General features: G+C 46.7%; 4 protein-coding genes and 1 long non-coding RNA gene across 16 annotated transcripts, besides 17 other annotated features; 4 read left to right on the forward strand and 1 right to left on the reverse strand.

Moving 5' to 3' along the window:
* Positions 29,581 to 30,780: an enhancer, noted in NCBI's record as "CDK7 strongly-dependent group 2 enhancer chr10:48600992-48602191 (GRCh37/hg19 assembly coordinates)". NCBI's record gives its function as "activates an origin of replication core promoter dependent on BRD2, BRD4, P300/CBP, MED14 and CDK7 cofactors, with strong dependence on CDK7, by STARR-seq in HCT116 cells {active_cell/tissue: HCT116}" and the evidence as "EXISTENCE:reporter gene assay evidence [ECO:0000049][PMID:35650434]".
* Positions 67,583 to 68,084: an enhancer, noted in NCBI's record as "NANOG hESC enhancer chr10:48563688-48564189 (GRCh37/hg19 assembly coordinates)". NCBI's record gives its function as "activates a minimal SCP1, AML or CMV promoter by ChIP-STARR-seq in primed H9 embryonic stem cells {active_cell/tissue: H9 hESC(primed)}" and the evidence as "EXISTENCE:reporter gene assay evidence [ECO:0000049][PMID:30033119]".
* LOC105378291 (uncharacterized) lies at positions 95,922 to 121,199 on the forward strand. Of its 3 annotated transcripts, none has more exons than XR_945937.3 (5): positions 95,922 to 96,024; positions 99,771 to 100,011; positions 103,326 to 103,402; positions 116,222 to 116,436; positions 117,146 to 121,199. It is a non-coding gene; the product is annotated as an uncharacterized LOC105378291 (long non-coding RNA). The 3 variants fall into 3 exon arrangements; XR_945936.2 differs by lacking the exon at positions 95,922 to 96,024 and adding an exon at positions 99,121 to 99,208; XR_428742.4 differs by lacking the exon at positions 95,922 to 96,024 and having other exon boundaries at positions 99,838 to 100,011; positions 116,225 to 116,436.
* Positions 121,007 to 121,396: a silencer, noted in NCBI's record as "fragment chr10:48510376-48510765 (GRCh37/hg19 assembly coordinates)". NCBI's record gives its function as "represses an EF-1alpha promoter that drives an FKBP-Casp9 reporter gene in an ReSE screen in HepG2 liver carcinoma cells {active_cell/tissue: HepG2}" and the evidence as "EXISTENCE:reporter gene assay evidence [ECO:0000049][PMID:32094911]".
* Positions 153,945 to 153,994: a silencer, noted in NCBI's record as "silent region_2353". NCBI's record gives its function as "represses an Ori minimal core promoter by ATAC-STARR-seq in GM12878 lymphoblastoid cells {active_cell/tissue: GM12878}" and the evidence as "EXISTENCE:reporter gene assay evidence [ECO:0000049][PMID:35858748]".
* Positions 156,885 to 158,084: an enhancer, noted in NCBI's record as "CDK7 strongly-dependent group 2 enhancer chr10:48473688-48474887 (GRCh37/hg19 assembly coordinates)". NCBI's record gives its function as "activates an origin of replication core promoter dependent on BRD2, BRD4, P300/CBP, MED14 and CDK7 cofactors, with strong dependence on CDK7, by STARR-seq in HCT116 cells {active_cell/tissue: HCT116}" and the evidence as "EXISTENCE:reporter gene assay evidence [ECO:0000049][PMID:35650434]".
* Positions 157,002 to 157,501: an enhancer, noted in NCBI's record as "H3K4me1 hESC enhancer chr10:48474271-48474770 (GRCh37/hg19 assembly coordinates)". NCBI's record gives its function as "activates a minimal SCP1, AML or CMV promoter by ChIP-STARR-seq in primed H9 embryonic stem cells {active_cell/tissue: H9 hESC(primed)}" and the evidence as "EXISTENCE:reporter gene assay evidence [ECO:0000049][PMID:30033119]".
* Positions 170,496 to 171,197: an enhancer, noted in NCBI's record as "H3K27ac-H3K4me1 hESC enhancer chr10:48460575-48461276 (GRCh37/hg19 assembly coordinates)". NCBI's record gives its function as "activates a minimal SCP1, AML or CMV promoter by ChIP-STARR-seq in naive H9 embryonic stem cells {active_cell/tissue: H9 hESC(naive)}" and the evidence as "EXISTENCE:reporter gene assay evidence [ECO:0000049][PMID:30033119]".
* Positions 174,446 to 174,973: an enhancer, noted in NCBI's record as "H3K27ac-H3K4me1 hESC enhancer chr10:48456799-48457326 (GRCh37/hg19 assembly coordinates)". NCBI's record gives its function as "activates a minimal SCP1, AML or CMV promoter by ChIP-STARR-seq in naive and primed H9 embryonic stem cells {active_cell/tissue: H9 hESC(naive and primed)}" and the evidence as "EXISTENCE:reporter gene assay evidence [ECO:0000049][PMID:30033119]".
* Positions 174,974 to 175,503: an enhancer, noted in NCBI's record as "H3K27ac-H3K4me1 hESC enhancer chr10:48456269-48456798 (GRCh37/hg19 assembly coordinates)". NCBI's record gives its function as "activates a minimal SCP1, AML or CMV promoter by ChIP-STARR-seq in naive and primed H9 embryonic stem cells {active_cell/tissue: H9 hESC(naive and primed)}" and the evidence as "EXISTENCE:reporter gene assay evidence [ECO:0000049][PMID:30033119]".
* Positions 192,607 to 205,987, forward strand: GDF10 (growth differentiation factor 10). The gene is made up of 3 exons (NM_004962.5): positions 192,607 to 193,380; positions 202,206 to 203,131; positions 205,011 to 205,987. Exons 1-3 carry the CDS (start codon positions 193,062 to 193,064, stop codon positions 205,200 to 205,202), a joined length of 1,437 nt encoding a protein of 478 aa, NP_004953.1. The 5' UTR covers positions 192,607 to 193,061; the 3' UTR covers positions 205,203 to 205,987.
* Positions 202,740 to 203,240: an enhancer, noted in NCBI's record as "H3K4me1 hESC enhancer chr10:48428532-48429032 (GRCh37/hg19 assembly coordinates)". NCBI's record gives its function as "activates a minimal SCP1, AML or CMV promoter by ChIP-STARR-seq in naive H9 embryonic stem cells {active_cell/tissue: H9 hESC(naive)}" and the evidence as "EXISTENCE:reporter gene assay evidence [ECO:0000049][PMID:30033119]".
* Positions 204,339 to 204,839: an enhancer, noted in NCBI's record as "H3K4me1 hESC enhancer chr10:48426933-48427433 (GRCh37/hg19 assembly coordinates)". NCBI's record gives its function as "activates a minimal SCP1, AML or CMV promoter by ChIP-STARR-seq in naive H9 embryonic stem cells {active_cell/tissue: H9 hESC(naive)}" and the evidence as "EXISTENCE:reporter gene assay evidence [ECO:0000049][PMID:30033119]".
* Positions 204,640 to 204,789: an enhancer, noted in NCBI's record as "active region_3326". NCBI's record gives its function as "activates an Ori minimal core promoter by ATAC-STARR-seq in GM12878 lymphoblastoid cells {active_cell/tissue: GM12878}" and the evidence as "EXISTENCE:reporter gene assay evidence [ECO:0000049][PMID:35858748]".
* Positions 214,864 to 219,998, forward strand: GDF2 (growth differentiation factor 2). Its single transcript, NM_016204.4, has 2 exons — positions 214,864 to 215,424; positions 217,251 to 219,998. The coding sequence occupies exons 1-2, from the start codon at positions 215,079 to 215,081 to the stop codon at positions 218,192 to 218,194; spliced, it is 1,290 nt and encodes a 429-aa protein (NP_057288.1). The 5' UTR covers positions 214,864 to 215,078; the 3' UTR covers positions 218,195 to 219,998.
* Positions 228,371 to 228,871: an enhancer, noted in NCBI's record as "H3K4me1 hESC enhancer chr10:48402901-48403401 (GRCh37/hg19 assembly coordinates)". NCBI's record gives its function as "activates a minimal SCP1, AML or CMV promoter by ChIP-STARR-seq in primed H9 embryonic stem cells {active_cell/tissue: H9 hESC(primed)}" and the evidence as "EXISTENCE:reporter gene assay evidence [ECO:0000049][PMID:30033119]".
* Positions 234,940 to 235,602: an enhancer, noted in NCBI's record as "OCT4-NANOG hESC enhancer chr10:48396170-48396832 (GRCh37/hg19 assembly coordinates)". NCBI's record gives its function as "activates a minimal SCP1, AML or CMV promoter by ChIP-STARR-seq in primed H9 embryonic stem cells {active_cell/tissue: H9 hESC(primed)}" and the evidence as "EXISTENCE:reporter gene assay evidence [ECO:0000049][PMID:30033119]".
* RBP3 (retinol binding protein 3) lies at positions 240,773 to 250,291 on the forward strand. The gene is made up of 4 exons (NM_002900.3): positions 240,773 to 243,948; positions 245,735 to 245,925; positions 247,786 to 247,928; positions 249,512 to 250,291. Exons 1-4 carry the CDS (start codon positions 240,895 to 240,897, stop codon positions 249,865 to 249,867), a joined length of 3,744 nt encoding a protein of 1,247 aa, NP_002891.1. The 5' UTR covers positions 240,773 to 240,894; the 3' UTR covers positions 249,868 to 250,291.
* ZNF488 (zinc finger protein 488) lies at positions 257,906 to 276,703 on the reverse strand. 10 transcript variants are annotated; one of them, XM_011539244.3, is made up of 6 exons: positions 276,630 to 276,703; positions 274,715 to 274,760; positions 273,094 to 273,271; positions 271,918 to 272,036; positions 266,871 to 266,949; positions 257,906 to 261,347 (listed from the first exon to the last, which is right to left on the reverse strand). In XM_011539244.3, exon 6 carries the CDS (start codon positions 261,237 to 261,239, stop codon positions 260,217 to 260,219), a length of 1,023 nt encoding a protein of 340 aa, XP_011537546.1. In that variant the 5' UTR covers positions 261,240 to 261,347; positions 266,871 to 266,949; positions 271,918 to 272,036; positions 273,094 to 273,271; positions 274,715 to 274,760; positions 276,630 to 276,703; the 3' UTR covers positions 257,906 to 260,216. The 10 variants fall into 10 exon arrangements, with proteins under 10 accessions (XP_011537546.1, XP_047280521.1, XP_016871132.1 ...); XM_047424565.1 differs by lacking the exon at positions 266,871 to 266,949; XM_017015643.2 differs by lacking the exon at positions 266,871 to 266,949 and having other exon boundaries at positions 271,918 to 273,271.
* Positions 276,610 to 277,109: an enhancer, noted in NCBI's record as "H3K27ac hESC enhancer chr10:48354663-48355162 (GRCh37/hg19 assembly coordinates)". NCBI's record gives its function as "activates a minimal SCP1, AML or CMV promoter by ChIP-STARR-seq in primed H9 embryonic stem cells {active_cell/tissue: H9 hESC(primed)}" and the evidence as "EXISTENCE:reporter gene assay evidence [ECO:0000049][PMID:30033119]".
* Positions 276,610 to 277,151: a biological region, named in NCBI's record as "H3K27ac hESC enhancer GRCh37_chr10:48354663-48355162".
* Positions 276,672 to 277,151: a silencer, noted in NCBI's record as "silent region_2354". NCBI's record gives its function as "represses an Ori minimal core promoter by ATAC-STARR-seq in GM12878 lymphoblastoid cells {active_cell/tissue: GM12878}" and the evidence as "EXISTENCE:reporter gene assay evidence [ECO:0000049][PMID:35858748]".

Here is a 283,621-nt window from a genome sequence, read left to right on the forward strand (position 1 = left end):
TGGGAGGTTCCTGGGGCAGATGTAAATTCAGACCCAGGATGCAGAAGCATTGGCTGTTTTGGCAACTTTCTGACTTTACATTGGTTTCCTGTGTATTATCAAATTATCAGATGGGGACGGGTTGATGCATCCCTTTACTAAAGCTGGGGCATAATGACTCTGCCCCTGAAGCCAGAGCCACTCAGCATGGCTGGGACTAACCCACCAGCCATCTCAGGAGACAGACCTGGCCTTCTGTGGTCCCCGTGTCACCACACCTGTCCCATTTGGAACATCGGCAGAAGGAGAGCAGAGCCACCTTCAGAGGTGGGCACAGCTGAGTTAACAGGCCTGCTCTCCATCCTTGACTAGCTGTGAACCTCAAGGAAGTCCCTCCTCCTGTGGACATGATTTCCCTATTTGAGAAATGGGGCAGTGATAACACCTCACAGGTCCTTGAGATGACGTAAGTACAGCCAAGTTGCTTAACAGAATGGATGCAGACTACACCTGTCTAAGGCAGGAACAAGAGACACTACTTGGGAATCTATGGATTTCATTTAAACAAGCTTTAGAAATGAGAGTGCAAGGCCTTGTTGGCTGGAGATGCAGCTGGCTGGGCGATCCTACAGAAATGACTTATGAGCCAAGATATATGGACTGAACATGCAGTTTTCTCCACCTAGCACAAAACACTGTTCTATTTCACACTTGTATGCACAGCGGAGTCAGAAACCAGAGCCCCCCGCATGTTTTATAGACTCCCCTTACTCTTGAAATTGGCATCATAAAAAGAATTTTCTGGGTCCCAAATGTGTCTTTCTCCTGTAGCCACAATTCTCCAGCTCCTCAGCAGAACATCTGTAAAGCCCGGTGTCATATGTCATGTTCCCTGATGCTTCCTGTGACCGGCATCCAGCAGGATCTGTGGGCTCCCCTGTGAGTGTCCCAGGCCAAGCCTCTCTGCTCCCCATCTCTGTGCTGACCTCTCTTCCAAGCTCCTGCCCTCTAATGGGCTCTTTGTCCCAACCTGAGTTCCCTGGGTTCTGCCTGCTTGGAATAATGGGAGATTTGATCAATCTATGGCCGCTGATGTCCACCTCTGTCCCCATCCCCACTCTGTGAGTGGGGTTGAGTCACGGATTTTGCTTTTTATGAAGTGTAGTTATTCTCAGTAAACTTTTTAACCATGCCTCTGTCATTTGAAAGCACTTTTGTTCAGGATATGTGGACTGGTTTATGGAGGTTTTCTTGTGGTTAAACTGTGTGATTTTTGTATATACTTAATTCGAAGGCTAATGTCACAAGGAAGCCAGAAGCTAGGCAGAGATTTTCTTTTTCTTGCTGCCTTCAACATGAAATCAAAGTGATTTAGTTGTTGTTTAAGACCAGGTGGGAAAGCCTGAGCATGGAGCTTCCCTTGGAGGGACCAAGGCCACAGGGCCCCAAGTGGGTTGATGGCACTCACAGCAGCAGACCACCACTCTGTGCTGGGCACTGTCTGGGCAAACCTGCTTTGTCTCCTATGTCTCCTTTATCATCACACAAACTCTGCATATGCTATCTTCCTTTTTCAACTGATGAGGAAACCGCCCAAAGATGTTAATAAAGTGCCTGAGCCTTTATTGTTGGTGGGGTTGGGAATCAAGCCCAGTCCTTCTGATTCTTCTCCTGGCACCCCCAGGACCAGCCTCAGCTCCCACACAAAGTCCTCCAAGTGATGCTCTTGGGGTAGGTGCTTCCCTCTGGACACAAGCAAATTTAAGTCCAGCTCCAGGACTAACAGACTCTGATAGTGGAGAGTTCCTTCCCTCCCCAGGCCTTGGTTTTCTTGTTTTCTCATTCAAACCATAGAGTTCGTGGGTTGGAAACTTAATCCCCAATACAATAGTGTTGCAAGTGGAACCCTGAAGAAGTGATTAGGTCATGGGGGCTCTGCTCTCCTGAATGGATTCGTGTCCTTATTGTGGGAGTGGGTTGTTACAAAAGCGAGTTTGGCTCCTCTTGCCCTTCTGCCTTTCACCATGGAATGATACAGCAAGAAGTCCTTTTCCAAATGTGGGCCCCTTGATCTTGGACTTCCCAGTCTGCAGACCTGTAAGAAATAACTCTGCTCTTTATAAATTACCCACTCTGTGTATTCTGTTATAGCAGCACAAAACAGACTAAGCCAGGTTCTTGCAGGCCTCAAGGAGATGGGACATAGTCTGCTCCAGGGGGCTTTCTGGCTCTGTCCTCATGTCCAGCCTAAGAGAAGTCAGAGTTGGCTGACTGTGGCTTCTCTTCATGCCAGTGCCCAGAGCAGCCCATCACCCTCCAGGAACCTTGCTGACCCTGGACTCCCAAGAGTTGTCGTTTGAAGCCAAATGCCTTCACAGTCTTTCTATAAACCAGTTAGCCATTGCAAGCGTGAGCCATAAAATGCTGCTTCCTTTTCCTTTCCTGTAGATTCTAGGGGATTTTTGTCTAAATGGAAAACATGGCAAATAGTATAAATAGTATAACCTACAAGCTTGATCTGCTTAAAATAAAATTCAGGAGATTGAGCTCAGCTGGCTCTGGGCCCATAGCTCTTTTTAGAGTGTTTTGAAAAATGCATTAGATTCAGCAAAAACCCTTCCCTACAGGCTTCCTCTTAATTTTTAACCCCTTTTGTGTATCAAGGAAAATGCAAGCCTTTTGTTTCCAATCCATTTACACCTTAAGTCACTGCAGTTGTTCTATAAAAGTGATTGAATGTTCTGATGGTTCCTTTCTCAGGGCAGGAGGCTGTACTGAAGTTAGAATGAGCAATCTCTGATGTCCCAAGGTCTGACAAAGAGTTAGAACCCCAAATGGAAGGCTTGGCTGAGGAGTGCCTTCTTTGGCTAATACTATATTTTGGTTCTTTTAGATTCCATGTTCCTTTAAAGAAATTATTGGGTGTCACTGATTTATTCTTTCAAAAAGCCATCTTAAAGTCAAATTACCTACACAATTCAACTGAGGCACACAGGCACTTTTGCAGTGAAATCAGAAACCTGGAAAATCCCCCTAGCTTTGTGTTTCTAGGTGGGTTCAGAATTGGATCAGAAGACAGGGCAGGACTGGGCAGTACCTTTGACTTTGTCTGCAGCTTCTGGAGGTGCAGATGTCTTGTGTATTGCTGAGATGATTCTCAGCCTAGTTGGAAGCAATCAGATGAATGGGAGAAGCTTTTCTAGGAAAGGACCTGGTGTCCTAGGGGTGGAGGTGAATACCATAAACACAGTAGGGACTCAGTGAGTTGATTCAGAGTTGTTGGTTTGTGCCTTGGGCTCTCTGAATGATTGGCTTCAGGTTTGGCTTTGGTTTTATTCTCACATATGAATCACCTCTTCTTTCCAGTCTTCCTTTGTGGATGAAACCAACTGATCTATGACTCCAAAAGGCTCTTCGGGACCTTGTTCATATTGTTCCCTGTTGAATCCACCATAGAACCTGGAATATGGTTGGTGGTCAGTTACATGGTTGTCAAAAGAAAGAATGAAGGAATGCCCAATGCCCTTTTACTTTCATTTTCTTATTAAAAAAAAAAAAAAAACTCATGTAAGTAAGCCCACTCCTTCTTTGCCTCTTCCTTCCTAGTGTGGCCACAGAATTTCCTAGTTTAGCCTTTAGACTGCTGTAAACCATTTCTTCATTTGTAAATCAGCTATGGCAATTGCTGTTTGAGCTATCGTGTTTGGAATTCTCAAGGATTTGTCTAATGGCTACTTCCAGGCTCCCCTTGAAACAGGTGGAGAAAATTCCTTTATTGGTTGGACATGGAGGAATGGGCTAAGGTAGAAATGTCCTAGATCTGTAATTCAACCTGCCAAACATTGATGGAAAGACAAGGAAGGAATTGGAGTCGGGGAAGGAATCTGGGCTAACAGGCGAAATAAACAACGTATCCAGGTGGAAAAAGTCCTTTGGCATGGGTAGCACAAGACAGACCATAGGGGGCAGTCCTGCACCCAAACCGTGAGAGGGTCTTGCTGGGGCATGGTGGTTACACACAGGATGGCAGGTATGGAGATATTCAGACTTTCAGAAAACTTGCCAGTGCCAGGCTGGCCACAGACTCCAAGGCAGTTTTAGGGTTAGGCCTCCAGTCTTGGGGTATGAGTGGGGATTACTCTCTTGAGCATAAACAGCTCTAGCTCCAGGGGAGCAGAGCTGGGTTGAGAATCAACCCTTAGGAACAAGGCAGAAATCCAGTTACTAGAAATGAACCAGCAGCAGATGTAACCTAAACTCAGCCCATGTGAGGGGTCGGGGCTGTTTAAATGCCCCAGTCTCAAATCTAGACTGGTGTGTGAATGAGGAGAAGAAAAGGCAGGCTGAGGGAGGCTAGGCATTCCCTCATCCAGTGTTTCTTCTTGCTTGAGTGTGGCTGTTACTTAAAGGCTTGACTACTTGGAAAGGATATCAGAGCCAACAGGAGAAGGACCACACTTCTTACTTGTATGTGAAATCCTTGCAGGAAAGGCATACATGGGGGAAGCTGCATGGATTTCAGACTCTGTGCTACCTGCTGCGGCATGGTTAAGTCTGACGAGGGGCTTCACTGCTTTAACCGCCACCTCACCTCCTCCCACCACCGCTGTCACCCGTGGTTGTGGGTGCTTCACAGTCTGCTCGCTCTTTAGGCTTCTCCAGTTTAGTGCCTAAAAGGCAGCCCCTCACTCCTTGTTCACAGATGGAAAAACAGGATCCAGGAAGTCTGATGATTTGCACAGGGTAACACACAGAATAAAGTGGGGCCCCACCTTTTTTCTACTATGCCACCGAAGCACCCCTAAACTTAGAAATTGGAAATCAAAAAATAGAAAGGATATTTCATTTTTGGAGGAGTGAGTGAAACCACAGAAGGTCCTGAGACCTATGTGGTCTACTTCTCAGTGGAATGAAGGCAGTGTTTTAGCAGGGACCAGAAAGGTGCACAGTAGACCTTCTACAGATAATAGTGGAATAAATAGATACATAAATACAATTTATCTCATTAAATAAATAAGAAAATATGCGATTGGCTAAAGGCCAAATTCTCTGTGTCCTTGTTCATCTCCACTAATTCAAAGCATGCCCACCTGCTTGATGTGAAGCTCATGTAAGCTGGGTCCCCATCAGTTTTTGACATTTGACTCACCTAGAATCTACATACTTATTGCCTATATCACAGTTGACCCACGTGCTTCTTCCCCACAGACCTCAGAGGGATCCAGGTTGCCATGTCTACGGCCACTACATATGGCCTCATCCTCCCCAGTGGTGGATTCCCTGGCTGTTTTTTATGATGGCCTCCCTGTGTCCGGCCCTGGCTCCCCAACTGCTACCAGCCCTTCATGCCTGGGTTTGTTCTACCTACTTCATCAGGGACCTCAATGCAATTGGGAGAAACCCACAGGGAATAGGATCTTCGCCAACCACCATGGTTTAGGCCATCAATGTCTAAGCAAGACTCTGCAAGGAATTAAGTGTGCTCAGTGGAACCTTCTGGGCAGCCAAGGAGTTCTCAGAGCATGCAAAAGAAAAAAAATGAAAGAAAGAAAAGAATAGAAACATCAAAAAGTCCCTTCGTTATATGCACTACATTCTGTGCCTCAGACAATAAATTAGAAATAAGCAGAAGAAGCAAGATATAAAAGTGCCTAACCATGGCTGGGTGCGGTGGCTCACGCCTGTAATCCCAGCACTTTGGGAGGCAGAGGTGGGTGGATCACCTGAGATCAGGAGTTCGAGACCAGCCTGACCAACATGGAGAAACCCCATCCCTACTAAAAATACAAAATTAGCCAGGGGTGGTGGCACACACCTGTAATCCCAGCTGCTCGGGAGGCTGAGGCAGGAGAATAGCTTGAACCCAGGAGGTGAAGGTTGCGGTGTGCTGAGATTGCACTATTGCGCTCCAGCCTGGGCGACAGAGTGAGACTCCGTCTCAAAAAAAAAAAAAAAAAAGGTACCTAACCACACAAAATCTAAAAGTAGTCTCCTAAGTACCAACCAGGCAGGGAGGAAATTCGAAGAAAGTTACAAACATTTAAGAAAACAATTAAAACACAGATACTCTGTGGACTCAGGCCAAACCGTTCTCAGAGGGAAAGTAATTTCTTTAAATGGCAATTTTATTAAAAATGCTAAGTGAGCTTTAATGATCTAAAAAGTTAACAAAGAAAGATGCTGGCTCAGAGAACATGAGCGGAGGAAAGAAATACAAACAGCATAGAGAAATAAACTGAAAAGAGAAACAATAGGCTACATGATGTGGGTTAATTCCTTAAAAAATAAATTCACCAAATCGATAAGCTATGGAAAATATTTTTAACAGAAAAAAAAGAGAGAATATAGAAGCCGACAAGCTTAGAAATGAAAAAGGCTGATGAAACATAGAGAACAATTAAAGGGTTTGAGGCCATGGCACCACGCTTTGAGAAAGTGAATGGAACAGTGTTTGGCTTGGGAGCCGACTGCTGCATTTGAATGTCACTGCTTCACTTCCTTCAGCAAGTTACCTAACTTATTCTTATGCCCATTCCCTTCTGTGAAATGGAGAGCATCATAATAGCCTAACCCTTAAGGCTTTTTGCAGAGATTGAGTAAGTTAATACATGTCACTTATGGGGATGTGGCAGGGGCAGAGCTGGGGAGAGAAGCCGACCTTAGCCTCCCAGCCTCACACAATACCAATCACAGAGCTGCTGCAGCCCAGGAGGCCTGGCCTATTCTTAGCCCCATTGTACAGAGAAAGCTATCAGGGCAAAGAAAGGTGAAGGAAATTTTCCAAGGTCATTCAACTTTCTCAGAAAGATTTTCCAACCTGGTGGAGAACCACAGAGCTGTCACATGGTTGAAGGAGCTGGGGATGCTCCCCTCAGAGAAGAGAAGACTCTGGAGGCCATGGGCCCTGAGTCCCAGCCAGGAGGTAACACCCCGGCAGGGAGCTACAGAGAGGGGCATTCAGTTTGATATGAGGGTAGTGGAGTAAATGTTTGCATTTTACACCATTACTGTCTACTTTCTCTAGCATTTCCCCTTTCCTTCTCAGCTTCCATTTTGGAGAGTGATGGGGAATGGCCTTCCCTGATTTTTGTGTTTCCAAAAACATGAGTTTGTTATGAAACAATATCCTGTACCTCTGAGAGAAGGATCATCACCATTAGGAAGGGAGGAACTTCTTCCAGAGGCTGGAAAAAACTTGGGGTGGTGAGGTGGGTGTTGGAGGGGTCAAGTGTGGAAGAGAGATGAGATTACATGAGGAAAGAGGAGATGCCCCACTTCTCGAGCAGGCTATGGTGGAGCCTCCAGGAGGCAGGGAGGCCCTGGGGAGTCACTGACTGTTTGACGGCCTCCCCATTGAGAGTCTCACCAGGCTTCCAGTGCCCCAGCACACCCCTCAAAGACACAGGCAGGCTCCTGTGACCACCCCACCACCCGCCTAGGAATGGCATAGGTGGGCTGGTGCCAGCTCGGGATCTGCAGGAACCACAGCTGCGGGGACGAGGAGGCTCAAGTAGAGAGCCTGGGACCCAAGGTCAAGGATCAGATGACACTTTGCTCATCTTGGTAGACAACTGAGTGGACAGAGGACTCAAGAGCCAGGTGCTTTCTCTACCTAAGTCCCCTCTAGAACATACTCACATCCCTGGGGATGAAAGGGGGGATCACAATGAACTGAATTCAATTTTTCCCTACCTTCAGTAACATGAGATTTTCTAATACAAATTAAGTAGAATTGGGTTGTAGATTGAGTGTGCCTCTATTTTGGGGAAATTCTTTCCCCTACTAGGTAGAGGCACTAAATGTAGACGGTCCCGTCACTGGAATGTTCCAGCAGGGACTGGATAAACCTTTGGTGAGGATGCCTAGAATAAATGGCCAAGCTGTCTAGAGACTGGCTCGTCGAGAGGCCGACTGCAGAAACTCCAGCAGGTAGGAAGATGACAGCCGCCAAGAGCAGTTCTGCCAAAACGTTCCTCCTGCAACCTAAACCTCGTGTTCAGTGATTCATTTCTGAGGGGAAAGAGTTGTAGGATATATGAGGCTAGTGGAGGGAGACAGGGGATTTGGGAGTAGGAAAAAGATAATGTCTTTTTTTGTTTTTGCTCTCTTTACTAACTAGGTTATAAGAGATTTCATTTTGTAAATCATCACTTCTTGACTCTGTTCAGTCTCCTGTTTATCTCTTCTGTCATCATTTGTTTTTATTTTCAAATGAGTATAGTTTTCACTTCCAGATTTCTGGTTTTTTGTATGCTCCTGTTGTCGTTCATAATCTCTAATATTTGATTCACAACTTCCTATTCTTATTTTATGAATATATTACTTCCTTTGTCTCTTTAGGAATTTTAAGGTGACCTATTTTAAAGTCCTTTTCAGATTACTTTATTATTATCATTTTTTCTGGAAATGAATTCTTCCATTTACTGGATTTGTTAATATTCATAGTATTATACTTTTTTGTTTGTTTTAACTTTTGGCTTTTGAGCCCATCTTGCTTTGGGTTTTATTTTTGTGGTTGTTACTTTAAATATTTTCTTTGCAAATTATCTTGTTATTGTATGGTGGCTTTCCAGATTCGGCCAGGCTTCCTGTGGTCTACATCTCAGAACAAAGTCTTGTAGAAGGATTCAGGGATCTTTCCCCTTGGGAACTGCCAGTCTTGGTCCCTGAACCTGTGAGTGGCAGTAAGAAGCACCAAGTTGTATGACTCCAGGGGCACTATTTACATGAAGTATGATGTTAAGATAGCACCTTAAAAGTGTGCAATAAGGTGGCCCTGATGCTGGCCCATTTCCAATCTTGATATTTATTTTCTATTGCCTTTCACTCCTTGCAGGTACCACTATCTAAGGCTCAGAGAATGTAAATCACTTGCTTAAGGAAATTCAGTGAAGAATGGCCCAAAGCTCATACATTTTCCTGCTACACTGCTGTACCCCAGCTGGGCCCTTGAAGATTGGCATTCTCGAATCAAATGAAAATGGATTCCTCACATTTTTCCATGTGTGTGTGGATGTTTATGGGAAGAGGTGTTGGTGAGAAGAGACTGGTTGGGGCCAGACTGCCTCCAGATTGCCCCATGTCTGCTATAATGGCTGGACTGGCTGAGTCCTCAGCGGATGCCAGAGACTGGGCTGTGCGTGTGCACAGGCAGACCTATCTGTGATTCTTGCAGTTCATTCTACACTACAGAGATTGATAGAGGTCGCTCTCCTTCACTTAGAACTCTCTGGATTTTAAACAGTCCCGAGGTTGTGTTACATTGTTATTGGATGTGATTTTCCAAAACCACGCTTCACTTTGAGTTTGCATCATGGTTGGGCAGCCTCCCCCACTACTTCAGAGGAAGAAGATGGAGACCAGATGAAGAGTTAGTAAATATACACATATAGCCTTTGCACATTTCCTCTCTGATTTTTGGCCTCATGGGTTCAGTAATCCTGGAAATATTTGAACTTGGCACTGCAAATTCCAAGGGGCATTGGTTACTGGAGGCCAGTGCTTGAAGCCTCTCCTGCTAAAACCCCAACACCAAAGAAAATATCTCAAGGCTACCATGGGAACTCACTGCATGTTCAGCCAATCAGATCTTTGGGAGGAGGGTTCAAACCCTCTCCTTTGGCTAAGCCTGTCCGATGCAGTGGGAGAGCTGCCAGCCGGCTTCCCCTGTGCCTAGCATGGAGCTCAGCACATGAATAGCTGTCAGCAACTGAAAGGAAAATAATTTGGCCATCAGAAGAGAACTAGCCACTGTCACTGTCCAAATGGTAAAGGGATAAACAGCAAAATGGTTCACCTCCAGTGGATCCACTTCCAAAAGATGACAATCTGCATGCACTTTGGGTTATGAAAGTAGGTAAAACTGCTTTTCTAAATGTTTCAGATCTGAAAAACTTCAGAGGTACTTGGTCAAGCAAGATTTTTCTTAATTTTAAAATCCTGGTATGTTTTAAGAGAAATGTGAGCCGCCTGTTTCTGATTCAGTTATACTTTATTTGTCAAAATACTCTTTTCTATGAGGTGTTTGTTGTCCAAAAATCCATGTGAGCCCTCTTAGAAGTACGGCATTTTGAGACAGGGAATTGATTATGGTCAATTGTCCTCAGCCCCAACCCTGATCTTAGCTCCATTTCTCATCTTTCTGGAGGGATCTAAGTCTTAAAGAAGGCTGCCTGTCTCTTCCCTTTTTGGGAACTAGACAGATACTTTAAAAGAAGAAACTGTGGTTGGTTGTCCTCAGATCCCCAACCAAGTCTTAGAGGTTTGGCTAAAAATCCTGAACACCCTTCCCAGAGGAGAGTAAATAGAGCCTTGTAAAAATACAACATTTGTGTTCCTTTGACTTTATTAGGTTTATATACTTGCAGTGTAGCATGATAAATGAGTGTGTTGTTTTGTGGTTACCTCTGTTTGGTCTGCTGTAGAAGGGTCTGCATTCATTCTCATGATATCTAAAATGACAAATTATCCTTTTAAAAATATTTTAAAATTACATGCAGTGAAATGTACAGATCTTAAGTGTATAAACTGAGGAGTCTTGACAAACATATATACCTGCATAACCAACAATCTAAATCCAGATGGAGAGCATTTTCATCATCCCAGAAGGTTTACTTGTTCCCCTTCCAGTCAATTCCCTGCTGTTCTGGTTTCTGTCACCATGGTGGGCAGCTGCTAAGATGGCCTTAGTGATCCTTGTCTTGGCGTTCATACCCTGGTGCAATACCCTCCACCAGAGTGTGTGCAGTGCCAAGTAACTTGCTATCCCTTCTGAGGTTAGGTTATAAAGACACTGTGACTTCTGTCTTTCTCATCATTTCTTTCACTCTCTTCTGGAGCTCCAGCTCTAGTGGAAGCCAACTGCCATGGGAGAGACCCATAAGAAGAGCTCCACATGGCAAAGAAGCGATGTCTCCAGTCAACAGCCACGTGAGTGAACTTGGGAGCACACAGTCCCCCAAGCAAGCCTTGAGATGACCACAGCCCCAGCCAACGCCTTGAAGTAGGCTTGCTGGAGATCTGAATCTGAAGCATCCAACTAAACTGTGCCTCGACTCCTGACTCAGAAACCTTGAGATAATACGTTTGCTATTTTAAGCCAAATAGTTTTGGCATAATTTGTTATGCGAAAATAACTAATATAATTACCATAGATTAGTTTTGTCCTTGAATTTCAGAAAAATGAAATAATACAGTATATATTCTGTCATACCGGGTTTTATTTGTTTAACAGTATGTCTATAAGATTCATTCATGTTGACGTATGGGTCAGTAGTTCATTGTATGAATATAGGACAATTCTTCCATTTTCCTGTTGGTAAACATATGGGTTATTTCTAGTATTATGCTTTTTTGAATAAAGTTGAAAAAAGGTGCTATGAACATTCTTTTACAAGTCTTTCTATGAAACTATTTTTTCATTTTTTTAGGTAAATACCCATGAGTCCAATTGCTCAGCCACTGTTAGTTAATCTTAGAAGAAACTTCAAAATGGATTCCAAAGTGGCTATAACCCTTTTCAACTTCTTTTTCAAAGTGTTAAGATTTCCTTTTATTTACCTTTTCTCCTTTTTTGAGCTTCTTTAGGTAAAAACTTAGATCATTGATTTTTAATTCTTCCTTCTTTCTAATATTAGCATTTAAAGTTATAAATTGCTCACTAAGCATTGCTTAATTGCATTCCACAAATTTTGATATGTTGTGTTTTAAAGTGTCATTTGGTTAAAAATATTTTCTAAATTCTAACTTTTCATTCTTCCCCAGAGGTAGATTATTTTGAAGTATACCTCTTGATTTTCATATATTTGAGATTTTTATATTTATTGTTATTGATTTCTAATGTCACTGTAGTCAGAAAATATACTTTGTTATATTTTAATCATTTTAAATTTATTGAAGCATTTTATAGGCATTTATAGACAGATATGATCTGTCTTGTGAATATTCCAAATGCACTTTAAAACAATGTATGTGCTGCAGTTTTTTGGTATAGTATTCTATGTACATGTAGTCTTATAAATTATTTTAAAAGGGGTGTTAAAATCTCCAACTAAAATTGCACAGTTTTTTATTTCTCTATCTGTCAATTTTTGATTTATATATTTTGAACAATTTTAAGATGCATATTGTTTTGGAATTGTTATGCCTTATTAATGAGTTGATCCTTTTATTATTATAAAATTAGACCTCTGCAATCTCTGAAAATACTTTCTGCTTGAAGTCTCCTTTTTCTGATTTTAATATGCACATAACTGCTTTCTTATGTTTCCTGTTTTCATAATGCATCTTTCTTCTTCTTATTTTCAAACTCTCTGGTGCCTTTATATTTCAAGTCCATCTCTTGCAATCAACATATAGTTAGGTATATTTTCTTTTCCATTCTGGTAAGGTTTGCATAAATACTGAAGAATATATTATTCTCTTATATTTACCCACATATGTACCATTTTTGCTACTCTCCACTCCCAAATACAAGTGTCTATCTGGTGTCATTTCCCTTCAGCCTGAAGAATATTTTTTTTTAGCAATTCTTATAAGACAACTCTGCTGATTACACATTCTATCAGTTTTCATTTATATGTAAATATCCTTCATTTAAAAAATAGCTCTATTGGTTGTAAAATTGTAGATTGACACTTCTTTTTTTTCACCAGAAGTTAAAAGGTGTTCCATTGCCTTCTGGTTTCCATAATTTACAAGACTAAATTTAGCCATAATTTGAAACATTTTTCTCTAGATGTAACATGCCTTTTTTCTTTAATTGCTTTTAAGATTTTCACATTATCTTTAGTTTTTTGCATTTTGACAATGATATGACTACATGTGGATTTCTTTGTATTTATCTTGCCTGTGGTTTGCTTAGCTTCTTAAAGCTGTATGTTTGCTTTTCACTAAATTTGAAAAAATAGAGGTATTATTTCTTCAAATATATTTTTCTGCTACATTCTCTGTTCTATTTTTCTGGGATTCTAATTATACCTATGTTAGACTGGTTGGTATGATTCCACAGGTGACAGAGGAGCTGCTCTTATTTTTCAGGTTTTTTTCTCTTTGGATTTGAAAATGTCAATTGATCTGCATCACAGTCGCTAACTTATTCTTCAGCAGCCTTTTGTGAGCTGTTATTCCTATCAAATGAATTTCTCAATATCGACATTTTTCTTTTCATTTTTAGAACTCACATTTGTTTCGGTATGACCACATTTTTAACGGCTTTAACATATTTATCACAGCTACTTTAACAACTTTGCCTGTTATTCAACATCTGAACCACCTTGAATTCAATTTCTAGTGACTCCTTATTTGTCTCTATCATGGGTCACATTTTTCTGCTTCTTTGATAAAGGGTCATATTTTCTAGCTTCTTCACATGTCTAATTTTTTTTTTTTACTGAATGTTAAACACTTTAGATGACATGTTATAGGGTATCCAAATTATGTCATTTTCCTCATAGGGCATTGAGTTTTGTTTGGCAGGCAATTCACTTGCCACTAGATCATTTTCTGTCTATCAGGCTTGGCTTCTGACTCTCTTAGGAAGGGTGTAAATGTAGTTTGTTTCTTTGTTTGTTGCTTGTTTGTTTAGATTTTTAACCTGGCTTCTTAACTTAGCCCTACGGCAAGTCCTTTACTCTAGGGCTGTCCTTGCTCCTAGGCATGGCTTTTCTGGGGTGCCAGTGAATCTCTGATGCAGTCAGCTATTCCTGCCCTCCCACTCAGCAGGAACTCAGGCATCTCCCAGCATTACACACCTTTGGTATTTCTATCAAGCTTTCAGCTCCATAGCACACGATCGCATCCAGGCCTTAGGACGTCTCACCTTGGCCATTTGTAGTCCATCCCTCACAAAAGACCTACAGAAAACTTGTGGAGACTTCTGGAGATCTCTTGGAAACTCCTTTTCTCTAGTACTCTATCTCACAGATTCCGGCTGCTTCAGCAGCTTATGTCTCCCATACTTGGGATTTTTGCCTCCTCACTCAGTTCGTCATCCTCTGCTTGAGCTCTGCTTCCACTTCCCTGTATGGCAGCTCGAAGCTGCCTCCAGGCAGAAAACCTCAGTGAAACTGAAGCTCACTTCACGTGATTCTTTTCTCTTCAAAATCACAAGCCTGTGTTTTCTGTATTCAGTACTTGAAAAGTCATCCAGTTTTATAGTTATTTTCCACAGAAGGACAAGTCTGGAGCCAGTTCCTCTGTGATGGCCAGAAGCATAAATCTGGACCAAACTTTAGTTTAAGGTCTCAATAATTTATTTTTTGTACAGCCATTTCTACCTGCCTTTCAGTTTTGGCTCCTTGACATTTGTTTTTGGGAGAAGTCACTTTCCAGCTCAAGCATAAGCTACTGAAGAGGTAGCTGATGCTGTGGAAAGAGCATTTAATTTGAACCTTAATTCAAATCCTAGCTCAGTCACTTATAATCTCAGGACTTTGGACCAATTAATCACTCTAAGTTCCAGTTTTCTCATCCAAAAATTGAGGCAATAACAATAAAAATAATAATAATGCTGATGCTGAGAGATAACCATAGCATGCTCACCCCGTACCAGGAATTTTTCTAAGTGCTTTAAACTTGCACATGCTTTGTGAGCATAGATTAATGCTCTGTTTAAGGGTCAAGCAGCACTGGGGATTGGGAAGAAGAAATTTAAGATTCTGGGACTCAGGTGGGGCCTGACAGCCCACCCCAGTGACAAATCTCTGTCTGAGTGCTATCACTTGGTGTCCACTCCCTATCCTGGAGGTTTCATTTTGTTCCTACCAACAACTGGGGGATCATTAGCCTCCTCAAGCATGGGTGGCCAACTGACTCTTGGATGTTACTTGCCAGTTTCCTACTTGAATATATTAGACCTATTAGACCTACAGTATTAGACCTATTGCAAGTTCTCAAACATTTAAAGGGATTAAATGTTTGAATTATTACAAATTTGAAGTAAAGAAATTATTGAAGATAGGGCTTAATTAACTACTAATTTTCTGAGACACTGAATTTTTTTCCTGGTACTCAGCAGATAACAGTTTTCTTCACCAAGACTGTTGAATAAACTTTATATCAGTCAGTGTGGTCTAGGTTACATTTCAGTAACAAATAATCCCATATCTCGGAGATTTAACACAACTGCTATGGACTGAATATTTGTGCCTCCCTTAAATTCATATATTGAAAGTCTAACAAGGTAATAGTATTAGGAGGTTGGGCTTTTGGGAGGTGGCCAAGTCAAGATGGCAGGACCCTCATGAATGGCATCTGTGCCCTTATAAAAGAGGCCCCACAGAACTCACCCCCTTTCCACCATGTGAGGTTATAGCAAGAAGATAGCTGTCTATGAAAAAGGAGGCAGGCCCTCTCCAGACACTGAATATGCTGGCACCTTGATCTGGCCTTCTTAGCCTCCAGAAATGCAAAAAATAAGTGTTTGTTGTTTATAAGTCCAGTTTATGGTATTTTGTTATAGCAGCTCAAATAGACTAAAACAGAAAATTGTTACTGAAAGTGGGGGTGCTGCTGTAACAAATACTTAAAAATGTGGAAGGGACTTTGGAACTGGGTAATGGGTAGAGGCTGGAAGAGTTTTGAAGTGAATGCTAGAAAAAGCCTTCAGCCTGATATCATGATTCATGATATCTAAAATGACAAATTATCCTATTAAAAATATCTTAAAATTGTATGTAGTGAAATATACAGATCTTAAGCATATAAATGAGGAGTATTGACAAACCTGCATAACCAACAACCTAAATCCAGATACAGAGCATTTTCATCATCCTAGAAAGTTTCGTTCATTGCTGTGAATGAACCTTTAAAGGTGATCCTGGTGAGGGCTCAGAAAGAAAGGATAACTATAAATAAAGTTTCAGTCTTCTTAGACAATACCTAAATAATCCTGATCAGAATGTTCGTAGAAATATGGATGATAAAAGCCATCTGAAGAGGTCTCAGACAGAGAAGAGGAACATATCATAAAGTGGCAAAGGATTTTGCTGAATTGTGTTCATATCTTAGTGTTCTGTGGAGAGTAAACTTGTGAACAATAGAACTGGATATTTGGCTGAGGAAATTTCTAAGCAAAGTGTTTGAGGATCAGCCTGGTTTCTCTTGATTGGTTATAGTAAAATGCAAGAAGAGGAAAATGATTTAAAGACAAAATTGTTCATCAAAAGGGAAGCAAAATTCAAAGATGTGGAAAATTCTCAGCCAATCCGTATTGTAAAAATGAGAAAGCATGGTCAGAAGAGAACACTAAGGATGGGGTCAAATGACTGCTAAGGAAGGAGATTAATCAGCTGTCTCAACAGAAGACAGGAGCTATTGTTAAAGACAATGAAAATATGCAAACGAAGGGCCACTGGCAACCGCAGGACTTCAGTGTCCTACCCAGCACTGCCTCACATAGCAGGCTCCACTGCGCATGTGTTTTAACACTCTGGAACTGCACTTCTTGGCTACCCCAGGTGTAGCTTTGGTGAGCCCTGGTTTGGTGTGGGCTGTGCCCCGTGGAGCCAGGGGGCATGGATATCTCCACCTAGACTTCAAAGAAGAGGGTCTTCTGGCAGAGCCAAGAGCTTGGAACCCCAACACTGGAGAGCTGTAGGGCCTAGGCAGAGGACTCCCATAGGAGCAGGGCCCAGGCACAGAACTGCCACTGAGGTGGAGCTGCCTAGAAAACTGAGGGCTTGACTCCTGTTTGGAAGAGCCGTAGAGGCAAGAACCCATCTTGGTGGGTCTTGAATGCAGAGCCCCACCCAGTAGGTCTAGAAGGTAGGACCTCTGCCCCAGCAGGCCTGGAGGGCAGAGCATCAAGCCAAAGATGATGATTCTGAAGACTTAAGGTTGAAAGGCATTTGTCTAATTGGGTTTTGGACTGTCACTCTTTTCTTCTTTCTTATCTCCCCTTTTGGAAATGCAATGTCTATCCTATGCCTCTCTCACCATGACATTTTGAAAGCACATAACATGTTTGATTTTTGCAGGTTCACAGCTGGAGAGCAATTTGCCTCAGAATGAATTGTATCTTGAGGATCACCCATAACTGACTTAGATGGTATTTAGATGAGACCTTGGACTTTAGACTTTCAAGTTGATGCTGCAACAAGTTAAGGCTTTTGGGGCTGTTGGGATAAAATGAATGTATTTTTTATGCAAGAAGGACATGAACTTCGGGGGGCTAGGGGAAAGAATGCTATGGTCTGTATGTTTGTGTCCCTCCAAAATTCTTATGTTGAAATCCTAAACCCCAAGGTGATGGTATTAGTATATGAGGCCTTTGGGAGGTGATTGTGTCATAAGAGCAGAGACTTTATAAGAGAGACACCAGAAAGCTCCCTCTTCTTTTCTGTCATGTGAGGCTGTAGCAAGAAGATGGACATTTATGAACCAGAAAGTGGGCCCTCACCAGATACTGAATCTGCCAGCATTTTGATCTTGGATTTCCCAGCCTCCAGAACTGTGAGAGATAAGTTTATGTTCTTTATAAGCTACCAGGTTGATGGTATTCTATTGTAGCAGCCCAAACAGACGAAGACAACAATGCAAGTTTGCTTCTCTCTCATGCTACATGTCAAATTTAGGGAAGGGAGTTATTTATTTATTTATTTTATTTAGAGACAAGGTCTCCCTATGTCACCCAGGCTGGTCTTGAACTCCTGGGCTCAAGGGATCCTCCTGCCTCAGCCTCCCAAAGTGCTGGGATTACAGGCATGAGCCACCATGCCCAGCAAAGAAAGGGAGTTTTGCTCATTGCAATTTCTCAGGGATGCCAGGTTACCAGGAGGTATCTCTGTATGTACTTTTATATGTCTGTATATGTACTTTTATTATCAGTGAGATGGGGGAAAGGAACAGTGCACTCTTTGCTGGATCTTAAGGGGTTTTGCACATTTCACTGGCCAAGCTGGATTTAGCTGCACATAACTTTAAAGGAGCAGGGAAGCAAATTTTAGAATACACTTGGGGGAGGGGTGTGTGTAAAGTTGGAAGATTTGTGAATGACCCTAATGGCTATACTGTCTCTTTGCAATTTTCACCAAACCAGCTTGGGCCATTTCAGCCACACTTTCATTTGGCAACACCTAACAGTCACATGTGCTTTTGCCAAGAACCATCATGCCTTTAAAATGGCCATTTGTCTCTTAGACATGTGGTCCTTGTTGTCTTCTTAAACTCTCATAACTAATAAGAATGGCAGCTCAGTCGGCCTATGTTCAACTCCATCTTTTCTAGCAAAGATTTTAGTTTTAGGGCCATGAAGTTACATTTTAGCCAATGTACAAAGATGCGTTAAATGTAAAAAGTTTAAATTTTTCTCAGAAAATCAAGACTATGTGCTTTCTTTGGCTTCTTATTACTCTTGGAACTTTCTTAAATTAATTAATGATTATAATTCCATACAAATTTTAATTCATTTGTGTATTAGTTCAAGAAGCTCTTTCTACCATCCGTAATTGTCTTTAAATTTTACATTGCATATATGACAGAAGGATCACTGAAAGGCCAAACCTATTAATATGTGAGATGTGAGGTTCATATGTAAGTGAGCAAATTTTTCCACCAAAAAGAGCCAGAGTAAACTGCAAACCACACAGTGAGAAATGAAAAGATTTGAGGGTGTTTGGAAAAAGAATTTTAAATGTTAGCTTTGGCTTAATTATTTTAGTAGTACCTGTCCACAAAGCCCCCACTTCCTGGTTATAAGAACATGAATTTCATGGACATGTCCCTGACTGGCACTCCTGAGAATATCTGTTATTTGGGGTAGATAAGCCTTGTTTTGCCAGTCTCATACCATCTAGTTACAAACACTATTAATACAAGGATATAGAAAGAGGTTCATTTATAGAGAAAAGTATGCAACAGCTATGACATTTGTAGATTATATGTCAAGGCTAAAAGCTGACTCAAATTTTCATAAGCTCTCAGATAGCAGAATAGGAAGGAAAATTTGAGGGTAGTTTTAGGATTCCAAAGGCAATAATTCTTTGCCTCTAGTTGGCCATACCTATTAGTTAGCATCATTTCAGACACCACAAAAATCACTGTCTTTTCTCCTCATAGTAATTTCTTAAGTAAAAATGCTCTTACATTCTCATAAATGCTCCCATCTTTCATATCACCATGATAACCATCTTCTATCTGCCTTCCTTCTGCCACTGCTACAATAGTCAGGAGGTCACACATCTCTATGTTGTCACTGGTGTTTCCTTTTTTCTATCAATAAAGAAGTCTACTTATGGACTTGATGCCATCATACTGAATCTATAAAATCTTTGCTTTATGAGAGTTCTCTTATTATGAGAAAATTAAGCTAGAAATCTATAACAGAAAGAAAACTAGATACTCTGGCCTGGACAAGATGAAATATACCTGTTTCTCCCTATTCCTCCCCACCGAGTACAACAGTAAACCCTGAAAATAATGAAAAGAACTCTGAAAGGTGGGAAGAGGAAGGTAAACTGATTAGAAACCTAAGGGTTGGAGGGACAACATAGAGTCAGGGTGACTTGCAATTTCCCATCACCCAAAAGAAGAAGAAGGAGATTCAGGCATAGTGTTTCTGAAACCCCAGCTCAGCAACAGAAGGCAGCCCAGGTAGGAAGGTCCCCAGATTGAACGGGAGTCCTTCTGATGGCCACAGCAGGCGAGCCCAGTGGCACTTCATATGGGATCAATCAGGAGCCCCACTGACAATAGGTAGTCAGGGAAAGCACTCTCCTTCCCTGCTGCCTGTGAGACTCTTCTCTCCCAAGAGACCACAGAAGGCAATGCTGGGGTAGAGGCCCTACAACTCCATGCTCCCAGCTCAGGAAGCCTCTTTTTCTCCTTAGGCCCAAGACTCCTCTCCCACATGACAGACACCCAGTAGCAAAGCAGCATGGGCAAGGAGATCCTTTTGCAAGTGGCCAACCAGAAAGCCCTCTCTATCCTCTCAAAAGCAAGGGAGATTCTGCCAAAAGGCAGTCCGGAAACTTCCTTTCCCCACAGGGTGGTGTCAGGTAGCTCAACGTCTTCTGTCCCCTCGGGCAGCACCAGCAGGAAGCAGTGGGAAAATGAGATAAACCAAGCAAACCAAAATAACACCACACAGGTCTCGGAAATTATATTGTCATTGGAACCACAGCTGACAAAAGTAGGACAGACCTGTGGGCTAATCCTAAACAGAGCCCCTGGCTGTTAAAATAATATATTTAAATAGAATCTAGAGTGTTAGAATAGTCAAATTTTCCAGGATATAACTGAAATTATCCATCATACTAAGAATCTGAAAAATTACAACTTGAATGAGAAAAGGCAATCAACTGACCCTGCACATTGAAACGAATCAGATGTTGGAATTATCTGAAAAGCACCTACTCTAAAAATGCTTCAACAATCAATTACGGATTTTCTTGAAACGAACGGACTAATAAAACATTTCAGCAAAACAATAGAAAGTATTTAAAATAATCAACTAAAAATTGTGGAACTGAGAAATACAATAACAACAATTTTAAAAATGTGCTGAATGAGCTCAGTGGAGATGACAGTAGAATCAATGAACCTGAAGACAGCTCGAAAGAATTTACTCAATCTGAAGGACAGAAATAAAATAAACTAAAAAAAAAAGAGGAATGAACAGAGACTCAGAGACCTGTGGGACAAAAATAAAAGTTATAAAATTTACATCATTGAAATCCCAGAAAGAAAGAAGAAATATAGAATGAAAGAGTATTTGAAGAAATAATTGTGGAAAAGCTTCCAGATTTAGCAGATTCAAGGTGATCCAACTCAGTATTTGAAAAACCCAAAGAAATTCATGCCAAGACACATCATAATTAAACATTGGAAAACCAAAAGAAAAAAAAATTAAAAGTAGCCAGGACGAAACAATACATGACCTAAAGGGGACCACCAATTTGAGTAACAGTGGGATTCTCATCTGGAATAATGGAGGCAGAAAGAAGTGGCGTGACATTTTTCAAGTATAGAAATAAAAGAACTGTCAGCTAGTAATTCTAGATCCAGAGAAACTATCCTTCAGAAAGAAAGGGAAGTAAAGATATTCTCAGAAAAAGAAAAATTTAGAAGAATTTGTCATCAACAGACTTACCTGTAAAGAATGGCTGAAGTTCTTTAAATAGAAAGTAAATAATAAAGAAAGGAGGCCGGGGCGGTGGCTCACGCCTGTAATCCCAACACTTTGGGAGGCCGAAGCGGGCAGATCACAAGGTCAGGAGATCCAGACCATCCTGGCTAACATGGTGAAACCCCGTCACTACTAAAAAATACAAAAAATCAGTGGGGCATGGTGGCGAGCACCTGTAGTCCCAGCTACACAGGAGGCTGAGGCAGGAGAATGGCATGAACCCGGGAGGCGGAGCTTGCAGTAAGCCGAGATCGCGCCACCGCACTCCAGCCAGGGCGACAGAGCCAGACTCCGTCTCAAAAAAAATAAAAAATAAAAAATAAAGAAAGGAATATTGGAGCATCAGAAAGGTAGAACAAAAGAAAGAGCAGAAATATGAGTACATACAACAGACTGACCTGATGAGTTTTATCAATTATATTTGATGATTGAAATAGAAGCTATAACACTATCTAGTACGCAAAATAATATTTAAACGTGGGGGAAAGTAAAGCGACTTAATAAAAGTTAGGTTTTAATCCTTCATTTAAAGTGATAAAATATTGATACCAGTAGACTACAGTAAGACATATTAGTATATTGCAATATCCTGAACTAAGAAAACTATAAAAAGAGATGCACGTAAAAGCACTATAAATACATCAGGATGGAATCATAAAAAATGTTCAAGTAACCTATCAGAAGACAAGAAAAGAGAAACAGAAAAAAACAAATAATAAAATGGTAGACTTGAGAACATATAATGACCTTAAATGTAAATTGTCTTAATACACAAATTAGAAAGCAGAGATTTGTAGAGTGGAATAAAAAGCATGACCTAACTATCTGCTGTTTATAAGAAATTCACTTCAAATTCAATGGCTTATGTAGGTTGACAGTAAAAGAATGGGAAAATATATGCCCTGCAAACATTAACTAGAAAAAAGGCAGGACTGGCTATGTCTATATCAGATAAAGTAAACTCTACAGCAAAGAGAATTACTAAAAACAATGAAGGACATTATAATAAAATAATGATAAAAGAATCAATCCAGGAAAATATAACATCCTACATCTACATGTACCAAACAACAGAGCCTCAAAATACGTGAAACAAATATTGATAGAAATGAAAGAAGAGACAAATTCACAATTATAATTAAAAACTGCAACACCCTCCTTTTAGCAACTGAATACTAGACAGAAAAGCAGCAAGTATACTGATGATCTGAACACAGTCAGCCGGTAATATCTAGTTGGCATACACAGAACTCTTTACCCAATAGCAGCAGAATATACTTTTCTTTTAAACATAAGTATTCATGGAAAATTCACTAAGATAGATTATTCTCTGGCCCATAAAATGCCCTCAACAAATTTAAAAGAAGTCATCCAGAGGGTATTCTCTGATCACAATACGATCAACTAGAAATCAGTAACAGAAAGAAAAAAAGGAAACTCTAAACATTTAGAAATTAAATAATCCATGAATCAAAGAAAAGTCTCAAAGGAAACTAAAAAAAAAACATAGAACTGAATGGAAAATTTTTAAAGTATATTAAAATATATGAGACACAGCTAAAGCAGTGCTGAAAGGAAAATTTACAGCACTAAATCCTTACATCAGGAAAATAAAGGTCTCAAGTTAATAATCTAAATTCCTACCTCAAGGAATGAGAAAAGGATCCAAATAAACCCACAGCACGCTGAAGAAAGGAAATAAAGGTAAGAGCAGAAATCAGTAATATTGAAAATTAAAAAAAACAACAAAGGAAAATCAATGAAACAAAAAGCTAATTCTTTGAGAAAATTCAATAAAATTGATAAACCTCTAACAGGAAAAAAGACATAAATCACCAATATTAGAAATAAAATAGGAATATCAGTGCAGATCTTGCAGCCACTAAAAGAATAATAAGGAAATATTATGAACAACTTTACTCTCATAAATTCCACAACTTAAAAGAATAAACCACTTTCTCAAAAACCACAAACTGTCAAAATGCAACAAATAAGAACTATATAATTGTAACAGTCCTATAATTATTCAAGACTGATAAAATCTTTACAAAGAAAGGAGTCTGAGCAACTTGAGATAGGGCAGGGGCTAGGATCTGCTACCCAGGGAAAGAGTAAGAATAAGAACTTAAAAACTAAAATGATAATAGAACTTAAAAACTAAAATGATAATAGAGATAAGAAAGCATGCATTGAAATCCTTGGGTTAACCTTTTTCTAACTGGGTCCTTTTGCACAAGCCCATTCATCAATTTGTAACCACTGTAATATTTTGTAAGATTTTTTTTTTATTTTAAGATTTCCAGGCTGGGCGTAGTGACTCACGCCTGTAATCCCAGCACTTTGGGAGGCCAAGGCGGGCAGATCACGAGGTCAAGAGATTGATCGAGACCATCCTGGCTAACACGGTGAAACCCCCGTCTCTATTAAAAATACAAAAATTAGCCAGGCATAGTGGTACAGGCCTGTAGTCCCAGCTACTTGGGAGGCTGAGGCAGAAGAATCGCTTGAACCCGGAAGGCAGAGGTTGCAGTGAGCCGAGATTGTCCCACTGCACTCCAGCCTGGGCGACAGAGCGAGACTCTGTCTCAAAAACAAAACAAACAAACAAAAGAAAAAACAAAGTTTTCCTTCAAAAAATCTGTTGTATTGAACTTTTGATTTTAATTTGATGATACAAAATATTTATAATTGCCATATTTGAATGCCTAGGGAAATTTAAGTTGTTAAATGATGTATTTGTAGTGTGAACTGAATACTTGGAGGGATGCTTATTTAATGTTCAAAGAAATGCTATTTGATATCTTTATACAATGAATAAACTGGACATTATCAAAGTACAAATTGTAAGACTATTATTTTCCCATGCATTAAAGCTTCTCAAATATGAAAGGATTTATCAATAAGGAGAAACTGAGCATTCATAATTCTAATCACTATCATTTCAATACCATTTCTTGAGCACTTCTTTTGTGCACTTAGTAACAAGGCAGTTAATTCCCTCATAGGGCAGGGGTGGTCAGTACAAGGATGTCCTAGCATAGGTCGCTCCAGAACAGAGGTCCTCAACCCTGTCTTCATGTTGGCATCACCTTGGGGCTTTAACAAAATGTCAGTCTGAATGAGCTTGTCTAGGGTGAGACATGGACATCAGTATTTATAAAATACTCCTAAGGAGTTTCTAATGGGAATGGGGCTGTTAAAAGGTAAACTGCAGCATGGTATAATTTTAAAGAGTTTAATGGAGCAAGCAGCAATTCATGAATTTGGAAGTACTAATCCAAAGGTGGTTTCAGGCTGCACTGAGGAGATGCAAGGGAAAGGCTTTTTTAAATGGTGAATGAAGAAGTAAAGCAAAGGAAATGTTTGATTTGTTACACTTATATACATACAAGTTATATACATACAAGTTGATATGCTACAGTTATAGAGTTGCCTTATTTGATTTATCCTGTTGGAAAGTTTCTCATTATATAATTGTCAGTGAGTTGACAGTTCTGATTGATTATCCTTAAGTTTCATTTTTCTTTCTTTTCTTTCTTCTTCTTCTTTCTCTTTTTTTTTTTTTTTTTTTTTTTTTTGTAGGAATGGGGTCTTGCTTTGTTGTCCATGCTGGTCTTGAACTCCTGGCCTCAAGTGATCCTCCCACCTTGGCTTTCCAAGGCACTGGGATTTCAGGCATAAGCCACCATGCCTGGCCTCAGTTTTCTTTAAAATAGGCATTTACAAGAAATAGCTCAAGTTAAGCTTTGCTTATGTTTGTAAATCAAGCAAGGTTATGGTCACTTGTAAGGCCTCACTTATAAGTGACCTCATAATTTACTTCAGCACAGCTGAGAACCATGGCCTCACAATGTGAGGAGGCAGGTGGAAAAGGAATCAAGGAAGCTGACTAGGAATCTGACTGTTACAGGAGAAGGAGGTTTGAGTAAGGCCTTGAAGGAAAGTTTGATTTTACAGGCCAAGAAGCAGGAGTGCAAGAGGAGACTCCTAGACCGCACCCACAAGAACTGCCTTCACAGCAGGTGCATGTCCCGATCTTTGGAGGCAGCATACTCCCTGGCATGTTCTCTCATAGGCACAAATCTCTCTCTGGATTCAGAAAAGTCCTGCTCAGCTCACGGGGCAGGGACATCTACCTAGGTCTGATCACCATGAGAAGGCTTTGAGGGCAAGCCACAGTCCTGTTAAAACCAAACGGTGGGGGCTCCAAGAATCTGTGTCCGGTGTCTGGTTTAGAAGGAGGCCAGCAGAGAACGCTGGGGACTTGGCCTTGTCTCTTGCTCAAGCGCGATGGGCCAGCTGATGGTCTGCAGTCTGCCACAGCTTGGAGGAGGCCTGGATGTGGGAAAGCGATGCATCAGCATTTGGGTGGAAGCTCTTCCGTTTTGTTAATACTCGTTGAAAACCTTTTAGTATCAGTCATTCTGATAGGTACAGGAAGACAATAGTGAATAGAACAAAGTCCCTGCACTCAAGAAAAAAGCCAGATAAGCAAATGGTCACAATCCAATGGGATATGTGCACGGAGGAGGTAAATATGAGATACAAAGAGCAACTAGCTGAGAGTGGCAGAATTGTGGAGCAGGCAAGAACACACATTCTGGAGCAAGACTGCCTGGAAGTGTGAGCTTGGCTAAGCTGCTATACTTCTTTGGGTCTTGTCAGCAGCAGTAAAATGGGAATTAATATTAAATAAAATGATAGGATATAGTATATTTATCTGAGGGTTTCTGTGAAGTATAGATGAGTTAATACATGTAAATTACTTATAATAGTGACTAAAACATAATCGATACTGAATAAATGTCATATATTTATTATTATTATTTACAACCATTCCCAGGAAATCCAGGAAGCTTCCCAAAGGAGATGTGGGAGTTGAATTGCGAAGGGAAACAGTGGTGTTTTGGGTGCTGTTTCCGAATGGCGAGGGCATTCCAGGCAGGGGAACAGCATGTGCATAGGCCCAGAGATAGGAGGCAATGCACAGTCTTCAGGGAAGCCCCTGCGATTTGGTAGAACTGGAGCAAGGCATGGCATAGATGAGGCCAAGGGCAAGAGTGGAGGCCATGTGAGCCCCAAATATCTGAGACAGGTCTCAGTGCATTTAGAAAGTTTACGTTGCCAAGGTTAAGGACGCGCCCACGACACAGGCTTAGGCGGTCTTGATGACATGTGCCCAAGGTGGTAGGGTGCAGCTTGCTTTTATACATTTTAGGGAGAAATAATACATTAATCAATACATGTAAGATTTACATTGGTTCCATCTGGAAAGGCAGGACAACTCGAAGCAGGGGTTTCCAGGTCATATGTAGATTTCAACATATTCTGATTGGCAATTTGTTGAAAGAGTCATCATCAATAGGAAGGAAATGTCTGGGTTACGCCAAGAGGTTGTGGAGACGTGGGTTTTATGCAGATGAAGCCTCCAAGTAGCAGGCTTTAGAGAGAAGACAGTAACTGTTTCTTATTAGGCTTAAGGCCTGTGTTGATGTTAATGCTGGGGGAGGTTTAAAATGAGGCATATACAATCCCCACTTCCAGTCATGGCCTGAACCAGTCTTTAAAGTTACATTTTAGAGTGCCTTGGCGAAGGAGGAAGTACATTCAGATAGTTGCAGGAGTGGGAGGGTCTTTGAATTTTATTTTCGGTTTACAGCCCCAAGTGGAGGCTGGGGAGTATGCCCGTGGCCCCACTGGCCAGAGTCTGCTGATCCCCATTGAGTTCACAAATGTTCCCTTTTCAGGATATGCATATTCTGTGGACATTTAGCAACTCTGTGGTCTTATGTTCACAGTTTTTAAAAAGGATCTTTTGTAATAATAGCTTGCATTTGAAGGACATTTTATTTAAATAAGATTTTAGTTTCATAAGTCGAGGCCCCAACTAGGGTGCCTCCAACTTGGGTCCTTGGTCACCCAGGAATCTTGAATCAAAATTCTTCCAGAGACTAAATATATCCCGACCCATACTGGCATGTCTAAGGTACAGCATGAGCTGCAGGATATATACCTCCATTCTCATGATAAATACATACACAAGCTTTTGAAACACGGTAGAGGCACCAGAGAGTGTGTTGGCAGGGCCTGCCTCACACATGGCGTTCCTTGTGCAGCCCTACTGTGCTCTATGCTTAGAAGAGCCCTGTGCTTGGTGTAACATGCTGTTATTGTGGTTTTGAAATTCTTAACTTTTGAGCAGAGGGCCCACATTTTGATTTTGCACTAGGCTGTGCATAGCATATTATGTAGTCAGTACTGTAAGGGGCACTGACCATTAGCCTTTTTTCCTGATTGGCAGATGGAGAAACTGAGGTTTATAGAGCTGCCATCTTCCTGCAATGGGGAAGCAGCAGAAGTGGGGAAGTAGCAGAACCAGGTGAGGGCCAGTTTGGCTGACCATCTTTTTATTGTGCATAGAGGTGGCCTAGTGCCATATTTGAATTTTTGAGAAATGCGTAAGTAATTTCCACAGTTTCCTTGATGTCCTCACTAGTAGAGCCCCTTTCTGGGGTTCCTGCTGTGGGTTTTTTGAGGCCTTTTTTCCAACAGCTATGGACTTCTCAGTACTTCCCACCTAGGAGTGAGGCTCCGGGACTGGCCAGCACCCAACCTGCTGAGTTATGGTCAGCTGGTCCTGGGGAGGGGAGAGGATGGAGCCAGCTGACCTACCCACTGGGGTGGTGAGTCGAGCCTGGATTCTAAGGCCTGCACTCAGGCTGCCATCCTGGGTGCCCAGAGCTGCTGCTATACCCACACATCGGGGCTAGGACCTGGGCTGCATGATCCACTCTACCAGGCCCATGCTTATGGTGAGGGCTGGCAGAGACCCTCTGCTCTCCCTGACTGTCCATTCCTAGAGCCTCTTCTCAGTCCCACACCCAGAGACCTCTTCAGGGCAGCATTTATGAGGGCAATTTCATTTCACAGTGGGCCACCCCAAAGGAGTGACATTTACGGTGAGTTCCAGGCCAGATGAAGGAAAGGCCCCCTCCCACCATGGTTGCATAGCCAAAGCACAGCATCCCCACTGGGTAGCTGTGCAGCTGCTGCTTGCGTGGAGCTACTGAGGGGACAGCCTTCCCCCAGAACAGCCCATCCCACTCAGGGCAGCTCTGAATGTGAGACAGGCCTTCCTTGCTGTGCTGGTCTTCTGATATCAGGTTGGCTGGCCAGGACTACGTTTCCTGGTGCTCACCATCAGCTGTTTATGGTTAGAGTCAGCCACACAGAAAAGTCTTGGGAGATTGGAAAGTCGATGGGGAAATAGCAGCACACACCTATTGTTGCTGGTCTGGCGATTCACCCCAGTGGCATGAAGCCACAGCCAGGCCACCTTCTCTGCCTCCTGGCCCAGGTGCATGTGTTTAACCCTGTGAGGGAGAGTCCCTGCTTCTGCAGGACACCCTTGTCACCATGGTCAGAGGCAACAAGCATGGGCATGGTCTCCGCCATCCCTCCTGCTTGCGGGTTCCAACTTGCTCACGCTCTTCCCTTCCTGATGGCCTACTTCATAGACTTCAATCTCCAGCATCAGCTGTGGGGACCATAACCTTGCAGAGACCACTTAACAAAACCACCCCCAGGACGACGTTAGCTCAATGCCCAACAACAAATCATCTATCTCTTACTGGGTCTGCTTCTCTTGGTAAATCCCAGTTGATGCACTCAGATTACACTGAACTTGAGTTCCTTTTGAATGGTCCCTGTGGGCCCCAACTTGAGCTCTGGGTGTCATAAGGAAGAAGCCTGTCCTCCCTCCACATCAGCACCTCAGATATCACCAGGCAGCAGCACCTCCCACTGTGTTTGCTCGTCTCCAGGTCAGAAACCCCTGATACCTTCAGGTGGCCTGGAGAGTAGAGCCCTTGCCATAGTGGATGCTCTGGTGTCCAGTCCTGGCTTCACAGCAGAACACCTGGAAGTGAGCTTCAGGGTCCAGGTGAGGTCTTTACTTTCTGAGGTCCTCATCACTGACCCTTCTGCAGGGCTCAGTCACAAGTGTCAAGGCCTCCTAGTTCCTGCCTCTTTTCTTTCCTTTCTCTTTCTTTATCTCTCTCTTTCTTTCATTGTTCTCCTTCCTTCCTTCCCTTCCTTCTTTTTCTCTTTCTTTCCTTGTCTATTTCTCTCTTTCTCTCTTTTTCTTTCTTTCCTTTCTCCTGACTGCAGGAGAGAGAGTACAACCACAGGAGAAAGCTAACCCACCCTGGATTTGTTTGGTTTTCTTCCCAGAGACTCAACACCAAGCCAGGCTGGAGCTCCCCTTTCTTGTTATTGCCCATCAGGCATCTCAGGCTTGGCAGGCTGTCTGCTGGCCTCAGCACTGCAGCTTCCATGGACTCCAGCTGCAATGAGATTGCCAAGGCCTGGAAGTGACACTGCTTCACTTAGCAGCCCCGTTCCCCAAGCCCCTTGCACTCAAGGCGGACACAGAGTGGAGCTACATTAGGTGGCTGAAGTTTTTCGCATGATTCTCTGTGGTTAACTGGCTTCTGGAGTCACTGAACATTCCAGGACCCTCACCCCCTGGTCCCATGGTTCAGGGCTCTGGCAGGGGTAAAGAGAGGACTAGAAGTTGACTCTCTTTTTGTCTGTTTCTTCACTGCTCCCGTCCGAGACCTGAGGTTCTTTCCAGTGGCTTCGCTTATCTTCCCAGGGAAGTGATTCAGCCCCCAATTCAGGCCCTTTCATTACAATAAAAAGTCAGTGAGACTAATTCCTTAGATTCTATATTCCCACAAAAGCTAACTAACCTCCAAAACTCTGGGCAACATGAGCAGAATGCCAGCAGACCCCACCTCACCCTTGGTCCAGCCTGACTCCTTAGCTGTAGGGTTCCTGGCCACGTATGCACACTATTTACACTTGATAAGCATCCTCCCACTCCTTAGTCCTATTATTTTATTGATTCTCATATCTTGGAACAAAGACCTCTTTCAAGACAGACAGTCCCAAGGAATCTCAGACATTTTGGGGGGCCCAGAAGAGAATGATTCAGAGGAGACTGAAGGCTTAAGGGTTGACTCATGGATGTTTAGTATTGCTACAGACACTGATCTTAGGTCAGGCACTGCTGGGAGCTTCATTCGGGCTGACAGCGGCATTTATGAGAGCAAATGTCTGTCCCTGCGCAATTTCTGTGGGGATAGTTGCAGTCAGGTCTACAGGATTTGCTTAAAAATTTCCAAGACCTGGGTGTGTCTGACAGCCTGGACCTCAACCTCAAAAAGGAACTAGCTCCTCTCTGATTTCCTTGGGACACCTGGGAGCAAGCACAGGAGCCCATGGAGCCACGGAGAGTGTCACTTCAAGCGCCTCCTGGGAGCTCTTGCAGATGCCAAGTGCTCTGCCCTTCCCCATTACCTGTGATTTCAAGTGGGCTTAGAGATTCTCCAAGATGTGAGATGAAAGGCCAAGAAACTAATTCCTCTGACTTCTTCAGAGAACCGCACAGTCTCTTGAGGTAAGATCTTCATGGAAGGCTGGGGATCTGGGATCTGGGAAGCCGTGAAGTCAGCATCCACTAATACGGGGCTTCTCCTGGAATCTGCCCCATGACCAGGGAATCAGGTGCGAGAACAGGCAGGTGACCACTTCTCCTCTTGGCCCCGCCAGGCCACCCGGGTTCCAGGGGACAGCAGGGTAGTAGCCCTGATTCTCCTTCCTTCCCCATCACCTCTCCTGTGTCTCTCCCCAAAATCCCCAGCCTTGGCCCTTCTGGAAGAGGAGCTAAGGATGTCCGAAGCTGACACCTCCCCCAGCCCCATGACCACACTTGGTTTGTTCCCTCACGTATCCAGAAAAAAAATGTTTTACTTAGCTTCTTCGCTCCACCACCCCCACCCGCCCCCACCAACCAGTGGCTCTCTCTTTATGAGGGCATAGTTTTTTTTTTTTGGAAAAATCTAGGTTTGAATTCAAGTTCTTCAATCTGCTAAGTAGGTGCCTTTCACAAGTAAATGATACCTTTGTGCTTTAATTAGATGAAGAAAATCAGAGCCGTGAGGATGATGATAAAGGTACTTAGAAGAGACCAGGCACAATGGGGGTATGTTGTATATATATGACTCCCTTCCTTCCATGTTTGTCCAGCTAGTTCAAGCACAATTGCTCAGTGACTGTCTCCTCATGCCCCTGATCAGGGCACTTCTCTCCTGGAGACAGAGGGGGGCTGGGACTCAGTGATCCCAAGCTGCCTGCTCACAGCCTCTTGCGTCCAGGACCCAAGCCCCACTGAAGTGCCCTTCCAAGGAGGCCATCAAAACAAACAACACAGCTCCTAAAGCAACTCTCTCATGAGCTGCTTGAGTTCCAAAAACAGCCTACCATGTTTCATAGGAAGGTTTATTCTGTAATGCAAGTTTGAGTAACACAACAGCCTCTCCCACCCCACACTGCTGTAGCTTATAATAAAAACTCAGGGATTTAAAAAAAAATTGGGTTGACATATTGCTATTCCTGACCCAACAAATAAATAACTAAATAAATAAAAAGAGAGAGAGAAAGAAAGAGAAAATACAAGTGCAATTATTACCTAAGCTCAGGAGAAAGTCTGCAACTGTGTTTCTGAGTTAGCAGAATTTCTGGGTCATGATGTTTGTGGTCAGAGGGCACCCAGGGCCTCTGCAGGGCACGTCAAGCACTTTTCTGTGCCCTTGACTTCAATGAAAGAGAAAAAGGCAATAAAGACCAGGAAGAGGTATGGTCAGATGCAGACGCCAGACACTGGGATGGCGTTTACAGCTGAACAGGCCCAGCAGGAGGAAATGAGGCCTGGGATCTAGCGTGTGTAGCTGCGGGTAAGTGACAGCCCGCCTCAGGCCCTCGGTAAAAGGAGTCTCTGTGACCCAGGTGTGTCCGGAGTTGGTTCCTGCCAGTAGGTTCGTGATCTCGCTGACTTCAAGAATGAAGCCGCGGGCTAGGCGCAGTGGCTCACATCTATAATCACAGCACTTTGGGAGGCCGAGGCGGGCGGATCATGAGGCCAGGAGTTCGAGACCAGCCTGTCCAACATGGCGAAACCCCGTCTCTACTAAAAATACAAAAATTAGCCAGGCGTCATGGTAGGTGCCTGTAACCCCAGCTACTCAGAAGGCTGAGGCAGGAGAATCGCTTGAACCCAGGAAGCAGAAGTTGCAGTGAGCCGAGATCACACCACTGCACCACTCCTGCCTGGGTGACAAGAGCAAGACTCCATCTAAAAAAAAAAAAAAAAAAAAAATGAAGCCGCAGACCTGCAGACCTTGCCCGTGTCACAGCTCTTAAACATGGCGTGGACCCAAAGAGTGAGCAGTAGCAAGGTTTATTGTGAAGATCTAAAACAAGGTTCCCACAGCCTGGAAGGGGACCCCAACAGTTGCCTCTGCTGGCTGGGGGGTGGCCAGCTTTTATTCCCTTATTGTCCCCTCCCATGTTTCATTTATGTCCTATCAGAGTGCCCTTTTTTCAATCCTCCCCATGATTGGCTACTTTTAGAATCCTGCTGATTGGTGCATTTTACAGAGCACTCATTGGTGCGTTTTACAATCCTCTTGTAAGACAGGAAAGTTCCTGATTGGTGCGTTTTACAATCCTCTTGTAAGACGGGAAAGTTCCCCAAGTCCCCACTGGACCCAGGAAGTCCAGCTGGCCTCACCTCTCACTGGCAAAAACTGAGAGCAAGGATCTGCAGCCTTTCTTTCCTGTGTCCTACCCAGAAACATTTCCCACTGGGGAGAGCAGGGCCAGATACTACCCTGGCGTCTGCCTGTTTTTCCTGCCTCCTATCCCCTAGTGAGACTTGTGAGTCTCCAGCCAGGATAAGAACGGAAAGTAAATTACACAGGGCTTGACACCTAGCAAGTACTTGAGAAATGTCTGTGACAATAGCAACTCATGTGTGGATTTGATTTGAGCACAGGCCAGGCTCTGCTCCTGGTGCCCTACATACATTAACTTGGTTCACCTCACTGTGTTCCTGTGAGGCCGGCAGTGTGGTTATCTCCATTTTACAGATGAGGCAACTGAGGCACAGAGCCATGAGTGGGCTCGAACTCAAATGTTGGCTTCTAGCATCTATGCATTGGCCATCGAGTGGCTTGTCCTCTCAGGCTCTGCAATCCCTTCCTCTCCTGGAACCTGGAGTCAGAGCAGAGGGAGCCCCAGCCTGGAAGACTTGGGAAAAGGCCTTTCAGGGCAGGATGCCATGAGCTGTGGGAGGGTTTGAAGATGCAAGGATGTGGCGCATTTTAAACCTGACATATTTCATGTTTGAAATTCTCCCCTGACACTCTCCAGATGCAGGAAGCCGTTGAAGTACACATGATTCAAAGCCATCTCAGGTGAATAATGTGATAATAAAACAGAAGGGAGTGAGGGTTAAGTGCTATGGGACATTTTACCTGCAGTGTGAGAGCCAAGCTGCACATCAGCTTCCATCACCAGGAATTTGGGAGGCCCTGCTGAGGTTAGCTGCTGGCCATCTGCACTTGCTAGACAGTTTTATCTTTGCGATGTCAAGACACGAAAGACAGGGCAGGCAAAGAAGGCAGACTTCGCATAGAACAGGAGAGCTGTGAAACTGTATGACTCTGACAGTGCCTTGGAAGAGGGCATAGTTGCTAAACAATACCCCACAAATAATAATTCCCTTTTCAATTCTCAACCAATGAGAATCCCAGATTGCCCTGGTGGTCTGGGCACTTGATCCCCAGCTACTCAGCCTGACTCACTAAGCATGTCTGAGGGCCAAAGGGCCACTCTTAGCTGCCAGAATTGGGCCAATAAGTGACCAAGCCACTGCTCAGCAGGCTCGGGGGTCTGCACCTGTATCTTCAGTGTCAGGAGCAAGAAGGACTTGTTTTCATGGGGGTCCTCCATGCGTCGTCAGGCACATGCCATGGGGCAGGAGCTGCCGAGTTGTTGCTGCCCAGACTCAACTGAGGCCACAAACCTCGCTAAACCTCAGTTTCCTCATTTGCCAAGTGAGACAGTGATGACTCCCCAAAGGGCTGCTCTGGGAGAATGGACTGGCAGGAGGTGGGAGGCCAGGTGGTTGGTGCCCTGGAGATGGAGGAAGTAGACAAGGAGGGAACGGAGAGATGGCAGAGATTCTCTGTCATCAGGGTTTAGGAGTCTTTACTGCTGATGGGGGATGGGCCCAGGCTGAAAAGCAGCTCATCTGAGGTCCACAGAGGCACCAACATCCATGAGCAGGTGCAGAGGTCAGGGACCAGGGGCTTCCCTGGCATCTTGCTGTACCGCATCTTGTGCCCAACCCATTCCAGACTCACAATTTCACCACCTGCTACGTCCTCCAAACCCACTCACCTCACTTTGTGTTCACCACCTCCATCTTGCCCAAATCCATCCCGTCTTGGGCCCACATCCCCTTCCCATTCGGCAGCCATGCTTGCATCTGAGGGGGCTGTCCATTGCTCAACTACGTCTGGGTTTATTCTTGCTTGTGGGATGGAGAAAATCCCTCCCCCTGGCCAGAGTCCACATGTGGACAGCCCTGTTCTCCTATCCTGCCTCCTCCCCACCAAGTCCCTCTGTCTCCCAAGCCTCCTCCCCACCATGTCCTCACCCCATGCTCCCACCCACCCCAGGGCCTTCCTGCATGCACTGTGTGCCTCAGTTCCTCTCCCCTCTCCTCTTCCCAGGGCTTCCTCTCTCCTTCAGGTACTTGGTCTTCCTGGTGAGAAAATAGCTCTGATATGATTTGGATCTGTGTCCTCCAACCAAATCTCATGTCTAATTGTAATCCCCAATGTTGGAGGTGGGGCCTGGTGGGAGGCGTCTGGATCACGGAGGTGGATCCTTCACAAATGGTTTAGCACTGTCCCCTTGGTGCTGTTCTCCTAATAGAGTTCTCACCAGATCTGGGTGTTTCAAAGTGTGTGGCATCTCCCACCTGTTTCTCGCTCCTGCTTCTGCCATGTGAGATACCTGCTTCTTCTCTGCCTTCCGCCATGATTGTAAGTTTCCTGAGGACTCCCCAGAAGCAGAAGCCACTATGCTTCCCGTATGGCCTGCAGAACCAGGAGCAAATTAAACTTCTTTTCTTTATAAATTACCCAGTCTCAGGTATTTCTGTATAGCAGTTCCATAATGGACTAATGCAAGCTCTAGCATGTGTCGATGTGTGTGCACACCACAGGCCACTCTTTCAGGGCCTTTGCCAAAGCAGCACTTTTTTATTTTGAGAGAAGGCCTTTCCCTGAACTCATATCTGCCTCCTTTCCCTACTAGAAGAGGCAGGAGCCTCTGTAGCCCAGGAAGGGGCTGAGTCTGGAATATCGAGTCCATGGTGGCTTACTTAGCACTGAGATTCTGTGGCTCTCTGTCACCCTAGAAGAGCAGCTTTTGTGTATTACACCTATCATGTGAAGTGGCGAGGACAGAGAGTCCACGCCTCTCTGTTCTTCATTCTGGTTACATTCTGGATTCACGGCATCCAGAGAAGGCCTGAGGCTCCCTGATTCGTGTCAGGAACAGAAAGCGGGGCAGAAGGCTGCTTAGTGAGGCCTTCTGGGTCGGGGTTCTGGTGAGCAGTGGACGCCCTCGGGCTACGGCTGGGCTGGGATTGCACACACTCTTGGAAATGCAGACAGAGCACACACAGCTGTGACACTGGGAGTTACAACCACTGAGTTATGCCCCATCTCCTCCTTGAAGTGGGGTCTGAATCACAATCTAGTGCTCAGGTCTCAAAACCAAAGTGCCTGGATGGGCCAGACCTACTTTCGGCCCCTTTAGCTCCATTTGTCCAAGCCAGCAGGGAAGACCTACACTCCCACGGCCTGCTCTGTCAGGAGAGCAGAGGCAGCTCAGGCAGGTCCCTGAAGAGGGTGTTCAAGGATCAAGCTCTGTCTTAAAGCATGAAGGGCTCTCCAGGTGGGCATAGAGGAGTATGGGGGGCAGAGGTGCAGGTGAAAGTGTGGAAGCCTGGGGACAGGTGTGGCATGTTCAGGACCCAGTAGTTGGTGGTCTTCATGGGAAGTGTTGGGAGAAAGAGCTCAGACTACAGGGCAGGGCAGAGTGTGAGCTGCTAAGGGACTTCCACCAGATTGCCTGCTGCAGGAAGGATAGGGAGATCTTCCAGAGGAGAGCCAGAGGGCAGGGGGGCCTGGGGCTGGGGGAGGGAAGGAGGCTGTAGTCACACACCAGCCAAGGGAGGCCAGCCTGAATGAAGGTGGTCTATGGGTGGGGGGGGTGCAGAAGGGACAGACAGATGAGATGGAGCACAGCCTCCTGCCTGCCATCTGCTACCCAGGAACCTGAATCCACCACCCGCTCAGGGTGGAGCTCACACAACAGCAGGGCCTGCATTGGTCACAGATAGCCATGGGTCCCCCCACCTCTTGCTCCATCCATTGGCCTCAGGCTCTGGAGGACGGCAACAAGCAGGGGGATCATCCTCATGGTGAAGAGGAAAGGCTGTCAGTGTCCGGGATTGGTTCCTATCCCTTTTGGAAAACTCCAGGGACCCACAGACTGGTTGGGTCCTGAGTGCTTCAGTAACTCCCCAGGGGCCTTCAGCTGGGTTCTTCTTCCCTCTGTGTTGCCACCATCCAGGCATGGGGGTCTCCCTGACCAGGCCCCTCATTCACTATTATATGTACTTGTCAGGCACACACTGGTACTGGGCACTGGGCCCTCTCTCAGGGACAATGAGATTCAGTCCTTGTCCTAAGGAACCCACATGGGGCTAGGCTGAAGAATAAACACACACCGAAAAATTTAATGACACACTGTGGTCAGAGGGGGAAAGAACGGAAGCAAGTGCCTTTAGAGAAAAAGGAGTGAGGACTTACTGAGAGCGAATCAGAGAAGACATCCGCCAGCGGCTGCTTTGAAATTGAATCCTGAGAACCCATGGGAGTTGCTCAGGTAAAGAGTGAGGAGAGGTATTCCAGGTGCGTGGACAATTGCAGGACAAGTCTCTGAACAGGTAGGGCATGTGTGCCCTGGGGAGGCAGAGAACAGTCAGGGGGCTGCAGCACAGTACTCAGGGATGGCAGGGGGGAAGCCGGAGAGAAGCCAGGCCCTGGCGAGGCCCAGCTGAGGCCCTGGTGAGGTCCTGGTGAAGCTCTGGTGAGACCTGGTGAAGACCTGGTGAGGCCCTGATGAGGCCCTGATGAGGCTGTGATGAGCCCTGGTGAGGCTCTAGTGAGACCTGGTACAGCCATGGTGAGGCCTTAGTGAGGTCCTGATGCAGCCCTGGTGAGGCCCTGGGGAGGCCTAGTGAGGCCCTCATGAGGTTCTAGTGAGGTTTTCATGAAGCCGTGGTGATGCTCTGGTATGTCTGGGTGCCTGTGTCAGGGGTCATATTCAGGGCCTCAGTGTCCCCAGGCCCAGCCCAGGTTCCATCACAGAGCAGACATGTGGGGATGATCATCCCCTAATAGAAGTGGTGATCTTTTAGTCCCAGGGCTGTGGGCTCTCACATCCCCTCCTCTGGGGCTGGAGTGGTAGTTGGGAGGTCCAGGTCTTGCCTGGGCTCCTGCTGGCCATGCCCCGCTTGCTGGCTTGGGCCTGCCTGCCTAATGGAGGAGGACCCCTGGCAGGCAACACAGGCCCTTTTTCTTTGTTAATTACTAGCTGACATTTTAATGTTCACATTTAATTACATTCTTCACCACTTGGTGCAAAAAAACCAAAAACACTTGAAGCCTTGGAGACCTATAAACCAAGTAAGAGAGCTTTGTAAAGCCCTTTGAAGTCCCTGCTGAAGCCCAAAATGTGTTTTCTCTTTGAATGTGCTGATTGTGTGATGGGGCTTTTGAAATGAGGAAAGGCTATGGGACCTGTGTGCACATTCACACTAAGCCCCCGCCACCAGCATACACACATGTGGGTTGGAGACACCCAGAAACCCACTGCCGCCCCACAGGCCCCCGAGTCTACACAGCTGTTTTTTTTTTTTTTTTCTGGGAAACAGCAGGAGTTAACCAGAAGAGTGACGGTTGTGCATGGACGGCCCTGGTTCACAGTCCAGCTCTGCCATCCCTAGCATGATACCTGGGTGAGTGACAAAGTTTCCATTTCCTCCCCCACAAGGCAGTGGTGATGTCCCTGAATGAGCAATGCCCACAGAGCCTGCTGTGTAATACTGTCTTATCCACACTGAGTAAGTGTCTGCTTTAATCAGGTGACTTGCTACATGTTTGCCAAATTGCAAGTTAACTTTATATGCTTTAAAATGTTTTCCATGAAATGAATTCACTTTCCAGAGAAGAGTCCTCCCTGGGACACTATCTTATTCCTTTTTATGCTGTAAAACAGAATTCCCAAGACTGGGTAATATATAATAAACATTTATTGGATCATGGTTCTGGAGGCTGGGAAGTCTAAGATTGATGGCCTGGCATCTTGTGAGGGCCCTCTTGCTCTGTCATAGCATGGCAGAAGGGAAAAGAGAGGGTGAGAGAGAACAAAAGATCAAATTCACAGCATCAAGCCTTTTTTATAATCAGCATTAATCCTTTTATGAGGGCACAGCTCTCATGGCCTAAATACCTTGCAGTAAGCCCCACCTCCCAACACTGATGCATTGGGGATTAAGTGCCCAACACATGCTTTTGGGGGACACATTCAAACCTTAGCAGACACTGTGTGCTCATTGCTCCAGCACTACAGAGCAGATTTGGAGCAGTCAGGTGGGGAAGCTCGCTTTGGGTGCCTTCACATAACTGCATTTCTGACCTGCCCCATGATAGTTTTGCTGTTAAGATGCTTGTACACCTGACAGCAAGGTCCTTTTGAGGTTGGTCTACAGTTCATGCTAGCCAGACTCCTTGGCTCCCTCTTTATTTTCTGCTCCAGTCTGGGAGCAGAAAGGAGTGGGCCATTGTGGCTGAGTGCATTTTCCAAAGATTGCACCAGCAGCATCTCCTTCCCACATGTTCTTCTGCAATGAGACTTTGCCACTCTCCCCACAGGATGGGGAGGCCAGGCCCCTCCATTGTGAATCTTGGCAGGCTGTAGCCACTCGCTTGTAACTAATAGAATGCAGTGGAAGTGAGGCTGCGTGATTCCGGTTGGGTCAGAAGAGACTTTGTTTGTTCTCTTGTGGGATACTTCCTCTTGCAACTCAGCTGCCATGCCATGAGTCCACACCCAAGAGAGTGGCAGTCAACAGACATCTGGCTAAGTCCAGACTTGCAGTATTCTCAGCTCAGGCAGAGAGATGACTGAAGTCATCTGAAGATTCTAGCCTCCAGCTGAGTCCCAGATGCCAGAGAGCAGAGACAAACCATCCCCTCCATGTCATTCAAATTATTGACCCACAACATCCATGACTATAATAAATTGACTTTTGTTTTGCACCACTAAATTTGAGGTGGTTTATAAACGGTGAGACAGGCATGGGGATGTCCAGACAATATACTGCTAGAGGTCAAACTGGGAGGTGGGTGATGAGTAGTGACCAGTGTGACCATGTAATTTATCCTTCAACCTGGGGCAGTTTGAGAGCGAAGTGAAGGTGGAAGAGAGACAGAGAAAGACAGAAAAACAGAGACAGAGAGAGGAACAGAGAGAGAGAAAAAAAAAAGGAGATCCAGATATCTATGTTTCTCTATCTGTATCTCAATGCCAATAGGTATATCAAAATAATGGCACAAACTGGAATTATCTTGGATCCCTGGTCACCCTAGGGATGGGCTGATTCATCACTGACTCTTTCCTTTTCTTCCAGCACTATAGAGGAAAAGCCTGGCCTTGGCTTTGGAAGATCTGGATTTATGTCCCTGTTGAGTCATTTTACTAGCTGAATGACATTGGATACATTACCTAGATAATCTTCCCAAACCTCAGTTTTCTAGTCTGTAAAATAGAAGTAATAACTCCTTTTATTTTGTTCAGCCTTTAAGTCATAGCAATCAATCTTTTGCCCTTACAATGACTGCTTCATGTCAAATCCCAAAGGCTCTGTTCAGTTCTCACCTCTCTGGCCTCTCTGGTATCCAGCCCTGCCAACTGCCCTTTTCTTGAAGTATCTTCCTTTTAGTTTCTGCAGCATCTCTCTACTGGTTCTCTTCCTGCTTTTCTGGCTGCTATTTCCCAGTTTCCTCTATGGCTTTTCTTATTCTGCCCACAGTTTAATGGTTGGGCCTCCTGAGGACTCTGCCTAGGCCCAATTTGAACAACAGAGAGAAAATAGACTAAGCAAAAATAGCAAAGCCTGAAGCACCTGTGGGACTATAACAAAAGATCTAACATTTGTGTTGTTGGAGTTGTAGAAGAAGAGGAGGAAAAGAATAGCGCTGGAAAAGTACTCAAAGATAGAATGTCCCAAAACTTCTCAAATTTGGTAAAAGACACAAATCTACAGATTTTTAAAGCTAAGTGACCTCAGCAGGATGAGCCATAGAAATCCATATCAAAGCACATCATAGTCAGCCTTTTGAAAACCAAAGACAAAGAAAATTGAAAGCAGTCAAGGAGAGATAACACCTGAGATACAGGGGAAAAACAATTGGAATGACCATGGATTTCTCATCAGAAACCATTGAGACCAGAAGGAAGTGACATTACATTTTTCAAGTGTTGAAGGAAAAAAATTTTCAACCTGGAATTCCACATATAAGTGATAATATACTTCAGAAGTGAAAATATCCTTCAGAAATGAAGGAGAAATAAAGATATTCTCAGACAAAAACAAATAGAGAATTTATTGACAGCAGATATATCCTAAAAGACTAGTTGAAGAAAGTTCTCTGAACAGAAATAAAATAATAAAAGAAAGGATCTTGGAACATAAGAAAGGAAGAAGGAACATGATAAGCAAAAATGTTAGCAAATACAATTGACTTTCCTTTTCCTCTTGAGTTTTCTAAATTATTTTGGCCGATTAAAGCAAAAATTATATCACTGTCTGATGTGGCTCTGAATGTATGCAGAGAAAATATATAAGACATCTATATTAAGAAAAGAGAGATAAATTAAAAGAAGGTATTTTTTCTATACTTTATGCAAACTGGTAGGATGACATTAAGTACATTGTGATAAGTTATGTGTGTATATGTATACATATCTATATACATCTAGTAATACTTAGAGCAACCACTAAGAAAAGCTACACAAAATGATACACAAAAAACTAAATATAATCAAAATATAACTCTAAAACTGCTTAAGTAGCCCATAGGTAGGCAGGAACAAAATAAAACTAAGAAATGCAAAACAGAAAACAAAAAAATTAAAAAGGCAGATGTAAAGCCTAAAATATCAACCACTTCATGAAATACAAATGGGTCTAAATATATCAATTAAAAGACAGATACTGGCATAGTGGATTACAAAGCACTACTCAACTATATGCTATTTACAGAAAACTTGCCTTCAACATAACACTGTAGATGGGCTGAAAATAAAAGGACGGAAACCATATAGCAGGCAAACATTAAACAAAGCAGGAGAAGCTATATTAAGATCAGATAGATTTCAAAGCTAAGAAAATTACTAGAGACAGGAGGGATATTATATAGTAAATCAACCAAGAAGACATAGCAATCCTAAATGTTTAATGTTCAAACAATAGAGCACCATAACACATGAAGCAAAAAATGATAGACCTGAAAGGAAAAATAAACAAATGTGTGATTGGTACTTTTCAAGTCTGAGAAACCATCACAGCCAAGAGGAGCCTAAAGAGATGTGACAACTAAAGGTCATGAATCCTGAATGCAATACTGAAACAGAAAAAGGACACTGGGCAAAAACTAAGGAAATCTGAACAAGGTATAGACTTGAGTTAAAGATAATGCATCAATATTGGTTCATTAGATGGAACAGACAAATCTGGGTGTGGGATAGATGGGAATGCTCTGTACTATATTTGAAACTTTTCTGCATATCTAAGAGTTTTTTTTTTTTAAATGGCAAAACAAAACAAAACAAAAAAACCCAATACCCTTCTTTCGGATGTCCAATCCAGAAATAAAGTGGACAGAGTAGTTAACTGGGCTACTTCTTCTCATTCACTTCATTTTTTGACTCAATTTCAGATGAAGCCCTGTGGATTCTACCTCTGGATCATCTCATCCAAAATGCCACCCGTCAGTTTCCACTGGTCCTCCTTGGTTCAAGGCGTCCTCATCTTCACCCTCCACTGAAGCAACAACTCCTCACGGATCTTCCTGCTTCCAATCTTGCCTTTCTCTTTTCTCTCTTACCCAAACCCATAGGCATGTCCTCTTCAGATCATGAATAATATTCCTAAAACACAAACAGGATCAGATTCCCCCCTTGTAAAATTCCTTCAGTGGATGTCTTCTAACTTCAAGGGAAAGGCTAGGACCCTTGGATCTTCCAAATCCAGACCAGGCTGACTGCTCTAGCCTTCTTCCAACATCCACGACACCCATTTTGCACCCAATGCTCTAGGCACTGGGAGCTACTCACAGTTCCCCTGACCTGACAAACTGTTCAGACATCCACACATTTCCTAGTGCTGTCTGCACCTGCATAAATTGCCCTCTGCTTTCCTCATGTCCCCTCTACTGTTAAAACCTGCTCATCTCTTATTACTCAGCTCCACTGTTCTCTTCTCGCTCTACAGAAAAGGTTCCAGGCTCCAGTTATGACTCTCCTCTATGTCCCAATCAGAACACATTCGGTTCCCATTAGAGTCTCTAGGACAATCTAATCTTGCATTACCTTTTCCTCTATAGGACCACAGCTTGTTGAAGAAAATGAACAGTCTCCCTGGTACCATTTGTTTTTGTATCCCCAGCATCTATGGCATTGAGTACATAGAATCCTTGGGATGACCAGCAATTGAGCTGTGGGCAGAACAAGAACAATCAGCAAAGGAGACTGAGAAGCACCAGCCAGAGAAGCAGGAGGAGAACCGGTAGAGAGACAGCTACTGCAGCCACCAAAGGGAGAAATGTAGGCATCTGGTTGGGTTGGGCTAGATTTTTTAGGTCTGCATGAGGCCTCAGGATGACCCTGTGAGAGCACCCCAAGTCACCCAGGAGAGCCAGCAGAGCATCTGTGTATGACATATGACCCCCCTACCACCACCCTTGACTGTTCAAACTGGAGAAGGGCTGAAAACACGTGGGCAGCCAAGCACCTTTTATGGGTTTCTGGAAGGTCATCTCAGCCACAGCATCAAGTACACCACGTGATGCTCACTCACAGTATGAGCCCCCATGAGGAAAGCAATGACCCCAACACTGAGAGCATGGTAGGGTCCCATCTGCTCCCACATGGCAGACAGGCCCCGAGGAATGAGCATGACTGGGTCTGCCAACCAGATGCAGATGCAGGGTGGTATGGTTGAATCAGGCAGATGGCTGTAGGATCAATTCTCCATCTCACCATTTTTTTGTTGGGTAATTCTGATTAAGTTAGTGAACTTCCTTAGCTTGCTTTGTACCATGGAGACAAAACATCCACCTCACACAATTGCTAGAGCATGCAGGCGAGGAAGGACTTGACATCTATTGTAGCTGATAATAAAGACACACTAGTGCTCTCTTCTTGTGCATGTTCTTAGTCTTACAGATGTATGCTGATTTTGAATATAAAACCTATATAGTTGATGTTTACTTTTTGGATATCATAATGACCCTAGAGCCCACAGGATATATGATATGAACATTCATTCCTTCAGCTAATATTTATTGAGCATCTGTGCTAAGTACTGGGAAGGCAATAGTGATTATCCAAAGGTCACATTTTCCTGTGTGTTGAAGGTGCTTCATTGAGGAAGACAAATGTGTGAGCTTCTAGGCAGGAGAAGTGACATTCACAAAGACACATACTGTGTATAATTGGAGGGTTAGAAGATGGCAGAGATGAGAGATAGCAGGGAAGTTGCACAAGGGCCGGGGAATGGACCACAGAGAGTGTTGAATGCCACCCTCAAGATAGCAGCCCCTGTGGGCCATGGGCAGGACAGTGACAACTGACTGCTTCCCTTCCCTCTCTTTTTTTCTTTTTTTGTCTACTTTTAGTGTTTAAAATTTCAATTAATTAATGAATCAAAGTTGGCAACAAAAGATTTTGCTACATTTGCCTGTCCCGATTCTTGACAATTCTCTCTGAGGAGGAGCACTGGGATACTCGTACTGTCTGGCATCTATTAGGTATTGTTTAATATCTGTTCAAATGAACAAAATGTACTTGTATTGAGTTGAACCAAAGTGAAGCCCTTTGGGACAACTTTGGAGCAATAGTGGATTATATTATTCTGGATGACTTATGAAAAATATTTACCCTTAATCAGTCTTAGATGAACTGAAAATTATTCATATTCAGTTCAGTTAATGGTGGTTATTTAGCTAAGTCTTGATTACGTATAACGGACAGGAGCTAGTCAACAGATAACGACGTGGCCCTGGGTTCCCTCTGCCCTGGCCTGAACATCCTTTTTATGAAAGGACACTTTCCTGTTTGTACAGCAGCCAAAGACTCACATGTGAATTCTTTATACACACTGCAAGCAATCCAAGCATCTGACTTCCATTCTTCACTCACAGCTGGGAGCAAGTGCGAGAAATCAGTGGAAAGCTGGAGGTTTGTTAACAGGGGGTTTATTTTGGCACTCAGTTGCAATTAAATCCGGTGGGTTAAAAGCTTCTGAATGTATTACCCTCTTTTAAACAAGCCACTTTTAGAGTGTTTCCACAATGAACAATATTCATCACCAATGTTATATATGGCTGACTTTCACTCTCAAATAATACCTTCTTTCCTTGGAAGGAAAAACAACTTTCCCATCCTTATAATTGAATCCAAACATCTGTCACCCACAAAGACATGGTTTTAGAGGTTGATTAATGGATATCTGGCTCACGGAGTACACAGAACCACACTCATTTGCAACAAATTTACACCAACACCCACACACGCTTAGGCACATACACCAATACGCATGCCCCAAATGCGTTCCTCCAAAAAACATGTTTCCATTATCATTTCTTTTAATACAATTAAGACAACAATAAAGAAAGAGATGTAGGCAGAATAGTAAAAAAGCAATGACTAGGAGTCCAGAGACCTCAGGTCTGATCATGACCTTTGACGAGTAACATAATCTCTCCAGCTCTCAATTTCCACACATGAAAAATATGAATGATGAAACCACCTCCATCATTTAACGCTTATAACCCACCCACGACCTGACATGTTCATGCATTTGTGCCTTCGTGTGAGAGTTCCTCTGCCAACTGTGTTCCACGAGACCTTCATCATCTTTCAGAACTCAACAGATATACCACCTCCCCAAAGAATCCCTCCCTGGTTCCCCCAAGCAGAATCAGCAGCTCATTCTCAATCATTCCAGAAACCTTGCATGCAATCAGTTTTGTTGCAGCTTTCATTGCATAGTACAGCAACCACCTCACCTAAACTATTAACCCACAGAGAACAGAGCAGGTCTGATTGTTTTCGTTTCCCTGGTGGAGAGAAAAGGAATAGCACATGAAGTTCTAATAAAAAGTTGAAGGGAAAAAACAATTGAATGAGTCATTACTTGAATGACACAATATCCTCATATGGCATAAGAAAAGCTCCCACCTGGCCTGCAGTCTCTTCCCCTCTGCAACACTGAGATCTCGGTCTTGCTGAAATCTGGTACTAGTCCCATCATGTTCTTGGCCCATCACCTTCAGGATACAGTCCAGATTCCTCATCAAGGCAACCTGTTTCTCTGTCTTCATGACTGAGTTGCCACCTCTCCTGCTGCTCTCCTCCCATCCCCCACCACCTGCTATGTTCTAGGATACTCAGCCAAGGTTCCTGACACACCATGCTCTGTCTTACCTCTGGGTCTATCCCTCTCTCCTACAATCCCATCCACCTTCCTCACTTAGCCAATCCCTACCTGTCTCCCAGACTTACCTAAGATGATTTTTCCTCCAGGAAGCCTTCCAGGGTCCCAGAATCCTCTTATTCTCTGCCTGCCAGAATGCCATGGTTGTCTCTAATAGGACCATCTGTTTGAGGGTCTGTGGGCTCCTTGAAGACAGAAACTGGGAACTGCTCACCTCTATCCCCTGCCCCATGCCTGATGCTGACTGGCCACTCAGTAAGCATGTCTTGCTGTGAGTGGGTGGGCAGATGAATGAAGAGTCCAAGGTGATCAGAAGAGGGTCAGATTCTATAGGGCAACTCTAAAGCATGTGCATGTCACACCACCAGCTGAGGGTTTCCTTCTTGCCCTTTGAGGAAGGTTATTTTCTTCTAGACCTTAACCAGCTTCTGAGAAAAGCATTCTTAAAATCTCCCATTGTAGCTATTAGTTTTTCAAATTCTCCTTGTAATTCATTGTATGTGTCTGTGCACATATGCCTATATTTATATGGTTATGTGTGCACAGACACATACACATAGTCACATATATATGTATGTACTTATAAGTACACATTCAGTAAATACACATCGAAGCTGTGTTGCTAGGTGTCTGCAAGTTTTTGATTATCTTAACTCTGCAGTAGAGCCAGACTTTGCTTAGATTATTTCTTTTTATCCCCTCCCCTCCCTCAGCACACACACTTTTATTTTCAAACTTTGTGTTTAGTTTTATTTGGTTAACTCTTTTGTAGGCAGCTTATACTAAAATTTTAAAAATTGAATTTGATTGTGTTTTCTAGTGAGATAATGTAATTCATTTAGGTTTACTATTATTTCTGCTTTTTAATGTGTTCCATTTCTTGTGCTTTTTTCTTTTTTTGCTGCCTTTTTCTACTTTCTTTTCTTCCTTCTGCTGGATTAATAATGCTAGATGTCTTCCTTTTTCCTATTATTTGCTTTGGAAGTTGGAGATTCTATTACAATTGGGTGGAATGGATTGTCCTCTAGGATTTTCACTTTACAAAATCACATTTATATTTTCAAGCAGTATCCAAAATTATTCAGTATATCTGTCTTCATTCCAAATATGACACTGCTGTTAGCATGCTTCAAATGCCCTTCACACACCCCTGCTCCATTATCTGTGTTATTGCTCTATAACTTTAGTTCCATATTTATTTTTTCTATCAAGAATTCATTGCATCTACCAACATAGTTTACCAATTTCTTTAATCATCATTTCTTCTTTTATTCTACTCCTCTGAATTTAGTTTCCTTCTTGCTAAAATTTATCTTTTAATAGTTCTTTCAGTGGAAGTATAAACTCTCTTATTCTTGTATGTCTGAAAATGCCCTTAATTCAGATACTCTGGAATGACAGTTAACTGGGTGCAGAATTTAGACTCACAGCTCCTTTGAAGATGACTTTCCATTTTCTCCTCACCCCTATTGTGGCTGATTGGAAGTCTGCTGTCAGTCTGGGTATAATTCTTTTCTAGAAGTCTTAGTCTGTTTAGGCTACTATAACAAAATCTTACAGGCTGGGTGGCTTATAAACAACAGAAATTTATTTCTCACAGCTATGGAGGCTGTGAAGTCCAAGATCAAGGCTATGGCAGATTCAGTGTCTAGTAAAAGCCTGTTTCCAGGTTCATAGATGGCACCTTCTCACTGTGTTCTCATGTAGTGTGTCAAGGAATCTTTTTGGGGTTTACTTTATAAAAGCATTATGGGCTGGGCATGGTGACTCATACCTATAATCTCAGCATTTTGGGAGGCTGAGGCAGGCAGATTACGTGTGGTCAGGAGTTTGAGACCAGCCTGGGTGACACGGTGAAACCCCATCTCTACTACAAACATAAAAATTAGCCAGGCATGGTGGCACTCACCTGTAATCCCAGCTACTCAGGAGGCTGAGGCATGAGAATAACTTGAGCCTGGAAGGCAAAGGTTGCAGTGAGCCAAGATCGTATCACCAGTTGCCATGAAGTGAAGTGTGTGATTAACCTTGTATACAAGGTCCCTCACTTGTTTTATCTATGTGTTTATTTTATTTTACCATGATTTATTTATCTCCCCTCTCCCACAGAAGAACCACTCCTGTGTATTTAATGTGTATTATTTTGTTCATATGTGATATTAAAACATGTATTGTTTTCTGAACATGTATTTTTAATTTATGGAAACAATCATATGTTATATATGTCACACTGTATTTTGTAAGAGCCACACATATTGTTGTGTGCACATCAAGTTCATTACTTCCAATTGCTGCATATTAATGCTTGGTGTACTCCAACCAAGTGTTACCAATTCATTTCCCAGTGATAGCAGCCAATCTTCTCTATCTCCTTGACACTACAGATAAATCCCACTTGTATTTGTCCTCTTACTGGATGGTGAACATTTCTTTGAGATATCCCTATTCCTACTTCTATACAGATATCTATCTATCCATCTCTCTCTCTCTGTCTCTGTCTCTGTCTCTCTCTCTGTATCCATCTATGTCATCTACCTATCTCCAGGAACATACCTAAATTAACTAGTGCAAGATTGCCTTTCAGAATACTAATAGCTTTTACTTCCACTAGCTATGTGTGAGGTTCCTATATCCTTATATCCTAATGAACATTTGATCCTAATCAACATTTGGCTTTATCCAATTTTTTTAATAGTCTTTGCTTGCTATATATCTCTGTGTGGAATTATGCATAAATTTTCCAATGTTATTTTCCATTTTATTAATTGTGTCTTTTACTGTGTCCAGTTTATTTTCATCTCATCTACTGAACTTTCAGTCTTTCATTTTAAAGATTATATTTTTCATTTCATGGGCTTATTATTTTTTCCATATTACCTGGTTTTTTATTCATATTCACCAATTTTTGTTTTATAATCAACTGGCATTTTGATTGATAGTATTTCTTTCATTATTTCTTGGAGAACTGCTTAACATCTTCATTTTTAAATCCAACTTAAATTGTAAGCCATTCTTCCCCAGCCCCATATTCTGAATTGACTTGACTTTGCTTCATTTTTTTTCTATAGCACTTACTAATTCCTAGTGTACTATATAAGTCAGTTTGGCTATCTCCTTCCCCTGATCCAGGCAGGGACTTCTGTCTGCTTGTCCATGCATCTCTGGTACCTACAACAGTACCGGGCACTGTAAATGTGTAGCTTCCCAACACACTCGTTGAATTGATCAGTGAATGGATTGGTCTATGTTATCTTCATTTCCTCTGAGTGAATCCTTTGGTTGTTTTGTTTGTTGGATGATTGTTATAGTGGCAGCTTTCCTCATGTGCTACAAATTTCCTACTGTGCCCATGGAGTGGTATTGGTTTTTGTTTTAGTTGCCTTTTCCTGTCCCTTCATTCACTTCTCCTGCCTGGTAGTTTTGCTGTTGCCTTTACCCAACCCCTGGGTTTTCTGCACTATCAACGCTCTCATATTTGTGGCCCACGGTTTGCACCCATAGAGATATCACTGATCCTGTGCCCAGGCCAAAGCACAGCTTGTCATGGCTCCCAGAGGATGAATGGATACCACCTTTCCCTCCCGCTACCCCAGGGAAATGTTCATCACCATCTGCAGCCACAGGAAAACCATCCCAGGCTTGATTTCGTGTCTGTGTGCCCAGAAGCCCAATGAACTTGTGGGTTTCACACAGGGAAGCTGGCTCTGGACCACTCCCCAACAGTAGGGTGAGCTTGGGCCTTGTTTCCAGTGGCAGTTGGCTTTGTGGGACCAGCATCCATTTCTGCAGCTTCAGCCCTGGGCCATGTGAGTTCACATTCTGTCTCTTGTCAGTGTCAATGCTTATTTTGTTCGTGAGTGTAGCTCTAGCTTTTCAACATCTTAAATATATCCCTAAAATAGCTTTTTAAAACCACCTTATCGTCACTTCAATGAGTTTCACAAGACTATTTTGAAATTTGATGATCAAGTGTTGATCTTTTCTTTCTCTTTGCATTTTAGCTCCATCACCATCCTCTGAGCCCATAAAAGCTGGCAGAAAACACTCCAAACATCAGACAGCATTATCCTGCCTCAAATACCCTTGCATCTGTTTTCTTTACCTCCTACTTTTTCACCGGGCATCTCAGACATCATCTTCTTTGAGCAAGATGTCTAGGTTTTATGCCTGTATTAGTCTGCTTAAGCTGCCATAACAAAATAGCACAAACTGAGTGACTTAAAGAACAGAAATTAATTTTCTCACAGTTCTGGAGGTTGGAAGCCTGAGATGAATGCAGTAGCAGGTTTGGTTTCTCCCACACTCTCTCTCTCTGTGGCTTGCTGGTGGCTGCCTCCCTGCTGTCCTCACATGGCGTTTTGCCTGTATGCACACCCTCAGTGTCTCACCCTTGTCTTATAAAGCTACTAGTCAAATTGGATTAGGGCCTACCCTTTTGACTTCATTTAACTTTATTTCTTCCAAAGATTTTACCTCCAAATACAGCAACATTGAAAGTTAGGGCTTCAGCATATGAATTTTAGGAGGACGCAATTCAAACCATAAAACTCCTACTAAAACCCTATGTTATAATTGAACAGAAATAATGAGGCAAATAGATATTCATGCATTTGGTTTTTCTCTTCTTGTAGTCAATGGTCTTCACAACAAGAATGAAGCAATGTCTTTTGTGATTTGAAGTTCATAAGCACCAGCCCCTTGCAGATATGCTGCAATGTTCAATGATCTCTGTGATTGTGTGTTATGAGTGTATGGAAGTGGTGTCCATTGAGGCTTAACTTCAAATTATTTTAGTAAGATTAAATGCTGGTTATCAGTGAAAACATCACATTACCTTGGAGTAGATGTTCATTGATAACTAGATGTTAACCAGGACCCTTTGCGTAACCAGATGTCAGCAAGCGCCTGTAGCATTTACAGCATATGTTTACTGTTCTGCATTGAGAAAGCCACGTTTTCCAATATTCCTCATGATTTCTGGGAAGAAGTCAAAATCTCAAGCCCTCCCCCTTTGAGGCTCAATGTTAGGGAGTGGATTAAGGAGGATCCTATTGGGGAAAGATGACAAGAGCGAACAAGGGAGTGAGTCCCTGATGGCAGATGCGCCGCGAAAGCAGAGAGAGAGGGACTGGCCAACCTGGCCCAACTAAGGACCTAGGTGGCCAAGAGAAGATGTGGGTGAAGCTGACAAACCTGCTGTCTAGTCTCCATGGGCATGTCTTGGGAACATGTGTGAGTGTAAGGGTGTCTCCATGTGCATGTGTGGGTAGGTAAGTCAAAGTAGCCATCTACCTGAATAATTTAACACTGGGAGTCCAGGCATATTCCCCGGGGGATCCACCAGTGCTGAGCATCACTAAGCAGGTCAGGGAGCCCCTCCCTGTCTCGGGTCCTGAATCACTGTTGCCATGCACCCAGAACTTTCTACATCTGACCAGGGCTTCCCAAACAGTGTCTAACAGCAGGAGAGGTGCTCAGAAGAGAGTGGCACCATGGTAGATGCTGGTGAAAGTAACTGTTCTGCCCTGGGGCCTGGGCCAGCCTTTGAAGAGTCTTTGGATGATCCAACCCCGGGTGTGTGGAGTATGCTACCTGGGGAGGAAAAAAGGAGTATGAACACATGCTATTTTTAAATTTAAATATTAGAAGCAATGAGACTTTTTTTGTACGCCAAGCTCAGGAGTTGCCACTACTATTTTGAAGTCAAGGTAATCAAGGCAAAAATATTTATTTATAAAATCAAGGCAAAACACATTTATAGATCAAATGTGTTTAGTTAGCACCTATTTTATGCCAGAACCTGAATTAGGCAGTGGGTACACAGAATCAACATGGCCTCCCCACAGGGAATGCCCAGATGGGCAAAGAAACACCTTAATCATCTGTGCTGATGCCATGTGACACATGCAGTGTGATGATGCCTGCAGGGCTGGGAGGGACAGCTTTTTGCAGGAGTGGCCCAAGGGTGGTGACAGGGTTTTGAGAAGTAAATAACAGCTTATCAGGTAAAGAGAACAGCAGAAGAGGCTCCCTTTGGTCAGGTATCAGCCAGGTGTCTTTATTTTAGTTCTCTGAAAGGAAGTCTTTCATTAAGTGGGTGGGACTCAGCCCATCTGTGACCACCGATGGTTCCAGGGGGACCTGGCAGTCACCACCCCAACAAATGTAAAATCTGCAGCTGGGGCATCTGTATGTTCAGTGAACTTCCGCATTGGAACTCTCTATCCTGTGCTCAGCATGTTCCTCCACACATGGGAACACTTCCCATGAATCTGGCCAATCTGGAGGTGGTGCTGGAGATTCAGAGACCTCCCCACACCAGCCTGGCAGGCCCCTCTGCCCAGAGTGGAATGAACCCCAGGTGGAGCCCGATCACTGGCTCCTGCCTCATCTGCTTTTAATCACCCCCTCTCCACAGTACATCCCATTATGTTAACAAAACATTTTTGCAATTGCCCAGTGCTTGCTCCTGGGTCAGAGAGCTCACCTCTATGAGTGAGGTTGGAAGGGTGACGCATCCTTGCCTGGGCACATTAGTAAATCAAGATTTTTCTAGGTCTGGGCGTGCTGCCCCGGTGCTGGCGAGCCCTGCAAGGGACCTGTGACTTCCAGAGCAATCTGGTCTGTATCAGTTGAGCACTCCCTGGGCCTCAGCTGGCCAGCAGGATGCTCTGGCAGAGGTCTGTGTTCTAATGAGGCTCTGTTTGTCTAAAGATCACATTTTGGTATCCTTGGGGGAGGCTGCTAACAGAATCAGGGAGCATCCTGGATCCTTCATCCCACAGTTTCTTAAGTTGCTGTCAACAGGACTTTAGCAAAACCTGCTCTTCAATTCTCCAAATAAGTTACAGAAAGAGAAGCTTTCTGTGCCACAGCCACGTCAGCAACCAGGCAACCGCCCCAGGAAGCCCCTATGTCCCTGGCTGAGGAGCGCTACTTGTAAGCCGGTGTTGTTTGAAGCCAGGATCTTAGCATTAGGATGTGTTGGAAAGGGAGGCATTCCAACACCACCTTCTTACTGTGGTGCTAGAGTGCCCTGGAGTTTTCCAAGAAGCAGGGGCATTGGTAAGAAAATGTGCAGGTGGCAGATGACTGTCCTCTCCCCTGGGGGAGGTGAGGACAGGATGCTGAGGGACCAGAGAGCACAAGGGGAAATGTGTCCCTCAATGGGCTCAGCTGACTGTCCTGGGAGTTTCTTGTGCTGATCCCTCGCATCCAGGCCCCCGCTGTGAACTGTGTTTTCCAAGGATTGAATATACTTCCCTGGCAGAGGGACGAAGCAGGAAGTGGGTTCCGTTGGACAGGGTGCAGGCCATGTTCCTTAACATGGGCCATGGCCCCTGGGGACCCATGGAAGGCTCCTACCTCCCTCCAGTCAGACAAGCTGTGTAGATGCACCTATATTTATTAAGCTCGTTTTCTATGACAGATCACCAATGGCTACTGAGCTTACAGCTCCTCCCATGGAGTGCTGGAATCTCTCTCAACCCCCTAGGATCTGGGCTGGCCTGTGACTTGCTTTGGCTAATGGGATAGTAGCAAAAGTGGCACAAGCACCGACTCTCTTCCTCACTCGCTTTCCCCATTGCTGCTCTTAGAGCCCTCCTGCCATGCAATTAAGTCTAGGGAAACTTCTGGACAATGAAAGACAGGAAGCCCGGCCCCCTCCTCTTCTTCTTTCTCAGCCCTTCAAATGTACTTTCAACATCCCTATCAATCCACCAGTATGACTCAGGGGTTATGTTTTTGGTTTTGGTAGAATGGAAATGACTTCCCCATGTAACAACTTAGGGTGTGTCTGTTATCCCCACCAGACTACATACTAGATCCTCAAAGTATGGAATATGTTCATTTGTCTCTGTAGCTCATGCTTACAGCAAAGGAGCTGACACGCAGTAGGTCTTCAATATACATTTGTGGAACGAAGACAGGATGGAGGGAGGAAGGGAAGGTGTGAGGAGGGAAGGTCCCCACCGGGACCCACACACAACATTTTTAATGTAATAACTACATAAACAGTGTTGTCAGGACTTCTTTAATTTAACACAACTTCATAAAATCTCAGATTGGGAAGAGACCTTGATATTCATAGCTGCTTTTTCACAATGACTTTTCTTTGCCTGACTCTCGACGGTATTGTGAAGCAGTCATACAAGGTCATTTTCATTCTTATCTCACAGTGAGGAGAATAGGGCAAAGGACTTAAATGACTTGCCCAGCATCGTGACACTGTTGTGTGTGGACGGCAGAACTCAAGCCAGGATTTCAAACTTCAAACATCCCCTACCATCCTACCTGGGGGTCCTCAGGGTCAGTGCTTCCTATGTGCCAGTTATTGGAGTGACACCTTCAAAAGTTTTGCCATTTCCACATACCACTTGCCACTGTCATTTTACTTACTTTATTTTCTTTACACAGATGCATTTTAATTTTGGTGTATTTATTAGATTTTAGTTAAGCTTTTTTATTTTGAGATAGCTGCAGTTTCACATGCAGTTGTAAGAAATAATACCTAGAGATCCTTGTACCCCAGTTCCCCAATGGTAACAACTTACCAAACTATAGTACTATTAGCACTAGGATATTGACATTGATACAGCCAAGATACATAACATTCCATCACCACAAAGTTTTTCCTATTGTCCTTTTGTGGCCACACCCACTTCCCTACCACTCCCAGACCCCCCTTATCCTTGGCAACACTAATTTGCTCCCCATTTCTGTAAGTTTGTCATTTAAAGAATGTCACATAAATAAAATCTTTTGGTATGTCTAATAACCTTTTGAGATTGGCTTTCTTCATTCATCATCACTCTCTGGAGATTCATCCAGATTGTCGCATGTTAGACATAAAAGTTAAATAAACTTCCTTTTCATTACTAAGTGGTATTTGGTGATGGTATTCCATTGTCTACCTATTCACCATTGAAAGACATCTGGGTTGCTTCCAGTTTTTGGCTATTAAGAATAAAGCTATTATACACATTTGTGTCCAAGATTTTGTATCGATTTGCTTCCTTTTATCTGAGAAAAATGTCCAGGACTGCAATTGGTTGCACGGTAGTTGGATGTTTAGTTTTTGTAAAAAAAATTGACAAACACTTTTCAAGAGTGGTGGTAGTGTTTTATACTTCCATCAGCAATGTGTGAGTGACCCCGTTTCACCAGATGCTTGCCAGCATTTGTATGGTCACTATTTTTTTTTTTTTGGCCATTTTGGATAGGTGTGTAATGATATACCATGGTGGTTTTCATTTGCATTTCCCTAATGGCTAATAACCTTGAACATCTCTTGATGTGCTTATTTGATAAATGTATATCTTCCTCAGTAAAATATCTCATGACTTTTTCCCATTTTCTGATTTGATTGAATTTTTTACTATTGAATTTTAAGACTTTCTTACATATTCTAGATACTATGATGTTGTCATACGTGATGTTTGCAAACATTTTCTTTCAGTCTGTGGCTTTTAAAAAAGTTATCAATAGGCTTTTTGTAGAGCAAAAGTTTTTATATTTAAGAAGTCCAATTTATCAATTTTTCAATTTATGGGTTGTGCTTTTGGTATCAAGTCTAAGAATCCTTTATCTCATCCCATATCCTGATGATTTCCTTCTATTTTCTTTTAAGTCTTATAGTTTCATGTTTTATATTTAAGTCCATTATTTATTTATTTATTTTTATTTTTTTAGAGGGAGTCTCGCTCTGTCGCCCATGCTGGAGTGCAGAGCCGTGATTTAGGTTCACTTCAACCTCCACGTCCCGGGTTCAAGTGATGCTCACCTCAGCCTCTTGAGTAGCTGGGATTACAGGCACGTGCCACCATGCCCACCTAATTTTTGTATTTTAGTAGAGACGGGGTTTCACCATGTTGGCCAGGCTGGTCTCGAACTCCTGACCTTAGGTGATCTACCCGCCTCAGCCTCCCAAAGTGCTGGGATTACAGGCGTGAGCCACTGTGCCTGGCCCATGATGTATTTTGAGTTAATTTTTGCAAAGGGTGTAAGACTTAGGTTGAGGGTTTTTGGCTTTTTTTTTTTTTTTTTTTGCCTATGAATATCTAATTACTTTAGCACCATTTATTTAAAAGGCTCTTTTCTGCAATGAATTACTTCCACATTTCTGTCAAAGATTAGATAAGCATATTTTTCTGGATCTGTTTCTTGGTTATTTATCCTATTGTATTGATCTATCTATGTGTCTAGCCTTCCACCAATACCACACAACCTCAGTTACTATAGGTATACAATAAGTTTTGAAATCAGATAGACTGATTCTTCTCACTTGATTGTTCTTTAAATTTTTTGATTTAGTTATTCAAGTTTTTGTGCCTTTTCATTGAAATTTTAGAATAATTTTCCCCTGCCAAAAAAATATAAATCTTGCTAAGGTTTTGATAGAATTGCATCAAACCTGTGTGTCAATTTGGGGAGAACTGACATCTTCAGTTCACTGCATCTTCCAGCCTATGGTATGTCTTTCCATTTGCTTAGATCTTGTTTGATTTCTTTAATCACTATTTGTAATTTTCAGCATGCAAGTCCTATGCATATTTTGTTAGATTCACATCTAAGTATCTTATTTTTGAGCAATTATAAATGGTATTGTATTTGATATATTTGTTTAAAATAAAACTTTGTTGTTCCATAAATGAAAAACAGTTATCACTTCTCATAAAATAGGGAATAACTACAAAATCTATATAATTTAACAGAAAGAAAACACACTTTTTAAAAAAATGGTCTGTGTGCTTTATAAAATCAGCGCATGGACCACCAATCGTGTATGTGCCACACTTTGGAACGCAATCAAGCCTCCAGTGGTTCATGACTCACCACACCAATAAGACATTCCTAGAATATAGCTGTGGGTGCCTTACATAAAAACCCTCAGGGCTGGGAAACTCAACACCTCGGCAGCTCATTCTATAGTCAGACAGTTCTGATTGTTGAGAACTCCTTTCTTTGGTTGAGCTGAAACCTATAGTCCTGTGATTCCCGCTGGTTCCAAGTTCTGGGGTAGAGGGCCAGATGGTGCTGGTGCCTTCAATGTGCCTCCAACTATGACTTGGACAGTGTGCTCTCCTTGCCTGCAGGACGCCACTTTCAGGAACTGGGCAGTATTCGTAAGCCCTGGAGTCTTACTAACTGGCTTCAGATGTCTTGTCTACCGTCAGTGCCCCAGCAGCCCTTCAACTGGCTGGGAGGTGACCACGACATCAGCCTTCAGTTGTCCCTCTGTCCCACCATGCTGCCCAGATCTGGTAGACCTCAGGCATGTTTATTTTTGCAGCCCAGGTATCCTCTCAGGACATGATGGAGGAAATAAATCAGTTTGTTATTCATTCAACCCACCCTCAAGTGAGCAGGGGACTCTTCCAGAATCTGGGGACAGCTTGAGGCATAAAGTGCAGCCCCCACCCTGCAGCACTCAGAAACACGTGTTGGTGACAATCACGCACTCATGAATCACCAAGGCTAACATGAACTCTATGCAAAGAGCTGCAGGCAACCAGAAGAGGCAGCAGCCACGTTTCCCTGCAGTGCAGGGGACATCCAAGAGTGCTTGATCTTTACAAGGACCTAAAAGGTAGAGACATTTATTCCCATTCTATAGTTAGAAGACTGAGACTTATACATAGTTTTCCAAGATCTCAAAGTCAGTAAATGACAGAAACAGTTTTGGCTTTCAAAGTCCTAGCCCCTTTTTCTTATTAAGCAAATGGAAGGCTCTCAGTACTTGTTGAATGAATGAAAAGAGGTAGAAATGAATTCTACACTGTCTGCCAAGAAGTTTCCTCAGAGGCAAGAAAGAGCAATTGTGCTCATGCATCCTTCCGTGGGGCTCTGCAGTACTCCTTCCCGGCTTGCCCTGGGAACCCCAGAAGAACACCTGTACCCACAGCCTTGGAGGAGCCCCTCCCTCTGTGGGAGGCCTGGAGCCTCTTGGCATTACCGGGCTGGGCTGTTGATTTTGTTCAGTCACACTCACCCAGGGAATGACTTTGATAGACAGTTTTGTCTGAACCTGGTCCTCGGAGGCTGGGGGTTAGTAGGAAGTATGTAAGAAAGCCTGGGGCAGGGGGAAGAGCAGCCCCAGAGTTCACAGCACGACATCTGCTGCCCAGAGAGGTGAAGTACTTTGTGCAAGATACACGTCTATCATACAAGGAGCCAAGATTTGGACCTGAGGTTTTCCTGGGCCCTTCCCACATGCCCCCGGCCTCTGCAGAGATTCAGAGGAACGAATGGGAAGGAGCAGCCAACCCGACCGCAGCGTGATCACGAGAAGGAGGGCTCTGCTGTGCCCTGTGAGGCCACCCTAGGGCCCCTGGGGCAGAGAGCTCGCGTGTGTCTCTGACTTGCCTGATGGTCACTGCCAGGCTGCCTTGCCTGCCTTCAGAGCTCTAGACAGAGGCCCCTTTAAACTTCCTCCTCGGCCGGGCCAAGACGCTGCAACAGCTCAGCGCGGCTCCCAGCGAACCCCGAGTGAACCCTCGGGGCTTTATTTTCATTTCTTCTTGGCAGGACGTAACTTCCTGCTTCTAAGAAAAACATCTTTAAACAGAGCCACGAACGGTTCCAGGGTGTCCCGCACATCCCCCGCTAGACGGAACAATAGCGCAATGAGCTGCGTGGAGTGGATTGGAAGCACATGGAGCCTGTTTCCTTTCAAAATCCCCCAGGGGCTCAGCCTGGAGGAGCCAGGGTGTTTGATAAATCATGCTGGAACTTTTATCAGGTCCAGTGTGTGTGAGCAAAAGCCAGAAGGGGAGGGAGGGGGTCCCCTAGGGCCCCCAGAATCCGGGCCAACTGGAGGCCTAGACAAGAGGAGGGATCTGAGTCTTGAGCACCTACTGCATGCGCCTGAGGTGCTGACTCATCCAGGGCCAGCGGGAGAAGTGCCCCAGGACCTGCCCTGAGCCCTGTGGAGGCAGAGACACAGCTGTCATAGACCAGGCGCCACTGGGGAATGTGGTAACCAGGAGGAAGGGTCACTGGGTAAGGGGGCTTCACTGTTACCTGTGCACTCTCCTAGTACGTGCCTCTTCAGACCAAGCAGAGGGGAATTTGTGCAAGCCCAGGAGGAGCCTTCTGGATTCTTTTCCTTTCTTTTCCTGCAGTACCGGTATATCAGGGCCTGGCCTCAGCCCAAAGCGTCAGGGAGCTCAGAGCGAAGTCTGGCCTTGGGTCCTGGGGAAAACATGGAGGCATGGAGTAGGGCGGGAAGGGGCAGTGAGGAGCCGAGGAAGGAGGCTCTGGGAGTCTTAGGGGTCTTGGCAGCATGGAAGTGAGAGGTGAAGCCAGCTGGTCTTCTGGGTCGGGTGGGGACTTGGAGAACTTTTCTGTCTTGCTAAAGGATTATAAACACACCAATCAGTGCTCTGTGTCTAGCTTAAGTTTTGTAAATGCACCAATCGGCACTCTGTAAAAATGGACAAATCAGCACTCTGTAAAATGGACCAATCAGCACTCTGTAAAAATGGACCAATCAGCAGGATATGGGCGGGGCCAAATAAGGGAATAAAAGCTGGCCACCGGCCCAACTGCAGCAACCCTGTAGGGTCTGTTTCGAGTTTGTGGAAGCTGTGTTCTTTTGGTCTTCACAATAAATCTTGATTCTGCTTAGTGTTGGGAACTGTGCTATGTTTGTGAGCTGTAATACTGCCAAGGTGTGCAGCTTCACTCATGAAGCCACAGAGACCATGAACCCATCAAGACCACGATCCTACCGGGAGGAATGAATAACTCCAGACACGCCACCTTTAAGAGCTGTAACACTGGCCGGGTGTGGTGGCTCACGCCTGTAATCCCTGCATTTTGGGGGGGCTGAGGTGGGCGGATCACAAGTTCAGGAGATCCAGACCATCCTGGCCAACATGGTGAAATCGTGTCTCTGCTAAAAATAAGAAAAATTAGCCAGGAGTGGTGGCAGGCGCCTGTAGTCCCAGCTACTCGGAGGCTGAGGCAGTAGAATGGCATGAACCCGGGAGGTGGAGCTTGCAGTGAGCTGGGATTGCATCACTGCACTCCAGCCTGGGTGACAGAGCGAGGCTCTGTCTCAAAAAAAAAAAAAAAAAAAGCTGTAACACTCACGGCAACGGTCTGTGCCTTCACTCCTGAAGTAAGCAAGACCACGAACCCACCAGAAGGAAGAAACTCTGGACACATCTGAACATCTTAAGGAACAAATTCTGGACACCATCTTTAAGAACTATAACAGTCACTATGAGGGTCTGCCTGTTCATTCTTGAAGTCAGTGAGACTAAAATCAACTGGAAGGAACCAATTCTGGACACAGAAGCATTACTTTCTCTGAAGGAAGCCCATGCTTCTGCCCCTGGGCATCTGAGCCAGCTCAAAGCATGTTTGGCTTGGAGGAAACCTCACCAGGAAGGACAGCGCAGCTCTATTAAGCTGTGGTGGGGATGAACAACTGGCCTGTGAACTGTCATGCCTGGATTTTGGTCACATATAGTTAGTTACCAGGTTTGTAACTTAGCTTTAGTCTTATAAACAAACATTGTTTACAATATATAACATTCGTTGCATTATTAATTTCCTTGCAGTCTCTAGAAAGCAATATTGCTCCTAAGAATTTTACAGTGGTTCTTCTGTAACAGGAAAGGGTGCTGAGAGCAATGGACTTTGGGATCAGAGAGCAATGGTTTCAGTGGCACCTTCTTGACTTATTTTCAGTCTCAGTTTTCTTACCTGTGAAGTAGAAACAAGGACACCTACCTTAAGGATTTGGTGTGAGGGTTAGTTATTTATGGGTCCTTATTACAATAAGGTGAAGGTGACTTATAGATACATAAAATAGAATAAAGTGGCAGAAGAATAAAAGAAGGAAGGTAAGTATAAGAGAAAACAGAAAATGTATTCAGTAATAACTAAAAACCACGTACCATAATTTTCATTTTCTGAGGGTAAAGAACTTTTTTTTTTTTTGAGATGAAGTGTTGCTCTGCTGCCCAGGCTAGAGTGCCGGTGGCACCATCTCGGCTCACTGCAACCTCTGCTTCCCAGGTTCAAGCAATTCTCTGCCTCAGCCTCCCGAGTACCTGGGATTACAGGCACCCGACACCACACCTGGCTAATATTTTTGTATTTTTAGTAGAGGCAGGGTTTCAACATCTTGGCCAGGCTGGTCTTGAACTGCTGACTTTATGATCCACCTGCTTTGGACTCCCAAAGTGCTGGGATTACAGGCGTAAGCCACTGCACCCAGCCAGAACATTTTTATCTCTAAGGATTCTTACCCGCATGAGAACGGGACTCTGCATGCTCTGCGGTTCATGGAGGGCATAGGATGAAGCAGACCAGGTCCCCACAAGAATCTCAACTGTTCTTGGTACCAGGATGAGGTGGAAAATAAGCCTTGTAGTCTTATTTTTTAAATTTTATTCATTTAATTATAAATTGACAAATTACATTTGTATATACTTATGGAGTACAAAGTGATGTTATGATTTATAAATACTGTTGACTGTTGAACAACGTGGGTTTGAACTGCATGGGTCCACTTATATGCAAATTTCCTTCTGTCTCTGCCACTTTGAGAAAGTATAGCCAACCCTTCCCCTTCCTTCTCCTCAACCTACTCAACATGAAGATGACAAGGATGAAGACCTTTCTGATGACCCACTTCCATTTAATGAATAGTAAATATATTTTCTCTTCCATATGATTTTCTTTATAACATTTTCTTTTCTCTAATTTAGTCTAAGGATGCAGTACATGATACATAAAACACAAAGTATGTGTTAATCAATTGTTTATGATATCAGTAAAGCTTCAGATCAGGAGTAGGCTATTAGTAGTTAAATTTTGGGGGGGGTCAAAAATTATACACAGAATTTCCACTGCCTGGGGGTTTGTACCCCTAACCCCCATGTTGTTCAAGTCTCAACTGTACAATGTAAAATAATTAAATCAAGCTAATTACTGTATCCATCACCTCAACCATCATTTTTGTGGTGAGCATAGTAAACATAATAAATAATAATGTATTACACATTTCAAATTCACCAAGAGTAAATTTCAAATGTTTTCACCTGGTGGTCTTTGTACAGAGATTGTGATGTAAGATTATGAATGAAGTCCCAGGGTAATTCTATCAATTTCTTCCATAAGGTAATCTCTCAGCTTGGAAAAACAGCATCAAGCAACTAGTGAAAGTGATTCTCTGTGCACTCCAGGTCCCCGACTGCTTGCTGAACTGACTTGATATAGATGTTGGTTTCACAATACTGGGAAGTGTGAAATAGCTGATGAACTTTAAAGAAATCATCCCTATCACATGTCAACAAATTGAAGGCTGTCCTCTCCAACAGCTACAGGATGGGCAGCTGTTCTCTGTTGCTGATTAAATGCAGATCCATAAGCTTTGGCAAGAAGTTGAGTGGAGGAAGTGTTGATTGCCTCCTGAGGAAACCAAGATGCCTAACAATGACTTAGGCCTGAGTCCTTGCTCAGGGCTGTGTGTGTTTATGTGTTCCACAATCATCTGTAGAAAATTATTGGGGGAAATTCTCCCCCGATATTTCACTTAGGTTCTTTTCTGTTTTCCCTAAGTGTCAGCTGGTCTGAGAAATAAAGGGACAGAGTACAAAAGAGAGAAATTTTAAAGCTGGTTGTCCGGGGGAGACATCACATGTCGGCAGGTTCTGTGATGCCCCCTGAGCCATAAAACCAGCAAGTTTTTATTATTGATTTTCCAAAGGGGAAGGAGTGTACCAATAGGGTGTGGTTCACAGAGATCATGTGCTTCACAAGGTAATAGAATATCACAAGGCAAATGGAGGCAGGGTGAGCTCACAGGACCACAGGACCAGGGCGAAATTAAAATTGCCAGTGAAGTTTTGGGCACGCATTGTCATTGATAACATCTTATCAGGAGACAGGGTTTGAGAGCAGACAACCAGTCTGACCAAAATTTATTAGGCGGGAATTTCCTCATCCTAATAAGGCTGGGAGCACTACTGAGACCCGGGCTTATTTCATCCCCTATCTACAACCGTAAAAGACAGCTGTCCCCAGAGCGGCCATTTGAGAGGCCTCCCCTTAGGGACGCATTCTCTTTCTCAGGGATGTTCCTTGCTGAGAAAAAGAATTCAATGATATTTCTCCTATTTGCTTTTGAAAGAAGAGAAATATGGCTCTGTTCTGCCTGGCTCACAGGCAGCCAAAGTTTAAGGTTATCTCCCTTGTTCCCTGAACATTGCTGTTATCCTGGTCTTTTTTCAAGGTGCCCAGATTTCATATTGTTCAAACACACATGCTCTACAAACAATTTGTGCAGTTAACGCAATCTTCACAGGGTCCTGAGGTGACATACATCCTCCTCAGGGATTAAGAGATTAAAGTAAAGGCAGGCATAAGAAATCACAAGGGTATTGATTGGGGTAGTGATAAGTGTCCATGAAATCTTCACAATTTATATTCAGAGATTGCAGTAAAGACCGGCTTAAGAAATTATAAAAGTATTAATTTGAGGAACTATTAAATGTCCATGAAATCTTCACAATTTATGTTCTTCTGCTGTGGCTTCATCCAGTCCCTCCGTTCAGGCTCCCTAACTTCCCACAGCAGAAAATGATTTTGGATCCACCAGAAAACACAAACTATGATGGATGACCAGAGCTCTAACATTTGCACTCCTTACTAAAAGAACACAATCGTTTTAGTCTTGGGAATGTTCAGAGTAAGTGAAATCAGTTAAGTATCCCAATCAAAAAGAATCTCCAGAAAGCACCTCACATTTGAACTTGAGAAAGCAAATTTTTAGTGAAATGATTTATTTAAACAAATCTTTGTTTGTAAACCTCTTGGGATGAGGATTGTCTACAAAACCATAACTTGAATTTGAGACTAGTTGGTCTTACTTTGAAGCAACACAGAACTACAATGCTTAGCTGTTTGATGCACAACTAGATAGAGATGGCACACTTCATCATCCACCTAAAAGAAGATGCATGTATTCATATTACCTACATTCTCCATACCAGGCAATTATGTAGCCACCTTAGCTGTGAATAGTATAAGATAATTAACAAATAAGTGTTAGAGAAGTGGTAATTGTAAGTTCTAGAAAATATTACTTGAGTGCATTTTTTTGTTTTTCTTAATTTGTGGGAATTGCTCCATTCTGAATGAATTAATTAATTTTTTAACAGTAATACCCTTAGTAGTAAAAATCCAAACAATGCTGTAACTATAGAATAAAACCCTCCCTTTCCCTCCCACCCTTCTTGCCAAGGGTAATAACTTTCCAAAGTTTCTGCTTTTACTTTTTCGGGCCATGGTTTTCATAGCTCTAAATAATATGTTCAGGGCCCTAGTTCTTGATCTGCCAACTTTCAACAGTGTCTCTTGGCTCCTCTCCGTTAAAAAAAAAATTAAATTACATACATCAAATTTTACTCAGCCTAAACTTTATTTATATATGTGTGATTATTTTCTCTTTTAGTTCTTTTGTTTTATTTTTATGACTTCAAAATATGTCAAAGCTATTTCTTGATCTCTATTTACAGGGCACCCTTTGACTCTCCATGTACGTTAAAGGAATTAAAACCTTTGTTTTCCTGCTCTTCCTCTTCCCTCTCCATCTCATCATCTGTCAGTTCTGTTCTTATCTCAAACTGTAAGGTTTATAATATTTTCATTCTCCTTTGTCGGTATATTGTATTTTATCAAATCTAACATGCCACATAATTGTTGTATGTTTCATTAAACTAAGAAAATGCCGTCAATGGTACTTTATTGGTTACACAGTACGTCCCATTTTCAAGGAGGCTAAAATGTTGGGGGGGAAGTTCCATTAGATTTTATAAGAGATAATAATTAGTCTCCTGTACTTTGTAGGTAAATTCTAAAAATAAAAATAAGCTACTTTTACAATATTGTTGTGTAATATTTCAGTAGAATGGATTAGGATCATAGAAGAGGGATAGAAGTTTTTGTCACTAAACCAGTGCTACCCAAATGTAATGGTTACATGTCAAAAAGATTCTCTTTTTTTACAGCCTAAATTTGTCCTAAATCATGCACCATTTTAATGTTCTTCATGTTGAGCTTTGATTTTATGTTTCTTTCCTAGACTGTCTATTGTATATATTTTAGCATTAAAAATAATATTTTGTATTCACCTTATCACAAAGATTGTCTGGATCCTAAATCAAAATATGTGTTGTGAAAATTCCACATTTGTCTTCAAACGTTCTTCTAGGGACTTTCTGGTTGAACCAGTTGGTTTCTAGATGTGCCACATAGCTGCTGTCCTTAGATTCTCCCAGTGCTGAGCACCGTTTGCATCTTCATTTTGTGGAAAGCACACATTTTCTCTTTAGGAATAAATCCCTTCTTTGTTGTTTTGTAGTACATCCTCAAGTCATTTTTCTTAGAAGAGTGAGAAGAAAGTGTATTTTTACAGATCTAGAGATAACTGAACATGTTCATTTTCTCTGCTCCCTCACCAAGCCCCACTGAAATGGCAGTAAAGTGATTTTTAAAAGCACAAGCTTTTTTTAAAAAAGGAGACAGGAGAGTAGTTAATATCAACAAAATGTTGTAAGCTAAAAAGGAGAAGGATAAATGGTAAGTGGCTGAGCAGAATCCCAAACCTCAAATGGCAAATGTCTGAGCAATCCAACCCACCCCTGAACACCCACAGTTGCAAACTGGAGCCCCTTAGTCCACCTCGGTGCGGGGGGAGAGTGAGGAGGGGCTGCAGACAGGGTTTATTAACAGCGTATTTAGGTTTGTAGATGTTTCCCTCAAGAATCTGAATATCTTTGGTTGTACGGTCCTATTTATGAATAAATTATGATTAAATATGATTATGATTAAAGAGTCAGGCACAGCCCTATGCTGATATATTCTCTTCCTAGTCTCACTGCTGTTATGAAATTTTTCATTTCTGTGTTTTTTTAATCATAAGAAATTTAGGGAACATCAAAGATAGGTAGGCAGATTGATAGATGGTAGATATAGATAGATAGATAGACAGACAGACAGACAGACAGATAGAGCCAGTCAATGATTTTGAACCAGTATCACTGCTGGAAACATTTAAGGTCCTATTCTGTCAAGAGATAATTCCTCCTGGCTCATGGTTCACTTTTGCAAGTTTAGCCCATGATTCAAAAACAAAACTCTTTGTTGACCTTATGTAGCTTTGTTCATAAACAAGTTACATGAATACATTAAAGGTAATTGGAATGCAATGAAATTCATCAACAAACCAACACAATCATTATGTTACCCCAAGTGGTGGAAAGGTGAACATTAGTCTGTGTGTTAAGTCCTCTGGCTGTATGTGGAAAACATTGGCTTGGAAAACCCTGACCCACAGTGTGTCAACCAAGAAACAGGACAACGTTTGGATCATGTATCTTTCGATTAAATTTGCAGGGAACAGAAAGTCATCTTTTTAATGACAGGATTCCCTTTCTCAAACCCCATGAGACTATGTCTATACAGTTAATGAGGGTAAGTGAGGGGTTCAAGAGAAAAGCCCACCCCCTGGTTGTGATGCCTTTTAATGGCCTGGGTGTGCTATGTACTCGGTTGGAGGGTGCTTGCATTAGTCACGGGCTGCCACAACAAAACATCACAAGCAGAGTGACTGTAGCAACAGAAATCTCCTTTCTCACAGCCTGGAGGCTGCAACGTCTAAGACGAAGGTTCTGACAGGGTTCCATGTCTGGTGAGGGTGAAATGAGGTTATAAGGTTGGAGCCTTGACCCGATAGAACTGGAGTCCTAATAAAAGGGAATGAGACACCATCCCTCCCTCTCTCTTTCTGCCATGTGAGGACATAGAGAGAGGGTGGCCAATTGCAAGCCTGGTATTTTAAAAGTCTTCACCTAGTTAGCTGACCCTATCTATGCTCTCTATCCCTCCCCGTGCTGTGTTTTCCTTAGAAACCCTGGGTTTCCTTGGTGGCTCTTGTTCTTTAAAGCACTTCCCACATGCACATACACAGAATCACACACAGCACACAGACATACTCACAGGCACACACAACATGCACACACACTGAGAGTGACCATTAGCTGCTTAGAGGCAGGTCTTCACCTCTGAACCACCAGTCCCAGCCCACTGAAAATTTACTTAATGATGTGTGGGAAAGCACATTGCTAATGGTCAATTTCTGTACCAATTAAATCCTATCAAATATCCAGCTGAGAATAATACAACACAAACATGGTTCTGCCATTGAATTCCTTCCAGCAGTAGGATTTTTACTCTGATAAGAAAGCATAGTTGTGCTTGAAATTTGCTGAGGGTCGATCTTAAGTATTCTCACTCCAAGAAAGATACAGAGAGAGAGAGAGAGAGAGAAAGAGAGAGGGGGAGAGAGAGAGAGAGAAAAGGAAGGAAGGGAAGAAGGGAGGGAGGGAGGGAAGGAAGGAAGGAAGGGAAGGAAGGAAGGAAGGAAATGGTAACTATATAAAGTAATGAATATATTAACTTGATTGTAGAGATTATTTCACAGTGTATATGTACATCAACGCCAAGTCATACATGATAAATATATACAATTTTCATTTGTCCATTATATCTCAGTAAAAATTTCTCCACAATGATGGGACAGTGCGTCAGGCTGGGCTGGAGTGACAGCAAAGGGCCTGCTCTGCCTGACGTTTGAGCTGACTTCTGTCCCACTTGCTACTCCCACCCTGTCTCCAAAGTGCCCAGTGAGGAGCCATTCATCATGTCCCTGGGTAGTTCCACTGCTGGGAGGGTCGGCGAGTGCCTCGCAGGCATCTCCATTGTTGGGGATGAGGTAGAAGTGTGACTGGGAGACGTGTCCAAGAGCCCAGAAGCTGAAACACCAGTGATGGTATCTGTTTGATTTTCCTATGGTCAATTAGCCTTTATTTCTAAATACTTTGGGGTCACAGTACTTCCATCAAGCAGCCCTTCCAAGCACTGCCCGGCTCTTGAGGACAATGACGGACTTAATGAAGATTGATGGCCCAGGGAACCCCCACTGGGCCCCCTTCCCCACTGTGGGAAGAGGGACTATGCAGAGCCTTAGGGGGCAGATGTCAGCTGGCGGCTGCATCCGCAATTCCTTCTTGCTCAGACCCTTAGCAAAATTGGCTGTCTTACTGATAGCCTTCATAAGCAGGTGAAAAATAGACCCTAATTGGCTTTGTCTCTTGATCCTAGCCCTGCCTGTCTCCAAACACCTTCCACATGCACTGAAGAAATTTTCAAATGCAAATGCAGCCCCTTGGGTCAGGCCCTGGCTTAATTACCTTTTATTACTCCCTTCGGGATACAAATTGAAGCTGGCACATATGACTTCTACAATGAGGCCCTGATCTCTTCTTCCTCACTTCCTGCCCTGCCTCCCTTGGCATTTCAGCAACCCTGAGCTAATCCTAGTTCCCAGCCCATGCCGCCCTGTCTCGTGCGTGGAGACTACGCTCCTGGTGTCCAGGTGCCTGCCAGGAAGCATTTTCCTCCTGGCTGCCTGAGAAGCTATGATCATCCTCTTTTCTTTCCTAAGCCTCTCCTGACGTCAGCAGAGGCAAATCCCTCACTCTGCTGTCATATCTTACGTCTGTCCCTTCCTATGTCTCATTGTTTTGTGTACTACATTGTCCTTGTTTAGACCTTTAGTCCCTTTGTTCTAATTTCCAAAGGGCTATGTGTTTATTATAAAGCAGAAAGTACAGGAATGAATGCGTTTCAGAAGGGAACTGCCCCGCAACTCTGCTAATGCCAATGTGCATTTCAGTTTTTCTGTAATTACCTCTCTGTCTCTCCATGCAAGGGATACCCCTGTGGGCAGGGGGAGACACCTCCCACCTGCTGAAGCCGTGCCCAGGAGCAGTGGGTGGTGCGGAGCTAGGCAGAACAGATGCCAGGAACCTACTTATTCTGGAGATTCATGTCTAACGCCCACGAGCCCCTGTTCCAAGGTCCCCAGTGCCTGTGCATCTGTCCCTGACAGCCCCACCCTCCTACTGATACGGTCCTGGAAAAGGGTAACGTGAGATAAATTTCATGTCACTTTCAGTGCACAGAGCAGCTTTCGTGCTGCAGATGTTTGGCTGGGATAGACAAAGTGAGAACTCTGATTTTTAAACCCACAGGCTCAACCAAGGTGTGTAAACCTAGACCTCTGATGGGGCCGCATGTGGCAAAGAGCAGGGTAGGAAAACAAGGAGTGGTGGACTCTCCCAGAGCTGGAAGCCTGACTGAGCTGAGATTAAATGCTAGGTCAGTCTGATGCCTAAACACATGCCCTGCCCATTGCTCTGCATTGATCCCCACCCAACAACAAACAAGAATGAGATTATTCTGATGGGACTCAGTGCCCGGTGCTGGGGACTGACATGTAGACAGGTTATTGCACAGCAGGGTGGCTCACGTGGTGGCGGCCTCGGTGAGGGGCTGTCAGTTCTTGGGTGGGTCTGTAAGTGCTTTGGAAAGTCAGAGATTGTCTGCAATGTGCTTTCCACACATCGCGTGATCCTTCTGGCCTTTTCTAGGCCAGATGGTCATTAACTTTGAACATATGGGTTATAGTCTTGGCTGAATGTCAACAGTTGACTTGGTCTCAAAGTATCATTCATTTGAAGTATTCAAAATAGAATGCACTTAGTCAACAGGGCTTTGTTTTAAAAGTAAGCAGGTGGAAAATAACAGATCATGCCTTCAAACACCAGCAGAATAATAGCATATGACAGTATGACCTATGTGTCACCAGGCTTCATGGAAATGGTCTGCATGATTCTAATCACTCTACATGCTCTGGCCACTCCAGGATGTGAATAGTTTCTAAATGATGTGCATACTCATTTGCAAGGTCCATGGCCAGCCCAGAAAAATCTCTGCCTGAATCACTGAGGGAGAAGCCAAGAGAACCTGGTTACAGATACAGATTTTAAGAACCGGCTTCATCCCACACTTCCCAAATTGTCCACATGCTTTACAATCCCCAAGTTCGCAGCCCATCTTCCTGAAGGCCTTCTCAATACCCTCTCGCTTCCTCTTCTATTTCTCATTTCCTTTCCCCCTTTAACAGGTTCTGCTGGGAGGAAAATGAGAGCCTGTGGAAGTGAGCCAAAGAATCTTCTGCCTGGGGAACATTCACTGATGCTTCAAGTGCTGGAAGATCTGTGACTCCCAAATGGACCATGCCAAGCTCTTTCCCTTTAATTTCAGAGGCGCACAGTGCAATTTACAGAAAATCCACTCCATGTGTTTCTGATCCATCTCCTAGCAGCTCATCCAAATGTTGGGTTTTAAGGGTTTGTAGATATGCACAATGCATTTGGAGTCAATTTTACAAGCCTTCCATGCTTTCATTTGTATTGAGAGAGGAAGCCCGGTTTTGCCAAGAGTAAATGAATTGGCATCTCCGAAGGTTCATGTTGGGTCTGCACCCTTGAAGCCAGAAGGCTTGACTGAAAGCTCAGCCTCAGAAAAGGTGCTCTCATCCCTGACCAGATGCAGTTTCAGAAGAGAGGCTTTCACCGGGCCACTTGAAGCCTTCCCATCCTTGGCCTCCACATATTTCATGCTCATTCGTTACAGCTTTCCTTGGAGCACAGCAGTGTCAGGACAGAATCTCATAGCCCTGAGGGAGCACATCAGTCATGGTCTTTGGGCGTGGTTGAAATGAAGTTTTGAGCCCAGAACTGATGGCTTTGCCTTCCGGTTTTGAGGTGTTGCATAGGGTCTGGAGCAAGAAGAGAGGCATGTGATGCCCCCCAAAGTTAACAGGTTGAATCAGCCTCCAAACTGTCAATACATATTATCCACAGCTGCTGAGGTTCAGGGCAGAGGGACATGAGTGAGGATCTGAATTCAGCCCTTCCCAACTTAGTGTTACCAGCCTGGAGGAAGAAGGGAAGGCAACATGGTTTTTCTGGAGAGCCATGCACTAGGAAGATAAGAGGGAGGGGAAGCGAGACCACCCCTAGGACAAAGCAGGCTGCACATCCCTTCCAAGGGGGTCATTTCAGCAAGAGTATGGAATGTGCTGCTTAGGGTCTGTTCAGATCTTTTCCTTGGCTTTGTAACAGATACAAAGTGTCTGTGTAAAGAGGGAAACATGTACCTCAACAAGGCAAATGCAAGGTGCTGGGAACCACTCTCATTTGTACCCTAGCCACGGGCCCAAAGGGCAGCTGCCAAATATGGTACAAAGCTGGTGGACTTGGGAGCCAGGTAAGTCTGGGTTTGCATCCTGAATCTACCACTTAGTGGTAATGTGACCTTAGGCAAGTCCATGCACCTCAGTTTCTTCCTCTGTAAAATGGGTAGAGCAAAATCAACCTCTGGTAATTGGAAAGGTACAAGAAAACACACAAAGTGTTTCATAGAGGATATTGTTATAGGGCTGTTAGCAGATGAGTACAGTTCTGCAGCCCTGTGAGCTGGCTAGCTGAGTCAATTGTAGGTGACTCTTTTTCCAATTTGGCCATTAGGCCTTAGTCCTGATAAAGGGAGTCGAGGTGGGGCTTTAAGAGCTCACACAGTGGGTATGTGCAGATCAGGGAAAGATTGTTGGCTTGGGTGTCTGAAACCCTGAGACCTAGGTTTGAGTCTCAGCTTTGTGACTTTAGGCAAGTTGCTGAACCTCTCCGGGCCTCAGCTGCTTTATCTGAATAAATGGGACTTATGACAAGGATTTCATGAGAAAACCCACGTGTGAGTGGATAGAGCACTAGGCAGGGGTCACAAGGCCAATGCTCACATGAGCCAAGCAGGTGCAGGAGCGAGAGCCCACCTATGGGAAGAAATAGGGAGTGGAGTTATGGGGAAAGAGGGTTGGGAGAGGGCACCAATGCCATCACACTACCAGAAGGAACCACACTGACCATGCAGGCTAACCAGAGCAGACAGCCCTGAGGAGCCAGGATGCAACCTCTGGGCAACAGTGCCCATCACTTTACATTCTGTGCAATTATGAAAAGGTTGTGGTCAAGGATGGAAATCTCCGCTGGCTGCCCAGAAGTCAGACAGCTGAGAGAACATCAGAAGAGGCCATTTATCAGAGGGTGCATGCCTCTCTGTCACACTGTGGTCTTGGGCAAGCCCTTTCCCTTGTTCACCCTTAGCTTCCTATCTATAAAACAGAGTGGTGGTGAAGATTAAGAAAGAAGGCAAACACCAGATACCTGGAACATGCTGGGCCCTCAGCAGTTGTTTTGGTTTCTTTCTTCCCCTGCAAAATAAGTCAAACTATTCCGACTTTGTTTCTCACGGCTAGTGCAGGACTTTCTTAATTTCTCTGGCTGGCCAGTGTGGTGGCTCATGCCTATAATCCCAGCATTTTGGGAGGCAGAGGCAGGAGGATGTCTTGAGGCCAAGAGTTCTAGACCAGCCTGGGCAAGATAGTGACACCCCACCCCCATCTCTACAAAATTAAAAAAAAATAGCTGGGCATGGTGGCATGCACCTGTAATCCCAGATACTTGGGAGGCTGAGGTGGGAGAATCACTTGAGCCCAGGAGGTTGAGGATGCAGTGAACTACCATTGTGCCACTGAACTCCAGCCTGGGTAACCAAGTGAGTCACCTTCTCAAAAAAAAAAAAAGTCTGTGTATATATTTATACATATATTTATATATGTTTATATATATTTATATATTTATATTTATATATATTTATATATTTATATTTATATATATTTATATATTTATATATTTATATTTATGTATATTTATATATTTATATATATTTATATTTATATATATTTATTTATATTTATATATATTTATATATTTATTTATATTTATATATGATTATATATTTATATATATTATTATATATTTATATATATTTATTATATATTTATATATACTTATATGTATTATTATATATTTATATATATTTATTTATATTCATATATATTTATTTATATATTTATATATTTATTTATTTATATATATTTATATATATTTATGTATATTTACTTATTCATTTATATATTTATGTTTATATATTTTTATATATTTATATATTTATATGTTTATATATTTTTATATATTTATATATAGCTATATATATTTATATATTTATAGATATATATATTTATACATTTTTATATATTTATATTTATATATTTATAGTTATATATTTATATATTTATATATAGTTATATATTTATATCTTTACATATATTTATATATTCATATATTTACATATATTTATATATTTATATATATTTATATATATTTTATATATTTTTATATTTATATGTATATATGTATATATTTATTTATATTTATGTATATTTTTATATTTATATATATTTTTATATATATTTATATATTTATATATTATATATTTATATGTATATATGTACATATTCATATATATTATATATATTTATATATTTATATTTTATATATTTATATGTATATATGTACATATTCATATATATTATATATATTTATATATTTATATTTTATATATTTATATATTTTCTATATATTTATATGTTATATATATTTATATATTTATATATTATATATATTTATATATTTTATATATGTATTTATATCTTTTGTATATATATATCTATAAAAGGAAATGTGTGGGTGCAGATGAGGTCAGACTGAAGGCAGCTTCGAAACAGCCCAAGGAGAAAACTTAAATCTGGCCCTGGTGCACTTTAATTGCTCTGTTCATTCAAAATAAAAATGCACATCAATGTTAGCGCTCTCCCGTCTCCCAGGCTGCCGTCCGAGGGCTGGAGGAGGAAGCCCCACTTCCTCGCAGGCCCTGCTAGAGATTGACTCCAGGAAGGCCGCTCTTCCATCCCCCTGGCATGTTTTGCTTCTGGAGGTCCCGCCAGTGGCTAACAGAACCCCTATTCACACCACCTCCAAGGAGTTACAGAGCATTTCACTATTGCATGCACAGGCTCCCATAAATCAGGTTTACAAAGAGTTATTTTCTTAAAGACAGATTCCTTTAAATTCCATTTCCTTCTCTTTCGCCCATGCCCAACCCCCATATCCTTGTGATTGAACCAAAGGCTCTGTGGCCAAGCTTTTCTTGGATCGTGTGAATCAAGATCAATAAATATCCATGCTGCAGCATGACTAGCCCGGCGCCTCACTGTGCTCTGGGATAAGGGCCCGGGTTGTGTGCGGCCGTGTGGCCCTGGCATGGGCCTGCCCTGCTGCTATACACGTCTGTGTTGAGTGCGGGCCCCCGGGTCCCCAGCTCCCAGAGAGGAAAGACCCTTCCTGGGGGAAAACTAACCTAGAAGTCACCCTCCTGGGGGTGTTACCTGTCTCAGGGGTTGGGTATCCAGGGTGGATTTTCAGGCCATGTGATCCACAGTTTGATTTCGAGTGGCTCATGAGCTGCTGCAGGCAGATGAGTTCTTCAACACCAGCACTGTTATTGAAAAAGTCAAGAGAAGACTGTGCTCCCTGTCTCCCCTTCCTCGCTCCCTGTCCTCTCTTTAACCCGCTCCAATGAGGTGTTCACTCTTACTGTCCCACCAAAAGTGCTGCCATCTTGTCAAACCCAAGGGTCCTCATCTGACTCAATGCCTCAGCAACGTTTTTTAGTCAATCGCTCCATCCTTTCCAAGCACTCTCATTGTGTTTCCACAGAACCACGGAAGACCACAGGGGTCTGCCTGTCTTCATCTCCCTGGCTGGCTCCTTCTCTCCTTCCTGACTCGTTAATGTGGGGGACCAAGGGCTCAGCCCTCAGATCCCACCCTTCATGCACGTGTGCCACCTAGGCATTTGGGCCTGTGGCTTCGAACACCATCTATGCTACTGCTATCCCTAAATTTATCATTTCAGCCCCAGCCTTTCCACATAGACCCAGTTCAGGTCACCATTCAAATATCCATTTGGAGTCTCAAACTCAGTATGAAGGTCACTCTAGGTGCAGTCCCCACATTGCAACACACACCTACTCAAAATATACTCCTCTCTATGCACATACTTTGCTTTCTTTTCTTCCCACAAACTGAAGTTGATTTTTTAAAATTTATTTACTTGTTCCTTGTCAGTCTTCTCTGCTAGATCATGAGCTCTACAAGGAAACAGGATTATATTTAATTTTGCCTTTGTAGTCCTAAGAACTATCCACTCCACTCAACCACTTGCTGGGTATTTAGTAACTGAATGAATAAAATAACACTGACTTTTGTAATGTGAATGTGATTCTCTTTCTAGTTCTCTTTAGATTCCCAAAGGCATGTCTGTAACACTGCTCTAACACATGATAATTTCACTGTTTAACAAAGAGAGAACAGTTTCAATCTGAGAAACTTGGCAAAACAGTGTCCTGCTAGAATTTAATAAACTTGCTTTATTTTCATTGTATTTTAAAATATAGTTCCCTTCTACTTATGGCAAGTATTAATAGTTTCCTATTTATACTTGTGGTATAAAGTTTCCTTTTAAATTCTATTTATGTAGGCAGTATGAGTGGATCAATTTAAAGAAAATATTAAGTAAATTATAAATGGCTGGACATTGGCACTGGATGGCTGAGGGTAGGGAAACACTGCATGGATCTTCAAGTGTCTGGGAGTGAAGGACCAGATATCTTGAGCCAGACAGGTTTTGGACTCAAATAGTAAGAGCCTAATTCATTTAACAAGGACCAGCTCATCTGCACTATTTCAAGTTAGAAAGCATATGGAGGTTGACCAACTGCCTCCCTTGCCAAACAGCTGTCCAAGCCTAGGTAGACATGTAAATATTTGAAGAGGCTTGGATGGGGGTTCGCCGCACTCAGAGGACATAGTTCACACAAGAAAGAGTTTCTCTTCACCCTCCCATCTCACCAGGTGCCCTGTGGGCACACATCTGGCCTCCAGGTGTCCCCCATGTGGGCAGACCCTGGACCTAGAGGGCTTGGTGGCTGGACTTGTCCCATGACATCCCCACCCCATTTCTCACATAGGGAGTCTGGCCAGGAGACTCTGACATAATCAAAGTCTAGCAGCAGAGAAGTTATCCTCGGAACCTGGCACCGCTGGGCCTCCCCAACCCACCACCTGGGCAGAGGGAGCTGACAAAGGCTGCAGTTCCCTGTCCTCACTCCTTACACATTCGTTCCAGATGCCCAGAGATCTGGAGCACACTGCCGTGATGAAACCCAGTTGCAAGAGTCAGCACCGGTCCCTCCGTCCATTTGCCTACAGCTCTGAAGGTACGGCTGGCTGTATGTGGCAAACAGAGCAGCCACGACCACAAACTGCCGGGACTTCACAATTGGCTTTGTAGTTTTGCTGAGGGACTGTCCAGGTTTGGAGAAGTCCTAGCCTATCACAGGTTATATTTCCCAGGCTTCTTTCATTACACAGGGCTCTGCAGCCAAAGAAGACCTCACATTTCTGAGTCATGAAATCCTGTCAGGACGGGTACATGACGTTCCAGTAAGGCTGAAGGAATCAACTCAACATGCAAAGCACAGCCTCTCCCTGGAGCCAAGGAGCCAGGGGCAAACTGGGGCAGCACCTCTGTGGTTGGAGGGCAGAGGGCCTCACACAGAGGAGTCAGGGTGAGGGACAAAATTGGAGGCAGAGCGGTCCCCAGGGAGTGCACAATGAGGCGGATGCCACATGAGCAGGCCCAGAACAATTTTGGTGCCAAGGAACAGGCACCTCTTAAACAGGCCCCACCCTAGAGCAGAGCCCAGCAATGAAATACAACGAAAATAAAGCCTTTGGAGGTGCAGGTGCAGGACAAGCCACAAGAAGAGGAAAGAACACAGAAAGTGCTCCCAGCACCTGAGGTGCCATGTCTTCTAAACTCACTGGCAGTGCAGTGGCCCACCACCCTCAGAGAGAGCCACCTGCCCTTCCCAGGGATGGGCACCAGGCAGCTGGATCATCCCTCAGTATGTTTTATCTCCAGTCAGTGGGTAAGTCTGCCTATAGGCCTTGGCCTTGTTTTATGCCTCTTTGGGCTCACCACTTGTGCCTAATGCCAGATGCATATTGAGTCTTGGGTGATGAACCGGCAGGACTTAACTAGGGAAACCCCCTTGGGCCACTCCCTAAGCTACTGCAGGCTACAGAACTAGATATTCAAAGGGAGCAAATTGCTCTGCCCACACCCCTACTGGGGCTGGGTTGGACCGTTTGGTGACAGGTGGCGTAACCATCCTGCAGAGGCCTCCCCTGCTCTCCAGCAAATGTGGACTTTCCAGGTCCTCACTTCAGAGGGAAAGGATTACTTCTTTGACCTCATGGCTCTGCAGCATCCTCAAGTGGTGCAGCTGGAAAACCAGGGCCAGAGGCTGCAGAGGGGTGACAGATGTCACCACTTCGCTATGCTGGAGTCAGATGGCTGCAGAGGCCAACACCTCTCTGACCACCAGCCAACCCCCTGTGTCTGGGTTACTTTGCCTGGAGGGGGCCACATCGAGGTGCCCCAGGGACACGACCTGGGGCCCAGAATACATCTTGCTGCCTGAGATAGGGTTGCACAGGGCCACCTTGGGCACCAGAGAAGCTATGGACTGTAACACACAGGGCAAAGCATGGGCTACAGCCCTGGACTGTGTCCTGGGTGAAGTAACAGCTGCGGGCCCTTGCCCTCTTGCATGCCATTCTCACGCTCATAGTGGGGAGGACGACCCGGTCTCCTGAGTGGACAGCACCTCATCTGGTGCCCAGTAGTGCCTGGCCCAGGTCCCCGGATCTGAGTGCTTGTGTGCAGGTCTCACCGGGGGCCATGAGCCCAACTGTGCTGCAGCCTCCACCCCTGAGATCGGCTATTCTTGCTGTGTTGGCAATCTTGGGTCTTTCCTGAACCCCAGCCAGGGCCCCGACCCCTGTCCTGCCCCTACCTGCCCCTCTCTCCAGGGATACTGTTTCCATCACCACCTGGTTACTGCTTCTTCTAGGCAGGCCACACCCACTCCAGAGGTGCAGGGCTCTGAGCCCTGCTGCACCTTAACTCCTTTCCCGCCTGGGCCCCTCCCCACCTTCCTCTCTGCGCTTTGGCACACTTTCTCCTGCTACACCTTGCAGCTCTCTTGCCGCTCACCTTCAGCTTGGTAACTTGCAGCGACAGTCAGGAATCACTGTTTTCACAGAGGTTTATGCATTTACATAACCTACAAGGGTGAAGCTTGGGCTCACTCACTCTCAAAGAGCATCTGCTGAGCTAGGTAGTTTCTGTAACTCAGATTTATTAAGGTATAATTTTACATACATAACATTTGTCCTTTTAGATGTACTCTTCTATGAATTATGGCAAATATATATAGCCATGTAATCACCACCATAATCAAGATACAGAGTATTTCCACCTATTATATTTGGAATAATATTTCATCATCTATGTCCATATAGAATATTTCCTGAACATGCCCCACTGTAGTCAAACCTCTCCCCTAACCTGAATCTCCCTGTTTCTATAGTATTGCCTTCCTCAGAATGTCATATAAATAGAATCAGACAGTGTGTTGTTTTTGTGACTGGCTTCTTTCACTTAGCATAATGCATGTGAGATCTGGCCGTGCTACTGTGTGGAATCAGTAGTCCTTTCCTTTTTATTGATAAATAGAATTTCATTGTATGATGTACCATGATTTGTTTATTCATTCATGGAATCTGCGTGGATTCCAGCTTTTGGTAATTATAAACGAAGCTGCTATAAACATTTGTGAGCATTTGTATGGAGTCATGTTTTGCATTCTCTTGGGTGACACCTAGGAGTGGGGTTGCTGGGTTGTATGGCTAGTGCGTGGCTCACTCTACAATGACCTTCCCACCACTGCCAGAGTGCTCACCATGGTGGCTGTGCTGTTTCCCCTTCCACCCACAGTGTGGGAGAGCGCCAACTGCTCCACATCCTCACCAGCCGTTGGTATGGTCAGGATTCCTGTTTAGTCTTTCTGACATGTCTATTGTGTGTGCTGGGTATTTTAGTCTTTTAATGTATTCATTCTATAGTTGGGTCTCAATTCTGTTAATTTTATGAGAAAATGGAAACCTCCCAATATATACACCCCAAGAAACAAAGTGACAATTATCAGTGTATTCCAAAGTGGCCGTTTGACAGGATGGGTGCTTTCGCAATTGCGTTTTGTGTCAGTGGAAGCTCGTGGCTAAGGAACAGAGGCTTGGTCGTTAGATGGACCCAGATGGAACTCCATGCAAAGACCTGCTCACAAATGTTTATGGCAGCTTTGTTCATAATTTCCAAACACTGGAACCCACATGGATGTCCATGAGTAAATAAGCAAATTATGGTACATCAAACAATAAAATGCTACTCATCAATAAAAAGAAAATAACTACTGATCCATACAGCAGTATGGCTGAATCTCAAATGCATTATGCTGAGTGAAAGAATCCAGTCACAAAGACTGCCTGCCGTATCTTCTCTGTCTCTTCTCATGGGCTGTGTGGGACCTTGGAGCAGTTATGCAGCCTTTGCATGGCACCTTCCCTGTCCATCCAATGTGGAGAACTATCTTGACCTCAAAAGTAGACATGCAATTGGGAGTTGACCCTGATGGGTGCCACCCTGACTGTCTTTGCAGTGGTAATAGCGGTGTCACCTTGAGGCTGCCGTGTGGACTAATGTGACCATGGGCAGAAAGGTGACCCTAAGGTGCAAAGTTCTGAACAAACATACATGATGGCTGGGGCTGGGAAGCAGGCAGGAGACAGTCATGAGAGCAGGAGGAGATGGGACCCGAGAGAAGGGAGGCGTTTAGAGCAACCATGTGCTAGGAACTGCCTGGGAGTGAATGAACCACAGAGAAGCGGCAGTGTCCGCAAGCGTGCACCATGCAACATGTCTAAAGGCAGAGGCAAGGATGGCTGCAGAGGTGAAGCAGAAAGGTCCTTTTCACTCAGCAGCCTTGCAGAGCTTCATTGAGCAGAGCTCAAGGGGATGTGTCCCCCTCATCTGGCCACTTTGTTGCTGGCCCTTTGCTTTGTCACCATGTGGCACTCTCTCTTTCTGTCTCACACCTGCCCCCTTCTTTCTCTCTTTCTCATCTGAACTCTAAAGTGCATATACACCCCACTCACCTGAGCAGGGTGCCCAAGTGAAGGGGGTGGTTTGCTAGAACCCTTGCCCACACTAGATGCTGCATCCATTCCTCCACGTTTGTACGTATTGCAGGGATACCTGGTTTGAACTGCTGACCTCATATCTTTACCGTGACCTCGGTGGGCCAGAGATGCAGGCAGCTGGCCATGAAGACGCACTTCCCCGAGGAAGAGGAGACAGGCTCACCCGCTGCAGGGCAGTCCCACAGCCTGCCTGCAATGGAGCCTTCAAGAATACAAACACTTCTAGAACAAGTTATCAGGAACATGGCATGGTTGGGCCTTCTCTGAACGGGCCCCAGGTGAAGTGGGCCTGGTCAGACACCATCTGGCCAGACATCACCTCTTCTGAGAGCCTTGGCCTCTGAGAGAGGCCTTGAGCTGAGGCAGGAGGGCCAGTGTGTGGGGCCACAGCAAGGGGACCCCCTGTGTGGCCACTATAGAGGGAAACCACGATGGATCACTGGCTTCTCCTTCATCTTCTAAATGCATGTCTTCTGAACACCTACTGTGTGTCAGGTGCTCTGACAGAAAGATGATCTCTATCCTCAGGGTAAGCCATCTGATAAGGGAGAAACATCTGCCAACACCCTCAGCCACAGCGTCACTGGGCTCAAGGGCCACAAAGGAGGCAAAAGCCTGCAGGGAAGTGAGGCAGGGGTGGCGTCTCCTCCTCAGAGGACCAGGCAAGGGTTTCACAGTGGCAAGGCAGAAGTTGGGGGGTGGGGAAGAGGAGGTAGGGTGGAGGTGGGGAGAGAAGAGGGACTAGCCCCTGAGGTGAGGTTCTCACTGGGAGACTGGATGATGGCTCGGCCACTGCCATCCTGAGCTTCTGCTGGTACCTGAGGCCCCACCTTCCTACCAGGATATGGTGAGGGCGAGTTTGCACAGGCCTGCAGTGGAATTACCTCAAGACCTTCTGGGACAATCAAGTAAGAAGGGAAAGGGAAGAGAAAGAAGAGAGGAAGAGGAGAAGGAGAAGGAAGTGGGAAAGGTGCAAATAATTTATTTCCTATCACACCCTGAAAATTATTGCAATCTACTTGAAATGTTTGATGCCACATGCACACAAAGAAACCATTGTCTAGATGCTTGACCTTCCGGTCTGTGACCCAGTCTTTGACAACTCAGTCTTGAGACCAGGCATCATCTTGCCAGACACAAAACTTCTGCTTCAGGTCAATTTCTCTCTGAGACTGGGAGCTGCATAAGGGCAGAGCCTCGGTCCACCTCGCACTCCATCGTGGTGTCCTCAGAACCTCACAGGTGCTCAGCCACTCAAAAATATTTGCTGAATGAATAGAATAAAACTAAAAGTTAAGGGAGAAAAAAACCCTGAAGATACTGAGTTTCCACTAATAATTTAAGACAAGATGATGTAGCAGGAACACAATCAATGAATGCTAAATGAATGGATACTTGGCCTAAAGGGAAATGCTGTGGGGTGAAGGTAAGGCTGGGATGCTAGGTAGGGGGGCATGGTATTCTCTGTTCTCTAGGGAAGATGCTCAGAACATTCCTTTATCAGGGCATCCCAGCTCTCCAACACAGCACAGAAATTCCACAGCACAGATGTCCTGCATGATATTCCAGTTTCCAGGGGCCATCTCCTGACCCACCCACTGTTGTGTGTGTGATGGGTTGGTTTTACACCAAGGATCATGTTCTTTATCGGAGAGATAAGGCTGTAGTCTAGGGGATGGTGACAGCCATTCCCCAGGGCTAACTTTACCCCACATACTAACTTCTCCCATCTTGTTGTCCTGGATGGAAGAAATATCCTCTGTCATAAAGAATTATTCTGACACTTGTTAAAAATTGCAAGACTTTATTTGGGATTATTGCAGCAGGGGAGAGAGATTGAACTCAACTTGGAATATACCAGGGGCAAGCAGGAATTTACAGAAAGCAGGGAGAAGGGGTGGAGGGAAAATTACTGGGAGGAGTTTGGGTAGGAATCAGGGGTGGAGGAAGAGGAGTTTGATCAGCTATCAAGGATAGGAAGATTTTCATCAACTGAGTTAGTAGGATTCTTTGCTAAAACTGGGCTTAGCCTGCTAAGGACAGACCAAGGCCAAGATCTAGGTGGAAAGAGGGTTCAGAGGAGCCTGGTTAAAATTTTATCAAGGAGACAGTCTTTGCCACCCTTGACGAGAGAAAGGCTTGCCTGAGGCACAGGTTTGCGTGGGCACGGAAGGGAAAGAATGATTTGAGTGAAGCACTGTGGAGTGCCTCAGAGGGTTCTCAGGCTCCCAGGGAGATAAGCCAGGACTGTGGGTTAGGGGAAAGATCTAGAAGAGGTGGCAGGAAAAAGCTGGGCCCCAGGGATCCTGGTGTGTAGCCCAACACAGACATTTTCCCGGTGAATAGAGGATATACCTACAGCACTCCAGCTGTGAGACCCCAGTGAGCTGCAGGCACTGCCACTCAGAGGGAGGAGCAACAACAGGCAGGGGCCGTAGCCTGGGGCAGGGCAGCAGCTCTGAGCCTGCAGAGGTGGCATCAGCAGCCAGAGGCAGATGTGCTTGGGAACCTCAAGGTGGAGAAGGAGGGCTGCCACCGACCACCAGCAGACACCCTGGGGGGCCGATGAGTCAGTGGAGGTATCTGGGGGGACAGTGGTGGCCCCTCGGGAGTTCTGTGAGCTGGGCTAGAGCCAGAGAGTACGGAGCTAAAGCTGTTGGGTCCCATTCTTGGGTCACAGCCCCCAGGTGGGCTTGGACTTCTGGAGCTTGGCCTGCATCCCTGAAGTCCTGGAGAGTAATAACAGACAGTCAGGTCGGAGGCCGAGGCCTGGCTCAGTGTTCATGATTAAGGACAGAGTGCATTACTTTCCCCGGACTTACCATCCTATGGCATCAGCGTGGATGAATGCTTTACTTTAAAAACCTGTTTGAAAAAGGCAAGTCTTCATGCCATTTCTGCCCAGGTGTTCCATTTTTGGGAACTTTGCCAAAGTAAATAATATTAAACAGAAAACAAGCTTTATGCACGAAGATGTTTATTGCAGTGGTACTTATATGAGCACAGAACTGCAAACAATACAAATGTCCCACCACAGGGAACGATGATTAAGTTCTTTCATAACCCACTCGAAGTATTTACTCAACCATTAAAAGTGATTCTTACACATTCTATAGCAACAAGGAGAAATGTTTAAAATGAGCAAAAAAGTGGGAAACATAACTGCATATATACTATGTCTGTGTACAAGTAAATAAAAATTCAAGTATTTCTGCATACAAGAAAATAAAATTGAAGAACTTCAGAGTTCCAATAGATTTAAACGTTCCTCTGTTAACCAGGAAACCTGTCTGTCCCGCACCTCCTAACTCCAGATCATACTCTACAAGGCAGCACCCCTGCATGGCTCAGGTCAGTACACATGTCATTGAGGCATCTGGCCAGTAAGGATACTTGCTTGCACCAAGTGACCCTGACAGGCTCCACTGGTCAATATGAGTTAGGTTAGTGCAGTAACAACTAACCAAGAAATGTCAGTGGCTCCAAACAGCGCGGGTCTGTTCCTCACTCAGGTTACATGTCCAGAGTGGCTCAACTGGGCACTCTGCTCCTCACTGTCTTCACTCAGAATGCAAGCTGCTGGGCCTGGAGGTTTGTGGGTCCCCCTTGCAGATTGTAGAGGGGCAAGAGATGTAAAGTGGCTCCCATCCATAATTAAATGCTCCATCCTGGAGGCAGCTCACATCACTCCCACTCACACCCCACTGGTCAAAATCAGTCACATGGCCTTCCCCACTGAGGAGGCTGGCCTGCTCTGTGCTGGGAAGGAGAGAGGGACTGGCTACCTCAGGGCACAAGGGCCCCGAGGGCTACATTGGCCACAAGGGCCTGCTGTGAGCTGAGTGCTGCCAGGAGATCCCTTGGGAAAGTTTCCTGGTGTCTATGGCTCGGTGTCACCCTTCAATGCCCTGACCATGGCCTAAGAAAGGCAACACTATACATGAGGTCCCAGATGCACCTTGAAACCACAGCAAATGACTCAACTGCCATCCTTATTTTCCGTTTTCCAGGTTCAAAATGGAGATATTTACCTTCTACAAAATTATTGCTTCTGGGGCACTTTACAGAGTGGGAAACATGTTCACACCCAGGCGGCCCAAGGGCCATGCCTGCTGCTGAGCTACACGGTGCCACGTCCAGAGAGCCTCTCCATCTAGGCTTGCTCTCCCCCCAGAGCTAGCTGCCTTGTCTGCAGGGACCAGCTATTCCCCAGAAAGAAAAATAAAGTTCTAATCAGAAGTAGTGAGGATTAATTTACTAAGCTTTATTTCATTCTTGGCACTATTAGGACGACAAAGTTTACAAATAAATGAATGAGTAAAGCAGAAGCAAGATGAAAGCATTTGTAACAAAAGCACTGTGTCTGTGACAGCTGAGGAGTCTGTCTCTGAGTCTCTCTCTCTTTCTCTCTCTCTTTCTCTGTCTCTCTTTCTGTGTGTGTCTTTTTCTTTCTTTGTTTCTCTCTGTGTCCATCTGTCTCTCTCTCCGTCTCCCTCTCTCATTGGTCCCACCTCTGTCCCACAACCATGATAGTAACGGATTTATTTTTGCTTCAATGTTATGTTGTCAGCATGATGATTAACTTTTCCTATCAAACATGCTTGAACTGAGATATATCCCTGCCCACTGTCATGCCAGGCTGAGCTCTGAGAGATTTATCAGGAGGAGGAACCTGGGGGTGGAGAGGGCCATGTTAGTTTTGGATAGCTACGAAGCTTAGTGGATTAAAACAATGCAAACCTGTCATCTCAGTTTCCAGGGTCCAAGATTCCAGGTGCAGTGGGGTGAGGTCCTCTGGCCAGGGTTACCCTGGACTGAAATCATGGTGGGAGCTGGCTGGCTCATTTGAATGGTTGGCAGAATCCAGCACCTTGTGGTAGTAGCACTGAGGTACCTGCTTCCTTGAGGACTGTCAACCAGAGGCCACACTCAGCTGCTAGAGACCCGGAAGGCAGTCCCTGGCCCTGTGGTGCCCTCCAGGGGTGTGGCTGCTTGCTTTCTCCCAGACCAACAGGAAAGCTTTGGAGGTGTTCCCGTTAAGGTCTCACCTAATAAAGTCAGGCCCACTTAGGATAATCTCCCTTTTTATTAAATCAAAGCCAAATGATCAAGGACTTCAATTCTAGCTGCCCAGGCCCCTTTGTCAGGTACAGTAACCTGATGACAAGGGTGATTCCGCAGCGTATTCACGGGTCCTGCCCATAGCCCAGCGAAAGAAATTAAATGGGTGTTGACACGCAGGGGCAGGAATCTTGGGGCCATTTTAGAATCTGCCCACCACAGGTGTCCCCTCTTCCAAGGTCAATGGATTCACAGTTAGAGGAAGCCTCCAGACCACACACACTAAGCTGTCCTGGGCAGCTGCAAAGAACCATGTTTTCAAGGAGAGTTCTTTCTTGCCGGGAGGGCTTGGTCAGGAGAGGGGCCTTCTGCAGTTCCCAAGGCAGAGGGCTGGAGCAGAGAGGAGATGGATTTCTCATTTGCAGGCGCTGTACCTCCTTCCCTGTGCATCTTCCTAAGGAAGTGCAGGGGCGGGGGAGCAGGGCAGCCTGTGGGAGGGCAGGGCTGGGAGATTAGGGCAATGCCACACACAGAGGGGCAGCAGACCTCAGACCCCTGGGGCAGCCACACTAATATTTTCTTCTCCCCAGTCAGGGGAAACAGAGGGCAGGAGGCCCTGGAAATGATAGCATATGTGTGTGGGGCCTTGGCACACAGCGTGAGGGGTGTCAGAGAACTCTCCCCACTTTGGATACAGATGCCCTGGCCTTGGTCCAGGGGCCATCACTTGGAGGCATGCCCCACTCAACTCCCTGTCAGCAGGGCTTCCGAACAGGGACCACGGCCCAGTGGTCAGAATTCAGGTCTCTGTGAGGCTGAAACCCATGTGGGACCTGAAAGTCAATACTGAGTCTCAGTGACTGTCCTGGGGCTGGAGCTGGGAACTTGGGTTCTCTCTCACTGTTGGCCTCGGGCAGGTCACTGAGCCTGGCTGAGCCTCAGTTTCCACCTCAGAATATGGGGGTAGGTGCAGGATGGAGAGAGACCTTTATGAGAGCAAGTTTTCTGATGGCCACATATAGTTGATGTGTTCCACATGCCTTTTGCTCCCGGAGACCACACTGCAGATCTGTGTGGCAGTGACCTGCTCCGCTCCGCTGGGGAGAAGTCGAGTCTGCCTGAACTGGTTTGAAAGATCGATCTCTCCTCTGCCTGCCTGTGTCTGCCATCTCTTGCATACAATTAGGACAGCCTTTACCAAACAGAGTCAAGGAAACCAAAAGTGACTCTCCTTCCACCCCACCATGAGTGGAAGCTCCCTAAGGTCTTTATCAGAAGGAGATGTTGGTGCCACACTTCCTGTACAGCCTGCCGAACCATGATCCAAATAAACCTCTTTTCTTTGTAAGTTACCCAGCCTCAACTATTCCTTTATAGCAATGCAAATGGACTAAGACAGTGACCTTGGATAAACCAGGGCCGTACTCTGAGCCTCAGTTTCCCCATTTCAAAATGAGGAATTTGGGCTGGTCCTACAATATCCACTACGTAGCCTAAGGTCTAGGGATAAGCCCACTTGATTCTGGGACAGCCTGCTGTGATTTTTTTTTTTTTTGACAAAGTCTCTCTCTGTTGCCCAGGCTGGAGTGCAGTGACGTGATCTTGGCTCACTGCAAACTCTGCCTCCCTGGTTCAAGTGATTCTCCTGCCTGAGCCTCCCAAGAAGCTGGGATTAAGGTGCCCACCATGATGCCCAGATACTTCTGGTATTTTTAGTAGAGATGGGGTTTCACCATGTTGGCCAGGCTGGTCTTGAACTCCTGACTTCAGGTAATCTGCCTGCCTCGGCCTCCCAAAGTGCTGGGATTACAGGCGTGAGCCACCATGCCCCGCCCCTTTTTAAACTAAGTTGTCTAGCACCAGCACTTAGTGGGCCCCAATATCTCCCTTACTAAAACTAGGCTGAATAATGAGAAAGTCTCTGGGGAAGCCCCTCAGGTTGGGTAAGGATGGAGGGTCAGCAAGAGCAGACGGCGTATGACAGAGTTCATCACTGAAGACAACCTCCCGAGGCAAGCAGGGGTCTCTGCCTGAGGCTTCCCAGGGCTCCCCACCCACTACTGGACACTTCCGCCTGTGCTGCAGCCCATCTCCCTGTCATCTGCATGGAGTTTCTGGGGGTTTCTGGGGCCTGTGCAGGGGACCCAGTAGAATGCTCACCTTGGGGCTGTGGGGCAGACACAGCTGGGCTCTGATGCAAATTGTGTGAACCAGAAATCCCAGCCCTGGCTTCCCGGCCTGGCATTGCTGCTGTGGGACCTGGGGACCACCACCTGTCTTTCCAAAGTCAGTTTCCTCATCTGCAAAATGGAGCCAATGAAACCAGTTTCTCCTGGGTAGACTGAGAATGAACTAATCCAAAATGGACTGGGTGTTATGGGCTAAATTGTGACCTTCCCCCCAAACAAATTCATACATTGAAGTCCTTAACTCCAGTGCCTCAGAATGTGGCTGTATGTGGAGATAAGGCTTTTAAAGAGGTGACTAGGTTAAGATGAGGTCAGTAGGGTGAGTCCGAATCCAATATGACTGATGTCCTTATAAGAAGTGATTAGGGCACAGATGGACACAGCAGTAAGACCGTGTGAAGGCACAGGGAGAAGGCGACATCTCCAAGCCAAGGAGAGAGGCTTCAGGACAAATCTACCCCGCCGACACCTTGATCGCAGGCTCCAGGGCTCTAGAATTGTGAGAAAATAAATGTCTATGGTTTAAGGACGGTCTGTGGTGTTTTGTACGGCGGCGCTTGCACACTAATAGATGGGAGATTGGTTTTGCATTAGGCAAAGGGGAAAACCCTGGAGGAGGGTGCTCTGCCTTGCCGCTCCTCCTGAGGCCCCCAGCCTGGTGTTCCCAGGCCTGCCCCATGGCCTGTAGTGCTCTGTATCCAGTGCAGAACAGCCAGCCATGCCACTGGCAGGGGAGTCCACGGGTCCAGGGCAAAGTTGTTTTGATTGTAGGCAACTGCCGAGAGGCTGCGAATGCCGCCAACTTGTCTAACATGATTCTGCGAGAAATGTTGACTCTAAATTACAAGGACTTAATTTTTCCAACCACAGCTAGGCAGTAAATGACTCTCTGAAATGACAGATGGAAAGTTCAGTTAATATGTTTATCTTCTGGCTCAAAGTGGCCCGCCTCCCCCAGCACTGCTCGGGCCAGCCTACATGGAGTGGGGAGGAGCTTCTAGATGCCCCGACGTGCCCCCTGGACCTAGACCCCCAAACCTGCCCTGGACGTGGGGTCACTGTGGTATGCAGGGCAGGAAGGCTGTGAGAGCCCCAGGGTCTATGTGCCTCTTGGAAAAGTTAAAGGAGCTAACCTGCAGTGACAATGGCCTGGCTTTGTCCCCAAGGGGACAAATCACAGGACCTCATCTACCAGGTCGTACTCAGAATCGTCATCCAAAACTCTCCCTACTGGTCTCTCAGGAACAGGGTCATAATTTTAATACCCAGGATCTACATAATGTTTTCTACAGGACCGACACTGAACAACCTGAGGATGTGGGTGCTATCAGTGTCCTCATTTTATTATTGAGTAAATGGAAACAAAGAGAGGTTAAGCAACTTGCTCAAGGTCACGGAGGCAGTCAGTGCTAGAAATGGGATTCAAACCAGGGCAGGCTGGCTCCATAATGCATGCCTTTGATCACTGTGGCATCACCCCCAGAGAGGTTTGCTGAGGGAGATGCTGTGGGGAAGGGACCCGTACCAGCTACTTGGCAAGGCCTGTCGCCATGGAGCTCTGAGGCTCCTGCCTCTCTACAGACACCAGCATGGCAGGCTTGGGTCCAGACTGGGCTGGGCACCAGGTCACACCTCAGCCACTGATCCCAGGAGGAAAGGGTAGTACGAAACTCACCACCCTCTTCCAACCCTCTCACCTGACAGCCACATGCCCCTTGGCCCCATCCCTGCCTCTGCTGTCCTGGGAGCTCTGACACAAGCACCCACAGGATGTCACAGTCCAGAGGGTCTGCCAGAGATGGGGAAGGTGAGCACTGAGGCATCTGATCCTGGCCCACAGCCCTGGCCTCTACGTAGGAAGAGGACACCTTCCCTGTCAATGTCTTCCCCTACCCTCTCCCACTCTCCATGCAGCCCTCTGTGATGCAGGGTGAGGGTGTGTCCCACCTGTGCAACCCTATACCCTCAGGCCAGTCTCCTCCACCCCACATCCCTGGACCCAGATGTGGATGTCAGGGTGAGTTCAGGGCCACACCATCCCTCAGGACCTCCGCTCCCCGGCAAGGGCTCCAGGCTGCTGCCCACGTGGTTGCTGCTGCTCCAGCTGGTTGGATCATTGGCCAGCACCGGTATGATGAGCTGGAGTCACAGGATGACTTGGGGGCAGCTCCTAGTCTGAGAAGCCCCCATGTTAGCAGAGAGAGATGGCGAGATCACCACAGTCCTCTGCAGGGTGGGCCCGCAAATACATCAGAGCGCAGAGCACGGGCTGGAAGCCTGAGGCCTGTGAGGAGAGGTGGCCTTGCCAAGCCCCCACCTAGGCCGAGCCCTCAAAATGAGAAGAGAGGGGGAATTAAGGAGAATCTCAGGAACAGCTTGAGCAAGAAGAAGAAATGGTGTGGTGTGCGTAAGGAAGCCAGGAGTGGAGCTGCGGGGGCTAGGGAGACAGGGACAGGCAGACGAGGCTGCAGGGGTGGCTAAGGTCTCACCAGATAGCCTTCAGGGAGAGTCCCACATGCCATGTGGAGGAGCTTGGGCCTCATCCTTTAGGGGATGCAGTCACTTTTTAAAATTGTGGTAAAATACACATAACATAAAATATACCATGTTAGCCATTTTTAAATTCAGTGGCATTAAGTGTATTCACATTGCTGTGCAACCATCACCACCATCCATCTCCATCACCCCAAACTGAAACTCTGTTCCCATTATACAACAACCCCCAGCCCCCAGCCCCTGACAACTTTCATTCTTTTTTCCATCTCTATGGATTAAACTGCTGTGGGTAAGGGACGCAGTCGCAACCTGGGAAAGGGGACACTGTGAGTGGTTGGTCCCTCCAACCGCTATACCTGCAGAGTAGAAAGTAAGTTGGACAAAGACCTCACTGGCAGCCACTGCAAAGGTCCAAGCCAAAGACAAGGGATGCTTGCTTGAGGTGGTGGCTGCCAGTTGGTGCCCTGCCTGGAGGACAGGAGACCTGGGTTTGAATTCTAGTTCAAGTTCTCAGAGGCTTGTGGCTCTTCACAAGTTCTCAGCCTCCTGAGTGCTCATTACCGTACATGAGATGAGAATGACAATACTCTCTTTGTGGAGTTGACTTTAGGTACTGAGGATAATAATATTAATAGCAAATATTGACCATGCTCTGCCCAGCACCAAGTTTTTCACCAAGTGATGAGATGATGAAGACCTGTCTCTTATCAGCCTTGAGGCCTTACAGAGAGAGCAACTCTAAGGCGAAGAAACTGAGACTTGTTGAGTTCAGGGCTTATTGCCTAGGATTTGCAGCAGAGAGAACCTTAACCCAAGGTCCAGCACAGAGGGGATGCTCCACACATGTGAGTTGACTTCCAACCCCTCTGTAAAGTTAAGCCAACCGTAGTGCCCAGTTCATGTATCAGCCAGTCCGGTGGATAATACTTTCAACTTGCAGAGTTTCCCAGGAGTTCAAAGTGGCCTCAAGACAGATCCATTTCAGCATAATCAGAGCCCCCACAGGAGGCTGCGGCTTCTGAGAGGACTCTGCTGGCTCTGCCACTCATTAGAATCTGTGTGGAGGCCTTTGCCTGAGGCCAGCTGACTGCCCAGAGGCTGCTCTGCTTACCCTGGGAACGTGGGGGTGCAGAGCTCCTACAGGCGCCTGAGAACAAGAATGTCACAGGGGTTTTTGTTGAGCAGCCCCAGACACCATCCTCATTTATTATGCTCATGGCTGTTGGGTCTGGAATTCAGTCAGAGCACAGTAGGATGGCTTGTCTCTGCTCCATAAGGTCTGCAGCCTCTGCTGGGATTCCTAGAATAGCTGGGTGTGACTTGACCGCTGGCAGCAGGAATCATCTGATGACCTCTTCACTCAGCTCCTATGTGTGGCGTCTCCATGTCACCTTGTCTTCCTCATAAGATGGCGGCCACATGGATAATCAGTTCAGGCCTCTAGCACTACTATTCAAGTGGTTAAGGAGGAAGATGTATTGCTTTATTTTTTTTTACAAGCTCATAAAATTCAAGAGGATGGAACATGGAGTCTGTCTATGTGAGGGTTGCAAAGTCACATTGTCAAAGAGCATGTAGGATGGAAAATATTGTTGTACTCTTTTTTGGAATATAAAACCTGCCACAAAGTGAATAGCAGATAAATTGAAATACATATACCCAGTTGAAATTTTCTTCTTCTTCCCTCTGCAGAATTGACACTGATCCTCCTTCTCCAAAATCAGGTTTTCAGCACAAGGACGAAAGCAGGCAACAGCAGCAATCTGCTCAAAGAAAGCTCTTTTGCAGGCACATATTCTTGTGCATATTTAAAATATGACATCCCAGACTCTGTGAAAAAAAATTATTTCTTCCATCTTTCCTACAGGGTAATTTCCAAAATCAGACTGTTTCTTGATCTAAGTTGAAAACTAAAAGAAAAACATTAGGCCCTAATCTCCATCAACAAATTTGTTCCAGCCAAGAACTCCCAGGTTCTACTGGGTTCATTTCTGTAGGAATTTGGGCAAGTAAAAACAGACTGTTTTTCAACTCAGGATCTTCATCTATTTCATTGGAATAGATGTCATATTTTCTAAAGGGAGGGTGAGATGTTTCATTCAAGGCATGTAAAATGAAGTGGGGAGCAGAGAATGTAAATTCTGTTTGTTCTATTTATTCTGAACATGTTAGAATAAATAAAATGCTGGATGCTGAAATGTGTGTTTGTTTATTGAAAAATTTTAAAGAAATTTAAAATGCCATTTGTCCTATCTCTTTAATTAGAGATGAAGGCAGGGGGCTGGGAATGTTGAGGTTAACTGAGAACAGGGTCCAACTGTCCTCAGTCTAAACAGAAGGGAAAAATAAGTGTAAGCACCCAAAAAAGCATTTGATTATTTTTCTTTAAATGCAAATAATATTTTTGGCCAGGAGAGCATTGAGGACAGGCTTTTGCCTTCAGCAAATAAAAAATCCTGTTCAAGACCCAAGACCCAGGCTGGACTCACCACCAATTTCGTCTTTTAAAAAATTCTTATGACTTATTTGAGCACTTCCATGCCATCAAAACTGGTCTGGGATCTTTGGTTAACATCTGGAAGAAATGTATGTTGACAAATGCCAAAAACAACTTTTAAATATCAATCCTCTAGAAGAAGCAATGGAGAGGGAGGGATTCTTGAGAAAGGGTGGAAAAATCAAACTCATTTCATTGGTTTAGAGAGCAGCCTAACTTCTAATCCATCCCCTGATGCTGATGTCATGTAATCAGGTGGTGCATTTCCCCAGCTTCCCTCCCCTCTGTATCATCGCTGTCAGAAGATGAACCTCTGAAAAGAGAGGTGGGGGTCCTCTCCTGTCTTTTGTCATGGTTATGTCTATGATGAACATAACTATGGTGACGGGTCCTTGGCTTCTCTAGGATTTCTGAAGGAACAGCATTTACCTCAGCCAGTGGAGCTCAGAAGGAGGAGAACATCCCAGGGAAAACTAGACAGGAAGCAGACTGAGCATCCAGAGTGGGCTGCTCTCAGAACACTTTGTTCCAGCAGCCTTAGCGACCTGTCCTTCAGTTTGTACTTGAATGCCTGCTGAGATGGCGAACCCACTGCCTCCTAAAATTTTCTGTTCCATTAGGAGTCTTTGCTGGGCAGCTCTTCTTAATACTAAGCTGAAATATAAGCCCCTTCAAATTATTTGTGGGATGAAGTGAAGTGAATAAATAAGTACTAAGTTGAATCTTTCTCATTTGTATCCACTGTGTATGTTGTACCCCACCTTCTACCCCAATCTTTACAGAAGAAATCCAAGACAGTAAAACAGAAGAACGAGTATTTGCCTGTAACTATCTGTGTCAGAGGTTCTCTGGTGAGGTGCCAGAGCACCCAGGACCAGCACACAAGACACAGTCATACACTGAGATGGAGGACAAGGTACAGCATGCTGTGACGACAGCATAAAGAGGCCTGGAGCAAGTCAATGGGTACCACGTCTACTGTAATATGTGAGGACTATACCTCAAGACTGTGAATCCAATGGGAAATGGAAAGATTTTATCCACACACTGCTGCATTGCTGAAGAACAATGAAGTGGACATGGGAGAAACAGGTGTAGAATGTAATTCCTTTCCATGTTTGAGGCACACTTTCAGTATTCATATCACACAAGGCTTTGGAGACCACTGTAGAGATGTTGCTCTCGCTTTGTAGGAATGGAAGCCATTGGCGAGTCTTGGGCATAAAAAGTGATGTGATCAGGTTACACTGTGAGAGGATTACTCTGGATGCTGTGAGAAGAACTGGTTTAGGGAGCAAAGCGGGATCAGGAACTAGAAGTCAGCTACAATGATCTAGGCAAGAGTTGATGTGGCTTAGACCATGCCAACTTGGGCCATCTTCAGCTGCACGAGTCCGTGAAGGCACATCTGTCTAGCTGAGCACATTGTCACCTGCATGCAATCAGAGTTCTTATAAGGAGCAAGACATATTAGTCAGGGTTGTCCAGAGAAACACAACTATATATATATATATATATATATACGTGTGTGTGTGTGTGTATATATATATATATGTATTATATATATGTGTATGTGTGTGTGTGTGTGTGTGTATATATATATATATAGAGAGAGAGAGAGAGAGAGTGTTTCTTATGATATGAAAGGGGCTCACACAATTATGAAGACTGAGAAGTCCCAGGATCTGCAGTTGGCAAACTGGAGTCTCAGGAGAGCTGGTGGTGTAGTTCCAGTTTGAAATCAAAGGCCTGAGAACCAAGGGACTGAATGTAGTTCCAGTCCAAAGGCCAGTAGGCTCAAGATCTAGGAAGAGCTGATGTTTCTGTTGAAGTCCAAAGGAGAGGACCTATGTCTCAGCTCAGGGCAGTCAGGGAAAAGGAGTTCCCTCTTACACTCGGGAGGGTCAGTCTTTCTGTTGTATTCAGGTCTTCAAATGTTTGGATGGGGTCCACCCGCAATAGGGAGGGCAATCTACTTTATTCAGTCTACCCATTCAAATACTAATGTCATCCAGAAATATCCAGAATAATGTTTGACCAAATATCTGGGCACCCTGTGGCCCAGTCAAGTTGACACAAAAAATTAACCATCACAGAAGGTGAGAAAGGATATAGGCTAGGTGGCTTCAGCATCTGCCAGAGCTCCTGTGTGCCTCTGGTTCCAGATTTGATTCTTTTTCTACCAAAAGGAATTAAGACACTTGGTCCCAAATCTCAGGACAGAAAAAATATTGAGTATGGACAACCTCAATGCCAGAAAACAAGACTGTTTTAAAAATGACAGTAAGTTGCTGTTGAAAGGACAAAGGTATCAGTTTGAAGGGTCCCATCGACCAAGCAGAGCATGAAAAATAAAATAATACTCAAAGTTAGCTGAAACAAGTTGATTTTGTGAAAGATCATGGATTTACAACAATATTTGAAAAAGCAAAGTTAATATAATGTGTGCAAAAGAATGCACATGTTAGGATTTGTTTAGTTTTATTGCTTTAATAAATAGAAAAGTACTTATGTTTGTATTTACATTTTTCTATTGAGCATATATCCATTTACAAAGTATAGAGTTATCTTTCTCACTATCTCTGTGCATAAGAAAGAATAAACACAAGGAACTATAAATAAACTAAAATCCCCCAAAACATGCATAGTATAGGGAATCAAACAATTGATTGCTCTCGTGATCCTACACAGCAACCAATTAAACAGGGAATTTCACAGTGTTCTAAGATGATTAATTAGCTAAACATTGCACACACTCCATCTCTCATCTCTTAGTAGATGGAACCTCAAGATGACCCCACTAATTATAATGTAATATTGATAAGGCATGCATAAGTTTACAATTAATATTTATAGACTAGGCCAATTCATCATAATGACAGGACAATAGTTTAGGTACTGCCAGCTAGCCATAAGAAACTTTTTACAATACATCATTTCTGGGAAAGACACCAAGTTTTAAAAAATTAAATCTTTGAATTTAGCTTTTGAAAGGCAGAGGCTTAAAAGTCCAAATGTAACAAATAGAACTGTATTATCAAAAGGCACTCAATCAGTGGTTTGGTTTGGATCACTTTAAACAAACAGACTTATCCTGGACCAGAATCTGCAACTTCTTCTCTCCTGAAATGGTATGCACCTGGTTTGGGATCTGCTGTGATTATTAGTATCTCATAGAATTACTGAAGCCCTATGTGAGTGTAAAAAATGAAACTTTTTGAATGATATTCAAATAAAAATCATTTAAACACAGAGAATTCATAATTTTGTAACCACATTTACATATTATCAGTGTGATTTTATTTATGTTTATGTCTTAAAATGACTACTAGTCAGGATGTGTAGGTAAAATTCCAGTGACTTGATACAATGAAGGTTTATTTCTTTCTTGTGCTTCATATCCATCTCAGTTCAGCAAAGGGCCCTCTGCTCCACCAGGTCACTCAAGAACCCAGGCTGACAGAGGCTCCACAGCCTTGCAGTTGCCTCATCCAGAAAATGCAGCCTGTTCAGTCACTCAATGTGATGGTTTTAAAATTTTGTTCACAAATTATTTTATACTTCTCCCCTCAAAAATTGGAGACTGATCTTCTTCCCCTTAAGTGTGGACTGTTCTTAGCCACTTGCCTTTGATGAATAGAATGTGTCAGAAGCAACAACCTGTGTTTTCCAGGACCAGTCATAGAAGGCATTGTGACTTGGGCCTTATTATATCTTGGATAACTCATTCCTGGGGAAGCCAGCTACCATGTTTGAGGCTACTCAATGAGTCCTAGGAGAGGTCCATGTGGTATGGAGTGGAGGCCTCTTTCCAACAGCCAGTGAGGAACTGAGGCCTTGCACCAACAGCATGTAAGTGAGCAGTCATACAAGCAAATCCTCCAGCTCCACTCTGGAGATAACTGCAGCCCAGGGTACATCTGGGCTGTAACCTCAGGAGAGACCATGGAGCCAGAACCACCAAAGGAAGCCATTTCTGAATTCCTGATCCACAGAAACTGTGAAATAACAAATGTCTGTTGTCTTACACTCCTAAGTTTTCGGGCAATTTGTTATGTAGCTAAAAACAACCAATACCATGAGACAGAGGAAAAGACCACTGGAAGGTCTTGTTCTAGCAGTTTAGTGTTTTAGCCAGAAGAGGCACATTTCATTTCTGCTATCAGCCCTTCAGCCGGAATTGGCCAAGGAGTCATTTCAGATTGCTAGGGGCCACAGGCTCCTCCCACGCACTCAGGCAGAGAGGAGACCTAGATTGGGGCAGCTACTCAGAAGAGATTCAGATATTTAACCACTATTACAAAGCATGTAAGACATTAAAGAGAATCTCATACATTTGATCTGCATTTTTTATTAAGTGGAAAGTTTGATCAAATAGATTTCTAATGATGTATAAACATTAGGAAATGCTTAATTTATTGTATTCATAATTGTGAAAGATTATATTAGAAATATATGATTAGAGGAAATATTATCATCATGTAAAAATATTTATTATTACAATCTTAAGATTCATAAATTTCCTATCGAATCCAAGATGTACAAGTATAACCATTCTTCTTGCACAAAAGCCTTTCGAATGTTAAAAAATCTATCAGCCTAGTAAAGAGGTAGATGGACAGATGTTGTCCTGGTGAGCATAAAGAAGAAAAGGGTGGATTCCAAAAGACAAGACAAGATACTCCTTCATAGACAGATTCTAAGTGAAGCCATTACATTGAAGATGGTGGCATACCTGGAAAAGGTGAGCCAACAGGGGTTCACCAAGAACAAGCCGTGACAAACCAATCCCATTTCCTCTTTGGGAAGGCTTTACTATTAGTAAAATTTTAGCAGAACACATTCAAATACTATTTTTTTAATCTTGTGCTATGTGACATATTAATTTATAGCTAAAAATGATACTCAAGGAGCATCAGCCTGGTTAGAAATATTAAGATGTGTGTCCCACTTCTCTGTAACTGTTGCTCTCCTGTCTCACCAGATCCCTGCCCAGCCCATCTAGTCTCTTCTCTGATCCAACAGGAAACTCACATATCCTCTGTTCTCAAAGCACAGAGCCAGGGTAGGTTAAATTGTGTTGCAGTGACAATTTAACCTACCCCTAAGTAGGTTGCATAACACAAAACCAGTCAACATCACCTGGAATGGGGAAAAATTAATCTATTGGATCATCAAATCATGATTCAAAATGATCTTGTTAGATTGGGAAGTGGTCTAGTAGACATTTAAATAAAGATGGCTCAAGCCTGTGGCTCAAGCCTGTAATCCCAGCACTTTGGGAGGTCGAGGCAGGCAGATCACAAGGTCAGGAGATAGCGACCATCCTGGCTAACACGGTGAAACCCCGTCTCTACTAAAAATACAAAAAATTAGCCAGGCGTTGTGGCAGGCGCCTGTAATCCCAGCTACTCAGGGGGCTGAGGCAGGAGAATGGTGGGAACCCGGGAGGCAGAGCTTACAGTGAGCCGAGATCTCACCACTGCACTCCAGCCTGGGTGACAGAGCAAGACTCAGCCTCAAAAAAAAAAAAAAAAAAAGGAAAGAAAGTGTATTACTCAGAGCCCTTAGCTAATGGACAGGACTACTGTGTCTTTTCACCCATTTATTTCACAGCTTGCTTCAAGGCCAGTAGCCTCTTCCTCCTTCTCTGCAGTCTAAGCATAAGTGGCCAGGCCAAGGGCTCATCTTCTGTAGGCAGGCCTGGCCATCTTCTAATGTGTATGTGGGTGTGCATGCATACCTGTGTGTGTTCCAGTTTCTTTACCTTCAAATGAGTGAGTTAAGTCAGCCTTACATTAGTTCCCAGTTGTCTTCAATATAGAATGCAGAGAGCTGCGGTCACCCTTCAGCCTCAAAAATTCAAGATGAATTCTCTATTCCAGTTTAAATCAAAGAGGCCTGCCTTTTGTCAATCTTGGGATGCATGCCCAACCATTAATCAGCCTGTCACTTTTATTTACATCTCTTTTTGCCTATAAACCATGGGACAGAACCTGGAAGGGAAGAGGGGGTCAGTTTTAGACTTCAAATCCCAATAACTCCAGTTGGAATATAAACCCAGAGTGTGATGTGGTTGCTGAGAAAAGTAATGCTGCTTTGGTGACACTGCTAGAATCGTGCAACACCTAGAACAAGATCAGTGATAACACTTTATCTGACAACCATCAGACCAAGAGGTTCTGAATACTACACTAAAAGAAGGTGACATACAGAGTGGTTATCAAGACAGGGAGAAATTGGAGGTCACGTGAGGGGTGGTGGAGGGAACTGAGGCTATGGAACCGAGCAAGGAGGAAACATGCCAATGGCCTCAGGCATTTGAAGGGGCATGGGAGAGTGGGGGTGGGTAGAGCCAGTTCTATTAAGCATAGAGAATTGGACTTGAGAAGTGGCCCTGCCAGGAAGGTAGACAGGATCAGAACATGGAGGAATTTTACAAAGAGCTGTCTCAACATGGAATTTTCTGGCTCATAAGATAGTGAGACGCCATCGTGAAAGTGTCCAAAGAGAGGCTTGATAATCGTTTGTTAGGATTAATATCAAGGATCCTGAATTGGGATAAACTGGACTAATGGCCTCCAAGTTTCTTCCTCACCAAGACTCCGTAATCCTGAATCTGGCTAACACAAAGGTAATAGCTCAGAGGTTAGCCAGATGGAACTCTTTAGCAAATGAAGACAGCTTTTGTCTGTATGATCAACAGAGTTAATGTTCACCAATATTTGGTACTCTGCTACTTTCAGTTACACAGAGAATCATAAGGTATTCCTTGAATTTAGGTATGGCTAAGTAAATAGTTCTCACCAAAGAAACATGAATAGAAATAGGGCCACTCCTAGGCCCAAGCAATTAATTACAGCTTCTTGACCCTCCACCTCTTTCTTCATCCGCACCAGTTGGGGATTGCTTAGTGTTGAAATGGAAAGGCCAAAAGAAGGAAACAATCTGACTTGCTAAATATGGAGGAAAATTGCCTGGAGAATCACCCAGATCTGCAGTCTACTTTATGAGACCAAGATATCAACTTCTTGTGGTAAGCCACAAAGAGTTTTAGGTGATTTGTTACTGCAGCATAATTTAGCCTACCGTGGCTGCTATGCTGTGAGAACAAAGGTCATGTTAATTTCCTGTTGGGCCATAGAAGAGACTAGAGAAGATGAGCAGGGCTCTGAAGAGACAGATAAAAGGAGAGTCAGATCCCTGGGTCTGCCTATTTTCATGGAGGCTTGGAGCACTGTACATATTTCTCCAGTTCCCAGAGGCCATGACTAGGTCTCCTTCCCTGTTAAATGGGCAATACCTTACATGAAAGTTTGGGAACCAAGGTCACAGATCGTGAAATGAAGTTAAACTAGGCTGCTAGAGTTGCCACCTTGGCTCTGTGCAAAGATCAAAGGCTCTCTTTGGTGAGAAAAAGCCACCCTCATTGTGCCTGCCAACATTTTACATCTGGATCTACATATTATCTGCTGATTTTATAAACTACTTCCTTCCCAGAAATCCAAACTAGCCTTGTTTTATAGATGTGGAACTGCAGTCTCCTAGTTTCTGGATGAGCTTACACTGGGCCCTTTGGGCTTCTGTCTTCCCACTAGGCCATGCTATGGAGATTGCACAATGGACCTATTGCTTCAAAGGAGAGTCACACAACACTCCCCAGCCACTGTGTTGACAGCCCTGGGCTGGAGGAAAGGCAGCAGTCTTCACAGAGCTCACTTTACGGCTGGGCTCACCCTTCACCCCAAGACAGCTTTGATCACTGGGAAGTTTCCACAAACACAGAATGAATGAGGAAGAAGGTGATTATATTTTCGGTGTGATCCACGTGGACGAGAGGTGAGAGATGGAACGTCTGTACCATCAAGGTTTCTTTAGCTCCTTGACTTTACATGGCTGTCAGTTTCCCCTTAATGTATAGGTTTAAAGTAGTTGTATATTTTCTTGCTTTTTATCACTTTTCATCACGTAATGAAGATTTGAAGGTGTAAGCCACTTACGGCTTAATTTACTAGTGCAATTCGGTAGCAAACAAGTGCAGGAAGCAGCCTGCCTGCCTTCAAATTCCAATTCCCTCCTTTCTGCTTTCTATCTGTGTGGTTTCAGGCAAGTTACTTAGCCGCTCTGTGCTTTCGTTTCCTCATCAGTTAAATGGGTGTAATAATAATAATATCTATCTCATAAGGCTATGGTGGGATAACATGTATTAATATACGTGATGCATTTGGAAGTGTACTTGGCATAGGAAAATTTCAAGAAGTAGTAGCTATGTTTTATTAAGTTCTTGACTGGCAGCCAACCAAATTCCAGGAACTGTGGACACCTGCTGTGTGCTCAAGCCTAGGCTAAGCACTGTTGGGGAGTTTTAAAATAAGGTAATTAACAGGTCACTCCGAAAAGTCCTAGAATCTATCAGGAACCAAAACAAAAACAGACTAAGCAAAACTCTGAGTCATATTAGTAAGAAAGAAGTTAAGAATGGGCAATAGATAGGAAGCTAGCAGTGTCTGCACCAGTCACGGTGTCACTTGATCACCTCAAACCCCAGGGATGCTGGGAAATTGTTCTAAATGGCCAATGCGATGACAGCAGGCAGTTTCTGCTTCCAGCTCTAAGTGTTACTCTTTCTTCCTTATCTCTTCACTCTCCCCCTCCCAGAAAACAAGAGTGTGTTTCCATCTTGCAACCATTTAGGAAAGGCCACAGGAATTTCAGATCATGGTTCTGACAGTCCTGAGCCTCTGAAGCAGATCCTAGGCACATGAGGAAAAACAACAATATCCATCCTGTAATAGTAACATGTTTAGCTACTCTTGAATGCATTGCATTATTTGTGCCAAAACAGACTCTAACTAATATGGTAATCATGGCTTCTGTGAAAATGGACAAATGTTTCAAAAGTGAAGAAAAAGGAAATTGAGGATACTGGGAACTATAAGGCAGTCACAAACCTGGTAATACCTCTCTCCCTCCATCCATTCCAAAACTACTTCCAGAGTGTGGAACTTGTGCACAATATGGGCAACTTCATATAAACGGATACTGCTGATATTTCAACCTATTCTCTTGGAAGCCAAAATAATTAAAGGATGTGTCTACATATGATGATAACAGATGACAGATAGATAGATATAAATAAATAAATAAGCTAATTAAGAAGCAGCAATTATATCTATATATTTATTTATTTAAAGCAAGAAGAAGGGACTATGAAAAGAGAACAATCTGAGAACAATAAAGACTTCTTAGAGATATAATTGCCAAGATAGCAAGTCGTTAGACAGTCTAGAAAATAAACAGAATTCTCACACAATATGAAGCAAAAGAAAAACCAAAATATACATCCAAAATTGAATGAATTGAAGTTTCAGAAAGGGACAATGGAGAAGGTGTAGGGGAGAAAACTGACAAATAAATAATAAACAAAAAAAGTGAAAAAAGAAACTCAAAAAGGAAAAAAAGGCAAGTGGCCAATGAACAGATCAGGTTATAAAAGAAATGTAAATTATACTGACCATGAGATATTAGTTTTATCCATCAAATTGGCAAAATTTAAAAAGAATAACATCTGATATAGTTTAAGTGGTGGGTGAACACAATTTCAAGGACAATCGGTAAGGGTGAGTACTGGTACAATATTTCTGAAGGATATTGTAAAAATCTGTAGGATAATATGTATTCATTTTAATGTGGCAATTCTACTTCTGGGCACTTCATTAGGAAATTATTGGGTGATCATACAAATGTGTACCTATCTGAAGGTTTATGAAATGATATTTTTAGTAGCAGAAACTAGAAATGCTGCATGTTCCTCAGTAAAGAGCCAGGTTTCTAGGGAGAGCTACATCCTACAATACTACCAAGTAGGTTTCAGCATGCTTCATGATTTATTGCGTGCAAAATTCAAGTGATGAAATAGTGCATATTGTATGATCTCATTTGGATAAATATATGTTGTATTTGACATATTTAATTTAAATATTTGGAATGATATACAGTTTCATTGTGAAGTTGCTATCACAAACTTCTAGAGGTTTATAAGGAACATTTTCTTTTCAGTTTTCAGATTTGTTAGTTATCTTCTTTATAGTTAGCATGCATTAACCATTCAATCAGAAAAAATAAACACAGCTATTTACATTTTGGTGAGGGAGGGAGAATAAGGAATGCCTCTCAATTGCAGCTGTGATGGCACAGACAGCTTGGAGCAGAAGTGCTCATGTTAATGCTCACCATCACTGGCCATCAGAGAAATGCAAATCAAAACCACAATGAGATACCATCTCACACCAGTTAGAATGGCGATCATTAAAAAGTCAGGAAACAACAGGTGCTGGAGAGGATGTGGAGAAATAGGAACACTTTTACACAGTTGGTGGGACTGTAAACTAGTTCGACCCTTGTGGAAGTCAGTGTGGCGATTCCTCAGGGATCTAGAACTAGAAATACCATTTGACCCAGCCATCCCATTACTGGGTATATACCCAAAGGATTATAAATCATGCTGCTATAAAGACACATGCACACGTATGTTTATTGCGGCATTATTCACAATAGCAAAGACTTGGAACCAACCCAAATGTCCAACAATGATAGACTGGATTAAGAAAATGTGGCACATATACACCATGGGATAGTACGCAGCCATAAAAATGATGAGTTCATGTCCTTTGTAGGGACATGGATGAAATTGGAAATCATCTTTCTCAGTAAACTATTGCAAGGACAAAAAACCAAATACCGCATGTTCTCACTCATAGGTGGGAATTGAACGATGAGAACACATGGACACAGGAAAGGGAACATCACACTCTGGGGACTGTTGTGGGGTGGGGGGAGGGGGGAGGGACAGCATTGGGAGATATACCTAATGCTAAGTGACGAGTTAATGGGTGCAGCACACCAGCATGGCACATGTATACATATGTAACTAACCTGCACATTGTGCACATGTACCCTAAAACTTAAAGTATAATAAAATAAAATAAAATAAAATAAAAAAGTTATGTAGCCAGATAGTTCACTGGATGTCTCCTTAGTGTTAGATCAAGACCAGCCCTTTCAAACCCAAGTCACCACTTTGGAAGCTTTCCTTTCATGTTAACTACAAGCATACCTTATTTTCGTGCTCTTTACTTTATTGCACTTTGCAGGTGTTGCATGTTTTTACAAATTGAAGATCTGTGACAACCCTGGGTCAAGCAAGTCTATCAGTGCCATTCTTCCAACAGTAAGTGCTCGCTTCGTGTCTCTGTGTCACATTTTGGTAATTCTCACAATATTTTGAACATTTTCATAATTATTGCATCTGTTTTGGTGATCTGTGGTCAGTGATCTTTGATGTTACCATTGTAATTGTTTTGAGGCACCAGGAACCATGCCCACACAAGACGGCAAACTCCATTGATAAATGGTGTGTTCTGACTGCTCCACCAACTGGCCATTCCCCTGTCTATTTCTTTCTCCTCAGGCCTCTTTATTCCCTGAAACAACAATATTAAAATTAGGCCAATTAATAACCCTACAATGAACTCTAAGTGTTCAGGTGAAAGGAAGAGTCACACGTCTCTCACTTTCAATCAAAAGCTAGAAATGATTAAGCTTACTGAGGAAGGCATGTTGAAAACCAAAATAGGCCAAATGTTAGGTCTCTTGTGCCAAATAGTTAGCCAAGCTGTGAATGCCAAGCAAAAGTTCTTGAAGGAAATTAAAAGTGCTACTCCAGTAAACACATGAATGATAAGAAAGCAAAACAGTCTGATTTCTGATATGGAGAAAGTTTTAGTGGTCTGGATAGATAATCAAACCAGCCACAACATTCCCTTAAGTCAAAGCATAACCCAGAGAAAGGCCCAGGTTTTCTTTAATTCTACAAAGTCTGAGAGAGATGAGGAAGCTGCAAAATAAATGTTTTGAGGCTAGCAGAGGTTGGTTCTTCAGGTTTAAAAGAAGCCATCTTCATAACATAAAGTGCAAGGTAAAGTAGCAAGTGCTGATGGAGAAGCTGCAGCCAGTTTTCCAGAAGATCTAGCTAAGATCATTGATGAAGGTGGCTACACTAAACAACAGATATTTTTTTTTTTTTGAGATGGAGTCTCGATCTGTCACCCAGGCTGGAGTGCAGTGGCATGATCTCAGCTCACTGCAACCCCCGCCTCCCAGGTTCAAGGGATTCTCCTGCCTCAGCCTCCTGAGTAGCTGGGATTACAGGTGTGAGCCACCATGCCCAGCTAATTTTTGTACTTTTAGCAGAGACGGGGTTTCACCATGTTAGTCAGGCTGGTCTCGAACTCCTGACCTCATGATCCACCCGCCTCGGCCCCCCAGAGTGCTGGGATTACAGACATGAGTCACTGCGCCCGGCCACAACAGATTTTTAATGTACACAAAACAGCCTTCTATTGGAAGAAGACGTCATCTAAAACTTTCATAGGTAGAGAGAAGTCAATGCCTGGCTTCAAAGCTTCAAAGGTCAGGCTGACTCTCTTGTTAGGGACTAATGCAGCTGGTGACATGAAATTTAAGACAATGCTCATTGATCATTCCAAAAATACTAAAGGCCTTAAGAATTATGCTAAATCTCTACCTGTGTTCTATGTATGGAATAATAAAAGTCTAGATGACAGCACATCTATTTACAGCATGGTTTACTGAATATTTGTTGTCCACTTTTGAGACCTACTGCTCAGAAAAAAGGTTTCTTTCCAAATATTACTGCTCATTGGCAATGTACCTGGTCACCCAAGAGCTCTGATGGAGGTATACAAAGAGATAAATGTTATTTTCATGCCTGCTAAAACAACATCCTTTCTGCAGCCCAAGAATCGAGAAGTAATTTCAACTTTCAAGTCTTACTACTTAAGAAATACATTTTGTCAGGCCATTGCTTCCATAGTTGATTATTACTCTGATAGGTCTGGGAAAAATACATTGAAAACCTTCTGAAAGGATTCATCATCGTAGATGCCACTAAGAGAATTCATCATGCATGGGAGGAGGTCAAAATATCAACATTAATGGGAATTTGGAAGAAGTTGATCCCAAACCTTATGGATAACTTTGAAAGATTCAAGATTTCGGTAGGGAAAGTAACTGCAGATGTGGTGGAAATAGCAAGAGACCTACAATTAGAAGCAGAGCCTGAATATGTGGCTGAATTGCTGATTTTTGGTGATTAAACTCAAAAGAAGGAGCAGTTGCTTACGGATGAGCAAAGAAACCGATTTCTTGAAATGCAGTCTACTCCTAGTGAAGTAGCTGTGAATATCATTGGAATGACAACAAAGGATTTAGAATATTACATAAACTTATTTGATAAATCAGGGTTTGTGAGGATGGACTTCAAATCTGAAAGAAGTTCTGTGTGCAAGATGCTATCCAACAGCACTGCATGCTACAGAGAAATCTTTCACTGAAACAAGGCTCAATTGACGCTAAAAACTTCACTGATGTGTTATCTTAAGAAATTGATACAGCCACCTCAACCTTCAGCAACCACCAACCTGATCAGTCAGCAGCCATCAACATCGAGGAAAGACCCTCCATCAGCAAAAAGATAATGATTCATTGAAGGCTCAAATGATTGTTAACATTTTTAGCAGCAAAGTATTTTTAAATTAAGGTATGTTTTTTAGACAGTGCACACTTAGTAGACTACAGTATACTGTAAATTATAACTTTTATATGTACTGGGACACAAAAAACCTGTGTGATTTGTGATATAGTTCAGCTGTGTCTCTTCCCAAATGTCATCTTGAATTGTAGCTCCCATAATCCCCACGTTTCATGTGAGGGACCCGGTGGGAAGTAATTGAATCATGGGGTGGGGGATGGGGTTTTCCCATGCTGTTCTCATGATAGTGAATAAGTCTCATGAGATCTGATGGTTTTATAAAGGATAGCTCCCCTGGACACATTCTCTTTCCTGTTGACATGTAAGATGTGCCTTTGTTCCACCTTTGCCTTCCACCATGATTGTGAGGCCTCCTCAGCCATGTGGAGCTGTGAGTCCATTAAACTTCTTTTTCTTTATAAATTACCCAGTCTTGGGTATTCCTTCATAGCAGTATGAAAATGGATGAATACAACTTGCCTTATTGAGATATTCACTCTATTGCAGTGGTGTGGAACCAAACCTGTAGTATCTCCAAGGTGTGCCTATATGTTTGGGTAATGACCCTGTGTAGGTGCAAGTTCAACTCATTCATTTGCTAAGAGGTACTTTTTATAATGGGTTTATCTTGGAGTGTTCCTCAGGAAGTCACATAACTTACATCTGCTCAATTTTGCTAAGCCTTTTATGACTAACATGAGCATTTAGTAACATCTATTTTAAATTTTCCAGCCCAGAATTATTGCTATAACATTAAAATCTTGGGCCTTGAACACATTCTGTCTATTGATAAAATAGATTTCAATTTATGTCTTCATACATTAATTCTCCAAATTTTTTTTAGTGCTGTGCAGTTGTTGTTTTTTACTATGTTAGGAACTGGAGCTATGATGGTGTTAAGGTTGGTGTTCACCCAAAATTCATATGTTGATATCCTAACACACAGAACCTCAGAGTGTGACCTTATTTGGAGATAGAGACTTTACAGAGGTGTGATGAGGTAATTAGAATGGGCCCTAATCTAATAGGAGGAGTGGTGTCCTTATAAGAAGGGGAAATTTGGAGACAGCCATACAGTTGAGAGAAGTCCACGTGAATATGCCAATGGCCATCCAGCAAAGGAGAGTGGCCTAGAACCAGCCCTGATGACACTGTGATTTCAGACTTCCAGCCTCCAGAATTTCAAGCCAATGCATTTTGTTCTCTAAGCCACTCAGCTTGCAGCACTTTGTTACAGCAGCCCCTGCAGACCAATACAAACAGTGAGCAAGTCAGGAATGAGCTTGGCCCTCCAGAAGCCTCTTGTGCAGTGGACAGAGGTCAGCCCTGGATGCTGGGCAGGGGTGGGACAGGCAGCATGACCTGCTGTCAGGCTGGTGTCCTGGTTAAGCAGCTGTCCAGCTCTCTGCAGAGCATGGAATCTGGGATTCACTCTGACTAAGCATTTTTCTGTCATCCTTCAAATGGAAAGGCAAGGAACACCAGCTTCACTGCAAGTATCAGGGAGTCAAACCTTGAAAACATCATCACCTCACATTTAAAGTTGAGAAAAAATTATTCATTGAGAATTTGGCGAAGGATTAATCCAAAGCAGCATGGACCTCGTTCTCAGAGCCCCTCCCATGGAGCTCTTTTCATGAAAGTGTGCTTCCTGCTTAAAGTGCAGACACATGGAAAGCAAACTCAAAGGCAGCTGGGAAACCCACCGTTGCTAACTCTGTGAGGATATTGGTAAAGGACGCTGTCCCTGGCCCTATACAGTGACAGGGCTGTGGGTCTCAAGTATCAGCAGCATAAAGTGCAGTATGCAGTCGTTACAGTTTGTTTATATCAAGGACACTGTAATTCATGTCACAGGATCCTGTTTTCCTTTTCTGGTGGGTTGCTTGGAGTCCCAGAAACACTTTAAGATCCTTTTGTGTGTGGGATCTTAGAAAGCATATTTCATGCCTCATCTTACTATTTCTACTCTCTTAGCCCCACTGACTCTTTTTTAACCCATATCAATTTTCATAAGCCCCCTCCAATAATTATTTAAATGAAGAGGGGCATGAATATTTGAAATTAAATAGGTAACTTAATTAACTCTAGCAGCCACCAAAAGATACTTTATTCAGTTGTTTTAAAATGAATTAACACCTTGGAAAATATTGTTATTATATTTATTTATATTTAATATTTATTTTTATTTATTTTATTTAGTGCTTATACTTAATGTCTATATTTAATGTTCAGGAAAAAAAAAAGCCCAGGATGGACTTCTCTTTCCAGAAATATCCCCACTAGCTTTTGATGCAGAGCAAAAACTAGGAGTGGCTCCAGGTGCCTCCGAGAGCAGACTGTGGACCCAGGAAGCAGAACCAGGCTCTGGTCAAGGGCTTTCCTGAGCCCAAAGCACGGTCATCTGGCAAAGTGTTCTCACCCCTAGACCCAAAAGTTTCATCTCATTATAACATCAAGCTCTTTAAAGTTCAGGATCTTGTCATCTAAGTCAGGCACAGAGACCTAAAAACTGAAAAAAGAAATTATTTGCCCCTCATTCCTAATTCAGAATACAATCATGAGACAGAGATAGAAGAATAACTAAATAGACACTTCCACCCAGAAGGAGATGAAAGGGAGGTACATTACAACTACTGAAATCTACCTGGGCTCCAGCAGAACCCCCTGCTCTGGGATAAGAGAATGTCCCTGATTAGAAACTGGTTCTATTCCCTAGAACTGACTCCATAATTCATTGTCCTCAAAAGCTTTGGGATCCACTATTTGATATCTTAATTTTTCTATAAGAAATGGCCATGTTTGCAGTCAAGTAACAAGTTTCATGATCTCAGTCCCTGCCACAGCAGTGAGGTCGCTTAGATCTGCTGAGACAAATGAAACAACAGATACAATACAAATTATCACTTTTTTCTTTTTTCTTTTCTTTCTCTTTCTCTCTTTCTTTCTTTCTTTTTTTTTTTTTTTTTTTTTTTTGATGAGGGCTCACTCTTTTGCCAAGGCTGGAGTGCAGTGGCACTATCTCAGTTCAGGGCAGCCTTCCCCTCCCAGGTTCAAATGATTCTCATGCCTCCCCCTCCTGAGTAGCTGGGATTACAGGCGTCTGCCACCAAGCCTGTGTATTTTTTGTATTTTTAGTAGAGACAGGTTGGCCATTTTGGCCAGGCTGGTCTCAAACTCCTAACCTCAGGTGATCTGACCACCTCAGCCTCCCAGAGTGCTGGAATTACAGGTGTGAGCCACCGCTTCCAGCCACAAATAATATATTTTTAAATATAATGCTGAGCTGGCACAGAAGTTAGAAATCCACAGAATGATTTGCAAATATCAGGGGTCAATCCAGGTTCTGTGAGACTGTAAATGCACAAAATGTGCCTTGTTAACAAAAATACCAAATTTTAAAAAGCAAAATTAGGCTCAGCAGATTAGAAAGAGCTCATGTAAATGAAGCATTCTGAAAAACTCATGTTTCATTAGCTTCACAGTACATCCGCTTGTGGAAAGCAATAAACCTTGAAATGAAGTATATCAAGTGTATCAGTTGAGATGACCATAGATATTGATAAGCTTTAGGCATTCTTAAACACGCATACTGAAATAGCTAAGATAATCGCTAATAGAATAGACAATTATATTTGTAAAACACGTAGAGGGATAATAGTGGAATCTGATTTTAAAGCACTCCATCCAAAATAAGGCACAAAAGGAAAGGACAAAAAAATTGCTGTGAACTAGTAATAAAGAGATGTTATGAACAATGTCATAGCAACAGATGATGAGAAAGATACATATCTAAAAAAACCTTACTAAAATTATTTCAGGAAGATGTAGGAGGCCTCATTAGTTGTTAAAATTCTTTCGCAAAGGAAACCCCAGACCCAAGTGGCCTTACAGTTGATTTCTATCAAACATCAAAGATCAAATAGTTTTATCTTACACACACTCTTCCAAAGAATAGAAAAAGCGAAAGCACATCCTAACTCATTGTATGAGGCTATCACATGTCTGATACTAAGAACAGATGAGTAACTGCAAGAAAGTAAAGCTACAGATTAAGTTTCTTTATAAATAAAGGTGAAGACATCTAAACAAAACTGCCATAAAGAACACACAAAGGAAAATGTATAATCATACATCGTAATCACTTTGAGATTATCCCAGGAATACAAAGTTGTTTAATTTTGAAAATTAATTAGTGTAACACATCACATCAACAGATCGAAGGCACAAAGTCCATGCTCAGGTTTACAGATGCAGAGATCTGTTTGACAAAATTCAACATCCACTCATGACTTAAAACAAAACAAAACTTGTAACAAAACAAGAATGGGAGGAACTTCCTTAACTTAATAAAGAGCACCTAACAAAACCTACAGCAAATCACATGTAAAGATGTTTAAGACATTCCCTTTAAGATCATAAAATGGCAAGAATGACTGCTTTTCTCTTTCCTGCTCAGTAATGTATTAAAGGGCTTAACCAGTGCAGTAAGAAGAAAACAGAAATAAAGAGAGATTGGAAAGCAATAAACAAAGCGTCATTATTTGTAGATGTTAAGATTTTCTATATAGAAAACCCCAAAGAACCCACAGATAATTTTTTAGAACTAATAGACAAATTTACTAGTTGATTTTTTTTTAATTCAAAACACGAAAGTCACATTGCATTTCTGAACATCAGCAACTTGAATTTACAAAATATGATTTTTTAAGGTTTGATACTGTGTTGAAAATGACACAGAAAAGCAACAGATGATGAAGACATTATTCAGGATGACAGTCACTTGCAGGGAGTAGGTGCAGTATAATTGAGGAAGGGGACATTATGGGTTTCTAGTACATTTGAAAAGGTCTGTTTCTTAAGCCAGGTGGTGGCTTTATGATGTCTATTGGATTTTTCTTGTTTCAGCTGTACATATACTCTTTTTGGGCTCTTTTTATATTATATTACTTTGCAATTCTTATTATTAAAAACAGTTTAAATTCTTTTTATGTATGATATTGTTTGAAATTATTTTATGCTATTTTTAAAAAGCAGAGCACCATATCTCTGGTATTATTACCATAATGTTAAAATATGTATATACAGTGGGAAGTGGCAGGGGGGTATAAATGACAAATTAAGAAGCTGGAAGGATTTAAGTTGGAGGATGATATAAAAAATCCTTAGGGCTTAAATTCCACGTTAAAGAATTTTTACTCTGTTCTAAAGCAATAACTATATACTCCATCAGGAAACAGTATGTGTTCACATAATCAAGGGATTGGGTGTATGGCACCTGTGTTTTAGGAAGGTAATTGGCATAATGCTGGGATGACTATTTTAGAATTTTAGAAATGGCTTTCTCTGCAGCTTGGCTTTCTCTGGTGATTTTCCGTAGCTAAAGACTCCTCTCCTTGGCTTCCCCAAACTTTTCAAGTGTAAAGTGTCAGGGCCCCTCTGTTGTGAGATGTCCTGTCACATGGACTCAGCCAGAGCTCCCCCGTGTTCTATGGAAAAGGCTAACGAGATGAAGTGGACCTAAAAGGGCAACACTTGTTTTATAGCCTACAGCACTCAGGGACCGAGCCTGTGCCAACACCATCCCCAACATAGATGAGCTCTGACCTTTAGGGTGCTTGCAGCCACGTGGCTGTAGCTCGTCCCTCTGTCCCTGCCCCTGCCCTGAGTCTGGCCTTTTTGGCAGCTCCTTCTTTTCTCTGCCCTGCACTTGCTCTTTGAATGGTCCCCTGGTTTTGTCCCCTGGCATTGTGTCTCAGACACAGTTCTCACTCCCCCTCCATCCTGATCCTGTCTGGCCATCCTTCTTTCTGGAAGAAACTCAAACCCCTGGTCCCCAGACTGGGGCCACTGTTGTAACCACCATTCCCTGACCAGGCCTGCTCAAGCCTATCCATGGTCTCAGCTCCCCCATCATTAAGATAAAGGCTTTGATTCTGATTAGTATTTGCTTAGCTCCTTAGATTAGAGTGGAAATAAGTATTCTCAGGGTTTGGCCTTGATCTGGAAAAACTGTGGGTTGTAACCATTAATGGATTGTGAAATCATTTTTGTGGGTCATAACCAGGGTTATTTTAAAGAAATAGAATAGAATAGCAAAGATCAAATGGTCTCCCACATCGTAAAGGTAATGTATTAGCCCGTTTTGTTTCTGCTGACAAAGACATACCTGAGACTGGGAAGAAAAAGGGGTTTAATTGGACTTACAGTTCCACATGGCCAGGGAAGCCTCAGAATCATGGTGGGAGGTGAAAGGCAATTCTTACACGGCAGCAGCAAGAAAAAATGATGAGGAAGCAAACGCGGAAACCCCTGATGAAGCCATCAGATCTCGTGACTTATTCACTCTCACAGGAATAGCACAGGAAAGACCAGCCCCATGATTCAATTACCTCCCCCCGGGTCCCTCCCACAACACATGGGAATTCTGGGATATACAATTCAACTTGAGATTTGGGTGGGGGCACCAGCCAAACCATATCAGGTAAGTACTGTTTTGTTCTGTTTTTTTTTTTTTTTAACTCACATCTCATTATTATTATTATTGTTATCATTATTATTATTGTTTTTGAGACAGGGTCTCCCTCGGTTGCCCAGGCTTTAGTCCAGTGGCATGATCTTGACTCACTGCAACCTCTGTCTCCCAGGTTCAGGCGATTGTCCTGCCTCAGCCTCCCAAGTAGCTGGGATTACAGGCACGCACCACCACACCTGGCTAATTTTTACATGTTTATTAGAGAGGGTTTCACCATGTTGACCAGGCTGGTCTCAAACTTCTGACCTCAGGTGATCCACCTGCCTCGATCTCCGAAAGTGCCGGGATTACAGTCATGAGCCACCACACCCGGCCTTTGTTAGTTATCTTTATGTACTGAGTGTTGAGATTGTTATGGGCTGGGTTGTACTCCCCTCCAAATTCATAGTGGAAGCCCTGCCGCCCAGAACCTCAGAATGGGACCGTATTTGGAGGCAAGGTCTTTAAAGAGGTGATGAAGTTAAAATGAGGTCCTTGGAGTGGATGCTAATCAATATGACTGGTGTCCTTATAAGAAGAGGAGACTGGGACACAGACATGGACACACAGAGGAAAGACCATGTGAGGAAGTGAGAAGATGGGATCTACAAGCCAAGCAGAGAGGCTTTGGGAAAAAACCAACTCTGCTGGCACCTTGATCTTGGACTTCTCATTTCCAGAACTGGGATAATTAATTTTTTGTTGTTTTCAGCAACCAAGTCTGTGGCAGTTTGTTATGACAGCCCTAGCTGACTAATACAGACATACAATATAATTCTTATGGGGTGAATTCAGTCAAAAACATTAGCTATTCACTGGCTGGCCTTTCAAATTTTAGACCTCATTAATGGTTGAAAAGAGCAAAGTCCTATTCTGCAGTTTGTAAGGGAAGCTCTCTTGGGGATATTTGGAACTTAGCAACATTTCCTATGATGCAGTGCTCTCATGCAGTGGGTGCCCAAGCAAAATCAAGCTTCAAAGATCTAGAGCTACAGTTCTCATCATGAAGACAGAAAAACACAAGCATGTGGGAACCAGCTACAGGATCCACGGACCAAACAGCACATTGTAGCAAAGGGTTAAAAAAGAACTGGACATGTGAAATGTCCAGGGCCAGGCCCTGGGTCTCCCTAACACTGGATCCCTTGTGCGATGAGATAACATGAGTGAGGTAGTGGATGTTTCTGGATCCTGCTCCACCTCTTTCCATCAATCCACACTGAGCACCATCCCAACATAAATGAGGGCGAGCCCGGCTGCATTAGAGCAGGCCCTGCTCTTGGCTGGGGCGACGGCACGCTCACCACACAGTATTCCAAAGGTGAGTCCATAAACTCTGTCCCCAGAGTGCCATTTGATGATGACCTCACCTTGGAAGGTCTATTTTGAGTATCCAAGAGTCTCCCTTGCACAGTCGTTGTATAACCTCCTGCGCTTGCTGCTAAAGAGTTTTCTGTCTCCAAAAATAATCTCCAAATGATGGTTAACACGACCCTGGCATAATTCATCCTGTACAAATAAGTGAAAGGGAGCTAATGCCCAACTCCTGGCACAGCCACAGAGCGGGCGTTGGAAGTGGAGGTGGCCATGACTTCAATCCTTGGCAGAGGGTGCAGATTGGATGGGGAGCCAGGCGAGAGGCAAGAACACCATGCCCAAGGCGCCTGGCATGGGCATTTCCTTCTGGACGGGGCCAGGGAACAGTTTGAGGCTCCTCCACTATTCCACATAGAGCTTTGAGTGTCTGTCACCTGAACTGGCCACACTACCATCCCTGAATGTCACCACGACTTTACTTTTTAAAGAGCTTCTTAATGGGTAGCTGAGCACCAGGTTGCAGTCACCACATTGTATTCCCTGACCCTTAATTCTGAGAATAGCATCTCTCATGTCCAACTTAGTCCTATCATTGACCACAGAGAGATACCAAGTATCATTAGTCAAGGTTCTACCCTAGATACAGTTTTATTGGAGGATGATTTTTAGGAGTAGAACTGCATTACCTTGTGCAAAGAGAGGGATGTTGTGGGCCCCTGGCTTTCTTCACATGTTCCTTCTCCTACTCATTCAGGGTCTGGTTTATCCGAAACATTTGAACCTGCAAAGAGCTGGAGGATGGACAAGGTTACTGAACATCTTCAGTGTCTCATAAATCTTTGCAACAGTCCTGGAAGTGATCGTTAGTATACTCACTTTGCAGACGAGGAGACTGAGTCCTGGAGGTCAAATAACTTGTTCTACGTCACCACACCGTAAAGGGGACAAATCTTCACAGTTTACTTGTTGGCCATGGTCTATATGACCTTGGCATTCTCCCTCATGCTGAAGCTGGAAAAGAGAATCAGTTCAGAGGGAGATAGGAATGATGGGGGCTAGCCCAATGATGACCGAAGGTGCCAAGAAAGCTTCCAGGGCAGCCCAAAGTCAGGCCCTGGAGATGGTTCAGAGCCAACCCCAGGTTCATAAACCTCTGAACTGCAGCACATTCTGACTTTAAAGGATTGATCCTTCCTTAGACTTTGGAGACGTTGGCCCATGAGGGAGGCAGAGCCATGTGCTGGAAAGCTCAGGGTCTGGGGTCGGGTCCAGCCTCATGATTTACTAGCTGGGAGACTCTGGGCATGTTGCTGGACCCCTCTGTGCATGGGAGGATCCATCTCCTCATGCAGAAAATGAACACGGTGTTCTCTATCTGTTACCGTTGTTGAGAGACCCTGCCTTGTGCTGGGCCACTCTTCTTCCTCATGCCACCCGTGTAGACAGTGGCATGCTCACACTGAGCTGCTCACTCACCACTCACTGCACTTGGAGGTGCTGAAGCCAAGTGGAAAATGTGGGCTTTCCCCACAGAGCTTTCCTTGTTTGAGTGAACTGAATCTTTATTTTCTTTTACAAGCAAAGAGCTTTTCATTAATTTGTGCCAGACCATTTAATATATTCTACAGTGTTCTTGTTTCACTTAATTTTCTGGATTTCCAAGAAAGCTTTAGGATTTGGTTTGGTGAGAGGCCTTGAAGGGACTCAAAGAAATAAGAAAAATTAGAAACAATGTATTCACAACAAGACTTCAGTTTAAGGATTTCACCAAGGAATAAGTACAATGAGATGTATGTGGGGATTTTCCTCAGAAGTCACGATCTTGGTTTTTTCTAGACAATATAAGATTGATAAGAGCTGAAGCCAGAAATTCAACCATAAAAAAAATTTTTCTGTTTGTTATATTATAAATCATCAATCAGCAGTTAAAGCCCTGGATAGCAGGGAAAGAGATGCTTTTGAAGAAACTTTCACTGTAACCCACTTAAAAGTCACCTGGGAATGCTGCAACCTGGTGGGAAGGGTGTTTGCACTGAGAGCCAAGTTCATGTTTCTGGATTAGGTGAGAGTATTGATGCACTGGCAGCTCTGGTGATTTGTCTGAGGTTCAGAGATAGTGAGAGGATCTAGCAGACCCAGCAGATTCCAAAAACCTTCATGGCAGAGAGGGAGGGAGAAAGATCAGAAGAAACCAATGGGATCCTGCTGGGGTCGGGGGAGGGGGAGAGGGGACTTAGCTTTCCTATGGTAGGCATCTCCCAGGGCTGCCATCTCCCAGGGCTGCTTCCAAGATTACAGTGACAGAGCACAGCACAGAGAAGAGCTTTCCTGCACCAGGCTCAGTGGGGGCAGGGCAGTGGGATCTGAGACCAGACCCTGCAGATGTGTGGCCTCCAGCAAGCTTCTGTCCTCTCTGAGCATTGGTTTCCTCAGCCACAAAATGGGACTAAGAATAGACCCTGTCTTAGAGGAGCTGTGTTAAGATCTGACACTTGCTGGGTGACCCATCAGAGATAAAAATCCACACATGTGATTAGTAATATGATGCCCACTGAGAATGTTAGCATGCAACACAAATAAATATTATTGTTATCATTTGCATGAAGTAGGTGTATATGCTGGAGCAGCTGTACTTAAGTCCAGAAATAAGAAGATATTTGATCTGAGGACTCAGGAGAGAGCATGGCTGCTGCATAGATGGTGCCTTCCATCGCTTGACATAGGGAAGCCCAGCCAAAGCCTGTGTCTTGGGCAGCCGGGGAGCTCTCAGGATGGCTTGAAATCTCCCACATGGCCTGGGCCTGTTCTCCTTCCCCTCCAGGTAGGGTTATCAGATAAATTAAAGAAATACATAATTAAATTAGAATTTCAGAGATGTAACAAATACTTTTTTAACATAAGTATAGCTTAGGCAATATTTGGGATATACTTATACTAAACATTTATTTGTCATTTATCCAAAATTCAAATGCAATGAACATTCTATCTTTTTATTTGCTAAATGTGGAAACCCTTCCTCCAGTTGGCCACTTGCCACTTAACTGACTTGTTATGATATTTTTGTTATAATTTTTTTCTGATTATGAAAATAATGCACTCTTATTACAGAAAATCTTTAAAAATACTAATAAATAAGAAAGAAATAATAACTCATATGTAATACCATTAACTGATAATTGAAAGGCTGCAGTATTTGAAAATACTTAAAAATTATGGCCTAATTCTTGAATTTTACATGATTGAGATGCTACTTTATGTGTAGGCTTATATGTTTCTTTGGTTTAGCATTATACCATGATCTCCCTGTCATTAAATTTTTTTCTCCGCTGGATTCTGTCATCTGGCACAGCAGCTTTCTCTTTTTACTGAAAAAGTTGGTGGTTTTCAATATGTGTATCTCTGTGCATAAAACTCTGTCCACACCTCTTCAGTTGATCTCTCAAGTGGCTTTTAAAATTATTCCTATATATATATAATGAATAATCTGAAAGTGATGACATTTAATATCTCATGGTGACTTTTTTCTACAGCTCTCCTGGGTGCAGTCAAAGCTTCACTCCCTACACCCTACTGAACTATCAGCTGACTGATTCCCACTTGTCCATGCCCCAGGACCCCACAGAAGCTCCACATGCTTCCACAAGCTGATGCACCAGTTCCAAGAGGAGGAAGAAAAGCTGGCACTCAGCCTTTATTTCTCCCCAAACACCACAGTCATTCAATTCTGAAAAAAAAAAAAAAAAAAAAACCCATTGCTTTGAAAAACATAAAATGAGATCTATCAAACAGCATCTTGTATTTTAAAGTGGAAAGAATGGACTTTGGAATCATCTTTGGCAGCTAATAGGCTGGGACACGCAGAGAAAGAGCTTGCCTGCCTCTGCAGACATTCCTTGGACGAGTGGTTCTAAATCCCAGCTACACACTCAAATAGCTGCAGGAGGTTTAAAAACTGTCAAATCTCCCAGCCCCTGCCCAGCCCAGTCAATATTTATCTCAGGAGGAGGAGCCCTAAAACCAGTGTCTTTTCACAGAGCTCCCTACATGACTTTGATGTGTGGCCAGGTGATATCTCCTGAGTTCGGAGACACTGATGCTATCACTCACACCTAGTCAAATGAGAGGAGTCGGGGATGACAGAAGAATGCAGGCAACTTACCTACCTGAAGCTGGGGCCTCAAGGTCACCATGCCCTTGAGTGAGCCCTGTATGGGTCTACCTTGTGTCTGATGGTTCTCAGCAGGCACAGCTTCTCTTCAGGGCTTCTGCCGACATCTTCCCTGCATGTGGAAAATGGCCTGGGGTCCCCTTAGACTCAGCTCATGTCCTCCCCTTTGCTCAGGTTCCCTCTGAGTCCCGGTACCCGCCCATGCTGCAGACCTCCTCATGACTCCTTCCTCCCTGAGGCCTGGCCATCTGCACACCCCCATCCTATCCTGTCAGCTTGTTTTTTGTCTCTTTGGTGACCAGACATGAACCCCTCAAGGCTGTTCCCTCCACATCCCCAGCGCTCAGTTTCAGGCCAGCCCAGGGCAGGATGCACCTCGTGCAGACCAAGGGAAAGAGCCAGCAGCTGCTTCACATGAGCCTGTCCTCTGCACCTGAAGAGAATCTTTGGAAGGCCAGCGCCCCCACTTGTCCTGAAGGTGGAGGGGCTGTTCCCTCTAGCCCACACCTGTCATTCTAGGACTAACTTTCACTTTTTGGAAGCCAGAGCCACTCCCGACCATTCAGGGCCTTTCAGCATTCGGAAGGGACAGTGACTCCTCCTTAGATACCACATGTAGGACAGGAGGGAAGTTCAAGAGTGGTGTCAAGGGCCAGAGACAGGGAAGCTGGGGGGTCTGAAAGAAGCTTCCAGGAGATGTCTTCACTGCAAAATACCATACACCAAGGGGCTACAGGCTAAAACAAGACATGTATTTCTCACAGTTCTGGAGGTTGGGTGTTGGGGATTAAGGTGCCAGCCAGCATGGTGGGTCCCTGGTGAGGACTCTCTTCCTGGCTCACAGGTAGCCGACTTCTCACTGTGTCCTCACATGTGGGAAAGAAAGCTCTGGTCTCTTCATCCCCTCGTAAGGACTAATCCCATCATGGAGGCACCACCTTCATGACCCCATCTAACCGTAATTACCTTCTAAAGGCACCACCTCCCATAATATCACCCTGGGGCTTGGGGCTTCAACATATGGATTTGGGGGAACACAGACATTCAGTCCATAGCAAGGCACATGGGGAAGTTGGAGCATGAGAGCAGAGGAGACACCCACACATCTCAGGAGAGCAGTCACGTGTTCGGAGGATGTCAAGCCACGCTGAAGGCCCCTAGCCATGCTGGGGAGAGCATGCTCTAGCCATGGAGTTGAAGATGAGGTGGGAGTTGCCCTTGAGACCTTTCATCTAGGACCTCCCAAGTTCCATGAAGAGACAAGAGAAAACAGTAAGGGCACTGTATTCAAGGGAATGAGGGGTGATGAGTCCCTCTTGGGTTCCTCAGTAATGTCTTCCAGGACAGTCCATTGATTACACCTCTGCACCAGTCAGCGGACTTTTAGTGAGCCCTGGTAATGTGCCAGATGCTGTGCTGTGAGTGAGATGTGCACATTTCCTTCCTCGTGGAGCTCACACTCTCATGGGGCAGACACACAATCACACAATCGCACACATGTGCAGTGTGCAGAGCCTCCCTACAGGCTGGCCCGTGCCTTCCAGCTGCATTCACCTGATAGGAGGGCCAGCTGGAGACCAGAGGCTGGAGGCAGCCAGGGAGGAATGTGGGCACTGGTTTTCTGACTCCCTGCCCGCTGCATTCTCTGCAGCAGGCCCAGTTCCCGCCCAGCCCCCATGCTGCACAAGGTTCTGAGAATCACTCCTGCCCCCACTCCATCAGGTCCCACTTAAGGTAGCTCCACTGGCTTAGAGGACCACCCCACCCCAGGGGCTTCACCTAAACCAGTCACACTTTGTAGACAGTCCCCTCATTGAACTCTGATCAAATTACCCAATTTAAATATACCATCTGTTTCCCGCAGGGACTCTGACTGACCCAGTGACCTAGTCTAGGAGGTTAGGGAGTCTTCTGAGAAAAGGATGCTTGAGCTGAACTCTGAAGGATTAAATTCTCACTGCTTTTAATAGTAGGATCCAACATGTGTGTTTAGTCAGTAGTGGGGGTCCTGGTAAGCTTGAGCCTGCAGTGAGGGGTGCTGCAGGGGACACAGGCGAACCCATGAAGCCCCTCACCCCACCTCTTAGCCATGCCTGGCCAGGGAGGGCATCCCTAGACCCAGGCTCAGCTATAAGAAAGAGCAAGAACCAACAAACATTTCTTAAGCACCACTCCGGGGCCAGGCCGTGTGCTGGGCCTGAACGCTTCTCATAGGTGACGTGGAGACCTGGGGGTGGCTGCCATCTGGTGCTCTGGGTTTTGAGGGGTGCTCTCTGAAAGACCAAGCTGAGCAGCAGGAGGCCCAGAAATGGGGGCTCCCATTAGACATTGTGGCCAGTCTCACAGCACAGCCAGAAGGGCCAGCACTGCAGGGAGGGGAGCAGAGGGGAGGATGTGCTCTTTGGCCAGGCGAAAGCCTGGTCCCCAGGACTGAGGTCCTAGAGAATCAGGGATGCAGGAGAATGATGAAGAGAGAGGTCTCAAGGCCAAAGACAATAAGGTGAACTGTCAGAAAGTCTGGGAGAAAGATGATTTGAGGGTGACCCGAGAGGCTTGCTGTCAAATGTCCCAAGATCGGACAGTCGAGCAAGGCAGCATGATGGAAGGAATCTAGCCCTGTCCATCCACATAAGCCCAATTGCAAGTGCACTGTTGGAGTCATGAAAAATGTAATGTCTAGTTCTGGTGTGAGCAGGGCCACTCTCTTCCAAAGATACTCCCATGGGAACAGAAAAAAAGGGTAGAAGCCCGAAGAGCCATAAAAGGCAGCAAGGTCAGGAAGCCACCAGAATGTCAGTGAGATGTTTAATTTTGAAAATCAATTAATGTAATGTGTCATATCAACAGATCGAAGGGAGAAAGTCCATGCTCAGGTTTATAGATGCAAAGATCTGTTTGATAAAATTCAACATCCACTCATGACTTAATAAAGAAACAAAACCTATGGCAAATCACATGTAAAAGTGTTTAAGATATTCCCTTTAATATCAGAAAAGTGGCAAGAATGCCTTCTTTTATCTTTTCAATGCTGTAATGCATTAAAGGGCTTAGGCAGTGCAATAAGAAGAAAAAAGAAATAAAAGAGAGATTGGAAAGCAATAATCAAAGCTGTCATTATTTGAGGCAGATAGATAATTGAAAGTACCTCTGATTGGTTGCAGCAGACAATCAGATGTTTGCATAGAGTAAGTTTGTAACTTCAGCCTCTGGTTGCTTTCCAAAACAATTAGACTGATTGCCGGCCACCACTTCATTTACATGGGGTGAACACCAAGTGGCCAATGGGAAACCTCTAGGGGATATTTGGACCCCGGAAGATACTGTAACCGAGGCCCTTGAGCTGCTGCTCTGGCCCACTCCCACCCTGTGGCATGTACTTTCATTTTCAATAAATTTCTACTTTTGCTGCTTCAGTCTTTCCTTGCTTTGCTGTGTGTTTTGTTCAATTCTTTGTTCAAAACACCAAGAACCTAGACAACTTGCAGTCGATACCCTCTACAGTTAACAAGCTGGGGAATGCTCCTTCCAGGGTCCCAAGGTCCTTGCCTGGCTGAGCTTCTGGTGGCTGCCAGCATTCCTCGGCTTGTGGCCGCATCACTCCATTCTCCATCTCCATGGTCACATCACTTCTTTTCTGTCTGTTTTCAGCCTCCCTCTGCCTCTCTTATAAAGACATTTGTGATGCATTTAGGGCATACCTGGTTACTACAGGATAATCCCCCTTATCAAACTCCTTAACCTAATCACATCTGGAATACATTGTTTTTGCCTAGAAATTCATATTCACAGGTTGCAGGGGTTAGGACCTTCTCAGGCACCAAATGATAAGAAATCATCTTTCTGAGTAACCCACATGGAGTGGCCGCTGGGTCCTAGAGGCGCCGTTGGCCTGACAGCAGAACTCAGGGACTCTTAATGCCCTTGCAAAATGAATGCATTTGCATGTGGGAAGGTCTCTTGGAGTCTGCCTTAGCTCCTCTCACACAAGGTAGCAGACCTGGCCACCTTCCTCACTTGGACAGAGAGCCCTGGGGAGCTCTCAAAAAGTAGCCAGGCCCTAGATCAATTCAGTCAGGACCAGTGGGGGTGGGGTCCCTGCACCAATAGGTTGTTTAACCTTCCCAGGTGATTCTGCTGTTCAGGCAGGGCTGGGAACCATGAACCAGGTGGACATTAATGTCCCTTGCAGGTGAGACATTTGACAAATAAGCAGAAATGGAGCCAGGGTCTCCACTCTGGCTCCACATCAGCATCCCCCAGGGTAGGGACATTGAAAAGACAGGTTTCTGCTCCCTCCCCAAGGCAGGTGATCTAATTGGTCTGGGTGTGACCTGGACATCAGGACCTTCAAATTTTCCCAGTGATTTCCACGTGCACCCAGGTTGAGAACGCTGCGGCCCATAAAAGGGAGCCTTACACTGTCACTGCTATTGCAAAGGACAATTATCAGACCTGGGGAGACCTTCCTGATTCTGAGTTTCCAAACCACAGAACAGCTTGTTCAGGGAGACTGTGGAAGTCATTTCTCTAGAAATCTTGACTGATTCAGGAGGTTTCTAGCTGTCAGAGGATTTAGCTATGGTTCTGCTGTATGAAGGTGGAGGCATGGATTAGGTGATTTTCAAAATACCCTACAACTTCTTGAGTTTATGAAAAGTGATATCATGCCTCCCCTTGATAGATTCCTTCACCATTTAGACAAAGAATATAAAAAGAATTAAAATAACCCAATGAATTCAGGATTGTGGAAAATGTCATTACTGGTAATGAAAATTACAGGAAGTCTTGCTGGCGCTTGCTCCCTCCCCAAAACTAACATGAGAACATGTTTTTTCTTCTGATGCAATAATTAAGTTTGCCCAAGAAAATGTCTCTGTGCGCACCTCAGGGCAGGGGCTAAATGAAGCCTTTAACTAAACGATAAATGTGATCGTCTCCATGGACTGAACCCTGCCAGGGCAGACTGGCTTCCCAAGTGGATTAATTAACTCTTAGCAGCCCTGTGCTGGGAGGCTCTACAGAAGGGATTTGAGATTCCTGAGGCCCAGAAAGATGACTTTATTAAGAAATGGAAGACATTTGGGGTGACTTCTGTAGCTGGTGGCAGCCACAGTTCTAGGATCAGAGCCTAGAAGTCAAGACCTCAAGATGGAAATAACAGTTCAAAGGCAGTCTCATCAGATAGCACTGGGAGGAAGACACAGATTGGTTCAGCACTGAGCACAGACGATGTGTCTACCCTGTGTGTCTCCCTGCTCTCAGGAGGTCGTGCTGTAGTGGAGGACAGATCTCAATGCAGGAGTCTCCCAGCTGGGTGGGGATGGGTGTGCTCAGAGCACTGACCCAGACTGGGGCTGGGATGGGTGGCATCTGGCTGGAGAGCTGAAGACTGGGAGGAAGTAAAACAGGGCTCGGAGCCAGGAAGTGGATGCACAGGCCACAGTAGAAGCAGATCATTTACTCAGTTGCAGAACACGCAATGAAGGTTTAGCCTCACTAGCAATCAATGAAACAAAAAATTAAAAGCCTCTTGCAGAGTCATTTTTCTCCTCTGGAAGAATACTCAAGGGATGAGCGGGGTGTAATGAACTGGTTCTCCCTGTCTTGAGGGTGAAAGTGTGAACCATCATGAACCTTCCAAAAAATAATTTGGCATTCTGTGTCAGGCCCAGATGTATCTTGCAACTAATTATTTTCACTCATGAGAATTTATTCCAAGAAGCAATCCACCTTCCAAAGGCTTTATGCCCTGCACTGCTATTTATAAGAGTTGTCAGCAGAAGCCAAACCCTTCTCCTGCCAGCACATAGAAATAACCTTTATGCCCCCAGCTAGGTGTACATGTATTCCATATAAGGGATATTATTAGGCTATGAATATAAAATGTATGAAGACATAAAAAATGCCAATGATACAAAAATATTAAATGTGACATGCAACATAAAAACTATATTTATTTGGGAACAACTATGTAAAAATAAAAGAGGCTGCACTGAAAAAAAAGAAATTATTCTTTGTTAAAGTTATACTACTAGCAACTATTATTTTCCTCTTTATTTTCTATATTTTCTAAATTGTCTATATGAGTATTATTTTATAATAAAAAGAGTTTGTTTTGTTTAAAGAAAAGGTTAATTCTGTTTTAGTTGCTAAATGGGAGCCATGACTCATTACTGTGGTCCTTATTTTTGTCGCAGCTGGTCAAGTGATTTTTAACAACCAGCCCCAGCCACCACCCCTACACACACAAACACACATGCCTCCTATCAGGAGAACATGCCTGTGGAATGTTGTAGAGTCACTCTGATTGAGGTAGTAGGATGACAGCAGAAAACAGTATTTCATCCCCTTTCTCTCTGGCACACGCTTGCACATGCCAGGCACTTAAAAAGGGTCTGGCTTTCAGTAAAATTGATTATTACCATTATTATTATTTAATCTTTTTTTTTTTATTTTGGAATGGAGTCTCACTCTTGCGCAGCCTGGAGTGCAGTAGTGAGATCTCAGCTCACTGCAACCTTTGCTCCTGGGTTCAAGCAATTCTCCCTCCTCAGCCTCCCAAGTATCTGGGACCACAGATGCATGACACCATGCCGTGCTAAGTTTTTGTATTTTGGGTAGAGATGGGGTTTTACCACAAAGACTGGGGTTTGCCCAGGCTGGTCTTGAACTCCTAAGCTCAAATGTTCCACCTGCCTTGGCCTCCCAAAGTGCTGGGATTACAGGCATGAGCCACCATACCCAGCCTACCATTTACTCTTAAAATGACAGCTTTACTTGCTTAAACTTAAATAATGTTTTCTTCTCTGAAGATTAAGATTACCACATTGTCTTCTAACTTTGAATGATTCTGTTGTGAAAACTGCAAGCCACTATCAGAAACTTTCTTCTTTTGCAATTCAGTTGATTGTTTTTAAACCTAGATGGCCAATGAGTTGGGACTTTTTTACATTTTAATTAAAGTATCTCCATCAGAATATCACTCATATTTTGTTGTGCTATGACCATTTTTCTGGGTCATGAAATTTTGGGTAAATTTAGATCTTTCTTTACACGAGGATAGTTTCTTCTACTATATCTTTATTTTTCAATTCTGTGTTTTCTGCTATTGTCTTCAGAAAAATCAACTATTTGTACTTGAGACAGCATTTGTCTGTCTTTCAAATCTCACTTTCTTCTTTTTTTATTTATTTATTTTATTTTATTATTATTATACTTTAAGTTTTAGGGTACATGTGCACAACGTGAAGATTTGTTACATATGTATACACTTTCTTCTTATCTGTATTAGCTCTTTACTTTTTTCCACTTCATTGTGCTTCATTTTCTCAATTCTGTCCTTTTTCTCACTGCCTATTTACTCAACAGTATCTGGTCTCTTTTTTGATGACTGTCATGTAGCTGTTCTTTCTATACAGTTTTTAATGTTATTGCTACAGATTCATTTTTTAAATCTTCTTAGTTATCTTATCATCTCTTCTTCAAGTTCTCATACCTCTTCTTTGAGCTCTCATTTCAGAGTGATGACATTTCCTCTAATTTTATTGATTTCTTGGCTTTGGGGTCTAATTTCATGTGTTGGATGTCATCATGCTCCAGGTATGTGTTTCTCATCTGCCCTTTGTCTTTACTCTTTTCCTTTTCATGTTCCTCAATACCTTCCATAGATATCATGCTGGCTTCTTGTTGATCACTACTTATCTTGGAAGGGAGTCTTTAACCCTTGCTAAGTGTTAAAGAATAGCAGATAAGTAGGCAGCTTGGTTCTGCCCTGTTGTCTGTGAATGTATTTCCATCTACATTCTTCCCTGAAAATCTGATGTTGCCAAGTCATGAGATCTTCCAAGCTTAGAGTGAAGCCCCTAATACATGGATGTATGCAGAAAATTGGTTTATTTCTATATCTCTATGCACATCTTTAGGAGTTCATGTTTCCTTTCCTTCTAGTTACCACGATCAGAATGGTAAGTCTGCTGGTTTGCCTTCCCTGTTTTGGCCCCCATGCTGGTATCCACATTTTTGCAAAGATGCATGTCCACATGCTTCCCCATGTTCTATCATTTTGCCCTGCTTCCCTACCCTCTACATGCTGTGCTGCATAAAGAACCCTCCCGTGTCCCCCAGTGTCATTCTAAAGGGGGAGTCTGGCCTTAGACCCCTCAGTTTGTGCAGCTTGCCTTTGGAAGGCCATGCATGCTTCCTCACCAATTGTGGCTCAAATGTACCTGTTTTCTAGTTTCCTCATATGTGATTTTTACTTTTCTACTCCTTTTATTTTATTTTTTCACTCTGCAGAGTTTCACTGGGGCAGCATGATGGAGCCAGGCCACCAATTCCCCTCAGTTGTTAAAGACTTGCTTTGTCCCTTGCCCAGGAGCTAGCAGCCCCATGGACAGCTTTTGTCAGGTCAGCCAGACACACATTTTGGTCTCACTTCATCACTTGCAGGCTAAACATTTGGCAATTTATTTACTGCCTTCTGACTTATCAGCCTCTCCAAGAGATCTAAAGCACTTGTCTATGCCAGTGGCTCTCAGTCTTCAGCATGAATCAGAATCACTTGGAGGACTTGTCAGAACATAGAATGCCAGGGTCCACCTAGAGTTTCTGATTCAGTAGGTCTGATCTAGGGGCTGAAAATCTGTGTTATTGACAAGTTCTCAGGAGATGCTGAGAGCTTTCTAAATGCTGCTGATTTGCACAGCATGCTGCTTTATACAGACTACAGAACCAGGCACACACCTTTCTGCAGGCAACTCTGCATCCCTCCATCTGCGGAAGAATCCAGGGCAAGCACAGGGAAGGACTTCATGCTTTCTGAAGCTAAAGTTAGTAGGAGAGACTATCCAAGTTTCTTAACTTCAGGTGGAGAAAGGTACAACTTACTGCCAGGTACAATGCAGTGGCTAACTCTACAGCTTTTGTCATCAGGGCATAGAGAGAGGCACTAGGATAATAGAAGCTGGAAGGAATGGTAGAGGCCTAAGGGGAAGTGTGGTGGAGGGTGGGGGAATAGAAAAGAAGAAAGACATTCCTGATGGACCGAGAAGCAGTGTATAGAATATGGCAAAAAAGATCGAGCCATGGGCAGTTCTGTGGATTGAATTGTGTCCCCCTGAAAGATATGTTGAGGTCCTGACCCCTGGTACCTGTGAATGTGACCTTTTTGGAAATAAAGCCTTTGCATATATAGTTAAGTTATAAATTAAAATGAGGTCATGCTGAAGTGAAGTGGGCCCCTAATCCAATATGTTGAATGTTCTTATAAGAGGAGAAGCATACACAGACCCACACACAGAGGAGAAAGCCACGTGAAGACACAGACACACAGAGGGAAGACAGCCTTGTGGTGATGGAGACAGAGACTGGAGTTACACAGCTGCACACCAAGGAAGGCCAAGGATCACTGGGAACCACAAGAAATGAGGAGAGAAAGCATGGCCCTGCTGATGCCTTGATTTTGGACTTCTGTCTTCCTGAACTGCGAGAGCATCCGTTTCTGTCGGTTAGCCGTCAGTCTGTGGTACTTTGTTATGTTTGCCCTAGGCAACAAATAGAGGCAGGGGCTGTTGATTTTCTTCTTTCAAAAGCAGTAGAGTAGAATAGCAATCCCACCTGTTCGCCTTTGAAATGGGTCAGCTGAGCCTGAGAGGGGCCTGAGCACTTTCCTCAAGGTCAATGCTCTCATGCTGCTGGTCCTCTTCACACAATGTCCTGCCTTGGCCTGCTGGGTTCATGTGTGTGAGTGAGGTCCCACATCTGCATCATGTCAAGTTCTTGGTGGACCAGGTCCTGTTCATGGTGATGACAGCAGCGGTCAGTCGGCTCTACTAAAAGGGATGGGACTCCAGCTTTCTTGAAGGAAGCCCATGTTATAAGAATTAGAAAGGAGTCTGCTAGGCCTGATTCTGAGCCCTCACAGAGGGTTCTGTCCCATCTAGACTCTTTTTACTTTATGATGCAGAAGGGTCGGGAACTCTTCCCGTTAGGCATTTAGATTGCAACTCTGCCTTCATAATCTCAAGGTTGTTTACACTTGGACCACCTGATACTTGTATCTTTTCATTAGCCTTTTTTATGCAATAAAGCCCATAATATGATACTGCTCACATCCACCAAGAGGGCTATAATTAAAAAGACAGATAATAGAAAGTGTTGGTGAGCACATGAGAAAATGGAACCCTCATACACTGTTGTGGGAATATGAAATGGTGCAGGCTTTTTGGAAAACAGTCCAGCAGTCCCTCAAAATATTAAACATAGAATTACCCCATGACTCAGCAATGCTATTCCTAGGCATACAGTCAAGAGAAATGACAACATATGTGCACACAAAAATTTGAATATGGATAGACATAATAGCATTATTCAGAACAGCCAAAAAGTGGAAACAAACCAAGTATGCATCAATAGATGAATGGATTAAAAACGTGGTATATCCATACAATAAAATATTCAGCTATAAAAATAATGAGGTACTGATACATATTACAACATGGATGAACCTTGAAAATAGTACACCAAGTGAAGACATCCAGGCACAAAAGGCCTCATATTGCAGAATTCCACTTATAGAAAATGTCCAGAATAAGCAATTCCATAGAGACAAAAATAGATTAGATTGTCAGTGGAGTGGGGAGGGGGCAATGGAGAGTGAATGCTAATGGGTATGGGGTTTCATTCTGAGGTGATAAAAATATTCTGGAATTATATAGGAATGATACTTGTAGAACATTGTAAACATACTATGAACCACTGAATTGCACACTAAAAGAATGAATTTCATGAATGTGTGAATTGTATATATATGACACCAAAAAACTCAAAGAAGCAATCTATGCACTTAAGGATCAAACAAAGAGAAATGACTGTGACTTCATATGGACCTGATGTATTTTCTTTTCCCTGAACTTCTCATCGGAGAATTTTCATGTCTACTCCAAGTTCCTCTATAGGAGAATATTAGGTTAAGATCTACATCTGATGATAATTACCTTGGCAATCCTGTGCCCCAGGGGTTGGAGCAAAGAGAGGCTAGAGACAGTGAAAACAATAGAAAAGAAATGGATACAGGAAATAAAGAACCAAGAACTAGGATGGCTATAATAAAAAAAGACAATTAATAATAAGACTTCCCAGGATTGGGTAGTTGCTTTGACAATAGGATAGCAGGACACATGGAAACAAGGGACCAAGTTGTCTGAGGAGCATTTCAGGATATATTGATGGCAAGCAAACCGCTGCAGGGACCAGGGGGTCTGCCTGGACATGACCCCAGAACCCTCAGGGCACTGGGAGGCCATGCTTAACAGTCTGAAGTAGTGAACCAGATGAGCCCCATTGGCCATTTTGGCTCCACAGTGAGTTTAACAAGGAGAAGTAAAGGTCTCCAGATCACCCCAATATTAGCCCCTCTCTTTCTACCTGTGGAAGCTGGTCTCTAAAGATGGCTCCCTAATGAACCATGTTTCCCAATATTCACATCCTCATTTAATCCACAATAAGCATGACATCAGATAAGAAGTACAACTCTTCTGAAGCCACCATGATGTGAGGAAGCTCAGGCTACCCACACAAAGAGGTCATCTGTAGAGAAAGATTCCCAGCCAGCCAAGTTGGCCAGCCATCTCAGTCTGGGCACTTGGCATGAGAGAGAAAATGCTGTCTTGAGTGTCCAGCCTAGGCGAGATTTCGAATGACTCTAGTCCTAGGTGACATCTGATTGCTGAGTCCCGTAAACCCTCAGGATTGTGAAAGAGCATGATAAATTATTTTGAGTGTCTAAGTTTTGGGGTAGTTTATCACACAGAAATACATGAAACATTAACTCAAGAAGCCATATGAGGCCACCCTCTCTGCAGACACAGGGACCACTTCTCTGGATTGGAGCAAGAGGAGAGTGTCACCTCTGCCCCCGGCCCTCACTGGCTTTAGTAGTTCTGCCAGATGTGGATACCAAGGATACCAACCTCTCCCCACTTTACTCTTGCCCACGGAAGTCAGAGAGGTTCCAAACAGCTCTTCCAGGCACGGAGCCCTGGAGCCTCCTGGGGTTGCCTGCTGCTGACTGCTAGTTTCCCTGGCAGTACCCAGTGATATGGGCAATGACCAGGGCCCTGCCATGTGTTTCCTGGCTGAGTCTCCCTTTCTCCACCCCGGACCTCTGAAATGTCCTGCTGCTGCCCATCCCAGGCATGGTGAGGCTTCCCCGAGGGAACCTGGGAAAGATCTAGAAAGGGCAGGGGCTCAAGGAATCCATGCCAGCAAACCCCCAGGCCATACTGGAGCCCACCTTGTGCGGTGACTCTCCCTGGTGTTGACTTAGGGCTCTGTGTACTTTATATTTTATGACTGGTGGCCCAGGGCAGAAGCTGCAAATAGTGTCTAGGCTGGCAACAGGGGGCAGCACTTCCTGGGCTGCCATCCAGGGGAGGGAAATCATGTGTCAGGGGTTTAATTCTTCTGTATGGTGTCAGTTTTCTCCTCCTCCTCCTCCTCCTCTTATATCAGGGTCGAAACAGAGCTTGATCCTTGGGGTGAAATTCCATTCTTACCCCCATGCCCAGCCCTTTTGTAAGACACACAAGCTCACTCCGTGGATGAAGCACTTTAACCCCATCAGGGGCACCGTGTGGCTTTTCACGGAAGTGACCAGTGTGCTCCCTGAGTTTGAGGGCCAGGGCTCCATAACAGTACCAGGATGTGACAGTGAGACAGGGGTCAGCCATGGACATTGCTGGTGTTTGGGCCCACAGTTTCCAGACTGGCTGGCACATTCAAGGGACTCCAGCCAGTGTTACCGATGGTTGTCACCTGTGTTGAGTGTAATACTAGCCAAGACCACCCCCAGATGGTTCAGAGTTGGAGGAGGTAGGGTAGGGGCTTGGGCAGGAAATGGTAAGTACAGTTTATTAATGAAACCTGTTTTAAAATATCCACTCACTCATTAAATATCACACACACACACACACACACACACACACACACACACTCCTGAATGATTTGAGTACATTTAGGCAAAACAGGATTACTTTTCATGTTTCAACAGCTGAAGATTGGGGCAGTTGTGGTTCCACACATAACTGCAGCCTCCGGGCTTGCCCTGGGCTAGGGATCTGACCAGCAGCTCACCCTTGACCTGTGCTCCCCTTGGACCAGTGGCCTGAAAAGGAGCTGCCCAGTGACAGCCAGCAAGGAGGCCATGGGGCCAGCTGGAATTGGCCTTCTTGTCTGCCCCCAGGCCATTCCCAGAGCCCACTCTGCACCACCCAGGAAGGTTTTGCTTTCTCCAACTCCTTTCCTTGCTCCCCAGTCCTGGCTCCAATTCCACACTAAGGATGGAAAAACGGAGTCACATGGAAGTGAAGCCATTTAACTGGGCATTCAGCAAACAGCAAGAGAGCCAGGTCAGAACCCAGGAGGAGATCTGTTGCCCAGAGGCATGAAGAGGGCTTGGGGATGCTGGCAAAGCCTGGGACAGGGCACATTAATACATGGAGGGTGTCACCTGCGAGGATGGGTGGGCTTGAGCTGGGGCAAATGGCAGAAAACTCGTGTCGTGTGAGCAAAGTCACTTGACTGCTTCAAGCCTGTCTCTTCACCTTTAACACAGGCAGGTAAAGAATATTCTGCTTCTCACTAACCTCTTGCTTACTCGCTGGCAAATCATGTAGATGTGAAAAATGTTTTGCGAAGTGCATTTGGGAAATAGCCTCACCATTATCACTGCTGCCAACAGCAATACCAGATAGAGCCTGAAGAAAACCCTCAACCCTGCCTTCCACACTCTACCTGGCAAGTCCAGCAAGAGACAGATGCCAGGTGCTGCCCTCTTGTCCTTGCCTCTCCTGTGCATGCACAACTAACTCCTCACGTCAAGAGGTGGCATCTAATCTTTGCCCCCTTAAAAATGGGCTGACCTCATTAACTTCCTGGCTAATACAGTGCGATGGAAGTAACATTCTAGGACATCTGAGGCTGAGTTGAAAGAAGCCTTATAGCTTCCACCTGGGCCTCTTGCCAGCTCACCCTTGGGATGTTCTCTGGGCCTCTTGCTTCCACGTTGTGGGAAGCCCAAGCCACACTGAGAGACCACAGATAGGTGTTGACATGCCAGTTGAGTATCCAGCCAAAGGCCAGCATCAGCAGCCATCTGTGTCTTGCCTAGCAGAGCCCTCACATACTGTAGCCCAGGCACCCTATGACTGCAACTGCATGAGGACTCTTAACACAAACCACCCAGCTGAGCCCAGTCAATACAAAACATAACCAGGAGAAATAATCATAAGTTGTTTCTTCAAGCCACTAAGTTTTGGAGTAGAATGTTTAACTGAAACAGCTCTTCACAGACCTGCAGGCACCTGAACCCCCTGGTTCTCCTGCCTGAGACCCTACACTTTGAACAGCTTCATCTTCTTCCTAGTGTGGCCTTCTCTCTCATCCTGTCCCTTGGTATCATCATTCCCTACTTTCTGCTGTTAATAAGCCCAGGGTCACTCTCAATTTAAGGCTTTTCCTACAGGTTCCCTACAGGGACGAAGATGAGACAACAGAGCGACAAACACAGGAAAGTGACTTCAGGTGGGGCTCTGCACATGCCATTCTTAGCCTGAGGTGGTGACTTCCTCTTTAGAGGACACCAGGAGAAGCGCCTGAAGATTTGCAAACCAAACTCTGAGTTCTTTCTGATCTTCACCCCCTAAATCCTTGCCCCAGAGCCATATATTTGGGCAATGTGGGTGAGATCCTGTGAAGCTTTGTCGGGAGGTCACGAGCTTTCTAGCCTCCCATGTCCATCTTCTAGCCAGGGGACCACAGTGCTTGTCCCCTCTGCCACATTGTCTCACCTTTGACCTTCACTGCCCTGTCCCAGGCCAATGGACAAAATGATGCCATTCAGAGGAAGGACTCTGCCAGTGAGCTTTCTGGCTCCAACATCTGTGAAAGAGCCACAGCTCCCAGGGCTTATCAGCCACTTTCAGTGTGAGCATGCCTGTCAAACATCCCAGGCACAGGAGGCGCTAGGCTGAAAGGTAAGCTGCTTGCTTAAGGGAGGTGGGTGGTCTCCAGTAGGACTTTCAGATTAACCTGAGCCCTCACTCTGAAAATACCAAGGGGGAAAGCTTAGGGCACCAATCAAGATAAGAACAAGCCAGGTGTGAGGTCCCCTTTGATTCAGGATCCCCTAGGGCAAGCAGGAGGGAAGGAGAAGGAGGGTAGAATTCTTTCTGGCTCCAGCCAGAGACCAGAGAGGCAGGATTTATTCTCACTCATAGGTGGGAATTGAACAATGAGAACACATGGACACAGGAAGGGGAACATCACACTCTGGGGACTGTTGTGGGGTGGGGGGAGGGGGGAGGGATAGCATTAGGAGATATACCTAATGCTAAATGACGAGTTAATGCATGCAGCACACCAGCATGGCACACGTATACATATGCAACTAACCTGCACATTGTGCACATGTACCCTAAAACTTAAAGTATAATAATAACAAAAAAAAAAAAAGAAAGAAACAGAGGTCTCCTGCAGCCCCTGCATAACATTTCTCAGGAGAATGATTTGGAAGCCCCTGCATTGTCCCATACGCCCTCGAGAAAGCCACAGAAAGGTTTGGCCTTAATGCTGGACCCTCAGCTGGGAAAGCTCAGAGCCTGACTTCTCACAAGATTCTAACTAGCCTCTGCACACGAGGCTCCTTTCTTCTGAGAAACAAAATTGTGGTGCTCCATGGGTCCCCCAGGAAAAGCCACAAAGTGCTTTACTTCTAGCAAAGCACTTTACGGCTTTTCCTGGGGTAAAAGGTCTTGCTAGAAGTCTCTGACACATAGGAAAACTTACATATTGGGGCTTTTGGGGTTTCAAAACATAACATTCCTTTTAGGCATCCATTAGGAGGGACAAGCAGTAGCCCTACTTATGGGTGGCAAGATGTCACCTTCATTCTGGCAAAGCTGATTGAAGAATGCAGCATTAGATGTGCAGCTATACAGACCTGCCAGGTAGACAGATCTCCTCCTCCAACCCCACATGGCCAAGAGTGTTCTCTGCAGGGCAAGTGATCCCGACATGGGACAGAAATCTGAGCACAGCCTGTAATTTGGCTCTGAGCCACATGGGGCTCAGGATTCCTCAGCCACAGTATTCCAGAGAGATCTGGGGCACACAGAGGCTTCAGAGGTTAATGGGGGATTCCTTTTCCATAGAGACATGGAGTCGGGGGAAGGAAGACCTCCCCACCAGCAAGCAAAGAACAAGCCAAGGAAAGCCAGAAGGTTTCAGGGAACTCAGCTTGCTAGGTTTTCAATGTCTTCTCATACCCTCAGGAGTGACAAGATGCGGGAGTGGAAGGACCGTGACCCTGGGGACCCCAAATGGAGCAAATGGCTTCCTAAAGCCCCAGCTTTTGCATCTGTAATGAGCAGTGACAGCTCCCACCTCATGAGAATGCCGTGGGGTTAATGAAGCTGGGTGACCAGCTATTCCAGTTTGAGTGTCCCAGAAAACTCCTCCATTGTTGACAAACTGAGAAGCTGACTCTCCCACTGGAGGCACCAGGTACAAGGTAGGTGCTCAGGAATTATTTCCCTCCCTCTTGACTCACACTTCTCTTCTGAGAGTGAAAGTTGGAGTATTCTTCAAGCAAGAAGCTGAGACAGCCCTTCACGTACCCTGGGGAGGGGAAGAGAGCAGGGCCTTTGGATTTAGAGGTCCCTCTGGAGCCTGGAATAGACAGACTTGCATTTCAGAGGAAACTTCCCATGGCATCGCCCCAGGATCATCAAAAGGAATCAGCTTCTGGCACTAGCTGTGTCTCTGAGAAAATGTCTGGATTCCTTTGGAAGGTGCCAGGGAGCAGTGAGGGATCATGGGCGTGGGACTCTAACTGCATCGCCATCTCAGCTGCTGGCCCCACATGCTCCAAGCCCACCTTTCTGCCACTTGCAGCCAAGTGCAGCACCAGAACCCACACCCACCCTCTGTGTGGCCACAGCCCCGGGTGTCCATGAAGCCAGAATGTCTTTGGAAAATGGGAACCTTTGGGAAGTACACAGTCATTGTCTAGAAGTCCAGTGGCTGTTCTGACAGGCATCTCCCCATTAGATAAATTCCCCCATTGAGCGACTGACTTTTGGTGGAGTTAACCACCTGTGTTCCATGAAAGGAGAGTAAGCCTGTCCCTTTCCAGAAATGCAGAAACCTAAGGAGTTGAGATCTCGGCTTCCATGGAGGAAATGCCTCAGGGGCAGCTGAGGGAGGGCCATTACCATTTGCAGTTGAGAAGGTCTGGAAGCCCCGCCACACATGCAAAGCCCTGCCATGGAAATCTTGAGTGTCCCTGAACAACCACAACCAGTGGGGGGCTTCTTTGTGTCTGTGAGAATGTTATAACCTATTGAGGCTCTCTTTTGCTGCCAGAAGTTCAGGGTGAACTCCGGGGCTCAATTATAGCATCTATGTTGGTCTTTGCAGTGGATGGATATGTGTCTTATTTACCTAGCCTTGCTTCTCCACTTTTACTTTCTGTTTTCCTTGGTCTGGTTTGTTATTTTTGTGGCATCATAATGGACATGTCTTTGTTAGAAGATGGTGGGGAGTAGAAGAAAGCCATACTTTCTCATCTCTGAAATGCTCAATTATGGTGGGTGTTGCTTGTGCCCAAACAAGCTTGTTGTTCTAAGTCCTGCACTGGAGAAACCCAGTTCTACCAGCATCCAGGGTACTGGGAGCATCAAACCTCAACCCCAGGAGATAATGTGAAAGTTAGTAAATAGCAGTCCAGCCTTTGGGGCTAAAAACATCAGGATTCCAGTGAGATTTGGGGCAAATCAAAATGGTCTATCATCTTCTCTACCTTAGCTTTCCCCACCTGTAAAATGGGTATAATATTACCTCCCGCACCATCAAGGGGCTGAGATGAGCCACATACACTGTGTGGCATGGCACCAGTAATAACCCCCATGACTTCCCCAGCCCCTTGCATATGGGGCTCAGACATTGCACTAAAGGGCTTACCTGTAACTGCTCTGCAGGGTGCTCATATACAGCCCCGGGAGACGCAGGGGGCCAGTAGTGCAGCTGGGAAGTCTGCATCTGAATTTGAACCCAGGCCCTGCCTCCTTTCAAGCCCATGATCTGGATTGCTGAGTCCCACTTCTCCCTGTGGGCCATGTTCTGCTAAGCCTGTGCTGCTTCTCCCACCTGAGGGTGGCCTGGGTTTCCGGTTCCACAGCAAGCAAGTGGGGCCTGCCCTGCCTCTCCCTCTTCAGTCCCACGGAGCCCAACAAGGTGGCAGGTTGGGTTGATTCTCTGATCAGGGCAAAAAGTGGAAGGGAATAGGGAGAGTGGCAAACTTAGCTCAGGCCAAAGCCAGGGACTCTGTGCAGGAGTTGAAAACGTGTGTTTCCTAGACACTCTGCTCCAGCAGCTCAGAGAAAGGAGGCCCTATTGGGCCCCAGAGAAGAAATGTAAAATCAGAAGGGGCCTCCTAGCGTGTCACAGCCAGCCTTCTGCCTCAAGGAAAGCCACAGCCAAGGGCAGGCAAGACACTTAGGCCTCTGTTGACTTACGGGCCCCCGGGGAGTGGGTTGCACCATATTGTGCAAGCCAGTTGCAGCCTCTCATCACTGGTAATGAAGCAAAGTGAAAAAGTGGCCCTTCTTCCTAGCACAGCCATCCTCCTCCCTAGAGTCTCCAGGGAGCCTGGGAGCCTGCTGGCCTTGGCCAGCCAAGCCCCAGTGTGCTCCAGACAGGGCAATGCCTGGCCACCCAGGAGGCTCTCGTATGTGGTGGACACTTCTGGGATGAGGCCCAGCATCTGCTTCATGGCTGATTTATGGCTTCTGATCAGGCTCAATAAAAACCCAGATGGCATCTCACCAGTGTGACACCTGAAGGAGGACCACGCCTCTCAGGACCCTCAGAAAGTTGCTCTGGCATTGGCCACAGGCAGGAACAGACAAGAGCAGAGGGGCTCACTCAGCCTGGAGCCTCACCCAGAGACCCCTGATCAGAAATTTGGAAATCCCTGCCCCACAAACTAACCCTTGCCTTCGACACTTGAATTCCAGTCCAGTTTTCTTCCTCGGCCTCTTATAGCAATAGCTTATGATTCTGCACTGCAGCTCTGTAATGCCTCCAACATGCCTTCATGTCCTCCCCACCGCTCTGTGAAAAATGCGTTAGCATTCCAGATTAACAGAGGAGAAAACCGAAACAGGTCAGCAGGAGTCCAGCCTGCCTTGTGCTTCAGGATAAGGGCAGGTCTGTAGGACCACCACGTGGGGAACACCAGGGGCTTCCGGTCCAGGCAGAAAGGCGGGGCTCCCTCCTGACCCCACCCCATGCATGAAGATGAGGTGGCGAAGTGTCCAGAACAATGCAGATGTGTCATGCAGGAGCCGGCTGACCTGCCTGAAGCTGGGGGGCTGGGCCTGCCCCTCCTACATGTGGGGTGCTGGCTCTTCGGGCGAGCCTCACCTGCCACTCATGTTCTCATCCAAATGAGAATGGTCTGGATTAATGCCTGGCCCAAATGACTCACCGCTTAGACTCAGACCCAGGATAGACATGTTTCTCCATCTCTTTGAATGTTGAGTCCAAACCCTGGCCACCCGACCCACTCACCTCTGGGTGGCCTTAGAACTCCCTGACTGCTGAGCCTATTTTCTTCTGGAAAGTGGAGAACACAGAGGTGCCGTGGGATTCAGTGAGACGGGGGTGTGAAAACACCCCAGGTGTTCTGGGCACAAGCTCACCTGGCAGGTGCCTGTCCCTGTGCCCTCTGGTGGGGTGGCAGGGGGAGGGTGCGGTGGGGGGAGGCTCAGCAGCTGGAGCACAGGATGCGCCAGCCCTGCAGTGTGCCTGGGCTGCTTCTGCCCCAGAGCACTGGCCTCCTCCACTCACAGTCGTGTCCCAGGGTGCCCACCAGCCCCAGCCTCTTAGGGAAAAACACACTGATGAAGCTTCTGAGCACAGTGCAGACCTGCTGAGGCACAGCCAGCCAGCAGCACTGCAGAGCTGGTGCTTTGGCAGGAGGGAGGCCTGGCTGCAGCCTGAACAGTGCAGATGTCATTGGAAACAAATGCCCAGACCACAGTGTCTCTTCCCATTCCCACCAGGCTCCCTGGACATTTTCAAGAATCCCCCAGGACAATGTAAGCCTGATGGGACATAAATGATTCTTGGGGATGGCCCTGAAGCTTGAGCCTCAGCCCCAGGACCCCCACACCCACCCCACCACAGCCTGACCCATTATGCAGGGTCTTCCTCCCATTGCCAGGCTGTGTGACACCCAAGCACATTCCTTAACTGCTCTGTGTCTTAGTCCTCCTCATAAATGGAGATCACAATAGTCCACCCTCATGAGGATGAAGCTGTGTGGATGAAGCAAAGGGATTAGCATGGAGTGTTCAGAACAGCTCCTCCCGCACCAGGCAAACCAGCACCCAACCCTGAGTCACGAGTGACAATGCTGTCTCCCTTGCCATCGGCCTGACTTTCACCCCATCTTCATTGATGAGCACATGCTCTGTGCCAGGCAGTGCCAGGCGAGGGGATAACTGGGCTCAGTCCCTCATAGCTTTGAGAAGACCTGTAGTATAGGCCATGCTGCTGCTGTAGGTGCCTCAAGGTGCAGCCAAGGCACAAGTGAGGGCACATGAGCTGGGAGTCGAAGGCTGAGGCAGCTTCTGCAAGGCTGAATTTGTCTTAAAGCTTCACCACCTAGGATTTTGCCCCCCAAAAAACTGAAGCTGTGCAGTTGCAAAGGCAGGCCTCCCAAATGGTGGCATTTCAGGCTTTGGAAGACAGGCAGGGAGAGGCCCTGGGGTCAAGACTTCCTCCTGGCCCCACTTACACCACACCCTTCAGGGACTCGGACCTATATGGAGTTGACCCTGGGACAGAGCCTCCTAGGTTCTTCCCAAAGTCTCACATCCTGCCTGTGTTTGGGAAGGGAGCTGGGCTGAGGCCCAGAACTCATCCACCCTGACTCCCTTCCCAAGTCCAGTCCCCAAGCCTAGGAGGCCCACAAGGGGATGTCAAAGGTCTCCCACTACCCACTGCCCACAGCTGCCTCTCCATGCACATGCACACACCCATGCACACACTATCCCATGCTTTTCTACCTCAGATGCACTTTCAGGGATATAACATTGAGCAGGCATCCCTGGGAATCCTGCAACCGTGGTGTCAGCCAGAGCATGCCTCAGGCAGACTAGGTGGTAAAGGAGGCTCTAGATCACCCAGCTTCCTCACTCCCTCCCCAGAAGGCAGGAATATGGTCCCCATTGAGGATGCAGCTCTCTGTGTTCTGGCCTAGTCATCACCTTCCTACTCTGAAGACTGACCTGGCCGGTGGGCTTGGTGACAGCTGCATGCCAGGTGCTGAAGCTGCATTGGCCCCAGTGCTGCCAGGCTGCCCCAGCTGGGTTCTCTGGGCAGCAGAGGGTGAGACAGATTTAAGAGTGCAAATGGTGTCTTGGGAGTACCACACAGGAAGGAAAGGCAGGGAGTGGGACGGGGCAGGGAGTGTCCAGGCTGGGATGCAGCTGAGACAAGGTCTCTGCCAGGACCAGAGAGCTCTGCAGCAGGGATTTGCCATTAGGAGAGGCGCTGCTGGACAGGAACAGCTATGCCCTTGTACCACCACTCTGCTCAGTCAGTGCCTGGGGGTGGCCCCAGGAGGAGTGGCGTTGGCTAGGAAGCACCCAGAGGTTAGCCCTCAGCTAACCACACCCCGCATCTGGGCAGCAGCAAGTACTTTCTTACCGGGATCCTAGGCAGTGAGTCTCTGTGCCTGCCATCTGGGTCTTACAGGAAAGGCAAGATGCGGTTACAATGATAGTGCCTAGTACCCAGGGGCTGGTGCACCAGGGTCCTATGGAGATGTGGGACACACCTGTCCTGGAAGGTCAGGGATAGGGCTTAACAGTGGATGAGAGGCACCCAGCAGTGGAGGAGGGTGCCCATGGCCAGGGATCTGCACAGGAAGGGTCAGGAGATGATGGCCAGTCATGGCAACACCCTGGACTATGGCTGCAGGACTGAAGCCCAGACCCTGGCCCTTTCCAGATGCTGCCAGGAGCTTTCTTGTTCTGTCGTTTCTCTTCTGTCTGAAACCATAAGAGCCTGGTGCCATCCCAAGTTCACTTCCTCTCTATCCCCATCATCTCTATTTGGAATGTGGAACCAGAACACACTGGCCCCACAGAGGGCCTCTCATTTCTTGAAACAGCCCAGGCCTTTTCTGCCCAGCCCAGGGGTGCTCATTATGGAGGCAGAGATGGTGACGGGCGAGTTACCAACTAAACCCAAACCACCCTGGTCATGTGCAGCAGGAGGAGTTGTTGTTTTTGGCCTCAGGAGCCAGCTCAAAACCAGGGGTGATTTTGATCATATGCAGCTGTCGCAGGCCCATGTACTCCAGTTCTGCAGGCCCAGTTCAGTGAGCAAAGGGTTCGAGCTTCGGCCTGAGGGGCAGAGGGAGGCAGGGCTGGAAGGACAGGCCTCGCTGGGCCTATGCCGTACCCTGGACGGCACTACCCTTGGCTGCTCTAGGAAGGAGGAACCTGAGGGTGTGCACACAGCCCCTCAGAGAAAATCCTCATCTCCTTCTCCCAGAGTGGTGTTGGGCCCAGGCCCGGCCCCAGACTGAGGGTGGGAACAGTTCAGCCCCGAGATCCACCCGCGTCAGGCACAGCCAGGCTGCTTGGATGCTACTGCTTCTCTCCCCTCTACTCTAATTCGATTCCCTTGGGAGCCCACAAAGTTGGAACAAGAGTTATTTTCAAATAAGAATCTTTTGCTTACCAAGTATAAGCTTCCATTCCATTAGAAAAAAATACAGGGCTCCTTCCATGAAATTTCCATTGGAAACCTGGCCTCTATTTTGAAGCAAAAGCATCTTAAGAAACTGAGTTCCCTGACTCTCTCTCGGCTCTGCCCCATCTCAGCAGGCTGACACTGGTTCCCAGCAGCCCCTCACATGCTGCTGTATGGGCACTACTCCTGGGGGCTTGTCAACACGTGCATTTGGTTTAGGAGCTTGGGGTGCCGAGACCCTGCAGATCTAACAAACTCTCAGCCAGCAAGCCAAGACCTACCAAGCTCTCGGTTAGATCTACCAATCTCTCAGTTAGATCAACAAGCCCTCGGGCAATGCCTATGATGCTGCTTCACTGGCTGCACAGTCACAGGGACCTCCCCAGAACTGCTGTGCAAAGGGTCAACTTCCCAGACCCCCAGAGGCCAATGTCTTCATGGTGCTCCTGGTGGAGCCACCAGCTGCTCCCAGCCCGGCTGCCACACAGAGAGTACGGCAGGTAGCACATGCTGGGAAGGGTCACCCACCTCCAGGCTTCACCAGACCATGGGAGACTCCAGGTTGGCAAAGTGAGCCAGGGAGAGGAGAGAGGAAGAGCAAGGACAGGGCCAGAGAAAACCTAACATCTAAACTACCAGCAGAGAAAAGGTGCCTGCAAAGGAAACGGAGAAGAAGCATGCTGGGAAATGTAGGGAGCACCTGCAAGGGACGTGTCACTGTGGAAACCAAGGAGGAAGTGGTTCACACTCCAGTGTTGCAGAGAATCCCTGAGAGCTTAATGCTGGAGGATGCTCCTTGGATTGAGTTCAGCCATAAGGGGCTCAATCATTGGGCTACAGTGGCTCACTGGGAGAATGGGGTAGAAGCCAGTGAGCAAAGGAAGGGGCTGGACATGAGGGAATGGGGCAAATTTGGGCTCCCTCTTTCTTCAAGAAGGAAGAGCAAGGCAGGAACCAGCAACCAAAAAGGGGTAAATAAAGAGGATGACAGGAGCAAAACTGTGCCACCAAAGCCCCAGCAAGTAGTCCTTAAGGGCAAGGGTACAGGGAGCCATCTTGAGGTTGACAGATGGGTTGAAGAGAGAGTGTCTGCTGCTCCCACCATGGCTTTGGGCTGGAGGTGAGGCAATGCTGAGAGTGAAGGAGGAGCGTGAGTTCTGATGGTTCTGATTCCAGACACACACACGTGGTCTGATGTTCTTCAGCAGCACCAAACAGGCCAGGTATCAGTGCTGAGAAAGGGGTGGATGGATTAATTCATGGCTGGGGTTTTGCTGGGGCCTAAACCGAAGGAAAGTAAAGCAGGAGAGACCTGCAGGAGAGTGGCTGCAGTGGTGATCTATAGAGTCTAAGCAAGCGAGGAGCAGATGAAGGCAGTGGGGATCCAAGAGGTGGGGAGAAAGCAGAGAGAGTGATGGTCTTGGAGATTCAAGTTGTGTGTCCCAAGTAACTGATTGAGACGGTTAGAAGGGAGGAAGTTCTGGAGTAAGAAAGAACTTTTTGTTCTGGTTGATGGCATAAGTGGGTAGCAGAGAAGCAAGCACAATCATTAGAAGTGATCAAGCAAGAGATCACTGAAGGGACTTAAGTCCCAGAGGGCACTCCCAAGGGTGGCCACCTAGGATAATGACTATTTAAGAACTGAGCTCAGTGGAGCTCATGACCCTGTTCCTGGGATGTGAACCCATAAAAAAAAATCACATTCTCAGTTCAGCACTCTCCTGTATTGATGAATAGCCAGACATGCGGTGGTGACATCTGAGACTAGTCCTCCACTAATAGGGAGAGACCCAGGGCTGGTCCCCGCAGCCAGATGCAAGGCACTATGGCCCCTGGGAGATGCTCCAGGGTGGCAGCTTTGCCTTCCCAGGGCAGAAGCTGTCTCTGAGGGCTGGCCTTGTCTGCCCCAATGACCCAGCAACGAGGCAGTTGCCACTGGCACACCCAGGGTGAATGTGGGCTGAGACGTCATGCAGGGCTTCAGAGCAAAACAGAAAATGCCACACAGATGAGTGCAGCCCCCATGAAGGGAGGGATTCCTGTACTTTTTTCTGCCAAAGATTCTAATCATTTATGTCTCCTAAATTCACCTTCGGCGGCACCATTAGGTCCTATTCAACTACATGAGTGTTACACACATTATTTTATAACTTCGCAACAATGCTGAACATGAAAAATGTGAACCAGTTTACATGTATCTCTATATGGACACCTTTGTTTATCTAACTAGTAAAAGACATCAGTTTATTTATTTATCCTTTCTCTAAACATGCCCATTCAAGTGGAGCAACTCGATATCCACAAGCAAAGGTTCATTTGTACTCCTACCTCGTGGCGTATTCAAAAATCAACTCAAAATCAGTCAACACCTAAATATAAGAGCTAAAACTATTAAACTCTTAGAAGAAAATATGAGAATATATAACAATCATAGTTTTGGCAAAGGATTCTTAGATATGACACCAAATAAATAGGCAACAAAAGAAAAATTAGATAAATTGGACTTTATCAAAACTTAAAACAGCTGTGCATCAAAGACCATTATCAAGGATATGAAAAGGCAAGCTATGGAATGGGAGCAAATACCTGCAAATAATATATCTGATAGAGGCCTAACATCCATAATTTATAAAGAATTCTTATAACTTAATAATAAAAAAATTAAAAATAGGCAAATTTCTAAATAGACATTCTCCAGGGAAGCTATATAAATGGCCAATAAGCAAATGAAAAGATGATTGACATTGTTAGTCACTGGGGAAACACAACTTAAAACTATGAGACACTGCTTCATACTCACCAGGATGGCTTGAGTTGAAGAGACCAACAACAAGTGTTGGTAAAAAAGTGAAGAAGTTGAAACCCACTTATGCTGCTGGGGGAAATGTAAAATTGTGCAGCCATTTTGGAGAACAGTTCATCAGTACCTCAAAAAGTTAAAAGTAGAGTTACCATATGATATAGCAATTCCACTCCTAGGCATATATCTAAGAGAAATGATAACATCCGTCCACACAAAATCTTGTATATAAATGTTTATAGCAGCATTATTCATGAATAACAACATAAAAATCCATCAAAGGATGAAAGCATGCCCAATTTGGCTAATCCATAAGATGGAATCCTATTCAGCTATAAAAAAGGAAAAATCTTGAAAAGGTTCATGAGTGGACCAAGAAAACTAAGTGCTAAGTGCTATTATGCTAAGTGCTGTAAGATGACAGACACAAAAAGTCACATGTTGTGTTTATTTTTATATGATATATCTAGAATAAGTAGAACCACAGGGATGGGAAGCAGATTAGAGGTTACCAGGGCATGACAGGAAGTGGGATAGGGAATGATTACTTAGTTAATACAGGTGTTTTTGTAGGGTGAGGAAGAAGTTTTGAAACTAGACAGCTGGGGGTAGCACAGTGTTGAGAACACATTAAATATTATCACTGAAATATGCACTTCAAAACAGTTGATTATATGTTATGTGAATTTCATCTTAATTTTTTAAACAGAATTTTTACGTTATGCTTAAAAGGGGAAGCAGGAACTTTTAATTATAGGATCACAGTTATCTCTGACACTCAGGATCCCTCAAATTGGGTGGCTACAAACTAATGCATGGTGTCTATGCCAACTGGAAAATTCCAGATCCCTCACAGGTATTTACTGAATACGATAACTAAATAAAGTGAGTGGTGGGGGGACCCACAGGGGAAAGAATGGGCAATCATAAGAGGCAAATCTCCTCTAGCTTAAGTTTAGTGATTCCTTGGAAGGCATGTAACACCGGAGAGCAAACACTCATGCCCTTTCCTATGAACTTGCGAATGGACCCAGGTGTACCTGAGCTCTCAGAGACTCTGACTGCTGGGTAGAGGGACACTGGGTACTCAGGAATTTGTTATGGCTCCAGCTCAGGGAGGGGTGGTAGGTGGCAGGTGGCCAGTGGTCTTCTGTCACCCCACCTAGGAACATACATATCTGGACACACCCCTGCGCTCTGTGGCATCTGGGACAGGGAAGATGTCACCACTTATGCTTGTTCTGCATAGCTGCTGCTCAGCAGCCTTCATCCTGCTGGCTGAGGCCCATGCCCTCTCTCTAAGGACCTCTTGGCCCAGGTCTGCAGAGATCACTGCACAGTGGACAGGACTCTGCCATTCGGGTTCTCTCCATGCCTTCAGCATGAATGCCTCCAAGGAGGAAAGCATGATCACACAGCGGCCCAGAACAGCCAAGCAGAGGCCGTGGGCAGGGTGGAGAGGGGCTGCATGGGGATGAACAGCAGGAGAGAGGGGGAAAACGGCATCACAGCTTGCACCCCCACCTGGTCAGTTCCCAGCTGAGGGCAGGAGACTCTGGCTGCAAGCAAAGAAGTTCAAGGCAGGCTCTGGTCATTTGTGCAGGGCAAAGAGGTGACTGAAGCCTCAAATCTGTGCCCCAGCAGGCTCTACCCAGCCCAGAGGTGACCCCATTCAGCTCTGATGGGGCCGTAGCCCCAAGGCCAGGGTTTAGAGGAGAGCGCCAAGGACAAGACAGCAAGGGGGCTCAGAGAATGGAAGGGGCTGGGACTGACATCTCATGTTCCCTTAAATTGAGTCCTTGTTGCCTCCTTGCCCGAATAAAACATTAATGTTCCTCATTAATGTTCAGTTCACTAAAGATGAAGCCCGTTAGAATATGCTATGGCTCCAGCTCAGGGAGGGGTGGCAGGTGGCACCCCAAATTCTAAAACCCTCAGCCTTTAGAACCAAAAGTCTCTGTAAGATCTCGTCTTACTCTTCATGTGGGGAAAATGAGGCACAGAAGGAAAAAATGAGCTGACAACAAAAATCAGTTCAAAACTTTGTGTTTTGTCATCCAGGCCACTTCATATTTATAGACACACGTGTCATGGCCTCAAAGCCAGGAGAAACAAAGGATGCTGATCGGAAGGAGTGAGGTCTCAGGATGGTGGATGAGAGAGAAGCAATGTCAGGAGAATGCCTAAACTCCTACAAAAGGACGTGATCCCTATGTGCGTGCCCCCATGCCCCTCCCCACCATGTGTAATGATAGGGCTTGGGGTAGGAACTGGAGCAGTGCATGAAGAGGGACTCAGCACACCAAGTGCAGGCTCTTGGTCTGTGCATTGCCATAGGCATTGGTGCGATGAGATGCTGGACTTACATAGGCCCTGAATCCAACTTCTCATCACCTGGGAAGAGGTGGGCCAGCAGTGTAGGGCCACAGGGAGGCATAAAAAGGGTGACATCAAAGGCTGTGCTGAGCCACTGTCGTCAACCAGCCTCACACTGCTGGTTATCCCAGAGGCTTGGAGCAGGGTTGGAGGGATGAAGCAGGCCTGGACTGCGTCCTTAGGAAGACAGAAGCCATCGTCGATATGGCCGTTCCCTTGTCCCCTCCCTCCTGCTCCTACAGCAAGCATACCAGGGCTGACTCCTCTCCACACCGCAGCATGGAGGTGTGGAACCACCCCACAGACACCCTACACCTCCCAGGTCTGGGCAGAGAGCAGCCAGCTGGCTGCCGAGGTGTTTTTCCATGTGGCTGGGGGCCCGCTGCGGCTGCTCTGGCCGGGTGGTGACTCACAGCTGGCAGGACTCTGGCCTGGCGATATTTTGAGATCCGACTCCATGATGGACTGATGTGACAGCTTTGTTCTCTAGGGCCCTTTTGATTTGTGAATCTCCCTTTGTGGTTTGCTAGGGATGCTCAGACCCTGCTGTTTCTGGGCTCCAGCGACCTCTCGCTCAGCTGGGCAGGCGGGGCCGGCTACAGCGGGGGTGGCAGACAGCGAGTGGGAGCAGCAGGGCTCAGTGAGGACTGAGCCACCACCGGCCTGGGCAGCTAGAGCTGCACTTCCAGGCTGTGTTAGACTGACTGGGTGGTCGTGGAAGAATGATAAGTGCCTGCTCAGAGCCAGCTATGCATGGCCAGATCGCAAACCACAGGGCTGCCCTGCTGGGCTTGGGCCTGGGCCCAGAGCTCTCTAGAGCATCTGGGGAGGCATGGGGGTGGACCCGGAGGCTTCTGGAGACCTGCAAGGCAGCCAGCCCTTGGGAAAGAGCACTTGGGGCCTGGGACAGCCGGGCTAGCCGGAAGACTCAGAGCCAGTCAGCAGGGTCCGTGGGACCTCATTTGTGGCACCTGCATTGAAGGCAGGCAGGGATACAGAGGAGAAAGGGCTTCAGAGCCAAAGACAACTAACTGGGTTCAAATCCCAGCTCTGCTCTGGCCGGGGCTGGGGCCGTGGGCAGCTTATTTGACTTCTAATCCCTCACTGGGAAAATAGAATCATAATACCCATCTCTCCAAGCTTTGAAAGGTTTCATGTGAGCATTAACACACACAGATGTGCTCAGAATTCTATCTGCCCAGAAAATATAGTCCTCTACCCCTCTCTAATACACACACACACACGCACACACACCACATTCCTCCAGCTGTCTGCCTCCTTCTGTGGTCCCTGGGGTAGGAATGACTTGTTCTCAGTTTCTTTCTGGCCAGGTGTCCCTCCATACTCAGTTCCATGGATTCTCTTCCCAAGATTGATGTGTTCTCAGATAAAGGTGAGCCAGTTTCCAGCCACCTGCCTGAGGGCAGCTGAATTCACACAGACACACACACACACAGACATACAGACACACACACACACACACACACACACACACTGCTGACTCCCAACACTAGCTCAGCAAATATTACTTAACAGGGCCTTTTTAGGTTGCTGAAAATTTCATGGTCACAGATGTTCCTTCCAGTTAAACAGTAAGCTGCTACTGGGCAAAGCTTCGTACAAAAGAGGGAAAATGCAGACCTCAAACCGAGTTTTGCTAAATGAAAGAAGGAGGAGATGGGAACTAAGGAGCTTTGCAGATCCAGCAAGATGTGACATGACCCAGGGTTTCAGGGTTTCAGCCCCAAGGCCACCACCACTTAGAGGAGATAGCACTAGAGTGTGTCCTTATGATGCAAGATCTGGGTTGGAAGAGGCCTCATGTGTCACCCTTCCCTAGCATCATGTGATGCAGGACATCCCCAGCAGCAGCTAGAGACACTTGCCTCGGGACCCAACCAGGGACGCAAACGCACTCCCCTTTGGGCAGCTCTCAGTGCTAACAAGTCCTCTGACTGGTGAAAACCTGTAGCAACTGAACCTTATTCCGCTGCCTGGGCCACGTAATACAGATCTGCTTCCTGTTCCTCAAGACAAGATGAGGACCCTTTACAGATTGAATGAGTCTTCTCATTCCCAAAATAAACCACGAACCATCAGCCCACTTTTTCTGGCAGGGAAGAGTCCCAAGGGTCCCACTCTCTTCTGCAGTAAAGGACAATGCATCACTTTACAACAGGATAAGACGGCTCTGGGGAGCCTCTAGGGAGCCCGTGCTGAAAACCCTCCCCTGGGCTACCTCACCTCAGCAGCTGGGGTGCTCTATGTGGTCCTGCCAAGGGCCGGGGACTGGCCTGGTGTCTGGGAGCCTTGTCTTCACTGCCCAATCATGGCGGCTTTGATCCCATGACTCTCAGCTTTTCCATCAGAATTCAGAGGGCAATAATAGCAACTGCTTGCTTGTAAAGTGCTTGGAGCTCAGAGGAGAAAAGGTGTCAGACAAGTGTAAAATGTTACTACTGGCACAGGCCAGAGGATGGAATGGAAAATCCCAGCAGAAATTGGGAACTCAGAGGAAGCCATTTGTCAGCTCCTCTGAACAAATGGATACAGGAAAAGGGGCCTTCCTCTGGCAGCCAGGCACAGCCCAGGTCAGCTGGAGGGGCTGGAGGAGATGCAGGTGAACATGAACTGTCCTGCCTTCTGACATCAACTACTGATTTAGCAGCCATGCCTTCCACCTCAAGACCAGCTGTCCATTGCACACCCTAGGCAGGGCTGCCAGCGGATGAGCCCAGGTACCCAGAGCTCCAAGCAGTCAGCTCAGCCCTCAGAAGCCTCCTGGAGAAGAGGACTGCAGGAACTAACCCACTGTAGCAGCCATCTGGAAGAACCAGCCCAGTTCTCAAACAAGGGTGCACCAGGCAGAAGAGCCAGTCAGCATGTAGCCGTGAAGACTGGGAAGGGCAGAGGGAAGAGGCACGAAGCACCTAGATGACGCGATGAACTAAGGAAAACTTTTAAAGCACTCTAATTGCTGTTCTCAGAAATTCAGGAAACGTATACATTCATTAAAGAATCTTCTGGCAATACATCTTCTTAGACATTATAAGTGTGACCCACCAATTCCTGTCTTCAAAGTGATCATCAGTAAATGAACTGAAAGATAAAGTCAAGGAAATCTGTCAGAACGTAGGGTAAGAAGACAAGGAGAAAGAACTTCAGATTAAAGTGACTCACATATCTTGTTAGGATTAATGAAAAAATAAAACCATCTAACATTTTAAAACATGAAGAATAAAGAGAAAATCAGAAACATGAGACAGAAAACATCATCACCTACTAATAAGTAAGACTGGCATCTCATTAACGAAACTTACTGTGACTACATTGTTGAAATTCCAAAACCTAGAATTTGACAGTCTCACAATCACAGTGGGAGATTTTAGCACCTACTGTAACTTCATCACACCTATGTGGTTCAACTTTTATGAAACCAAGTTGTGAGTTGTTTTCAGGTTACCATGGGCCCCCAGATTGAAGGTGATGTAATCTGAGCGTGCTCAGGCGAACCAAATGGACAGCCACAGGAGGAACCTCAGGGCTGGGACTGAGAAATTGGGACTGAACTGAGAAGCAGACACTGCCTGGCAGGAGCCAGGATCCAATCAGAGGAAGCTCTGGTATCACCCCATGGCAGGATCCAGTAAGATCATGCCTCCTGGCACCACCTCATTGCAAGATCCAATCAGATCACACCTCATTACCCTATGCTTATAAAGCCTGACCCAAACCCCTGCTCGAGGAGACAGGTTTGAGAGTTTTCTCTTGCCTTCTTGCCCATTAAGCAGCTTTATTGCTGTTTTTCTTTTCTCAAAAGCTGGTGCCATGGCATTGGCCTCTATGTGAATTGGACACCAAGCCCATTGATCGCTTGGTAACAATACCATGTTCCTAGATGGGAGGACTTAATATTATTAGGATACCAATTCCCCCCAAATGAACACAAATATTAGATTTTTCTCCTTGACTCTTGACAGTGAAAGCTTGCGTATGAACAATTAAAGACTCCCACTGAGGATTCTGAATCTGAAACTCATACTGCAAAGAATCAGGGGATACTTTAGAATTCACTCTAGTTATGGTGATGGTGATGGTGGAGATGCCAGAGGAGGGGATGGAGGGGAAGTGGCGGGAGGTGCTGGTGTTATGGGGGTGGTGGTGGAGGAGCAGGTGGTGGAGGTGATGGTAGGATGGCAGCACCCAGCACCCAGAGTCTAGTGTAGACAATAGCAGCAGAATCAGAACAGCCTCTTGGCAGCAAGCGTCCAGGGCAATGTCTCCAGTGGCACCATTTGGCTTGTTTTTGGCTCTCTGGCATCCCTCTATCCTGGCCTTTTGTCCAAGGGTTGCTTCTAAACACTACAATCTCTTACTAAGACATCCGTTATCCTTCTAAGTCTCTTTGCTGCCTATGTTTAATAAAGTAAGTTTCTATTGCTTACAACCAAGAACTCTGGGACAATGAGTCTTCCAATCTTGAGTAAAGGAAGTATTTTGTAAGCAAGGCAGGAAACCAGAAATATTGTTTTAAAAGCAGAAGACTGACTAATTTAACCACAAAACTTGAAACAACTCAATAGGAAAAGTGAAAGCGCCAAGTTCTTAAGGGTCACAGCACAGAAGAAAGAGGAAGGCTGGTAAACATAGAATAAGATGCTCATTCTCACAAATCTTCAGATGGAAAAAATGAAATTCCATTTTTCCCTTTAGGTTAGCACAAAAATACATAAATGATACATAATATCCAAGGTGTGACTGGGTGGGAAAATGGGGTCTCTTACAAAGCACTGGACAATGCAAAGAGGTGACATTTTCAGCTGAATTGAAGGGTATCTCCCAGCATTCGAGGTGAGAGTTTTCTCTACTCAAAAATGTTATTTCTCAGTATTTATCTTAATAGAAATACTTGCACAAAAGCATGAAAATATTAATAGCTGACTTATTTATAGCAGCCCCAAAGTGTAGGCAATCTAAATAGTATCAACAGGGGATAATATTTACTTCCAAAATAACCAAAATATGGAACAAAACAAAATATGGAAAACTGAGGAGGAAGTAAAAAGTGTTTAATGGAACTATATTTACTGATCTAAAAGGCTCCTTGGTTTGGTTTATTCTTTTTTTTTTTTTTTTTGAGTTAGGATCTCACTCTGGTGCCCAGGCTGGAGTGCAGTGCCATGATCTCGGCTCACTATAAACTCTGCCTCCTGGGCTCAAGTGATCCTCTCACCTCAGCCTCCCCAGTAGCTGGGACCACAGGCATGTCCACCCAGCCAAGCTAATTTTTGTAGAGATGGGGTCTTGCTATGTTACCCAGGCTGGTCTCAAACTCCTGGGCTCAAGCGATCCTCCCACCTTGGCCTCCCAAAATTCTGGGATTACAGGTATGCACCACCTCGCCCGGCTGGTTTATTCCTTAGTGAAAAGGTGATTGCAAAGCACTCTATATGGTATGATTCAATTTCTCTTTTAAATTTGTTTGAATTGCAAGGAGGTGGGTACGTTCAAGTTAGACTTTATATACCTCTGTAACAAGCAATATTGTAAAACCAGCATGTTTTGCTTTTCCAGTTTCTAAGCAAAACTAAAAGTAAAAAGGAATTGGAGTCCATGGGATACACCTTTCATGGTAAATTAGTAGCAGTGTTTCTCGTTTGTCCTGAATCCTTGTGAACCTGCTGGGGGTCCTAGCTAGTCTTGGTGTAGGCTGGACCTTGGGCTGTGCCCTATGCCTTCCTGCTAGGGGAGTTGAAGAAGGACAGGAGGAGGCATGAAACATGCCTGGTTTCATCCCATGGCTTCAGGAAAATCACTCCAGAGCCTAGATCAAGTTAATAGGAGAAACACTGCAAAGAGTAATATAGCTACCTATATTACGGACAGATGAAAAGGTATTTATTTGACCCAGTAAGTACAATCTACCATGCCTGCGGCACATCCTGAAGGAATATTACTGGGGGCCTGACTGCATGACTGCTCTTTGATTTATGGAGCCAAAGTGAATGAAAGGCAGGGTCAATACAACTGCCTTTCGGCTCCACTTTCCATTCCATTTCATAGAGCAGGTGAAAAGATATGCCTGCCTATAACAGGACTGGGTGAAACTCAGGAACCTCCAATGGAACATTTGCATGTCTGTGTCAGTGGGCATTTCTGTCATCCAAGAGGGGACTTCCATCTGAGGTGGCTTTTGAGGCAGGAGCATAGCTCCGTCAGGAGGAGGCCTGAGCTAAATGCACATTGTCCATGCTGGGAGCTTTCTGGGCAGGGCTCAGGGGGACGGGTTGAGGGGGCTTGTCTAGGAGCTGGATTTCTGAAACGTGATACATGGCTCCTGTTTCCAGTGGATCAGCCTGCCTTTCAGAACCTACAGGAGACTGTACTTCCAAGAAACAAGTGCTTTCCTGAGGGACTAATCTGCCTGCCCCCCACTTGAGTGCTGACACCAAGGCTGAAGGCAAATCCCGGCTGGAAGACGAGGATGTAGTGGGCTTGGGTGTGAGACAGATTTGGTTTCAAACCATAACTTTGGGAAAGTCACTTCCCTGAACCTTGTTTTCTTCCTCTATAAAATGGGCACAATATTATCTTCTTCATGGAGCTGCTCTACAGATTCAGTGAAATAATGGATTTGTTTCCCAGGGCTGTTGTAAGACAGCACCACAAACTGGGTGGCTTAGACAACAGACGTTTATTGTAGCACAATTGTGGGGGCTGGAAGTTTGAGATTAAGGTGCTGGTAAGTTTTGTTCCTCCTGAGGGCTGTGAGAGAGAATATGTTCCAAGATTTTCTCTGAGTTTCTGGTGGTTGATTTCAATGTTTAGTATTCCTAGGCTTGTAGAAGCTTCACCTGGATCTCTGCCTTTATCTTCACATGTTATTTTCCTTCTATGTTTGTCTGTGTCCAAATTTCCCCTTTTTATAAGGACTCCAGTCATATTGGATTATCAGCCTACCTTAATGACCTGTAATGACCCTATTTCCAAATAACGTCCCATTCTGAGGTAGTTAGGGTTAGGACTTCAACATATGAGTGAGGGGAGGCACAGTTTAACCCAGAGCAAGTGGCACATGTAAAGTGACTGGTGTAACATAGCTCCTGAATGAATAGTAGCTCTCTTTGTCCACCAAGTCCCCCCTTGCCAGCATCTAGACGGAAAGAGGCAATGAAGGTGGAAGAGGGAAGCCACATATGTCTCAGTGGGTTCTTTAGGTTGGGAGTCACCCACCCCACACAGCTTCTGCCCAGTCTCTCCCACTCCAAGAGCCCATCCATCAGTTCGTTTGGCCAGCAGGCAGCAGCATTTCCCCAGAGCCCCAGGAGCTCTTGTCTGCTGTCGTTTGCTGATAAGCCAATGCTTGCTGACGCGTGTCCTGATTTCAGAGTGTGTCTGCCTCTCTCCTCATCCTGTGGCCATGCTATGGTAGCTGAGAGCAGGGATCTGCCACTCCATCGCTGTGCACCTTTGACCCAGCTGGGGTCTCACAGAGATAGTCTCTAGTGAAGGTTTGAAGGATGTAGAAAAGAAGGAACAGCAGCTTCAATAACAAGATTGTCATAAATTTGTTTAATATAATCGCTGCCTCAGCATCCATTTTTATGCCTGACATAAGCTGTTTGGAACTCAGTTGTACCCAGTCGCCTTTAGACTCAGAACTTCCTCTCCCCGTGTGGCTGTTCCTCATCCCACTGACCCAAAATCCAATACCTGACCATAATAACACCAAATGGTCATGCCAGAGTCAGGAAAATAAGTCCCCACTTCAAGAGTGTTTTCTTTAAACCAGTCAGTCCACAACCCCAAAGGAAAGCCTAAGGATAATGCCCATGAGTCTTAATAAAAGCAGAGTCCCACAAGTGTTCTCTCTTCCTCACCCACTGGGTAAGCTGCCTGCCACCTCCTGACTTCCTGTAGGCCTCTAGTGTGCAACCATCTGCTGTGAGGCCTGTGAGTGAAATGTTTTCCCTGTTTCATGCATTCTGGTTTCACTTCTTCACTGTGTCTAACCTGACACACACACCTGAACCTAATTTCCCCCATCAGAGCTCCACTAGAGAGTGGCTGTCTGGGCTCACGGCCACTCTCAAGAGACACCACAAGACCCAGTGGAAAGAAACTAGCAATACAAATCACAACAAAAGGGGGACCTGTTCAAATGCCTGCCTCCGCACCCCGCTCCCGCCCCACCCCCACCCTGCCCCCCAGCCATCTCGCTCTAGAAATCCCCCACCATGTGCAAAGAGATCCTGTCTCTCTGGGCATCAGCATAGAGGACCGCTGGCCAAGCCACCAAGCACTTGGCTCACATAATAAACCAAAACCTGTTAAAGCTCCGTGCTACTTGAAAAGGACAAAAAGACAAATGTATGTAGAACAGGGTCCAGGCTGACCTCAGTTCCCATGGGAGATAGCAACATGCCATCAGCAACTGTTCCCAAGCAAAGCAGCAGGCACTGGCCATAGGAGACAGCCTGGGCTCAGAAGGCTGTGGGGGAGGACCTGGCTCCTGCTCTGTCTACCTTTGTGTCTTGGGTTCCAAATATATTCTGTAGAAATTCCAGATATCACTCAATCTCAGAACCTCCATGTCTGAGTCTTAAAAACTGGGTTAAAGATGCCTCCTTTGATATAAGAATTAAGGAAAACATGACTGTAGATTTGTAAAGAGTAGGGTTTTCATGGAAATCTTTACTTTGCAGGGGCATACCTGCAACATGCTGGCCTCACAATACACACTAACGGAAGTTTCTACATTATCCTCAGAGGTTACCCCAGGACATTTTGCATCACTGAGCACTGTGAGAAATTTTCTTACCTTGTGTTTTATTCAGTGATGTTGTAAACTGAATGTTTGCGTCTCCCCCAAATTCCTATGTTGAAGCCCTAAAGCCCTAGCCTGCAGTGGTGATTGTATTTGGAGGAGACTTGGGGAGGTAATTAGGGTTAGATGAAGTCTGAGTGAAGGCCCTCACGATGGGATTAGAGCTTTAATAAAAAGAGATACCACACCTTTCTCTCTCCACCACCTGAAGACCCAGTGAGAAGGCGGCTGTCTGCAAGCCAGGAAGAGAGCCTTCATCAAACCCAACCATGCTGGCACCTGATCTCACACTCCCACCCTCCAGAACTATGAGAAAATAAATTTCTGTTGCTTAAGCCACCCAGTATGTAGGATTTTTGTTATGGCAGCCTGAGCAGAATAATTTGAGTAAAAATCTATTTTTATTCTTACTCATTAATAATTCATTGACTTTCTTACAACATTCAAATGCAATGAAAAACATTAAAAAATAATTCTCTTTAAAGAATATCTAGGAGAGAAAAACAAAGCAGCTATTTTTATATTTTATAGCTGAGCTGTCTAATATGGTAGCCAACTACCACATGTGGCTACTAAGCACTTGAAATGTGGCCAGTCCTAATTGAGATGTGCTGCACATGCAAATTACACAACGGATTCCAGACTTACAACAAAAACAGAATATAAAAGTCATAATTTTTATATTGATTACATGTTAAAATACTAATGTTTTGGATCCATTAAGTTAAATAGCACATACGATTAAACTTAATGTTATCTGGTTTTCTCTTTTTCAATGTGGCTATGAGAAAATACGACATGACACATTTGCTTCATATTTGTGGCTTGCCTTCTATTTCTATTGGACAGCACTGGTCTAAAGTCTGAAGCAGTAGACAAAGCATGGGCTTTTGAATCAAGAAGCTCTGCATTCCCATCCAAACTATGTCATGACCAGCTTTGTCAACATAGGCAAATGACTTCACCTCTGTGACCCTCAGCTTTCCTGTAAATGAAATGGAGAAAAGAGCATATTTCACAGTGTTATAGTGAAGACTACCAGTGGTGGTGGAATCAAGTATGTAGAATGCCTAGCAGGAGTTTGCTACCTAGTAAAAACTCAATCAATGTTTGCTTCCAACCCCATAGTTAGTAGGAAGAGAAAACCATGCTGTCAACGCTCTCCTAATCAGCACCAGCTGCAAGGCTAGTGGCTTTGTAAAGATGGAGCTCTGAGCAGCACAGACAGTGAGAAGAAGTCAAGGAACACCGAGAAAGTTGTCAATATTATTCTGTTTGAAAAGTTTACTTTTGGGGGAACATCTTTTCAAGGTACCTGCTTGCATTTCTTTAAAGCTTCCTCTGCAACATGGTTTATGTCCTTAATCAGTAGGGAATTGTGATGGGTCAATATTGATGCAATGCTGTGTGTTTTGTAAACAAGTCCCAGCTGCACAGAGCTTGTTCCACTCCCATCCTCCCCATCTCTCACACATACCTTGGAAGGTCCATGTGGATCTTCACACCTCCCAGTTCACAAGCGTCACTATGCCTGGCAGCAACTCCAGGAATTACATTTTATGTCGTGATCATAGAGATTTGTTGGAGATGATTGGTCTCTTCAGTGCCAGTCTTCTAAATAGACTTGAGATAAAATACAATCAAGAAAACTTGAATATGGAGAGAAGACCAGTGTCTTGATGTAGTAGCCCAGATATTCATATTAAACACCTGGGGATACTCACTGAGTGTAAACTGGGTCTAAGAGCATGGTGGGCTGTGGCTGCCCACACTCCGCAAGGCTGGAGTGTGATGGAGTCTGGAGGCACAGGGTATCCAGAGCATGAGTACCAGTAGCTCCCCTGGGGTGCTGGGGGTTGGACTGAAGACTTGTGTAGTTTTCCACCCACATTCTATGAGGGAAAGGGACTCGTCCTAGGAAGAGTGAGCAGGTAGGATCCAGGTCATGTGGAAACAAGTGAAGGAAGAGAAGTGTTTAATCCGGAAAGAAGACAGACACTTGGGACATCTAAACATTGGACTCATTGCATGCAAAGAAAGTTCTCACCTTGCTCTGCTGGCTCCTTTGGGTGGAAGAATGGACAGTGGGTGGACTCTTCTGGGAGACAGACGATTTGTTCCCATAAGAAAGAGGATAATTATTTACCTAAGTCCTTCTTTATTTCTAAAAAGATTCGAAGTAAGTGAAAAGAACAAAGTGGTCCACAAATGCAACAGATTGTTTTGCTAGGCTGTGGTATGTGCCTCTAATGGTGGCCAAGTAGTTGTCACCCGTGCTCCAGCATGGAAGTCTTTGTTGAGGGTGGACCTCCAACCATGGGTATGGAAGTGCAGCCACAATTCTTGCATGACAACACTGGGACCTTCCCATGAAGCTCAGCTACACAGCCAAGTCTGTGAGGTTGCAAAGTTGGCTTGGAACCTTCCTTTCTCCTGAAAAATGTGTCCTCCTCTAGTAAAGTTCACTTTCCCAGTCCTTGACCAAGCCCTGGTGACCACAGGCTCCTGGCCTCACCATCAGGCATGGGGACTCCCAGACCAGCCCTCTCTCCAGTGCTCATATACAAAGGAAAATTAAAGCCAACAGTAGAATATGCAACAACTGAAGAGGAAGGACGAAGCCGGAGGCAGGTTGGAAGAAGAGTCTGACGCCCCCGGGGGGCCTCTGGGCTGGAGAGGAGGCATCCTTCCCAAAGCAGCATGTGCCTATCCCTGGTGGGGATGCTGTTGTTTTTGCCAGCTCTGCCTGGGCCCTGGACTAAGTAATCCCCCCAGGATGGGGTCTGTTTGGGCAGGGTAGGAGGTGTTTTCAGTGTTGTTCAGTTGCAGTTGCCTTTGGGGAATGGGAAAAAGTGAGTCAGACACCGTCCTTTGAACCTGGGAGCCCCTGCTGAACTTTGAAGAGACAGGAAGGAACCCTCATTAGTCACTCTGTTTCTGTGGGGCCACACTGGGGAACAAAGGCTGCTCACGTGTGTTGGCCTGACAGGCTTTCCACAGGCCGGGACCAGCATGCTCAGGGGCAATAGCTTCCAGTGGAATTGTTTAAGCCTAAGGAAGCACCCCCAGCCCAGAATGTTCTTCAGGGCCCCCACAGACCACTGCTGCCCACAGCCCTCACCAAGAGAGGAACATAGAGGGGAAGCGGGGAGGGGAGGAGGAGGCTAGTAATATAGCTCATAGTCAGACTCAGACCAATCTGCTGGTCTTGGACAAGGAGTTTTGTGAGCAGAGAACTCATGCTGCTCTCCTTGGGCACATGGAAATTGGAATCCTAAGGTTGGCCTCTCCCTTAGGAAACCAAGAACTTAAACGTGTATGTACTCCACTCTGGGAATGACCCTAAAGAATTGATCCTGGGTTTTCAAAAAATACACAAAAATGGTGACTTCAGTATTATTCATAACAGCCGAAGCTTACAATAGACCAGTTAACCAAAAATAGAGGATTGGCCAATTAATCTACTGTATGTCCTCAGCCACGATCTGTAGGAAAAATTTATAAGCACATGGGAATATGTTTATGCATCCAGTAAAAAATATAAAATCATGATATGAAAGAGTGCAATTCCATTCACAATAGCAAAGACATGAAATCAACCTAAATGCTCATCAACAGTGGACTAAATAGAGAAAATATGGTACACATGTACCATAAAACACTATGCAGCTGTAAAAAAGCGTAAGATCATGTCCTTTACAGCAACATGGATGCAGCTGGAGGCCATTATCCTAAGTGAATTAACACAGGAACAGAAAACAATATACCACATGTTCTCGCTTATAAGTAGAAGCTAAACATTGAATACATGTGGACACAAAGTTGGAAACAACAGACACGGAGGCCTACTTGAGGGTGGAGGTTGGGAGAAGGGTGAGGGTCAAAAAACTACTTATCAGGTACTATGCTCACTAGCTGGGTAATGAAATTATTTGTACAGCAAACTCCAGCAACACGTAATTTAACAAACCTGCACATATACCCCCTGAACCTGAAATAAAAGTTGAAAAAGAGAAAAAAAGCGTGTAATTGTATCATCACAGCTGTGTAAAAGGACAAAAACATCCACAGGAAAAGTCAAGAATGGAACAGCATCAAAATGGGCTTTAACTTTGTGTGATGGGAATGAGAATTATGTTTTCCTTTCTATTTGACATTTCCCAAACTGTCACTGATGAATGGATGTGTTTGATCACTATTTTTTTGCTTTACAAAATAACTTCAGGCTGAAACCAAGTCAACAGCCCTTCCATGAGTATGTACTTGGCTCATGGGAGGTCACAGAAGAAGCCTCTCCCTGCAAAGTATCCCATGTTGATGGGACTCAATGGAATTTAAAGACTCATAATCCACAGAAAGTTGCCTGGGGGTGGAGGTGCTGGCTCCATGATGCAGCTGTTGGTCCAAGCTTCATCTTGCCCTGTCCACAGGAGTCCTCACAAAGCCCCAGAGAAATCTGGCCATTCTCCAGGGGACCGAGCATCCCCCATGGTGCTGCATGGGAGGTAATGTCTATCCTCGGGGTGTCTCATGACGAAGCTCATGGATGGAGGACCCAGAGAGTTGACTGGCCATGTGTGTTCTCAGCCCCAGGTAGTCAGCATTGAAGGAGCATCACTGACCAGAAAAGGAGGCAGATGGTCACCTGATCAGGTCTCCCTCTGTCCTCTCACTCTCACCTCCATCTCTTCTCACATTGACCGTCACAGGATAAATGATTTCCTCACTCTTCCCAAGGGTCTGGCCCCATGACAGAGAGGCACAAGTGCCACATGTGTCCCATTTACTGATCACGGAGACACTGGCAATCCTGTGTCAGGATGATGAGATGACTTGCACCTGGCAGGACTTGGCAAACATCTCTGTGTTTCTCCATCATCACTACTATTTTTCTGTTATCACCACCAAAAGAGGATGTTTTTGACAATGGGTATGCTTCCAGACCCCACAGACTTGTGCCACAACAGTGTCATGGTCCCAGAAAGAATATCTGTCTGTTAAGGGATTAAAAGCCATCAGCAAAATAATTACCTGCAGAATCTTCCACTGGGTCAACCTGAAGATGGATATATAATAAGCTCAGTGTTCCAAACACATCTGAAGATTTGGAAAGTACACCAGATATCACTGGAGCTGTGCACATGAGAAGTGCACTTGCTGTGTATTTGCCCTTCTTACAAATGAAAAAACTAAGCTCAGAGAGGGAGGAAGTGGCTGGCCCAAATTCCTGGCAGAACCAGGACAAGATCTAAGATGCATCACACCATTGGAACCCTTGTGACATAAGGCTCACATCTCACATGCATGCAGCTAAGCAAAAAAATGACCCAGGGAACATGCATATTTGGAACCTCATGTATCACTTCTTCTGGATGGCAAGGTCTTTCTGGAATCTCTCAACTCTCAAGATTTCAAGGAACTCCTGTTCTCTGCCTAAAAGGTCTGTTATCAGTTGCCACCCAGTGGGCAACCCACCCCCACCCACCCCCACACCAAGACACACGAAGGAAAGGGCTCCTTGCTGCCTCCCTCCTGCCCCCATGGTACTCAGACCTATGGGCTCCTGCTTGTGCATGGAAAAAAGCCCAGCTTTGCCGGAAATCTCCTGATGGCCCCCAGAGTTCAGATAGTGAGTCTGGAATCTGCTTCCACCCCTGAGCAACAGGGCAGAGGAGTGGGAGAGACTTTGCTTAGGAAAAATTCTCACTGGACTCTGCCCTGCTTCAGACACTCATTTGGATTCCATTGCCATAATTGCCACGTATAACAAATTTCTCCATGATAGTGTTGAGACTGCCGGTTTATGCATTCCCTTAGGGAAAGAAAAATAGCATAGAGCGAACACCTACTATATGCCTTGTGGAACTGGGTAGAAGCAGTATGAACACCTCCATTTTACTACTGAGGAAACTGAGGCTCACGAAGGGTGAGCAACTTGCTCAAACTCACCTAGGCAGTATGCAGTGGAGCCGGGAATCCAAACTAGGTACGTTTACCTTCTCATCTTGTCCTGTCTCCTCCACACCTGGCTGTGGTCCTGAGTTCATTTCACCATAGTGCCATTAACCCTCACATTAAGGAGGAGAAAATGGAGGCCCAGTAAAATAGCATGGTGTTGTCTTCAAGCAAACATAGCAGATAAAAGTGGCATTGTGTCCACTTATTTCCCAAAATTCCAGTAAAATGGCTAAATGGAATTAAAATCCATAAATCTATGAAGGAGAAAAGAAAAATAGAGGTGGCAGCGGATAAGAGATGTCAAAATTTGGAGAAGTTAGAAAGGTGAAAGCTAAGCCTACAGCAAGGAAGACAGTAAGAAGCCTGCAATCTGGCTCAGTAACACCTTGTAAGGGCTCTGGAATTGGAGGTTCCAGGAACGATAAAGGTGAGAATGAGATGTGGAGCTAAAAACAGAGGTTTTGTGGAACTCTGAATAAGAAAAAATGCATTCTCCTATCCTCTCCATACCCAGCAGAACCAGGTGAGTTTCTTCCCAGAGCCCTCAGATCACTCGCGGTATCCGTCCTGGGGAACCTGGAGAGAAGACGCTCTGGATTCAGGGACGTGAGTTACTGCTAAGGACTTGTGTAAGTGCCTTACTCCAAAAGGGACGAAGCGAACTTCCAGATGAGCCTTCGCATCCTCCGCCCTTTCCCTCCTCCACTCCCTTAAGCCTGGCAGCTACATCTGCCCCTCCCCCAAGAGGAGATGGAAGCTCCAGAGCTGTCCAAGAGAAAATGAATTGACATTTGGGGTCCCTCAATGGATGACCAGGTCCCTCCTAATCACACTACTGGGAAGGCTCTCAATAGACCAGCCCCAGCCCTCACTCACACACATGCCTGGGACTCAGAGTGTCCAATCAGCTTTTTGTGCCTTGGTCTGAATTTTAGTTTTATATTTTGTTTTGTTTAGATTTCAAATAGACGTGTTTGAATTCATGAAACTTCTCAGCTCAGCACACACTCTCACCATTGGCCCATGCAACGTTCTCTGTTGTTTTAGTCTGTTTCCCCTTTATCCTCAAGCCACAATCCTGTCTCCCCATAAGCAGTCATTATGATGTACTTAATATAATTTCTTAAAATATATATTGTATTGTACATGTGCGAATTTCTAATTTACATATATGGTATTGAGATATTTCATTCTGTTTCTTACCTTCTTCGCTCAATGCTAGGTGCACTCTTTGTGGTGTACAGTTCTACGGACTTTGACAAAGGCATAGAGTCAAGTATCTATGACTCGAGTAGCATGCAGAACGTTCCATCCCCCTAAACACTCTCTATTGAGGCCCTCTTGTGGTCAAACCTTCTCCCCTCCCCCAGCTCCTGGCAACTATTGATCCTTCCCATTCTGTAATTTTGCTCTTTTTAGAATGTCACATCAGTGGCATCTTTTGGGTCTAACTTCTTTTACTTAGACACATGTATTTGAAATTTATCCTTATTGTTATTAAGTCAGTAGTTTATTCCTTTTTATTTCTGAGTTTTATTCCACTGCATGGCATACCACAGTTTGTTGATCCATTTACCTGCTGAAGGATATCTTCATTATTCCCAGCTTTTGTTGATTATGAGTAACACCACGACAAGCAATTGCAAGTTTTTGTGTGGAAGGAAGTTTTCAGTTCACTTGAGTAAATACCTAGGTGTGGGAATGCTGGGTCATCAGGCAAGTGGAGTTTTATAAGAAACTACCAAAGTGTTTTCCAAAGTGTCTATACCATTTTGCATTCCTATCAATTACTAATGAGAGTTCCTATTGCTCCACATCCTCACCAACATGTGATATTGTCAGTAATTTTTTTTTCAATTTTAGACATTCTGATAGAGGAAGACTGCTGTCTCATTGTGATTTTAATTTGCATTTCCTTAATGACTAATTCTGTTGAGCATTTTTTTAATATGCTAATTGCCATCTCTATAACTTTACTGGTAAATCATCTGATCAGATCTTTTGCCAGTTTTTAATTAGGTTGATATTTTTTATTGTTGACTTTTAAGAGTTTTTAATATTTTCTCAACACAAATTATGAGATACACAATTTACAAATATTGTCTCCCAATCTCTTATTTTCTGTCTCCTATTTTTCTTCTAGAAATTTTTTTCTAGAAAGTTTATACTTTAGGTTTTACTTGTAAGTCAATGATGCCTTTTAAGTTTATTTTTGTTACATACATGATGAGAATGAGGTGTGAATCAAAGTTTTTTTGTGCATATGGATATACAATTGCTCCATCACCCTTTGCTCAAAATACTATCCTTTCTTCACTGAATTGTCTTAGTATCATTTTCAAAATCAGTTGGCTATGTATGTGTGAGTCCATTTCTGGGCTCTTTACTTTGTTCCATAGTCTATTTGTCTGTCTTGACACAAATACTACACTGATTTGATTACTGCAGTTCCATAAGTTTTGAAATTGGTAAATGTTACTTTTCCAAACTTGTTCTTCTTTTTCAGGGTTTTGGTTATTCCAGGTCCTTTGAATTTCCATATGAATTTTAGAATTGTTTCTCAGTCTTACAGAAAAAATCCTTTTAGATTTTTATTAGCATAGCATTGAATCTGTAAATCAATTTGAGGAAAATTGACATCTTAATATTAAGTCTTCTGATCTGTGAATACAGTGTTTCTCACCATTTGTTTAGATCTTTAATTTCTCTCAACAATGACCTAGAATTGTCAGTATCCTAGTCTTTCTTTATCAGATGTATCCCTAGATGTTTCACATTTTATCCTATTATAAATGGGGCTGTTTTCCAATTTTAATTTCTGATTTTTTGATTTGGTAGATACACAATTTTTTACATTAAGCTTGTATTGTATAACTTTGTTACACTCATTTGTCAGTTCTAGTGGATTTTAAATTTATTTTTAGTTGACAAATATTATATATATTTATGATGTACAACATGTTGCTTTGAAATATGTATACATTGTGGAATGGCTAAATGAGCTAATTAACATCCATTACTTCACATACTTATCTTTTTGTGATGAGACACTTAAAATCTACTCTGCGCAATTTTCAAGAATCAATGCATTGTTATTTACTATAATCATCATGTTGTACAGTAAGATCTCTTGACCTTATTCCTCCTATCTAACCCTACTGACTTTTTAATAGATGCTCTTCTTTTTCAAAGTGTGTTAGTTATTCATACACTTTTATTCTTCCGTATAATTTTACAACCATTTTGTTGAGTTCATTAAACAAAACCTTCCAGAATTTTAATTGGAATCGCATTGGATTTATAGATTAAATTTCAGAGGACTAAAATGAATACAATGCTAATTCTTTCCATGTATGAATCAGTTCTTATCTTAGACATTTTAATGAGGCATTCGTGTTGTCACCAAGAAGGCTGTGATGGTTAACTTGATGTGTTAACTTGACTTGGCTAAGGGGTGTCCAGACAGCTGGTAAAGTATCATTGCTGAGTGTTTCTGTGAGGGTAATTTCAGAAAAGATCCACATTTGAATGGAGGAACTGAGTAAAGCAGATGGCCCTTCCCAGTGTGGGTGGGCATCGTCCAATCCCTCGAGGTCCTGATTAGAATAAACAGGCAGAGGAAGGGAGAGCCATTCTCTCTGCTTGAGTTGGGACATCCATATTCTCCTGCCTTCAGACGTCGGTGGTCCTGGTTCTCGGTTTTTGGGCTCAATCTGGGACTTACATCATGAGCACCCTGAACTTCAAGCCTGATTTACACCAGTGTCTTTCCTGGGTGTCCAGCTTGCAGATGGCAGATCATGGGACTTTTTGGCCTCTATAAATGTGTGAGCCAATTCTCATAATAAATCTATCTATTATGTATATCTATATATACCCTATTGGTTCAGTTCCTGTGGAGAACCCTGACTAATACAAAAGAATTTCTATTATTTGCTAGCATAATTCCTGGGTCCCTCATTGTGAGTGACATCTGATCTCCTACTATTTTTCTAGTTAGATATCATTTCTATAAGCTTTCTGGCTTTTGGGAAATATATCCAGCCACATTACTGAACTTTCTTGTGACTTCTTGTAGATTTTGTCTTGTTTGTTTTGTTTCATTCTTGGGTTCCTAGTGACTATCTCTTCAATTTGAATGAATGGCAAAGGATCCTCAGGCATTTGAGGAGAGTCTGCAGCATGAAAGACAGATGCCAAATAAAACAGAGGTGATGCAGGAAGCAAAAGAAGACCTCCAATAGACTTGCATTAAGATTCTCAGAGAGGCCAGAGGAAAAAAAATTGCATTAAAAAAGAACAAGAAGGTATAAGAATTAAACTCATAATAAAAAAGGATTATTAGAAATAAAAATACATAATAACTAAAATCTTTTAAACAACAAAGACATTTGGAAATAAAAGTTTAAAAAATTTGCCAGAAACTAGAACTGCAACAAAAAAAGATCGGCATTTTTTCATATATTTGCTGACCACATGTATGTCTTCTTTTGAGAAGTGTCTGTTCATATCGTTTGCCCATTTTTAAATGAGATTCTTGGTTTTTTGCTTATTGAATTGTTGAAGCTCCTTACAAATTCTGGATATTCAACCTTTGTTGGATGTGTTGTTTGTGAATATTTTCTCCCCTTCTATAGGTTGTCTGCTTACTCTGTTGATAGTTTATTTTTCTGTGCAGAAGCTGTTCAGTTTAATTAGGTCCCACTTGTCAATTTTTGTTTTTGTTGCAATTTCTATTTTTTTCCTTTTTCTTTATCATTCTTTTTTTTTTTTTTTAGATGCAGTTTCGCTCTTGTCACCCAGGCTGGAGTGCAGTGGTACCATCTCAGCTCATTGCAACCTTTGCCTCCATGGTTCAAGTGATTCTCCTGCCTCAGCTTCTCTAGTAGCTGGGATTACAGGCACCTGCCATCACGACCAGCTAATTTTTTGTACTTTTAGTAGAGATAGGGTTTTGCCATGTTGGGCAGACTGATCTCTAACTCCTGACCTCAGGTCATCTGCCAGCCTCGGCCTCCCAAAGTGCTGGGATTACAGGTGTGAGCCACCGTGCCCGGCCTTTTTGCAATTTCTTCTGGGGACTTAGTTATAAATTATTTGCCAAGGGCAATGTCCAGAATGGTATTTCCTAGATTTTCTTCTAGGATTCTTATAGTTTGGGATCTTACATTTACATCTTTAACCCATTTTGAGCTAATTTTTGTATACAGTGAAAGGCAGGGGTTCAGTTTTATTATTCTGCACATGGCTTAGGGAGTCCTTTCCCCATTGCTTGTTATTATCGACTTCGTTGAAGATCAGATGGTTGTAGGTGTGTAGCTTTATTTCTTGGCTCTCTATTCTATTCCATTGGTTTATGTGTCTGCTTTTGTAGTAATACCATGCTGTTTTGATTACTATAGCCTTGTGATATAGTTTGAAGTCGGATAGTTTGATGCCTCTGTCTTTGTTCTTTTTGCTTAGGATTGCTTTGGTTATTTGGTCTCTTTTTTGGTTCAATATGAATTTTAGAATAGTTTTTTTTTCTAATTCTTTGAAACAATATTGGTACTTTGATAGGAATAACAATGAATCTGTAGATTGCTTCAGGCAGTGTAGCCATTTTAACAATATCAATTCTTCTGATCCATGAGCATGGGATATTTTTCCATTTGTTTGTATCATCTATGATTTCTTCCAGCAGTGTTTTGTAGTATGCCTTATAGAGATCTTTCACCTCCTTGGTTAAATGTATTCCTAGGATGTGTGTGTGTGTGTGTGTGTGTGTGTGTGTGTGTCTATTGTAAATAGGATTGCATTCTTCATTTGGCTCTCAATTTGAACATTATCGGTGTATAGAAATACTACTGATGTTTGTACATTGGTTTTGCTTCCTGAGACTTTACCGAAGTGATTTATCAGACTAGGAGCCTTATGGCAGAGTCGTTAGGGTTTTCTAGGTATAGAATCACATCATCTGCAAAGAGAGATAATTTGATGTCTTATTTTCCTATTCGAATACCTTCTATTTCTTTCTCTTCCCTGATTGCTCTGGCTAGGACTCCCATTACTATGTTCAATAGGAGAAGTGAGAATGAGCATCCTTGTCCTGTTCTATTTTTTAAGTGCAAAGCTTCCAGCTTTTGCCCATTCAGTGTGATGTTGGCTGTGGGTCTGTCATAGGTGACTTTTAATGTTTTGAGAAAGGTAAATAAAAACCACAATGAGATACCATCTCACCCCAGTCAGAATAGCTATTACTAAAAAGTCAATAAATAACAGATACTGGATAGGTTGTAGAGAAAAGGGAATGCTTATACATTGTGGGTGGGGATTCAAATTAGTTCAGCTACTATGGAAATTAGTTTGGAGATTTCTCAAAGTACTTAAAACGGAACTACCATTTGACCCAGTAATCACATTACCAGGTGCATACCAAAAGGAAAATAAATTGTTCTACCAAAAAGCACATGTACTTGTATGTTCATCACAGCACTATTCACAACAGCAAAGACATGGAATCAATCTATACACTGTGGAATACTATGCAACCATTAAAAATAATTTCCTCTGCAGCAACATGGATGCAGCTGGTGACCAATACCTTAAGCAAATTAACACAGGAACAGGAAATCAAATACCATACGTTCTCATTTATAAATGGGAGCTAAACATTGAGTACACATGGACAAAAAGATTAAAACAATAGACTCTGGGAACTGCAAGAAGCTGGAGAGTAAAAGGGGAGGCAGGGTGGGAAAACTACCTATCAGATATGATGCTCACTACCTTGATAATGGGATCATTCATACCCCAAACCTCAGCAACACACAATTTACCCATGTAACAAATCTTCACATATACCCCTGGATGTAAAATAAATGTTGAACAACTAAATAAATATTTAAAGAGAGAGAGAGATTGGAAACGGGGGACAAGTGTAAGAAACCTAAGGGAATAATTAGAAAATTTCTTAGATTGGAAGGACATGTGTTTCTACACAGAAAGAGTCTACACAGTGGCCAGCACAATGTATAGCAGAAACATCCATGAGGGTGCATCAGCATGAAGATTGAGAACACAGGGAATCAAAAGAAGATCCTAAAACTTCCAGAGGGCAAAACTGGAGAAGAAAGGTTACACAGAAATAAATAGAAATAAAGGACATTGAACTTCTCAGTAGGCATTCTGGAAGCTAGGCTAGTTCCAGAGTGTAATGGTGATCCATGCCTTGAGGGAAAAGCCCAAGAAGAAATGTTTCAAACTGGGATGTTAAGGATGGTCAGAGAGGAGACAAGATTCCCAAAGCATAGCCAGGTGGGACAGCGACAGATGGAGTCCAGGCCTGCTTAAACGTTGCTAAGATGGAAATTACCTTTTGCAGGGGAAGATTTGACTTGGGAGAATAGCACTGGATAAGATAAATGTGGACAATGGATGCACCCCAGAAGACTGGAACTTACTAAACTCCACATCTTTATTTAAGTGGGATTTCCCAGGACAAAAATCTACAGAAAGATACTAGGAAAGGAAAAACAACAACAAAAGAATAGGAGGGAAGTTTTGCCGAACAGACCCAATAAACATCATTTACTTTCTTTCCCTCAGCTGTCACTGGATCTCTGCTTTAGATTTTGACAACAGTAACCTCAATGTGGCTTTCACTAAATACAAAAAGCTGAGAGCATTGCTTTGCCTGGATTAACTGCCCTAGTAGCTGAGGATTTGCCTCTGTTTTCTAAATTCAATGGGTCCCAGAATGGTGCTATAATTAAAAGTCCAGAGTTTGGTAGAGCCTTGGGATTAGGTTGTACTGTTCCCTTCTGATTCATTTTAGAGTCTTCCATGGGGAGAAGCTAAATTGCTCGCCAGGGATGCTAGGTGCATGAATAAAGGGGCAGTGGTTGATCCTGGGGAGCAGTGGCCTCATGGCAGCAGCTGGACAGTCCTCTGGCTGCTGACTCTTCCTCCAGGATGGCCTTGCCTCGGTTGACCACAGGCTAAACCATAAGGGGTTCAGAGATGAAATGAACACCCAAGAGCTCTCATCCTTGCAAATGCATTGGAAAGAGCAGCTGTAGCCCCGTGTCTCCTCAGTCTCCCCAGGGAGCAGGAGGGCTCCCTGAATGGTGAATCTGGGACAGGCAGTGAGGACAGCAACCAGCCTCTTCCTCTCTCTGGATGAGCTTTCCCTTGTGCCTTGTCACCTCCTCCTGCCCCACTGCCCTTCATGTGAGCAATCAGGATACAGGACCCTCATGAACAGTAGTGGCAAGTCCCCAAGCCTCAGCAGCTTCACTGTCTTTGCAGGCTCACTATGTAAGTCAGACAGCCTTCCTCAAATGGGAAGTCAGGGATCCAGTAGCGTCCACTTTGTTCTTCTGCCATCTTAGAGAGCTCACGAGGTGGGAAATGTGGAGGACCTCACCCCCTACACACTGCCTTGGACAGGAAGTGATACTTGACTTTTGCTCACATTCTCATTGGCAAGAGCTAGCCACGTGGCCTCCACCAACTGCAAGGAAGGCCGGGAAATACAGAAGAAGGGTACAGACACTTGGCAGGAGAGCGTCAACCATCCCTGCCACCCTCTGACTGCACAAGATAAGCTCTGCTGTCCTCGCCTTGGGTTCTCCAGCTTTCCATGGCTTCCACCCAGAGTCCTATGCCCTACCTGGGCCCCATCCAGGATGCCCCTCCCACATCTGCTCCTCCTCGCTGAGCCCGCCTCATTAGTTTTCCATATCCATCCTTCTCTACAACCCCATGATCCTGCTATAGGTCAGGTCCCTGACACTTCCTGCCTGGGACACTATGACAGCCTCCTTCCTCAACCCCTGCCTCGGCTCCTTGCTTCCCTGGTTCCCCTGCCTGAGTCCTCACCGAGTTCTCTCTAAACATAAGCCTGACTGTGTTCCTCTCAGACTTTGAACTCTCTTGTGACTCTCAACAACCCAAGGCTATAAGACTGAGTCCAAACTCCACGGAGTCTTCTCAAGCCCCACTCCTGCCTCTTTGGCATCCCTCCCCTGACAGTCCAGGAGTTATCCCTACCGAGCTTTCAGCAATTCCCAACACATTTATGCATTTCCTAATTCCAGGACTTGGAATCCTCTTCCCTGCTGCCTGCCTGGTGAACATCCTCTGCTTCCAGGAGGCAGGACTATCTCTCCCTCTGTGAGGGTGCCCATCGTGAAGCTGACCACATAATTAATAATCCAGATCAGGGCACTTCTGAGAATGACAAAGGTCACTAGGTATGAGTGGGGATGGTCCCAGGCACTCCCTGTCCATGAGTGCCCAGGCAGAGCTGATCTCTCTAGGCTGTGTGCAGCCGACTGTGTCCCCACCTCCCCTAATGATTACCTGACTCACATGACTGTGAGCCCTGCAAGTGCAACAGTGCCAATCAAAGAGAAATGCAGATTCCTCACCAAAGACGAGAGTACCAAGGCCTGGCCCTGCCACCTCCTGCCTCTCCCTGGCTCTGGTCTGCAGCCTGCACCATGAGCACCCCAAACTCACTGCTAAGTGGTCCCCTTGCCTGCCCTTTGATGGTTGGTGACTAAGCTTCCTCATGTCTCAGCAGGCCTTTCCTCCCCAGGTGAGCCCAACCACCAGCCACTGTCACATCCTCCCAGTTGGCCCTGCATCCTGTCTTTCCTAGAGCCACCCTGCCAGAAACGATCCTGTGACTACTTTGTCTACTTATAGGTTTATTGTCACCTTGCCCACTGGAATACAAATTGCACAGAGAGAGGGGTAGGGGGGTGGCCGGTCCTGCAGCTTGTCCTCTGAGTTTCCAGGACCTGGAGCTGGCCCTGGGGGGATTGGAGGGGCACTCCCAGAGCTCCCCCAGGCCAGGAGGCCTCCCTGCCCCACTTCCTCCACCCCCTGGGCCTGGCTCAGCCTGGCCCTTTCATGAACAAATGGAAATGAGTATCTCAGGAGGGGCAAGGCTTAGCCAGTATGGCCTGGACCCCTGTTCTGTGGCTGAGCTTCGGCGCCCGGTCCCCAGGGTGACCCCGCCGGTCTCTGCTCTCAGGCAGGCCCGGCCAGGAACACAGACGCCGCAGTCACATGCACGCCTTGTCAGACGCAGATCCTCCCGGCTGCACCATAAAACCCTAACTAGGCATATAAAAGCTGCCTGCCAGCCTGCCAGGTGCCTCTGTAGGCTCCAGAGAGGCGCTGACGGGCCCCCAAGGTGGCGAGGATCCAGGACACGATGGCACCACAGCTGCACGGGGACCTGGACACCTGGCTCCTGGAAATAAGAGGTGTCTCAGTGAGGCTGCGGGTGGTCCGCTTAAAAAACACCAGCCAGTTGCCCTCTCATTCTGAGGGGTAGGATACCTGGCATCATGGAGGGTGATTTAAAGAATGATGTTTAAACCTCAAGATGAACTGTCAAGGCACATGTTACACAGACACTATGCTTGTGGAGTCAAAGGTCATTCAAGGTCATGCAGCCACAGCCAGCTCCTCCTCCACCCCTTGCTGTCTAGTCAGGACAGCCACTTTCCCTGCCTGCTGCCTTCCATGGACCTCCTCCAGGTCTGGAGAGAACCTCCTTCAGGTCTGTCCAAAGCCAGGTACCTCCCCCATGAGGAAAAAGGGCTGTCGTTTCCTGAATCCAGCTCCAGCTAGGGTGGCAGCTTGAGGAGGGGGATGATGACCGGACTCCAAGCTTTGTCTCATGCACCACCTTGTTCAGTGCCCAGCCTCAGCAAGGACCGATCCCTATGCCTCTGCCCATGACAGTCCCTGGGCCTCTGAGCTGCCTGCAAGACCACTCTGCTCCAGCAGCCAGCAGAAACCACTGCCTCTTCCTTCTCTCCCAGGGTTCTGCTGCCATGGTCCTGCTGTCTGTGATTGTCTGAAGGCCTCCAAGTCCAGGGGTATCCTGAACTCCCACTTCACCCAGACACTTGCAGTTCCTGGGAAGCTCATGGCTGCTCCCCTCTCTTCTTCCATCTCTTTGAGCCCTGCCTGCAAAGCCTGTCCTTCTTTGCCTGTGCTGCTTCCTTCCCAGCTCAGTCACCACCTCCAGGAAGCCTTTTGGGCCTCTCCACTCAGGCCCAGCTAGGGTCCCCCAGTGAGAGCGCTGCCATCGCTGCCATTTCCCACCTGCCCCTCTGTCCTCACCTTGTGCCCTGACCTTACTCTCAGTCCCCAGAAGCTACCACCCCCCAACCAGCTTTGGACACCCCTGCTCTTATTTTCTGCATCCCCAGAACTACCTGCCCTAGTGCTGAGCTCATGGAAGTTCCTCAGGAAGCATCTTCACATGGATGTTGAAGAGAAAAAAATCTCCAGGTCCCACGGGGTGCTGTGGGAGTCCAAAATCAGGACTCCAAAAGGCCTGTGAGCCTGGCTTGGGGAGGCAGGGCCAGCACCTCCCTAGCTTCACCCAAGAGGCATTCCAGCACCTGCCCCAGCCTTCTGTAATCAGCAGTTGACACAAAGTTCATCATTCCCGCCAGGCATGACCTGACAGAGTGGCTACTCAAGATGGGGGAACAGCCTGGCTGCTCAGCAGGCCTTGTGGAGTCCTGGGGTTAGGCCAGGGTTCTGGGGCGCAGAGATGACAGCAGGGCCACCTGGGGGGAGGCTTCCTCTGCCACACCATGTAGAGGCCACCCGTCCACCCATTCCGTGGAGCCTCACAGCATCTCACACTTCCTAACACCCCAAACACCCCAAAGAGAAGCCCTTCCAGCCATCAGAAAGAATGCATAGAAGCTGATGGGTTCAGAGCAGGAGCATGGCTGAGGAGCCCAGGTTATTCTTAATTTTCATGCCCCAGATGAGTCATAAGCCAGCCATTCGAGCCCATGTGCCTCACAGGGTGGGCCAAAAGAAATCCCACCCAGACCAAACAGGTAGCTGTAACAACAAACAATAATAACAATTACATGCAGTAACATAAGCGATGCAGGAAGAAACTATAACTGAATATTTAATCTAGGAAGAGAGATGTCACAAGGCTTAGAATTATCAATGACATGAAGAAGAATTAGACTTGCTTTTGTAAAAGTGTAAAATTTGATACATAAAAAATAAGCTTAGTAATATCACTATTTTGGGGATAGCAGTTTTAAATATATACAAAAGCTCTGCAAATATTTGTATTCTTTGAGCAAATAATTTCACTTCTGCAAATCTGTTCTTTGGTAGTATTTAGCAAATTATTTGCCAAAGCCAAAATAATTATAAATATGGAAAAAAAAGGTATTTAGGCACAAAAATGTTCTTTTTGTTATTGTTTATAATATGGAAAAACTGGAATAAACAGCAAGGGAAGATTGGTTAACTGAACCATGGCAAAGCTAACCAATGAAATACACAGTCAATTGGCTGAACGTAGTGGCTCATGCCTGTAGTGCCAGCACTTTGGGAGGCTGAGACGGGCAGATCACTTGAGGCTAGGAGTTTGAGACCAGGTTGGCCAACATGGTGAAACTTTGTCTCTACTAAAAATTAAAAATAAAAAAAAAAGTTAGCGGGAGTGGTGGTGCACACCTCTGTAGTCCCAGCAAATTGGGAGGCTGAAGCACGAGCATTCCTTGAACCCAGGAGGTGGAGGTTTGCAGTGAACTGAGATTGCACCACTGCACTCCAGCCTGGGCAACAGAGCAAGACTCTGTCTCAAAAAAAAAAAAAAAAAAAAAAAAGAAAGAAATATACAGTCAGTTAAAATATGTGTTTTTTATTTGTTTGTTTTTTGGGTTTTTTTTTTTTTTTTTTTAAACGGAGTCTTGCTCTGTCGCCCAGGCTGGAGTGTAGTGGCATGATCTCGGCTCACTGCAAGCTCCACCTCCCAGGTTCACAAAATTCTCCTGCCTCAGCCTCCTGAGTAGCTGGGACCACAGGTGCCCGCCACCACGCCCGGCTAAGTTTTTGTACTTTTAGTGGAGATGGAGTTTCACCGTGTTAGCCAGGATGGTCTCAATCTCCTGACTTCGTGATCCACCCGCCTCAGCCTCCCAAAGTGCTGGGATTACAGCGTGAGCCACCGTGCCCTGCCTAAAATATGTTTTAATACAGATTTAGAAGGTACAAATCCAGTTTTGTTACATGGATAAATTGCATAGTCGGGGCTTTTACTATAACCATCACCCAAATAGTGTATACTATACCCTTTATGTAATTTCTCACCCCTCCCACTTTCCCACCCTTCCAAGTCTCTAATACCTATTATTCCACACTCTATGGCGTATGTTTTTGAAAGTTTGTTTGTGATATTAAACAAATGCTTATGTTCTAACACTTAGTGACAAAAAGAAAATCCACATCTGTTGACTACAAATGGATCAACTGTATGAAAAATAAGAGATTCACAGAGAAAGGATGGAAGAGACTTGAACCACCTGGTAATGGTAAGTTTGGGTGGTACAAAAATAGAGAATTCTTTCTATCTGTGCTTTGGAGATGTTCCATATATTGTTCAATGAGTTGTATGTACATTTATAATAAGAAAGCATTTTTTCAGTACCCTGCGAGTTGGTATTTCTGTCTGATGGCTCTGATGTGGGGGTGCAGGTGCTAATATAGCACCATGGGTGTGGCTTTCTTGGGGTCGCTGGTCACAGACGGCACCCCTGAAAGCAGGGACAGACACCAAAAGCTGTACTGTGCACCAAAATGGGCAGAAGGAAATAGCAAGCCCCACAGAGGAATGCATATTGAGAAGCACTCTGTTTGATGAATTTTACCTGAAGTAGAAATATGTAATAAACACTAGAGTGCTAGACTAGCTAACAACAAATGCTCACAAGGAAGAAAATCAGGGGAAATCTAATAGAATTCCAACTACTTCGTATAGGGCTGAAACCATCTCATGCAATATGTTCATTTGGTTAATTTGAACCTGAAGCAAGGGCATCACTGGGCAAAGTGGCATTAGAAGAATCTACCCCGAGTCTAGCTGGCTTTGGAGGGAATTGGCTTTAACTCTGTCAGGTTGGCCCTGACAGCAGGAACAGTGCAGAAGCTCAGGGGTTCCTGTCCTATGGAGCCAGTGGCAGCTGCAGTCTGACACGGGCACTGTGGACACAGGAGGAGAGGAGGTCTCCCCCACAAGTCCTTCACAGGAAGCAGAAGACCTAGGTGGCAGCCCCTCACTACCTCCCTCCTGGGGATCTCCCCAGCCCATCTTCCAAGCCCCTCCCAATGCAGCCCCCTTCCTGCTGACTGCCCTCCCAACAACTCCCATGTCCATGGAAGGCGCCGACCTGAAGCCTAGCCATCTAGTTTCCTTCGCAGTCTGTTTCACCCTGTGCTCACCATGTCCAGCCCACCATGCAGTTTACTCCTCCCTGAAAACAGCTAAATGTCAGAGAAGGGCATCAGTGCATATTATCATGAAGAGAGGGAGTCCCAGGAGGCAGCACCTGGCATCGCAGGAGGGTGGAGGGGTGTGGACAGAGCTTGGCCAGGCAGGGGGTTATCATATGCATGTGTACAGGGCCCAGTTGACACAGCAGGAGGTGGAAGGGAGCAGAGGGGTGGCTGGAGGCTGGCAGTCCCACAACCCTGAGTGAGCAGCAGCATGAGCTTGGAGGAGTCGTGAGTCAGCTTTGGTGGGCAGCAGGGCACTGCCACAAACCTCCCCGCACCCCCACCACCCCCAAGAGGACCTGGCTTCTCCTAGGATGGCCTGAGAGGGAAGGAACCAAGGCTGAGGCACACATAGGTGGAGGCCAGAGTGTGGGATTGATCTCTCAGTTCTTCACCCAGCAGGCCGAGGAGCTGTTCACATGATGGCCTTGAATCGTCTCCATGCTGGAAATGGAGGTGTGGGAGGACATCGTCCCTGTGCAGGCCACGGTGGGACTGGAAGAAACCAGCAATGCCAGCCCCAGTGGCACTTACTGTAGCTTTCCTTAGCCCAGGACTGAGGGTTTCCTGAAATGCTGGATGTTCATTGCTAAAACTGGGAGGATTCAGGGTAGATGAAGATGGTCACCCTAGCCCGGCGATGAGCCGAGAGCTGCATGTGCTTTCCGCAATCCTTTTGCTCTTCACAGCACCCCGAGGAACGTTCATCATTATCTGCATTTTTCAGCAGAGGAGAATGCCAAAGTCTTGTACCTGCAGCAAGAAGCCGGCCCCAGAGAGGCTGACCCCAGAGGTGAGCTGGGCACAGCAGCCCCAACAGCCAGGAAGGAGGCAGTCCTGAGGCAACGAGCAGGAACCCCAAGGTCTCCAAGGTGTGAGGGGATCAGCCACCAGCCTGAATCCACAGCTCTGCTTGCTGGGTCCACCTGCACTGAGCGGGTTGGGTCCACAGGAGGGGATCAGGGCTCTACCCACAGAGGCAGAAGCACAAAGATCACAGCACTGCTTTAGCTATGATGGTATCCAGCTGGATGTGAGTCTGCCAGTGCCTCCCAGAGTCTGACCTACTGGAGGTAGGAGGTGGGGTGTGGAAAAGGGCCATGGGGACAGGGGAAATGTCAGCAAGAAACCAAGTAAATCCCAGGAGGCCAATACTGTGAGTCCTCTGGACTGAAGAATATCTGTTGGGAGATACTCTATAGCCTGGAGCGCATTCACAGAGGTGGGAAGGAGTCAGGAAATGCACTGAACTTCTGTGTAAACAATAAATGATGGGACAGAGTAAGTGAAAACAATCTACTTTTTAAGAAATCATGCCATAGTAATTAGTAAGACTGGTTTCATAAAAGCTGAGCTCTGCTCAAGGGATATAAAATGTACTGGACATTCATCATTTTGCATGTCCCAAACAGCTCACCCTTCATCAAATAGCACATCCCTCCACCACCAAGAGCCACACACTTCCCTCCACAATTGATCCAGACTTGAGCACCTGCCTCATGCCAGGTCAATCAGTCCACCTCTGGCATCCCCAGGCTGGGCTGGCAGGGAGTCATGCCTTTCCTCCTTGGTCATAAACCATGGTGGAGAGGGCCCAGAGATGCTGGACTCATGACCTCCATACATTCACCCCCTCCACTATTCTGTCATAGGAGAGAATGATGCTGATGCCTGAGGCCAGAAGAAAATGTTTATGGCAGTAGTTGGCAAACTACAGCCCACAGGCCAAATCCAGGCCATCATCTTTTTTTTTTGGTTGGGTGGGGGGCAGGGGGGCGGACAGAGTCTTGGTCTGTCACCAAGGCTGGAGTACAGTGGTGCGATCTTGGCTCACTGCAACCTCTACCTCCCGGGTTCAAGCAACTGTCTGCCTCAGCCTACCGAGTAGCTGGGATTACAGGCGCCCGCCACCATGCCTGGCTAATTTTTTGTATTTTTAGTAGAGACGGGGTTTCACCATCTTGGCCAGGCTGGTCTTGAACTCCTAACCTCGTGATCCACCCACCTCGGCTTCCCAAAGTGGTGGGATTACAGGCGTGAGCCACCGCACCCAGCCCATCATTTTTGTATATAAAGTTTTATTGGCACACAGCCATGCCCATGCATTGACATTTTGTCTATGGTTGCATTCACAGGCAGAGTTAAAACCATATGGCCCACAGAGCCTGTAATATTGACTGTCCGGCCCCTAGAGCAAACATTCGCTGCCTGTGGGTCCGCATGGCTGTCAGAATGTTGATAGGCCTACCTTACACATCACTCTCACTTTACAGTAGCCAAGCAGTAATTACATTGTCCATTAACACCAAAGCTGTTTTCATTCTGAAGAGGGAGAAAGGGGAGAAGAAAAGAAGGAAGGGAGGGAGAGAGGGAAGAGGAGGAAGGGAGGGAGGAAGAAGGAGGAGGAGGGAGGAAGAAGGAGGAGGAGGGAGGAAGGAAGGAGGAGGAGGGAAGGGGGCGGGAGGGAGGAAGGAGGAGGAGGGAAGGGGGCGGGAGGGAGGAAGGAGGAGGAGGGAAGGGGGTGGGAGGGAGGAAGGAGGAGGAGGGAAGGGGGCGGGAGGGAGGAAGGGAAGGAAGGAAGGGAAGGGAGGGAAGGGGAGGGAGGGCAGGGAGGGAGGCTGACAATGTGGAAGTCCCTACTTTGAGTTTTCCAGAAGGCTAGCTCATCCCTTCCTCTAGGCAGTTTCGTTATCTCAGCCAATTAATCCTTCATTCTCGCTTGTTCAGTTTAGCTTTGGCTTCTATCGTCCATGATGTCTGAGTAAATCATGGAGGAGTAGCAAATCCTGCTAGAATCATAGGAAACTGACAACTGCTCAGAGCTGAGAGTTTCCGGCTGTGAACTTTTCTACCCTCCTGACTCATGATCGGGGCTCAGAAGGGAGGCCAGAGGAAAGAAGGCAGTGGAGGGGCTTCATGCCATCGAGGGCATCACCCCCATGTGTCATGGTCCCCTTCCTCCCCTCCCATGGTCCTGGAGCAAATTCCCTAACTCTCCAGACACCTTCCATGGGACAGACTCTCATCAGCCACTGTCCCCCCATGAGCCTGGGGCAGAAGACAGCCACCTGCAGGACAGCTCTGCACAGGGCTGTCTGGAGCAAGTCCCATTCCTAAGGGGAAGGAAAGGGCTGTGGAGGCAGGGGGGCTTCTGAGAGGGCTCCTGAGGGAGACAAACTTGATCCTGGGACTCTTGCAGGTGGAGAAAATCAAGGGTGGGTCTGGGGGATGACATGTCAGGCTGAGAGAACGGCTGAGGAGGCCTGTCCTTGGGAGGAAGGAGTATGTGGGCAGGAAATGAGAAGACACGCAGGGGCCTGGAAGAGAGGTGTGAAGGAGGGGCAGGGACCATGTGTTGGTGTCTGACACAGGCATCATGCCACGGAAAGGAGACAGGTGAGGTCCCACAAGCAGGAGGGTGGCAGGGGCACGTCTGTCATAAGGAAGATTGCCCTGTAGCCTTGAGGAAGGAGCCTGAAGGCAGTGGGCCTGGCATAGCGACCAGCAGCAAGAGAGCATCAAGACCTGGATGAGAAAGTGTCCGTGTGCAGAGCAGGCAGAGGGGGCTCCAAGAGATGAGCTTCACAGGACTGGCAGCCGGCTGGGGATGAGGGGAAAAGAGGGAGGAGCCAGCCATGAACCTTCAGCTCCATGGCACCATCACAGTAGGGGAGCAGGTGCAGAAGGAGAAGCAGAAGATCCCTGGAAGCAAGCTTGGTATCCCAGAGCCACTGGGGAATGCCAGCCTGAGGTCTGAGTGGAGATGCCGGATTGGGAAGTGGATGGAGACGTTCTGAAAGAGAAGGCCCAGAATAAGCAGAGAATCCTGAGCTCAGAACTTAGCAAGAAATGGAGCTGTCAGCCCAAGAGTCCAGAACTGAACCCTGCCCATAGCCTCGAGGGCTTTGAAGCCGGTGCAAGATAAGGGAGATTTCAGCCTGCACCTTGACTGCAGCCTTGAGAAAGACCCTGAGCTCAACCACAGCTGAACCACTGACCTACAGAAGCTGTGAGATAGAACCTGTGTATTGTTTTGAGCCATAATAAGTTTGGGGATAATTTGTAACTAAAACACCTTCCCTCTTCTCTCATCTTCATCTCTCCTCCTCCTCTTCCTTCCCCTTTTTTTTTCCTGTTTCTCCTCCTCTTCCTGTTTCTCTTTCCCCTCCCTCCTCCTCCTCCTTCTCTTCTTCCTGCTTCTCCACCTCTTTATCCTCTCCTCTGCTGCCTCAGTTCCCTTCAGTTAGACACAGGTGTCTCTGTGTTACAGGGACCTTGGCAGCACCAGCCCGGTCTGGCCACCTGACATTCCACCTCAGCAAACTGAAGAGCGGGGCTGTCACCACCAAGTCTGCTTAGAAGAATCCTGTGGAACAATGACTAACCCAACTTAGGATTTCTCCTGGGATTCACTGTGGCTGGGGGAAGTGTTAGGACTGGCATACACCAACCCCCTGGCATGGCACTTAGGCAGCCTCTCAGACAGGCAGCTCCACTGAGCCTCATGTGTGGTTTGGGGGAAGCCTTCTTCCACAGAAAGGAGAGAGCTGTTTCAAAAAGAAGGCAGGAAGCCATGCAGGCAGACAAAACAGCTAGCGAAGGGTGGAGTAGCAGGGTGGAGGGTAGGGTAGAGGAGACTGGGGCAAGGGGCCAGGCCATCAGAGTGCCCAAGGCAGAGCTCCAGGATGAAGGGCTGCCTGGGGCAGAGGGGAGAGCTGCTATGTCCCAGAGCCAGAGGGTGGGTGAGAAGAGGGAGGGTACATTCCACCTGCCACTCAGACCCCATGGGGAGGCGGCAGGGTGGGGAGATCCACTGATAGCTGAAGTCACCAAAGAAAGAGGAGATTGTGATGCCTTCCAGGTCATGGAGTGGGCACTGCGCTGGCTGGCACCAAAAGCATGGCTGAGGAGGCCAGGCTCAGAGGGGTTCCCAGACGTGCTCCACTCTAAGTGACCTTGGGCAGTCCCCGGTCTGTTCATTGTCTGCACCATGTGAGGTAAGGGGCAACTCGAGGGCTGCAGCAGCTGCCAACCCTTCCCTGCACTGGCAGCCTCATCTCCCCAGGTGGAAAGCGCCTGTAAATCTCAGGAGCCAGTGGGCGGGGTGCCCTGCAGGCTTTCATACTCGCTCGGCCAATGTCTGCAGGCTGCCGTGCCAGTTTCCTAACGCTGCATAATACACGTCCACAAGTTTAGCAGCTTAAAACAGCACACATGTGTTATCTCACAACTTCCACGAGCCCGGAGTCTGGTCACAGCTTGGCTGGGCTCTCCAGTCAGGTTCCCACATGGCTGCCATCCAGATATTCTCCAGGCTGCAGACCTTTCCGGAGCCCAAGTCCTCCCTCTCCCAAGCCCCTAGCAGCTGTAGTATGAGGGCCCCACTTTCCTCTGGGCTGTCATCAGGGATGGCTCCAGCTCCTAGAGGCCTATGACAGGACCCTTCGTCAGGACATGGCCAGCATGGGAGCCCTCTCTTCATAAAGGGCCCAGGCCACCATTCAAGGGCTGTCACCGGATTAAGGCAGGCCCACCCAGGATAATCTCCCTTTTCATTCCATCAAAATCAGCGGTTTGGGGCCTTCAATTAGATACACACAAAATCGCATGACCTCTGCCATATAACACAAGTGAATCCCAGGAGTGACATGCGTCATATTCAAAGGCCCCACCCCAACTCAGGATGGAATTGCTATGGGCAAATGCACCAGGAGCAGAATTCTGGGGACCACTTTAAAATCCTGCCCCCAAACCTCCCTGTGTCTCAGCCCACACTGGGTCCTGGAGCAACAACAGGGAGTAAGAAAGACTTAGCGCTCAAGGCCCTTGCTGGCCTGATGCAGATGAGACGTGGAGAAAGATTGTTCCACACAGTGGGACGTATCTTACAGGAAGACATGACTATCTCTGAAACGCAGGGGCCAGGACCTTTGCAAAGAATGGAGTCTTGGGGCTGGTTTTTGCAGGACGCTTATTCACCTGAGTCAGAGGGGCTCCCAGGCAGGAGAAATTGCTGGTGTAGGCATTGCCCAAGTCGCCATCCTTCAGTGAACCACCTTCACCATGCCTGCCATCGTTATCATTTACTTAGCTGTTTTTTAAAAAACCCACTCACTCCGTTTTACTTAAATTTATTTTAAACAGAATCTTTAAATCTCAAGTATAAATGGAAAACCAGCATTCCTTGTTATAAATAGAAGTTAACCATAAAAATAAATAAAAGAAACATGGGCTTATGAATTTCTTATGAACCTGCCAGCTGCTTTTCCTGTGAACAAGGGGAATCAGGAAGTGTGAGAGAGATGTTAGAGAAATACCAGAAGAAGAATGATATTTTTCAGAAAGGTGGAAAGGGAATAAGGAAGTAAGCAGTTGTCATGTTGGGACACATGGCCACTCTAGGTGCCTGGGTCCTGCCATCTCATGTGCAGCACCCCAGAACCAGGCTCAGGGGTGGCAAAATGAGTGTGGCGGGTTTATGAGGCCAGAACCTAGGAACGTCACCACCCGGAAGGGGTGAGAGAGGCTGCTGGACAGAGGGGGAAGTTGACTGGAATGCGATTACAACGGGGGCTGTGGCTGTTCCCACAGGTAGCTCTGGAGTTGGGATGGTCCCTCAGTGTTGTCCCAAATTGAGACTAGGGAGCCCAGACTTTTTTGTACAGCCGTGTGGTCCCAGCTGGGAGATGCAGCGGCCCTGGGGAAGAGCAGGCATGGCCACGGGCTGGGCAGCTCCTTTAGGCTGCAAAGGGCAATTCCTGGGGAGGGTTTCAGCCAGGAGCCATCAGCAGGCACCACCCCTGAAAGCTGGGAAATGGGGGCCTCAACCCTGAAGGGTAGAGCTGGGCAGCTCCACAGTGTCCTCTACAGGCTTCCCTCTCCACAGCTGCATCCACTTGTTTTGTATAATCCGGTCCTACCTGGGAACAGCTCCCCCAGGATGCTCCCTGGTCTCTTTTCCTGGGAAAGCTTACAAGAGGAAGAAGGTTAAAGGGGTGATCACAGTACCTGTGCTGCAGCTGGGCTCAGGACCATGGGTACTCACCAATTCCCTCCTCTGCCACCCATTCCAGGTTCTCTTCCACCTTGGCTAGTGCCTCTGCTTCTCTAGGGGCTCACCTGGTGGGTGGCGCAGACTCACGCCCCAGAGAGTTGTCATGCCCTTCTCAAGCTGTGGCTCCTTCCCTTGTCCATTTGTCATCAGAATTGGGCAGGGAGGCACCAGGAAATGACCCAGTAGGTCACCTGGATGCTAAAGACATCCTCCCTGTCCCAGTGTGTGACAGCACAGGTTTGATGACCTGTGCAGGATGGAGACTCCCCTCCTTCCCACCAGTCTCTAGACGTAGGAGCTGGTGGTGGTTGGCAGCACCTGTCACTGAACATGAAAAGGGAATCTTGCCATGTCCCCTGGAGGAAGCATTCCTCCTCTGGGCACCAGGACCTTTAGACCCACTGTGCCGAGCATTCAGGCAGCACAGATTCCCCTGGTGGGCCACTAAGTGTGACGATGAGCAATGCCACTCCTATTTCTGTGCCTTGGTTCCTGGACCCATGATTTCTACTGACTGAGACACAGCAACACATATTGACCATTGGTTTGGGGTGAGTATTGTGTTGTGGAGGATGGCCTCCCACCCTCTCAGAGCATCCTCTCCAGATGGTGCTTCAGCCGCACTTTCCAATGCTCTACCACGGAGATGCGCCAGAACTGGTATATCCCATTGGCCTGTGTTCACTGTGGTGCCTCCTTTGCTGCGAGGTGAGTCCTTTGGTTCCATGCTCTGTCACACAGGATCCTGAAGGAGGATATCAAATGCTTTCTAAGTTTTGTGGTGCTGACTGAGGCTCTGCAGGCAAAAACAGCAAACCAAACCCAGAATATGTGTAGACTCCAGACCAGACGAATCACTGCTCTTTCCAGGGTGGAAAGAATCCAGTTAATCATCCTTCCACCAGGTAACTCGTGTGCTCAGCCAGGGGCAGGCCATATCACAGGCTTGGCATTGGTCTCCCTTGCTGGTTGGCTGCACACTGGGAAGTGGCAGAGCTAGATTGGCCCTGGTCAGTTGGCACTCATGCTGCCATGCTATCCACAGCTCCCATTCCTGCCACAGCAGCTCCAGGCAGGCACTCATTCTGACTGATGGCAGAGGCTGCTGATGTCAACTGACAGAGCCAGTCTATATCCTTGGCTGTCTAGTGTTTCTTCCACAGTGGGTACTCTCTGGTGGACGCTGACATGCAATATAAAGATCCTCTCACTCCCTGCCGACTCCTGTAGGCCTATTCATATGCCTTGTCCACAGGCCTCCGTAGCCCTGACATTTCAGATGTTTTCTTCCAGTCCCCAAATCAACTAATCAAGCCATTTCCCACTGCCCCAAAATCCCTCAGGTCACTTTTCTTTCCATATAAGGTGGATGACCAACTGTACCCCCAAAGCTCTGCCCATAAGGAGGATTTCCCTTCATTGCTGCTGTCTTTCAGGGTCATCCCTGAGTTAGGATACAGTGCAACAAAAGTCCATTTTTACTTTATACCCATATACCAAGTCTACTTCTCCCTGCGCCAAACTCATACATTTTCCTTCTCCATCACCTTATCATAAGGGACCCCCACGTGGTCACAGGTATGAAATGAAAGAGAAGCACAGGTGCACAGTGGTAGATGGCCTGGAGGTATGAGCCACCTACTAGTGCAGCCTCACTGCACCCCCAACACTGCTCATGTGCATCCCAGATGGACCACTTCCATCTTTGATGAGTTACTGCTGGGCCCACCCAAGCTTATGGACCATGTAGACATGGTGGATCTACAAGAACACAGCTCATGACAGGCAGTTCTGGCTGCATGATCACCTGATGGTGCATGATTAAGCTCTTCATCTCGAATGAAGCCCAGTATCAGGAGGTGCTTTTCAAAGGGCATATAATTCTCTGCTGCAGATGGCTTGGACTCGCTCCTATTGAACCTTGCCACAAATCCCACATGATATCTGTCTTCCACAGATACCTGTAATACCACAGGTCTGACAGCTCCTATGATCCAAGCAGCTGGGCTGCTTGCTCACAGCCTAGACAGGTTGCAGATTTCTTTCCTGCTCTGGGTCCACTCACAGCTGGCATCCTCCTGTGTCCCTCTGGGTCAGAGTAGCATTCACAACGATGGAACTTGTCATCTCCAGAGCCCAAAAAAGTGCCAGGAATTGTTTATTCTTAGAGATGGGAAGTGCAAGATACAATGTGTTTTCTATTTTGGAGGGAATGTTCCAAGTTGCTCAGGCCAAACCTCTATGTTTGGATGTTTTGTCTCCTCCAAATCTCATGTTGAAATGTGACCTCCAATGTTGGAGGTGGGCCTAGTGGGAGGCGTTTGGGTCATGGGGGCAGATCTCTCATGAATAGCTTGGTGCTGTCCTCGCAATAATGAGTTTGTTCTCACTCTGTGGGTTCACATGAGACCTCGTTGTTTAAAAGGATCTGGCACCTCCTCCCTCTCTCTTTCATGTACCCCCCTCACCATGTGATCCCTGCTCCCCCTTCACCTTCCACCATGAGTGGAAGCTCCCTGAGGCCCTCACCAGGAGCAGATGCTAGGGCCATGCTTCTTGTACAGCCTGAAGAACCATAAGCCAAATAAACCTCTTTTCTTTATAAATTACGCAGTCTCAGGTATTCCTTATAGCAACACAAATGGACTAACACACTACCTCATAGTCTCAGTGATGAGGTTCATGGGGTTCATCTCCCACCCTCTGGAGCACAGGCATCTTACCAAGTTCTCTAAAGTATTCTTACTGATTACTGATTCCACTTCTTACTTATTCATTCTGGTTAACACAATGTCATTAATACAGAGGACCAATGTTATGCTCAGTGGAATATCCAAATGATCCATATCCATTTGATCCCTCATAACAGAGGTGGTACAGTTAACATGGCCCTAGGACAAGAAATACACATACTAGTAAATGCATACTGGGACCTGCCCCATGGGAATGAAAACTGCTTCTGTGTTCTTGAATGGGATGAAAAAGAATACATCCACCAGATCAGAGGTGGCATACCAGATTCCTGAGGCCATGTCAATCTGCTCTGCCAAGATCCCACATCTGGCACAGATGCTGAGGTAAGGGCTACTCACACATCACTTGGTGAATTTGCAGTCATTCTCTAGCATACGTCTGGTTTTCTGTAGGGGACATACTGGTGAATTAAATGAGGACAGTGTGTAACCATAACAGCTGCATCCTTTAGGTTTTTAAGGATGGCACTAATCGCTACCATTTCCCTTGGGACACGACACTGATTTTGATTTATTAATCTGGCCAGGACAGGGATGAGGGAATGGTTTCAGACACTTCTCCTTGGACTTCTCTACTATGGTAACTCTTACCCCACAAGTTTCAACTTGCCTTCCCCACTCCTCTAACTCTTGCCCTGTAAGCCAAGGAACCAATGCAAAGTTCTGGCAGCTACCAAGGATGTTTGTTGCAATTCTATATTTGAGGTGTAAGGAAATCGCTGTGGATGAGTCCGCAAGCCCAGCGAGCTGGGCTGCACCAGGATTCATTGATCATCTGGTTTCCACAAAATCCACTCTAGCAGGGGAGTTGTAATGAGGCCTTGGGTCCTTCGTATCAATATCAACCTGGACCATGTGTCCATTTATTCTTGAAGTGTCTGGATGTTTCCCTTCCCTCAGGTTCAGTGGTTGCCTGAGTAAATGGTGATAGGTCCCTTTGGGGAAGGATTGGAAATCACCACCATCTATCCTTGCTGTGGTGTTGCAGGCGCCTTCCTCCTGAGGTCCCAGCCTCTCCCTCACTCAAAGTGTTCATGTATAGAAACTGGCTCAAGCCCATCAAAGAAGTGTGACCTTTTTTGGAGTGGTTGTCCTCAGCCTCATTTATCCATCTTTGATTTGTCTTAGTTTGTACAAATTGAATGGTGCTCTTGTGGGCTGTCCATCAGTATTACCCCCAGCGACTGCAGGTTTGATTAAATGTCTTCATAGCTCCCCATGAGTTGGGAACCCTGACTGAAATCTGACTGCACCTCTCATTTTGATAATTGCATCTACTTTGATTTGCACAGCAAAATACTCCATTATTTTGGGATCCTTTCATCCTCATTTCTGCTAGGGAGCCCAGATCAGTAACAATACCCTCTACCCTCAGCCCCAGCCTACAGATAGAAGCCATCCCTCAGCTTTGCATGTTGCTGGTATCCCTCTTACCAGTGGATTCCTTATCACTTTGGTAAATGGAGAGTCCTCTGAGTCCTTCCATGGAACATATAGGCTGGTGGCTTTCCAGCCTGCGTACCATTTCTAATCCAGCATGTCTGCTCTCTGAGCCTTTAGTCCATTCTTCTATCACTTACCACAGCTATTTCAGCGTTGACACATCACTTACTGCAGACCATTGCTTTTTCCAAGTGTCCAACGGCCAACCCATAAGCATATCAGCCCCGTACCCTAAGGCACTTGCCATGGTGGAAAACCGGCATCATGGGACCGTGCTCTTAGACTGACAAACTCTCCCTTATCCACTTCCAAATCCAGTCTCCCTTGATTCAGCACCCTTGGGACCCATCCCAATCATACTCCCTCAGGTCTTGCTTATACACGTTGACTCTGCAGATCCTCCAGTCTACCATATTCTTCCCCTTGGTGGGCCCGGTGTGTCCGGAGTTGGTTCCCGCCACTGGGTTTCTGATCTGACTGACTTAGGAATGAAGCCGCGGACCTTCACAGTGAGTGTTACAGCTCTTAAAGATGGCACAGACCCAAAGAGTGAGTAGTAGCAAGGTTTATTGTGAAGAGCAAAAGGACAAAACTTCCACAGCATGGAAGAGGACCCGAGTGCCGCTGCTGGCTGGGGTGGCCAGCTTTTATTCCCTTATTGGTCCCCTCCCATGTTCCATTTCTGTCCTGTCAGAATGCCCTTTTTTCAATCCTCCCTGCGACTGCCTACTCTTAGGATCCTGCTGATTGGTGTGTTTTACAGAGCGCTGATTAGTGCATTTTACAGAGCGCTGATTAGTGCATTTTACAAACCTCTTGTAAGACAGGAAAGTTCCTGATTGGTGCGTTTTACAATCCTTTTGTAAGACAGGAAAGTGCCCCAAGTCCCCCCTTGACCCAGGAAGTCCAGCTGGCCTCACCTCTCACCGAGACTTCCCTGGCTGGGCGAAGTGGTGACATAAGCCCAGGTTTCATCTGGCAGCCAGGGGACAGGAAAGGGTAGATTATGAGAGGGGCGCACACTACATCTTTATCATCTTCAAGCAAGGTAGGCAGAGCCCACCTCCCCAGGTCCAAAGTGTTCAAGGAAGTGTAAGGTTTTAAGACTCTTGAGTACATCCATCAAGATGCCCCCACTCCAAGTCTCAGGGCCCCACCCCTGACTTTGGCATAACAGAAGTGCTGGGGTTAAGAATCAAACCATTTCTGGAGCTCTGCTATCTTAATATGTAAGTCCTGGGCCCAGTCCTCAGCAGGACTGGCTGTAACAACTGAGGGTTTCTTTATATGGTGCCATGATCCTCCAATTCTCACACTCTGCCTTCAATTAGTGTTTCATCCTTCTCAATCTTTTATTGTCTATTTCTAATGCATCCATGGCACTTGACAATCCCACTGTCTTCAGAATTATTCCTTCCCCTGAACCTCTCTAACCCCTAAGAAAGTGACCCCTCCAACTCACCACCACAGCATCAGGCTATGGGGACTCCAGTTACAGCAGCCAGAGTCCTCGTTGCCACTGAATGTCAGATGATGAGGGCCTCAGATGCCACCTTAGAGCCCACTTCCTTAGATCACTCCTGGCATGAATTATCTCAGGTTGGATATCTCAGGGTAGGGACTCTGAGATCGAAATTTGAGTGCATAAGTATATGGGAGAGTGCTAGGGGGACCACACCAATAAGGGAGCTGAGGGACTAGGATAACCAGAGAGAGAAGCTAAATGACACAGTGGTATAGACAGCCTCGGAGCCAGGTGGCCCTACAGTGTTTTCCAGGCCCCTGCACCTAGTCACTGGCTTTGGCTGCCCCCGGAGTGTGAGATAACTTGAGTGAGGCCGCTCCTGTCGGCCTTCCTGAGGAAGGGCTCCACTGTGAGCCCTCAGCAGACAGAAGTCCTGGCAGCTGAGGCCATGAATGTCTGGGTGCTGGCAACAGGGGAATTAGCTACAGCCACCTTAAAGCCATGGGGAGGGGCCTGGGATGAGAACCCAAGGAATGAAGCTGCTCTAAATTCTGGGACAGGAGAGGACGCATAGGAACAGAGGCTGGAGAAAGACTCCACCAGGACAGAGAGGCCAGATGGTTAGGGCTTAAATGCCAGGACAAGGACAGAAGGCTTTATCCATCCTGTGAAGGAGAGTAGTCAAAGGTTTTGAGCAAGATTATTTGGGGGTGATAAGGAGACTGCGAAGCCACAAAGGGGTCCTAATTTTCAAAGTGTCCCCTTGGCCACCTCTCCCATAGACTCCTCTTAACTGGCTGGCTCCGGCCAACTCTCTCTCCCTCTCTCTCTCTCTCTCTCACACACACACACACACACACACACACACACATACACACACACACACACCACTGCCCTCCTCCCCCAAATCGGTTCCCTTCAAATTGTCACTCCCCACAGTGCTGCATTCATGCATCAGTTCTAAATAGCCCCACTGTTCAGCTTTAAAGAGAAGTAATACCAATTCCCATGTTTGCTCAGAGAGCACCATATTTCATCAAACCAGAGGCCATGCCGGCTCAGATTACTGACCGAGACAATGTTCTGTAATCCTAGTTTATTCACATGTCACGGGTATTTTAGCAAAACAGAAATGAATGGCCCCCACCACCCTAGGAAGTAACGGGAGAGTTGGGTCCCCGCCCAGGGGAAGTCATGCTTTCGCTTGCCACGGTTCTCAGAGGAGCCGACTTTGATTTTCTGAGCTTTTCCCAACTTTAAGAAAGAGAATATGGGCTGAGGAGGAGTCACAAAGTGGGTAGTTATTTCCCTGTAAAATGTTAACTCCACAGATGGATTTTGCCAGAGCAAAAATAAAATCTGTCATTGATTATAAAGTCCTTTGTGCTTGTTATTTCACAGATTTATTACACTCTGGCCCCGCGGCCTGGGGAGGCCCTGGGGTTCCTGTCTCTAGCACCCCACAGCTCATGCCCCAACCGGAATAGGGACTCACTTGCATTTCTTTTGTCCTTAAGGGCCAGGAGCTTTGAAAATCTAGATGAAGAGCTGTGAATCTTCCTCCCAATCTTTGGACAAGAACCCGCAGACACAGACAATAACAGCATAACAGTTCCTTGGTAGAGGTCTGTGACTTCCTCATCAAGGAAACATTCCTTTTCTCTTTCCTTTTTTTTTTTTTTTTTTTAGTTGTTGGCACTGTGCACTAAGAAACGAATTTTCTCTGCAGAGTAAGGAACAGCCAGGCTTGAAACTCTCACCAAATCTGCCAGTCTGGGTCTACTTTAAATGTGCTACAACTTCTTTCAAACACACAATAAATGAAAAGACCAATCTGAATGATCAGTGCAATTTAGTTAGTATCATGTCACTTTAAAATCTGGCCAAGAATCCTCATACTATCCTGCTCTTGTCCCCATCTTAGAGTTGAAAAAACTGAGGTCCAGAGAAGGCAAGTAACTTGCTTAACATCACACAGCTAAGTAGCAGTGAAAATAGGGACATGAATCTAGTCCCAATTGACTCCACAGGGTCATGGGAGCACCCTCACTTCCAAGAACATGTTGACATGGGGCCACAGAACCAGCGGGAGAGTACAGGAGCTACAGCAGAGCCTGGAGGCCAGACTTCTCACTTAAAGAAGAGGCTCCTAGGATTCCAGAGAGGCAATGGGGCTGCCCCAGGGTTACAGAGCTAGTTAAAATCACACACTAGCTCTGCTACAAATTAACTGGACGATATCATGAAACAATCGCTTGGGAACATTTATTTGGGGAGAGGTTCTTGATGAAACCAAATGAGCTTGCTTTTCAAAACTACCCAGGGTTTGTTTTACTTCCTTACTTGGGTGCAGAGCTTCATAACTATGGAGTCTCTTCACTCCTTGCTCATGACTTTCTGAGCTGAAGAAAACCCTGCTATCCCAGAGTGCACAGCAAGGAGGCCTAGAGGACTGAGGGCCCCCAAACTACTTCTCACCTGTCTGGAGAGAACACTGTTCACTCCAATCAGCAAGTTCAAGACCTCAGCACCCCTGGCAATTGCAGTGTACGGAACTCCCAGAACCATGATAATTTTGTAGGAAGCTGTCAGAAATCACAGATCCAAGGACTTGTCTCCACAATCTGCCATCTCAACTCTTATTCTGAGCTGCGGCCTGAGCTATTAAAAACAAAACATTCTCGTGGGCAAGCTCCACAATTAGCCTCATTTCCACACTAGAAAAACTGTTCTGCATGAGCTGAAATTGCACAGAGATTGTTTCTTGTCATAGTGATGCTGTTTCAAGGGCCGTGCTGAGAGCCAGCGAGGATGTGACCCAGTGGTAATCTGAATTGCTTCACCAAACACATTTTTATCCCATCATCTCGGCTACATGAAAGGGGGCCACAGTGCTCGTGTTCAAGGCTTTACAGTCCCGCTGTTCAGCAATAAAATGAGGCAAGAAATATTAGCCATCCCTGGCTGATGCCTTAATTCTTTCCCAACAATGTCAGAGAATCTGTACCCTACAGGTTTTAGTGCTGGCTAAAGCCTGACCCTCAGGCTGGCTTGAATGGAGCGGGAATGAGTTAAGGAGAGCCAGAAGGCTTTAATGGACACGGATTCCAAATAGCCCAGCTTGTGCGGGCCTCCTGCGGACTCACCCTCCTTTTCAACAGGCCTCGATTGTGTATGGCCCCAACAGACACAAAACTACCCATGAGCAGAGGTTACCCCCAGCCGGTGCAGGTCAGAGGCATTCTGGGGGGGAAGGGGAGAGGGGGACAGAGGGGAAGTGAGGGGCACATGGAGAAGGAGGGAAATGGGGGTGGGAGTGGGGGAAGGGACCACTGAAAGATGGTCTGGATCATTTATAAGGAGAGATTCACTAAGTCCCAGGCTGAGACCCGATCATCTCACTTCCAGGCAAACCATTTTTGAAAACTGGTTCAGAACAAATGGGAGCTATCCTAATGGGAAGTTGAACACACTGTGATCTAATTTTCAAAACAAATAAAATGCTTTTCTCTGGTTTTCCAAAAGCTACAAGTCTGAGGTTCAGAAGCTCTTAATAGGATGGCCTCTAATTTGACACTGCAAGATTTTAAAAAATTACAAATGGGTCATGTTTTACACACCAACAGAAGCCTTTTCCAGCAATTTTTCAATTATTGCATTGTGAGCCCTCCAAGAAAAGTAACTATTTTGGCTCACAGAGCCCAAAGTTACCAAGTAAAGGGAACAGCCTGTTCACAAGTTTGCAAATAGTCCTTTGAAATGTAGCATAGACTGTATCTGGGAGCTTTCTGGAAGAACATGGGCTTGACGTGGTCCTTTCCTTCCCTCTCAAGGGTCCTTAAACTTTTTAGGTGGGTCTTGGGCCCCCTTCTAAGTCTAGGGAAGCCAGTGGACCCCTTCTTAAAAGAATGTTTTTAAATGCATAAAATAAAATATGCAGAGTTACAAAGGAAGACAATTACGTTAGAATAGAGTTATCACAAATATTTAAAAACAATTTTGTAACATAGTAACTATGTTCCTTTTTGCTAACTAACTAGCAGTAGGCCTAACTGAAGTGGTAATGAGCAAACATGATACTTTGATGAATCCGCAACCACTCTCATGTGATATGAAAATATCTGTGGATGGTGCCTATTGGTGACAAAGTCACTAATACCACTGTGGTTGGTTGCTTGCATTTATAACATTAGTTAATGCTAAGTTTCAGTTAGAGTTAATGAAAATAAAGATGTATTTTTTTCCCCATCAAGTTCATAAGAGCCCTTGAATTCTATCAATGGAGAAGAAATCCTGCTAGAGGCAAGACAAAGATCAGGACCTTCTGCCCCAGGGTTAAGCTGAGGGGCAGTGGGCCAGGGACTCACTACACCCTCACTTCACTGGGAATCCTTCTTAGGAAAGCCACTGCTTTCTCTCTTCCTGCTCTGATGCTTTGGAAATGTTTTTAAAGGCAAATTGAAAGCATGTCTTATTCCTGCAATCCTGAAGGCCACATGTCCAAAGATTAATAAGGACCTTTGATGTGTTTCTTCAACAACTGAAATTACTCTCGTCAAATAAAGGGCTGGTTAATGAGCTAATTCTGAGTTTTAATCACGATCTTGTTCCAGTTCCCTTGGGTGGCATGAGCTTTGGGGTGAGGGCTTTTCTTTACGGAGTCAGCCCAGAGAGGATCTCTGTTCCCCACACTCTCACATTTTGGACATACGCTGACTCCGAGGCAACTGGGCGCACACATATCCCCTCTCTGGTCCTCACAGGGGAGCTGTCATCTTGCAATCACATAGCCATCGCATGCCATTGCAGGGGCAACCCAGCAGGCAGGCCCCCCTCCAACTGCCGCCCAGCCCCCCTCGCAGCCAGGGCAGGCTGCGGCGCCGACACACAGGAGCCGGCTGCGGGGCTGGGTCTCGGGCTCTCGGCTGGGGAGCGGGGAGCGCGCTCGCCCACGCCCCCCACACTCGCGGGCGCACACCCCGGCGCGCGCACGCTGCCACACACGGGCGCACGCACACGGCAGCCGGGCCAGGGACGACCCTGTCAGCTGCAGCCCCAGAGGTCCGGGGCGCGCAGCCGGGTCCCCTCGAGGGCGCAGCCGGCCGCCCCGCCCCGCCCCTCGAAGCAGCCGGGCCGGGCGCGCAGTGGGCTACAAACTTTCGCGGCGCGAGTCCGCCAAGGCAGCGCGCCGACTCGGGCTCGGCTCGGCTCTGCGCTGCTCCGGACGGCTGTGACCGCTGGCCGGGGGCTCGGGCCGCCGGTACCCACGGACCGCGCGCCCGGGTGCCTGCTCCGCTAAGCCCCTCGCCCCGCGCGGACCTCGGTATCCAGCGCCCTGCTGCCCGGGCTCTCCCCGCGCGCCCTACTGCCGCGAGGTCAGTCCGCAGCCTCCGGTGCGCCAGCGCTCGCCTTCCTCCTCCTGGACTTCGGCCCTTTGCCGCCCTCACCACGCCATGGCTCATGTCCCCGCTCGGACCAGCCCGGGACCCGGGCCCCAGCTGCTGCTGCTGCTGCTGCCGTTGTTTCTGCTGTTGCTCCGGGATGTGGCCGGCAGCCACAGGGCCCCCGCCTGGTCCGCACTGCCCGCGGCCGCCGACGGCCTGCAGGGGGACAGGGATCTCCAGCGGCACCCTGGGGACGCGGCCGCCACGTTGGGCCCCAGCGCCCAGGACATGGTCGCTGTCCACATGCACAGGCTCTATGAGAAGTACAGCCGGCAGGGCGCGCGGCCGGGAGGGGGCAACACGGTCCGCAGCTTCAGGGCCAGGCTGGGTAAGTAGAGGGTGCCCCAGGACCCCTTCTCCTCATTCTCCACCTTCCTCACTTTTCTGTCTCCCCACCCGTGCACCTCTACTTTTCCTCTTCTAGCCAACGGGTGAGTGGTTCATTCATTCTTTCACTAATGATTCACTGATCTCTCCATGCCAGGCCCTGAACCTCCAGTGGGGCACCAAGAGTGGCAGCAGGTGGCACAGAGGTCCTGCCCCTGGGGTGCTCCCACATTGCTGGACATACACAGACTACCCCATACACAAGGCTGTAAGCACAGAGAGTGGAAGAGGGGACATAGGCCAGGGGAGTATCCCTGTCATAGGGTCAATTATGTGGGCATTTTACAAATGAGAAGGGCACAGCCAGTGAACATAGGCAGCCCTGCAGAAGCTCCAGGCACTGGGCCCTGTCAGGAAGCAGGAGCCCCTAGCTGGCGTCAGCTATGGTTCCTGTGTCCAGGGAAGCAGAGTGGACTGAGAAGGGCCTTGGCTGCCCGGGATTGAGGACTTCCACGGACTGGCATGAAGCGTTCAGACCACAGGGGTTTAAGGAAAGGCCCAGGGGCTTAGGCAGTGGGAACACTCTGCCTATCTCCGGCCTCTGTCCCACCTTTCCACTTCCTCAGCCCCTTGGATGGAGCTGGGCAGAGGGCACTTGCAAAGGCCCATGCTGCCCTGTTCTGAGAGCACTTCCAGGCTCCTGCCTCAGCAGCCTGCCCACCTTTGCAGGCCCTGGGTAGAGAGGAGGTGCAGCCAGGGCCACAGGGGTGGTGAGAAGACCCTGGTTGTCATGGTGATTACTCCTGGTTGCAGAATAATGTTCCAGAAAATGTGGGTGGGGGTCTCCTGCAGCTCTGCAGAAGATGAGGCCATTCAACAGGAGAAAAATCTGCAGTCTACAGGCTCCCCTCCTGAGGGAGAGGGAAACAAGCCTAGCTGTGGAGCTAGACAGCCTGGGGTCAGATCTGTCACTGGCTGTGTGACTCAAGGTAACATCTGTGGCCTCTCATAACCATGGATTGGGGAGCACCTGCCACAAAGAGGCCCCATGCCCTCCTCCTCCACTTAGCAGACTCACCAGGTCAGTGGCCCTGGGCTCCAGGCCAATTGGATCTAACTCCATCCTCACTCATAACTTTCTTGCACCATGTGGGGTCCATTTCTTGAGGAACGTTATTAAATTAAACCATTTAAGAATCATCTGGCATGAACATGACCTTGGGTAAATCACTAAAGCTAGGTGGACTTGAGTGTATTCATCGATAAAATGGGCAAGGCTTGCCAATATCTCCCCTGTGCAGTTGAAGGGAAGATGAAATGAGGTCATATGTGCAAGCTCAGAGCCCAGCACTGGCCAGATTAAGTGTTGATGTACGGGATTCCCCTGGGAGCACAAATAATCGTGCTAAGTATTGTGTATTCCTGTGGGTTTAAACTTGACCTTGCTTCTCTATTAACTCAATCCTCAAAGCCTTGTAGTTGAGGAAGCAAGGCCAGCAGGGTCACTGCTGCGACACGGGTGAGCCTGCCCACTGAGCCCATCTACTTGCTGCAGCCAGGCATGGAGATGCCTTCTTGTGTCATTCTGTTTTCACAGAAAGGGGGTAGTACAAGTAGCAGTGGAGTTCAGGTTATTAATCTCAAAAAGGACCTGAAGACAGTATCTCAAATCCAGCACTCCCACTTTAAAGATAAGGAAACTGAGACTCAGTGGTTGTTCACAGTGGCAGGGGTTGGCAACTCCCATCTGCCAGGTCATTGCTGTTCTCACTGTCACTCCCCACACCCTGTCATCTCCCTCAGAGCTATGACCAGGGTCTGGGAGGGGTAGGGTGAAACAGACAAGCCTGGGAAATCAGGATTCTGGTAGTCTGGAGTGTCTGACAAATCCCTCTTCTTTGGAAGCCTGAGGCACATTTGGGTGTGAATCCCAGCTGTACCAGCTACCAGGTGTGTGCAGTGGCACAGGTTAGTTTACCTCTCTGAGCATCAGTTTCCTTGTAGTACAGTGAAGAAGTGAGGATTAAATGGGCTAAGCAGGTTTTGTGCTTTGCATACAGTGGGGGCCCAGGCAGGTTGCTTGATCCTCTCCTCCCTTGATTCATCTGAGTGTTTCATGCCAAGCCTCTTGCCTGCCCTCAGATGTGCCTACTTCCTGATCCAGTGACCTGTCTGAGGAGGTATGAGTTTGGGCAGGGACCCTTCTCTCATGGATGATGCCACCCATGTGGGAGGCTTCAGCTCTGGTCCGAGAACATGCCAGTCTCAGCCTGCTCCCCAGTGGTGGGTTTCTGCTGCCTCAGTGGGGCAGCACCTCTTCCTGAACAACAAATGCCTCCATCCCCACAGCCTGCGATACGTAACTATACCTCCCCCGCCACCGGGCAGTGCAGCTCAGCTGCCAAGTGCTGGCTGTGAGCTGGCCTCGTGGGGTCCAAATCCCAATTCTGCGATCTGGGCAAGGGACTGAACTTGTCCATGACTCAGTTTTTTTCACTTCTAAAATGGAGCTAATAGTGCTCCCCTCCTTATAGGATTTTTTTTAATGGAAACTGAGATATGTCAAGTGCTTACACCATTCCTGACACAGGTAAGTGTCAATGGTGTATTAGCTCTTGCTGTTGATATACCAGCCACCCCTTCCTTCCTTCCCTCATTGCTCCCTGAAGTGAATTTCGTTCCTTATTAAATCTGCATCGGTGGGGAAAGCCTATGAACCTGACCCTAAGGGTTAAGGTTAGACCACCCCTAATTCCCACTGAATGACGTGTGTTTAAATGTAAGCTTTGTCACCTACCAATGTGATACTGAGTTGGTTTTCTTCATCTCTAAATTGAAAATAATACTACATACTCACCTGTCAAAAATGCCAAAATTCAAGTTGATTTCAGTTCCCCAAGTATTCCCTAAGCACTTCGTTTGGTAGCAGATGCTGTAAGCTCAGGGAGCACAAAGATGCCCAGAAAAGCTCATAAACTAGCAGGGCAGATCAAAGTAAGCAGCAGAATAGGGCAGCAGGCCTGGGGGGTGGCATATAAGAAGGAGGGCAGGGGTGCTGCGGGAGCCCAAAGGCGCACTGACCTGGCAGGGGCAGAGCCTCTGGGTGGGGCCAGGAAAGCCTTCCCAGAGCAGGCCAGGCCCCAGCCACTTTGAAGGGCAGGTGGGCCTTAGCCAGGTGCGGAAGTGAAGCTGTTCACTGTGTTCAGAGACTGCCAGGAGTTTGGTTTTAATGATAACGCAAGGAGAGAAAGGCAGGAGATGGAGACGGACAAATAGGTTGCAAGCAGGCCATGGAGAGCCATGAGTATTATGAATTTGTTCCCCCATAGGCAATGGGGCAATATACAACGTGCATGCGTAAGGGACAGAAGGAAGGAAGGAGGGAGAGAGAGAAGAATAGAGGGGAGAGAGAGAAAGGAGAGAGGGAGAGAGAGGGAGGAAGAGGAGAGACTGCAGGGAAAAAGAGGGATAAAGGAGAGAGAGTGATTATAAATAAATGCATGCTTATTGGGGAAAACCTGGAAATTATAGAAGATCACAGTAAAGAACATAAGTCATCCCTAATCACATAGCCAGATATAACCGGAATTGTTAGTATGATATTTTGGTAGAATCATTCCAGCCATATCTATCTATCTATCTATGTCTCCACTATCTATATCTCCATTGTTTTACCCTTATATGTAAGATATATATGGATATATGGATATATTTGAGAGATATATATGTGAGATATATGTGGATACATCTTTTATGGATTATATTTTCAGCATGCAGGTAAAACTTGCAGGTATTTCCATTTGAAATTACTTTTTTTCATTACTGGTCATCTTGAACTTTTCCCCATGCCTGCTGGCTATTTGCAATTCTTCCTGTGGAAACTGCCTCCTTGTATGGGAGTCCCTCCTTTGTCCTACTGATATGCAAAGGTTCTTTACACAGTAAGGATCTTAACCTTTCACTTCTAATAGAGAATTTGCTTTTGAGACATGAGTGCGATGTAAGAGGGAACAAAGTTCTGGGACCACTGTTGTGGTTGAGTCTGGAGCCCTGAGCGCAGGGTGGAAAGATGCTGTGTTCAGGATGGTTGTGTAGAAACAGGAAGCAGAGCAAACAGGGCCTGGAGATTGGTTAAAAGCAGGAATGGGAGAGGCAAAAGAGTTCTCAGGCTCCTGCTGGAAGGGCTGGAGGAGAAGTGAGGCCTCCCACTGGGCAGGAGGTCAGGGAGCAAGGGTGTAGTGCCCTGAGGGTGGCAATAGTTCCTGAGGCCATAACTGTTCTGAGCCCTTGCTGGGTGCCAGGCACAGTGCTGCTAGTGCGCTCTGCAGAGCTGATCTCACAATAACTTTTGGAGGTGCAAATACTCTATCCAGTTTATGAATGAGGAAACTGAGGCACAAAGTGGCTCCATGACTTGCCTGAGTCCCCACAGCTAGTAAGGGATGCCAGCAGGCGTTGAACCTCAACCCTAGAGCCTGCATGGAAACGGGCACTAAGTACTAAATCTGTGTTAGTTCCCTGCTCTTCTCTGCAGCACCGTCTGGCCCACCGCCCCTTCCTCCAGCTTCTGTTGGTGCATGCATCTAAGCCCAGCGTTCTCACTGATTGCCCTAGTGGCTGTTTGAGGGGCAGTGGGTGAAGGGACAGATCTCCAAACCGTCTTGGAATCTTTTTATATAGGGCAGAGCATCTAAGGGGCTGCTCTTGGCCTGAGAGTTGACCAGCAGTGGGGCTGGACAGGCCTTTGGATGAGGAAGTCCCTTCCCCCAGTACCATCCCCACTGCCCTCAGGAAGGAGGCTGAGTGCCCAGCAAAGTGGACCTGGTCACAGTTCTGAGAATTCCCAAGAGCCACTGAGATCAGCTTGTCTAAATAAAGTCAGTCTTTCTCTTCTTAGGGAGTCAGAACTCAAAAATATCAAAATAATGACCTCTGTTTGCAAAACGTGCTGCAGTTCACAGCACATGATCTTTGTCCATTAGCTCTTAGGCAGATCATGAACATATCCAGAACACATGGAGGAGCAAAAGGCATGGGCTTGGGGTCAGACAGAGCTGGGTACAAGCCCCGACTCCACCCCTTGCCAACTGTGTGACTTTAGGCAAATTGCACACCCTCTCTGAAGCTTCAGCTCTTTGTCCACAGAATGAATGACCGCTCCCTACTCTCTTCATGGTGAAAATGATGAATCAAGCATGCAGAACACTCAGCATAGGACCAAGCACATACACTTGGAGCTCAGAATGTCATAATTAATAAACAATTTTCTTCCAATTTAAAGATGAGAACACTGAGGCTCAAGGGGAAGTCTGGCTAAACACCTGGGTGCCCACTGTCTCCATTTGGATTTGCATCATCAGCTGCATCTTTGTAAAGAATGAGGATTCCTTGACTTCTTAAGGCTGTGGTTACTGCACTCTAGGGAAGCATGCCAGGAACCCCCAGTGTTAACTGAAGTAACAGACCACACTTCTCTTGTGCCCACTTGGGCAGGATTTTCACAGACAATCTCATTCAACATGCATCTCTGAGCTCCAACTGTCACCTAAGCCTTATGGTGAGGTCTAGCGGTGCAGTAGTGAATAAAACTGGCAGTGTCCCTGTCCCGTTAGAGTTTATGTTTTAGGAAGATAAGAGCAGTAAATCAGTATACAGCAGGATGTCAGGAAGTGCTCTGAAGGCCAATGAAGCAGGGGCAGACAGAGTGATGAGGCTGTTCTCCAGCCACGGGAGCCCAGGGGACCCATTGTGGGAGGTTCCATTTGAGCAGATACCTGAAGAGGTTGAGTGGTACTGGATGGGGAACCATGAAGGTGGAAGGAAGCGTGAGGCACAGTCCTGAGAATAAAGCCACATGTTGGAAGGAGAAGAACGCCAGTGTGACGGGGGCAGAGGGGTGGGGTTGGGCTGTGGATAGGAGATAAAGTTGCAGAGGTAGGCAGGCCAGATCAAGTAAGGCCTTGGTAAGGGGTTGAGTTTTATTTGGGGCAATGGAGGGCTCCGAGCTTGGGGGGTGACCTGTGATGGAATGCACCCAGCACACCGGGGGCCTCGCTTGGACAGTGCTCTTTAAAACTGTGACATGAGGAGACACTGAAGACGGGTGTCATTGCCATTACCAGTCTGTCTCCCCTCTAGGCTGAACTCCTCCTGGGCAACTTTGTTATCTGTCTCCCCTCTAGGCTGAACTCCTCCTGGGCAACTTTGTTATGACCCTGGTCAGCCCAACTTAGCCTGGAGTAGGAGTTTTGCAAATCTTTATCAGGAAAACAAAGAGAAGAAGAGGAAGAAAGAAAGGAAAAGAGGGTGGATAGAAAAGGGGAAAGAGGGGAAGAAAAGAGAGGAGGGAGGAAGGCAGAGAAGAAAGAAGAGAGAAAAGACATGAATCACAGAGCACCAGCACGCATCAGAGGAAATAATGACGTTCTCTTCAATGCTTCTCTCTTATGGCTTGGGCTCGGCTAAACTGAAAGATTTCAGGTTGAGGTCCCTTCTCTGAGCCACAGCCTGGAGCCCCCTGCACTGCGTACATGCAGAAACATCCAGAGAGAGGACCAGCCTGTGGTCCCTCATGCACTGGGGCTGGGGGTGACCCATCTTGTCCCCAGCAGTCCCCAGCAGGGAGGGTCTTCCCAGAGCAGGCTGCCCAGTGAGGGCTGAGCTCCCTCTGGCAGGAGGCATTCAAGCCACATGGAGGTAGGACTTATACCCTTTTGCACAACCTCAAAGGTTCCTCCCCACTCTGAATCTGTTAGCAGAACAATGGAGGAGTTGAGACTTGAACTGGATCAAAGAAAAACAATGTGCTGTGTTGGCTGGGTTGCAGCTCAGATATTTGGATCAGTGAATGCAAGGTACCCCAGTTGATGGAGGGGAGCTTGCTCTGCCAGCCTTGGTCCTTTAGATTCAAGAGGCAGAAAGCACATTTGGGGGCACCTCCTTTGTACCTGGCACTTCACTAGGCTGTTTCTGTGATCTTCCAGACAATCCTCTGTGTGAGATGGAGGCTGTTGTCCCTGTGAGGCAGATGGGGAAAGCAAGGTTCAGGGCGTGGCGCCACTGAGTCCTGGGAGCTTGGTTCCTAGGGCATTTTCTAGCTTGGGGATGGGGGGGTGCAACATTATTGGTGAACTTTCACCCCATCCATCGGTCAACCCCAGATGCTGCAGATACACCACCGCTACCACCGGAGTGAGCTATCAGCTGCCACTGACTTCCCAAACTTCCCTGATGGCCAGAGTCCCCTGGAGTGCTGATTAAAATGTGGAAGTCATTGTTATGCAGTCAAGGCCACATGCTTGGGGAAGCCAGGTTCAAGTGTGCATTGAGACCCTGGGCTGCTGCTTATGTGTGGAGCATGTTGAGGGGCTGTGACACTGTCCTGGCAGGTTTGTTGTGAGGATTAAATAAGGTAATGGCTTCAGTGCCACCTGAGCCTTTACTGGCATTTATTTATCAGGCCTTCCATAGATGTGCTTCTCTGTTTCTTCCCGCTCATAGTCCCTTAAGAGTATGTGAACAATCCCAGTTGAATTATGCCTTCTTCCCAACAGAAACAAAGAAGAGAAAGTGGAATATTTCTGTTAAAAAAAAAAATCCCTGCAGATGCTGTAGGTACAGGGGTCAGAGAGGTGTGGCCCTGACCCATGCCCCTAGAGAGCCCAGTGTCCCCCACACACACTTCCCGGGCTTGGGAGCCCTGCTCCTCTCCAGACGTTCCCCAGCAGAAGGACACTTCGTTGTCAGGAAATGAAGCAGTGGAAAGGAGAAAGCCAGCCTGGCCTCTCTGGTGTCCTGTTAGTGTGCGGCATCCTAGGGAGGCACCAGGAAAGACTCCCCACTCCTCAGAAGCCTAGAGCGGACTTGGCCATTTGAGAACGCTCACTGATATATAATAATGTTTAGGCGATTCAAACCTGACACAATACTCATGCTGCTGCCAAGGTTGGGGCAGCTTCCTGGGACTGCTGACATGGCTGTGCTGCCCTGGTGCCCTGGGGAACGCCTGCTTCCACCAGGCAAATAGGAAGGAGTGGCCGGCAGCCCCAGGGAAGCCGGAGCTGGAGCATTCTTGAACCAAGTTGCAGATGTAATGGTTGAGACGTCCCGGTCTTTACCTGGACCTTGGAGATTTAGTCAGGTTGCCTTGTGTAATCCTGATGCTGCTCTTTTCTTGTTAAAACAATCTTAAAAGTCCTCAGGCAGAACAAAGAGCAGATGCCTAAATGGCTGTACTTTTGATCCTGGTTTCCCTTAGGAGGTGCTCAAAAAGCATGAGCGTTTATTTATTTCGTCTCTTTTGGAAGAATGTTTGGGTTTAATGTGAAGTGTATTTAATGATTGCATTTAAAAACTGATTGCATAAATAGAGGGCTGTGCAAATACAGGAGGGGCTGCCTTGATGCAGGGCTTGGACCCAACCCAAGCCATCCTGAGCACTTAATGAAGGTGTCAGTGACATTTGTTCATTTGTGCATGCAGAGGCAGTAGAGGGCAGGGGGAGCAAACAGGAGCTTTGGAGTCCAGCAGGCCCGAATGCCTCCCTGTCTGCCCCTATTTCTTTGCTGTTGCTTTTTGTTGTTGTTGTTGTTTGCTACGGGATATTGACAATCTCAACCTTAATTCCTCACCTGTGCACTGAGGATTGCAAAGGGCGCCCTCATCAGTTTCATGTGAGGATTACACGAAAGGAGGGAAGCAAAGCGGGGGAGGAGGATGGTCCTGAAAGTGTGGATCGGTGGGCGTTTGCTCCTCCAGCCCTGGGTGGGAGACCCTCAGGAGCACGAGCGAGAACTTCACAGCCTGTGGTCTCTCCTTCCCTCACAGAAGTGGTCGACCAGAAGGCCGTGTATTTCTTCAACCTGACTTCCATGCAAGACTCGGAAATGATCCTTACGGCCACTTTCCACTTCTACTCAGAGCCGCCTCGGTGGCCTCGAGCGCTCGAGGTGCTATGCAAGCCGCGGGCCAAGAACGCTTCAGGCCGCCCGCTGCCCCTGGGCCCGCCCACACGCCAGCACCTGCTCTTCCGCAGCCTCTCGCAGAACACGGCCACACAGGGGCTACTCCGCGGGGCCATGGCCCTGGCGCCCCCACCGCGCGGCCTGTGGCAGGCCAAGGACATCTCCCCCATCGTCAAGGCGGCCCGCCGGGATGGCGAGCTGCTCCTCTCCGCCCAGCTGGATTCTGAGGAGAGGGACCCGGGGGTGCCCCGGCCCAGCCCCTATGCGCCCTACATCCTAGTCTATGCCAACGATCTGGCCATCTCGGAGCCCAACAGCGTGGCAGTGACGCTGCAGAGATACGACCCCTTCCCTGCCGGAGACCCCGAGCCCCGCGCAGCCCCCAACAACTCAGCGGACCCCCGCGTGCGCCGAGCCGCGCAGGCCACTGGGCCCCTCCAGGACAACGAGCTGCCGGGGCTGGATGAGAGGCCGCCGCGCGCCCACGCACAGCACTTCCACAAGCACCAGCTGTGGCCCAGCCCCTTCCGGGCGCTGAAACCCCGGCCAGGGCGCAAAGACCGCAGGAAGAAGGGCCAGGAGGTGTTCATGGCCGCCTCGCAGGTGCTGGACTTTGACGAGAAGACGATGCAGAAAGCCCGGAGGAAGCAGTGGGATGAGCCGAGGGTGTGCTCCCGGAGGTACCTGAAGGTGGACTTCGCAGACATCGGCTGGAATGAATGGATAATCTCACCGAAATCTTTTGATGCCTACTACTGCGCGGGAGCATGTGAGTTCCCCATGCCTAAGGTAGGGTTTCTTCCGCCTTTTGCCAAATTCTAAGGCTCAGCTCTGCCGCTACCGTCAAGTTCCTCAGCCTGCAGGACTTCTGTTTCCCCATCTGCAAAATGGGAATAACAGTACTTCCTATCTATTCCAGGCAGGAAATAGGTAGACATAGGTCACCAAGTGGCAGCCCGTAGGGTAGTTGCCGCCCACATATGTGTGAGTTTGGCTGTGTTTTTTGAAGTATTGGCTTGGTTGAATTGGGACTTTAAAATGAGAACATTCTTTTGAAAAGCAGGAGAATCCATGTCTTTAGAAACGCATCCCCACATAGCAACTATCTGCAGAGGTTGAGTAGATGCTGCTTCCTGTACACACGGCAGGTCCCAGAAGCTCCCTCCTGACCAAGGCTCTCATTTCTGTTCCCAGCCTGGACCCCAGAGTGTGGCAATCTGTGACTAGCACAGTGCTAGCCTCAGCAGCTCTCCCACTGTAGATTCCCTCCTCCTTGCAGCTCAGGGCAGGAATCCACAGGGAATAGGCCTTCACTGTGCACAGGGTCTGCAGGACACACAGCACTGGGCTGTTCTGTCTGTTGCACCAGCCTAAGGATTTCCAGTTCTCACCTTCGCTCCAGACTGGGCTGTGGCTGAGTCCATCCCTCTCCCTGCAGCCTGCTCTGCAGCAGCCTGGCTGCTTGTGATGTCAGCCCTCGGCACTCAGCACACAGTTTCTTCCTGCTTAGTTACTCTGCCCAGGGCAGGTCATGCCTTTCCCTCCAAGAAAAGAAAGTCAGTGCATAAATCCAATTTGAACTTAAATAATCAGCCAGCTGGGGAAGTCCAGACCCAGACATGGGGCAGCAGTAACGTGTTTGGGAATTAAATGGCTTCTCCTCAAAACTTCTCCTCAAAACCGTGCATGTGCAAGAGAGAGGGAGGTGCCTGACATAGAGACGGAGCCTGCTAAAAGGGCCTAGCAAAGACCCAGGCAGATGCAAGCCCGGAACCCTGAAGGCTTGCAGCTGGTTGGCCATGCGGTTAGCTTATCACCCTGGCTTGCTGCCTCCCCACCTTCCGGGACACCAGCCAGAACGCTGCAAAGGCAGGTGTCCCTGCCCTGCTCCCTTCCCACCACACCCACACAAGAGGGCTTCCTCCTCAACAGCACTACATATACAAATCTCTGTTTGGCTGGTGATGCACTGAAGTGGATGACCCGGTTGGTTCATCTTGTCAGAGGTGGGCACAGTTTTCCAAGCCAGGTCACTTTCTAACTAGGGGTCTTGGTCAAGTTACTCAGTCATTTTAAACCTCGGTGTCTTCCCAGTAAAGTCCAGGTAATACCCACCCCATAAAATTGCTAAGCTGACAAAAAAAAGGGGGTGATGCAGGGAGAGCAGCCCCTAGGAAATGTCAATGTCCAGCCTGTCACACTGCCACGCACATGCCAGGCCTTCCCTTCAGTGACAAGAGCACAACCTCGTGAGAAGCATGCCTGTCCTCCTCAGACTGCGAGACCAGGGCTGTGCTGGCATCTCGCTGGGTTTTCCCTCTGGGCAGCTTCTGCCTGCTTCCTGGTGCTCCGCGGGGATGTGTGACACTCAGGCGCCCCCATGTGGCCCTGCCGTGTTGGGGACACAGCGTGCCTCAGGGAAGCCAAAGGGCAGGAAGGCCTGGGGGCTCTTGGAGACCTCAGCCCGGAACTCAGCGTATGTCTGATTTTAGAGGAACCGTGTGCCCCGCCTTGGGATCTCGTCCATTCCTCTAGGTGGATGCCTATTCTGTGGCCTCAGCCGGGGAACAACAGCAGAGCAGTATGGCCTGGGACTGTGAGGATGGCATGGGTGCGTGGGTGGGTGAGGGCGGAGCTGAGGTAACCCTACTCCTTTTCTGCCTTGCAGATCGTTCGTCCATCCAACCATGCCACCATCCAGAGCATTGTCAGGGCTGTGGGCATCATCCCTGGCATCCCAGAGCCCTGCTGTGTTCCCGATAAGATGAACTCCCTTGGGGTCCTCTTCCTGGATGAGAATCGGAATGTGGTTCTGAAGGTGTACCCCAACATGTCCGTGGACACCTGTGCCTGCCGGTGAGACCACTCCAGGGTGGAAAGAAGCCACGCCCAGCAGAGCTGCCTTCTCGGAGCCTTCTGCAACCAGGACTTGTGGTGCAGCTGCAGACACAGAGCACAGCTCATGGGCAACATCACTGGGGCCCAGAGAGAGCTGTCCGCCAGTGCATCATTAGGGGGTCTTTCATTGCTAGTGACTAGCCCCTTAAATGCCAGCCTGAGTACCTGAAGGAATCTGGGAATTAGCCCTGGCCTGAAAGTGGCCCATCATTCATACCCACTGTTCTGAAGGCTTGAAAACAAAACATATCCACAACATTGGCTTGATGTGATCATCATCTCATAACTGAGCAAGAAGACTATGCAAATCTTAGGGCGCTCGCTCCCTGCACACGGAAAGAACTCTGTTTAAATGCTCAGTTCAGAACACTTTGGGCCACATAGTGATTTTGGAAAACAGGATAATCGTGGTGTAAATGAGTGTTTCCTTTCAAAGTCCACTGCAGAGCTTTTATCCATATGGTATGCACATGTAGCCAATATTGGTTTCTTTTTCTTAATATATATATTTTATTTTAAAACAACAAAAAGGGAGGGCGTTGACACCATTCCCCACAGAGATAGTCATGCTGAGTGTGGGTTGTTTAAACATGCATATTGAAATAACACATATAGTAACGTGGGAATACTAAAAAATAACCAAGATTTTATATTTTTGTAAATTATACTTTCTATACTGTAGATTGTGTATGTTATGTGTTTTTATGGAAAGCTAATAAATTAAAGGTACAGTGGTATCTTGAAAAACTGAATGTCACCCATTTCAAAATCTCACTGGCTCCCCATCTGTAAGTACACCATCTGGTGGTTGCTGGGGTCTCAGCCTCTTTTAGGGTCGCTGGAGTCCCCTAAGCCATCTCCATACTCCCTGGTGTCTGTCCCAGGCTCCAGAAACCCAGGCTTTCCCATGCTTTCCAGGGGCCTGTCCCACTACTGGTTCCTGCAAACCCAAGCTAGGCTGATGTTGAGAATGGACATGGCTCCAGACAGGGACAGTGGCCTCTCGGGGTTTCTCCTCATCCCCTAGCCTCAGGGACATGGATTGATTGGGAGGTGCCTGGGGTGTTTAAAAAAACATCTATGGTTGCCTGGTCAGAGATCTTTTACTTCTGGTAATTCATGGAGCAAGAGATTCAACATAAGTAGGGGTCTCTCCTGAGGTCCAAGGACTCATGAGGAAGTGGACGGGCCATGTGGTCTCCTGCACCTGCTTCTCTTTTGCTTGTGTGTAGAAGGATCACCCAAGCCACCCCAAATTGTTCCCTTATGCCCTTCGTTTACATTGCCTTATGATGGAGTGCCTGAAGCTGCTTAACCAGCATTTCTGAAAGAGAATCTGGATCCAATTTGAGACAGGTGTATATATAGCAGTCCCATCAGCTGGGACCTACAGATGACGTGGCCCCAAGTCTTAGAGGAAACTGCAAAGCCATAGTGGTTTTCTAAGAGGGGATGTCCAAGGAGAGAAGCAGCTCTGGTGTCTGTCTTGGGCCTTAGGCTGGGCTCTGGAGACCAGGATTCCTGTGCAAGGGATATATGGGGAAGTGCTCTCAGGAGACATGGGCAAGGGTGAGGTGAAGCAGAAAAGCAGGCTGGGAGCAATCCTGTGGGGAGCTTTGGAGCTTAGTTACTCCTCAGGGCAGTGTGGCCTCGAGCAAGGGAGCTGGGTGTTCAGGGCCTCTTGGCTTCTGGCTGCCCTGGGAAGGGCGATGTAAAGTCCCAGTTCCCTGGCCTTCTGCCCAGGCAGCCACAGTGATTCCAGGAGCCTAGGTAGCATCCGAAGAGTGGCAACTCCTGGAGGCGAAGCCATTGAAACTGGAGAATGATTAGCCAGAACTGGTAGGTGAGGGGGATGCGAGGGTGCCAGGGTGAAGCTCCGCAGCTTCTGCTCAGCATCTCCTATGAGGTGCTCCAAGTGACCCTGGGACACATGCGTGAGCAGCTGCCGTGGGGACCCCTACCTGCTGGGCACATGGCCCTGCCTGCTGACAGAGGTCAGGGGAGTGGTGGGATGGTCCTCCACACTCACCACCTTATTCCCTTACTCCCACAGGAACTGGACATGGGACCAAATTGTTCCCTTCAAGCTGCTATAGGTTGCTGGGCTGGCGCAAACTGGCCTGCACTTTAGTGCTTGGTTTGCCATGTCTAATTCTCTTTGGAACATGACAGGATATAAGTTAATAGCAAAATAAGTAAAAATATTGGGGCTTAATAAAACTCCAAGTCCCTTTCTTCTGAATATTCCATCCCTCATTTTCTTCTCATTCAACTGCCCCCTTTCTATTTTTGCTAAACATGGGCTGTCCAATAGTAGTTTTATCTTATTCTTTCTAGCACTTGCAGTTTCTGGGAGGCCTTCTGGATTCCCCCCAAATACCTGGAATGCCTCTGAGTCCTCATGTCTGGCTTACTGGGATTGGGGAGGGCAGGCTGGGACACTCTCCCTGGGTCCAGCTGTGGGCATGGCCTCCAGGCCTGTGCCTGGATGGAAGGTGCTCAGTTGTTGCCATCTTTCCTGGGCATGCCCTGAAGACCTTGGAATGTGAAATGGGGCAGGTCCCAACTGGGGACATGACATGTCCCAACTCTACAGTAGGAGAAGCTGGTATCATTAGTGACCCCTCCAATGTATAGAAGACCACGCAGTTACAGGATCTTGCTTAGCCTCACAGCAGCCTTGCAACTTACTGCCCAATTGGAGCTGCAGAAAAACAAGCTCAGGAAGGGTAAGTAACATGTCCATTGATGTCTTGCCAAGACCACAGGGAACATTAAGTTTGATGCTCAAGGCCGCCTGATTTAAGGCCTACATGACTGGCACTGACCCTGAACTTCCTGGCCAGTGATCCCCAGTCTGCTAGGATTGTCCCAACAACACTGAGGTTGGGACACAGTAAAGTGAGGTTAAAAAGAAATATGTTTATGAAATAACTTGTTTTTCCCTTAAAACAAAAAATGTCAACATTACATTGTCATAAGAGCCCAAAAGATTCCATCATACGGTCTGGACACGGTTTGCTGATGTCACTCAACTGGGCCTGTTTCATTCTGGAGGGAGCAGGGTGGTGGCCTGCAGCTGGGCCGCATCTCTGAATTTACACATCCTCTAGAAGGGCAGGGCCTCTTATAGATTAGTTCATGTGACAAACATAAATAGTACCATTGAGAGCTAAAAACTTGAGGGCTGGGAGAAAACTTCAGAAGGCTTCCAATACAACCTTTATACTTGAGAAATGGGGAGACTTGAGTCCTGGTACTACCAGGTGTTTTGCCTGGGGTGTCCCAATAGGTGCCTCTCTATGACTTCATAAAATGTCATCAGAGCAGAAGCTTATAACTCATGTTTCTTCTGTGGCCAGGATGGAGACAAAGCTGTGACTGAGGAACTTATGCATGTCTGAGGTGGGAAGGGGAGGATGAGAGGAGGAGACTCTGGAGGAGGAGGAATGGAGACGACTCCACAAAGAGGCTGACTTTGAGACCAAGCAGGACGAAAGAGCCGGGCTTGGCTGGTGGAATAAGGACATCACAAAGAGCGTCTGCAGCAGCGCATGCCAGGGAGGGCTTGAAGGTAGTGTCAGTGAGAAACCAGGAGGGCTGGCCAGCTGGCCAGCTCTGGCTGTGACTTGTGCACCAAAACACCAACATTAGAGTTCAAAACTATTTCCCTTTATCAAAACCTGGAAACATAAGATCCTTCACAGGTGTTTCTGGGATTTCCATTCCCCTTCTCTCTGCTCCCTGAGATAATAATGTCCATGAATCCTCTATCTATCCTGCCTCCAGTCCGCTCACTCACGCTCAGCCCAACCCCAAGCCATGCTCCTCTAGCATCTCCCAGCAGGCTTGTTTGTATGGGTCAGGGATAGGTGGGTCAGATGGAGAAGAAATATGTTTATTTATCCAATTATGTAGCATTTACTATGTGCCAAATACCATGCTAGGCAATGTATTCATATGTTTTCTCTTGGAAGGCTCTTATGAGTTCCCTCTTTTGTCAAAACCACTGTGCAAAATGCCTATCAGAGTTGCCTGGAGAGCTTGACACAGTTGGGCCCCCTAGCATTGTTTCTGATTCAGGTTGAGCCTTTATTTCTATCCAGTTCCCAGGCACTGCTGCTGCTGGCTCCATGGCCATGCTTTGAGAACAGGTTTTTTTAGTGATGTCTCCTGGGAGGGAAGGGGTCCCTGATGCTCTGGAGTCATGGTGTAACAGAAACTCAGGTGAATCCTTTCTCCCTCCATGAAGGAACACTGAGGTCAATGTCACCTTTTTGGAGGAACGGGCTTCAAGGATGCTTGAAATAAATGGATGAGTCAAGTTTACTTCTTTTGTTCATTGAATTGTGCTTCTTCCGTACCAATTGCAGTGATGCCATGGTTTCTGTAATTCACAAGTCCTGAGATTTGTGACCCTACTGAGGTTTTGGTTAAAAGTAACAACAGCACAGTCATGTGAAACCGTCTGGGTATTGAGAAGAGACAGGAGGACAGGGCCAAGCTGGCAGCCACTGGGGCAGAACCCAGCCTGACTAGCACCCACCACAGAGCATGCCGAGGTGTTCAAAGACATATGCAGAGACGAGCATGGGAGGCCTGCCCTGGAGGAGCCTTGGCTGGCTGTGAAGGCCCGGCAGGCTCACTGGGCATGTCAAATTGCTGCCAGCAGAGGAGCAGCCCTGGGGCCCTTTAGTGGTTGTTAGATGAATCCAACTGTTTCTTGGAACACAGAGGTTGCATGGTGCAGGAGTCCTAGGCAGGTACTAAAAGGCAGTCAGAACTGGCCCTGGTGGAGGACAGGGGGAAGGGACATGAGGTGGTCCTGGTGGAAGAGCACAGCTCCCTCTGCAGCTCCATGGAAAGGAAGGGCAGAGCTGTCCCAGGGGTGGGGGAGAGAGAAACAGTCACAGAAAGATCATGTACTGACAGGAGCAATACTAATGACTAGTTATTGCATGCTTACCCTGGGCCATATTCCTGTGGAACACCCAGGAATCTGTGGTGCCCTCTGGCCCTCTCCCTAGACTCACAGCACGGTAACAAATGTGATTCCTGAGCACGGCCCTGGACTAGCACAGGATGAGACCTGGCCACTGCTATACCTCCTTGGAGGCTGAAGCCCAGATCCTGTGGTTTGTCTCCTGAAAAAAGTGGGGGAAAATATAGTCCAGCCTAAGGAGCAATGCAAATTAGCATTTTTGTTGCTGCTGTTCATTAATTTGCCAAGGATTAGAAAGAAGTATTGGTTAACAGTGTGGTAAGATGAGTTCTTAGGCTCAGCTGAGAGTGAATATTTAAAAAGCATTTGTGGAAAGCCGCTTAGCAATGCTTACCAAGAGCTTTGCAAATGTTATGTATACCTTGACCTAGATATTCCACTTCCAATGACCTGTCCAATAAAATAATACAAAATATACACTATAACAATGTACGACAATGTGTCTTGCAACATTATCTTAATAGTCTTGATTGTCCTACCATTGGAAAATATTTGACTAAATTAAGATATGTCCATAGAACTGGAAAATGTTTAGTCATTAAAAATGAAGTTCATGGGCTGGACGCAGTGGCTCACGCCTGTAATCCCAGCACTTTGTGTAGTGGAGGCTGGCAGATCACTTGAGTCCAGGAGTTTGAGACCAAACTGGGCAATGACAGAACCCCATCTCTATAAAAAAATATAAAAATTAGGCTGGCGTGGCGGCTTATGCCTGTGGTCCCAACTACTCAGGAGGCTGAGATGGAAAGATCACCTGGGACCAGAGAGGTCGAGGCTACAGTGAGCCATGATCATGCCACTGCACTCCAGCCTGGGTGACAGAGTGAGATCTCGTCTCAAAAAAAAAAAAAAAAAAAAAAAAAAATGAAGTTCATGAAAAGCTTTTCACGAAGTGGGAAGGTATTTACACAATCCTTTCCCAGTACCTCCTCCTAGTGCCCAGACCTAGACCCTTCTGGGGTTCTTGCCAACCTGACTCTCTCCCTGTGCTGTCTGCGCCACGCCCATCCCAGGGTCCTAAGCCAATCAGGACATTCAGGACATTGCATTCCCCCAGCCACGGTGATTGGCTGGAGTGTTTGTAGATTATCCAATCAGAGTCAGAGAGACACCACGAGACTCCCTAGGACTTCCTGGAAAAGAGGCTTTTGCTCCTCCTTGACCCCACCTAGCTACCCATTTGAAAGGGATGCGGGCCGGCTGCAGTGAGCGGCCACCTTGCCAAGACACAGAGAGATGGAGCGTGAAGCCAACACAGTGTAAGGCAGGACTGAGAGAGGAGAAAGCATGGCTAGAACTTTGCCTGTACTGTAGCTCAAGCCACGCTAAAGCCAAACCGTTGCCAACCAAGAAGGTTTCATTAGTCAGGTGCAATCCACTTTGCTTAGGCCTGTTTGGATTCTGCTTTTCTGCAACCTGTGACAAAAGGAATCCAAATGACAACATTTTAAAAATTTTAATTAAAAAATTTTTGTCAAAGAGAAGCAAGCCTGTATATATCAAACCATGTATACCTCAAGTGGCTTCGAAAGTAAACCTAAGGCAGAGACTGAAGACACTTTGGTGTAGATTTTCTTAAATTTTATGCCAGTCTTTGCTTTATTTAGGTATAGACACATAAGACTACCATAATTCAGATCGTTAGTCTTTGAATAATCATGTGGACTGACTTCCCTGGGAAGTCGGTGAAGAATTAGAAAGTACACAATTTGGAGGAAGAGGGGGGAAAGGAGAGATAAATAAGACCTTCTGTGGTTCAAGTGAGGCAGCTCCTTCCTGAGGCCCCAACAATGCAAAGCTGGTGATAGCAGAGGGAGGGGTCCTTCTGCAGGAGGGAACATCCAGGGTCTGTTTCCTCCTGGGAAAATCAGAGCAAGTTTGAGACTTGTTCCCTAAGACCCAGAGTTAGGGGGATTTTCTCAGATGGACCAGGGTCCATTTGTATGAAAAGGTAACCAGGTCCCTGAAATCACCACCTGATGAAAGTGGGAGTCCCGCTGGTGACCTAGGCCCCCCGTAAGAGCCTACAGATTTGAGAAAGGGCTGGTTGGAATCGGTGTTTAACCATAACTGGCCTCTTACCTTCACCCAGCCACTGGCCACAGAGACACGCATGCTGGAGGTGGGTAAGCCCGGCACACGTCTAAGAACACTGTTACCTTATTGCCTCATGGGGGCCACCCCACAGACCTGGGCTAGAGGACATTCCAGCAGCTAAGAACAAGCAGCCGTTTAGACATGTAGGACCAGTGCCCAACAGCAAAGCCAGTGTTGTTGAGAAGCAACAGCAGGTGGGACCCCTCTCTCCCTCCCGCTTCCCAGCATGAAGAAGCTGGACTAACACCTTCATACCCTATCTCCTTTGGACTTAATTTACCCATGGAGCACTTGGACAATTCAGAAAAGGAGAAGACTAGACTTCCTGATAATATGGATCAGGAAACCTCAAGCAATCCATTTAATACAATGAAAGAGATGTGAACATATTGATATCTTGAGTTTGTGAGGCAAATCTTTTCAGATATACACCGGCATGTTGCATTGCACAGCTCCAGGGAAAGACACCCATGTCAGAGTCTGTGTGGCCAGCACCCACAGGCAGCTGTGATGACCCTGGATACAGTCAGGTCCATAGTCCTTCATCTGAGACCTCCAAGTAAAGAACCATCTGAGAACCTAGAGTTTCTTTTAATTCCTTTTCTGGGAAAACTTGACCTGAATGGACATTTGTGTCTTTATTTGTTTCACTGCAGAAATATTCATGTGTGTCATTATAAGGTGTTGTCTCTGACCCCTTTGGGAATGTTATTGCATATACACAATACAAAATCCCCCAAATCTGAAACTGTCGGAGTCTCAACACAATCCTGGCCACAATGGTTTCAGATATAGGATTGTGGAGTTGGATGTGTCTCAAAATGCTAACCATGGGCATCACTGGATGATTAAATTGTAGGTTATTTATTTTCTCTTTAATGTTTTCCATTTCCCAAGTTTTCTATACTATAGACTACTGTTATAACAGGGGAAAAAAATGTCACATTTAAAAAATAACGTCAGGTAGCAGCCCCTTGCTCCTCCCTGAGCACATCCAGGCCACTAGGCTATCCCTCTGCTCAGCCTCTCGTGTGTGAAAAGCTCCTGGCCAGACCATGTTGCAGGCATCTGCCCTGTCCTCACTCCTCCCGGACCACACCTCACTCCGCATTTGCAGCTCCATTTCTTGGGCATGGCACCCATTTATTCATCTTTTCTCTGCCCCATGGAATTCTTGCACTGAGCTGGATCAAAGCCCAGCACACTTCCAGTCCTCTTCCCAAGCAGCATTTCTGAAGCAGCACGCTTCCCGTCTTCCCCTGGCCCATGTCATCAAAGGACAGAGATAGCAAGTTCTATTCAGGCCCAGCCATTCAGGGGCTCCTGATTTCACCCATCCCCCTCTGCAATCTCTGACCGCAGCATGCTGTGGCCCCTCCTGCACCCCCCTAAACCTGCTCAGCTCTCTGCAGCCTCTCCCGGACAGCCTCACCAGCATAGAATACCTTCCCCAGAGTAAACCACCAGGCACAGCATACCCCAGAGTGTTTCTAACCATGATCCTTCTTTGCTTTGCTCAAAGCCACACGTGATGGAAATGGACAGAGTCTAAGTGTGGACATACTGCTCTTAACGCAGTCCCTGGGGCCCTTTCCTGGGCCACAGCTTATCAGCCTCCAAAGGCCAGGGGATCATCTTCTTGGCATGTACCACTCTCAGAACAACCCACCTACTCCCCTGTCTACCAGATTGCGTGGTTCTCCCTGCTGATGAGTGTGGGCCAGGTGGCTGCCAGGTTGGTGTGAGCTAAGACCACCCCACAACAGACCAGTGACACAGCTGGGATGCAGGGATGTGGGGAGCTCCCCACAGGCTGCAGTGTGTTGTGGAGCTCCGACAGAGCAGGCTGGGGGAACCCAGGGCTTCCTCCCCCAGCTCCAGCTCAATCAGGCCTGGGCTGGAGAGGGGGCATCCAGAATGCAGCCACCAAGCCAGCCTGGGGCACAGCATCCTCTTAACCCCTATAACTATCTTCTGAATGGGAGGCTCCAAGAGCTGCAGTGACTTGTTCCAGGTGACATTTGCAGGGAATCGGTGAGGGAGTTGAGATCCCAGCCTGTGTCTAGTTTGACTCATCACCGCACTAAATTGCACGGGAGCCATATTCACTCGTGATCTCTAATGCTCAGCAGTGCATCCCACCAACAGAGCAGGGAGGCTTGCTGGCAGGTTCCGATTCTGCAAGGAGCAGGCCTCTTCTGAGCCCTGATGTGGTCCCCACACTCTCCCCATCTCCCCAGCCCCCACGGTTCACTGTGATCTTGTGCTGTCCTTTCTATATTTGGAGGACTACTTGGTCTTGTTTCCTGGATTCTTCACTCCTGTGGCCCAGGAGATGGAGCATATGTCACCCTGCCTGGAGATTCTTCTGAAGAGCCCTGGCAAGGAAATGAGAAAGTATCCTAATTAGGGGGCAATAACCCCCTGGAGAAGCACAGATTCTTTACAGTAGGCCGTGTCCTTCCCGCATGCCCTGTGTGTTTGTCAGATGTTTATAGAGCCTTCATTAACGGAAGGCTCCCTCAGATAAGACGTCGGAGCGCGGCATCGAGGACCAGATAAGCACAAGTGGAGGACAATCCAGCCCGGCAGCGGGTGAGAGTGGGTGCTGGCCAGGACGGTTCCTTCAGAGCAAACAGCAGGGAGATGCCGGCCCGCTCCTTCCCAGCTCCTCCCCGTGCCCGCTAACACAGCACGGCCGCCTGCAGTCTCCTCTCTGGGTGATTGCGCGGGCCTAAGATGTGTCCTGGGGCACTGTGGGTGGCCCTGCCCCTGCTGTCCCTGCTGGCTGGCTCCCTACAGGGGAAGCCACTGCAGAGCTGGGGACGAGGGTCTGCTGGGGGAAACGCCCACAGCCCACTGGGGGTGCCTGGAGGTGGGCTGCCTGAGCACACCTTCAACCTGAAGATGTTTCTGGAGAACGTGAAGGTGGATTTCCTGCGCAGCCTTAACCTGAGTGGGGTCCCTTCGCAGGACAAAACCAGGGTGGAGCCGCCGCAGTACATGATTGACCTGTACAACAGGTACACGTCCGATAAGTCGACTACGCCAGCGTCCAACATTGTGCGGAGCTTCAGCATGGAAGGTAGGGTCTCCGCTTGCACCATGCGCGCTGGGGTGGGACTCACAGGTCCACAGCTGCTTTCCCCAGGGTGGAGGCCACTGGCCATAGGAGGCTCTTCAAGCTTCCATTTAAATTAGTTACAATGAAATAAAATTAAAACTTATTTCTTTAGCCTCACCAGCTTCCTTTCAAATGCGTGGCTAATGGCTTCCCTATCAGGCAGTGCAGACTGAAGAACATTTCCATGGTTACTGAGAGTTCTACTCAGCACTTCTGTTGTGAAGGATTCACCTTCCCCAAGCTGTGTGCCACATTTCACACAGCAGGTGCACAGGGATGCCAGCTCTCTTTTTTCCACCCCTTCTCTTTACTCTCCTCTTCTTTGCATCACTCCCCTCTGATTCACTTCTCTTCCTTTCCCCCTTCCCTTCCTGTCCCCTTCCTACTTCAGAACAGAACAGGCAACCTATTTCACCTCCAACTAACTGGGATATTTTTAAATTTTCAAAGCACATCTATTCCTTTCTTATGAAACGGTTTTAAAAATCAGATAAAATTCTTGGACAGAGAAGTGTTGGCAGAGAACCTAATTGTTTTTAAATAGAAATATATCTGATTTAGAAGGACTAGAAGATAACAAACACGGACCTAGGACCTATGTCCTAACTCAGACAAGCTCACATGATGCAGGGGAAATAAGTTTCTGAAGAGCAAAACTGTTCAGTCAAAGCTTGCAGCCACCAAGGGTACCCACCCATGTCACCTAGGAAGTGTTAAGCCTGCACACCTAGGAAGTGTTAAACCTGTCTGCCTGCAGAGCTGGCTTTTCCTGCTGCTGCTGTCTCCCTCTGAATGTCCAGGAGCACAGAGCCTCTCCCTTCCTGGGTCTGAGACTTGCAAATGGCTAAGGGGCCTGGCTCCATACCACGCCCAGGCCAGACCTAACTGGTCTGCAGAGGCAGGACTGGCACTTCAAAACCTGCCAGCTAGGTTTCCCTATAGCACAGGGTCTCCACACATGTGGGTATATAGCAAGTGCTGAAAAAATGCAACCTCTTTTCCCTGTCTGTGAACCAGCCATTGTATAGCAGGAGCGTGCTAATGACAAAGTGTCAGCCCAGGATAAATGGGATATCGAGATAACTATGTGGCTAAAAGCCAAGCCCCATTTTTGCTTGACATGACAAAGCAATTGAAGCTAATAGATTTTGTTCCTGAAACACTAAAACCAATTATCCACTTTTGCTTTGTTTGGAAATTACAATTTCAAACGATTTATACACTGTTTAGAGGCTGAGATTTTTGATATTGTCTTAATATTGGGGTTTCACTGTCCCCACCCAGGATCTCTCCTTTAAATTCATACACTCAGGATCTTCACTCAGGATCTGACAGTGAGTTTTTCTGTTTTCTTTATGTACTCAATAGCTGTGTGCTAGTAAGTCCCAGAATACTTAACTAGCTGTATGCATTTTGGCAATTAACTGCCTTGAATCCCAGTCTCCACATCTGCAAATGTGGAATAATAATTAGATCCTCCCAGGGTAAGTGAGAGGATTAAGGTGAAATGTATTCTGCAAAGCTCCCAGTGTAATGCCTGGCACATAGTAGATGCTCGATAAACAGTAGGAACTCTCAATCCCAATTGGAGGCATCTCCTTTGGAAGATCTTAAGTGTACCTTTCAAAATACTCTTATACTTTAAGGGCTTGGGTGAAACCAAATAGAGATAATACAGACCAAAATTGTTATCCCAGATGCTCTTCTGTCTAAACCCTGAGACTCAGCTTCAGTGTCATGGAAACAGACCCTCCAGCAGATGCCCACCACGTGTGTTTGCATTTCAGATGCCATCTCCATAACTGCCACAGAGGACTTCCCCTTCCAGAAGCACATCTTGCTCTTCAACATCTCCATTCCTAGGCATGAGCAGATCACCAGAGCTGAGCTCCGACTCTATGTCTCCTGTCAAAATCACGTGGACCCCTCTCATGACCTGAAAGGAAGCGTGGTCATTTATGATGTTCTGGATGGAACAGATGCCTGGGATAGTGCTACAGAGACCAAGACCTTCCTGGTGTCCCAGGACATTCAGGATGAGGGCTGGGAGACCTTGGAAGTGTCCAGCGCCGTGAAGCGCTGGGTCCGGTCCGACTCCACCAAGAGCAAAAATAAGCTGGAAGTGACTGTGGAGAGCCACAGGAAGGGCTGCGACACGCTGGACATCAGTGTCCCCCCAGGTTCCAGAAACCTGCCCTTCTTTGTTGTCTTCTCCAATGACCACAGCAGTGGGACCAAGGAGACCAGGCTGGAGCTGAGGGAGATGATCAGCCATGAACAAGAGAGCGTGCTCAAGAAGCTGTCCAAGGACGGCTCCACAGAGGCAGGTGAGAGCAGTCACGAGGAGGACACGGATGGCCACGTGGCTGCGGGGTCGACTTTAGCCAGGCGGAAAAGGAGCGCCGGGGCTGGCAGCCACTGTCAAAAGACCTCCCTGCGGGTAAACTTCGAGGACATCGGCTGGGACAGCTGGATCATTGCACCCAAGGAGTATGAAGCCTACGAGTGTAAGGGCGGCTGCTTCTTCCCCTTGGCTGACGATGTGACGCCGACGAAACACGCTATCGTGCAGACCCTGGTGCATCTCAAGTTCCCCACAAAGGTGGGCAAGGCCTGCTGTGTGCCCACCAAACTGAGCCCCATCTCCGTCCTCTACAAGGATGACATGGGGGTGCCCACCCTCAAGTACCATTACGAGGGCATGAGCGTGGCAGAGTGTGGGTGCAGGTAGTATCTGCCTGCGGGGCTGGGGAGGCAGGCCAAAGGGGCTCCACATGAGAGGTCCTGCATGCCCCTGGGCACAACAAGGACTGATTCAATCTGCATGCCAGCCTGGAGGAGGAAAGGGAGCCTGCTCTCCCTCCCCACACCCCACCCAAAGCATACACCGCTGAGCTCAACTGCCAGGGAAGGCTAAGGAAATGGGGATTTGAGCACAACAGGAAAGCCTGGGAGGGTTGTTGGGATGCAAGGAGGTGATGAAAAGGAGACAGGGGGAAAAATAATCCATAGTCAGCAGAAAACAACAGCAGTGAGCCAGAGGAGCACAGGCGGGCAGGTCACTGCAGAGACTGATGGAAGTTAGAGAGGTGGAGGAGGCCAGCTCGCTCCAAAACCCTTGGGGAGTAGAGGGAAGGAGCAGGCCGCGTGTCACACCCATCATTGTATGTTATTTCCCACAACCCAGTTGGAGGGGCATGGCTTCCAATTTAGAGACATAAAACACAGGCAGATCAAGTAGCATTGATCAATGGCATGATTCCAACTCAGATTTGTGGGACACCAAAGCCCAGGATCTTCCCAAGTGCCCTGCTGCAGTTTAGCAGGTCCTCTCCAGCTAAAGAGCAGTGAGACATTGGGAGCCCAGGAGTGTTGAGGCCAGGCCAGGCTGAGGCCCATCAGTCACAGGTGTGACTGGGCTGCTTGTCACACACAGGGCGTGGTCTGGCCACTGTTGCCAGTGCTCACTCAGCGGCCACATGCTTTTTAATATGACCCCTGAGGCACTGAAAAATAACCCCAGGCCAACTGCAGGATAGAGAGAGAGGTCAGGACAGCAGCCCTGTGGGCTGCATGATACACTGTGGCTGGAGTTATTGTGACCCCCTGGTGCAGTGCTCCCACGGCCAGTGGTGCACACAGGGCCATTCACTGTCCATAGACTGAAACCATGTGACCATTTGAGAGGGCCGGGCACACTTTCCCCTGAGGGATGGGGCAGCCTGTGGCCAGCACCTCTGCAGTTACTCTGCATAGCCAGCTCACCAGCATGCCATGCCCAGGGTGCCCCCCAGTGACAACCTCATGGGAGACGGGCCTGGATTTGAATTTGTTGGAATTAAATGTGCTCTGGCTTTGGTCTTTGAAACATATCTATTTTTATTCCTTGGTGACATGTCCTTAAGTGACAAGACTCCAGCCTTCCTGGGCGAGGCCTCTCCAGCCTCGGAAGAGCTGCAGTCCTTATCGGCTATCACTGGCTCTGCCTGCATTTGCCGGCTCTCTTGAGTCACGTGCATCCCAGCACCCCGCCTGGGCTCGGACTGTGGGACCAGACTCAGCCTCCCCGAACACAAGGGAAGATAAGGCTTCCATTTGCTCTGTGTTTCACCCTCTCCTCTGTCTCTCCAGGCCACACATGGAACGGGGCGGTATGAGGAAGAGTCTGAAAGTGGTGAAGAGTGCACCTATGGCCCTCTGACCTCCAGCCAGAGCAGGGCCTAGGGGAGGCTTAGAGAGGCCAGGGCCTCTCCCCGTGGTTGAAGCTCCCATTTATTTAAGAAAAAGTGGGGGGTGGGGAAAACGTTATGTTAAATGTTTACATGGAACCAATGAACAACTTTAACACACAAATACAACGAAACATTCTTGTTTAATTACTGGCGTTATAGAAAATATGAATTCCTGCTACATGCCGGGCAGTGTAGTGTTACAATGCTATTCCAAGTTGGGTGTTGAGCATCTTCTTTCAGTCCTGGTGGTGTGCTTCTGTGCCTGCTTGAAAATTTCACTCGGAAATAAAGTCAAATGTCTAATTTGCAGCCCCTCCTGAATGTGAGACCCAATCTGGAGGACCCTATAGACTCATACCCTGCCTACCCCACCCTCCAGACCCCACTGGGTTGGGCCTCCCCTTCCTAAGGAGGCAGAGGGGAGGGGCAGGCAGCCATCTCAGGACTGGGTGGATGCAGGTGGGTGGTGTCTGCACACTGGGGTGAGTGATGTGGTGTGTGCACATTGGGGTGAGTGATGTGTTTGCACACTGGGGTGAGTAATGTGTGTGCACACTGGAGTGAGTGATGCAGTGTGTGCACACTGGGGTAATATGTGTGCACACTGCAGTGAGTGATGTGTGTGCGCACTGGGGTGAGTGATGTGTGTGCACACTGGGGTGAGTGATGTGATGTGCACACTGGTGTGAGTGATGTGTGCACACATTGGGGTGAGTGACGTGATGTGCACACTGGAGTGATGTGTGTGCACACTGGAGTGAGTGATGTGTGTGCACACTGGGGTGAGTGATGTGTGCACACATTGGGGTGAGTAATGTGTGTGCACACTGGAGTGAGTGATGTGTGTGCACACTGGGGTGAGTGGTGTGTGTGCACACTGGTGTGAGTGATGTGTGCACACATTGGGGTGAGTGATGTGAAGTGCACACTGGAATGAGTGATGTGTGTGCACACTGGGGTGAGTGATGTGTGTGCACCCTGGGGTGAGTGATGTGGTGTGTGCACATTGGGGTGAATGATGTGTGTGCACACTGGGGTGAGTGATGCAGTGTGTGCACACTGGGGTAATGTGTGTGCACACTGGGGTGAGTGATGTGTGTGCACACTGGGGTGAGTGATGTGGTGTGTGCACACTGGGGTGAGTGATGTGTGCACACTGGAGTGAGTCATGTGTGCACACATTGGGGTGAGTGATGTGATGTGCACGCTGGTATGAGTGATGTGATGTGCACGCTGGGGTGAGTGATGTGTGTGCACACTGGGATGAGTGATCTGTGTGCACGCTGGGGTGAGTGATGTGTGTGCACACTGGGGTAAGTGATGTGTGTACACCCTGGGGTGAGTGATGTGTGTGCACACTGGGGCGAGTGATGTGTGTGCACCCTGGGGTGAGTGATGTGTGTGCACCCTGGGGTGAGTGATGTGATGTGCACACTGGGGTGAGTGATGTGTGTGCACCCTGGGGTGAGTGATGCGGTGTGTGCACACTGGAGTGAGTGATGTGATGTGCACACTGGGGTGAGTGATGTGTGTGCACACGGGGGTGAGTGATTCAGTGTGTGCACCCTGGGGTGAGTGATGCGGTGTGTGCACACTGGGGTGAGTGATGTGGTGTGTGCACACTGAGGGGGGTGAGTGACGTGGTGTGTGCACACTGGGGTGAGTGATGTGGTGTGTGCACACTGGGGTGAGTGACGTGGTGTGTGCACACTGAGGGGGGTGAGTGATGTGGTGTGTGCACCCTGGGGTGAGTGATGCGGTGTGTGCACCCTGGGGTGAGTGATGCGGTGTGTGCACACTGAGGGGGTGAGTGATGCGGTGTGTGCACATTGGGGTGAGTGATGTGGTGTGTGCACACTGAGGGGGATGAGTGATGTGTGTGCACACTGGGGTGAGTGATGCAGTGTGTGCACACTGGGGTGAGTGATGTGGTGTGTGCACCCTGGGGTGAGTGATGCAGTGTGTGCACCGTGGGGTGAGTGATGCGGTGTGTGCACACTGGGGTGAGTGACGTGGTGTGTGCACACAGAGGGGGGTGAGTGATGTGGTGTGTGCACACTGGGGTGAGTGACGTGGTGTGTGCACACTGAGGGGGGTGAGTGATGTAGTGTGTGCACACTGGGGTGAGTGATGCGGTGTGTGCACCCTGGGGTGAGTGATGCGGTGTGTGCACACTGGGGTGAGTGATGCGGTGTGTGCACCCTGGGATGAGTGATGCGGTGTGTGCACACTGGGGTGAGTGATGTGTGTGCACACTGAGGGGGGTGAGTGATGTGTGTGCACACTGGGATGAGTGATGCGGTGTGTGCACACTGGGGTGAGTGATGTGGTGTGTGCACACTGGGGTGAATGACGTGGTGTGTGCACACTGAGCGGGGTGAGTGATGTGGTGTGTGCACACTGGGGTGAGTGGAGTGCTCGTGTATGAGCTTTTGTGTGTGAGGGGGTGGGACGTCTATGTGTAGAGGTTTGCAAGTCAAAGATGACACTTACTTCCCTGCCTTCCTCTACCTCCCCACGTCAGGAGAAGCTGGCCCTGAATTGCCCTAAAAGACAATCCTTAACTCCTCCCCTCCTCTCCAGCCTACCACCACCTTCTTGTTCTCTGACCCCACAGCGGGGGCTGCCTTGCTGGCCCCAATCCCAGCCCCATAGCTCCAACCAATCTTCTGGGTGTCCCAGCTACAGTGCCACCACCCCCACCCCCGCCTGATGCTCCTGATGGACCTCTCTGGCTCTGAGGAGGGCCACAATATTCCTCCTGCACGGTCATCATTGGCCTGGCTCTGAGAGCTGCTGACATCTTGTCTTGAGTCCCCTGGGGAAAAGGCCTGTGTGCCTCTCACCTTGGTCACTCCTGGAGGGCCAACATGATTGACAGATGTGCAGTGAGAGAACATACAAGGAAACACCCAAGACATGTTCCCTGGCCTCCATGTCACTGGGCGATTCTTGTGATCAAATTTCCTCTGCCTGATGACTGCCACGTTCAAGGCTGCATTCGTAATGTTTCCTGAAGTATTTCCCTTGCATTCCATCAGGATGGTGATCTTCTCAATGTCACATGGATGAAGAAGTGGAAGTCCAGCAAAGCCAGAGGCCTGTCCCCAGCCATACACTGAGTTGGCAGGATAGCCAGGCTGTCCTCTGCCCCTCATTGTGACCTGACCTCTGTACCACAGCAAGTGGAGAGAGGCTGGGGAATGCCATGTAGAAAGCAGCAGCGAGACACATGGAGAGACAGAGACAGTAAGACAATGGGGATGCAGAGAGGCTGCCAGGAGCACCTCCGAGCACCAGCCCTGGCCCAGCGCTGCCTCCAGTGCCTCTAAATAACCAGCAGATGAGTAGGAGTCTTTATCCTACCTTTTACAATCACATAGGAGACAGAAGCACTTGGAGCCCTCACACTTTGCTAGAGCCACAAGCCAGCAACTGCTGGAGCCAGAATTTGAGCTCCAGTTTGTGACACCAAGTCCAGATTCTCTCTACTGTATGGACTACTGTCCTGGTGCTTTCCTCAGTGTCAAGGTTAAAGTCACACTGAAAGGAAAAATCAAAACGAGGGCATAAAAAAGATAAAACAAACACAATCTATGCTCTCCTGGGCGAATGCTGCCCTACCAGGGTGCTGCCCCATCTTGGTCTCCACCCACACTGGGCTCCACCCTCTCTGGACTCTGCCCTCTCTGGGATCACTCCTCCCTGGGCATTGCTGTCCCTGGGCACTACCCTCCCTGGGTTCTCTCTGCCCTTGACTCTTCCCTCCCTGGACTCTCCCCTCCCTAGGCTCTTCTCCACCTAGGGACCACCCTCCCTGGGCATTGCCTTTCTTGCCCCGCCAGTGTGAGAATCTCTGGTCAGCCTGGCACCTGTAGGGCACTACTCACTTGAGAAGGAGAGGTCTTGTTAGCAGGTCACTAAACACTGGGGCTGTCCCGCTTTCAGAATTCTACCAGAATTGGAAGAGAAGAATCCCTGGTCAGTACTTTTGGGAGTGTGCAGCCTTGTCTTTTTCAAGCCTGGCTTAACTCCCCAGCGCAGGTGGAAGTGGGAGGCCCCGCCCCACTGAACTCAGAAGCTCTTTTTCCCTGTTGGGCACCAAGGCTTTGGTTCCGTATCTGGTTCTTCTGATCTGCTGTCTCTGCCCTGGATGTCAGCTCCTCCTCAGAATCTTCCTTAGATTTCTGCTATGCCTGCCCCTGGGGCCTCTTATTCTGGGCCCCTAAGATAGGCCCGCTTGGACCTGGAAGGCTCCACGCCATCATCTCTGGGGGTCCTTACAGCAGCCCTCAGGGAGGTGGGTTTGCTCCTCTGCAGATGAGGAAGGGAGGTGGAGGAGGTAGTGCTGGGCACACAGCAGCGGAGCCCGGATGACTGTCACATCTGGGGGTGCACTCCCTTCCCTGACAAGCCCTGCAGCAGGCCTGGCCTCCAGCTGTGACAGTGCAGAGATGGAGGAGAGGCCAGTAGGACCATGCTGGCCTTTCACCCATAAGGGGCCTGGCTCCGAGAATGCTACAGTTCTCGCAGGCTCGGGTGTGTGGCCCACTAGGCGCTCAGGCTCTGCGCTTGGTTTAATGGTCTGCTGTTGCCATCTTGAAATGTGTAATAAGTTTAGAAGAAGGGGCCCATGTTTTCATTCTGCACTCAGCTCCACCAACGATCAGCCAATTCTAAATGCATGTAGGGGGTGACATCTTGGTTTCTCAAGTCCCAGAGATACTTGGGAGCTGTTTCAGGCCTCAGGGGCGACTTGGTCCTGGGAAGACAGGAATCTGAACGTTGCTGCTAAGAGCTTGCCCAGGGAGTCCAACAGCCCTGCCTGCCTCCCCAGGTGCAGAGTGAGGAAGCCCTGAGGCTTCTCCAGTGTGTCAGCCAAGGTCAGAGAAACTGCTCATCTTTCAAAGGCCAGCCTGTGATATCCGTGCAGCAGCGAGTTGGGGGAGGGGTCGGAACTGCTGCCACTTCTTCCCTGGCCTTCTCCCGAAGCACCAAGGAAACCATGCCCAAGGCAGGCCACACCTCAAGCTAGCGGGAAACACAGGTGGTTTATGCAGGGTAGGACTGAACAAACCTTCAGAACATTTTTCTTTTCCTTTACAAATTGTAGAATCTGAACCTTGGAAAAGAGCACCTACTCCAGGCAGAAACCTGCACAGCAGTGGCCTCAGCTTCCCTGGAACACTTCTGGCTCAGCCTCCCACCACTCTCCCAGAAAGCCTGGTTCATGTGAACACGCCCATTTATCAGGAGGATGTTCTCAAGCCTGAGCCAAAATCTGTCTCTCCTCAGCACCCTCCCATGAGCTTCTGCTCTGACTCCAGGGACCCCTTGGTCCTGGAGAGCCGTGATATATGAGCCATCTCCCTGGAGGGTGGAGGGGGTTAGGCTTGGGCAGAAATGGACAGGGTTCTAGCCAACCAGGCGCCAGGGGCTGGGTCACTTTCTGGATCAAAGTGAGAAAAATGAAGACAATGAAATATTGTTTGTAAAAGCCAAATACAGTTTCAGGAGTGTTCAAATATCTTCCTACTTTTTATGAAATAATAGAGACAGTAGGTAATAGGTTTGTGGGGTTTATTTTAATAATGTTCAGACTTGGCAAAATAAAATTGTGACAACTCTGCATTGATTTTCAAAATGATTATTTGAGACAGGGTCTCGCTCTGTTGCCCAGGCTGGAGTGCAGTAATCTTAGCTCACTATAACCTCTAATTTCTGGGCTCAAGCAATCCTCCCACCTCAGCCTCCCAAGAAGCTGGGACTACTACTACTACACAAATTCTGACCAGAGCCCAGAGATGGGAAGATGAGATTCACACAGATGCTAGTCGTACGCAGGCATTGGCACTGGCATGCTCTGAGCCCTCAGTGGAAGGCAGCTGCTCTTACTACTAACCAAAGGAATGAAGATCAGATCAACAAGAAGTTTCTATTAAAGAGCCTTCCAATACTCACACTCTCTGAAAAAGAAATCTTGACTCCAAGTCTGTATCTTAAAAATCAATATTTAATATGGAAAGATTCAGTATATTAATTAAATTAATTTAAAAAATAAGTTTAGCTTTAATTTAGTATAATTTGATGTTAACCGAACATTGCTTTTCATACTGAAAAACAGAAAACTATCTAAAATGACCAACAATAGGAGAATAATTGAATGAACTGTGGTTAGTTCCTTCCTCTTTCTTCCTGGACCTGATTTGGGGTAGGGTTACAGAGCATCCAATTTTTCTCCAGAAGTCACTGGGACACACAGCTGAGGGGCAGCAGGAGATAGAAAGAAAACAAGACTGTGTGTGTCTTCAGTCACCCCAGATACCAGCCTCTTTGCCTCAAACAACACAGGTTTGAATTGAAGCAGAGCCTGACCAGGAATGACAGCTCCCTCACCCATACCCGCCCTAGACACGTAGCTGGATATACATGTCCACGTGGACACACCACACACTACACGTGGACACGTCCACACATGGACACACCATATATAATTTAATATATTACATTATAACTTAATATATTCAATCTTTCCGTATTTCATACACTTTTTAAGATAGAGGCTCTGAGTTAAGATTCCTCTTTCAAAGAGTATGAGTATTGCAAGACTCTTTAACAGAAACTTCTCACTGATTACATACACATCACCTGTGTGCACACATGGACACATCACACATTAACACATGCATGCATGCATGTGTGCATGTATACATATGTGCACCACACATGTGCACACCCACACAGGCTCACACATGCATGCAACAGGACTTTCTGATGCATTAGGCAACTTCTGAAACTACTAAAAGGCTCAGAGGAAACACTCTCTTCTTGGGCAAACTGAGGCAGAAAGAAAGGAAGAGAAGAAACTGTGTCTGAGGATGCTGTGGTTTACATTCAGGGCCAAAGTCAGAAGTAGAAGAGAGAATTTGCATCAGAGTGTTGTCTATGTGTGTGCTTAGCCTTATTTATAATTATGGAAAAGCAAATGGAAATGATAACAAGATTCCGTTCTATATTCATTAGAGTTGCAAAAATGAAAGCATGTAACAATACAGCATATTGGCACTGGTAAGGGGAGGAATGAGCACTATCATCAGTGGCTGGTGGGACTGTCATGGCTTCAGTCATCCTGGAGGACAATTCAGCAGCATCAAATAGAGATGAAACACTTAGAAACTCCATTTATTTACGCCCGTTCTGGAGACATGCTTGCACATGAGCAAACAGGCACTTCAGAGAGAAGCACTGGAGCATCACTTGCAATCATGAAAGGCTGGCCATGGCCTCATAGTGGGTGCTGAGCACCTGCCCAGATCAGGACCCCTTCCCCTGGAATTGCCTTCAATAGCCTATAGGGAGCAACTTGCCCAGGTCTCATCTCGTCCCTGAGGACAATCTCCATCCGAGAATGGCATAGGGGGCATGAAGGCTTGGCTCTGGCTTCAATTTGGGGTGACTTTGAAGAGACAACCCCACTCCCCTTGGAATTGGCTGAGGTCCATGGCAGCTGCATCACTCTCAAACTTTCCTTCTCTCTGTGCAGTCCAAGGCCCTCCCCTTCTGACAAGTGCAGCTCCCTAGGGTGCCACCGGCATGCTTCCTGCAGCCAGTCCCATCTCTGTCTGTTTCACTGGAAACCCGAACTGTGACAGACCAAATATCCATCAGTCAGTGAAGAACTGACTAAAGAGTGATACATGGCTATGGTGACATAATGTAGAGCCATTAAAAATCATCCTAGTTGATGCACACCCACATGACTACATATCAAAAATATAGTGCTGAGCAAAACGAGCATGTTGCGGAGTGGCATGTGATATCTGGCACATACATAAAAACCCACAGAGCATCTGTGTTCCAAGGATATGCTTATATATAAGGAAGTAGTTCATAAAAGGACCAGAAAGACACACAGCAAATGGCAGGAAGAAGAATGTCAAAAAGACATGTCACTTAATTGATAATGGTCTTTTTTTCTTCTGTGATTTTGTAAAATCCATACATGGAAAAAAGAATGGAAGTGAATGAGTTGGTGTTGAGAGTAGGTGGTTCTGGGTGACTTTGTCCCCCCATTGCACTGACATCTTCATGCCTGATGTCTCTTACTGACCTGTTAGCTCTTAGGAGAGTGTGTAGGCAGAAAGCTAGGGAAGAGAGGTCTCAAAGTCCATCTGCATTCCCAGTCTCCTGGTGTTCTGAACTTGAGCATTGACATTTCTCCTCGGTTGGTGGGGGGTGACATCCCTAGTACTAAGGGCATTTGGAGGTCTCAGCATCAGTAAAATGAAGCTGACCCTGGAAATGACTCTTGGAAGCAACAGACTGTCCCCAGGCCAAACTGGACCGGGCACTCTGAGGCTCAGCAGTGGACACAAAATGAAGGGAGACCCAGCCCAAAAGACATGAAGCTGCAAACATTTTTCAAATCCCCGACAATGCCCGAGGTGTGACCACCTCATGTGAGCCAGGTGGGCAGTGTGTGAGCACTCAGTACCCCCACATCACACTCAAATCCTGGAGGCCATGCTGCAGCCCAACCTCTGGCACCTTTTGTGGTCATCTATGTTAGTGCTGGACCATTCTTCTTCCCTTCTCTGGACAATGCTCCCACTAGGCAGTATTTGGGCCACCTCTTCCTCTGGCTCAGTGACCATCATCCTAGTTTGCCTGGCATGGTTCTGGTTAACGCCTGTTGTTCCTGTGTAACTAGTACTAGGGTACTGGACGATGTTATGCAGTATCCCCAGTCAGGGGCAGCTCAGGAGCCAATAGCAGAGGCCAACTGGAAACAGCAGGGTGGCTGTCAGGGCGCGGAGGGAGGGTTGGCCCTGCCTGTGTTCAAATCCTGACCAGGTCACATACTGGCTGCATGGTCACAGCCAGGAGACATGGATCACTGGGTCCTTGCTCATCATCCACAAAGTGCCACATACACAAATGTTTCCCAGGTTCTCGGGAAGCCTGCACTTCTGTCCTTGCCTGCTTCTCTTTGTGTGTAATGCTCAGGAAAACATTTGAGCCACGGCGTTCTCTGTCACCTGAAACCTTCATTTGTTCCTCATTCTTTTTTTCCTTCCTCTCTTCATTGTCTTTCCCACACTCTCCTAGTGCCATTGGCCTTTCTAGTCATACCTGAGTTGGAAGTTGCCGCGCGCACACCCCCAGGCCCTCCGTCTGCCAGGCAGCCACAGCCTCCCGAAGACAAGCCAAGTGCCCGCGGCTCTCAGGGAAAAGATCCTAATGCCTGTTTATTGCTGGAGTTCAGACACACGCATACGTCTGATGGGCTTAGGGGAAACAGCAGGAAGAAACACAAACAGAGAGGCCACGTCATGGAAGAACTTTCCTAAACGAGGATGGCACCCCACATTGCTGTGACTAAGAGTTCAGGCACAGTGAGAGGAGGAATGTATGCTTTAGAGAAACTCTAGTCATTCACACAATGTGTGTGTCTGCCATCAATGAGATGGTATTTTTTCCTGGAACCTACTTGGAGTTCTGAGAATTCAAGTGCTCCCTAAGCCTGGACTGTTCTCAGAACAGAGAGGCTTAATATGGGCATAAGAACGGAGTGCCTTGAGGAGCCAGCTTCCGGTCCAAGTGTCGTTTTTATCCTTGAGCTTCATGAGATGTCATTGACAAATAAAATTGCATATACTTACAGTATACGATGTGATGTTTGTGTATACACTGCAAAATGATTGAATCAAGCTAATTAACATATCCATCACCCTACATGCTTTGTGGTGAAAATGTTTAAGATCTACTCTCTTATGATTTTCAAGTATACAGTACAGCATTATTAACCACAGTCACTAGGCTACACAGAAGATTTCTGGAATTTATGTATCCTTTGTACCCTTTGACCAACATTTTCCCATTTCCCTTTCCTGACTCCTCGCCCAGCACGTGATAATCCAGTTTATGTTTAGACTGACTGTGCTTCTGGAGAAATCTTTTAACCTCTCCGAGCCTCAGATTCTTCTCCTAAAAAACGGCAACCATACTACCTGTGATGACTGATTTTATGTCAACTTGACTATCCGATGGTGCCAAACTGTTTGGTGCAGCACTAGTTGAGATGCTGCTGGGAAAGTATTTAGTGGATGTGATACACTTTTGCTACCAGTAGCCTGTACGTGAAGCAGATTATCCGCCATAATGTGGGTGGGTCTCATCTAATCAGTTCAAGGCCTGATGAGCAGTTTCCTGAGGAAGAAGCAATCAGCCTCAAGACTACAACAGAGAAACCCTGTCTGAGTTACCAGCCAGCTGCCTGCCCTGTCAAATTTGGTCTCAAGACTACAGCATCGACTCTTGCCTGAATTTGCAGTCTGCTGGGGCTTGCACAACAGATTTCAGACTTTCCAGCTCCCACAATCACATGAACCTATTATTTAAAATAAACATCTCCATTTTACATCTCCCCATAAGACTCCTTAAAGCGGGGATGTAAAAGGGAGATGTTTATTTTAAAGAATAGGCTCATGATATCTCTGGATTGTAATGATTAAATGAGAACATGGTGTACAACTGCATTTCCATATGCAAAAGAATAAATTTGCTTCCTTACCTCATAGCATAATCAAAACTTAACTCAAAATGGATCAAGGACCTAAAAATAAGAGCTAAAACTCTTAGAAGAAAACATAGGGGTAAGTCTTTATGAGCCTGGCTTTGGAAAAAGATTCCTAGATATGACATCAAGAGCAATGAAGGCAAAATTAGATAAACTGGACTTCATCAAAATGAAAACATTTTGTGCTTCAAAGGACATCTTCAAGAAAGTGAAAGATTAATCCACAGAGTGAGAGAGAATACTTGCTAATTACGTATATGATAGGGGACTTGAATCTAGCATATATAAAAAACTCTTACAACTCAATAATAAAATGATAAATAACCTAATTTTTAAAATAAGCAAATCATCTAAATAGACATTTCTGCAAGGAAGATACACAAATGGCCAATAAGCACATGAAAAGATGCCCAACTTCATTAGTCATCAGGCAGTGCAGATCAATGCTGTAATGAGATACCCCTTCACACCCACTGGGATGGCTATGATCAAAAAGTTGGATAATAATTGTTTTCAAGGTTGTGGAGAAATCAGAACTCACACATTGCTGGTGGGAGTGCAAAATTATACAGTCTCTTTGGAAAACTGGCAGTTCCTCAAAAAGTTAAACATAGAGTTACCATATGACCCAACAATCCCATGCCTAGGCATGTATCCAAGAGAAATGAAAATGTATGTTCACACAAAAACTTATACAGACATTTTTATAGCAGAATTATTCATAATAGCCAAAAGGTGGAAAAAAAACAAATTTGTATCAGTTAATGAATGAATAAACAAAATGTGGCATATGCATAGAATGGAATATTATTCAACCATAAAAAGGAGTGAACTTGAGTCCAGGAGGTGGAGACTGTAGTGAGCCATGGATGAACCTGCAACATTGATGAACCTTGAATACATTTTGCTAAATGAAATAAGCCAGTCACAAAAAGTCACATATTATACGATCCTATTCACGTGAAAAATTCCAGAACAGGAAAATCTATAGAAATCGAAAGTAGATGAGTAGTTTCTTAGAGCTGGGAGGCAGGGATGCGGGTGTGGATAGTGGGTAAGAGCTGAAGGTTACAGGGTTTTATTTTGAGGTGATGAAAATGTTCTAATATTATTGATTTTGGTAATGGTCATAAATTTCTGTGAATACTAAAAATCATTGAATTATATACTTTAAATGGGTGAATTGTATCTCAAGAAAATCATTTTAAAAAAAAGATTAAACGAGACAATCTTCATGACAGGGTACAAACAGAAGCGGTAAGTATTTTCCAAAGCCATTCTGCCTTTGTCCCAGCTACTTCTTCCCTTTTATGAGTCAAAGCATCTCCTCCAATTCCTCACTGTTAGGCTGTCCTCAGATGACAGAATCCAGGCTTTTCTTCTCAGAGACAGATCCACCGGTGGGGAAACAGATGCCCCTGTAGACCAAGTCCTCTCTGCAGCAAGGCTCAGGACACACAAGCCCAGGTTTCCAAAGCACAGGACTGTCAGGGCAGCGCCCGGCACAGGGCTTCGTGGATGTGGTGCTCCACTGAGATACCTACCTCAGCATCCCTGCTCAGCTTCTAGAAAGTGCCTAGGGTGCTGATGAAGGAGGACACTCAGGGAGGAAGATGACTCCTGTGAGTGCCTGCTAGGGACCTCCTTGCCTTAGACCACCCCGAGCCCCTGGACCAACATTCCCACTTCCTTGAATCAGTTCCACATCAGATACCTTAGGCAAGAGAGAGAGAAGGCTGCCTCCTGCTGCCTGGCCACACTTCGCACCCCCTGCTCCCTGCATACTCCGCCTTGCCCAGAAGTTGGTCCTCATGTTGAGCCCACATCCAGATGAGTGGACCCAGCCTCGCTCCCTGGACTTTAAGCCAGCCCTGGGCCCTGAGCCCTCCCTGCTCTCAGGCCTCCCCGGTGAACCCTGCTTCCCAAACCCTGCAATGTCCTGCTGTCAGATTCCCAAGGCTGTGTTCCACTAACGACTCCCAAGCCCCCTGTGTCATCCCACCTAATGGCCTGGATTCCTGAAGGGCGCCCGGGCTGCTCTGCCTGTTGGGTTCAGGCTTCACCCCTGCATCTGTCAGTGCGGGGTCCATCTCCTCCGTCTCCTCTAGACTAATGCCCTGCAGTTACTGGAGACACAGCCTTGCCACAGCCACAGGGGTCCTAGTCCCTGCTGGAGCCTCTCTCCCCACCCCACCTCCTGCCACAAGTCCGTGCCTGGGATTACGACACAAACAGGAACCAAAGCTCAGGGCAGTGTGTGTGGGATCCTCTCTCCCTTTAGCAGGTCCATGTCTCCTCAGCTCTGTGCTCTTGAGCAAGTTCTGTGCTCTCCCTGAGCCCCAGCTTTCTCATCCCCAAAGCAGAAGGAGCAGTGGCTTAGGAGAAATGGCCTGGGTGGGGAGTGATGAAGGCATCATCCATAAACACGGCACATGCCCTGCAGATTCAGACAGCAGGGACCCGACTCCGATCCTGGGTCGCTAGCCTTGTGGTCTTACCTTCCTGTTAAACAGTGTCATTCATGCATTCTCTCCAGATGCAAATTGCTTCCTCATTTCTTTGTGCAAATCAAGCCTTCCAAACAGCCTAAGGCCCCACCCTCCTGTGTTCAGTCTCTAGGATATCTCTGGCTGAAATGTACTCTGTCTGAAAACTTGAACTTCTGTCCTCACTGCACAGAAAAGGTGTCGCGCAGGGAAGGGCAGGACAGCCATGTGCTTCCGAGGGGCTTCCATCCTGCAGAGAAGGGGCTTCTATCCTTCCACCCAACCACTGTGTGGGTGATGAGCCCCTGGCTGATGGGAACTTGGTCACTATTCTGAACCCATTACACACCTCAGAACTCATCCAGGTTCAAAGGCCCTAGGCTCTGCTGCCTGACACACAGCACCCCCTGGAGGCAGCAGTGGGTAATGCACCCTCATGATTCCAGCTCCTGCTGGAATCACTGACATCAGGCAAGTGATGTCATCTTTGAGGCTGTGAATACTTTCTAATATAGATCATTAACAGCTGGAATAATCTATGTTCTGATACTTCAGTTATCGTTTTCCTCTGATGACACAAAACTGTGAAATGCTCAGTCGAAAAGTAGGAATAAGGTATAAGCCCAACCAGCCCTCCTTTCATGCTTAGCGCAATACTTCTCAGCCCCTCAAGTACTTGAAATAATATCAATTCCATACAAACTTTTCCCAGCAAATAGAAAGGGGGAGGAATAGGAAGAGAAAAAATTACTTTCCAACACTTTTATGAGGTAGACGTTACCTAGATACCAAAACCAAAAGAAAAGAAAACTTGAGAGCGATATTCCTTATAACCATGCAAAAGCCCTCAACAGAATACCAGTACATTAAATCCAGGAACATATTCAAAGGCTAATACATCATGAACAAGTGAGATTTAACCCATAAATGAGTGGCTGGTTCGAGATTAGAAAACCAGTCAATATGATTAACTATGTTAACAAACTAAAGAAGAAAAAACATCATGTTAGTAGATGCATCTGACGATATTCAAAACTCATTCACGATTTTTAAAAAATTCTCAAATTACTAGGAATAGAAAAGAATTTTCAACTGATAAAGGGCATCTACCAAAAAAAAATCTACAGCTAACTTTATATTTAATGGTAAACTGGATGTTTTCCCCCTAAGATCACGAACAAGGCACTGGAGACCCTAGCAAGAGCAATAAGGCAAGAGTAAAAAATAGCATCCTCGTGGCAGGCACCCGTAGTCCCAGCTACTCCGGAGGCTGAGGCAGGAGAATGGCGTGAACCCGGGAGGCGGAGCTTGCAGTGAGCCGAGATCACGCCACTGCACTCGAGCCTGGGCAACAGAGCGAGACTCTGTCTCAAAAAAAGAAGAAAAAAAAATAGCATCCTTAAGTTGTCAATCAAGAAATGCAACATGAACACCCCTTTAGAAAATTCCAAGGAATCTTCCAAATGTATACTAGAATAAATGAAGGAGTTTAGCAAGTTGTAAAATATATGATCAAAACATAATGAATAACTGGACATTAAAATTTAAAGAAAAAAGTGCCATTTACAATAGCACCAAAAAAAAAAAACCCCACAAAATACATGGGTATAAACCTAGCAAAATATTTGCATGATCTATATAGTGAAACCACACAACACTGATAAATAAATCAAAGAAGGCCTAAATAAGTAAAGAGATATAACGTATTCATGGGTTGGAAGACTCAGTATTGTTAAGAGGTAAATTGTCTGCAAACTCATCTATGCATTCAATTCAATCCCAATCAATAATCTGATTGTAAAGTCAATGATTTGAATCAAAAATGTATATGGATAATCAAAGGAACTAGAATAGCCAAAATAATTTTGATAAACAATAACAAAGTTGGTAGACTCAGATTACATAATTTCAAGACATATTATAAACTGTAGTAAACAAGAGAGTGTGATGTGGGTAGAAAACAGACAAATAGATGAACGCAGTGGAATAGACTGTGTAGAAATAGGCCCACACAGATGCGATCAATTGCTTTTTTATCAAGATGCCAATACAATTCGCTAGAACAAGGAAAGTCTTTTCAACAACTAGCGTGGGCTCAACTGGATATCTAATTAACTGAAAATACATCATAGACTCACGTGAAACCTAATACTGTAGAAATTCTAGAACAAAATACTAAAGGAAAGGTTTTGTGGCCTTGAGATCAGCAAAGATTTCTTAGCTGTGTCACTAAAAGCATGAATCGTAAAGGGAAAAAATGATAAATTTGGACTCATCAAAGAAAAACTTTCAATCTTCAAAAGACACAGTTGACAACATGAAAAGACAAGGCATGGACTAGAAGAAAATATTTGCAACACATATATCAGGCAAAAGTCTTACATCCAGAACATAAAAATAACTTTTACTTTATCAATAATAAGACAAACAACTGCCTCCCTTCCCCAACAAATGAGCAAAAGATTTGAACATCGATTTCACCATAGAAGACATACAAGTGGCCAATGAATACATAATAAGATGCTCAACGCCATTAATTGTTAAGCAAATACAAATTAAAATCACAATGAGATGCCACAACATACCTATTTGAATGGCTAAAATTTAACTGTCTCTCCTTACCAATTGTTGCCACTAATGTGGAGGAACTGGTAGTCTCTTGCTGCTGGTAGAAATTTAAATTTTGGAAAACAGTTGAGTCATTTCTTAAAATGTTAAATATACATTCCTATCCTAGGTATTATATTACTCCAGCAAAAAGAAAGACACACATCCACACGAAGACTTGCACTCAAATATCCATATCAGCTTTCTTTTTTTTTTTTTTTTAACAGTCGCGCTCTGTAGTCCAGGCTGGAGTGCAGTAGCACAATGTTGGCTCACTGCAACCTCTGCCTCCTGGGTTCAAGCAATTCTCCTGCCTCAGCCTCCCAAGTAGCTGGGATTACAGGCATCCGCCACCATGCCTAGCTAATTTTTGTATTCTTAGTAGAGACTGGGTTTCACCTTGTCTGTCAGGCTGGTCTCGAACTCCTGAACTCAGGTGATCTGCCCACCTCAGCCTCCCAAAGTGCTGGGATTACAGCCGAGAGCCACCACACCTGGCTCATGTCAGCTTTCTTTGTAATATTCATCACTGGAAGCAACCTGAAGGGCTATCGACAGGTGCATGGATAACAAATTGTGGTCCATCTGTGCAATGGAAGGCTACTCAGCAAACAAAATAAATGAACTATTGGTACACTCAACAATATGGGTGAATCCCACAATCATTATGCTGGGCAAAAGAAAACAGATAAAAAAAGGGTATCATTTCTTTTATAGCAAATTCTAGAAGCTACAAGCTAATCTATAGTGTTGGCAGCAAGTAAATCCATGTTTGTCTGGATATGGGAATGCAGAGGGGACTGGGGAGCAAAGGGGCACCAGGAAAACTTGAGGGCGACAGCAATATATGTTGCCCAGGTGGCGGTGAGAATTTCGGGGGGGTATGCATGTGTCAAAACTGACTAAATGATACACTTCAAATAGGTTCATTATATGTTAATTATACATCAATTAAGTAGTGAAAAAAGGACGTACTTATTAGATAATTTAAAAGGTACTGAAAAAATACAATACAGGAAACAAACAAGTGTATATGCCCTTTGACTCAGCAAGCCCAAGTTTGGGAATTTATCCACAAACAAAAAAGCACCTTAGGCCCTTAAGAACGCGTTTTCAAAAACATTTATCGCAATATCGCTGAAACAATATTGAAGTAAAAACAGAAAAAGCTTAAAATATGCCTCACAAAGGGTCAGTAAATCATCAAGAACTACTACAGGATGAGTATCCATTATCTGAAAGTTTTGGAGAAAGAAGTGTTTTAGATTTCAGATTCTTTTTGGATTTTGGAATATCTGTATGTACATAATGAGATATCCTGGGAGTGGGACTCTAGTCTAAACACAGTATTTATGCCTCATGTATGCCTTATACGCATAGCCTAAAGGTAACTATATCAATATTTTAAATAATTTTTTGCATGAAACAAAGTTGGTGTTAAGTACTTATGTGTGAAATTTTTCACTTGTGGTGTTGTGTCGGTGCTCAAAAAGTTTCAGGTTTTGGAGCATTTCAGATTTCAGATTTTTAGATTAGGGATCCCCAGACTACATGTAGCCATTAAAAGGATGAGTTTAATGAGTATACTTCAACTGGGAAGGATGTTTGTGTTGTATGTTTAAGTGAGTAAAACAAAATGCAAATTATCATCTATGCTAATAAACGGCTGACAATAGGATGGACAAATGGATGGGGTGCCCATAGATGTGTGGATGGATCTCTCCTATATGTGCACCTCCCTGCGTGTACACAGACACAGGTGACAATGGCTAGACATTCAATGCTGATTATTTGTTACTAAAGGAGGCTGGATTTTAAAAGCTTTGGAAAAGGTTTGTTTGCACATTTCTACAAAAATGAGTATGTTTTACTCCTCTGATTTAAGAAAAAAGTAAAATGAAAATACATAAAATGAATAAAAAGTCAAGGTTCAATTTGCTTTGAAGTGCATTTAAAAATGTGTTGGTTTGCAGGGGAGAGGAGGCTTGCAGGGTAGAAGAGGCTAGTGAGGCGGAGCTGAGATGAGAAAGGGGTAATAAAATGTCTGTGGTAGAATCTAGGGAGGCAGCCATTAAACTAAGGTGGCTCTAACGCCCTGATTTCCTACAAGAGCAAATTGAAATCTAACTCAGACTCATTTACTGTAAGCAGCTAATTTAAAAGAAACCGAAGCTTAAGTCCAGCCAACCACTGATGGCCAACTGGACATCAGTTGCATGGTCTCGAACTTTCCACTAGGATGTCCCAAATCATGCAAGGGCCGAAACGCTAAGCAACCAAAGCATCTGTAATATTTATTCCACTTCTGCCTTCACCCTGTGGAAGCCTCCCCTTGTGCTCCCTTGCAGAGCCCCAAACTGCCTCTTGTGGGGAGCTACCAGATTCATGAATCGCTATCTGCTCGGATAAGTTCTTTAAAATGTGAACATGTCAAAGCATTTCTTTAAATGATGGCATATAGATATTTGCTGTACCACTTGAACATTTCCATTATAAAACATCGAGGGGAAAACTAACATAAAACAATAGACAGACGAGGGCTTTGGCCACTGAAAAGACAACATCTGTGATGCAATAGGCAAGACGCTCCTTCCTGTACTGCCCAGCTCCGCTTGCTCCCTGACCATCCCTGCAGCAGCCCTGATGTGTCATTGTCCCCCTCTTAACCTGCGCTGCAGGTGCTGCAGGGCTGGGCTCTGGAGCCTGGGTCTGGTCATTTCTCCTTAGATATGTAGAGGCCCAGGAAAGGTTTGGAGCCTAAGAAGCCCTAGGACTCCAGGTCTCCAGGGCAGCCCCAGCCTCTTGGAATGACTTTCCCTAATACCACAGGGGTGTTCTAATCCCAGGCAGACCCAAGCTGCCCCTCACCAACTCCTACGTCCTCAACTTCCTTTCATAACTTCTAGGATGGAAACACCTAATCCTCCAGCAATACTGAGGCTTTTCTCCTTATTCTGTTTTCCCTTTTGAAGAAGCCAAGGCTCAGAGCAGTCGAGTCACCTAATCATGGTCTCATGTCGCCTGATCAAGGTCTCATGTCACCTTATCAAGATCTCACCCACTCACCTATTCAGTTCTCACCAGTTCAGTTCAGGATGGCTTCTAAGCTACCCTGCACAGCTCTGCCCACAGGACATTTGTATAAGTGAGGGGGTGCAGGGCCTTCCAGCCCCCTCCAACTCCAAAACTCAGCCCCCAAGATCAAGTGGACTCTCTGAACCCACCCTGGCCCTACAGTTGTCAGGGTCTGGATGGGAAGATGTAGAGCTCTCGGCTTTCACTCTGGGGACTTACCCAGAACATATTCTCCTCATGAGCTAAGGAGGCTGGCTGCCATCTTCCTACATCCCCCCACGGCCTGGGGGCAAGGACACCCTGGCCCCCTGGAGTCTGGAGAACTCTGAGGACAGAACTTGCTCTTCCACCTGCTTGGGCCTTACCCACAGGAGAAGCACTGCTTCTCTACCCATGCCCCATCCAACTCAGGCACCCCAGGGACTTGCAACAGTCTGATTTTTTCTCACGTCCTTCTTAAGGCTCTGGGCTAGCCACACAAATCAAATCCCAGTGATAGGTCCAGACAATCCTATCCTGAAACTACATCTTAGTAAGACTCCAGGGAATCCTTTCCCCAAAGACAGTCTTACTCCTGTTCTCCCCCAAGCCCTTTCTGGGCCAGAAGCTTTGCCTGGACTCAAGCAATGGCAGACAAGTGCCCTCTGAGGACACGGAAGTGCATGCTCAGAACTGTGATTCTCCAAGTGGAGGCAGAGGAGAAGGCCCAGGCTTCCCAGCAGGGCTAAGGATATGCAAGGAGTGCATTCATCCGGAGGTGTTGGCAGCATCCCAGCCCCACCCCATTCTCATCGTAAATCAGGCTCACTTCCATTGGCTGCATACGGTGGAGTGATGTGACCATATGTCACTTGAGCATTACACAAATCCTAATGAGCTAAAAATATGTTTGTTTTAGCTAATTGACCTCTTTGGCCTTCATAAAGCAGTTGGTAAACATCCTCAGATAATGATTTCCAAAGAGCAGATTGTGGGTCTCAGCTGTGTAGAGAAAGCCCACGTCCCTGAGACCACCTTCTCCAGCTGCCTACTGAGGCACACAGGGGCGCCTGCCTGCTGCCCGCTCAGCCAAGGCGGTGTTGCTGGAGCCAGCTTGGGACAGCTCTCCCAACGCTCTGCCCTGGCCTTGCGACCACTCTCTGGGCCGTAGTTGTCTGTCTGTTAAGTGAGGAAAGTGCCCATCTCCAGAGGCATTCAGCGGCAAAGCAGGGCTTCCAGGTTCCGACCCCATAGCAGGACTTCTTGGATTTCTACAGCCAGTCAGTTGCAAGCAGCACCCACATTATTTCTATAAGAAGTGGCAGGAGCTGGGATCTGAAGAGTTCAGCAGTCTACCTTTCCCTGTTTCTTGTGCTTTATGCAGTCAGGAGGAATGATCTGGATTCCATGTGAAGCCTGGGACCACGGAGACCCAAGACTTCCTGCTTGATTCTCCCTGCGAACTGCAGGCTGTGGGCTGAGCCTTCAAGAAGCAGGAGTCCCCTCTAGCCATTAACTCTCAGAGCTAACCTCATTTGAATGGGAACACTAGTCCTGTGATGTCTGGAAGGTGGGCGCCTCTACACTCCACACCCTACATGGTGGTCCAGACACATCATTCCCAGCATTAGAAAGCTGTAGGGGGACCCGTTCTGTTCCCTGGAGGCATTAAAGGGACATAGAAATAAATCTCAAGCTCTGAGGCTGATGCCAGCCTCAGACTCAGCCTCTGCACTGTATGGGCCAATTGTAGCCCCAAGGACTTCTTCTTGCTGCACCCCCTATCTGTCCACACCTAAAACGATGGGCTTCTATTAGTTACAGAACTCTCTGGCCTGTTTTGTTTTGCTTTGCTTTGTTTTGTTTTGTTTTTTTGTTTTTTTGTTTTTTAGCTATGAAACAGAGGTAATATCTAATACAGATAACTTACCAGTAATGAGTGCTTCCTACTTACTGGGTACTGGGAAGAAGTGCTTTACACATATTTTCTCATTTAATCTACACAATAAGTAATTAAGACATTTCCCTGAGGCCACGGGAGAGACAGTGGCAGAACAGTTCTCCAAGGAGGACTTGCAAGTTAATAACTGGACTTTGCAAGGCTCTGGTGGAAACTGTCAGCTTGTAAAGGATGGAGCACAGTGTCTGGCATGTAGCAGGAACTAAAATAATGGCAGTGATTAATGTTATGATATGCAGACACAACACAGCAAGATAAGATGCAATGTACCTTCTGGGTCAAACCACCCTGGCCACTCCTCCCCGATACCCAGGGTTGATGTGCTTGAATTAGACAGGATTAAAGGCTTACTGGAGCTGGAAGCCTTGCCCCAACTCAGGAGTTTAGCCCCAGACCTTCTGTCCACCAGCTGAGAAGGACAAGGGCGGAAGGCAGCTGCACAGAGCAGGGCCACGGCCTTGCACACAGTCCAGGGAGCTTTTGTGCAGGAGCCAGGCCTCCCCCTGGGTCCCCATGATGAGAGAATGGGTTCTGCTCATGTCCGTGCTGCTCTGTGGCCTGGCTGGCCCCACACACCTGTTCCAGCCAAGCCTGGTGCTGGACATGGCCAAGGTCCTCTTGGATAACTACTGCTTCCCGGAGAACCTGCTGGGCATGCAGGAAGCCATCCAGCAGGCCATCAAGAGCCATGAGATTCTGAGCATCTCAGACCCGCAGACGCTGGCCAGTGTGCTGACAGCCGGGGTGCAGAGCTCCCTGAACGATCCTCGCCTGGTCATCTCCTATGAGCCCAGCACCCCCGAGCCTCCCCCACAAGTCCCAGCACTCACCAGCCTCTCAGAAGAGGAACTGCTTGCCTGGCTGCAAAGGGGCCTCCGCCATGAGGTTCTGGAGGGTAATGTGGGCTACCTGCGGGTGGACAGCGTCCCGGGCCAGGAGGTGCTGAGCATGATGGGGGAGTTCCTGGTGGCCCACGTGTGGGGGAATCTCATGGGCACCTCCGCCTTAGTGCTGGATCTCCGGCACTGCACAGGAGGCCAGGTCTCTGGCATTCCCTACATCATCTCCTACCTGCACCCAGGGAACACCATCCTGCACGTGGACACTATCTACAACCGCCCCTCCAACACCACCACGGAGATCTGGACCTTGCCCCAGGTCCTGGGAGAAAGGTACGGTGCCGACAAGGATGTGGTGGTCCTCACCAGCAGCCAGACCAGGGGCGTGGCCGAGGACATCGCGCACATCCTTAAGCAGATGCGCAGGGCCATCGTGGTGGGCGAGCGGACTGGGGGAGGGGCCCTGGACCTCCGGAAGCTGAGGATAGGCGAGTCTGACTTCTTCTTCACGGTGCCCGTGTCCAGGTCCCTGGGGCCCCTTGGTGGAGGCAGCCAGACGTGGGAGGGCAGCGGGGTGCTGCCCTGTGTGGGGACTCCGGCCGAGCAGGCCCTGGAGAAAGCCCTGGCCATCCTCACTCTGCGCAGCGCCCTTCCAGGGGTAGTCCACTGCCTCCAGGAGGTCCTGAAGGACTACTACACGCTGGTGGACCGTGTGCCCACCCTGCTGCAGCACTTGGCCAGCATGGACTTCTCCACGGTGGTCTCCGAGGAAGATCTGGTCACCAAGCTCAATGCCGGCCTGCAGGCTGCGTCTGAGGATCCCAGGCTCCTGGTGCGAGCCATCGGGCCCACAGAAACTCCTTCTTGGCCCGCGCCCGACGCTGCAGCCGAAGACTCACCAGGGGTGGCCCCAGAGTTGCCTGAGGACGAGGCTATCCGGCAAGCACTGGTGGACTCTGTGTTCCAGGTGTCGGTGCTGCCAGGCAATGTGGGCTACCTGCGCTTCGATAGTTTTGCTGACGCCTCCGTCCTGGGTGTGTTGGCCCCATATGTCCTGCGCCAGGTGTGGGAGCCGCTACAGGACACGGAGCACCTCATCATGGACCTGCGCCACAACCCTGGAGGGCCATCCTCTGCTGTGCCCCTGCTCCTGTCCTACTTCCAGGGCCCTGAGGCCGGCCCCGTGCACCTCTTCACCACCTATGATCGCCGCACCAACATCACGCAGGAGCACTTCAGCCACATGGAGCTCCCGGGCCCACGCTACAGCACCCAACGTGGGGTGTATCTGCTCACCAGCCACCGCACCGCCACGGCCGCGGAGGAGTTCGCCTTCCTTATGCAGTCGCTGGGCTGGGCCACACTGGTAGGTGAGATCACCGCGGGCAACCTGCTGCACACCCGCACGGTGCCGCTGCTGGACACACCCGAAGGCAGCCTCGCGCTCACCGTGCCGGTCCTCACCTTCATCGACAATCACGGCGAGGCCTGGCTGGGTGGTGGAGTGGTGCCCGATGCCATCGTGCTGGCCGAGGAGGCCCTGGACAAAGCCCAGGAAGTGCTGGAGTTCCACCAAAGCCTGGGGGCCTTGGTGGAGGGCACAGGGCACCTGCTGGAGGCCCACTATGCTCGGCCAGAGGTCGTGGGGCAGACCAGTGCCCTCCTGCGGGCCAAGCTGGCCCAGGGCGCCTACCGCACAGCTGTGGACTTGGAGTCTCTGGCCTCTCAGCTCACAGCAGACCTCCAGGAGGTGTCTGGGGACCACCGCTTGCTAGTGTTCCACAGCCCTGGCGAGCTGGTGGTAGAGGAAGCACCCCCACCACCCCCTGCTGTCCCCTCTCCAGAGGAGCTCACCTACCTTATTGAGGCCCTGTTCAAGACAGAGGTGCTGCCCGGCCAGCTGGGCTACCTGCGTTTTGACGCCATGGCTGAACTGGAGACAGTGAAGGCCGTGGGGCCACAGCTGGTGCGGCTGGTATGGCAACAGCTGGTGGACACGGCTGCGCTGGTGATCGACCTGCGCTACAACCCTGGCAGCTACTCCACGGCCATCCCGCTGCTCTGCTCCTACTTCTTTGAGGCAGAGCCCCGCCAGCACCTGTATTCTGTCTTTGACAGGGCCACCTCAAAAGTCACGGAGGTGTGGACCTTGCCCCAGGTCGCCGGCCAGCGCTACGGCTCACACAAGGACCTCTACATCCTGATGAGCCACACCAGTGGCTCTGCGGCCGAGGCCTTTGCACACACCATGCAGGACCTGCAGCGGGCCACGGTCATTGGGGAGCCCACGGCCGGAGGCGCACTCTCTGTGGGCATCTACCAGGTGGGCAGCAGCCCCTTATATGCATCCATGCCCACCCAGATGGCCATGAGTGCCACCACAGGCAAGGCCTGGGACCTGGCTGGTGTGGAGCCCGACATCACTGTGCCCATGAGCGAAGCCCTTTCCATAGCCCAGGACATAGTGGCTCTGCGTGCCAAGGTGCCCACGGTGCTGCAGACGGCCGGGAAGCTGGTGGCTGATAACTATGCCTCTGCCGAGCTGGGGGCCAAGATGGCCACCAAACTGAGCGGTCTGCAGAGCCGCTACTCCAGGGTGACCTCAGAAGTGGCCCTAGCCGAGATCCTGGGGGCTGACCTGCAGATGCTCTCCGGAGACCCACACCTGAAGGCAGCCCATATCCCTGAGAATGCCAAGGACCGCATTCCTGGAATTGTGCCCATGCAGGTGAGACCCAAGAGAGACCTGGCTGAACCCAGTCCCGGGAGTGAGTTGACCCATTGTCCGCACATGCAGGGCTCTGTGCACAGTGCGTGACAATGGCTTTTAGATTTGTTCTCACGTTTAAGTTTTGACCGGTCAAGTCCTTTCCTCTTTCTCAACCTGTTCCATCCACTCTCTGTGACCCTGGGGTTGCTGAACACCTCTGTAGAACATTCATATTAGGTTGGTGCAAAAGTACTTTCAATGGCAAAACCCGCAATTACTTTTGCACCCACCTCACAGGAAGCCAGTTTGAAAGCCAACCAATACTCACAGGAAGCCAGTTCGGAAGCTCCTGGGATAGAAGGCATTTCAGCCTTGGCTGGGTGGAAGGTGAGTGTTGGCAGGGCTTCTCATTGTCAGTGCTAGGGAAGAGGCCAACACCTGTCAGAGGTGGCCAATGGACTTCACCAAGTGCCCCACGCTGGCCGAGAGCTCCACCTAGGCAGCACTCACACCTCCACACTGTTCTACCTGTGGTCTGCTGCATCGTCACAATTGGGCAGGGCAGCATTTGCCATGGGATCCCTTGCAAGGAGGGTCTGAGACCAGGGCTTGGGTGCAGGCGCTTTGTCTGGGAGGCGGTTACTGAAGCAGGCATGAAGGAGGGAGCAGGGAGAGTGGGTTGGGAAGCTGACAGGCAGGTGCCTCAAAGCTGTTCTGCTGAAGCCAGGACCCTGACGAGTGCAGGGATGCTCCCAGGCATAGCCCTCTGCAGGCAGGGCCCAGTGGTTCCTGTCCCGCATTGGCCAAGAGTTGCCCTGAGACATGCCTCAGGGTGGGGCAGGCTCCCTCTTCTTGGAGAAGGCCTGAGCTACGGGTGGAAAGGCAGGGCTGTGCTATAGGAGAGCCTGTCAGTGGGGTCGGGTGCAGCTGAAAGCAGAGGGGGCTGAGAGTGCCAAAAGCATCTACTACAGAATTGTTATCCCCATTTTCCGCAACTGAGGCCCGGAGAGGAGCAGAGGGGAGTGGCCTGAGGCCAGAGAGCTGTGACTGAGGGCAGGGCAGGGCCTGGAGGGCAGTGTCTCTGTCAATGAAGTCTCCTTGCCTGTCAATCTCACCAAGACCTGCCTCCCTCCAGCAGCCTTAGAGAGGGAGGAGGAGGTGCATCCACGTGCGAGTAGCCTGTGCTAGGCTTGCAGAATCCCCAGTTTCCAAATCAACATCTCCTTCCTTTCCAGTATAGCCAAGGTTCACGATTTGGAGTCAGATGTGGATTCAGATTCTGGCTCCACCACTTACTGACTGTGTGACCTGAGACTAGTTACTTAATCTCTCTGTGCTTCAGTTTTTCCATGGAAAAGATGGGGATCGTGTTATCTCCTGTACAGGTGGCTGTGAGGATGATGATAAGCTCTACAAAGTGCTTAGTACCGGGCCAGGTGCCTGGTAAAGGTAACTAACATCTTCCAATCCTGCCCCAGTGGAGCAGCTTAGAGACATAGGAAGTATCTGGTAAGGTTGGAGAGGTCAGAGGGGAGTCCATTCCTGGGCCTTCTAGCTCAGGACACCAGGGCATGTGGGTGGCAGACAGGAGCATCCTCTGCAAGGAGGCTGCCCATAGATCACACATGTCCCAGTGGCATGTCACATCCAGACATGCCACTGGGAAAGTCCCTGGTGTCTACTAATTCCTTCAGAAATGTTAGTTCCTGTCCCATGCCCTTAATATTTCCCATGGCGCCTGCTTTCCTGGGCTCTAAAACTGGCTGCTCCTCCTGACACTGAGTAGGACCTCCAACTCTTACAGATCCCTTCCCCTGAAGTATTTGAAGAGCTGATCAAGTTTTCCTTCCACACTAACGTGCTTGAGGACAACATTGGCTACTTGAGGTTTGACATGTTTGGGGACGGTGAGCTGCTCACCCAGGTCTCCAGGCTGCTGGTGGAGCACATCTGGAAGAAGATCATGCACACGGATGCCATGATCATCGACATGAGGTCAGTGGCCAGGGGTCAGTGCTTCCTAGCCAGGACGCAGGGCTGCCAGGGGACAGTCAAAGCTATGGGCCACAGCAGGGAAGAAAAGGAACCCTGTGACACAGCAGAGGACCTGAGGGGGGCCAGGCCTCCTGCCTATCAGGGCTTCGGCCAGCTAGCCCAGCAGATCTGCTGTCATTGCAGGTGGGGCCCAGCACTGGTAGTTTTTGCAAGCTTCTCCAGTGATTCCAATGTGCATTCCAGATTGAGAATTACCCCAGATTTGCCTGGTCATAGGATTCAGTGGGGAGGAGAGGAAGGAGATGTTAAAAACACTGATTCCTGGGCCCCACTCCCCTCTTACTGACTCAGAAGCTCCAGGGGACAGGCCCGATAATCTCTATTTGACAGGCATCCCAGGTGATTCTGATGGTCAGTGGTGTGTGAGACAGCCAGGCCCCCCACCTGGGAGTGTGCCTCACATCATACAAAATCAACACATGACAACCCTGGTCATATGAATCGTACAGGCAGAATTTGGAAATCACACAGGGAAAATTTAGAAGTTAATCACTATTGTTAACAAAAGAATTCTTTGCATCACCAAATGATTGTCAGAAGGATGTCTTCAGCTAGCCACCTCCCCTCTGTTTCTGTAAAAATGTGCCTCATATGTCATGAGTTTACCTCATGGACCAGGGGTAGGAGGTGGATGAGTACCCTCAGGCAGTGGCCAGACCTGGCATCCCATGACTCTGGGGTCCATTGGTGGACATGCCCCAGCACCCTCCCTGGGCAGGTTGCCTTCCTCAGACGGGACCCTTCCATGCTCCCGTGTTGTCTGAAAGAAGTGGCAGGGGGTGGCAGACCAGAAGCATTCACCCAGCTCCAGTTCTCTAGCCCTCAGCGCTCACTCACATGGTTCTTAGTGGTCACTAGGTGGCTCTCGGTCCTGCACCCACTGCTTCTCCTCCCTGGGAGATAAAACATTAGCCCTGGCTCCAGTTCTGTGTGTGTTCACAGCCTGAGCTTGAGGCTCCTGGGGTCTCTCTGATCATTTTATTCTTTAGAAGTTCTGTTGAGCACCCAAATGACACTCATGCTAAGTCTCTTTCTTCTGAATATGCCATTTACACTTTTTAAAGAGGAGATGGCCCCAGCCTGCAAGTGCACTTTGCTTAAAGACCCTCCCACCCCTGAGGTTTGTTTGGAGGTTCAGACACTGACATCACAGGCCCCGAACCCAGCCAGGCCATCCCAGGCCATCAGTTGGACGAGGCTCCTTAACACATCACTAGCCCCAGTGGGGAGACAGGGGCCCAACGAGGTCACACAGTGGGACAAATCTAAATGGCCTGGGAGAAATACAGGCTCCCCTGCTCCCAATGCAGCTCCACAAGCCTGAATATTTCAATACACTAAGTGCCCTGTTAAGACACCTGAACTAAGACAGCTGGTAGGTGTCATAAGATTGTCACAGAATGCAACGGGAAAAACAATGTTTCCCAAAATGTGTTCCACTCATAGGAAGATATGGGTGCAGGGGAGCAGTCCATGGTCAATAAATGGGGGAAATTTATCAACAAGTTTCTGACTGCAGGACTTGTCAGGGCCTTTAATATATTAACATGTATTAATTACATAGCAGAAGGAAAGGATAACATATTTGATCACTAAGTTTCTTGTTCTAAAGAGACTAGTACTCTTGGAAATACTCTGGAAAATGCCAACCCATGGAATTCTAAAGGAGGAAGAGGCACTAGACTGAGGCTGCCAAGAATTAGAACCCTCCATGGGACAAAGATCCTGGCCTCCCCGAGGGGCACACAGGGCCTCACTGTGAGCTCAGCCCCTGAACAGGCTCTGCTTCCCATCCTTCAGGTTCAACATCGGTGGCCCCACATCCTCCATTCCCATCTTGTGCTCCTACTTCTTTGATGAAGGCCCTCCAGTTCTGCTGGACAAGATCTACAGCCGGCCTGATGACTCTGTCAGTGAACTCTGGACACACGCCCAGGTTGTAGGTACGTGGAGAAGCTTTCTCCTTTCTGCTGTCATTCTAGAAGCTTCTGGGAAACCAGGGAAAGACAGCTTGGGTGTAGGTAAAAGTCATAGTAACCAGAATGTAAGGCCCTGTCCTAGTCCAGGCACTAGATGTGCATGATCTCGAATCCCTGAAAAGCATGTATCACTATGCCCGTTTTCTAGAGGAAAAAAAAGGGGGTGTTGACTAGGTCAAATATCTTTTCTAGGGTCATGCAGCTAATAAGTGAAACCCAAAATGTGAATATTAGTTTGTCTAATACCAAAATTTCCCCCAGGCTTAGCACCATAATCACCAGCCTGCAGGACAAATGCAGAATTTGAAGGATTCTCCCCGCCCCTCACCAACCCCAGTGGGCATTGCCAGTGCTCACAGTACTTGAGCTCTCAAGCCACAGTGCCACAAACTTGCCTGGAAAGGTCATGATGCTGATCGGGCTTCTGTTCCCCGCCCTGGGCCCAGAGCAGTGGCTATAGGAGCAAAGGCAGGCCCTGAGCTTTACAGAACCATAACTCTCAAAGCCCCATTCCAGGGTGGATGGCCTCCATCTATCTTCCCTGCCCAGTGTGTAAGACCAAGGAACTTGTGCTCCTACCCAACAAGAAAGGACTGGAGAGACCGATGGGGGTGTGCCTGTGACCAGAGAAACACCCCACCATTTTCATGTCCATGCTTCTGTAATACACAGGCATTTTGCTGTAGCTCCTAGGACATACGTTCAATAATATTACAAGTGTAAATGCAAATCAGAACCAGGTGAATTCTAAATTCAAATAGATGTTCAAGACTGGAAGTTAAAGATAGACTCAATTCTGCAGATAATGAGGCCCCAAAACCGCAAGGTCCAATATGGGAGCCACAAGCCACCTGCGGCCACCAAGCATTTGAAATGTGGCTCTCCCAAGTTGAGATGTGCTGGAAGTGTGATGTGCTGGAAGTGTAATGTGCATACCAGATTTTGAAGACATTATGAAAAGAAAACCTCATTAATAATTTTATTTGATTACATTTTGAAAAGAATGTATTTTGGATACATTGGCTTAAACAAAACATGATTAAAATTAACACCATGGGTTTCTTTTTGCTTGCTTAACATGGCTACTAGGGAACCTAAAATGACATCTATGGCCAGCATTCTGGCTCACGTTGCATTCCTGTTGGACAGTGCTGTCCTGGAGAGTTGTTCTTATACATCACAAATTGGGCTTTTCTGAGTCCAAAGTGAAAAGGAAGTCAGGTCGGTTTAGGTGTTCTCATTATTCATGAAGAGAGAGGATGCTCCTTTCTCAGGAGAGTCAAGCCTTTCCTATCACTTGGCATAAAAAGGCCTCGTTGGGAGTTGTCAAGCACTGAAATCCTCGTGATTGGGCATGCATTCTTGTCCCCATTTTACGGATGCAGAAATCAAGGCTCAGAGAAGTCAAGTGGCTCACAAGTGGACACAAGGACACAGACCTAAACCCCCGGGCCTCCTCCATCACTGCAGGCCCAGGCAGGATAGAGAAGACAGGTGCTCCAGGGTCCTGACATGACCCCCATCCTGAAGGGCCTTATGTCTTCCAGGTGAACGCTATGGCTCCAAGAAGAGCATGGTCATTCTGACCAGCAGTGTGACGGCCGGCACCGCGGAGGAGTTCACCTATATCATGAAGAGGCTGGGCCGGGCCCTGGTCATTGGGGAGGTGACCAGTGGGGGCTGCCAGCCACCACAGACCTACCACGTGGATGACACCAACCTCTACCTCACTATCCCCACGGCCCGTTCTGTGGGGGCCTCGGATGGCAGCTCCTGGGAAGGGGTGGGGGTGACACCCCATGTGGTTGTCCCTGCAGAAGAGGCTCTCGCCAGGGCCAAGGAGATGCTCCAGCACAACCAGCTGAGGGTGAAGCGGAGCCCAGGCCTGCAGGACCACCTGTAGGGAAGGGCCCCATAGGCAGAGCCCCAGGGCAGACAGAACCTCTGGGACACACACCAAGGGCACTCCTGCAGGTGGCCCGGCCTGAGGTTCCCAGGAGCAGCAAAGGGGCCTGCTGAGCTCTGGTTAGGTTACAGCTGGAGGTGTGTATATATACACACACACACATGTATATACACATATATATGTGTATGTATATATATGTATATATATATGGCTTTCCAATAACCACCTAAATTTTAACAAAGGTTCCTTCTAAGTGGTAGAACTTGGGGTGGTATTTTTACCTTCCTTCTTCATACTTTGCTCTTTTTCTTAAATACTCATTAATGTGCATATATCATTATTTTCAGATGCAGCTATCATTATTCCAAAATACAAAATAAAGAAGATAAAATAAATTATATACCCGAGCCATTAACCACAATTTAGTGATCACTAGTGGTTGTTAAATCTCTTCTTTTCATGAGTTCTCCATTCACATTATTTAGATCTTCTGGATCTGCCCTGCTGACCTCTATGGACAGCTGATTTTATTTAAGATGTGGTGCAAGATGCTGTGGGGTCAGCAGGTGGCAAAGATCTTGTGGATCTTAAATAGGGAAAGGGCTGGTGCGGCCCTTCTGCTGGTGATGTACATACACTGGCTGTGTCTCTTCTGAGCCTCATGCCGGCTGCATAGCTGGCCACTCTCATCTTCTACCCAGGAGCCAGCTGAGACACAGACAAACTCCGCAGCTCACCCAAGGTCACACATCCAGCATGGTGGACCTGTGTCCTCCTTTGGGCCACCCAGCATTTGCAGCACCTTTGGATGATCAGAGAATCACTGCCCATAGGAATCAGTAGGAAACAGTGATGTCAGCCTTGCCTGGGTGGGAAACCAGCCCAGCCACTTCCCCAGCTGAGTGGTTCTGGGCAATTTGTTTCACTTCTTTGGGCCTCAGTTTGTTCACCTGTTCAATGGGAGAAATAATACTACACTTGGAGTTGTGAGAATGAAGTGAGTTAATCTAGTGTCCAGCCAATGTTAGCTGTCATAATTTCTCCACCACAAAGCTGAACACTCTGGAAGCCCCACTTTTCCAGCCCTTCTGGCAGTAGGGCATGGGCATGTGATCCTGCCTTGGTCAACCAGAAGCTCCTGTGCAAGATGTTTAATCTGGAGCAAGTGGCCAGGGAGCCTGGGCAGCGGCCATCTGCCAGAAGCCTAGTGTACAGGGACAGCACAGCCATGCCCTGTGCTTAGCAGGGACAGCAGCAGCACCCTCAACAGGTGCTTCCTCGACTTCCTGGTGTGACTTTGGCTGTGGTCCTAGTGGAGTGACCCATTGTCCCAACCCACTGCTCAGCCAGGTCCCCCAGCCTGCCCATCTAGGACTGGGCACCATCCGGGCTCCCTCCTGAAATCCCTGTCTGCTTCCATCCACCAAAGACTTCATTTTTCTGTAATGAACAGCACAGTCTGGTGCAGCTGGTTAAAGGGTAGGTGAGATCTGAACCCATAGCTGTACAGTTCCAAAGATCCTTCTGTTTCCACCACATCATGAAGACACCCTGGGCCTGATCTGGAAAGGGGGTTTGAGATAGAGAGGAGCGAGAGTCCTCTGCGTAGCAAAGAACAGGCTCAGCCTTCCTAAATGCAAGCTTTCTTGCATTGTTACCTGCTTGCAGGCACAAGACTGGAGAAAAAGGAAAAGGAAAACAAAATCCCATCAGGTCTCTTTTCTGGTGGGACAGCCAGATGGCCGATAGCTGCCTAGAAGTTCAGATGAGCCCTGGGCCCCTTCAACTCTCTATGCCCTGGTCTGAGCTCATGGCCTGCACCCTGCCCAACCCTACTTACCTCCAACTCACATCTTGCACACAGCCACACCTCCTTCCAGACACTCAGACTCCCTCAACTCTGTCCCCCCACTGCTCACCCAGTGTCCACCAATGATCAGGACCCAAGATAAGTTAATACCTGAGTTAATGTCACTCTGCTCTGCACCCAGCCTGCCATCGTCTTTCCCTTCCTTGTCTTGGGGTCCCAGCTTTGTGCTTAAATCCCTGACACAGCTTCCTGCCCCATCTCTGTGGCCTGACCTGCAGCTAGGGGTTCATCTTCACTGGAAGGGCATTGTTAGGTGATGCAGACACTTCTGGAAGGTCATATTTATCTGTCCCTCTTGCAGATGTGGTGAAGAGGTAAGTCACCCAGTACCAAGCAGGGGTTCATTTGACTGGCATCCAGGGGTGCTGGAGTGCCCCCAGGAGTCAGCTCAGCCCTGTTGTGACAGCATGTATAATAAATGGATTATAAAGGCCCTGGCAGGGACTCAAAGCTGGCTCTCTGGGGCAAGACAGGCCTAGAAGCTTCCCTATTGTTCACTATCAAAGCCCAGGCCACACTCTGGGCAGCCAAGCCAGAGTCATTGGGTAGAGAAAAGAACTCAGGGTATACTGGGCCCATCTCTCCCTGCCTTTCTTTCCCCTCCAGGGCAGATCCTGAGGATGCCAGGCCAGCCACAGGGCAAGTGGTGGAAACAGAGCTGTCTCAGACCTGGTCCCTGGCGCCAGAGAAGACTTGGGGGACTGGGTGTTAGCAGCAGGGGCAGGGCATGGGCACAGTCCACTCATGGGCATCTTTGCAGTCTGACCAGGAACTGACAGCACAGAGCTGGGGGGCATGGTGAGGGTGGTGACTCTGAGTGCTGGGGGCTCATTTCCAGATGCTCTCAGTCAGCAACAAGCCATGCCTCTGCCAGGCTCTGTAAGGAGAGGAAGGAAAAGGTGATCTTCACCTCCAAGTTCTTGCTGGAGACGTGGTGACCCCCATCCAGGGAAGGAGGGGCCAGGGACTATTGCAGTGATATGCTTCATACATAGGGAATGCAAAAGGACCACATGGGGACCCTCGCGGGCCTCCTGCTTTCAGGCTGGGCTGAAGCAATGAGGAAGGAGCTTCCTCTTCCTGTGTCCCTGTGTCTGCCCCGCACAGGCCTACACAGGAGAGGGCCCTGACTGTGCACCAGAGGGCCCTGGTTACCCACACAGCTGTGATGCGGTGAAACGATGTGACTCAGAAAGAAAAGCAATGCAACCGGTTCACACTCCAGGCCAGGAAACCCACCTCCAAGGTCCCTGCCTGGGGGCACCCACCTCCCATCTCCTGGTTCCTATGGGATTTAGCTGCCACCTGGCCTAGGTACCCTCTCTGCTTTGCTGACCAGGGCTGCCAGCACTAAAAATAGCCTCCTAATCCAAGCAGCTTAGAATAGCAATGGGATCAGACGATAGTGGCTTCCTCCGTCTTGCCCCAGGAAAACACGAGATGGCAAGATGAATGGAAAGAAAGCGTTAGAGAACCCCTCCCATTCTCCCTGCAGGCACTGCCTCCCCAACCCCCTTTCAAAACCGGTTTCTGGGCCGGGCGCAGTGGCTCAGGCCTGTAATCCCAGTACTTTGGTAGGCTGAGGCGAGCAGATCACCTGAGGTCAGGAGTTCAAGACCAGCCTGGCCAACATGGTGAAATCCCATCTCTACAAAAATACAAAAATGAACTGGGCATAATGGCGGGTGCCTGTAATTCCAGCTACTCGGAAGGCTGAGGCGAGAGAATCACTTGAACCTGGGAGGCTGAGGTTGCAGTGAGCTGAGATCGAGCACTCAGGCTTGGGCAACAGAGCAAGACTCCATCTCCAAAACCAGAACAAAACAAACAAACAAAACGGTTTCTGAAACTTCTTCTCTCCTAGGAAGTGTCACAACCCAACCCATGTTGGAGAATGGCTTATCTTTCAAATAAAAGGTTTATCCTATGAGGTTCTGATCTTGCTATGCCATCTGTAGACCTACCACATGACTTCTAAAAACACAACAAAATTAGGCAAATGACAAGGGTGTGTGATTCCCTCTCTGAAGGGAAGTGGCCTGCAGGAAGGCCTGCTGCCTCCAGATGGCGCCATCACTTCCCAAGGGAATGAGGAGTGCAAGCCCGGCCTGGGGGCTACTCTGGCCGACTTTCACCCCTGATAAGGGCTCTCTCTCCGTGCTCACAGGAACAGGGTGGTACGGCTGAGGTTAGAAGCGCCAGGCCCAGCACCGGCCTGTTCCAAAGCTGGGAGCATAACAGAGTAAGGGGTCACCGGCTGGTGGCGACCCTGCACCATCACCACCACTGACATGCTTCCATGAATCTATGTCACTTTGGCCATCAGTGTTTGCAAAACTATTGTGTCAGTTGACAACAAATTTCATATAAAGACCTGAACTCTGGCCTTTCTCGAGGCCTGCATCCAGCCTGGCTGTGCAGTCTTCACCCAGGCATTGAGCTCCCCACCATTGCCACTTACAGGCAGCTCCATCCACTCATTAGCCTACTTCAATAGACATTTGAGCTTAGGATCCCTGGCCTAGAGATGCAGGAATTGGCAAGAAGTTGAATTCTAGGAGCCCACCATTGTAGTGGTTTTACTCCTTTCCCAGGTAAAAACAGAAAGAAAACTTGACATTTGTTAAAATCGAGAACCAAAATGAATCTGAATTCAGAATGTCTTAGTTTAGCCTCATTAGCATATTTTGAGGACTTTTATAAATCTGAATTGAATGGCTGCCGCTGGGAGATAATTTATTAAGATAGAATTTGCCATGTTTCCAGCTACTGTGGATATTTTTCCTCCTCTGTTCCATAAGGTCAGCCAAGACTTTCTGCTCATCGACTCAGTGTCTTCGTGTCACATGCCTACCAACAGCTTTGCCAGAAAGCCACCAAGGCCCTAGATCCTAGGAGAGTGGAGAACAGAAGCAAAGCTGGCCAGAACAGCAAGGGGACACCCTGGGGCACTAAGCGACAGGGTACAATCTTGAGGTGGGGCATTGAGGAGCTTTTGTGAGCTTGAGAGACAGGTTAGGAATTCAATAGTGACAGGGTGAGTATCTTACCAGGCCCACAGGATGGGGTGCTGAGCGATTCAATTAGACATAGAGAATTTAAGGAATGTGGTAATTCTTGCCCAGGATTGTAAAATTAATACCTGCTGATGTGATACATTGTGGCAACATCTCATGCCAACTCTTAACTGGCATATAGAAGGTGACTGCCTAGTCCATCTGGGCTGCTATAACAAAATACCATAAACCGGATGACTTATTAACAACAGAAATTTATCGCTGACAGTTCTAGAGGCTCGGAAGTTCCAGATCAAGGTGCCAGCAGCTTTGGTGTTTGGTGCCATCTTCCTAGTTGGGAGATGGCAACTTTCAGCTGCATTCTCACATGGTGGAAGCAGGGAACTAGGTCTCTGCGGTTTATTTTAATTTTTTAGAAACTGGGTCTCACTGTGTTGCCCAGGCTGGAATGCAGTAGCACAATCATAGCTCACTGCAGCCTTAAACTCCTGAGTTGAAGTAACTCCCCCACCCACCCCACCCATCTCAGCCTCCTGAGTAGCTGGGACTATAGGCACACACACCACCATATACAGCTAATTCTTGTATTTTTTGTAGAGGGGGTGTCTCACTATGTTGCCCAGGCTGGTCTCAAATGCCTGTCCTTGAGCAATCTTCCCACCTCAGCCCCGCAAAGTGCTGGGATTACAGGCATGAGCCACTGCAGCCAGCCACTGGGGTTTCTTTCTTTTTTTTTTTTCCCGAGACGGAGTCTTCCTCTGTCACCCAGGCTGGAGTGCAGTGGTGCAATCTTGGCTCACTGTAAACTCCGCTTCCTGGGTTCAAGCAATTCTCCTGCCTCAGCCTCCCAAGTAGCTAGGATTACAGGTGCCCACCACCACACCCAGCTAATTTTGTGTGTGTGTGTATTTTTACTAAAGATGGGGTTTCACCATATTGGCCAGCCTGGTCTCAAACTCCTGACCTCATAATCTGCCCGCCTCGGCCTCCCAAAGTGCTGGGATTACAGGCATGAGCCGCTGCACCCAGCCTCTTTTGTAAGGGCACGAATTCCAACCTCCCAAAAGCCCCACCTCCTAATACCATTACCTCAGGGGTTAGGATTTTACATAAGTTTTGGGAGACACAAACATTCAGACCATAGAAGTGGTAGAGAGAGCTTGAGCAAAACCATGATTTAACATGTCTACTCTCCAGGAGATACAGGAGGGCAGAAATGGAGAAGGGCTAAGAGAGGATTTGACTCCCAAAGAGACTCTGGGAACCCAGCCTGGTGATAATTGGGACTGCAATATTAACAAGCTGTAAACCCATCACTTCCACGAATCACTTTTGAGTTTGTCCATTTAAATGGCAGGCTGTGAGCAATTTGGATCTACATCCATTTTTACCAAAATTAACTCCAACTTAAAAATCAGAGTTGGGGGAAGATAGTGTGTTGTTTTTCATAACTTCAAATTTTCCTAAATGCCTATCCTGCTTGGGAATGGTGTAACTGGTCAAGGTTACTAATAATTACATGTGAGGCCGTTCTAATCACATGCAGTGTAAACTGTCGTTTGGCCTAGCTGAGGTTCCTCATGGATTGTGGATGGGGCAAGGTCCAGACCTCTCAGTGGTTCTAAACTTGACCTCACCACCACTTGCCCTGCAACGCTGAGCACATCAGCTCATGTCTGTGGACCTCAAAGTCCAATGTTGTACAGGGAGGGTGTGGTCTAGAAATCTAAAGTCCCTTCAGTTCTAAGTGTCTATCATGTCTTGGCACATTTCTGCCTTTCAAAGAGATTTCACAGAAATTACAAACCAATCAATTAAGCCAGAGAAGGACAATTGTGCACAGCATTTGATAGATCCTAAAACCCTCCCGAGAAGCTGATTTGAGTTGTGGCAATTGCCAGGCCAGAACCAGGCATCTCACTCATTCATTCATTCGACAAATGTCTGTTGAACACCTACTATGTGGCTACATTTCTCTAGATGCCAGCAATGCTGCAGGTAAAAAAAACCCACCAAAAATCCCTCACAGAGCTTACATTCTAGTGATAGGAGACACGGTAAGCAAGACAAATCAGTCAAAGACTTAGTATGCAAGATAGTGAAAGTGCTGGAGAAGGACGATAGGAAAGTGTGTGTGTTTACGAGTAGCAGGTGTGAATTGAAATTTGAGACAGGGAGCCTACACCTGCTGCTGTCCCAGTTCCTGAATCATCCAACCACACTGGGCTGGGCAGACAAGTGGCAGGCTAAAAAGGACATGAGCTCAATCTGGGGTCCTGGAGTCTTATTCTTGCACTGATGCTCCTGAGCCCATGGTCTTAGGAAAGTTCTTGACCTCTTGGAGTTTAATGTCATCTGCAGCAGAGTGGGAATTATTAATAACAATCTGCCTCCTGGCTGCTGCGTGTCAAGTGCATAGTGTGGGGCCTCATGCCGAGACCTTGAGTTGCCCTTTCCTGCCTCACCTGAGACAGCACACGGGGAGGCTCCCATAGCTTCAGCTGCCTTCTGTGCTCAGCCTCTCCATGTGTAAATGACACCCCCACACAGCACCTAAAGGGGCCAGCAAGGCTGAGCTTTCCTTGTCTTGTCTTAGTGAGCAAGGGACCTCCCAGTGTCCCTTTGGGAATGATGATGCTTTATTGGCACCTGCAGGGAGCACCCTTCCCTCTTCTAGATGTGGAAGACAATGAGCTCAGGGGGTCCAGGCCCCCTCCTCCAGGCCACGCTCCCCACTGCAGCTGGAGAGTACCCCCAAAGTGCCTCTCCGAGCCAAGCCCTCAGTCCCCTCGGTCCAAACCGCTCTCCCGTGAGGCCCTCCTACCCCTGCCCCTCCATCTCCTCCTCACACCCTGACACAATTGCAGACTCTGGACTGATCTTTCTCCTCAGCCACTGCTCCCCTGCCTGCATCACCAAATCACCGGCACATACTTGCCTTTGAGGCTCAGCTCAAAGTGCCCAGGGATGCTGAATAAATGAATGGAAATGGACCCACTCACTCAATCCCTTGCCTGGCCAGGGAGACAGCGTAGGTGAAGGAAGCTCAGTACACATGGAGCCTTCCAGCTGCATGGCAGCCTCCTGCAACCCTCCACAGCCAAAGGAAGATTGCACACATATTCAGACCCAGCTTCTCACACAGAAATTATTTCCACAATATTTATTATGCACCAACAATATGCCATGCCCTGTTCTGGGCACCAGGGATGCACAGTAAACAAACCAATCTCTGTTCCCAAGGAGCTGACAGTGTGGAGGCAGCAAATCAACAAGACGACAAACAGAAAGATGGTTGCAGATGGTGAGACATGCTGTGAAGGAAGCAACAGGGTGATGCGGCTGAGAGAGGCAGAGGCTGCAGGGCTGCTTTACGGGGAATCTGGGAGACCTCTCTAAGGAGCTGACCTGCGAGAAGAAGCCCTGTGGAACCATAGCAGGAGCAGCACCATGAAGAGCTAGATAGAAAATGTTGAATGAAGCCCAGGCTTGAGAAACGGCACCAGAGCTGTGGTCAGAACACGGGAGCAGACAGTGGAACAGCAGCGAGGTGGTATAGCGGGGTCCCCTCTGCCCACTGCCACCTGTGGGCCTCATAAGGGCAAGCTCGGCCCATGAAGGTAGCAGGTATAGCTTCAGGGAAGTGTCAGAAACACTGGAAGTGTTATAGCATCATCTGCAATTGACTCATTGTAGAAATGGAAAGGAAACAGCTCTTGCCTTCCAGGGCTATTGTAGGACTCACTATAACATCTGTATTCTTCCAGTGCTTATGCTATTGCCTGGCACACAGGGAGAGTGAAATGAGTGCTTGCAATTAACATGAGGCAGGGACTTGTTCATGAAGCAGCTGGCAGGTCCTGCTGGGGTTAGGCCTGTAAGTGTGAAGGGCAGCCACAGGGTTGGAGGCATCATCTGAGTTACACTTTCAGAAGATTATCTGGTTGTGTGTGTGTGGACAATGGATGCGTGCATGGTGAGAGGCAGGAATGGAGGGAGCGAGGACATCAGAGCAGCCAGGTGGGAGTGCTGCTGCCTGGAACGGTGGACAGAGGAGAGCAATAGAAGAGGTGCAGTCTGGGAGGCTGGCTGAGATCCCCACCTGCTCAGCTGGGCTTATTCCCAGCCACAAGCCTGAGATCTGTGCTGGGGACTCATTGGAGGGCTGGAAACTGCATATCAAAAGAACAATATCTGACAGTGAGGTGGAAACCAGTGCAAAAACGACACTGGCTTGGAAACTCCCCACAAAGGGCTTTCACGCAGACTGACCTGTGGAATGTCAAAGAGTACAGCCTGGGCTCCACACATCCTTAGGAACAAGGGCTGATGCGGGTACCTACAACAGCTACTGACCGAAACGCAGTAGATAATAAATGGTACCTAGAATGCTCCCCAGCCTCACGATCTGGAAGCCTAGTTTTTGCACATGTCCTATTCTTGGAAGGTAAAACAGCATGTGTGTAGGTGGTGGGGAGGGGGTTCTATTTCCCCGTATTCATATACTCACAATGTGAAGAACTATGGACCAGGTATTGGCTGGAATTACCTGTCCCAATTCCTCACCCTCCTGTGGAGGGGATGGATGGTCACTCCCTTGTCACAGCTTCACCAAGGGCAGCCTACACTTTTCCACTCCTTAATATTGGGCCTGGTCCTGCCACTTGTATGGGCTGAGAGGACATTGGCAATGTGACCCAAGCAGAGGCTTGAGGTGTGCTTGTTAGACTCACCCTCCTGTGTTCTTGGCATGACCACGAGAGAAGCGTGCTCGCTCTGGGTAGCCCACCAGCCGAAGAAGAAAACGAATATGACTTGATCAAATCTGAGACTTGCTGCCAAGCCCAGCCAAGCTCAGCTTAACCTGAGCCAACCCACAGACTCACGACTTAGGCAGATGCTTTAGCTTGTCTGCCATGGAGATCTTGTTAATAACAATAGCTAACTAGTACAGACATCATCACAAACCTTGTTGACTCAGTGCTCAGGGTCTGCAGGCAGAATGCTGGCCACTTTCCACACACCTTTCATGTGACCTGAATGCCAACCTAAGACACAGTGTTATCATCTCCATTTCACAGATGAGAAAATGGGGACTCAGCAGGTTAAAGCTCTTTGTCCAGGGTCACAGCTAGTATGTGAAAGAGCCCAGATTCGAATCCAGGCTTGTGTGCCTCCAAAGCCCATGATGTGTGCCAGGAGTTGCCCCTGCTCTCTGTGCCTGTTAGGGCCTCTACCCTGGATTTGCAAAGCCCATCACTTTATTTCAGGACTTCATTTCCTTCAAAACACATCATGCAGGTGTGGCTTTTTCAAATTATGCCTGAGCTGTTTATCTATGAATGCCAAAAGCAGCAGCTCTGCAAAGGACCATGACAGCCCCCTCAACGCAGGCCCAGGGAGCCCCCCTCTGCCAAAGGCTGGCTGCTGCACCCAGCAGGTCATTCTGCGGTCACCTGCTAGCTGTGAGAAGTCATGTGCCGGGAGAGGTGGTGGCGCTCCCGGAAGTGCTCCTGGCACACAGGGCAGGCAAGGGCCTCTTCTCTCCGCTTCTGAGAATGTGGGTCAGGCCCCGCATGCTCCTTTTTGTGGTGGGATCGCATGTGAAAGACCAGGTCGGACGTTAGGCGAAAGGACAGGTTGCACTTTGCACACCAGTTCTGGGTGGACAAGCCCAGGGAGGTGAGGGTGGGTGGCAGGAGGGCCCACGAAGTGGTGGAGGATGATGAGGGTGGGGGCACCTGGGCCTGGGTATGCTCCAGCCACAGTGTAGGGGCACCCAGAAAAGTGCTACAGAGTGGAGCATTCTGTGGCAATGCTTGCAAGTTCCACAAATCACCAACCAAAAGCTTGGGAGTTGAAAGTCGACCCCAACAAGCGAGGTCTGTAGTGTTGAGGAGTCCAGACAGCTCCCCCAGGGCATCTGCAGATTCCCCTGCAGGGAAGACTGAGGTTAGCTCAGGCCTCTCTGCTGGTCGCTTGGTTGGTTTGCTAAAGGCGCTTCTTTGCTCACTTCGTGCTCCGCTGGGCCACACAGAGAAGACTTTGCTGCCAGCTGGGCCTCTGGGGATGTTCTGGGTCAGCTGTGGGGCACCAGGTTGGCCTGTGGGGTCATCGTGCTCCCTCTCCTGGGCCTGAGCATCCACCTGCCGGTCCTTCATCCTCGGCAGCTCCGTGAAGGCGCTCTGCCTCTGCTCTCCACGTGTCTTCGGGGGCAGCGGCTTGCCAGGTCGGGGCTTGCCTGGGGCTACCAACAGTGCCAGCTCCGCACTGCCCACATCCCGGCCCGCCCTGCCCACAGCAGCCTCAGGGCCCAGGCGGTTCGTCTTCTCGAGCAGCACTGGCTTGCAGCCCCGGCCCAGCTCAGGTTCGCTAAGTCGCCATCTGTTTTCAGCCGATGGGCTCAACGGGGCTCCCTTCCCAGCTGCCATGGTGATCACCAGGGCCGGGGCCACAGATAAGCAAGGTGGCCACTCTGGCATTCATCAGTCTTTGGGGGTTTGGGGTTCTGGAGGGCTTGGCCCAGCAAGGAGCCATGAGATATGGAAGCTCCCCATGACACTGGGCTGGACACACTCGGCCACAGGGCCCTGCAGAGAGAGGAAGCGACAGGCAGTGAGATGGGCATTCATCACTCAGGCACAGTGCATCATGAGCTGGCATCAGACAGGACCCTGATGCTCAGGCCTCCTCCGCTGTCTGTGGGATGGGTGTGCTGACTGCACCACCTCTCAGGAGACAAGGAGCATGGATGGCACCATCCTCCAGGGCCCACCTCCCTGAGGCAGAGTAGGGACTGAGGTCTCTGCTGAAAATGCCCATGGGCAGCAGCCTCTACAGCTCAGTAGAGAGAAACGTAGGATTCCCCTGTCAAAAGTGGTTCCTGGGGATTAACCAGGCATGAAATGGAGAGTCTGCAGGGGAAGGGAAAGAGCCTGCTCTGGGGGCTGCATTAGGGCCTTGGGGGCCCTTCAGAAGTTTCTGGGTCATCTGTCAACAAGTAGACTCCATCATGAGGAAGCCATGCACCCTCAGCCCCTGCTCCATGCTCGAGCTACCTCTGGCCCTGGCTGAGTGCTGAGGGCACAGGGAGGCCGCAGCATGAGGGTCGCAGTGTTGGAGGACCATGGACTTCATGGTCTTTGCTCCTCATGCAGCCCTCTCTGTCCCGACCCTAATTTCAACCCATTGCTCCTCGGTCTACCAGACCTGCCTCCCAGCCTGGTGGCCCCTTTGTCCACATCACATGCCCTGTCAGCTTCTGCGCGGTCTCTGATTTTCTCAGAGCCATGCTTCTTGTGAGAGTCAAGTGTCCCCACTCTTCCCCCAACTCCCAAGTACATGTGGGCAGCTTCATTCCCATCGTACCTGTGAACTCATTCCAAAATGCACCTCAGGCACAGTCTCCCCTTGAGGCTTGCCCAGTGCTCTCAGACACAGACAACACTCCCTCCTCCATGCCCTCACTGTCCTGGGCACCAAAGGCCTGCATGCACCACGTGCAACATTATATTTACTTGTTTGTGGTCTGCTAGAAGGCAAACTCTAAGAACCCAAATATGTCAATTCACCTTCACATCTGTAGTACTTAATCAAGCCTGCAACAGGACAGGAGCTCAGGAAGCCTTTGCTGAATGAATGAATGAATGAATGAATGACAGGACAGCAACTGTTAGAAAGAAGTCAACTTCCTCCTCCCAAAGAGTGTGGAGACCTGCTCCTGCACAGAGAGGAGAATGTGAGCCCTCCATATTCCCATAGGGCCAAGGGAGGAGACATCCGCATGGTGAGAAGGGCGAGGAGCCTACTGCAGCCTGCCTCTGAGCTTCTCCACCTCCTGCTCCTTCCCTGTGCTCCTTGCTGGGCACTTGGCCCCTGCCCAGTCCATAGCTCAGGCGCAGGTGGGGAAACCACTAGCTGTAGCAGAAGGGTATGCTTTGCTTTCCAACTCTGATGTAAAATCAAACTATGAAGCTCCACCAAGGGCGTCCAACCTATTCCCATTTCCTCATCTCCCCTTGGTTCCAACCCCAGTGAGAACCCACCCAGCTTTTCCTTAGGGAAATAGCCCACCAGCCTGTATTCTGAGAGCTCTCTAAGAATACAGCTGATTGGCCTGTGGGTGCCAAGAGTCACCTTAAGGGTGGAGGTCACACAAGGGCCTGGAACTCTGAAAGTACTCTCCCTCAGGCGCTGGACTAACAACAGTCTGACCATGGCTGGAAGAGGCAGGCTGAAGGGTCAGATCTGCCTAACAGGAGAGGGAAATGAGGCATGGTTTATAGTGGTGAAAGCAACAAGCAAGTAAATGCGTAACTCCAGAGACATGGTGAACAAAGCAGGATGCATACGCAAGACGAAGCACTGTGCAGCCTCGGACAGTGATGCTCGCTATGCTTATGAACGAATGCTGAGGAGGCAAAAGGACAAAAAGATTATAGATTTGGTGTAACCTATTCTATGCACACACACACACAAAATGCATACACCAAAGGAAAAACCCCAGGAGGAAACACAGAAAATGACCACCAGGTCATTTGTTCATTGATTCCCTCTTCCGTTCATTCCGCAAGCATTCACTGAGAGCATGCAGCATGCGGGCCCTGTGCGAGGCGCGGTAGTGACAGTGGTGATGAGGCAGTCCTGAGTTCAGCTGTACAGAACACAGGGACCTGCACATGTGCCAGTGTTGCAAACAGGCAATGGTGGCATCTAAACTGAGCTCTGAGGACCCAGAAGGGACTGCCCAGGGTTCACAAGAAGCTTGCATGGGGCCTGTGGTGTGGAAAACCTGAGGGCTCTCTGGGGAACTGAGCCTAACATAGTTCTGCAGTGGGAGAGTGCCCGGGGAGGGGCAGGATCCAGAAGCCAAAATAAAATGGACCTGACTGTTTTTAGAAATAAATGATTCATTTTTTAAGTGTGGCTATAAAGACTACGCAATAGTATGGGAAAAAAAAGCTTATAATACAATGTTAGTGTCAGATATAAACATGTTGTAAAACAAAACAGGAAAAAAGCCTATCTACCAAATAAACAAAAACATGAAAGAAAACATACCAAAGCAATAGATATGTGAAAAATAATTTTTACTATGTACATACACCATATAACATATAGTATACATAGTATGTATACATAATATACCATATAATACACTATATATGTAATGTGCTATATACTATGATGATGCTAGTATCATGGAATTTGGGGGAGTTTTTTCTCAACTTTCCAATATTTTCAAACTACTCTAGTCTTATTTTAGCATTTTGTTTTGTTCTGCAGTCAACTGTTTTAAAGGCGGCAGTGCCCTTTTCTGCTTGGTCGGGGTCAGAATTCTGTAAGGGATTCTCACGGCCCAGTGGAGCTGAAGCCTCTGTGACTTCAGAGATGCTACTTTCCTAACTGCTCCAGGAAATCATTCTGAGGTGAATTCCTCCCACTGTCTACTCTCCTTTGGAAAAGAGGAGTCCTAGCCCCCACGCTGGAGTGCTCTGGCTGGAGTTTCCTGGGAGCGGAGGGGCCTTCCCAGTGGGTGGACTATTTCTCATGGGGGCTTCACAGTCTGTTTCACACTGCCTAGAGAGACCCCTCCTCTGCCAAGCCTGGAACTGAGCATTCCCTGGGCCACAGGAACAAAAGGAGAGCTTTGGAAGAAGGGTGAAATGCCTGGGCACTCAGATCAGATCAGATCAGCTTTTAGGCAAAGTGCATTTCATTTTCTGTTCATTCATTCACTCAGTAAACATGCAAAAAGCACCTACTATGTGCCAGGCTCCAGTCTACATAAGACTGGTGACTCTCAACACTGACTGAATTCTAAGTAGTTGGAAATGACTGGAGAGTAGGGTGAGTGTGCAGTGTGGCCTGGAGAATGCATGTGGAGTTCAGAGTAGGAAGGTCCCCTGTGGAGGCCCAGAGAAAACTTCAGGGCTAGATGCAGTCCTGAAACAGCAGCCCTGGCCCTGCCCATGCTTGAATGCAGGAAGAGAACCTGAAATGTGGGGACAAAGAGCAACTGGCCAAGAACAGAGCCGGTGATGCTCAGGGGAGGGACACCCTCCTGTCAGCCCTCCCCACCCACCCCTTCTATGCACCAGCCTGTATCCAGTAACATGTCGCAAGGTCTTTGCTGGAAGCTCAAGCCTCCTCTGCTTTCTAAGCATGGAGAAGACAGAGACCAGTGTGAAGTATAGGTCAAGAAAAAAAATAAAGAGAAGGAGAAAACAGAGAAAATGCATAAAGATTCCCAGCTTTAAACCTTCTTCCACCTCCATCGTTGCCCCAAATTCCTCCAGGGCTCTCTGTCATGAAAATTTCAGAAAGTGCATGAGAAAACTTTGCAAATGAAGTCAGGGGTCACAGGCAGGGGAAAGTACTGGTCTCAGACTAGGCCAGATAAAGAAAAATATCAAAGACATCAGGAGAGCACCGACCTCGCCCATGGGATGCCTGCCGCAGTGAGATGCCACGCACCTGGCCTAAGTGAGAGGTGGACACACTCCCCTGGCAGCCACCATCTGGGGGTTCAACCTCATGTGTGTCCAGAGCTCTTGATGGGTGATGGAGGGATGGGCAGAGGCTGCTTCATCCCCACTGGAATCAGGCACCTCCTGCCGGGTGTTGACACAGATGTGAGGAAGGAAGGAAGCCACACCTATGGCAGACTGAGCTCTGTGGCTTACTCTGCCTTGGCGTGTCATGGGGCCACTGACCCCCATCACACTAGATTTTTCCAACCCCAGCAAACACACAGAACTCAGCCACCCTCACAGAGTCTCAAAAATAAAGGCTCTAGTGCTTGGCAAGTAAGAAATTAGGTCCATGCATGTGGCAAAAGTTAGACACAGTGAGCTTTGCTGGTTTTTCCCTCTGTTTTCCTTCCTCGGCAACATTCTTAAAAGAAAAATCAAAATAGTAATTACAACAAAAATGTCCTTGTTATCCTTCAGAGAGCACGGCACTGTATTTTCTTCACTCTAATGACTATTGCATCTATTTCCAAGCTTCAGACTATTAATAATACACAGGAATACCAAGAAGCAAATTAAAACAGAAAGGCACAAAAAGTAGAATGGGAAAGACGTGGGTTTGAATCTCACCTCCACGCATTTATTATGGAGCTTCAGTTGTGTAATGCAACTTCTCTGAATACTGGGCAATCGTGAAATGAGTGGGAACATAATGCATTTAAATAGGATAATAATATCTAGAAGGAGGCTCCCACCTCACCCGGCCCATGTCAGTGCCTCAGGAACGTTCATTTATTTCTTTGTGATCAAGGGACAGGAACAAAATGTACGGCATGGAGAAGTAAACAAAAGAATCAATGACTGTACACAGCCATGCTGCTGGGACATGGGACACCTTCTCCAAGCCCAAGATGGAGAGAGGCAAAGTCTTCCATAGACGGAACATCACTCTCCTAACTAAAATAGTTGCATTCTCAAAGATACAAAATGTGCCACTTTCTTAACTGAATAAACGCAGGCAGCATGGCGAGGAAGGACGGCCCAGCAGGCCTTGCCCAGTGTACCCTGAGAGAACACCAAACATTCTGCTCTTAGGTGCTCCATCCACCTACACTGTTTTATTCCCATGCCTTCACCAGATGTTGAAATGTGCTGCCAAATCAAACCTAGACGTAAGACAAACCAAAATAACAAGGAAAGCTTGCTGGTTAAGACTGAGAAACAGCGTGGGGTGGGCAAAAGCTAAGATGCTCGGGTATGAGTCTCAACTTCAGTGTTTCTAGATGGCCTTGGGCAGGTCCTTGTCCTTCAAAGATCTTGCTCAGCTGCAAAATGAGGAGGCTGCACCAGGTGTCCTCTATGGTCCTAAATACTATAAGGCGCCGAGTGACATCTTTATGTGGCATTATGATGCATCTTTTGTGATCAATCTGGTTTTTTAGACATTATTTTGACAAGCTAAAGGGCAAAAAATGCAGATCTAATAATCAGCTGTGACACAGCATGATACTTCTGTCAGCCATAGCCATACCCAGACTAAGTTGCTCTTCTAATGTTCATGAATATTCAAATACAAACAGGACTGTGGACTCCTTCTAAAAGAGGTGGATTAATAGGTCCCAGGAGCAGATCCCTGGTTACCTTGACACTCCACAGTGATTTCTCACATCCCTTAGGTTCCAGCAATCAGGGCTTCCCACCTGCAGACAGCAGCCTCTACCTGGGTAGTTTAAACAGAAAGGAACTTATTAAAGGCTATCATGCAGCTCATTAAATCCCTGTGAGAGCCAGAGACCAAGCTTGGGAGCTCTCCAAGGGTCAGGGTAGCCAGAAAAAAAAGCCTAACCATGCCCTGGCACTGTCTAGTAGAAACTGCTGGTACCAGCACCAATCACAAGGGACCAAACTCCTACAAAGTCCACCACAGCCACCCCACAAGTCCAGATGTCCCTGCCACCGTGAGTGACAGATATCACCTGCATGCCAAAGACTTCAGCTCATGGGACTCGACTGCACATCCGGGGCTGGGTGATGTATCTGGCTGCTTGTGAGGATCTGTGTCAAAGGCCTGCACCCTGGCTGCAAAAGAGTCTGGGAAACATGGATTTAGCTTCCCAACCTCTGCAGTGCAGGAAAGCCAAGTGAGATGGGGTTAGAAACAGTTGTTGACTGAACCAATGACAGTATCTGTTACTGTGGCACTTAATAAAGCTCACCCCCTGACGAAACTGAGTGGACACAGCCACGCAATTCTGTCTGAAGGTTTTCGTCTCTGCCTGCAACTTGATTTTCTTGGTATGCAGCCAGTGGTGTGCTGGAGCCAGCTCACAGTGGCTTGTGAGATGATCAGGAATGTTTCAAGTTAGCTGTTTTAACTCAGACATTATTCAAAACTAAACTATACAAACTTACAGTCAAAGAAGTTATATTAAAAACACAGGCAATACATACTCAGAACCCATCATTTCCTAGTCATTCTACTACACATTCCCATTGCCTACGCTGTGGACGCTGCTCCACCTGCCGGTGCGGGGGCTTGCCACGGTCCACTCCTCCTCATGCCACATCCAGGGATATCGTGAGTGGCCAGAAATCAGGGAATCAGCCAGAATGGGATTATTTATGGAAATGCTATAAATCAAGGCTTGATTTCTTGTTTTGTTCATTGTCTGGACTTAAGAAAGTAATGGAAAAAAATTGTCAATAATGCAGATTAAACTGAAATTTTTGTCTTGTCGATAGCTGTTATATTGTGAATAGCTCACAAAAAGCTGAGGGACTATTCTTCTAGTATTCCGAAACTATTATGTGATTTAGGAAAGAAGTTATTTAGATCACTGACAAACAAGTGAAGTTCTGACATATGTTCATTGTTCCACTTTCATCTTACACTTTATTGTAAATGAAAATATCACCCAAAATCCATGTTGCAGCTACATGCTGAGAACCAGCTGTTAAACACTTACCACACACCACAGCATGTACCCCATATACTTTCTAATTCTGGGCACCAGAATAATCAGAGAGACCCTCCTGGAAGAGGCAGGAGGCCTCCAAAGGGCAGACAGATACAAAGAAAAGAGAGGGCAGAAAGAACGGCACACGCGAATGCCAGGCAGTGACAAGAGTGGGTTAGACGTAAATCGAGAGTGTTTGTGAGGACTGTTTATGGGTAAGATCACATGGTCTAGCCACAGGGACCCACACCATATCTCTTAGGGGAGACAGTCGTTCTTTTATTCTGTGATAACAGGATGAATAGCATGGAAGTATTGCTCCACATGCAATGAGAGAGAAAAACACCTCTTCGTAACAGGACCTGGGATGGAGACAAGCCCACTTGAGTGGTTTGGGAGAAATGCTTCAAGATCAGGGATGGACCATGGACTGCCTGGGGTGCCTGAGGAATGTCCCATTGAGGAGGTGATATTATCTCTGGGTGTTGATGGATGAATACGAGTTCACCAATCAGGGATGGTAAGATGGCACAGGCAAAGTCCTAGTGGAAAAGAAGGGCTGGGTATATTTCAATCGTGAGGAAAAGACTGAGGGGCAGGAATTCAGCGAGACAGAGAGGATTCCTGTAAACGACCACTTTTCATTCACACTAAGCCAGGTCAGACCCAATTGTGAAATTCAACCCTGCCGAGGGAGGTATGGGAGAATAAGGAGAGAGAGTTAGAGTGGGAGCCAGGAATTTGCCCAGCTCTTTGCTCTGAAGAGCTCTGGGCTCCTTGACATCCATTTGCACTCATATCCTCCAAGAAGGGTGTACTCCCACCGTGCAAAGTCAGAGAACTCCCCACCCCATCCTCCTTCTCCCCCAGCCCTAGCACAAATGGAGGGGCTGAGGCAGTCACACTATGCCCAGCCTTCCAGACCACCAGATCCAGCAGAATGGGGGCTCAAGCCTGAGGGTCCTCACTGGTTCCCGTGCAGACACCTACAGAGGAGCCTGTGGCCAAACTCACACTCAGAGACATGAAATTATAGATGTCCTCCAGTGGAAATTATAACCCAGTGCTATTTCCCTCCAGAGCTTGCAGCTCTACCCTTGTGTGCAGACTTGAGGTGACCCTCAAGAAGCAGCCCAGAAAGCAAAACAACTGGGCTGCATCTGCGAGCTGCTCACACCAAAACACCGTCAGGGCTGCCATGCTGACTCGGGTTGCAGAGACCACCTTCAGCAGCCTGCCTGGCCATAGTCAGTGTTGCCGCTATCACCTACTGGACTGTTGGTCCCTGGGGAGAGACAGCCTGTGTTTGATCTATCTCTGCAACCCCCGCAGGGCATCTCAGGAAGAGTGGGGTGGACTGCAGGGTCCCCCTTTGCCCCAGGTTTTTAAACCAGCTGACAGGAAAGGAGGAATACGCGATCTCTACGACAAGAGCAGTCAGATGGCTTGGTTCTGTTTTATGCTACTCAGCATCCTTCCTAACCAAACCCAGTTTCAGTTTGAGAAGCTGCTTATGTGTGCCTGGTACTGGAACTCTCTGAATAGCTCAATCCCGGTCTTTTTTGAGCTTATTTCTCCAGTTCTTCCTCTGACACTGTGATCTACCTGCCACCATAACCTTCTAATTAATTCCTTCTTCACAAAGTTGGCCAGAGTCCATCGCTGTGGTTTGCATCCAAAGAATCCTGATTGCTATGGATGTGACAACTCACCTCAGCTCAGAGCACTATACCTCCAGGACTCTCTCACAGAACAATAACAATCAAACACAGACACTCACACACACACACAGCTGCCACCCAGAGATGCCGGCAATAACAATCTCACACACACACACACACACACACACACACACACACACATGGCTGCCACCCAGAGGAGCCAGCAATAACAATCACACACACACACACACACACACACACACACACACACACACACACACGGCTGCCACCCGGAGGCGCCGGCTCAGCCCTGCCCCTGCACCTGTCAGCATCTAGCAGCAGCTGCCACATTCACAGAGCACACAGGGCTTCTGCCTGCCAGCTCTGACTTAATTCGACTGTGTTTGCACCCTGGTTGAGGGCAGTTTTCCTTCCTTGCTGGTTGCCATACTCATTTTTTCTCCTGACCCTCAGGAGTGCCAGGCCACTTCAGGCACCTGGGGACAGGGGATCTGTAGGCATAGGTGCACAGAAGGACAAAAGTTGGAGCAATGCACATGCAGGCTTGGCAGGATGGGTCTGGCTGTGCCTGGCCCCCACCCCCACACTAAGGGGCTGCCACCCCACCACCTGGCCCTGCCCCTAGAGAGAGCATGTGTAACCTCATCTCCACTCGCCAGAAGTGCTCACTCTTGGTTCTCCCCACACATGGATCCACTCGCTTCTCTGCTCCCCTGGCAGAGCTTCGCGAACTGCCTGCCTGTGCCAAACTGGACCTCCATGGATGGACCAGCTTTCAGCCTCACCCTGGAAGTGCCCACGGTGTGGAAGGGAAGACATGCACTGACCACATGTAAAGGTGGCACCCATGGGGAGGTGGTATCAGCCCTGCTGGGATGCCTTCATCCCTACCCGCTCTCACCAGCCCCACCCTCAAGTTCTGGAAACTAGAACTCAAGCTCTTCAAGTGCCCCCTCCACTGGTGAGAGGTACTGGCAGAACCAGACTCCACTCAGCATTCCAGAATTCTCATCCTTAGAAAATATTTATCCCAGGGCTCAGGGAGAATCTAGGAGTGGATGAGAGCCTCCATGGCTTGCTATGCATAAATATAGCCTGGGCCAAATCAGCTTCTTCCTCTCCCTGCTTCCCGCCCAGCCATGAAAGGATGTACCTGCGTCCAGCCACTTCCTGCAGGAGCTCTCAAGGAGATGAGACAGAGAGCCCAACCCTCTCATGGAGTGAAAGCATGGGATAAATCAGAGAGAAAGCAAGAAAAGTGAACATAAAACCTCACGTTCCCTTTTGTCACAAGCTTTTGACTAGCTCCTGTGGAACATCGCCACCCCGCCTTGCCCTGCAGACCACCCCGTGTGACTTCATGAAGAGGACGCAAACCACGTGGTGCAGCAGGCTCCACACCACTCCTGATGCCCTTTTTGAGTGGATTCCTCAGAGGGGGTGCCTGACGTCAGAGGTGAATGTCGGCCAGTGTCTCCCAAAGAGGCAGAGGCAGAAACATCACTCCTCTCTGTGTTCCCGAGCAAAGCACTCAACCTCTCTGAGCCTCAGGTTTCCATCTGTAAAATGCGCTCTGGCTAAGCTGTCTCTCCAGGCCATCCCAGACCTACTCATGTATGACTAATTGGAAGAAACCAGTTCTCCTTTACAGCAGGATGGAACATTTGCTATCAGGATGCTTCAGGGTATCAGAATAGAAGTTACCATTTATCGGCTACGTAAGTATCTACATGACAAACAATAGTATTAACAAATGAAATAAGGCACCTTGTTCATTTCATTTTCATAAAAACCATATGAGGGAAGCTATGTGTCTCAATTCAGATGCACTTATCTCCAATCTGCCAAATGCCATCCCGATAAACTCAGGGCAGCATCTCAGCTTTCAGAGACCACTGTGGATCCTGACACCGCCAACTGCTGAATTAAATATCCCACCCAGCTTCACACTCCATCAATGTTAACATCCAGATCTTAATAAGAAGGAGCAGGAGGATGGAGAAAATGAGGAGATGAAACTAGGAACTAGCTGGGGACCTTTCATCCCACCTGGGACCCTGGAGGGTCACCGCTGTCGCATGCATCAGCACTGCATGGAGTAAGGTCAGTAAGGCCAGGGCACAGCACGTCCTCCAGAACCCCAACAGAACAAGGGCCAGACCGAAGACCTGCAAGGTGGAAAATGACGTGAGGCTGGCATGACTTGTCCCCAGGGAGCCCCCGCCAGCTCCTCATGCACGTCTCTCCTTTGCCCACAGACTCACAGCCTTCTTCTTAGTCTAGGATCTTTCCCAGGGCCAACATCAGATTTGAGTCTCTTCCACCTCCGGGCTTCATTTCCAACACCTCTCAGACAGCACCTCAGATGGGGGTATCTCATTCCAGGTCATGCTATACCCTGGCCAGGGCATTCTCTTGGTCAGAGCCCTGAGCACACACACTGCAGCCCACGCTACGTGGCTCCTGCTTTCCTCCGGGAACCTGCCTGCGCCCTTTGCACCTGCAGATCCTCCTCTGTCCAGACCGCTGTGGGCACAGTGGAGCTGTGCCTTCCTCCCCTTCACAGACACCAGCTGCCCTAGACGGCGATGGATCTATGAAGCCCTTGTTCTCCTTGCTCCGAACATGATATGAAAAGATGCTTTGTGGTCGTCAGCTCTCCTCAGTAGGTTCAGTTCACACCCGGGCTCTCACCCCCTGACACTCTTTACTGGCCCTCGTCACTCTGTCATTGTGAGTGTCCTGGGAAGGGCTCCTCTTGTTCTCCTTGGCTCTTGTCCCTCTGACCTCAGCAAGACATCTTTCTGAGCCACACAGATGTCTCTCATTGCCACCCCATGTCTTTCCTACTTGAAAAAAACAGATTTAATTCCAGGACTCACCCACCACTTTCAGAGCCCTCAGATCACGTGAATCACAGAAATCAAGTGATGATCTTTGAAACTTTCTGAAACTGAGCTCCCCAAGTCTACAGGGGATCTAACCATGCCTGGCCTTCCCCACCAACACAGAGCACATCTCCCAAAGGCTTCCAACCAACCTGGGCCATCAACCAGGGTCCCCTGTTGCCCAACTCAGCAAGTGCTGCATCCTGGGAGATGAAGCCTCGCCCACCCCACAGTGTTAAGAGCTTGTGGTTCTCGGTTTATCACCCATCCTCTGGTGACTGCACACTGATCATTCACTCATCTGGGAACCACTGGCCACATTCTCCCACATTATCACCTTGACCAGGTTGTCTCAGGTAACCTTCGAGCCTTCCATCCAAATAGATGTTAAGTGCACGGGCTCCACGGTTGGAGGCCAGCTCTGCTGTATCCAACCTGTGACCTTGGGCAAGGCGTGGGTCCCCTCCAGGCCTGTTTTCTGATCTATAAAGAGGGTCACCTTGGTGTTTTCTTCACTGGGTTGTGGGAAAGATTAGAAGGATTAATATAGAGAAAGTGCTAAGGAACCTGGCTCAGTAAACATTAGGGGTATCACTTCTTATCGCACTGAGTGCAAAGGGACAGAGTCCACTCCATGGCAGCCTTCCCATTACTCCTGAGCTCTCAGGGACCAGTGCATAACAGTGTTTAATAAATGACCAAACAGCCTGGGCATTTTTCTCCTTCCTGCTCCACCTACAGAAGAAAGAACTCTTGGCAAACATCTGGATAACCTCTTTTTCCTGGGATGTCTGAAGTCACTCCCTAACCCAAGCCAACTGGCCAGCCTCAAGCTGTTCTGAGCTGCAGGTCAGGCACCAGATCTTATTCAGAGACACCATGTACCCCCACCCGCTCCCCCCAAGCAGTGCTTTGCTGCATCTGCTTTTCTCTTCAGTTAAAACACACAAGAGCAGAAAATACCTCCTGTCTTCTAATCCTTTGGTATCCCTAGTCTCTGCAGAAGCTTCCCAGACCCTTTTGGAAGATTCCAGAGGACAATCATCTACGGGCCTTTTCTGCATTTGGATTGTGAGGTCCTGGGGTTTCCTAAGAAAGGGAATACACCTGTTTCCAGGAATCCTCCTGGCTCTGGCACACTGAGGAAATTAAACACTGAAGGTGATCCAGGCTTTCCCAGAGGCTGGCTGGTGGCACTGGGGAGATGAGCAATTCCTGGTCAGCCCCTACAGGCTCTGTGGCCAGCTACGCCTGGACCCCTCTAGCAGCAATGCCTGCTGCATTCGAGGAAAGCCAAGTGCAGGAGACTGCGAACACAGCCAGTACCCATGGAAGCAGGGAGAGTGGCCCTAGTGCAACATAACTTGGCCACGTCGACCCTCATAGGGGTGGATGTGATCTCATCATCCACTCAGATGTCTGAGACTGTGCAGAAGCAGGGCCAGTGAAAGCAGAGGGCAGATCCAATGCTTCAATGGGGCCCTGCTGTGCAGATTGAGAGTCTGCCATGAATATGACTGAGGATGGCCAGGACATAGAACAGGGAGCAGTGTTCTGCCAAACAATGCCAATAGGCAGTGGCTGGTGCTGTGTGGAGTGATATTTTAGACGTTATATTTGCCAGGGCTGCAGCAACATGGAAGTCACATAAAGGGACTGAATTAGCCCTGGTCACTCAGGCGCCAGGGCACTACTTGTGTTCCAAATCAACCCTGCCACTACCTGCCTGAGCTCAGACAAACACTCTGGGCCTCCATCTCTTCATAAGTAAAACAAGAATGGTGATCTTCACTTCAGGCACTCACGGACAGGACTCAACAGGGCTCTGTGCATGCCAGATAGCAAGAGCACAAGGAACAGCAGCTCTTTTCCTGATACAACTAGAGAATAAAGGTGGAGCCTGAGACAGTGGTCCCAATTCCACTGGCAGCCTTCAGGCAAAAAGTCCATGATTTTACCTCAGCTATTCCTTCCGACCTTCCCAGGTTCCAACAATAGCATCATCTAAGGATAAAAAGACAATGATGTTCTTATAGAGGCACAGACCACTAATGAGGAAAAATAAGTTTAAAAATATTTAAGTTTGTCTTTTTTTTTAAATAATTGGTGTGATTATATGTTTCAAACAAAAGTTGCCACCTCTTGGATGTCTGAAAAGAAATCTGCCAAGCAAAGCAGACACGATGATTCTAAATCATTTGCAAAGTCTTTTATCCCTCCCCCCAGAATCCGCATATGTTGGGGATCAGGGATTAGATATAAAGGCAATTTAACTTTTTAAACCAGAAAAAAGCCTCACAAATCACAGTTCCATGCACATACCTATGAATTTGTCCAAAATATCTAGCATATGCAAATTCTTTCACTGAACACACTGCAATGCACCTTCATCATACTTAATTTCTGTTTAATTCTGTGTGATTTATCTACGGCCAAATTTCCATTTCTGTATCAATCAAAAGTAAATTAGTTGAATTTTCATTAAAGGTCATAATAAACTACAATATCATGTTAACTTATTTCCAAGAAGTGAAAGCTTCAACCTTTATTGGTAATTAAGATCTTTACAAACAAACAAGGGCTCTTTTATAACTTAGTGCATATATATTATGTATTTGTGTGTGTTTGAACATATAAATATGTATGTGTCATAAAATATCATTAAAAACTAAATCACATATCTCTGATAAGATTACATTGTAACCAAGAAACAAAAAATTGCCTCGATATAGTTCTATTTTATCCCTCAAAAAGAATGAGACTTGATTTTCTAGAGTTCGTCCCTTATGCATCTACGACAATCTTTGATACTAACAGGAAATATTTTCCCCTTGGCCCTCCTATCTAATGTACATAAAATCATTACTTTCAAATGCCATAATTACTGCCATAAAATGTCTAATGTCTCCCTCAGGAGTAATTAATTTCATTTCTGTACATCAGTGGCATTGGCAACTACATATTTTAGAAATTTACTGTTAATTTCTTATTTCCAGGCTCCCTCAAATGTTTCAAAGCCCTGGCCTCCCACTGTCTTCCTACAACCCTGCTCTGAATCCTGTCCCCTCCCTCCCCTGCACCTGGCATTGCATAGCCTGCCCAGAAGGCAGGTGTGGGTGGGAACGCCCCCTAAATGCTTCTGCAAGGCTTAGCTTCCTGCTGTGCTGTCTGTGTCTATTAGTAAAGGCAAAATGTCAAGGAAAGGATTCAATCAACCCCTTGTCTCTAAAACCAGGTATGTTCTTTTAGCTCATTCTAAAAACTCATTATAATGTGATCATTTGGTATTGTTTTGTTTCCCAGGAAAGGCAGTGAACAGGATACATGTCCAGATCTTTGGATATAATCTGTTGGAGAAAGGATCTGGGGCTGATGCATGGTTCTTACCCTACTGCCCAGCGCAAGCCCGGGCTGAGAATAACAGCAACACAGGATAAACCCCGGGAGAGACAGTGGGAGGGAGGAAAACAACTGCAGCCTGAAAGTCACCCTAGGAGAAAAATTCATAGGCAGAATTCTTGAGTGCTGAAAAAACAGGGGGGAGAGGGAGAAGGTAGGGGAGAAGAATAAACAAAGAGAGGAAAAGAGAGAGGGAGAGAGACTGACACAGAAGAAAATGAAAACAGGAAGACAATAAAGAAGAGATAGAGGAGAAAAAGTGAGAGAAGAGAAAGGGAACAGAAACGGGGATGGGACTCGGAGACGACGTGGGAGAGAGAGGAAGCTGGCGACATTGGGAAGGAAAGGACCCCACAGTCAAAGGCAGGACTCAACAACCCTGTCCTGGGGAAAGGCTGATGTGGAAGTGAGATGGACCCCGCCGCCCGCGCCCGCTCGCGGCTCTGTCCCTGCAGACAGGAGGGTGCGCCTCACCTGGGCTCTCTGGAGATGTGGAGCAAGAGGTGCTGGTGCAGCACAGCCTCCTCCCGGCCAAGAGCACTGCGCGTGGCTCTGAACTTGGCGCCGGAGCCCTGAGGGCGGCCAGATCCCGCCCCCAAGCCGCTCCCGCCTTCGGGGCGTGGTCTCGGCGTCGCCCACCCCCAGGGAAGCTCCAGCCTTCGGGGCGGGGCTTGCGGGTGGGCGGCCCCGGCAGGGGAGGGTGCCGCTGGCCAAAGAACTCACAACCCCGGGAGAAAACCCCCTTCTGACCCTCTGGGCTGCCCGGCCCTTCCCCGGCTCAGCTCCGCGGAGATGCCCCCAGCTGGCTTGGTCAGGGCCGGGCGCCATCGCCTGCGGGAGGGCGAGGGCGTTCTTTGGAGGCGGTGCCTGCTCTCGCCTACGCCCTCTGGTCCTGGGCGCCCGACCTCTCGCTCCTGGGCCCGCGGGGCCTCGGCGATGCGGGCGAGGGCTGCGCGCGGTGCCTGCGGCTCCAGTCTGCGCCGAGGACCCCCACGGCCTCCTGGCCCTCCTTCCCCCAGCAGCCTGGCGGCCGCTCGATCGGCACCTCCCCCCGCCGGAATCGCCCAGCTCCCCCCGGGAGCGCCCGCCGCCTCTGCTCCCCAGACCTCAGCTGTGACCACGCAACGCTCTGCCAGGAAGGCGGACTCCGCGACTCGGGCCATGGTGGAAAATGACAGTTAAAGTGCGTTAAAATTAAGAACTTATACTTTGATTAAAAAACAACAAACGGAGTGAAAAAGCAAGCCACACACTGAAAGAAGATACTTGCAGCAATTGATAAAGGATTAGTATCCAGGATATATACTTTTAATGAATTAGTGTGAAAGAGAGGAACACCCAAAGCAACGAATGGACACAGACATGAATAGGCACTTCAAAGAGGAACCACTAACGACCAAAATCATGTGAAAGGACGAAGTCTCTAGAGTAATTAGAAAATGCAAATTAAGACCACAAGGAGATGTTTAATCATTAGGCATAAATGTTAAAATATAATAATACCAACTGTCATGGAAGGCATGAAGCAAGGGAACCCTAATATGCTGGGGCGAAGTACACCCAATTTCATTTATTATAAAAGACCACTAATTTAAGATATTCTATTATACTAAATACAGCTCCAAAAGAGGGGGAAAAAACTGACAACCAACCAACTCAAATGCTTTTCATCACTTGTAATTTTTAAGTTATATAAAGAAAGATCTATTTTAGACTGTATTAATCCATTCTCACACTGCTATAAAGAATTGCCTGAGACTGGGTAATTTATAAAGGAAAGAGGTTTAATTGACTCACAGTTCAGCATGGATGCAGAGGCCTCGGGAAACTTACAATCATGGTGGAAGTGGAAGCAAAACAGGTCCTTCTTCACAGGGTGGCTGGAAGGAGAAGAATGAGAGAAGTGCAGAGTGAAGGGGGTAAAAGCCCCTCACAAACCCATTAGATTGCCTGAGAACTCACTCACTATCATGAGAACAGCACAGGGCAACCACCGCCATGATTCAATCACCTCCCAGTAAGTCCCTCCCCCTACATATGGGCATTACAATAAGGACTATAATTCAAGATGAGATTTGGGTGGGGAAACAGAGGCAGGCCATATTATTCCACCCCTGGTCCTTCTCAAATCTCATGTCCTCATATTTCAAAACACAATCATGCCTTTCGAACAGTCTGCCAACGTCTTAACTAATTCCATCATTAACCCAAAAGTCCAAGTTCAAAGTCTCATCTGAGACAAGGCAAGTCCTTTCCACCCATGAACCTGTAAAATCAAAAGAAAGTTATTTCCTAGATATAATGCAAGTACAGGCATTGTGTAAATACACCCATTCCAAATGGGAGAAATTGACCAAAACAAAGGGACTACAGGCCCCATGCAAGTTTGAAACCCAATAGGGCAGTCATTAAACCTTAAAGTTCCAAAATGACCTCCTTTGACTCCATGTCTCACACCCAGGTCATGCTGGTGCAAGATGTGGACTCCCACGGCCTTGGGCAGCTCTGGCCCTGTGACTTTACAGGGTACAGACCCCCTCCCAGCTGCTTTCTTGGGCTGCCTTTGAGTGCCTGTGGCTTTTCCAGGCACAAGGTGCAAGTTGTCGGTGGATCTACCATTCTTGGATTTGAAGGGCAGTTGTCCTCTTCTCACAGCTCCACTAGGCAGTGCCCAAGTGGGGACTCTGTGTGGGAGCTCCAGCCCCACATTTCCCTTCTGCACTGCCCTAACAGAGGTTCTCCATCAGGGGCCTGCCCTTGCAGCAACTTCTGCCTGGTCATCTAGGTGTTTCCACACATCCTCGGAAATCTAGGCAGAGATTTCCCAACCTCAATTCTTTTTTTTTTTTTCTTTCCTGACATGGAGTCCCACTCTGTTGCCCAGGCTGGAGTGCAGTGGCATGATCTCGGCTCACTGTGACCTCCACCTCCTGGGTTTAAGTGATTCTCCACTTCAGCCTCCCAGGTAGCTGGGATTACAGGCACCTGCCACCATGCCAGGCTAATTTTTGTATTTTTAGTACAGACAGAGTTTCACCATGTTGGCCAGGCTGGTCTTGAATTCCTGGCCTCAGGAGATCCGCTGGCCTTGGCCTCCCAAAGTGCTGGGATTACTGGCGTGAGCCACCACACCTGGCCCCAAACCTCAATTCTTGACTTCTGTGCACCCACAGGCCCAACACCATGTGCAAGCTTCCAAGGCTTGGGGCTTGAACCCTCTGAAACAATGGCCCAAGTTGTACCTTGGCCCCTTTTAGCCACGGCAGGAGCTGAAGCAACTGAGACGCAGGGCACTATGTTCCAAGGCTGCATAGAGGAGATGAGGGCCAATGAGCCTGGCCCACGAAACCATTTTTACCTCCTAGGTCTCTGGGCCTGTGATGGGAGGAGCTGCTGTAGGTCTCTGAGATGACCTGGAGACATTTTCCCCATTGTCATGATGATTAACATTCATCTCTTCATTATTTATGCAAATTTCTGCAGCAGGCTTGAATTTCCCCCAGAAAATGGGTTTTGCATTTCTATCACATCTTCAGGCTGCAAATTTTCTAAACTTTTATGCTCTGCTTCCTCTTGAACCCTTTGTTGCTTAGAAATTTCTTCCACCAGATACCCTAAATCATCTCTCTCAAGTTCAAAGTTCCACAGACTTCCAGGGCAGGGGCAAAATGCCATCAGCCTCTTTGTTAAAACATAGCAAGAAGCACCTTTATCCTAGTTCCCAACAAGTTACTTATCTCCATCTGAGACCACCTCAGCCTGGACTTCATTGTACATATCACTATCAGCATTTTGGTCAAAGCCATTCAACAAGTCTCTAGGAAGTTCCAAACCTTCCCACATCATCCTGCCTGTCTGCTTGTTAGCCCTCCAAACTGTTCCAACCTCTGCCTGTTACCCAGTTCCAAAGTCACTTCCACATTTTTTGATATCTTTACAGCAGCACCCCACTACCTGATAACAATTTATTGCATTAGTCCATTCTCATGCCGCTGTAAAGAACTGCTCAAGACTGGGCAATTTATAAAGGAAAGAGAGATTTAATTGACTCACAGTTCAGCATGGCTGGGGAGGCCTCAGGAAACGTACAGTCATGGCAAAAGGGGAGGCAAACACGTCCTTCTTCACATGATGGCAGGAAGGAGAAGAATGAGAGAAATGCAGAACGAAGGGGGGAAAGCCCCTCACAAAACCATCAGATCTCATGAGAATTCACTCACTATCATGAGAACAGCATATCACCCCCATGATTCAACCACCTCCAATGAGGTCCTTGCCCCAACACATGGGGGTTACAATTTGAATTATAATTCAAGATGAGATTTGGGTAGGAACACATAGCCAGAACATATACACTTGGTAGAAATTTTCTAAAATTATATGCCACTCTTGTGCATACAAAAATGGAGAAAATAAAATTGATTAAGGTATTTCTACAAATGTTTTACAGTAACACTCTGACTTCTGAATCACGCTTGAATCCCACTTGGTTGTGCCCATGTTTTTCCACACACTATACCCTCTCTGCCATTCAAAGCCCTGGTCATACAGCAGTTTTGACACTGGGATGTGAACTCATTCACACTCCTGCCCTAGAGCTGGGGCCTGTGTTCCCTCCCACTGACTCTTGGTATCCCATTGACTGCTTGGATTAATAGAGTACAGTGGAAGTGACACTGTGTGATTCCCAAGGTGATGCCATAAAAGGCTCTACAATTTCTGACTTGCTCACTGAAAATACTTACTCTTGGAACTCTAAGCCACCTGTTAAAGCCCAAGCACCTTTAAGCCACCATGCTGAGAGGAAGCCCAGGTCATACAGGGAGGCCACATGCAGAGTCTCCATTCACAGTTCCAGCTGAGCCCAGCTTTTGAGTCCTCCTGCCAGAACCCACACTTATGAATGGAGGATCCTCCAGAAATCCCAGTATCCAATCCTTCAAGTCATGTCCGGCTGCTCAAGCCTTCCCATCAGGGTCTCCAGACATGTGGAGCCCTCCCCACTCTGCCCTGAGTGCCTGATCCTCAGAACCTGTGAGTGTAATAAAATGGGCCTTCATCATAGAATAAATAGGCTTCATTGTCCTCTTATTAATGCGGGAAATTTCCTTTTTGTTTCATTTTGTTTTCCTGCTTAATACTGTTGTGTTCCCCAGGAATGTTTCCTGCTCCAGGCTGACAAGTCCTCAGTCTCCACGCCTTCCTCACCTACTGGCTTCCTTGCTCACTTCCTTCAGCCTGGCCTCTGATTTCAGGCTGACCTAGTGACCGTGCACTGGAGGCCTGTGCTGTGGGGTCCCCTGTACCAGCCCACATTTCCCGCTTATCTTTACCACCAGCCATGAAGTAGGGGTGGAGACGATGTTTAGCCCTGGGGAGAGGAGGAAACTGGCTCAGAGAGGTTAAGTAGCATGCCCTAGACATTCAGCAGATTCAAACTTGGATCTTATAACTTGTGTCTACCTGATCCACAATCCATGCTATTAGGTTTTTTAAGTTATTAATTGTGATAAAATATATACAACATTAAATTGACCATTTTAACTAGTTTTAAGTGTACAATTCCTTGACATTAAGTACATTCACAGTTTTGCACCCATCACGATCACCATGCATCTCCAGAATTTTCTCATCCTCGCATACTGAAAGTCTCTATTCACTGAACAATTACTACCCATTTCTCCCTCTTCCAAACCCTGGTAATCTCTATTCTCTTTCCCGTATGTATGAAATGTCCACCACAGGTATCTCACGTAAGTGGAATTATACAATATATTCACACAAACATGCAATATTTGACTTTTTCTATCTGACCTATTTCACTTAGCAAAAGGTTTTAAAGGTATATCCATGTTATGCCATCTATGAAATTTCATCCGTTTCTATGGCTGAATAATATTTCTCCGCATGTATATGTACCACTTTTTGTTTGCCCATTCATGTGTTGATGAACACTTGGGTTACTTCTACCATCAGGCTATTGTGAATAATGCTGCTATGAATACTGGCAAACACATATCTGTTTGAGTTTCTGCTGTCACTTCTTTTGGGTATATACATATTTACAAGTGGAATTCATGGAACATATGGTAATTCTATGTTTAACTTTCTGAGGAACTGCCAAGCTGTCTACCACAGTGGATGCACCATTTTACGCTCCTAGCAACAATGCACAATAGGTCCAATATTTCTACAGTCTCTCCAACACTTGCTATTTTCTCTTTTTTGATAATAGCCATCCCAATGGATGTGAAGTTGTATCTCATTGTGGTTTTCATTGGCATTTCCCTAATGACTAGTGATGTTGAGCCTCTTTTCACATGCTTATTGGACATTTGTGTATCTTCTTTGGAGAAATGTCTACTTAAGTCTTTTGCTTAATTTTTGTTGGACTTGTTTGATTTTTGTTGTTGATATGTAGGAGTTCTTTATATATTATGGATATTAATCTCTTATCAGATACTTAATTTGCAAATGTTCTTTTCCATTCTGTGGACTGTCTTTTCACTTTCTTGATACTCTCCTTTGATGCATAAAAATGTAATTGGCATGGACAAAGTTCAGTTTTTGACTTTTTTGTTTCGTTATCTGTGCTTTTGGTGTCACATCCAAAAAATTATTATCAAATCCAATGTCATAAAGGTGTTTTCCTATGTTCTCTACTAAGATTTTTGTAGTTTTATCTCATATATTTAGATTTTGATTCATTTTGGGTTAATTTCTGTAATGGCGTATAGTAAGGGCCCAATTTCATTCTTTTGCATGTGGACATGCAGTTTTTACAGCACCATTTGTTGAAACTACTGTCCTTTTCCAGATTAGATAGTCTTGGCAACATTTTTTAAAAATCAATCAACCATATACATAAAGGTTTATTTCTATGCTTTCTATACTGTTCATTGGTCTATATACCTGTCCTTAAACCGGTACCACATTGTTTTGATTGCTGTAGCTTTGTAATAGATATTGAAATCAGAAAACACAATTACTCTACTTTCTCCTTTTGAAGATTTTTTGAGGGGCTAAGGGATAGTATTTGTCATCTCTTGAGATTCCATGTGAATTTTACCTGGATTTTTCTATGTCTGCAACAAAAATGCTGTTGAGATTTTGGTAAAGATTACACTAAATCTGTAGATGTCTTTGGCTAGTATTGTCAGTCTAACAATATTAAGCCTTCTAATCTTTAAACATAAAATGTCTTTCAATTTAATTCTATCTTTAAACTCTTTTAACAATGTTTCGTGGTTCTCAGTAAACCTATTTTTGCCTCCTTCACTTAATTTATTCCTAAGCATTTTATTTGTGAGGTGCTATTGTAAATAGAAGTGTTATCTTAATTTCACTTTATTTTTTATTGTTAGTCTATAGAAATGCAGCTAATTTTTGCAGGCCAATTTTGTATCTTGCTACTTTACTAAATTTATTTATTAGCTCTAACAGTTTTTTGTGGAATCTTTAGGGTT

This window comes from Homo sapiens, chromosome 10 (genome assembly GCF_000001405.40).
Source record: "Homo sapiens chromosome 10, GRCh38.p14 Primary Assembly".
In the NCBI taxonomy this organism is placed as follows: Eukaryota; Metazoa; Chordata; class Mammalia; order Primates; family Hominidae; genus Homo; species Homo sapiens.

What these genes read in the sequence shown, in the direction of transcription:
- GDF10 (NM_004962.5), top strand. Translation starts at nt 193,062, where the DNA reads ATGGCTCATGTCCCCGCTCGGACCAGCCCGGGACCCGGGCCCCAGCTG. An exon ending in CAGCTTCAGGGCCAGGCTGG is followed by an intron (nt 193,381 to 202,205) that starts GTAAGTAGAGGG and finishes CTTCCCTCACAG; the next exon opens with AAGTGGTCGACCAGAAGGCC. An exon ending in GTGAGTTCCCCATGCCTAAG is followed by an intron (nt 203,132 to 205,010) that starts GTAGGGTTTCTT and finishes TCTGCCTTGCAG; the next exon opens with ATCGTTCGTCCATCCAACCA.
- GDF2 (NM_016204.4), top strand. Translation starts at nt 215,079, where the DNA reads ATGTGTCCTGGGGCACTGTGGGTGGCCCTGCCCCTGCTGTCCCTGCTG. An exon ending in GCGGAGCTTCAGCATGGAAG is followed by an intron (nt 215,425 to 217,250) that starts GTAGGGTCTCCG and finishes TTTGCATTTCAG; the next exon opens with ATGCCATCTCCATAACTGCC.
- RBP3 (NM_002900.3), top strand. Translation starts at nt 240,895, where the DNA reads ATGATGAGAGAATGGGTTCTGCTCATGTCCGTGCTGCTCTGTGGCCTG. An exon ending in CTGGAATTGTGCCCATGCAG is followed by an intron (nt 243,949 to 245,734) that starts GTGAGACCCAAG and finishes CAACTCTTACAG; the next exon opens with ATCCCTTCCCCTGAAGTATT. An exon ending in GCCATGATCATCGACATGAG is followed by an intron (nt 245,926 to 247,785) that starts GTCAGTGGCCAG and finishes CCCATCCTTCAG; the next exon opens with GTTCAACATCGGTGGCCCCA.
- ZNF488 (NM_153034.4), bottom strand. Translation starts at nt 261,239, where the DNA reads ATGCCAGAGTGGCCACCTTGCTTATCTGTGGCCCCGGCCCTGGTGATC.